Source organism: Rhinoderma darwinii, chromosome 4, assembly GCF_050947455.1.
Source record: "Rhinoderma darwinii isolate aRhiDar2 chromosome 4, aRhiDar2.hap1, whole genome shotgun sequence".
NCBI classification, from domain to species: Eukaryota; Metazoa; Chordata; class Amphibia; order Anura; family Rhinodermatidae; genus Rhinoderma; species Rhinoderma darwinii.
The window spans coordinates 336,964,072-337,252,429 of record NC_134690.1 but is presented as its reverse complement, the minus strand read 5'-3'; the positions used below and the strand labels follow the sequence as shown (position 1 = coordinate 337,252,429).

At 42.8% G+C, this 288,358-nt stretch overlaps 1 protein-coding gene and 1 pseudogene across 1 annotated transcript; one reads left to right on the top strand and one right to left on the bottom strand.

The window, feature by feature from the left end:
- Window positions 1–30,363: 30,363 nt before the first annotated feature.
- Window positions 30,364–45,839, bottom strand: SULT6B1 (sulfotransferase family 6B member 1). Its single transcript, XM_075862855.1, has 7 exons — window positions 45,612–45,839; window positions 42,978–43,087; window positions 40,372–40,461; window positions 38,163–38,289; window positions 37,665–37,759; window positions 31,843–31,999; window positions 30,364–30,724 (listed from the first exon to the last, which is right to left on the bottom strand). Exons 1-7 carry the CDS (start codon window positions 45,796–45,798, stop codon window positions 30,594–30,596), a joined length of 897 nt encoding a protein of 298 aa, XP_075718970.1. The 5' UTR covers window positions 45,799–45,839; the 3' UTR covers window positions 30,364–30,593.
- An 82,409-nt stretch (window positions 45,840–128,248) lies between these two features.
- On the top strand, window positions 128,249–263,667 carry LOC142759995 (sulfotransferase 1C2A-like; annotated as a pseudogene).
- Window positions 263,668–288,358: the final 24,691 nt, after the last annotated feature.

Below are 288,358 nucleotides of genomic sequence, written 5' to 3'. Positions count from 1 at the left end.
GTTTTTTTAATTATTTTTTTTATGGTGGTCACCATGCGGGATAAATTACATTATATGTTTATAGTTCAGGCCGTTACGGACGCAGCGATACCAATTATGCATAGTTTATTTATTTTTTCCAATAATAAAGGACTTTATAACGGAAAAAAGTCAATTTTTACATTTTATTATTTTGACATTTTACTTTTGTACATTTTTTGTAACTTTTTTTTTAACTTTCTTTTCTTTTAGTCCTTCTATGGACTTGAAGATACAATTGTTGGATCGTTTTTCTAATACCCTGCAATACTTATGTATTGCAGGGTATTATACCTGTCAGTTTCACACTGACAGGAGGCATATTAGGTCCTCTGGCAGGACGTAATCGCCTTCAATAAATGGCAGACCCGAAGCCTTTGTTTGGCTTCCGGTTGCCATAGCAATCGCTGCCCCCCCGCAACAATTGCCCCCCGCAATCGCGTAGTGGGGTGCCGATGTTGCCATAACAACTTAAATGCGGCAGTCACTATTGACTGCCGCAATTAAGGGGTTAATCGGTTGTGATCCGACCCGATGTTTTCCCCCAGTACTAAGGCTGCTAGTAGCAGCCTGTACTGGGAGATGCCGGGCTGCGGGGAGCGTCTGTGTGCTCTGTTAGGAGCACACGTAGATTAACGGGCTGCAGGCACAACGACCAGCTCTGTAGCCCGTTAATCTACGTGGGGTGGTCGGGAAGGGGTTAAAGAGGCTCTGTGACCACATTATAAGTGCCCTATCTCCTATATAAGGAGATGGGCGCTATAATGTAGGTGACAGTAATGCTTTTTATTTAAAAAAAACAATCTGTTTTCACCACTTTATTGGCGATTTTAGATTTATGCTAATGAGTTGCTTACCAGTGCACCTGGTGCTTTTCTGTTTATATTCAGAGTTTGACAGCTGTTGCGCGAACCATGCAGGTCGCACGGAAGTGCTTCCGTGCGGCATGCGTGGTTTTCACGCACTCATTGACTTCAATGGGTGCGTAATGCGCGAAAAACGCTGAAATATAGAACATGTCGTGAGTTTTACGCTGCGCACTCACTGTCTGCACTGCCCCATAGAGTAATATAGGTGCATACGACACGCGTGAAAAGCACGCGCGTATATTACTCTCGTGTAAATGATGCCTTATACTAAGACATTAACGATACTGAAGTGTTTAGACACTGAATAGACATTCCACGGGATGTCTATTCACAATCTCTGCACTTCGTTACTGTTTCTGTGGTAGTTACAGCAGAGGAAGTGTAATCTTGTTGTAACCTGTCATCTACAGTGTAATCTCGCGAGATTACACTTCCTCTGCTGTAACTACCACAGAAACAGTAACGAAGTGCAGAGATTGCGAATAGACATCCCGTGGAATGTCTATTCACTGTCTAAACACTTCAGTATTGTTAATGTGTTAGTATAAGGCCTCATTTACACGAGCGTAATATACGCGCGTGCGACGCGCATGCTTTTCACGCATGTCGTACGCACCTATATTACTCTTTGGGGCAGTGCAGACAATGCGTGAATTTTGCGCAGCGCGAGTGCGTTACGTAAAACTTACGACATGTTCTATAATCGTGCGTTTTTCGTGCATCACGCACCCATTGAAGTCAATGGGTGCGTGAAAACCACGCATGCCGCACGGAAGCACTTCCGTGCGAACTGCGTGATTCGCGCAAGAGCTGTCAAACTGAATTTAAACAGAAAAGCACCACGTGCTTTTCTGTTTACAAACATTCAAACGGAGTGTCAGAATTTAGAGATGAGCGAACTGAACTTCACCGGGTTTGGCCGAACTAGTTTTGACCGAACCCGGCAAAAAAATTTCCGGTACGCGACGTCAGGAGACAGTCACTGTCCAGAGTGCTGAAAGAGTTAAACAGTTTCAGCACCCCGGACAGTGACTTCCGATCACAATATACATGAACGTGTAAAAAAAAAAAAGAAGTTCTGACTTACCGATAACTCCCGGCTTCTTCCTCCAGTCTGACCTCCCGGGATGACAATTCAGTCCAAGTGACAGCTGCTGCCAATCACAGGCCAAGCACAGGCTGCAGCCAATCACAGGCTGCAGCGGTCACATGGACTGCCGCGTCATCCAGGGAGGTGGGGCCGGATGTCAAGAGAGGGACGCGTCACCAAGGCAGCGGCCGGGAGACCAGACTGGAGGAAGCAGGAAGTTCTTGGTAAGTATGAACGTCTTTTTTTTTTATTCACAGGTTGCTGTATATTGTGATCGGAATTCACTGTCGAGGGTGCTGAAAGAGTTACTGCCGATCAGTTAACTCTTTCAGCACCCTGGACAGTGACTGATGTCGACTAGCCTCCTCTCTATGATGGCGGCTGCAGTTATGAAAACCATCAAATCCTCTGATGAAACTGGCTTATTTAAGGGCCTCCTCAGGAAAGGAAGACCAATGCTTACCTCTGCTGCAGAGGATAAGTTCATTAGAGCTCATTAGAATTACCAGCCTCAGAAATCGCAAATTAACAGCACCTCAGATTAGAGCCCACATAAATGCTTCAGAGATCAAGTAGCGGAGACATCTTAACATCAACTGTTCAGATGAGACTGCGAGAATCAGGCATTTATGGTCGAATTGCTGCAATGAAGCCACTACTGAGGAACAGCAACAACAAGAAGAGAACTGCTTGGCCAAGAAACACAAGGAATGGACGTTAGACCACTGGAAATCTGTACTTTGGTCAAAATTTGAGATTTTTGGTTCCAACCGCCATGTGTTTGTGAGACGCAGAAAAGGGGAGCGGATGGTTTCTAAATGTGTGTTTCCCATAGTGAAGCATGGAGGTGTGATGGTGTGGGGGTGATTTGCTGGTGACAATGTTGGTGATTTATTCAAAACTTAAGGAACACTTAACAAGAATGACTACCACAGCATTCTGCAACAACGTGCCATCCCATCTGGCTTGCGCTTATTTTGTTTTTCCACAGGAAAATTACCCCAAACACACCTTTTAGTCTATGTAAGGGCTATTTGACCAAGACAGAGTGATGGAGTGCTGTGTCAGATGACAATCACCCGACCTAAACCTAATTGGGATGGTTTGTTTTAGTTGCACCACAGAGTGAAAGAAAAGCAGCCAACAAGTGCTCAGCACCTATGGGATCTCCTTCAAGAATGTTGGCAATCCATTCCAGGTGACTACCTCATGAAGCTGATTGAGAGAAGGCCAAGAGTGTGCAAAGCTGTTCTCAAAGCAAAAGGGGGCTACTTTGAAGAATATATCATATAAAACATTTTTTTAACACTTTTTTTGTTTACTACTTAATGGGGTTTTCCCCATCAGAGACATTTATGACATATCCACAGGATATGTCATAAATGTCAGATAGATGCAGGTCCCACCTCTGTGACCCGCACCTATCTCTAGAACGGGGCCCCCTAAAGCCTGTTCTACCTTTTTCTGCTCCCTCTGCCTCCCCGGCCACTTCCTGACTACATGGTCGGGAGTTACGAAAACAGAGTAGCTCACTGAGCTACGCTGTTTCCGTAACTCCCATAGTAGTGAATGGTAGTTACAGAAGCAGCGTAGCAAGCGAGCTATGCTGTTTCCGTAACTACCATTCAGTTCTTTGGGACTTACGGAACAACATAGCTCAGCGAGCTATGCTGTTTTCGTAAGTCCCAACCACATAGTCCGGAAGTAACTTATATATAATATAGAAGGAAACCCTTTTCGGTACATGCTACAGTAAGTTCACAGTCTGACAGTAGCATTACACTGTGGACTGACAGCAGCATTTACAGCAAAAAATATGTTTCTGCATTTTTACAAACTTTCTATCTGGCCAGTCCTTCTTCAAACTGCCAAGCACAAATGGCAGATCAATATATAGAGATCGCAATAAATATGCTCCTTTCAAAAATATTTTTTTACTCTTCATAAATATTTAGTTTGACTTCTGCCGGCTGTGTGCTGCTGAGGATGTCAGAAAGGGACATGGCAATGGCTAAAGATGCGTAGATTAGGTTAGCCAAGGATTGATACCAGGAAGGTGGTCTTCAAAGCACAAGCAAAGGTCGGGAAATAGTGAAAGTTCCTAAACAGATTCAGGTATGATACAGTTCAAAACATACTGCAAGCATACAGGGACACTAAGCTGAGGTTTGAGCGGACAAGTTCACTATTTAAACAAACAGCCTGTAGTAACATCATTGGGCTGCACCAGATAGCGGCGTTGGACCGCAGTGAGGTGAGAAACAAGTCTAAGCCTTTGTTAGTATGCAGACTTGAGCTGCTGAGGTGACCACTGTTGTAACCCATAAATCAAAGGGCTTCAGCTACCGTTTGTTCCCAACATTGTGACAATGGAGGCTAGAAAAAGTAAGGCTTCGTTCACATCTGCGCTAGGGCTCCGTTCCGTGTGAGCTTTCCGTTGGAACGGAGCCCTAACAGACACAAATGGAAACCATAGGTTTCCGTTTCAATCACCTTTGATTTCAATGGGGACTTATCCGGTGCCAATGGTTTCCGTTTGTCTCCGTTGTGCAAGGGTTCTGTCGTTTTGACGGAATCAATAGCGTAGTTGACTAAAACTCCGTCGGAAAAAGGAGCCCTAGCGCAGATGTGAACGACGCCTTTTTTTTTTTTTTGTTATCTTAATTTTATTTATTGCATTGAGGGCAAATGGAGAAAGGAGGGTTAAAAAAAATACTCTTGGAGATGCTCCCTAATTCATTTAAAGTACCTCTTTATAGAGTCATTCTACTTTTTAACGAAATGTAAAATCGTATGTGGGGAAGTTGATGTCGATTTTGAGTTGTTGCAAGTGGGATCTGGGCCTATTGGGTAACTATTGTTTTAGCACTGTCCTCCCAATTTAATTTCCTCGTGACTGTTGACGCCATCCTCCTCTCAATATACTCCAATTTCAGAAGTGACAACTCAATGTGTTGATCGTTAAAAATTGAGCTTTTACTCAAGTGGCTGGCTGAAATATTTTTCAATGTATTCCCAAAATTATTTACTAAAAAATCCATAATTAGTAACTGAACGTATGCATCAGAATCCACTGTTCGTTTTTTTGGGTGTTTTTTTTTTTAGACCTGTCAGAAGATGTTATTACAGTTGACTGCTATCAAACAATTATGGCCATCTATCAAGCCACATTGGCTTCCCTCTTAGATTTCCATGAGTGAAACTACTGTAATCAATTCCAATGAGAACACCATCAGCGCCACTCACCTATGTTTTCTTGAGTAATAGCTTTATATGTAATCTTTTTATTAGCCACGTTCTTCCTACTTTGTACAGTTACAATAGTTCTATTGACCACAATGCAGCACAATGCTCCCCAGTGACTGGGCGCTGGGAGAAACATGCGGCACCCTGCAAATACTACTTCCACATCTACCACTAATGGAAGTCATAGAACATTCTACAACCTAGGTTCCATTTACAATACAAATACTTTGGATAACATATGGTATGGTGGCTATGCTTCCACTGATATTTCCTCTCTAGTGTTGTACATGTTTATTTTTTGTTCTTTTGTCTTTTAACCTGCACATAAAGGATTTGTACACTTTTATAAATGTTGTGGAAGGTGGAAAAGAAGAATCCATTATGTATAATATCCAATTTGTGAGCTCATCGATTGTAACAGTTGTATGAAGTTTGCGCAAAGCCTGTTTTAAGAATATTTGTGTAAAACTATCTTGTATTATGTCACAGTATATAATATAAATGGGCAATAATTACTTAAATCACTTCTTTAATAATTTTTAACTACGTGTTCCCTTTTCTTTATCCTTGGTATGGCTGGATTAACTAGAGAAAATACAAGAAAATGTTATTAAATGTACACTAGGGGGCGCTAATAACTTACATATGCAGTGAGTCAGTGTGGTTTTTCTTTTTATCCGTCAGTGTGACCCAGATATTTAGTAGTGGGACAAAATGTTTTATTCATTTATGAGACTTGAAAAACTCATGTTAGCAGACTATAAAGCTTTGATTTATTAAGGACTGACATCCATATATTACATTACTGCGTGATCACCTAATGCTCTGCTACTTTTATCATGGCAAAAAAGAAGCATGCAGATTTTTCTTAGTTCAGAAAAATTTGTTTTTAAACTTAGGGCCAAGCACTGTTAAACAGTATTTATTATGGTGGAAATTGTTTTTTGTTTTTTAATTTTGAGCACATAATTCAGGCCTCATGTACACAACTGTAGTGGTGCGCACGGGCCGTGACTTGCTCGGACGGCCGCGGAGTGTCACCCGCAGCCGCCCGCAAATCACGGCCCGTGCACATTGCCGTGTGCATTCATTTCAACGAGCCTGGACCGCAAGATGTGGCCCTAATAAGACATGTCCTTTCTTTGTGTGGAAACCACGGTCATGTGCATGGGCCCATTGAAATGAATAGGGCCGCAATTCACTCACAGATGCGGGTGAATTGCGGCCGCAAAAATACGTTCGTGTGCATGGGACCTAAAGGAAAAGTTAAAAGTCTGAAGGCATATTGAAGAAGAGAATTATATTTGGAATTCCTTAAAGGGGCATCACTATTGCTCAGTGGTTAGTGCTGCTGCCTTGCAGCTCCGGGGTTTTGGGTTTGACTAAGGAGGACATCTGCATGGAGTTTGTATGTTCTCACTGTATTTGTGTGGTTTTCCTCTGGGTACTCTGGTTTCCTCCCACATTCTTAAAAAATATATTACTTGGCTTCCTATGCAATTGGCCCATGTCTGTGTGACTAAGATAGGGAAATTCGATAGTGAGCCCCAGTGGGCACAGGGACTGATGTGAGTGATTGCCATATATGTACAGCGCTGCGGAATATAAACAGGAAATAAATAAAAGGGGCATTAAACTTTGACAGTTTTAGGTGGTTGTAGGAGTCTGTGACAAAAACTGTAAGTCATTTTGTGTTTTTTCTTTTCATTCCCATTTTGGGATTACAATATGTATATAAACATCCTCCCGTTGCATAACCTGTGATTTTAGTGTACTTTCATCTTTATTAATTACTTTATTTTAAAGGGTAACTAAACATTCAACAAACTTCTGACATGTCATAGTGACATGTCAGAAGTTTTGATTGGTGGGGGTCCGAGCACTGAGACCCCCACCAATCACTAAAATGAAGCGGCAGAAGTGCTCGTGTGAGCGCTGAGCCACTTAATTTCTGTTTGTTTTTTTCCGGAAAGCCGATGTAACGGTGTACGGGCTCATAGACTTTCTATTGAGCCCATACACCGCTACATTGATTTCCAGAAAAAGCCGAACAGAAACGAAGAGCTTCAAATTCCTTCACATACTCATAGAGTCAAATAATAAAACTCTGACTATCTGCAGCTACCACCAGGCGGAACCCACTGCATCCAAATTTATACGACTCATATTGAACGTAAAGGGGTTTTCCAGGGAGACACGATTTTTGCTATGGGCACTGCACGGGCACTGAGTTATCTGAAAGGACACAGGCAGGCATTGAAGCATAATCAAAGAATGAACGGGCGGGCATGGAGGAGGCTGTGGACCAATAGGATGCCTCAAACCCGGGTCTACGTCAGAAATCCCATGTTTGAGGCATCCTATTGGATCACAGCCTCCTCAATGCCAGCACCGTTCATTCTCTGTTATGCTTCAATGCCGGCACCGTTTACTTTGCTTTCATTCTATTCCTAAGTGCTCTTGCGCTGCCCACCCTGAAAAGTTGGCTACAGAGTCCCCCTGCCCCCTGTAGACAGTGTCACACCACACTTTTAGATAGTGGCATACATCCCCCCCATAGATTGTCATAAAACCCCCCAGTATATAGCGCCATACAGCTCCCCCTGTATATAGTGCCACATAACCCCCCCTCGTATATACTGCCACACAGCCCCCCCTTAGTAGACTGTGCCACACACAGACCCCTTTAGATTGTGCCACAGCCCTCCCCCTTGTAAATAGTGTCATACAGCCCCCTAGTAGGTAGTGCCACACAGCCCCCCTTTGTAGTGCCACACAGCCCCTTGTATATAGTGTCACACAGCTCCCCCTTGTGTATAGTGCCACACAGCCCCCCTAGTATACAGTACCACCCCGCTCCCCTCTTGTATATAGTGCCACCCTGCTCCCCCTTGTATATAGTGCCACCCTCCTCCCCCGCTTGTAAATAGCACCACCATGCTTCCCCCTTGTATATAGTGCCACCCTGCTCCCCCCTCTTGTATATAGTGCCACACAGCCCCCCCCCCAAAATATATATTGTACTTACCTTGCCCCGTTCTTGCGACGGACGAAGCGCTGCACAGACTTCGGTCGGGACACATGCGCAGACCAGCGTGATGCAGTGACGTCATCATGCCTGCCTGCGCAGGGAGTCTTCCCAGCACCTTATAGGCTGCAGGCCTAAAGTGGCCTGGTGCCTCAGGGCCGATTCTAGCTTTTCTGCTGCCTGACCGAAAATTAAAATGGCGCCCCCCCAGATTTTGACTGACATGCCCTGGCTGTTCTACATCACTACCAGCCTCCTCAAACTCTTGCTGGCATGCGCGGTGCAGCAATGAAGCTGGAAAGAGTACACCTCACTGCACGGTGCGTGCCCAAGCATTACAAGGCAATGGCGCATCCGAGAAAGTTGTATCAGCCAGGAGGATGTCAATCAAACATGGAAAGGTATGTTTGGAGACAGGATTATGTGACTCTTCCGGTTACCGGCACCGCTGCATGACCCTTTAATGAATAATTAGCATATAGTGTGCGCCGTTTTAAAAGTTGATTTTATAGATTTTGCTGCATCTGAAAAAAACATAATGGGAATGTTTGGAAATATTGTCAGGTCATGTATTACTGCATGGTGGCGGTTCAAGGGGTTAAAACTACCAGACAGTTTCCCATTAAATATACAATGAATTGAAAAAAAATTCCATCTGCCCTGCAATTTTGTTATTATAAAAATATCCTATATAATTACAACTCCAGAACCAAGCTCAATACATATAAACAGAACCAAGCTCGTACATATATAGGGCACGAGAGCCAAACTAAATACATATATTCAGCACCAGAACCAACCTCATAAATACAACACTAAAACCAAGCTCTGACATATATACAGTACCAGAACCAAGCTCATTACATATATACAGCACCAGAACAAAGCTCCGTACATAAATACAGCTCCAGAACCAATCTCCGTACATAAATACAGCACCAGACCCAAGCTCAGTACATATATTTAGCACCAGAACCAAGCTCTGTACATATATACTGCACAAGAACAAAGGTCAGTACATAAATACACCAGAACAAAGCTGACTACATATATACAGCACCAGAACAATACTGCTCAATTTAGTGCAACCCCTACCGTATTGGTTTGTACTGCATAAAACTACAGCTTCCAGCATGGCCTGAACAGTGGTAAGGATATGCTGGGAGATGCTGTTTCACAAAAAAAAATCATATGATCAAACCAACCATCATGTCGCTGCAGATCATACATCGACTACATTAATGATTAGGGGCAGAATAAACATTTACATTAAGTGACTCACAGGTGACGTCTCAGATTCTAGTTCTCTTTTCTTCACCATCTGGTCCAGACCTCTATGATGAATTCTCCTGGGCACAACCCATTTCTGCAGTTTTCAGCTCCGGTGTCTTCAGCTTCTCACTTTTAAAACATTTCTGCACCTATAAACGAAGATAAAATTCTCAACTCTCCTAATTATGATAGTGCCATACACTGTGTCCCTGATTATAATAGGGCCATACACTGTATCCCTGATTATAATAGTGCCATACACTGTGTCCCACACACACACACACCATGCCCCCTGAAGATAGTTCCCCAATAGGCCCCCTGTAGGTAGTGACCCACATAGAACCTCTGTAGATCGTGCCCTACATAGATGCCCCTGTGGATCGTGCCCCACATACAGCCCCCTATAAATAGTGACCACATATGGACTCCAGAGCTGCAAGGCAATAGTGCTAACCACTAAGCCACCGTGCTGCCTTACATATAGCTCCCCTATAGATAGTGCTCCACATATAGCTCAACTCTGTAGATAGTGCCTCACATATAGCTCCCCCTGTATATAGTGTCCCACATATAGCCCACCCCTGTAGACAGTGCCCTACATATAGCCCCCCTGTAGATGGTAACCCACCCCTGTATATAGTGCCCCACATATAGCCCACCCCTGTAGATAGTGCCCTACATATAGCTCCTCCTGTATATAGTGCTCCAAATCTCCACATATAGATAATGCCACTCACAGTTTTATTAGAAAAAAAGCAAAACTTTACATACGGTGACAATGCGGACCTGCTCTCTTCTGAGCAGGCTTGCTGAAGCTGAACGACGCAAGCGGCCCGATGATGTCATGGCGCCGTTAGCGTCATTGAAAGGCATTGATTGGTAGGGCAGAATGATTTCCCCATGTCAATCAGCGCCTTTCAACAACGGAAGCGGCGTGATGATGCCATCGGGCCGCTAGCGTCGTTGAAAGGCACTGATTGGCAGGGCAAGTCATTTTGCCCTGCCAATCAGCGTCATTGTAAGACGCTGAATGGCCAAAGTTAATTTAAAAAAGTACAGAGTAAATTAATAAAAGTGCACATATGTGGTATTGCTGCTTTTGTAACGAATCGAACAGCAAAGTTAACATGGTATTTAAACCATTTGTTGAATGGCGTAAAAAAACGCAAAACAACAACTAAATTGCTTTTTTTTTTTCCATTCCCCTTCATGCCAAAAGTGGGCTCACGTAGGGCGTCGGTGAGCCCGTCTTTAGCCTAACGTGGATCACCTACCTATCACCTAACGATCACAGCCAAAGGTGCAGGGAGCTCAGCTGAGTCTTTCTGCACCTTCGTTTTAGCGATGGTGGGGGTCTCCGCACCTGGAGTCCACCAATCAAAACTTCTGATATGTCTCCATGACATATCAAAAGTTTTTTGAAAGTGCAGATACTCTTTAAGACCAAAATTGTATCAGTCAACTGTTAGTATGCATCACTGCATGTTTGCAAACATTGTAATGATTTATAGATAAGATTACTATAGTTTAACAAGAAACTTGTTTCTTGCTACAATTTGAGATTATGCAGAACTCATGTAAATACAAGTTATTTTCTCCATTGAAGAGTACGTCTGACTGGATTAGCTTCTGGATTGGAATGATAATTTCGTTTCGGGCCCCTCTCATTCTTGCGTGAGAAGAATAGGTTAAAGACTGCCAAACTTTCATTGCTGTCACGCTATTATAAAGTGAGTCAGCAAGAAAATACAAAGGCAATGTTATTGTGTGAACGTTTCAAGTTACACCAGTTCCAGCTCATTCAGAAGAAAGGCTGTTACAAAAGCGAATAAAGCTCTAATATATTTTATGAAGTGACATGAATATATTGAGGCATGCCTGCTAATATCTACATCCGAAAATGATATATATTATACTGTGTATCTACAGAATCTACATGCTATAAAGTAAACCAATATTTGGAGAGGGAAATTTATCAAAACTGGTGCAAAGGAAAGTGGGGTAGTTGTGAGCAACCACTCAGATTTCAACTTTCATTTTGCAGACGTCCCTTGGAGTATTAAAGCAGAAACCTGAATATGCACAAGTTTTGAGAAAATCTCCCCCAGACTGTTGTAATGGTATAAAGGTGTAAGGTCACTAAGGTACCTAGAATCTAAGACCTCATGCACATGACCGTGTTTGATCTGTGATATACAGACTGCATGTCGGCCGCATTTCCCGGACCGAACACAGTTCAGGGAGCCGGGCTCCTAGCATCATAGTTATGCATGACTTTAGGTGTCCCTGCTTCCCTGTGGGAATACTAGCCCGTACTGTAACACGGGAGGCAGTGAGTCACAGCATCATACATAACTATGATGCTAGGAGCCCAGCCCCCTGAACTGTGTTCAGTCCGCGAAATGCAGCCGACATGTGGTCCGTATATGACGGACCGAACACGGTCGTGTGCATGAGGCCTAAGGGTCCATTCACGTATTTGTCTGGGCCTTCGTTTTCCTCTCCGTATTTGTTCTACATTGGAGTGAAACTGAATCCTATGCGTGCAAGTTTCTCTGTCTGGCTATGGACAGGTGCACAAAGTGCTCAACTTTTTCAGCAGTTGTGTACAGCTTGGCTGGACACAACTGTTAGGCTATGTTCACACGCTTAACAAACAACGACTGAAAATACGGAGCTGTTTTCAAGGGAAAACAGCTCCTGATTTTCAGACGTATTTTAACCCCTTAATGACCAGCCTATTTTAGGCTTTAAAGAGGCTCTGTGACCAGATTATCAAATCCCTATCTCCTATTGCATGTGATCGGCGCTGCAATGTAGATAACAGTAACGTGTTGTTTTTTGGTTTTTTTTAAACGATCATTTTTGGCCAAGTTATGAGCAATTTTATATTTATGCAAATGAGCTTTGAAATGGACAACTGGGCGTGTTTTTTTTCGTATTTCCAACTGGGCGTGTATTGTGTTTTCAACAACTGGGCGTGTTTACTTGTTTTACTAACTGGGCGTTGTGAATAGAATTCTCATCGTTCCCACCCAGCTTCTTTCACTAAAGACACACAGCGTGACGTCACCCACAGGTCCTTCAACCTCCTCGGTCAGAGAAGATACATCGGCTGAAAGGCGTCCAAAAGGTTAACATGCTCGTCTCTAGGGAGTTTACTATGCTTACCTGCACATGGTGATGCTGCTGCAAATTCAACTGTACGCCTGGAGCTGTGGTGTCTTCTCTCTTCCGATGCCAAGGTTGAAGGACCTGTGGGTGACAGCTGTGTCTGCAGTGAAAGAAGCTGGCTGGGAGTGATGACGTCACCAACAGGTCCTTCGACCTTGGCGTCGGAAGAGAGAAGACACCACAGCTCCAGGCGTACAGTTGAATTTGCAGCAGCATCACCATGTGCACGTAAGCATTGCAAACACCCTAGAGACGAGCATATTAACCTTTTGGACGCCTTTCAGCCGATGTATCTTCGTTGTCCGATGACAAGGTTGAAGGACCTGTGGGTGACGTCAGGGGCGTAGCTAGGGGGGGGCAGGCGGGGCAAGTGCCCCGGGCGCAGCTCAGAGGGGGGCGCCAGCGCCCCCTCCTCCTGCACTATAATTGTACCTGTGTCGCAAGGACACAGGTACAATTAGAAGCAATGAATGACCGAGGCACGTTCCGTGCCTGGCCATTCAGCACCTCTCCACGAATGAAGCAACTGGTACCTTTTGTACCAGTGATGCTTCCGTCGATGAAAGGCGCTGACTGACTGGCATGGAAAGTCATCCTGCCCAGCCAATCAGCGCCTTTCATAGACGCTGTGTTCAACTCCCTGGAGACCTGCGCAGAAGAGAGCAGGTCTCCATGGCTGCCGGACGGCGTGGGAGCGGGAATAAGGTGAGTTTGAATATTTTTTATTTTTTTTAATTGTAATAGAAGTGTGTGGCTGTATCTGCGGGGGGACGGACTATATCTACAGGGGGGGGGCTACATCTACAGGGGGACTATATCTACAGGGGGTGGGCTATATACAGGGGGACTATATCTACAGGGGGTGGGCTATATACAGGGTGGCTATATCTACAGGGGGTGGGCTATATACGGGGACTATATCTACAGGGGGTGGGCTATATACAGGGGGACTATATCTACAGGGGGTGGGCTATATACAGGGGGCTATATCTACAGGGGGTGGGCTATATACAGGGGGACTATATCTACAGGGGGCTATATACTGGGGTGGGCTATCTACAGGGGGACCATATCTACAGGGGGTGGGCTATATACAGGTGGACTATATCTACAGTGGGTGGGCTATATACAGGGGGACTATATCTACAGGGGGCTATATACTGGGGTGGGCTATATGCTGGGGTGGGCTATCAATGGAGCACCATATACAGGGGTGGGCTATATAGTATATAGCCCACCCCTGTAGATATAGCCCACCCCTGTAGATATAGCCCACCCCTGTAGATATAGCCCAGCCCTGTAGATATAGCCCAGCCCTGTAGATATAGCCCAGCCCTGTAGATATAGCCCACCCCTGTATATAGTATCCCACAAATAGCTCCCCCTATAGTGCTCCACAGAAAGCCCACCCCTGTATATAGCCCCCTTGTACATATAGTCCACCCCTGTATATAGTGCTCCACAGATAGCCCACCCTTGTATATAGTATATACAGCGGTGGGCTATCTGTGGAGCACTATATACAGGGGTGGACTATCTAGTGGAGCACTATATACAGGGGTGGGCTATATGGCAGGCACTATCTACAGGGGACTCTATGGCAGGCACTATCTACAGGGGGCACAGTGTGTGTGTGTGTGTAGGACACGGTGTATGGTGCTATTATAATTAGAGGTGCAGTGTATGGCGCTATTATATTTAGGGGCGTAGTGTGTGGTATAATGATAACTTTATCTTTATTTATAGGTGCAGAAATGTTGGAAAAGTGAGAAGCTGAAGACATGTGAGCGGCAAACTGCAGAAATGGTCTGTGACCGGGAGAAGTTATCATAGAGGTCTGGACCGGATGGAGAAAAAGAACTAGAATCTGAGACGTCACCGGTGAGTCACTTAATGTAAATGTTTATTCTGCCTCTAATCAGCACTGTAGTCACTGTATGATCTGCAGTGAGATGATGGGTGATATGATTATGATAGGATTTATTTTTTGTGAAACGGCATCTCCCAGCATATCCAGCATATCCTTACCATTGTTCGGGCCATGCTGGGAGCTGTAGTTTTACGCCATACACACCTATACGGCAGGGGTTGCACTAAATTGAGCTGTATTTGTGCTGGTGTTGTATATATGTAGTGAGCTTGCATCTGGGGCTGTATATATGTACTGAGCTTGGTTCTGGTGTTGTGTATAGAACCATATTGCTTGTAAAATGTACAAATGTTTTTATGCTTGCGTTACATAAAAATAAATGACACGTCGATTGGTAGAGAAAACAAACACTGCGAGGGTGAAGGAGATGTCGGGAAAGAGGTTGGGGGGGGCGCCAAATGGAATCTTTGCCCCGGGTGCTGGAGAACCTAGCTACGCCTCTGGGTGACGTCACGCTGTGTGTCTTTAGTGAAAGAAGCTGGGTCGGAACGATGAGAAGTGTATGATGCTGATTTGTCAGCATCATACCCTTCTATTCACAACGCCCAGTTTGTAAAATAAGTAAACACGCCCAGTTGTTGAAAACACAATACACGCCCAGTTGGAAATACGAAAAAAAACACGCCCAGTTGTCCATTTCAAAGCTCATTTGCATAAATATAAAATTGCTCATAACTTGGCCAAAAATGATAGTTTTTAAAAAAAACAAAAAACTTTACTGTTATCTACATTGCAGCGCTGATCACATGCAATAGGAGATAGGGATTTGATAATCTGGTGACAGAGCCTCTTTAATGACCAAGCCATTTTTTACGTTTTTCCATCATCTCATTCAAAGAGCTATACGCTTTTTATTTTTGCGTTGACATAGCTGTATAAGGTCTTGTTTTTTGCGGGACAAGTTGTACTTTTTAATAGCAACATTTTGGGGTACATAGAATTTATTGATTAACTTTTATTAACTTTTTTTTGGGGGGGATAGAAAAAAAACAGCAATTTCACCACACTTTTTTGCGTCCTAAATTTACGCAGTTTACCATGTGGTTTAAATAACACAATAACTTTATTCAGCGGGTTGTTGCGATTGCAACGATACCAAATTTGTATCGTTTTTGTATGTTTTACTACTTTTACACAGTGAAAACACTTTTTCAAAATTATTTGTTTTTGTGTGTCCATATTTGAAGAGCCATAACGTTTTTATTTTTTCGCTGATGCAATTGTAGGAAGGCTTTTTTTAGCGGGACGACTTGTAGTTTTTATCGGTACCATTTTGGAGTAGATGCGACTTTTTGATCACTTTTTATCACATTTTTTTTAAGGCTGGATTCAAAGAAAACAGCAATTTTTGCATGTTTTTTTATTTTATTTTTACGACATTCACCGTGTTGGTGTCTCCCAGTGTTTTCCAGTTCCCAGTGTTACCCGTTCCTGCTGCCTGTACCCTGTATCCCGTGCTATCGTATCTACAAGTGAAAGTCAAGTCGTGTCTTCCCGCTGCATCCACAGTGTCACCTGCTGTGAAAGTCAAGTCATGTCTTCCCGCTGTATCCACAGTGTCACCTGCTGTGAAAGTCAAGTCGTGCTCCCGCTACTGTCTACATTGCCTCAGGTACCCGTTCTGAACTATAGACATTGTTTTGTACCTTGTTGGCCAGCTGCTACCCCGCTACGCGGTACGGCCCAGTGGGTCCACACCCCGCGCCGTGACAGTTTTTTTATTAGGGTATGTGCACACGTAGTGTTTTCAGGCGTATTTCGGGGCATTTATGCCTCGAAAAACGCCTGAAAAAACGGAAGCAGAATGCCTACAAACAACTGGCCATTGATTTCAATGGGAAATACGACGTTCTGTTCAACGGAGCGTTTTTTATGCCTCATTTTCGAAAAACGGCGCCTAAAAAGACGTCCGCGAAAAAGAAGTGCATTTCACTTCTTGAGCCGTTTTTGGAGACGTTTTTCATTGACTCTATAGAAAAACGCCTCAAAAAACGCGAGTGGTAATTGATGGGTGACAGCTGGACACGTACTGGCCCTTTAAGGCCGTGCACGCTCGGGCGCCAGTCCGAGGACCAGGACATTGCCGGCGTCTCCCTGGAGGGAGCGGACGCCGTGAAGAGAAATGTCCATGGCCAGGATCGTCAAGGGGCCAGAGCGGGAAAGAAAATTCTTCACGAGGACAGGAGCATCGATGCTCTCCTCTGGCTCCCAAGACCTCTCTTCTGGGCCAAATAATCTCCAATCCACCAAGTAAAACATCCTGCCTCCTACTTTCTTGGTGGCCAGGATCTCCCTCACTTCGAAAGTTCCGGATGAACCACCAGAAGCCACTGCGGAACTAGGAGTCCTGGAGTAGCGGTTCAGGACCACGGGTTTCAGCAAGGAGACGTGGAAGGAGTTAGGGATCTTGAGGGTAGGAGGCAGTCGAAGCTTGTACGACACAGAATTGATCTGTAGTAGAATCTCGAAAGGTCCAAGGAACCTGGGAGCAAACCTGCAAGATGGCACCCTCAGCCGGATATTCCTGGAAGACAGCCAGACCTTTGTACCTGGAAGAAACTGGGGAGGTTCTCGTCTTCTAGTGTCTGCCTTTCTCTTCATGCGGTCCACCGCCAGCAGAATAGAAGATCGTGTCTACTGCCATATCTGCAGAAAGTTCGTGAAGGTAGAGTCGGCTGCAGGCACCTGAGACATAGTAGAGCCGGGCAGGGGTATTCGAGGATGTTGGCCGTAGACTATGAATAACGGACTGGAGGTGGTGGACTCACTGGTATGGTTTTTATAAGAGAACTCCGCCCACGGGAGCAGCTGCACCCAGTCATCATGTCGTCTTGAGACAAAGTGCCGCAGATAGTTCTCCATAATTTGGTTAATCCTCTCAACTTGTCCATTGGACTGAGGGTGGTAAACTAAGAAGAAGCCAACTTTACACTGAGTAGGCCGCAGAGGGCTCTCCAGAACTTTGAGGTGAACTGGACCCCTCGATCCGAGACAATATGCAGGTGTAGTCCGTGCAGACGGAAGATGTGTTGCATGAAGAGATCAGCCAGTGGAGCGGCAGAAGGCAGGCCAGTCAGAGGAACAAAATGAGCCATTTTAGAAAAACAATCCACCACCACCCAGATCACACTGCATCCCGCAGAGAGAGGCAGATCTATGACGAAGTCCATAGCAATATGCCGCCAGGGGGCATCGGGCACAGGCAGTGGTTGGGGCATACCGGCTAGTCTGGAGTGGGCAACTTTGTTTGCTGCATACACCGTACAGGAGGAGACAAAGTCCATGACGTCTTTGGGCTGCATGGGCCACCAGAACTGACGGACAATTAGGTATCGGGTCTTACGGGCACCCGCGTGACCTGCCAGCTTGGAACTGTGACCCCAGCGAAGGATTCTTCTTCTGTCTGCCAGCCGTACAAAAGTTTTTCCCAGAGGAATGTCTCTAACCTGCAGAGGGTTAACAGAGTAGATGCAGGAAGGGTCGATAATATTCTGTGGGGACTCCACAGTGTCCTCTGTCTCAAATGACCTAGACAAGGCATTGGCCCTCACAGTCTTGTCGGCAGGTCGGTAGTGGAGTTCGAACCGGTACCGTGCAGAAAACAATGACCACCTGCCTTGACGAGGATTCAGCCGTTGAGCCGTCTGTAGGTAGGTCAAGTTCTTGTGGTCCGTGAAGACCAGGATAGGATGAGCTGCGCCCTCCAATGGGTGTCTCCACTCCTGCAGAGCCAGCTTAATGGCCAGTAACTCCCGATCTCCAATCGAGTAGTTGCGCTCTGCAGAAGAAAACAGCTTGGAGTAGTAACCACATACCACCGTCTTGCCTTTCGAACCTCTTTGGAACAATAGTGCACCGACACCAACAGAGGAGGCGTCCACCTCTAATGAAAACTGTAAGGATACATCAGGGTGGTGAAGTATAGAGGCTGACATGAAGGCCTTTTTTAAGGTTTCAAATGCGATTTCCGCCTCTGGAGTCCATACCTTGGCATTCATACCCTTCTTAGTGAGGGTGGAGATGGGGGCTGTCAAAGACGAGAAGTTAGGAATGAACAGTCTGTAGAAGTTGGCGAATCCCAGGAAGCGTTGTATGGCCCTTAAGCCTTGGGGACGTGGCCACTCCAGGATAGCTTTGACCTTTTCCTGGTCCATCTTGAGACCCTGATCAGAGATGATATAGCCCAGGAAGGGTAGAGATTTCTCTTGGCACACGCACTTCTCCAACTTGGCGTAAAGATGATTCTCCCTTAATTTAAGCAACACCTGGCGGACATGGCCCTGATGAGTCACAAGATCTGGGGAAAAAATCAAGATATCATCGAAATACACCACAACACAGACATAGAGAAGATCACGAAAAATGTAATTCACAAATTCTTGAAATACTGCGGGAGAGTTACACAGGCCGAAGAGCATGACCAAATATATTCGTAGTGTCCATCATGTGTGTTAAATGCAGTCTTCCACTCGTCTCCCTGACGGATCCGGATTAGATTGTAAGCCCCCCGCAGGTCAAGCTTGAATTTTTTTTTCGCCCCCCCCCCCCCCCCGTATACGATCAAAGAGCTCCGAAATCAACGGCAAAGGGTACCTGTTATTCACCGTGATCTGATTGAGGCCTCGGTAGTCAATGCAGGGTCGAAGGGATCCATCTTTCTTTTTGACAAAGAAAAACCCGGCTCCGGCCAGGGATGAAGACTTTCGTATGAAGCCCCTCTGTAGATTCTCTTTAACGTAGGCTGACATAGACTGGGTCTCTGGCAAGGAGAGAGGGTATACTCTACCGCGAGGAGGGGACAAATCAGGAACCAAGTCGATAGGACAATCGTATTCTTGATGTGGTGCCAATATCTGTGCCTTCTTTTTGTCGAAGACATCAGAGAACTGAGAGTAACAAGGAGGCAACCCTGTCAATGACTGATGTGGGGGAGGCTGGGATGGATGGACATGGCCCAGACAGCGGTTTAGACACTTGGGACCCCACTGTAGAACTTCTCCAGAGTTCCAATCCAGGACTGGGGCGTGTAGACGGAACCAAGGCAAACACAGCAGCACGGGCTTGACGGCCTTGGACAGGACATACGGGGAGATGAGCTCAGATGAAGAGCTCCCACTTGTAGTCTCAATGGCTTGGTCACAGACAATACTGGGTCAGGCAAAGGCAGTTCATCTACCGAGGCAATGATCAATGGTCTCTCCAGCAAAACAGTAGGCACTTCAAGAAGATCCACAAGGTCTGCGGAGCCAGAGTCCAGGTAGGCAGAGACAGGATGAGGTCTCTCGACAGCGACGATGGTCACAGGAATAAACAGCTTGGAAGAGAGTTCTCTATTAAGTGCAGTAGCACCCAGGGTTGTCTCTCCAACCAATCCCAGGCATTAGGGTTTCTTTGGCCTCTGGGAACACAAATACACGACATGGCCAGCGAGTCCAAAGGTGCGCCTGCGCTGTTTTTCTTGATCGTACAGTTTAAGCCGATCCACCTGCATCGGAACCTCGGGAGCAGCAGAAGAACAAGGCAAGAGGGCTTGCTGGAAGTTGGGCGCCAGTCTAGGAAGCCGTTTCTCCTGTAGAATCTCTTGGGATCTGTCTCTGAGCCTTATGTCCACACGGGTAGCCAGTAGAATCAGGTCATCCACGGCAGCTGGGAGATCTCGAGCAGCCAGTACGTCTTTGATCTCAGGCGATAGGCCATGCCTGAAGGATGCTACCAAGGCCACACTGGGAACTGGAAAACACTGGGAGGCCATTTGCAAGACAAACTTAGGTATACAACAACGCTCAGGCAAGGAACCAGAGGGCAGAGCCCCTTATTATAGTCCAGCAGCCATTTGGGCTGTTAATTGATGGGTGACAGCTGGACACGTACTGGCCCTTTAACGCCTTGCACGCGCGCGCGCCCAGCGGGAATCAGTCCGAGGACCCGGAAGACAGTGCCGGCGTCTCCCTGGAGAGAGCGGACGCCATGAAGAGAGATGTCCATGGCCGGGATCGTCAAGGGGTAAGTCTGAACGATAACCCCCGGCCATAGACGTTACCCGAGGGCTTACTTAATTCATTTTGCCATTAAAACAATTTAAGTTAATGAGTGACCAAACTGCTTACAAATCACTGAAAATTGTCTCACTTCATACACAATCACACTAAGGCTGGGTTCACACGACCTATTTTCAGGCGTAAATGAGGCGTATTATGCCTCGATTTACGCCTGAAAATACGGCTCCAATACGTCGGCAAACATCTGCCCATTAATTTGAATGTGTTTGCCGACGTACTGTGCCGACGACCTGTCATTTTACGCGTCGCTGTCAAAAGACGACGCGTAAAATGACTGCCTCGTCAAAGAAGTGCAGGACACGTCTCCTGAAAACAGCTCCGTAATTTCAACCGTAATGGTCGTTATCGTATGCACATACCCTAAGGATATGTGCACACGATAACTGCATTTACGTCTGAAATTACGGAGCTGTTTTCAGGAGAAAACAGATCCTGAATTTCAGACGTAAATGCATGTACTGGAGTTTTTCGCCGCGTCGTTTACGGACGTAATTTGGAGCTGTTCTTCATTGAAGTCAATGAAAAACGGCTCCAATTACGTCCCAAGAAGTGTCCTGCACTTCTTTGACGAGGCTGTTATTTTACGCGCCATCTTTTGACAGCGACGCGTAAAATGACAGGTCGTCGGCACGTACATCGTAAGACCCATTGAAAGTAATGGGCAGATGTTTGCTGACGTATTGGAGGCGTTTTTTCAGACGTAATTCGAGGCGTAAAACGCCTCCAATACGTCTGAAATTAGGTCGTGTGAACCCAGCCTAATTGCAAGATAAAAAATAAATACTTGTATCAGTGCGTGCAAAGCAGATGTAAACGTCAGTAGCAGACTAGATTAAAAGAAAAACTCCAGCAGTTTACACTATTACCTACTTTTCCAAGATAAAATAATTGATCTATATTGCCCCAAATATAAGAATAACTTTTTTATATACTTTCATTATCCTTTCTTTTTATTGCTCTGTCTGTCTTTGTTTACTCCCATGCTGTGTCAACCATGCAGACATCATGTGACGGCGGAGGCTAGTTGATGTCACTATGTAAGAAAAGACCAGGAGAATGGTTGTGTGGCAATCAGGAACAATCATTGAGTCAAGTATGTTATTACTTTTATGTTTTGGGGCCATAGAAATAATTTATTAAATCTCAGAAAAACTCTTTAAACTTTACATCAAATTTTAAGTAACTTTGTAAATACTTTGTTTTAATTCTAACGCACTGATTCTGAGTTACATACTATTCTAGGAATTGTGGTGTTTTCCCTGTTACCAGAAAGCAGTGCATTGTGGGAGCTTAGATAGAGGTTAGACAGTCAAAGCTAAACTGTTAGGTCAAATGTATCCCAGCAGAATTGCGATTAAAGGGTTATCCGAGGCTTTTAAAAATCAGTAGGGGATGGTAAATATTGACTGATGCTTTCCCCTGAAGTGTCCAGTGCTGAGGTCCCCATTCTCCCCTGAAATCTTCTGCAGCAGTCGCTTCCCACTGCAGTTAACTGCTGGCCTTAATGGTGATGCTGCAATGAACAGAACGCTTAGACCATTGATTGGCTGCAGCGGCTTGTGACCGATAATCGGCACATGACCACTGCAGGAGCTTCCAGGACTGTAGCGGCAGAGAACGGGGCCTCAGCGCTGGAGCGCGAGGCACTTCAAGGGATGAGTATCTGCTCGTTTATTATTATTTGATACCCAGTCCTGCTGCCAAAAGACCCGGATAACCACTTAAATCACTCTGGGAGAGATTTATTAATACTGTCTTAACGTTAGACAGGGTAAAACTAGATCAGACAAAAACGTCCAAAATCGCTTCCTATTGATTTCAATGGGAGGCGGAGGTGTTGTTTCCCGCAGGAAAAAAAGCAACATGCTCTTTCTTCCCACGGTTCTGTCTCTGACCTCTCATTGAAATCAATGGGAGGCAGAGAAAGCGTTTTTTGCAGTGTTTTATGCCTGCGGCGCAGTGTGAACATGGCCTAAGAGTTCCATAATTCAGATAAATATCTGTACTACTGCTGCACACGGGTGACCATTAAAAAGAAATAACCATTTATAATGCAGTCTTCCTCGTAACATCTTTACATCCTGAACATTGAAGTATAGTGCTGTTCCGGCCTGTTTTGTTAATACTGAAGTAATTATGTTTTTCCCAATCCCATTTAACTAAATTTAAAGTATTTTCAGTGTTAATTACATGACCGTTTTTCACATGTGAACTATGACGTGTAAACACTCTGTTAAGTGGTCTCCGTTTGACGTATACACTGGCGAAAGACTCCCATCATATACATTACGTAGAGGCTGTGATGGATGCCTAACAAAGCATTCGTCGCCCATAGGCTTTATTAGTATCTGTTTAAAGAGGCTCTGTCACCAGATTATAAGTGCCCTATCTCCTACATAATCTGATCGGCGCTGTAATGTAGATAACAGCAGTGGTTTTTATTTTGAAAAACGATCATTTTTGAGCAAGTTATGAGCTAGTTTAGATTTATGATAATGAGTTTCTCAATGGACAACTGGGCGTTTTTTTACTTTTTACCAACTGGGTGTTGTACAGAGGAGTGTATGAGGCTGACCAATCAGTGACCAATTAGTGACCAATCAGTGACCAATCAGTGACCAATTAGTGATCAATCAGCGTCCTGCACTTCTCATTGTTACAATCACACTGTGCTGTGGATCATGCTGGGCTGGAACAATGAGAAGTGTAGGACACTGATTGGTCACTGATTGGTCACTGATTGGTCAGCCTCACACACTTCTCTGTACAACACCCAGTTGGTAAAAAGTAAAAAAACGCCCAGTTGTCCATTGAGAAACTCATTAGCATAAATCGAAACTAGCTCATAACTTGCTCAAAAATGATAGTTTTTCAAAATAAAAACCACTGCTGTTATCTACATTACAGCGCCAATCAGATTATGTAGGAGATATTCAAGTTATAATCTGGTGACAGAGCCTCTTTAACGAATATGTCATGAACTCTGATGACCCCTTTTCATCATGTGTAGCCTATAATTTAAAGCATCCGGCACCCATAGGGTATAATGGCATCCGATTAACGGATACGTCATGAAAAGCTCATGATGTATCCATTTAATAAATGCCTTTCACAGATGCCATACAGAGGCATCAGTCCAATATAGGCTCCCACGTAAAAAAACGTATTCCACACCGTATGCTTTTTTACTAGCTACCTCTGGATCCAGTTAACTCTTTTGGCCACCGTTTGTATAATGGGAGGCTATGGGTACGGGTCTAAAGCTTATCTAGTGCATACGTGTATCTAAGTCGCAGTGTGAAAGGGGCCTAACATAAAATCAGTACAACATTGTTATAGCAAACTTTTTGCAAAGTAAGGCTTTATTTACATTAGTGTTAATAGAATCTTTTGGGGTTTCTGTCTTATGGTATTTATTTTAGCAAGGATAGCTTAGCGTGCACTGCTATTCTTGTCAATAGAAATATCAAAACCCCATTGGAACTCCAACGGACCCCATAAATGTCAATGTGATCGGTCTGTTATCAAAGAAAGCCATGACGCGAGTGTAAACAGAGCCTTGTTCAACTCTTTATATCAGAGTTTTCCAACCTTTTCAGGCTCGAGGCACCCAGGAAAAAAAAAATTCTCAGGGCACCCTTACCAAAAATTGTTTACAAAACGACAAAAAATGGCTAAAAACAAGCACTACACTCTTAGGCTGGGTTCACACGATCTATTTTCAGATGTAAACGAGGCGTATTATGCCTCGTTTTACGTCTGAAATTACGGCTCCAATACGTCGGCAAACATCTGCCCATTCATCTGAATGGGTTTGCCGACGTACTGTGCCGACGACCTGTCATTTACGCGTTGTCGTTTGACAGCTGTCAAACGACGACGCGTAAAATGACTGCCTCGTCAAAGAAGTGCAGGACACTTCTTTGAAACGTATTTTGAGCCGTTCTTCATTGAATTCAATGAAGAACAGCTCAAATGATCGGCCGTCAAAGACGCCTCGCATAATGCGAGGAGGAGCTTTTACGTCTGAAACGACGCAGCTGTTTTCTCCTGAAAACAGTCTGTCTTTTCAGACGTAAAAGCCAGTTCTCGTGTGCACATACCCTTAGGGTATGTTCACACAGCGTTTTTTTTGTAAGACAGAAACTAAATATCGGCCTCAAAATTCCTTTAGGAATTTTGAGGCAGATTTTGAATTGAGTTGAGCGTTGTTTGACTTTTTTTTTTTGCAGTGTTTTTTGCCCTCATTTTTTTTAAGCCGTTGGAGCGAATGCAAAAACCGCAGACAAAAAAGCACCAAACGAGCGCCGCAGGTTTTTTCTGCTTCCTATTAATTTCAATGGGTGGTCAGAGGCAGAAACCACTCGAAGACCATCAGCCCCCAACTTACAGTAAAATGACCATCAGCCCCCCAACTCACAGTAAAATGACCATCAGCCTCCCACTCACAGTAAAATGACCATCAGCCCCCACTCACAGTAAAATGACCATCAGCCCCCCACTCACAGTAAAATGACCATCAGCCCCCCACTCACAGTAAATGACCATCAGCTCCCCACTCACAGTAATGACCATCATCCCCCCACTCACAGTAAATGACAATCAGCTCCCCACTCACAGTAATGACCATCAGCTCCCCACTCACAGTAATGACCATCAGCCCCCCACTCACAGTAAAATGACCATCAGCCCCCCACTCACAGTAAAATGACCATCAGCCCCCCACTCACAGTAAAACGACCATCAGCCCCCCACTCACAGTAATGACCATCAGCCCCCACTCACAGTAAAATGACCATCAGCCCCCCACTCACAGTAAAATGACCATCAGCCCCCCACTCACAGTAAAATGACCATCAGCCCCCCACTCACAGTAATGACCATCAGCCCCCCACTCACAGTAATGACCATTAGCTCCCCACTCACAGTAATGACCATCAGCTCCCAACTCACAGTAATGACCATCAGCTCCCCACTCACAGTAATGACCATCAGCCCCCCACTCACAGTAATGACCATCAGCTCCCAACTCACAGTAATGACCATCAGCTCCCCACTCACAGTAATGACCATCAGCCCCTCACTCACAGTATAATGACCCCTCAGTAAAGAAACCATAAGCCCCCTCCAGTAAAGTGACCATCAGCCTCAGCCCCTCTAGTAAAGTGACCATCTGCCCCTCTAGTAAAGTGACCATCACAGAGAGAAAGTGTGCTTACTCCTGGGGAAGGAATAAATAAGGAAAATAAGGAGGTATAAGATCAACAACTCCCAGCATGTCCAGGTTATTATTATGTGATATCAATGGACATTACAGGGAGGAGATATAAGAGAGAACTACAATTCCCAGCATGTCCAGGATGTTATGTGATATCAGAGAAAGTTTACAGGAGGAGGAGGTAGAAGAGGAGAGAACTACAACTTCCAGCATGTCCAGGATGTTATGTGATATCAGAGGACATTACAGCGAGGAGGTATAAGAGGACAGAACTACAACTACCAGCATATCCAGGATGTTATTATGGGATATCAGAGGACATTACAGGGAGGAGGTATAAGAGGACAGAACTACAACTACCAGCATATCCAGACTGTTATTATGGGATATCAGAGGACATTACAGGGAGGAGGTATAAGAGGAGAGAACTACAACTACCAGCATATCCAGACTGTTATTATGGGATATCAGAGGACATTACAGGGAGGAGGTATAAGAGGAGAGAACTACAACTACCAGCATATCCAGGATGTTATTATGGGATATCAGGGGACATTACAGGGAGGAGGTATAAGAGGAGAGGACTACAACTTCCAGCATGTCCAGACTGTTATGTGATATCAGAGGACATTACAGGAGGAGGTATAATTGTAGAGGACTACAACTCCCAGCATGTCCAGACTGTTATTATGGGATATCAGAGGACATTACAGGGAGGAGGTATAATTGTAGAGGACTACAACTCCCAGCATGTCCAGACTGTTATTATGGGATATCAGAGGACATTACAGGGAGGAGGTATAAGAGGAGAGAACTACAACTACCAGCATGTCCAGGCTGTTATTATGGGATATCAGAGGACATTACAGGGAGGAGGTATAAGAGGAGAGAACTACAACTCCCAGCATGTCCGAGCTGTTATTAAGGGATATCAGAGGACATTACAGGGAGGAGGTATAAGAGGAGAGAACTACAACTACCAGCCTGTCTAGACTGTTATTATGGGATATCATAGGACATTACAGGGAGGAGGTATAAGAGGAGAGGACTACAACTTCCAGCATGTCCAGGCTGTTATTATGGGATATCAGAGGACATTACAGGGAGGAGGTATAAGAGGAGAGGACTACAACTACCAGCATGTCCAGACTGTTATTATGGGATATCAGAGGACATTACAGGGAGGAGGTATAAGAAGAGAGAACTACAACTACCAGCATGTCGAGGATGTTATTATGGGATATCAGAGGATATTACAGGGAGGAGGTATAAGAGGAGAAGACTACAACTCCCAGCATGTCCAGGATGTTATTATGGGATATCAGAGGACATTACAGGGAGGAGGTATAAGAAGAGAGAACTACAACTCCCAGCATGTCCGGACTGTTATTATGGGATATCAGAGGACATTACAGGGAGGCGGTATAAGAGGACAGAACTACAACTCCCAGCATGTCCAGACTGTTGTTATTATGGGATATCAGAGGACATTACAGGGAGAAGGTATAAGAGGGGAGGACTAAAACTTCCGGCATTCCCCTGGCTCCATTTCTCACACAATTGCTAACAAACTAAGGCCTCATGCACACAAACTTATTTTTTTCCTCCCGTAATACTGGCGTAAATAAGGGTCCTTTGTCACACATATTCGACACGTATTCCACCAATATTTATGGACCCGTTTTCTCTGCACTAATCGGCAGCCCCTTCTCTCTATCAGTGCTAAAAAGAGAGAAGGGGCAGTCGTTTCGGGCAGAGTTTCCGCAGCGATTGAATGTAAAAGAAGTTCATACGTACCGTTGTCTTGGTGACGCGTCCCTCTTTTGACATCCAGTCAGACCTCCCTGGATGACGCGGTAGTCCATGTGACCGCTGCAGCCTGTGACTGGCCTGTGATTGGCTGCAGCGGTCACATGGGATGAAATGTCATCCCGGGAGACCGGACTGGAGGAAGAAGCAGGGAGTTCTGGGTAAGTTAACTTTTAATACTATTAACTCCAGCGGTAGTCACTGTCCCGGGTGCTGAAAGAGTTACTGCTGATCAGTTAACTCTTTCAGCACCCTGGACAGTGACTATCCCCTGACGTCGCCTAGCAACGCTCCCGTAATTACGGGTGCACACACATAGCCACCCGTAATTACGGGAGCCCCATAGACTTCTATGGGACTGCCCATGCCGTTATTATATTGTTCCATATTTTTCAACGGCACAGGCACCGTGGCCAATAGAAGATTACGGGCCGTAATTACGGGTGTTTTTACGTTCGTGTGCATGAGGCCTGAAGAAAAAAAAAAGACTTACCCTGCACAGCATGGCTCCTCTCCCCCGTCAGGCTTCTAGTGGGAAGCGGTGGGCGGTACTCGTAACAGACGTCCGCGCGTCAAATCTGCTACAACGTCGGGGGGCGGAGCTTGTAGCAAAAAACTTTTTATTGATTTTTTTTTTTTTGCAGTGGATGAGTGTCGTGACACCCCTGGTTGGCAACCACTGCTTTATTTGGACTGAAACTGTTAAATGTCTGTAGTGGAATAACATTTTAAAGGGTTTGTCCAAACTGGACATTCCCTTCGGACAAGCATGCCACCCCGGCAACCAGTTAATAACTGCAGGTACAGCTGCAAATACCACCAGCGATCATCTGTTATCAGAGACAGCCACACATCTCGTAGATCAAGTGAACGGGCTAAATTTTGGAGCCGATTTTCTGTAATTTTTTTGCACCAAATGGGTTTCGTGAATGTGGACTATGAAAGACAGTCTTCCAGGTCATCACTTAGATATTAATATAGTAGTATAAAGCCAAGTTACACTATATGGCCAAAAGAAGGTGCCTAGCACAAACCCTGAAAATCATCATATATCCACTGCTCCAGTGGCGTGCTTTACACCACTCCAGCCGACGCTTGGCATTGTGCATGGTGATCTTAGGCTTGTCTGCAGGGGCTCGACCATGGAAAACCATTTCATGAAGCACCTGACGTATAGTTCTTGTTCCAATGCCACTTTCAGGAGTAGTTTAAAACTCTGCAGTGAGTGATGCAACAGAGGATAGGCAATTTTTACATGCCATGCGCCTCAGCACTTGGCGGTTCCCAGCGGTGAGCTTTTGTGATCTTCCGCTTCATGGTTGAGCTACTGTTACTCCTAGACGCTTCCATTTCACAATAATAGCATTTACAGGTGACCAGGGCAGATCTGGCACAACAGAATTTTCAACGGAATTGATTGAAAGGTGACATCTTATGCCAATGCCACATTTAAAGTCACCGTAGTCTTTATTATGACGCATATTACTAGCAATGTTTGTCTATGAATATTGCATGACAGTGTGCTTGATTTTATGCACCTGTTTGCAAAAGGTGTGGCCGAAACACCTGAAATAAATTTAGTGGGGGTGTTCACATACTTTCTGCCATATACGTCTAACTATTGTAACTTGTATTCTGTATGTAATATTTCTGCTTGTTTTCTCATAAACTGGCTTATCTCTTGCCTCACTACGTGTGAACTTTGTGCTGTGACAACACTATTGCCATTAGTACCAGCCAACATTTTGTTAACTCCTTGGGCAAGGTTCAAATTTCAGCTGCTAGAATGTATGCTAAAGTCTAATCACTGTAAAGCGGATATTTCTAGGGTGTCACTGTATAAAGTTCTACAACTTTCTAATATACTTTGTGTTTCAATTCCTCTCCACTTCAAGATATCTGTTTGCGGTCTGTTTGTTGTTTCCATGGATATGCCATTTCGGTACCCAATATGTTAAGCTCTGCTTATTCCACTGTGAAAATACAGATTTGTAATTATTATGCTGTGCTTCCTGGTTTTAGAAACACCCTACACACCCTACATGTGGCCCCAACCTTTTGAATGAACATACGACAGGGCTCAGGATTGAAAGAGTACCATGCGCATTTGAGGTCTAATTTGTCAGTTTACACAGCATTGGCGCACAATTGCAGGGCTCTAATGTGAAATATTCGAAGTGACCTCATTTTGGAAAAAAACTAAACGTAAAAGCCATTTTTTTAAGGGGTGTAGTGAGCATTTAGACCCCACAGGTGTTTTCTAGAAATAAATGAGCAGCGCATGATGAAAAGTGAAAATTGCAATTTTTCTACTGATGTGCCATTTCAGTGCGCAATATGTTTGTTTTTTTCATTCACTATGCGCTATAACTTAGTTATGGCTCAGGTAGATATGATTATGGTGATATATATGGTGCCGATGGGCTACAAACCACTTAGATGCCACGGTCACTGTTTACCACGGCATCTAAGGGGTTATTCAGCTGGATTGGAGCTAGCTTTGATCCTGGCCGTTCCAGCTGTAATACTGACTCCCGCCGGAAATGTAATGGTACTTTGGTTGATATCCTGTGGATATGCCATGAATGTCTAAGTTAGGAATAGCCCTTTATTATTCATATAACATTAGCATGCCAATTTCAAAGCGTTTTTGAAGCTGAAAATAAAGCTTTTTTTTATTTGAAGCTTTTTCTGAGGCGTTTTTCATAGTATCATTGAAAAATCATCTCCAAAATTGTGTCAAGAAGTGACATACTACTTCTTTATACGAGGCTTTTTTTTCCAAGGCGTTTTTTTAATTCAGCTGCATAAAAATACGCCTCATGTGAACAGCACAATGTATTTCCCATTGATATAAAGTTATTGCATTACACTACAAATTCACCATTTACAATAGACATTATACTTCAACATTTCTCCAAGTTTGGTTCCTGCTAAACACGCTTCAAATTTTGCATCCACTTCTTGACTTTGAGCTTCTGAAAAGTGATTTTTCCAGTCTCCAACATCTCCTAAGGAAAAAAAAAAAAAAAAGTTAAAAATGAATAGTGTAGTTTAGGGTCTGAAACTAAATTACTTTAATTGCATGAAACTTGTGAATAGTTGGTGACAGTCAGGGTCATCTTCATACTCTTATACTATAGGCACAACAGCACAAACACCACATATGCCATATAGTATGTATAGTTCACCTATTATACAATGGAAACTAATGTATCTCCTGCATGTTTATTTTATGTGCCGCTTTCCAATCTGTCCCAGTTTAAGCAAATTTAATTCTAGGACAACCGCCAAATAACTCCCCTGCCATTTCTATTAAAACATTGCCACTATTATCTGATTTACTCAACATTCAGCAAATATTGGCACAAAATTTACGTCAAATGTGAACACCCTTTGATAAGTAAGTAATATGATCCTTCATGCATGTGGAAGAAGGAACATGGCTTATATGACCTCATAAACTTCTAAGAGCTTTGTAACAGCATGGAGCCAAAGTGAACATATTGACACCAAAAAATTAACATTATTCATTGGATCGCCAATTATTTGGGGACGTTATGCTTATTTACTGGGTCTCCAGTGTGCTTGCCCAATGAGTAGACACTATCGCTCTCGGTCACCATATAGTGGATGAAATCCTATTAGGTTTAGTGTGAGCGAATGATATTCTACCACATTACCATGTCATTCACAATATCTCATGGGGCCACCAGGGAATATATGCTATCCCACTTCTTCAGCAGTGAATAATTCTTATTCTTTTATGCATATTATGGCTCTTTGCAACCTCCAAGTTATACAGAGCCACCCTAAAAAGTCTATACTGTACCTCTGTGTGCCTCTGATTTCTTATGGAAAATCTTTCTATGGGATTCATACATAAGATGGTGTGTTCCATACTACGAAAGCTATGCCATGTGCATGAGATGTAAAATCTTACACAGGGCATAATTATTTTCTGTACTTCCAGAACATATGGTCTACTGTTAACATAGCATATGTCTTGTATCATGCATACATCAGACCATTAATGTCAATAAATTGCATATTTTGGGGTATTGCGCAATGTTAACATAATGCAATTCAAGTCATTTTATGGGACACAAATAGCAGTTGTAATTCTTACCTTTTCTAAAAAAAATATGTCCGATATCACCATGAGTTTTCCCAGAATTCTCTTTCATGGATTTAAATGTTCCTTTTTCTGCAATTTGCTTCACTTGATCTTCAGTAACTGAAACTCCATAGAATTCAGACATCTTTTTAACTGACCATTCCAGGTCCTATGAACACAGTAGATTTTATTCAGGTTGCTACTAGAATAAAGCCGCCTTCTTAATAACCTTTTTTTTAATTAATTCTCAGGGAGGCAAATCAGTAAATTCAAGGTAAAAGCAACCAATACTCAATTCTAGTTTGAATATCAGATGTTTTCTAATAGTAACATTTTCAACCTGTATGGTGACACACAGTCCCTTTGGCTTCATACTGCCTTATTCAAATGAATAAGAGCTTTGTAAAATCTCACAGAAGCCCCTTCACATCTAACTGGAATTTACTGCAGAGTATTTTCCAATAATATAAAGACCCTAACCCTATGCCACATATCTACATGGTTTTGTTCTGACCTTTCTTCTCCCTATCTTCGGTGCCTGTCCTCTGAGTTTATGCAATGACAGGTTACCATCCTGCTATTTCTTTACTGAATCCATTCACTGTTTCACAGAATAACTACTGGTGTCCACAGCTATTCTATATATTTCATGTGTAAAAAAACAAAAAACAAAAGAGTGGTCACCAATACAGAAATTACATCTGTGGAGAAGGAGACAAAACACAAAGTTGGTCAGCACATCCTAATAAAATGACATACACACATATACATATATATATACATATATATATATATATATACACACACACACACCTGTGAAAAAGCTTTAGGCAGTTGTGGAAAAATACTGCAAAGTAAGAATGCTTTAAAAAAAATAGAGGTGTTTGTATTTTGTTAATTGATAAAATAAAACTAAGTGCACGAACAGAAGAGAAATGTAAATCAATCAATATTTGGTGTGACCACCATTTGTGCAAGTATACCTAGAAGAATTGATGCTGTTTTGAAGGCAAAGTTATGGATTATGTAGGATTATAGTCAGGTGTAAGATATCAATTATACCAAAAATGTCTTAATGGTCATCACTTTCATATGTACGTTGAAACACATTCATTAACTGTAAGGCTGGATTCACACGACCTATTTTCAGACGTAAACGAGGCGTATTATGCCTCATTTTACGTCTGAAAATCGGGCTACAATACATCGGCAAACATCTGCCCATTCATTTGAATGAGTTTGCCGACGTACTGTGCAGACGACCTGTCATCTGTCAAACGACGACGCGTAAAATGACTGCCTCGGCAAAGAAGTGCAGGACACTTCTTTGCAACGTAATTTGAGCCGTTCTTCATTGAAGTCAATGAAGAGCAGCTCAAGATTTACGAGCGTCAAAGACGCCTTGCATAATGCGAGGAGGAGCTTTTACGTCTGAAACGACGCAGCTGTTTTCTCCTGAAAACAGTCTGTCTTTTCAGACGTAAAAGCCACTTCTCGTGTGCACATACCCTAAGGGTATGTTCACACGATGAGAGGCATTTACGTGTGAAAAGACAGACTGTTAACAGCTGCCTCGTTTCACACGTAAATGCTCCTCCTCGCATTTTGCGAGCCGTCTGAGACGCTCGTAAATCTTGAGCTGTGCTTCATTGAGTTCAATGAAGAACAGCTCAAATTACGTGGCAAAGAAGTGCCCTGCACTTCTTTGCCGAGGCAGTCCATTTACGCGTCGTCGTTTGATAGCTGTCAAACGACGACGCGTAAATTACAGGTCGTCTGCACAATACATCGGCAAACCCATTCAAATGAATGGGCAGATGTTTGCCGACGTATTGTAGCCCTATTTTCAGGCGTAAAACGAGGCATAATACGCCTCGTTTACGCCTGAAAATAGGTCGTGTGAACCCAACCTAACAGAAATAGCGGTGTAGGAGGCGTAAAACTTGGTGAGGAACAGTCAAACTCTGCTACAAATCTGAGGTTGCGTAACACAGTTTCATGTCACAGCATGAAGTTATACCGCAAGATAGTTAAACCGCATCGGCAAGGTTTCTCCCAGGAAAAAACGTCAAAGCAGACTACGGTTTCAAGATGTGCTGTTCAAGCTCTTTTGAAGAAGCACAAAGATACAGACAAAATTGAGGACCGTATACACAGTGATCAGTCAAGGAGGCAGTGCAGCAGATCAAAGACACATCATGCTTACTTCCCTTCTAAAATCAGAAGCTGTCCAGCAGTGCCATCAGCTCAGAACTGGCAGAAACCAGTGGGACCCAGGTACATCCATCTATTGTTCAGAGAAGTCTGGCCCGAAGTTGTATTCATGGAAGAATTGTGGTCAAAAAGCCATATCTTCAATGTGGAAACGAGGCCAAGCGACTCAACTATGCACGAAAACATAGGAACTGGGTGTAGAAGAATGGTAGCAGGTGCTCTGGACTTATTATTCAAAATGTGAAATATTTGGCTGTATCAGAAGGCAGTTTGTTTGCCAAAGGGCTGGAGAGCGGTACAATAAGCATGGTGGAGGTTTCTTGCAAGTTTGGGGCTGCATTTCAGCAAATGGAGTTGGGGGATTTGGTCAGAATTAATAGTGTTCTCAATGCTAAGAAATACAGGCAGATAGTTACCGATCATGCCATACCATAAGGGAGGCGTTTAATTGGCTCCAAATTTACTCTGAAGTAGGAGAATGTCCCCAAACATACAGCCAATGTCATTTAGAACTATCTTCAGCGTAAATAAGTGATTATATGGCCCCCACAGAGCCCTGATCTCAACATCATTGAGTCTGTCTGGGATTATATGAAGAGACAGAAGGATTTGAGGAAGCCTACATTCACAGAAGAATCATATGTTTTGTATTGTTTGCAGTAACAGCACACATGCACCTGCACATTTATGTAATTGTTAGGATGTGCTGAAATTTTGGATTTTGTGTTAAACACGTGGGGTGGTGACGAAATCCATTTTGGTTGTCCACTCCTCCAATTCTACCCAACATAGTTTTTAATTAGAGTGAAGCTGGTTCCTACCTATCCTGAGTTCATTCTGTAGATCTAGGGCCAGGAGAGAGGTGTCTGTTTAGATTAGTTACCCACAGAGGTCGCCTTGTCATTGCAGTTGGGTTCATACAGTTTGATCAAAATGTGCACTTAGAACCTCACATTTATACGTTTAGTAAAAATAGCAGTAATGAAATTTAAAATAAATGATATACAGTGTTTGGTGATATTTACGCTTGCAGAGTGCTATTGCAATGTTTATTTGATCTGTTGAAACAAAGGAAGTCTATCCGAACATATGCAAAGTGAATTTGATCGGAAAACTCACAGCAGCTTGATGCAATGTGTTAGATGACAGAAAAATGTATTTGAAATTAGAGTTAAGTTTTAATTTGGTCAGCAGTAAGACTTTTTTTTTTGTAGATGATACAATCTTGAATGTTTCCTGTCACCTGTCCTCTATTAAAGTTGTAGGCATTTTTCACACCATGTCAACAACATTGACAGATAGGTATTTAAAAGAAAACATGTTCAAATTGGATGACTGAATATTTCATCTAAGCAGTGTCAAGCATTTTGCTTCCTCTTCATGTCCAATACTAAGTCCTACCATTACTTATGCATGCTGTCTAGCAGTTATAATAAATTGTGCATTTATTTATCCATTGTTTGTATAGTGTCATCTGAATATTGACTGGCAGCCTGGGTGTCACTAGTGAAGATTTTCGACTGTCCTTTATATCCAGGAAAAGTGCAGTAGAAATTTTATTTACATTTTTTCCTGAAATTCATTTTCAGCCTACCCTCTACTTAAAAGGTGTTTTGAAGTTTAAACAAATGTTATTTTTAGTATAATTAAGTTATATAAATTTCCAATATAATTTCTGCATTAATTCCTTACAGTTTTCAAGATCTCTACTTTCAAACATTCATTGTTTACTTCCAGTGGATAAAATTCTATCCATGGTCATGTGATGGACACACAGGTGCACAGCTCACACACCTGTGTGTCCATCACATGACCATGGAAAACATTATATCCACTAGAAGTAAATAATGACAGTTCCTACCAAATAACAAGCAGAGATCTTAATTAAATTTTTAATACTGAAAGTATATTTAAAACTTGTAAATTTTTTAATTATAAAAAAACAACATAATTTGCTTAAACCGGAAAACCCCTTGAAAGCGAATATCCAGTTATAAACTTCTAAATTAAATTGGTGCCTATGGTAAATGTTTCTGTTCAATTTATTTACCTCAGTGCATGCCGTTTGGTTGCTTTTTAGCTATTCTCTGCTCAGCTTAGTTACAGTGCCTACAGAGAGTCTGGAGTGGTCGGAAATTCATCCCACCTCATTATAAGCTCAGGCTGCTGTGCTGTACCTTCATAGGTACAAGCCTACCCCAGCTTACCAAGAAATAAATGCACAGAAATCTAATTCACATAATAGGAAGAAAATAATTAAGAGTGTAGCTATAAAGGATGCAGAGGTACATAAAAAGTCCCAACGGCCCCTCTGCCACAAATAGGACACCACTATTATAAATGGCACATGATTGGGGTTCAGATACACAAATTGCATTAGGGCACAGGAGCTTAAATTTACTGTATTCTCCCCTAGAAGCAATGCTTCATGGGTAGAATAACTCTATAATACGGCTTGTGGAACAAGTATACTTTTAATTATATTTCCATAATTCTGTTCTAATTTGATTACCAAAATACGATATAATATTAATATTTTTAAAAGGTGCAGTAAATTGCCAACAGCAAGATTGGAGTAAGGCTGGGTTCACACGACCTATTTTCAGGCGTAAACGAGGCGTATTATGCCTCGATTTACGCCTGAAAATACGGCTCCAATACGTCGGCAAACATCTGCCTATTCATTTGAATGGGTTTGCCGACGTACTGTGCCGACGACCTGTAATTTACGCGTCGTTGTTTGACAGCTGTCAAAAGACGACGCGTAAAATTACAGCCTCGTCAAAAGAAGTGCAGGGCACTTCTTGGGACGTTTTTGGAGCCGTTTTCTCATAGACTCTATTGAAAACAGCTCCAAAAACGGCCGGAAAAACGGCGCGAAAAACGTGAGTTGCTCAAAAAACTTCTGAAAATCAGGTGCTGTTTTCCCTTGAAAACAGCTCCGTATTTTCAGACGTTTTTGGCTCAGCGTGTGAACATACCCTTAGGGAACCCAGTTGAGAAGTTTCTAATGGTAATTGGTATGTGAAATCTTACTGCATTATTCTTAGAAGTCCTTACAGTCATAAAAGCAAGTCAGTGAAGACATAAGGTTGTCCCAAGCAATTGAGAACCTGAGCTGTAACGGCATTGATGTGGCAATTGATAGGCAATGTAGTAATGGAAAGATAAAAATTGGACAAGCGATGGTGTGCAGCTTGAGAAGTAATAAAGTACAAATCAGTTTGTAAAAGCAAGGGGACACAATCTAGGTCAATAACATAGGACAAAGAAATCGGATACAAAAGTTAGAAAAAAATTTTTTTTGGACCAGTAGCGCAACAAGAGAAGGAAACCTGGAACAGGCAAGGTAAGACAGGAAGGGGAACACGGGAAGGGGAACACGGGAGCACTGGGACTGGGCTAGATACAATCACATGGACAAACTACACAAGATGGGGGAAGTAAGGGCAGTTGGGAACAATCACACGAATACATAGCACATGAAACAAAGATTGAATACTGCAAATATATAGGATGGGTCCTAGAAGCCAAGACTGGTTCAGCAGCTGGAGACGGATGTGGTTTCAAAACCCAAAAATAAAATACAAAATGAGTTACCAGAGTAAAAGTCTACTTACATTTTTCATATCTTCAAATGTCATCAACAAAACTGTGTCTTCATTAAGATGTTTGTTCCAAGCAACTGCCTGATCAAAATAGGATCCCCAGACAACTAAAAAGATCAAACAAGTGAGAAATCTAGGATTCAGAAGTCTCTTAGTAAAAATGTCCAGATACGTGAACTGAAAAATGGTGGAAACTTGCTCAAAATGAATGCAGTTTACATATTTCTAGGCTTAAATTATATTTAATATAAAGACATTGCCCATTTTTACTCCCAAATATTGTCAGATCTGTAAAAAAAATCATTAAATCAGTCGCACTTCCTACTCAGTAAGTAACAAGTGAAGCGAATATTAGGTATTTAGAATGTTATATTGTTTAAGCTTTGTTCAATAATTATTGGGAAATGACGACTATATAATAAATGTTAAATCTAATATTTTGTGAAACCCTGCCTTTGTCTTTTTAGGTTTTATCATCAGTAATAGGATGTTAAAAAAAAAATACAGTACCTTTTCCAGCCATGAAGTCTGGGAAAAAATCATCCCAGCTATTGTAGCTGGGAAGGATTGGGTTGTTGTTGTAGAAGTGAAACAGTGACACCGCTGTATCTTTTGGGTTCCGAAACACCACCAGCATCTGTTATACAAAGCAGTAATAACACTGATAAACTGTAAGAATGTTTTTTGTTGTACATAGTCGTTGAAATGCAGCCAAAATCCAGCCTCGGTCACTGGGGCATTTCCGGGCAACTGGACACCAGCTGCGAGCGCCCTTGTGATCATTGCCGCTCCAGTTTCAAGCCCCGCTATCCCACTGGAGGAACTCACATACAACTGGATTTCATTTTATCCATGTCCTTAGCACTGAGATAAAATTGACATCACTGGCAAGGCGACATTATCTACAGGGGGCAGTTTGTGGCACTATCTACATTGGCACTATCTACAGGGGGCAGTGTGTGGCATTCTCCACAGGGGGGGGCATTATCTACAGGGAGCACTTTGTTGCACCATCTACATTGTTTTTTATGCTACGAGTAGTGGCCAGCACATCTCCAACATCTCCACTATCCTAGCCTTATATATGTTAGAGCTTGTAATAAAAAAGGGCTAGGCTGGTGAATACTTGCAGACCAATACTCATAGCGTTGAAACCAAAGGGTAGAGAGAGTGCATTGAAAATAACTTGGTTTCAAAAGTATGCATTTGGAAACCCCCCTTAAAAATCCTGCGTTTGCCCTTGAGGCAGTAGACAGTCCAGTGGGCAAACAGAGTATCGTGGTCTCAAGTGGAATCAATCATATACAGGGAAACATCTCCAAAAGATTACATCCCTAAAAAGACAACTAATGATCTAGATAGGTTTTCAATTACTTTTTATTCAATGCATTTTGAGAATAAAGATCTCCCCTCTAGAATACCTCTTTTTACAGTAATTTTAATAACAGAGTTTGGGACAATAATCACCTGTGCAATACTGTACTGTGCCCCATTATACAGAACTTATCCAAAAGGTCACACCGCAATTAACCACTTTTCACTTTAACACATTAATACATATCCATTATTGGCTACTGTTTATTTTGATATATAACATGGCCTAGTTAGGGGAATTGCATCAGGGATAGGGCTTTGGAAACATTTTTTTTATTACAACTTGTGCATTTTAGTACCCATTTTTACACATAGCCCTGATAACGTCACAATTGTCACTATTAGGGCTGTGCTGAGTCTAGTTAGAGAGTAGTCATCTAAATCAAACAATAAAAATTACACTTTAGTGGCAAGTGCTTAGCTCCAAGGTCAGTTCTAAATGAGGTTGTCTTCAGCTGGACTTTGAGGCCCATTATAGTGGGCTATTCTAGCCCTGGTAAAACATGGTGTCCGGGCATTGAGCGGTTAAGTCCCGGGGTTGTTTTGTACAGAGCCATTATAGATCACCCATATCGGTGATTGGGCCATTTACTGCACCTTCATATGCCTCAGATTTCATACAGAGTTTTTTTTCTGTAAGATTCCTTATAAATGAGACAAAAAAAATAATTGTCGCATGCTCTATCAGATGCCATATGTACGGTGTCTTGCTTCTAGGGTAGAATAGCTCGGGACATAAAAAGCACCCAATGGAGCATGGTGCGATGGACCAAGGGGTCCCTGCCGCTCCATAGTATGCAGCTGCACAGGACTCTATGTACCGTTGTTCGGTCTCATGCACGTGGCTCTGACGATTTTGATGTGTCTTTTTTACACAATTTTGGTAAACTGCATGGATTTTGCGACAGCCGAAACACCACAAAACCAGCACATGTGAATACACAGATTGATTACACCATTTATTGCCTTATTTTTATTGCGGTTTGTGAAAGGTGAAAAATAGACTTAAGACCTAAGAATCTAACAGATATTTACTTTGTATAAATACCTCTAGACAGACACAGAAACTTGTTAATTAGTTGCTATGACTTAGTCAAGACCTGCACCAATCAATTTTCATAAAGAACTATCAGGGTATATTCACATGGTACGGTTTTGTGAGGATTTTCACAAAACCGCTGCAAATACATGATACGACCGCACTCTGTGAATACTCCCTTAGTATCTTTATGCGTCATATATCACAATTGACAGTTTTTTTTCCCCAAACATTCCTAAATTGACAGTGTTATATTTGTAGGTAGCACACATTATATCATTATGCAACTTTAGAGACTAAGCTCACCTTTACTTTCTTGTCAAAAAATGATTGAGGTATGTCATCATAATGCATGTGTGTTCCTAAGACTCTTGGCGAAGGTTCAAGTTTTAGCTTCTGAAAAATAAATAAATTTAATTTGACTTATGTTGTACATCTAAAACAAGTCTTAGGCTGGGTTCACACGACCATGTTACGTCCGTAATGGACGGAACGTATTTCGGTCGGAAGTCCCGGACCGAACACAGTGCAGGGAGCCGGGCTCCTAGCATCATAGTTATGTACAATGCTAGGAGTCCCTGCCCCACTGCCGGACAACTGTCCCGTACTGTAATCATGTTTTCAGTACGGGACAGTTGTCCTGCAGCGAGGCAGGGACTCCTAGCGTCGTACATAACTATGATGCTAGGAGCCCGGCTCCCTGCACTGTGTTCGGTCCGGGACTTCCGGCCGAAATACGTTCCGTCCATTACGGACGTAACATGGTCGTGTGAACCCAGCCTTAGAAATAAAATGAAGTACATGCTGTAGAGCCACCTGCCTTTCATAGTCCATATAGGTGAGAAATACATTCTAATAAAGTTTTTTTCTAAGACCTATAGGGTTTGCATGGGTCTAGCAAATAAAGTTCAAAGCGTAATAATTTTTGGTGAATTTTCAGAATAAGCTATCGTGTGTGTAATTGAGTAATAAAAATATCATGGCTTTCAGTATCAGTAGCTTTCCCGAATTCTAGACAAGGAGGAGGGGATGTAGCTGCAGATTCTCACTCACTTTTTAAGGCTGGATGCAAAGAAAACAGCAGGATGTCAATGAAATGAGAGGAAAAGGTGAGGGGGAAGCAGGTGGAGAAATACAATTTGTTTAGAGCACATAGCACAGCTCTTAGCAAGAAAACGTGCCTATAACAGTAGATACGCTTAAATAATCAGAAATCATAAAGCTAAAACATACTAATGTGCAATGGGGCAGCTTTTGTATATAATGCAGTTTTCTGGTATAAATACATTAAAAAAAATGGTGTTTGCCAGGTGTGATTCAAATGTCAACATTTTCTACATTCAACTTTTTTTTTCTAAGTAGAAGTAAAAAACAAAATTCCAAAAACAGCAAGATTCCAAGACGACCACACTTTCTAAACATGAAAAAGGGACACCTTGGGGGTTGCCAAAATAATCAGAACATGGGATATGTTTGTGATTGCAGGCGCAGCGTGGCTGGATAGGAAGCGCAGCATAGGAGGTAAGCAGTGAAAGCAAGTTCGACAGTCACCATAGGACCACCTGGGAAAAGCAGCGCGAAAGCTGAGTGAGTCTGATTCTGACATGTTTGATGTTTAGGGTAGAGAGGCTGATGGCGAGATGTTAAAGGTACTGAATTCATGCATTCATGTTTAAAATGCGGCTTGGGGCACCCACAGGCAGAATGCAGGGCTATAGCTTAGGAGTTACCCTGATAGGAAAAGGCGGATTTCATTTTGTAAGGTTTCATAGAAGGTGCCAGCCAAGGACATTGTCAGCCAAGGAGTTCCCAGAGGTTGTGGAGGGAAAAATTGTAGCAGGAAATCACTTTTGGGAGAATGGAGGGCCCCTTTTGATCAAGCACCAATAGAAGGTTTGTTAGTATCTCGATGTTGGTGGTACCAAAAAAGGAGGCTATTAAGTATAGAATAATACAATAGCTGTCATATACAAAAGGGGCATCACTAAATGAGGCGATGGGCAAGTAGTTGAGTGAGGTGCAGGAGTGAAGCTGGAAGCAGTGAAAGGGACCCAGATATTACCAATGATAGGGCAACACAAGCCATGCAACCCAAGGACCTGGACTTGGGGTGTAATAGACTGTTCTGAGGAGATGGCATACATTTGTGGGACATTGGTGGTACGGTCAGGTGGCCTGGTGGTACAGCACAAGGACTTGGGCTGTAAAAGACATTTCAGACATCGGGCATGATCTGCAGGGGTGGTAGAAGATGGTTTAAAGTATTGGTAAGCAGTGGAGTAAAGTAGGGCAGTTGAGTAAACCTTACTTTTTGAGGCAGAACTACGGCACTTTACACACATGGAATCGGTAGGCATAAGCCACGGTGAGATAACCACAAGCTGTGCGACTGGGTTTCTCATCTGAAGGGGGGGACACAGGCTGTGCAGCTGCTCTTCACTTCCGACGATTTACGGCAACCATGAAGATTGGTCAGGGGGACCAGCTGTTGCGGAGGGGAGCCAGTGGACGTGCGCAAGCTCCGTTGGCTCCTAAGTGATTGGAGGGCCGGAAATGTGTGTTCCCTGGCCCATCGTGAAATGGTGGTACAATCGTTCGAGTTCACCCCACGGTGCTGTATGGTATTGTAAATAAACAGTGTCTGGTTCCATTTGTGTTAGATGAGAGGTGGTTTAACATATGCACTCTTTAAAGTGTTGTAAAACAATGTCAGGCATGTAGACCGGTTCATTCTATTAGTCTCTTCGCTTCCTGTTGCTGGTGTGTGTGTGTGTGTGTGTGTGTGTGTATTCATCTAGCACAGTAAACCATATAGAAATATAATGTGCTTACCTATATCTTATAATCCTGGACAGCCCCTTTAAATGTATTGAGCTGTACCTAGACAATTTACCCTTATAGTTTGCACATACCTCAAATTTATCGGGAGGTTTGAATTCAATCAATGGAACAATAGAGGATTGTTCATTTTTGTAAACTGCATACACAATACTGGTTAATAGTGAAGTCGTCCAGTTGGATCCTATAAATGATGTGACAATTATCAGATGGAAAATCTTTACACAACAATTTATATGGCTTACTTAAGAAAAATACATGACTCCCATGATATATTCAATTATACCAATACAGTACCATACAGTGGCTCTTTACGTCAGCACACGGACTACCTACAGCTCCTGAGCATGGATTCCATGTTTGCCTGTATAGACTCTGTACACATGACTGTATTAAAAATAGTAGTCAATAATCAAAAAATATAGTGCTCACATCATTGTTTCCTCCAGTTACTGAAAGCTCTCACTTCTTTATTTTTGTAAACAAATTTTTCTAAAACGTTGTAGACACAATGAAAACACAAGTGCTGTACAAACAGTACTGAAAATTTTACATTGAAAAATAGATAAAGAGTGACCACTGAAACTATTAGCTGCACTACATTATCACATGAGGGCTTACCATAATGAGACGTATTTGCCGGAAAAGATGTGATTGGGTATAAGAGTCATGTGACCTGCATCTATCCAGACATATTCAGAAAGTGGTGTTGGAATGTTCTACTGTCAACTGAACACATTCCCTTTAATCATTGTGTAAATGAAAAGTTCCTCAACTTTCTAATATATTTTGGCCCAGATTTACCAAGACAGACATTTCATACACCAGTCTTAGGGCTGATTCAGACGTGCGTGGCGTTTTTGCGCGCGCAAAACACGCGGCGTTTTGCCTGCGCAAAAGCCACTTACCTGCTCCGTGAGGCAGCATCATATGATGTGCGGCTGTGTGCTTTTCGCGCAGCCACCATCATTATGACACGCCATTCGGATGTTTGTAAACCGAAAAGCACGTGGTGCTTTTCTGTTTACATTCATCCTTTTGACAGCTGGTGCGCGAAACAGGCAGTTCGCACGGAAGTGCTTCCGTGCGACCTGCGTGGTTTTCACGCACCCATTGACTTCAATGGGTGCGTGATGCACAAAATACGCGAAGATATTGACTGTGTCGTGCTTTTTGCGCAGCGGACAAATGCTGCGCAAAAAGCACGGACTGTCTGTACTGCCCCATAGACTTGTATTGGTCTGTGCGTGGCGCGTGAAAACCACGCGGCCCGCACGGACGCAATACACGTTCATGTGAATCCAGCCTTAGAGAGATGGCCGCTGGAGTAAGATGCAAAAAAAATTATTAAAAGGCACACAATAAATTTGTCACATCTTGGGCTGTCCATGCGCTATGAGCTGGTGCAGATTAGGCTATAACTTATGCCAATTACTAACATAAATTATAGAAGATTTGTTGGACCACAGGTGGCCCCGCCGCTCCTGCTAAGCCTTGCCTACTTTTTTTTAAATTGTCAAGAGGTGTAAAAGTTTAAAAATACAAAACTTTTGTGCAAAACAAGCATTCGCCAAAATGTGCAACTTTTTTACCCCACTAAAGTGGTGTAAACTTTGATGAATTTTCCCCTTTGTGCTTCAATTTCTTACCATTTTCAAGATCTTTGCTTGTTTTTTGTGAAGAAAATTCTTGTGCAATCCCTATAGACTAAAGCCAAGTAGCGGATACACAATTTAGATAATCTTCTGTGAGCCAAGTATATCAGCAATAGCACAAATCTCACTGAATGACCACATTCGCTTTTATTACCTGTGATGCAGGCTGCGCGACTCAGCGATCTTTGGCCATGCTACCTGTTTGTCGGCCAATGTCACCACGTAGCCCAAGCCTCACTTTTCTTGACAGAGATCTTGAGAATGGTGAGGAATTAATACACAAAGTATATTAGAAAGTTGTATAACTCTCCATTCATACAATGATTAAGCCTTAGTTACATAAAATGGATAATGTATTTCATTTAGTTAAGATGCACTCATTTCAGTGTATAGACTATGAAAAAAAGTTTTCAAAGATATAAGAATACTCAGTCCCGAGTAATATAACCATTTGTCTAGATTTATAATCATTATCACGTGTTATGCTACAAGGTATTAATAATTACCAAATATGCAACTCAGCTCTCTACTCATTGAAATATCTCAACAAGGAGATGAACAACTGGAGCAGGTAAAAAAGAGGTGAAATCCTCAACACCACAAAAAAACAGAGACAAAATTATAGTTTTTTACCGCTCAGACGGTTGTAGATGTAAAGTCTGAAGTGTCCATCAAGGGTTTGACCTTCCCCCAGCTATTTTTGTAAGTATGGAATAAACTCGTGAAATTTGCAGTTTCCAAAAGGTAGTGCACTATCTCCTTTTTCTCCCTTGTTGGAGATTTAGAACATCAAGTACGAGGATATACACAGCAAGCAGTTGCATTTCTGCAGTTTCATTTCTGTGTGGAACCACAAGTACCAGCGAGATATACACACCAGTGGAAATTTGGATCGTTTTTTCTGCATGCTAGCTGAGGGGAAGGTCAAACCCTTGATGGACACTTCAGACTTTACATCTACAACCGTCTGAGCGGTAAAAAAACTATCATTTTGTCTAGGTAGTAATAATTGATGTTATTAAGCCATCAACTACAATTCTTCTTAGCACTTACCACACTTGGGATATGCTACCAGCATCAGATCATCTTCACGTGCCTCAAACGTCTCCATAGCTTTAAATGTATCAACATCACATGTCACTGATGGATACATCACTCCATTGTATGTGAACGTCATGTTCTCCATTGGAGTGCTCATGGCTTCTTCAATCGCTTTTCTCATTTCCTTACGAGTTGCCATTGTGATGTGACTAGGACTGCTGAGAACAGTTTCTCCTATACTTAAGTTTACAGGAAAAGGGGAGGATTTAAAAAGGGCAGGCATAAGAGGCAGTCCTCTTGTTGCTGCAGCTTTTAACCTCTGAAGAGGTACAGTAAGGTTCAAAATAATAGTAGTCCAACATCATTATAAATCAATGTTTTTGTTAGAAGTGATATTTCTGCAAAGAAAATAATTGGCTTGTAAGGCTGGATTCACACGAGCATGTTTGGTCCGTAATGGACGGAACGTATTTCGGCCGCAAGTCCCGGACCGAACACACTGCAGGGAGCCGGGCTCCTAGCATCATAGTTATGTACGATGCTAGGAGTCACTGCCTCGCTGCAGGACAACTGTCCCGTACTGTAATCATGTTTTCAGTACGGGACAGTAGTTCCACGGAGAGGCAGGGACTCCTAGCGTCGTACATAACTATGATGCTAGGAGCCCGGCTCCCTGCAGTGTGTTCGGTCCGGGACTTGCGGCCGAAATACGTTCCGTCCATTACGGACCGAACATGCTCGTGTGAATCCAGCCTTAGTGTATTAGAAAAAAAACAGAGCCAACAATAAGGACATGCATGCCGCTTCATCTGAGTAATTGAAAGGGGCTTGTTCAAAATAATAGCAATGAGGAGTTAAATTGTTGAAGTCATTCATTCTGTGCAATAACAGGGGTCAATTATGGCCCTTATTTAAGGTAGGAGGGTGGCAAATATTGCACATGTTGGTTATAGTGCATTTCCTTCAGAAATACCGGGAAAAAATGGGTAGTTCCAGACATTATTCTGATGAAAAACGGACTTGATTAAAAAGTTAATTGGAGACGGAAATGCATATAGAGAAGTGCAGCAAATTATAGGCTGCTCAGCTTAAATGATCTCAAATGCCTTGAAGTGGCAACCAAAACCTGAAATTGGATGGACTTGGGAAACTACTGTTCGAATGGATCGAAGAGTAGCCAAAATGGCAAAGGCTCAGCCAATGATCACCTCCAGAAAGATCAAAGATCATCTGAAGTTACCAGGGAGTACTGCTACAATCAGAAGACGATTAAGTGAAGCCAAGTTACCAGCAAGAACTCCCTGCAAGGTCCTGTTGTTGAAGAAAAGACATGTCCTGAATAGGTTAAAATTTGCCAAGGAAAACATTGACTGACTCATAGAGAAATGGCGCAACATTTTGTGGACTGATAAAAGCAAAATTGTTCTTATTGGGTCTAGTGGCCGCAGACAGTATGTCAGACGGCCCCCGAGCACTGAATTCAAGCCACAGTATACTGTGAAGACAGTAAAGCATGGTGCTGCAAAAATCATGATCTGGGGATGTTTCTCATACCAGGGTGTTCGGCCTATTCATCACATACAAGGGATCATGGATCAGAATGATTGAGGAGATCATGTTGCCCTATGCCGAATTAGAAATGACCTTGAAATGGGTGTTTCAACACAACAATTTGAACAGCCTAATATTCCTTTTACTTTACTTTCTGTAAAGGATTAACACAAACGGGATACATTTTGTTATTGTTATGATTTGGAATTGAATGTGTTTTATTTCCAGTGCATTTTCATTTCGGCAAATAAAAGCCTTATAAGCCTGATGAAGACCTAGGTCCTATGTTGAGACGCAAGCAATTCTTTTTATTAGTGTTTGTCATATCATATGTTCGTTCAGAATAAAAGATAAAAGCCCCTATGTCTGCCCCAGATATGCCTACTGGGATGTGCCGTAGCACTATAGCAGGGATCTAAAGATCGCATAGTAATGTCCCCTAGTGGGACTAATAAAATAAGTAATAAATGTGAAATAAAAATTATTAGTAAAAATTACAGTAAAAAAAATAATATTTTTTTTCCATAAAAAGTGGTTTTATTTAATAGAAGTGTAAAATATAAATAAAAGTACATATATATGGTATCACAGCGACTGTATTGACACAAACAATAAAGTTAAGATGTAATTTAAACCGCAAGATGAACACCGTAAAATAACCCTGCAAAAAACTATGGTGAAATTGCTATTTTTTTCCATGGTCCCCCAAAAAAGTCATAATAAAGGTTAACGAATAAGTCCCATGTACCCAAAAGTAGTACCAATAAAAACTATGTCTCGTCCCGCAAAAAACAAGCCCAAAAAATCACTAAATTGACGGAAAAATATAAAAATTACGGCTCTTGGAATGCGACGATGCAAAAACAAATAATTTTAGTTCAAAAGTGTTTTTAGGGTATGTTCACATGCACTATTTACGGAAGTGATTCAGGCGTTTTACACCAGGAATTACGGTCGAAAAATACTGCTAGAAAGTGTCGGCAAACATCTGCCCATTCATTTGAATGGGTTTTACGATGTACTGTGCCGACAGTCATTTTTTTTACGTGCCGCTGTCAAAAGATGGCGCGTAAAAAAGACGCCTGCATCAAAGAAGTGCCTGTCACTTCTTGGGACGTAATTGGAGCCGTTTTCCATTGACTCCATAGGAAAACAGCTCCAATTACGTCCGTAATGGACGCTGCGGAAAACGCCTGCACATGCCATTACGTCTGAAATACAGGAGCTGTTTTCGTCTGAAAACAGCTTCGTAATTTCAGGCGTATCGGACGTGTACGTGTGAACATACCCTTATTGTGCAAAAGTCGTAAAACATAAAAAACCTCTACATATGTGGTATCATCGTAATCGTACCCACCCATAAAATAAAGGTAACGTGTTATTTATGCCTCACAGTGAACAGCGTCAATTTTAAACGCATAGAACAATGGCAGAATTTCAGGGGTTTTTTCTATTCCCCCCCCAAAAAAAGTTAATAATAGTTAATCAAAAAAAGATATGTACCCCAAAATGGTGCCATTTACAACTAATACCTCAGAAAACACGTCCTCATACAGCTATATCGAGGCAAAAATAAAAAAGTTATAGCTCTTTGAATGCGACTATAGAAAAACGAAAAAATAGCTTGGTCATTAGGGCCTAAAATAGGCTGGTCACTAAGGGTATGTTCACACACACTGTTTTAGACGTAATTCGAGCGGTTTACGCCTCGAATTACGGCTGAAAAAACTGCTCCATTACGCCTACAAACATCTGCCCATTGCTTTCAATGGGTCTTACGATGTTCTGTTCCCACGAGGTGTAATTTTACGCGTCGCTGTCAAAAGACGGTGCGTAAAAAGACTCCCGCGTCAAAGACGTGCATGTCACTTCTTGGGACGTTTTTGGAGCCGTTTTCATTGACTCCATTGAAAAACAGCTCCAATAACGTCCGTAAAATACGCCGCGAAAAACGCGAGTAGTTAGAAAAACGTCTGAAAATCAGGAGCTGTTTTCAGGCGAAAACAGCTCCGTAATTTCAGACGTATTTTGCTACTGCGTGTGAACATACCCTAAGGGGTTAAACAAAGAAAAGAAGTATGGAAATTGACGTGTGGTGCAGATTTTCAGTTGGAAATTCTGCAGGGTTTATGCTACATGTGAACATACCCTTTATGTTATCACATCTGCACCAGAAATCTTTGGGATGAATAGACTGCATTTTTGTTTTGTATTTTTCCTTCCCCAAATACTGTGAAGTTGAATGATGTTATAAGGGGTATTTCACACAAGCTCTCTTTTTAAAAGAAAAGCCATTCAATGCTTGTAAAAATTAAAAAAAGACACATTCTTGTAGATTGTAATCCAAGTTTAACCCTTTAAGGACTGGCCTATTTTGGGCCTCCAGGACTCAGCAATTTTTGGCTTTTCAATGGCACAATTTTGGGGTACATATAAGTTATTGATTAGCTTTTATGAAGTTTTTTTGGGGGGAATGTAAAAAAAACACTTGCAATTCAGACATTGATTTTTGCAGTAAACCATGTAGTAAAATTAACTAACAAATTATCTTTATTCGGTACAAATACCAAATATGTATAGATTGTTACATTTTAGCACTTTAGAACAATAAAAACAGTAATTTTTGTGTCGCCGCATTCCGAGACTCATAACTATTTTATTTTTATTTTATATCCTATGACAGGCGATGGTACACATCAACAGTGTGCAGTAGCATAATGAACAAGAGCACCGCATAATAATGAAAGAGGGATGCAAGAACAACTTAGTCTCCTACCCAGCATACAGTGTATCGGCATTCTACGAACGCAGATGAAGGGTGTGGAAGTTCACCTAAACAGACAAAGGGGGATAGGGGGGAACAGAAGGAGGACAAACAAGGGAGTGAAAAAGTGAAGTGGTGGGGCAAAGGTCATGGTGAGCCTCGACTCCAGTTCCGGATTATCATGAGCAAAGAAAGATGAGAGCAGTTATTCGTATGGCATAGGCAATGAGGGCTTATTTTTAGTGGAACAGGTTGTAGGTTTTTTTTGTTACCAATTGGTGGTACATATAATTAATTCACACATCTTTAGACATTCTTTAGGGGGGAGAATCGGAAAAAAAAAATAGCAAATTCCCCACAGTTTTTTCTTTAGTGGCACCCTACTGTATAAAAAGTAATCCACCTTTTTTTAGGATTAACTATTTTTAAAAAGAAAATAATAATTATAACTGTTGTTTTCTACACACGTCTGGTAGCCCCCTGTTTGATTTTCACAATGAGCTGCTCCACTGTAGCCTGTCGTTCGGCCTCGCGCACCTTCGTAGCCAACGCTCACCTCTCACATCAATGGCACGTGGTGCTTCACAGTTTCCCTGTCGGTTATGCCCAATGGTGCCATGTGTACGCTCACGATACGCTTTCACCACAGCAGCACGCAAACCATTCACAAACTGCGCTGTTTGAGAAATACTATCACCCTTGCCCCGAAAGCCAATAATCATCCCTTTTTGATACTCTGATAAACCACCCCAAGTGATAAGTGTTCAGACAGCCTATCACACACCTTATATACCCACCAAGCCTGCCCACGGCACATCACTTCCTTCATGGGCTGCACGCTGTCGATGTCAAAAGTAGGAGGTTGTCATAATAATGTGATTAATACAGATTTATACTTGTTACCTGAAGGTTCCTATCTGAATCCCACCTTAAAAAATGCCAAATGACATGTCATAAGGTAAGATCACACAATAGCAAATCCGACCTAGATTCTGCAGGGAATTCCAGACGAAAGTCTGCACCAAATTGCGTTTGATTTGGCGCAGATTTTGAGTCGGATCTGCCATTGCGGAGAAACTTAAGGGGACTTACATAAAACAATAAAACTACCTCCCCTTGTGTTGCCATAGCGAAGAGTCCTTGCTCCTCTGGCTGGTCTGTTTAGAGTCGGCTTTTGTGATAACTTCTTGTCCCATGTGACTCTGTAGCCTGTGATTGGCTGCAGTGGTCACATGGGTCAAAAAGTCATCCCAGTAGGCTGGCTCAACACATACCAGCTTGGAGGGCAAGGAAGCATTAGGGCTTGTCCACACACAACGGAATTGTTGCAGAAAATTTCTGCAGCAATTCCGTTGGAAGGCAAAGGCTTTCCGCTGAGGCAAAAACGCACCATTTCCTGCGGTTTTTATGGCAGAAAATGGGGTGCAAATTTCTGCGTTTTTCCTAATGTTAGGAAATGGAGACATCTCCTGAAAAACGCAGCAATTCTGTACACTTTCAGCAGGAATTGACATGCTATAGAGTGTATAAATGGCGACGATTATGATCACGCTCATTGTCACACTCTAGATCAGGTCCGATCTCTTCTCTGGCCTCTAATGATGAGCGTCCAAGAGACAGACGGGACGGAGACTTAGCCCAGAATAATCAGGATCCAAATTTACCCACGGAGAAACAGGGAAAGACAAGCGACAAAACGCAAGACCAGACCCACATATCAAGAGGGGAAAAAAACCTAAGAATAATTTATCTACGCATGTATTCTCTGACACACAGCGTTACATACTTAATAAGGGGCTCACTTTCAACCCGAATAACTCTTGATTTTATCACAGCAACGAAGGATCTATATCTGTCCGCTGTCTGTAACATCATGTCCTCTCTCTATCTGAAACTGAATCTTTCTAAAACTGAGCTCCTTGTGTTCCCACCATCTACTAACCTCCCTAAACCTGATGTCTCCATCTCTGTGTGTGGCACTACCATCACTCCTAAGCAGCACGCCCGCTGTCTCTGGGTTATTTTTGACTCAGATCTTTCCTTTACTCCTCACATACAATCACTTTCACGCTCCTGTCATTTTCACCTCAAAAACATCTCCAGAATCCGCTCTTTTCTTACGGAGGAAACCGCCAAAACTCTCATTGTTGTTCTGATTCACTCTCGTCTTGTCTACTGTAACTCTTTACTAGTCGGTCTTCCCCTCACTAAACTCTCCCCTCTCCAATCTATCCTCAATGCAGCAGCCAGGCTTATCTTTATGACCAACCGCTACACCAACGCCTCTAATCTGTGCCAGTCACTGCACTGGTTGCCCATCCCCTTCCGAATAAAATTCAAACTTATTACTCTCACCCACAAAGCTTTCCACAGTGCTGCACCTCCTTACATCTCCTCCCTCATCTCTGTCTACCACCCTACTCGGTCTCTACGTTCTGCCAACGACCTTAGATTAAAATCCTCCATAATCCGAACCTCCCACTCCCGTCTCCAAGATTTCTCTCGTGCTGCACCCGTCCTCTGGAATGTGCTACCCCAGACAATCCGATTAATTCCCAATATCCATAGTTTTAAACGTGCCCTGAAAATACATCTATTTAGACAGGCCTATAACATTCCCTAATCTGACTCCTTTCCAAGGCCCTCCTTTTAGATTAGTCATCAGAATAAGATTTCCTCACACTCCTTCTCTTCATGTCCGTCATACACGGATACTGGCTGGTGACCGGCTCATGCAGCTTTATGTTACCACTGCATGTGTATAAAAATGGCCGGACCATTGTACAGAACAAACACTATTACACTTTGTGTCTCCCTTATGTCCTCATAGATTGTAAGCTCTTGCGAGCAGGGTCCTCACTCCCCAGGTTTGAATTGTAAATTAACTTTGTCACTATGTAATGTCTGATATTGTTTGTTTCATGTCCCCTCTAAATTGTAAAGTGCTGCGTAATATGTTGGCGCTATATAAATAAAGATTATTATTATTATTATTATATCTATTCTCACGTAAATTGATTTTGAGAAAGCTTCACAGTAGGAGAGAAGTAGATGCGGGATTGATAGGTGGATCATGGTCCTTGGTACTATGACCCCGTCTGGTCTCAATGAAAAACTGAGCTAAGCTGCTTTCCTGTAAATTTTCTCTGCTTTTTTAACTTGTCTTTTCTTTAACTATTATGTATTATTCTTTTAATCCTTTATTAATGCCCTGTTTTTGTTTATGCCCAGATTTGGACTTTAGATATTATGACATTCTGATCTTTTTGTATATATGACGTTGTGGACCTCTGAACATCTTGTGAACAAACATCTAATGAACATGAGAAAAAACTCTAGTTTCCCCAGACATCATAAAGTGAAATGTACCGAATGATACAGAGGATTGCTACCTGTCTATGAGATGTAATTGATTGTGATTATATATATTTTCCATTTCCTATTTAGTCTATTATTGATCTATCACTGTCATAACATTTTCTTTTCATTGTGTTTTCTTTTTCTCTTGCTTTTACGCACCTTACCACTGGTTTTTATTTGTTTTTCTTGCGATTTATTCTTCGCCTTATTCACTTTTTATAATGATGGTTCAATGTTTTACACTGCACTGTCACACATTTATATACATCTATTATTATACTGTAACACTTTTTCCCCTTTTTATTTTTATTTCCACGAGAGTGAGAAGTATACTTAGTCACGTTGTTATATTTATATTTCTTCACTCCATATGTGTTTTTTTTTATAGTGGAAACATTTTGTTTTTATTCACTTTGTGTTCACTGACTATTGTTGTCACAGACTTACAGGAGTTGTTCTAAATATGGCCGTATTAACAACTTTACATAGATTATTATCTTTATTCCACGCTTTGATGTACTTACGCTATGGACTTGCACTGGGGTTGCGCATGAGCAGTGATGTGAGATGCTGGCTCCTTTCACCGGTCGTCAGTAGGTGCGCTCTGCGCCTGTGTCATTTCCCTAGTGACACGTCCTGGGAGCTGCGCATGCGCAGTAGAGTCGTGACGACTGGTGGCGGTGTTCTCGCGCTATCAGCAAAATCGCGCGTATGCACCGTTGACCGGTCTCCTTACTCATCGTAAGCACACCAGCTGATCACTTCTGTCCACTATTTAAACCGGGCATGAACATAATATCTAATAATACAACCTATAAATTGGAGTCTAGCACAAGAACATTGAGTAAAACAATGAAAGTTTAATGGATCAATTAAAATGAACAGACATAAATGACAACATAGAGATGATTACCACATGAAAAAAAGGGACAACCAGAAATAAATAAGTAAGTAGAAAGCGGCACGGTGTACATAGGCTAAGGCACAGCCATGATACTATGTATTGATAATGATCAATGTACAAACAGCCAAATATCGAGCACTAAAAAACCGCTGGGTAATGTATACAGTAGTGAGGAGTATGCTGAGAAATGTCTCAATGTAAGTAGCTGGGACAAAAACCCAGAAGTAATGCAATTACGAGACTACAGCTCCATACAGTGTCATAATACAACAATAGATGCATATCTCTTACCCATAATGGCGTGACTGGTGTCCTCCCCGACGCGCGTTTCGGCCCGGAAGCCTTCGTCTGAACATAATATCTGCACCCCTTGAGAAAGCTGTATTGGCGAAACGCGTGTCGGGGCGCTACCTTGCTATTTGGGCAAGTTGACTACACTTCATATTTATGGGTAAGGCATTTTTTCTGACAATTTATCTTTACTTTTCATCGGACATTTGATACATATTAGTCCATTAGATTAGTTGCTTTCCAATAACTTTTCTTGGGTTACACCCTTTTTGTCTGTGACTATACCTTTGCCACATGTTGATGATCTACTTCTATGAATCCATAGGGTGGTTATTTGGTATGCAACACGTTTCTTGTGGCAAATATGTATGTACCTCTAGCTCTGGCAATGCCTACCCCATAATATCATGTATTTTGCACTATGTATGTATGTACACATAATTTTGTAACTAGTGTGGTGCTAATGCTACCATGAATGTAGTCCATATACAGATTCTGTTTTTAGATCCTCTGTAGTTTTTACATTTCTTCATTGTCTTATGAGTATAATTGATATTTTTCTATTTTTCAATATTTATAGTGTCTGACTCCTTTTTCTCAGTGTTTAATACTGTATTTTGCTGCGTTTTTTCTGTCCAAAATTCCGACTGGAAAAAACGCGGCAATTCCACAACGCGTGGATGAGCCCTTAGGCTGGGTTCACACGACCTATTTTCAGGCGTAAACGAGGCGTTTTACGCCTCGAATTATGCCTGAAAAGATGGCTTCAATACGTCGGCAAACATCTGCCCATTGCTTTCAATGGGTTTGCCGACATTCTGTGCCGACGACCTTTAATTTTACGCGTCGTTGTCAAAAGACGGCGCGTAAAATTACTGCCTCGGCAAAGAAGTGCAGGACACTTCTTGGGACGTAATTTGAGCCGTTTTCATTGAATCCAATGAAGAACAGCTCCACGTTACGCCAGTAATTGACGCCTCGCAAAACGTGAGTACGGGCAATTACGTCTGAAATGCAGGAGCTTTTTTCTCCTGAAAACAGCTCCGTAATTTCAGCCGTAATTGTCGATCTCGTGTGCACATAACCTAACTGTTGGAGCGTAAGGGGAGTTCAGTGTGGTCTTTATTTTAAAGTGTATACAAAAAGTAGCGGAAAAGCAGCTATTCTGCAGAACAAAAAGGTCAACATTTGCCATGGGAAAACAGGCAACTAATGCGAAATCATTTTGCAGCACAAATTACCATGCTGTGGAATGAAAAATCTGCACCGCAGGTGAATTCTGCACAGACATTTTCTGCAGACCGTGGATGAGATTTGTTAACTCTCATTCACTTTGCTGCTACTGTTATACGCTGCAGATTTTCCACCCCCAAATCTGGATGGAAAATCTGCAGCAATTACGCTATGTGCAGTGGTGTAACCAGCGCAGCGGTTGCTACGGGGCCCGCACTTGAGGGGGCCCCTTTCCACTAGCCGACACGCCCCCCATATGTCCGGTGGCGCAGCTAGCAACCGTTATGGCTGCTACAGCTGTAGCGAGTCTCTAACATGTTTGGGCCGGGCGACATGTGCCCCCTCATGCCCGGAGGTATCGCTAGCACCGGAAAGGGCCCCGGCACTAGCGACAGCCACCCCCTCTTGCAGTAATTGTACCTACGTCTATAGCACGCAGGTACAAATACATGCATTAGCGCTGAATGGCCGGGTATGTTCTGTGCCCGACCATTCAGCGCCTTACAATGACGCTAATCGGTGGGGCAAAATGACTTGCACCGCCAATCAGCGCCTTTCAACTACGCTAACGGTGTGATGACATCAGCGCTCCGCTTCTGTGCTTGAAAGGCGCTGATTGACGGGGCAAGTCATTCTGTCCTGCCAATCAGCGCTTTTGAACGAGATCAGCTCCAGTAGACCTGCTCAGAAGAGAGCAGATCTGCATTGCCACTGGACGGCGCGGGAACGGGATCATGTGAGTATGTAAAGTTTTTTATTTTTTTCTAATAAAACTGTGAGTGGCATTATCTACAGGGGGGGTCTATATGTGTGGATGTGTGCCACTGTATACAGGGGTGTCTATATGTGGGGATGTGGGCCACTGTATACAGGGGGACTATTTGTGGGGATGTGGGCAACTATATACAGGGGGGGGGTCTACAAGTTATACAAGTGCTGCTAACAAAAAATATGATCCTAAAAAAAAGAACAAACCATATCAATAATATTTATAATGTATCTCACAAAGTAAGGCCAGATTCAGATGAATGAGTGCAAACTTGGATGCCAAAAACATCAGTTTTTCATGTCCGAGTTGCACCCGTGCGGGTCCCGATTTCACGGATCCCCATAGACTTGAGTCTATCAATGGATCCGTGAAAATGGACGAAAATAGGACAGGTTCTCTTTTTCATCGGACCCTCCAACGGCCGAGTGAATGGCCCTATTTAAAAACATGCGTCCGCGTGACGGCCGTTGTTTTAACGGCCATTACATGGACGAGATGTACTCTCATCTAAATTCGGCCTAACAAAGATGCATATTAACAATATACAGCCTTAATAGAGTGTCTGGGCAGAGTATCAGGTACCGCTCTGCCCAGGGACTCCGGTCCTGGGGAAGCTCCTGACAGAAAAGAGTGACGTCCGGAGCTTCATCGGGGCCGTTGTCCCCAGATGCTCTGTAAGAGGGTCAGGGCTGTTCGAGCGACTTATCCCACTGTATGCATAGACAGTGGGATACGTTGCAACTTTCCAACAGAGGTATAAGTCGAGAGTCCTCCTGACGCATATAACGCGATGCAAAGGGACCTCTCAGAGCATGCCCAAAATATTCTCCCATGTCAATGATATAAAGCAAATCTCTACACAGCAAGTCATGCAAGATGGCTGCCCCATATCCACGTAAAGAAAATAGTCTAAAAAAAAAATACAATCAGAAAATAAAAGCAGATTATAAAAAGAGTAAGAGTAAAAATGTTATACGGTACATTCTGTTTAATGCCTGAAAATTTAAATTCTGGAGAACACAACTGTTTATATATACACACAGTAAAGATTTTCAGCCATTGCCATCAATGATTCCAAATAGAGTTGAGTGAAGTGTTTTGCTTGGGTCGTGATTCGTGGTGACATCCACTACTCTGGACAATTTGCTTTATCTACTATTAGTTTGTGAGGGTGTGCTTGGTTATTGATTTCTTCCTTATTCCTGCGTTCAACTCAAATAACCTGGAGTATGTTTGCATACTGCTCTGTCCTGCCTTCTGCCTGATACTGACCCTAATTGAACTCTGTAGGAGTTTGATATTTTTGCACCACCCACGCTACTTTTATGGATGCCAGAAAACTGGCTTAAATTATAGTAGAAATCTAGGCCAGCTCCCAGCTGGCGTAGATTTTATTTTATGGGACATAGCAAGGTAAAAGCCCTTGCTGGGCCCCTCAACCCCTTCTATTAGACAGTTAGTTAAAGAAATAAAAATAAAAAAAATACAAAATTATACACACTTCTACGCTCCTTTTCTCACCTCTGGCTCCTTCATCACTCCAGCGCCGCTCATACAAGGACTTGATGCCACACAGTGTCGGGACATTGTATGCAGCGTCGCACTGATGGCGTTAAAGTGCTGCGTCGCATATAAGGGCCTAACACTGCTCGGCATCAGGTCCTTGTATGAGCGGCGCTAGAAGGATGAAGGAGCCAGGGGAGAGAATAGGAGGCTAAGGTGAGTATGAATGCATGTTTTTTTTTGGGCCGAAGGGGGGGAATGTTTGGCGTATGTCTGTGGTAGTTGCCTCGGTGAATGGACTGCCTCTGACAGAGTCGATTGTAGCTGTGCCACAAATTACAAATTTATAAATTACAATTGTGGCGCACTGTCAGGACAAAAGATGCAGCACATTTATTAAGAGGCTTTTGCCTCTTAATAAATGTGTCAGAGTTTTCTCCAACTTTACAGTTTATTAAGACTGGCGTAAGAAAAGACAATCGTAATTAATTCCCCCTTGTGTATTCTGACCTGTTGCTATGAATGACCACAATATGTCCTTATGATTCTAGACCTTGAGTCCAAGTACCCACTTGTCAGCTGTGGATTTCTGAAATACTCTACTAGTACTTGAGGATCCCTCTGGCAAGGAAATTTTTAAGAGGGCTTCACCACTGTCTGGATCTGATAGATTGTGAAAGATATATGTAACGTCCGCGGTCGCAGACCGCAGACTCATATCATCCTGCAGACGTCTTCCTCCCCAGAGATGCCACCACATGCGGCCGTCCTGTCCTGCAGTGACCACTCTTGTGAGTGCTCGAGCTCATTCTCGACCTTAATGGGCCAGAGCACATGTTTTAGATTGGCTGCTTGCTCCCATGATCACCCTGGACTATAAGAAGGTACCCTTGCTTGAACTATAGACTTTACTTGGTACTGTGTATTGACCAGCTGCTATACCGCTACAGCGGTACGGTCCAGTGTGTCCACATACCCACAGATCATGACAGTATGCTCAGGCCCGCTGGTCAACACAAGACCATCACAAGTGATGCAAGCCGATATGCTAGACCTCCAGTCTCGACATGACCAACTCCTCCAGGCATTGAAAATTATTGCACATCGGCTGGATATGCAAGCTACAATTCCTCCAGCACCTGCTTCTATTGCCTCTGCTGTTCCTCCTACTACACCTCCTGGCAGTACGAACCCACCGACTACACCTCCTGGCAGTGCTGACCTCCGATTTTTTTCTGCCACTACCTCGCTATGACGGAGATGCAAGGAGCTGTATCTGGGAACTACGGACATTTCGCACTGTGTTTGAGCAGCCTGGACGAGTCTTGTTGGCAGCTGCCTCCCTGCTGAACATTCGCCAGGGAGACACTTCCGTGGGCAAGTACGCCATTCACTTCCGCACCCTGGTGGGAGAGTTGTTATGGAACAATGAGGCCTTGCTTGCTACATTCTGGCAGGGACTGTCCCCTAAGATTAAGGACGAGCTTGCCGCCCGAGATCTGCAATCTACCCTGGATGACCTCATCCTTCTGGCTGCCCAGATTGACATAAGGATCCGAGAACGTTTCCAAGAGGCTTGTCGGGGGGAGGACTCCCTAGTCCGGCTCCAATATTTCAGCAACCCCTGCTGTCCTTATCAGCTGTGCCTCCAAAGGAGTCTTTGAAGATGGACCATCTCAAGCTGTCTACCCAGGAGAGACAACGCAGACGCACCTCGGGACTCTGTCTGTATTGCGGCCTCGGAGGCCATCTGGTGCGTCTGTGCTCCCAAAAGCCCCAGAGCCTAGGGTTGGTGGGAGAGACAACCCTGGGTGAAAGGACTTTCTTCTAAATTGTCCATCCCCGTGACCATAGTTACCGGCAAAAAGATGCATCGCATCTCTGCCTATCTGGATTCTAGTAACTTTATTCAGAAAGTGCTGGTGGATCTTCTTCAGTTGCACACAACCCCCCTTAAGAGGCCTTTGATCATTTGCTCGGTGAATGGCCTGCCTCTGCTAGACCCGATTGTAGCTGTGACCAAACCACTGAAGCTCCAAGTGGGAGCCCTTCATTCCGAGCTCATCTAGTTTTTTCGTCTGTCCAAGGTCGTCAACCCTGTGCTGCTGGGCATGCCCTGGCTCCGACTACATGTCCCAGTTCTGGACAGGAATTCTGGAGAGGTTCTCCAGTGGGGTTCCAAGTGCCTCAACCGCTGCCTGGGGCAGAACCGTCCAGCCCAGCCTCCCCAGTCTCAGTCATTGGCAAGATTGCCTTCTCACTATTCACAGTTTGCTGATGTCCTCAGCCCTTCGCTCTGTGTAGCGCTCCCGTGGTCTTCCAAGAGTTTGATAATGATATCTTCCGTGACCTCCTCTATGTATGTTTTGTGGTCTATCTCGATGACATCTTAATTTTTTCTACAGACCTGACAACTCATCAGAGACATGTCCATCAAGTTTTGCTGCGATTAAGGGAGAATCGGCCTGTAGGCCAAGCTGGAGAAGTGCATGTGTGAGAGAAATGCTCTACCCTTCCTGGGCTAAATCATCTCGGATCAAGGCCTCAAGATGGATCCTGAGAAGGTAAAGGCCGTCCTGGAATGGCCACATCCTCAAGGCTTAAGGTCCATACAGCGTTTCCGGGGATTCGCCAATTTCTACCGGCAGTTCATCCCAAACTTCTCCTCACTGACGGCTCCCTTCTCCATCCTCACCAAAAAAGGCATGACCCCCAAGCTGTGGACTCCAGAAGCGGAATCCGCATTTAATAGCCTAAAGAGTGCCTTCACATCAGCCTCTACCCTCCATCATCCTGATGTATCTCGACAGTTTTCGTTGGAGGTGGACGCCTCCTCTATTGGTGCTAGCGCACTACTGTTCCAGAGAGGTACCAAGGGCAAAGCAGTGGTATGCGGCTATTACTTTAAACTTCTCTCTTCCGCAGAGCGCAACTACTCGATTGTGGATCGGGAGTTGCTGGCTATCGAATTGGCCCTGGAGGAGTGGAGACATCTACTAGAGGGCGCAGTTCATGGAGAACTATCTACAAAACTTCATCTCCAGGCAGCATGATGTCTGGGTGCAGCTTCTTCCTTGGGCCGAGTTCTCCTATAACAACCACACAAGTGAGTCCACTGTTTCGACACCGTTCTTTATTGTCTATGGCCAACATCCACAAATTCCTCTCCCTGTTTCCAATAGGTGCCTGCAGCTGACTCTGCATTCAGGGACTTCCTACAGATCTGGCAGCAAACTCGATCCTCTATTCTGCTGGCAGTCGACCGCATGAAGCGAAAGGCAGACTCAAGGAGAAGAGAGCCTCCCCAGTTTCTTCCAGGTAACAAGGTCTGGCTGTCCTCAAGGAATATCCGGCTGAGGGTGCTGTCGTGCAAATTCGCTCCCAGGTTCATCGGACCCTTTGAGATCCTCCAGCGGATCAACCCGGTCTCTTATAAGCTTCGACTGCCCGCTACCCTCAGAATCCCAAAATCCTTTCACGTGTCTCTTCTGAAGCCTGTGGTCCTGAACCACTACTCTAAGACCCTTAGCCCTGCAGTTGCCCCCAGCGGTTCTACCGATGTATTCGAGGTCAAGGAGATCTTGGACTTCAAGAGGAAAAGAGGAAAAGCCTTTTAGTTGGTGGATTGGAAGGGGTTTGGTCCAGAAGAGAGGTCCTGGGAGCCAGAGGAGAACGTCAAGGCTCCTAGCCTCATTAAGAAGTTCCCTTCTCGTTCTGGCCCCAAGAAGTGGGGGCGTAAGAGGGGGATACTGTAACGTCCGCGGTCGCAGACCGCAGAATCCTATCATCCTGCAGACGTCTTCCTCCCCAGAGATGGCAGCACATGCGGCTGTCCTGTCCTGCAGTGACCATTAGGGTGTGCGCTGGAGCTCATTCCCGACTTAATGGGCCAGAGCACACACATGTTTTAGATTGGCTGATTGCTCCCATGATCACCCTGGACTCTAAGAAGGGCCCTGAGCGTTGTTTGTGTTACCCGTGTTAGTCTTTGCAAATGGTCCCTTAGTGTCTTCCAGTTCCCAGGGTTCTCGTACCTGCTACCTGTATCCTGTATCCCGTTCTACCTTGTTCCTATACCTTAAAGAGTTGGAGTCATGTTGTATCACCGATCTGTCTGTTGTGTTCCACCACACCTGGTGTCTGCTGCCAAGATCCCATCTGAGCCTAGTCATCGCTACTGTCTGAACCACCACAGGTACCCTTTCTTGAACTATAGACTACGGCGGTACGGCCCAGTGGGTCCACATACCCACAGATCGTGACAACATATCTTGGAGAACTCTGTGAATTAACCAAGAGTGGGACTGTCATGCTACCTGATGATGTGCTAAGTATTCATCCCCTGTAAATCAATGCTTTGTGGAGTTATCCTTTACTGTAATTACAGATGCAAGTCTCTAGCCGATTATTTGTGATACTGTCTGCGAGGGCCCTGTATCTAAGCCTATCGTGTGATACGGTCTGCTGGAGTCTTTATTTAAGCCTATCATGTGTAATAAATACTCTCTGCTGAGGTGCTGTATCTAAGCCTATCATTGTGTGAAATGGTCTACTGGGACCCCTAGGTGAGAGCAGCACCATCTTACATCTACGTGGATCACATGACATGACCCAGACAGGAAGTGTCTTGTGATGAAATCACTGGGCCCTCCTGGTGCCTGAAGAAAATAGGACATACATTGTCTTTACTGAATCACTTGTAAGTTAAAAGAAATCTCATGGGCTGGAGTGACACACCAATTTTTGGGAAGAGCGCAAGGGCCCCACCATTTACTGTTGCCCGAGTCACCAAAAAGGCTAAGGCTGGCCCTGGGCGCTGGCTTAACGGATTCAAACAATATAAGTGCACCTCCTTGGCCACAGCTCCTCTTCAAACAAGGGATCCACTCCTCTACCTGCTGCTATACAGGAGCATTCTCTCAGATACAGGGCCTCCATCCCTCCTGAGCTTGTCACTTCAGCAGTCGGTTCAGATCAATCTTCTGGGTTCATACTCGGGTTTATGTACATTGACAGCCCAACGTACACACTGACCACCTTCAGGCTCAGCTATTCAGGTGTGTACCACCCAGCAGGACTCCAATGTCAATATCTAACCGTAACCCAATCCGGACTCAGACCTTTCTCCGTCACTGCTCTTCAATTATGCCAGTACCATGCGGTAGTCTTCTATCTCCGTACTGGCAGTAGATCCATTTTATCTGTCACTTTCAGTCTCTACTCCCTGATGTCCTCTCCCAGACTCTCTCCAGCCGCGGACAACTAGGTGCTTCACAGTCTGCTCTTTTTATGGATTTATTTATGCTCTGGCTTTATGCTCTGTGCTGCCAAGACATAATGGCTGAAGATTTAAAAGTACAGCGTCTATTAATGGTACATACAACACAAACATTTGTAAAACAGAATGCACATATATACAGTGCAATATTATTTTCATAATTGAGGTATATGTAGGCGCAACCATTTTTTGTACCAACTTACACGGTTATTGTCTGTCACCTACACTCACCTTCTCCCAATCTCTGTGTTGACAAAACTCTGGCTGCCCTGACCTTCTGCCAGTCTCTCCATATGGACCATACTCCGCCTGCACTGAACTCTGCTTACCTTGTTGCCACATATCGGTATCCGTGTTTTTTTTAGATAGGGATTAAGGGGTGAAAACCTGGGAATCCCTTAGACTCTACTCTTTGGATTAATCCAAAGCCAAAATCATGAGTAACAGAGGGTTCACATCTCACTCTTTTCGCTTTAATACATTAGGCCCAATCTCCCCTATGCAACATAGAAGGATACCAGAACGATAAATAATGGCTGGGGGGAATCTAATACAGATTTTACATAGGGACCCAGGAGCTTCAAGTTATGCCTCTGACTGCAATGGAAAAAAGGTAACAAATAATGTGTTAGTAGAAAACTTTCATCATCACAATGCTATTAAAAAGTTATTCTATGGAGGGAAAAAATAATCCTAAAAAAAGTACTTGAGCTCTAATCTTCTAAAAGTCATACAAGCTGTCATACAAGTCATACAAGCTACACCAAGGTTAATTCGGTTTACATTCTTTAAAATAGTTTTCTACACATTCAAGTATTCAAGTTGTATTTGTGGCACATATACCTGTATGACAGAGAGTAATGGGTGGACTTAAATCATGCAAGCTCAAGGTGTGAAAAGAACTTTGTGACCTCTTGTCATAACCAGTACAACTTCTGATGTCTTCAAATATTGCTTCATTCAGGAAATTGCATATCAGTTGCAATAGGTTTGTAATACTGTCCAGTAATAAACCTCCCAGCCTGATTTAATATACTAGTTATGGCATAGGCTTTGTTCACAACTGCGTCGCAGTTCTGTTCATGGGTTCTGTCAGACCTTTCCGTCAGGGGAACCCATGAATGGAAATCAAACTGAAACCATAGTTTTCCGTTTGCATCACCATTAATTTCCAATGCTAATGGTTTCCGTATTTCTCCATTCCGTAAGGTTTCAGTTTTTTCGGCGGAATCAATAGCATAGTCGACTATGCTATTGATTCCGTGGGAAAAAAACGGAAACCTTATGTAACAGAGACAAGCGGAGACCATTAGCAACGAAAGCCTTACCATTCAAATCAATGGTAAGGCAAAGGAAAGCTATGGTTTCAGTTTGATTTCCGTTCATGGGTTCCCCTGATGGAAAGGTCTGATGGAATCCATAAACGAAACCCCGATGCAGATATGAACGAAGCCTTATTCAGACGAACGTTGTTAAACTCCTCCGAGTTCAGTCAGTGAAAAACGGACAATTTTGCTTTAGTTTTTTTGCAATTGCCTTCAGTTTGTCAGTTTTTTCTGTCTGGATAGCATCAGTGTGCCGAAGGTTTTTCATGTTCGTGAAATAAAACTGAAGAATGTCCTCAATTGTCTCAACCCACTAAAAACACCTCCAGGATGGTCACATTACTGCAGAAACACCATTTTCTATTGCTTATTTTTGGCTTCTGACAATGTTTTAGGGTTTGTTCACATCTGTGTTGGGACTCAGTTCATGGGTTCCATCGGAGCTTTTCACCAGGGGAACCCATGAATAGAATCCAAACTGAAACATACGGGACCCATAGGTTTCCGTTTGCATCACCATTTCAATGATAACGGATTCGGTGCAAATGGTTTCTGTTTGTCACCGTTGTGAAAGGGTTTTGACGGAATCAATACCATAGTTGACTGCATTATTCATTCCGTCAAAATGACACAACCCTTATACAACGTTGACTAACGACGAAATCAATGGTGATGCAAAAGGAAATCTATGGTTTCCGCTTGTTTCAGTTTGGGTTCCGTTCATGGGTATCCCTGATGAAAAGCTCCAACAGAACCCATGAATGGAGTCCCGAAGCAGATGTAAACGAAGCCTTGTATTCAGGATCACACTGTTCTTGATTTCACTTCTGAAGTGTTTACAGGCAACCATCTGTGAAAATTCGAACGGAACAGATAGCGTCCATTTGGCCTCCGTTTTTCACGCAGACCCATTGACTTCTATGGGCCATTCTTGAATGAAAAACGTATAAAGAGTATGCTGCGATAACTTTCATCACGGACTTACGGTTTATGAAATAAAACCGAAGTCTGATTTGGCCTGTTAACTAAAATGTGTCAGTGTTCAGTCCAGGTTCTGTCCGTTCTACACTCAGAATGCTCCCGGATGTGCCATAGTTTCTGATCAAGCTCTAATAATGCCTTGCAGTCTCGTGTATGACAGATATAATCAGGGCCTGCCTTAGGATAGATGGCGCCCCTTTCGGCGCTGCACCCTCATCATAGATAAAATGCCCCATAAAAAAGTATAATGCCCTCCCACAGTATAATGCCCTATATAGTGCCCCACACACAGTATAATGCCCCTTTAGTGACCGCCATGCAGTATAACATTTAATAATCTATTGTAACCCCTTCAAGGACACCGTATTTTATCCTCTAATTGTGCCCACACATTATTATGCCCCCTAAGTGCCACACACATATTGTCCCCTGTAGTGTCCCTACACAGTATAATGTCCGCTTAGTGGCCTCCACACAGTATAATGCCCCTCTCCTCCGGCTGCCACACACAGCCCCCTATGTGGATCGTGCCATAATCCCCCACCTCCTACTTGTAGAGAGTGCCATACATCTTCCACGCCCCCATGTAGACAGTGCCATACAGCCCCCCACCTCCCCCTTGTAGACAGTGCCCCCAACCAAAAATAATTGTACTCACCTAGGCCCCGTTCCCACGACAAACTGAGCTGCTACACAACACCGACGACGGGATCCTTGCATAGGCCGGCGTTATTCTGTAGCCTAGTACAGAGTTTGCCAATCTTTTCGCACTCGAGGCACCCCTGGAAAAAAAAAATCCTCAGGGCACCCCTACCAAAAATTATATCCTCCTGACGGTACTGTACTCAGTGAAAGTTTCCAAAATTCCTTACCAGCTACGTCGGAAGGGAAGGACATCTTCCAAAAAAAAAGATGAGCCCGCCTAAAGCGATGGACGAGGCGGAAAAACTGAAATCCTATGCCCGCGTGGTGATCCAAGATGGCGCCGGCGGGTGCTCTGCTGGGCAGGCCGCGGCAATGGCAGGGACATCCACATCAGCTCCCTCGGAACAGGATGCGGGACTCACGTTGCAGGAGGCATCGGATAAGCTGCTGACAGCCATCCTCGAGACACGTACGACACTCACGGCTAAGATAGATGAGGTGAGAGTGGACGTGGGCCTATTGAGGCTAGACCTGCAGAATGTGCGGGAAAGAGTGACGGAGACGGAGGGCAGGATTTCGGCCTTGGAAGATCTCACTGCTAATATGCCTGCGGCTATACAAGATCTGCACCGTAAAGTGGATTTGTGGCGCCAGAAAGCCGACGATCTGGAAAATAGATCGCGCCGTAATAATTTCCACATTGTGAGGCTGCCGGAGAGGGCAGAGGAGCAGAGATCGGGAGAGTTTGTGGAGAAATGGCTGAAGGAGACCTTCCCAGATGCATCATTCTCGCTGGCGTATGCGGTAGAAAGGGCGCACAGGGTCCCAGCACGATTACCACCTCCGGGTGCTCCCCCAAGACCTCTGCTTGCTCGGATGCTGAACTGCAAAGATCGGGATACGGTTCTGCTGGAAGCTCGGAAGGCCGGAGGGATCCGCTTTGGAAATGCTTCTGTGTCCATATATCCGGATTTTTCTCCTGATTTGCAGAGACAGAGGGCGTCTTATGTCCCTATCAAACGCCGACTACGGGACCTGCAGATTCCTTATTCGATGGCATATCCGGCTAGACTGCGGGTTGTGGATGGAGACAGAGCCATATTCTTTACGAATCCAACTGAGGTGGAAGAATGGATTACGAGAAAGCATAGGCAATCTCCCCGAAGATGAGTGCTGTGGCTGTACAGGATGGAAGTTGTGTCCGACATATGGAACTCATGGATACCCCATATTGCTTATAGTACAGACGTTCCAGCTGGAAGTATCCTTCCAAGATAATGATGTGATGATGTACCATATTATCTGCAACATGTTATGGGGGGCATGAGGCCCATGTTATAAGATGGGCAGTTTAAGCCCCATAGTGACATCCTTATATGTTCTAAATTGAAGGTATGGGGGACCGATATTATACGTCAGGTATTACAATGTCTTTATAAGTGCCTAGGGATGCTGGCTCGGGGATGTGCTACACTTATACAGATAGTGTATTTACGGCAGAAGCACGCTAGCCGTAGAAACTACCCCCTAGAGTATAGGCTACAAAGGTTAGCTCCTGTTGAGCAATGTTTGTTTTTGAAGGTGTTATGAAGGATATTGAGTCAAATCACATTACCGCAGAACACGGCTTTGATATTGCATACCTACAAGTCATGGAGGGTACTGTATACGGGACTGGGATAATTGTTACTCAGGGGTTGGGGGATAGGCTCCAGGGGAATGGTGCTCCAATGTGTGTTAACAGTATGAAATGGCAGGATTACGGTTAATGTCCTGGAATGTCCGGGGAATGGGGTCTCCTGAAAAGAGGCATATGATATTCGCTACTGTGCGGGGACAGCGTCCACATATAACGTGTCTACAAGAAACACACATGACACCGGACACTGTGTCGAATCTGAATAAGCCCTGGGTACAGTGGGCGGGACATGCTTCGCACACTTCGTACTCCAGAGGGGTGGCCATCTTAGTACACGCAGAGCTTCGTTGGAAATTGCTACAATCCAATGTAGACCCGGAGGGGCGGTACATTTTTTTACATGCGGTCCTAGATGACTGCCCATATGTGATCCTGGGGGTGTATAATCCTCCACCAGCCTCATTGGCAATAATTCAGGAAGCCGTCCGATTTGTGTCAGCACACCCGGGGGTCCGAGTGATCATGATGGGGGATCTCAACTTGGTTATTGACCCAGGTATGGATAGACTGCAGGGGAATGGGAGTAGAGGCCCTGGTAGTCCCACTCAGTTGAGCCTGCTGGTAAAGGAAATGGGATGGATAGACTTGTGGAGGGTGACACATGAAGGGATCAGAGAATTTACATGTCACACCTCGCAGTACAACGCGCTGTTCAGAATTGATTATATATTTGGATCACATGCGGTTTTCCAGGAGATAGAATCAGTGGATCATTTACCGAGGGGGATCTCGGATCATAGCCCGATCTTATTGACATTAAAAAGGCCACAGATAGGCAGACGAGGGATGGGTAAAATACACCCGTTTTGGCTTCAGCTCATCCAACAGAATGATCGCATACCGGAACAGTTAGCAATATTTATAGAAGCGCATGCTCAGATGGAGAATCGGTCACTGGTGTGGGATACCCTCAAGGCCTATTTAAGGGGGTGTCTCCGATCCTCCATATCCTATGTAAAACGAGCATCCGCCATGCAGGAGGAAGACATAGCATATCAATGTTCACAGGCGGAAGGGGCATTTGTTCAGGATCCCACACCAGCTAACCGGAATGCATGGCTGGATTTGGGTAGACAGTATCTACAGATCCTGAGGGATAAGACATCGCGTAGCTTATTCTTTAGCAAACAATCCCATTTTGAATTGGGCAACCAATCGGGTAAAATTCTGGCACATATGGTACGGAACAGTTCTAGATCCCCCCCGGTGATGGGTATAGCGGGGCCTGGAGATGAGATCTACACCTCCCCGGGAGAGATTCTCGAGCAATTTACGCAGTTTTATGATCAGCTGTATGCATCAAAAGTTGATTATAGGATGGAGGAGATGGAGAGCTACTTGGATGGAATATCGTTTCCTACATTGACAGCGGAGGGGGTGGCATCGCTTGAGGCTCCATTTACGGTAGATGAGATTTTGGAGGGAATGGCTTCATTGGCTAAGGGGAAGGCTTCAGGGCCGGATGGTATTCCTCTGGAGGTATATTTACACTATGGAGAGCTGCTGGCCCCCCAATTGCTGGCCCTGTTTGAACACAGCTATCGGAATTCCGCTCTTCCGGAATCCATGTGTGACGCCACCATAATTGTGTTGCTGAAGCCAGACAAAAAACCAGAAGAATGTGGTTCATATAGACCGATCTCGCTGCTGACAGTGGATTACAAAATCTTGACTAAGATGTTAGCTAGCAGGCTCTGCAGAGTGATAAAAGAGATCATCCATTCAGACCAGTGCGGCTTTATACCTGGCAAGTCCACCTCAGAAAATATCAGGCGGGTACAGGTGGTGACACAGATTGGATGGGAGGAGCAGCAGGACTGGGCGGTGGCATCTCTGGACGCGGCAAAGGCATTTGACTCGGTAGATTGGCCTTATCTGCTGGCAGTGCTGCGAAGATTTGGGTTTGGGGAAAGATTTATTAATTGGGTTTCCTTGTTGTATAAATCTCCATGAGCGCAGGTGTTGGTGAATGGGGCCCTGTCCCCTTCCTTTGGCCTCCATAGGGGCACGAGGCAGGGGTGCCCACTTTCGCCACTTCTCTTCGCATTGGCCATTGAACCACTGGCTCTTAACATCAGGAAGGATCCTGCATATATGGGAATTAGAATAGGAGACAGAGAGGACTGGATAGGATTATATGCGGACGATATGGCGTTGTTCATGGCGAACCCCAATGCCACCCTCCCCAGGGCTATTTCCCTCATCAACGATTTTGGAAGATACTCAGGGTTACTAATTAATTGGTCTAAATCGTATCTGATGCCTTTGAGACAGGATAATTGTGGATGGGGCACCCAATTTAGCGGACTGCCAGTAAGATCAGAGTTCAAGTACCTGGGGATTAATATTGCTAGAGATAGCTCTAGATCGTATGGGTTAAATGTAGCACCCTTGGTCACGTATCTAAGGGACAAAATACAGGTGTGGAAAGGCCTGCCTTTGTCAGTAGCAGGACGCGTCAATCTATTAAAAATGATAGTATTGCCAAAGTTCTTGTATGTGCTGGAGCACATGGATGTGTTGGTGCCTAAAAGGTTCTCTAAAATAATAAACTTGTTGTTCGCGCCGTTTGTGTGGGGGGGGGGGAGATCTAAACTCAAGCTGTCGATTCTACAAAGACCTAAAGATGAGGCTGGGGCTGCGTTACCGGATGTTTTTCTATATTACATGGCGGGGCAGCTCAGGTACTTGATCTCTTGGGTCTCCCCCCCTAAAGACTAATGCTGAGAATCATCTAGCCCGGGTACTGGGCTTAAAAACTTTATGGCCGATACTGGAGCCGCATGATTTTAGACACCGTTCCCTGTTACCCTTACATAAGCTGGCGAGACGAGTCTGGCAACAGGCTAAAGATCTACTGGGATATGTGGGGGTGGTGGCGGAGAGCCCGCTGTGGGATAATCCGAGCTTTTCCCATCTGCATGAGTTGGTGGGGAAACTGCTAACGGAAGAAGGGTTGGTTATGTCGGTGAGTGAGATCCGGGCAGCATTTAATATACCGCCAGGGGATGAATTATATTGCATACAGCTTCATCATGCTCTATTAGCACAATTCCCATTGAACTATGTGACATACTCTAGCTGTGACTTGGTGGTGAGGCTGAGCACGCCGTTTACAAGGGGTGTTGTTTCCCAAATTTATTCTTATCTAATGGAGGCTAAAATGCGAATGGAGCCCCTGGGGGCGGAGGATAGGTGGCGTGCATTAATTCCACAACTCACAGCGGAGGAATGGAGGGAGGCGCAGGGCTCCCATCTGCTGGTTTCACCAGCTACAAATAATAAACTAGTGCAACTGTTCATCATCCACCAATGTTATTTAACGCCCGTAAAGTTACATCGTATGGGAAGAATGGCGTCCTCACAATGTCATAGGTGTGGAGAGATGAGGGCGGACTTTATACACCTAATGTGGGGTTGTCATCGGATTCTTCGTTTTTGGGAGGACGTGGTTGCATTATTAACGGCAGTGATGGGGAGGACGATAACTTGCAGGCCGGAGGTGTGTTTACTGGGACTGCTAAATGAGGAGCAATGGTCAATATATGAGAGGATCTTTCTCAGAGAAACACTGTTTATGGCAAGAAAGGCGGTGGCCATGAGATGGATGGCGGATAGGACCCCGACAGTAGCGCAATGGCGTAAAATGGTCAATGACATGCTTCCATTTGAGAAAATAGTGTATAAACACCGGGGAAAGCCAGCTAAATTTGATCTGATCTGGGAAGGTTGGTGCTCATCGAATCTCACACATTGTACAGTCCAAGGGCTAACAGATGCTCTGGCACAAGCTGGGGGTGGGAGAGGGTAAAAGATTAGGGAGGATGACACGTCCAGGTGCTTCAGGGTATGATGTACAAGAGGATTGGGGCGTTGTGGTAGAATATTGAAATGTGGGAGTATTCCTATTCTCATGATGTAATGTAATAAAAGTCGGGTTGGATTGAATTGAGAATCCTGTATTATGTGTGTGTGGTCTGCGAACCACGGGTTATTATGATGGATACCTGCGAGTAATCCCTTTGTATATATTGATTCCTCTGACATATGTACTATTGAATGTATAATGTTCTCCTGATGTGTGTGATGGTTTGACTCTGACAGTTACTTTTAATAAAACGAGTTTAAAAAAAAAATAAGCACTACACTCTTGGGCCCCATGTACACGACCATGAAAAAAACTCTGTAATTGCAGACCGCAATACGGTCCACAATTACGGACCCGTCCGGTTTTATTGGCTGCAGACACCTTTCCGTAGCGCTACGTCCCTGCCGTAGAACGGTACCGGGAAATAGGGAGCATGTCCTACTATTCGGATTTTACGGGCCATGCTCCCATACTTTGTATGGGCACGCGGCACGAAAATGTGGTGTGCGGGCATCGGCGGCCGGCCGTGCCCGCAGCCGCGGGCTGTGATTTCGGGCACGGTCGTGTGCATGAGGCCTTAGGGTATGTTCACACAGCATTTTTTGTAAGGCAGAAAAAAATCTATCTCAAAATTCCAACAGGAATTTTAAGGCAGTGTAAAGGATCTGCCAGGCAGAACTTCTGTAGCAACGCCCATAGGTAATCAGTCTGCACCTGCTTCTATGTCTGTGAGACTGACTCCATCTTCCACCACTCAGGATGGCAGGCTTAGGAGTGAGAGAGCCTATCACAGCCTGGCCAGACTGAGCTAGCTCCCGCCCTCTGTCTATGTATACCTGCCTTTCCTGTTCCTCCTTGCTTGTGATTCTTCTCTGTTGGTTTCCTGGCCCTGCTGCAGCTTCTTGAACTACTTGTCCCTGCTTCGTATTGACCCTGGCTTACTGACTACTCTCCTGCTCTGCGTTTGGTACCTCGTACACTCCTGGTTTGACTCGGCTTGTTCATTACTCAACCTGCTCTGCGTTTGGCACCTCGTACTCTCCTGGTTTAACTCGGCTCGTTTACTACTCTTGTTGCTCACAGTGTTGCCGTGGGCAACTGCCCCTTTCCCCTTTTGTTCTATGTTCCCTTGTCTAGTTGTCTGTCGTGCACTTATTGAGTGTAGGGACCGTCGCCCAGTTGTACCCCGTCGCCTAGGGCAGGTCGTTGCAAGTAGGCAGGTACTGAGTGGCGGGTAGCTTAGGGCTCACTTGTTTTTTCCCAATCCCTGTCATTACAGGCAGATTTTGAATTGACAGCGTTATTTGACTTTTTTTTAAGCCATTGATGCTATTGCAAGAGACACAGGTAAAAAAGCACTCCAAACGATAGCGGCACATATTTTCTGCCTCCTATTCATTTCAATTGGAGGTCAGAGGTGGAAACCACTTGAAGACCATCAGCCCGCCACTCACAGATGCCCCTTGTAGGTCGTACCACACAGCCCCCTTGTAGGTCGTGCCACACAGCCCACTTGTAGGTCGCCACTGTAGCTCCCTGAAGGAGCAGAAAACCCCTGTGCCCGTAGATTCCGCTCCTGGATGGAGCGCTTGATGTCTCTGTCCATATATGGACAGTGCCATCAGGCGCAAGTCCTGAAGTGGAGTCCCCGCCCACAGCGTTGCCGGCGCTGTGACCGGGGATTCCACTCCAGGAGGTGCCCCTGACATCTCTGTCCATTTATGGACAGTGACATCGGTGGCTTCTCCTGGAGCCGAATCCCCGGCCACTGAGGCCGCTACAGCGGTAGCGACGCCACTGAGAAGAGAAGCGCCCTGGTGGTAAGGCAGCTGCTAGGACCGGGCGCTTCTGAAACACAAGCAGGGTAAGGGAGCCAGCGCAGCGCCCCCTTCCACCTGCTGGAGTGATGCGCTCTGTGCAGTCGCACAGGTCGCACATACCTAAGGCTGGCCCCGCATAGAATGTTCAGTAAGTTATAATATGCCAGTAAACACTACCTAACATGCTAGTGAACATGGCATGTTAGATGCTGTTCCCATCACGTCTAGGGGGTACGTTCAATGTATATATCAAGGAAATCTCCTGCAGGTGTGTGATACATAAAGTCCCGACATATGCCACTCTATACCATATTATGGTATACCATATCATGCTATGCTTTCCTGTATAAGGGTATTTTAGTATGGCGACAGACCTAATATATTATTAGCCCAGACGGCACAACAAAATATTGTGCCGTTTGACTAATAGAGCCTAATAGACAATACAGCAGACTAGGGCAAGGAGAGATCCCTTCTTCTTGCTTCTCCATCTGTGGCTGTATATTATTTAGATACTGCATCATCAGCCAATCACAGAGCAGCTCAGACAAACATAGTGTATCTGTGATTGGCTGACTGGGATGAAGCAGTGTCTGTGTGATCTGAGGAAGGCACATGGGCCCCTCTGGGTCCTTGTGCTGCTAAACAAGCTGCACAGGCTATAGATCCACCACTGAATATCAGTGTAAAGGCACCAAAGCAATGGCAGGCCTGGGGGCCATGGTAACTCATCGGCACCCTACAATTGCAAGGCCAGTCTCCCTCTGTCAAACTTCTTAAAGAGAACCTTTCACCTGCCCATACATGTGCAGCAGAGTGCAGCATGTAATGGGCAGGGCTGCACAAACCCTGGTGCACTTTAAAAAAAATTCCTACCCACTTCCGTTATATAGATATCGGTGACGTTATATTTGGCACCCGATATTTAAATAACCCCCTGAACAGTCAATGGGGCGTGTAATGGCAAGGGGGCGTGTAACATCGCTGTGACACTGTCCAATCAGCTACGGAGAGTGCTACAGCAAGAGCTGGAGGAGATCGCACGCGCTCCCTTGCGAGAGATCGCAAGTGCTCTCTTGTGGAAGATCGCACGTGCTACCTCGTGAAAGATCACACAGGCTCACTCGCGAGATATCGCAGTCTTGTACTTGTCTGCTGAGAGCTGAAGAGTGAGTGAAAGCGTGCGTGTCCACACGCTCTCGTCCTTCCAGCTCTTTCTGTGGCACTGTCCGTAGCTGATTGGACAGTGTCACAGCGATGTTACTCGCCCCTTTGCCATTATACTCCTCATTGACAGTTCAGGGGGTTATCGGGCGCCAAATATAATGGCACCGATATCTAAATAACGGAGGAGGGTAGGAAAAAAATTTAAAGTGCCCCAGGATTTGTGCAGCCCTGTCCATTACAAGCTGCACTCAGCTGCACATGTATGGGCAGGTGAAAGATTCTCTTTAAATGCAGCGGTTTCTATTGATTGTGTTGTATCGAAGGGGTTAAACAGCTCGAATTGGAGGCTTCTCTGGTCCCTGCCATTACAGCGGATGATTGATTCCATCATTGCACAATCACCAGGACGTAACATTACATCCTATTGCAGTTAGAAAACCACAATTATGCCATAGTGATACTTCCATTTGTGAGAAGTGTTTAAATTACTTTTAGGCGTCATTCATACGGCAAAGTGTGTGCACCAAGCCAGTGTGGAGACACACAAAGTTACTATTAAACCATACCATAGTCACCCTATATGCGGCACCATATTGCGCAGATAGAAAGGGAATATAACTCCGTAATCCAGCATCAAATGACGCATGCCATAATTTTTTATTTTCTTGGATTTATGCGGAATTAAAAAAAATATGTATGATATCAGAGGCATACAGAGGTATAATAGGTCCCTATAGACTTCTATGGGTGCCGTATTTAAGCTTAATACAACTTGGATGTTGTCAGCAATTTATGGCACGTGCGCCACAGCCGGCCCACGCGACATGTTTGCCTAACACGCTGAGTGCTAAGCCCCGCAAGTGTTCTCCAGCCTAAACTTAGCTTAACACCACTCCCTTGACTTGATTATTGGCTCTAGTGTGCACCAACGTCACTGGTTTCTTCAGGGCCTGGGAACGCACAGCGCATGTGTCAGATTTTACTAAAGAAATCAGTTTGTGTTACATGACTTTCATGTACTATTTGGCACACTGGGTACTTCTTTGATTTTTGGTTTTAAATCGGCATGCCATGTCACTTTACTTCTGAATGATTTTACCTATCCATGTGATTCTGAGATTGTTTTCTCGTGACATATTGTACTTTGTTAGTGAAAAAATTTGGTCGATAAATTCAATATTTATTTGTGAAAAACACCAAAATGTACAAAAATTTGCATTTTTCTCAATTTAAATGTATCTGCTTGTAAAACAGATAGTAATACCACAAAAAATAGTTACTATTTCACATGTCCAATATGTCTATGTCTACTATGTTTGCATCGGTTATTTTTAACGTTCTTTTATTTTTTTTACGACGTTACAAGGCTTTGAACTTTTGCAGCAATTTCTCACGTTTTCAAAAGGCTATTTTTTCAGGGACCAGTTCAGTTTTTAAGTGACTTTAAGGGACTTATATATGAGAAAGTCCCCATACATCACACCATTTTGAAAACTGCACCCCTCAAAGTATTCAAAACAGCATTCAGAAAGTGTTTTAACCCTTTAGGCATTTCACAGGTTAAACCAAAGTAGAGGTGAAATTTACATTTTTTTTTTTTTTTTACCAAAATTCATTTGTCACTGGTTCATATCTTTATGGATATGTACTTTGAATGGTAGCGATGTCACTATATTTGATATATAATTACAACCTGCCTATGTCAGATACACAGTGCAGATTGCGATAGTGTTATTACTTGGTTCAAGTGCAAATGCACTAACATTGCCACTATGGACTCTGTGACTGGCTGGGTTCCGAGGTATACATTCAAGAAAGCCTCTAATTTGTTTACACCGGATGTGGTACTGATCTTAGATAATGGATTTATATATTTTTAGATTTTTCTATTTTTATTTGGTATTTATACGTATATCTTGATACTGTTATAGTTTTTAGATATTTTTTATTATTTTATTATTGACAATGATCCGGGTATGAGCTTCAGATACCAGTAGGGAAGGTAATCCCCTTGGTATGTTGATTCTACCTAGTAGGTGCAGTTAGAGCTTGTACTCCGTCTGCTGCATCCGACTAGGGGTTTAACACCTTGTTGTCACGGCTGGTCCGGAATTGTAGTGCCAAGCCTAGCTGGCTGCGCTGTTAGAAGATATGGACCAGTATGTATTTGGTTCAGCTGCCAGCTGCTAAGCCCTAATAAGGGCTGATGCCTCGTTCCGGCAAGTCACAGGAACATGCTCGTGAACTTGCCGGAACGAGGCATCAGCCCTTATTAGGGCTTAGCAGCTGGCAGCTGAACCAGCAAATACATACTGGTCCATATCTTCTAACAGCGCAGCCAGCTAGACTTGGCACTACAATTCCGGACCAGCCGTGACGACCAGGTGTTAAACCCCTAGTCGGATACAGCAGACGGAGTACGAGCTCTAACTGCACCTACTAAGTAGAATCAACATACCAAGGGGATTACCTTCCCTACTGGTATCTAAAGCCCATACCCGGATCATTGTTGAACTACTGGGATTAATAATAAAATAATAAAAAATATATAAAAACTATATGTTCACACGGGGTCTTTTGCCGAGTTTTTTGACGCGGAAACCGCGCCGCAAAACTCGGCAGAAACGGCCCGAGAACGCCTCCCATTGATTTCAATGGGAGGCGTCGGCGTCTTTTTCCCGCGAGCAGTAAAACTGCCTCGCGGGAAAAAGAAGCGACATGCCCTATCTTCGGGCGCTTCCGCCTCCGACCTCCCATTGACTTCAATGGGAGGCAGGAGAAAGCGTATATCTCGCTGTTTTATGCCCGCGGCGCTCAATGGCCGCGGGCGAAAAACGGCGCGATAATTGCTGTTCACACGGAGTATTTTGGGGGAGGAATATCTGCCTCAAAATTCCGTTTGGAACTTTGAGGCAGATATTCCTCCCCCAAAATACTCCGTGTGAACATAGCAGTATCAAGATATACGTATAAATACCAAATAAAAATAGAAAAATATATAAATCCATTATCTAAGATCAGTACCACATCCGATGTAAACAAATTAGAGGCTTTCTTGAATACATACACTACCGTTCAAAAGTTTAGGGTCACTTAGAAATTTCCTTATTTTTGAAAGAAAAGCACAGTTTTTTTCAATGAAGATAACATTAAATTAATCAGAAATACACTCTATACATTGTTAATGTGGTAAATGACTATTCTAGCTGCAAACGTCTGGTTTTTAATGCAATATCTACATAGGTGTATAGAGGCCCATTTCCAGCAACCATCACTCCAGTGTTCTAATGGTACATTGTGTTTGCTAACTGTGTTAGAAGGCTAATGGATGATTAGAAAACACTTGAAAACCCTTGTGCAATTATGTTAGCACCGCTGTAAACAGTTTTGCTGTTTAGAGGAGCTATAAAACTGACCTTCCTTTGAGCTAGTTGAGAATCTGGAGCATTACATTTGTGGGTTCGATTAAACTCTCCAAATGCCTAGAAAAAGAGAGCTTTCATGTGAAACTCGACAGTCTATTCTTGTTCTTAGAAATTAAGGCTATTCCATGCGAGAAATTGCCAAGAAACTGAAGATTTCCTACAACGGTGTGTACTACTCCCTTCAGAGGACAGCACAAACAGGCTCTAACCAGAGTAGAAAGTGAAGTGGGAGGCCCCGCTGCACAACTGAGCAACAAGACAAGTACATTAGAGTCTCTAGTTTGAGAAATAGACGCCTCACAGGTCCTCAACTGGCAGCTTCATTAAATAGTACCCGCAAAACGCCAGTGTCAACGTCTACAGTGAAGAGGCGACTCCGGGATGCTGGCCTTCAGGGCAGAGTGGCAAAGAAAAAGCCATATCTGAGACTGGCTAATAAAAGGAAAAGATTAATATGGGCAAAAGCACACAGACATTGGACAGAGGAAGATTGGAAAAAAGCGTTATGGACAGACAAATCAAAGTTTGAGGTGTTTGGATCACACAGAAGAACATTTGTGAGACGCAGAACAACTGAAAAGATGCTCGAAGAGTACCTGATGCCATCTGTCAAGCATGGCGGAGGTAATGTGATGGTCTGGGGTTGCTTTGGTGCTGGTAAAGTGGGAGATTTGTACAAGGTAAAAGGGAGTTTGAATAAGGAAGGCTATCACTCCATTTTGCAACGCCATGCCATACCATACCCTGTGGACAGCGCTTGATTGGAGCCAATATCATCCTACAACAGGACAATGACCCAAAGCACAAAATTATGCAAGAACTATTTAAGGAAGAAGCAGGCAGCTGGTATTCTATCTGTAATGGAGTGGCCAGCGCAGTCACCAGATCTCAACCCCATAGAGCTGTTGTGGGAGCAGCTTGACCGTATGGTACGCAAGAATTCCCCTTCAAGCCAATCCAACTTGTGGGAGGGGCTTCTGGAAGCATGGGGTGAAATTTCTCCCGATTACCTCAGCAAATTAACAGCTAGAATGCCAAAGGTCTGCAATGCTGTAATTGCTGCAAATGGGAGCATTCTTTGACGAAAGCAAAGTTTGAAGGAGAAAATTATTATTTCAAATAAAAATCATTATTTCTAACCTTGTCAATGTCTTGACTATATTTTCTAGTCATTTTGCAACTCATTTGATAAATATAAGTGTGAGTTTTCATGGAAAACACAAAATTGTATAGGTGACCCCAAACTTTTGAATTGTAGTGTACCTCGGAACCCAGCCAGTCACAGAGTCCATAGTGGCAATATTAGTGCATTTGCACTTGAACCAAGTAATAACACTATCGCAATCTGCACTGTGTATCTGACATAGACAGGTTGTAATTATATATCAAATATAGTGACATCGCTACCATTCAAAGTACATATCCCTAAGGATATGAACCAGTGAGAAATTGAATTATACTAGGGAATACAAACAAGACACGTTTAAATACACAGTGAATTATAGTCAAAATTCATTTGTAATACATTTTTTTTCTGTAACACAGAAGGTTTTACCCGAGAAACACAACTCAATATTTATTGCCCAGATTCTGCCGTTTTTAAGAAACATCCCACATGTGACCCTAGTGTACTAATGGACTGAAGCACAGTCCTCAGAAACAAAGGAGCACCTAGTGGATCTTGGGGCCTCATTTATGAATTTTTTTCGAATTTTAGGCACTGTCAGGCTTTAAGAGGTCTTGTGGTGCCAAAACAGTGTAAACCCCAAAAATTGACCCCATTTTGGAAACTACACCCCTCAAGGAATTTCTCTAGGGGTATAGTTAGCATTTTGACCCCACAGTTTTTTTGCTGAATTCATTGGAATGAGTTTGTGAAGATGAAAATCTACTTTTTTTCTGGAAAAAAACCCATACATTTTTACAATGAATAAAAGGAGAAAAAGCGCCCCAACATTTGTAAAGCAATTTCTCCTGATTACGGCAATACGCCATACATGGTAATAAACTGCTGTTTGGACACACGGCAGGGCTTATAAGGGAAGGAGCGCTTTTTGGCTTTTGGAGGTCAATTTTAGCTGAAAGGGTTTTCGGGTGTCATGTTGCATTAGCAAAGCCCCTGGGAGACCAAAACAGTGGAAAAAAAGTGACCCCATTTGGGAAACTACACCACTTAAGGAATTTATCTAGGGGTATAGTGAGCATTTAGACCGCACAGGTCTTTTGCAGAATTTATTAGAATTAGGCTGCGAAAATGAACATCAACATTTCCACTAAAATGTTGCATTTTTTAATTTTCACAGGAGATAAAGGAGAAAAAGCACCCAAACATTTGTAAAACAATTTCTTCCGAGTATGGCTATACCCAACATTTGGTCAGAATTTTTTTTATTAGAAATTAATTAACCCTTTCCGGACTGATCCATTTTTTGCTTTTTCTTTTTCGTTTTTCCCTCCCTGCTTTCCAAGAGCCATAACTTTCTGAATTTTCCCATCAATAGAGCGGTGTGAGGGCTTATTTCTTGCTGGAGGAGTTGTAGTTTCTATTGACACCATTTAAAGTACCATTTAATATACTGGGAAACTGAAAATAAAATTCTTTGCAGTATGAAATTGTAATAAACTGCGATTACTCCAATGTTTTTTGGGTTTCATTTTTACGGCTTTCACCATGCAGTAAAAACATCAACTTACATTTTTTTGTGACTCAATACTATTATGGTGATACCAAATTTATTAAGGTTTTTTTTATATTTGACAAAGTAAAAACTATTTGTTAAAAAATAAAAAAAATTGTTGTTTCACCATGCCTCCGAGAGGCATAAATTTTTAACTTTTTGGTCGATTGAGGTGTGAGGGCTTATTTTTTGTGGCATGAGCTGTAGTTTTTAATTGGTACCATTGTTTGGTACACACAACTTTGAGCACTTATTAAATTTTTTTAGAGAGCTAAGGTGACAAAAAACAGAGATTTCTGCACTTTTAATTATTTATATTATACTGCGTTCACCGTGTGAGTTAAATAATGGTACATTGTTATAGTTTTGACTTCTACGATACCAATTTTGTGTATTTTTTCACTAAACTTTATTTACTACTTTTTTTTTTTTTTACACACATTATATAAGTCCCCCTAGGGGACTTGAACCAGCGATCATTAGATCGCTGGTACAATACTAATCTATTGCAGTTTATTGTAATTTTTACAAGCTTCTGTAACAGCACGATCGCTGTTCCTGTCTGTGTCAGCTGTAATGCACAGCTGACACCCGCAGCGTATGGCACGGGCTCAGCGCGTGAGCCCACTCCATACATCATCCTCCGCACCACGACATGCTATTAAGTCGTGGTGCGCAAAGGGGTTAATGCACAGCGGATGATGCAAAGTGAAAATTCACATTTTCCACTTATATGCCATTTTAGTGCACAATATGTTGTGCCCAGTTTGTGCCACTGAAAACATACCTCAAAATGTTAATCTGGTTCTCCCAGCTATGGTGATGCCATATCTGTGGACGTAAAATGCTGTTTGGGCACACTTTAAGGCTCAGAAGAAAGGGCTTTTGGAGCACAGATTTTGCTTGGTAGTATATCCTGTGAAAGTGATTAGAATTTGTTTAAAAGATAACATTTTGCATGGACTCCATTTTGTATGGTAGGCGTCCATTTTGGATCGTTGGAATCGATCTTTTGGCCTGAAGGAGCCATCTTGAGATTAGTAAGTAAAAAGTAATATGTCAGCAGATGTCTTGAAGCAATTCTATGTTATGTGTTCTTGAATTGAATGTTTTATTACTCTTGTAAGGAGCAGATCAAATAGCCTTGGTCGAATGGACAATGACATTGTTTACCATGAGGGAAGGGGATTCAGCCCTCTGTTTAAATGATTTAAACTTATCTGCAGTCTCCATTCTCTAGTGAGATAAGAAGTAGACACATTAACTTGTGTATCTGAAATGTGCGTCTTCCCCATGGGACAAGGTTCAGGCCACCTGGGGCTTGGAGGGTGAAGAATTATTATAATGCATTGAAATATTCTCATTGGCTGAATCAGAGTCATTATCATATTGTAGATGCTTGGCAGAAACCAAAGCCTACACCTTTCTTGTCATTATACTTATATACTTGTTTGGATCTATAAAGATCAGAGAAGAATTTTGAGCATACAAGCATGGTCTCTTGTGTCATCTTTTCTCTCAGATATATATATCTATCACCTATGATTTGGAAACTGGATAAATCACTGGAGGGCGGGTATCGGTTGACATACCCATTAGAAATTTCAGTCTAATATATTTTGGCCCATGATTGCGTTGACAGTTTTTGGTGCCGAATACGTGGGAGATTGCTCGTCTGATACGCTGTCGCTGGAGGCCTGACGGCATTTGCATCAGTGAATATCAAAAACCGGCCGGTACGTAAGAAGCTTATTCTTACAAACATGGTTCACTCATTCATTGCCGAGGCCGGAATTAGCGGTCATGACGTCACATCACCTGACACGCAGTGTTTATCCAGCAGGTATGTTGAAAGCTTTTAGTGTGATGAATGATTGCAGATACGTACGTTATCTTGAGTTGTTGTAACTCTAAGAAAAAAATTTTGCCGGCATTGAACATTGAAATTGTTAAGATTGAGAACAGAAGATGTAAGGAGTGAGTGCGTGACCCCCTCCTGTGAAATGTGATGACATGGAAGAAAAAGAAAAAAGAGAGAAACTTGTGCAGAGGTAGTGTGAATCCATGGCGTATATCTGTCTGTGTAAGATGAGGAAGCTGAATGCTGTGTAGTGAACCTGCAATGAACTGTGTATTGTTATAGGTCTGTTGAAAATGTTATTTATTATTTGGCTGTTGTTTAGAAACTGTTAAGGATCAAAGGGGAATGTTATGCTGTTGCCTGCTTTCTCTACGATAGTCGAGTGCCGGGGACGCCTGGTTCTGCGTGGTACTATGTGTCCGTAGGTGACACAGTCTGTTTGAAGGTGACAGAAAGGTACTACAAACTGCCCGTAGGTGGCAGAATCTGTCGGTAGGTGACAAAGGTTGGTTGGATATTCGTAGGTAATATCCTGTAGTACTTTTAGCACCACAAGGACTTCTGCTGTTAAGTCCTGATAATGGAGAACTTGGAGAGCAGAGCAACAGGGGAAGCTCTGTAGTGTGACGTACAGCCAAAGATTATTGTGACGAACAGGGGAAGAAAACGCTATAACAACTAAAAGGGGTTCTGTAATAATAGGTTCTTTGTCAGGATTGTAGTAGTCAAATGAATATATATGAAAGTGCATGTGAGACGTGTGATAAGGGTGTATGTACCATTACCCAATGCAATAGGAAAAACTTTGAAAGTTGTTTTTAAAGATCATTGATACAGTTTTAGCACACACTGCCAGCTTGTAATATTATGTGTAAGGGTCCTTAACAACAAATTGTATGCATTGTCAGACTGGCATAAGGTGGGAATCAGTACAGACTGATTGCTAGCACGCATTTGATAATCTGACATGGACTTTTGATGTAGCAAAACATCCAAGTCAGTCAGTCTGTATTAATATAACACCGGTGGAAATGAATACTGTTGTAACATAACAATCTGTGTTCAAAGCAAAGAATGACCCACAGCCCACAGAGTGAATGGCTGAGTGGGTAGGATGAGATATAAGTCAAATGAGTTGATTGTTCAAAAATGTAGGTGTATGTGAATAGACAGAGACAGAAAATGAATCCGGAGTGCTGCATATAAGGAATTGATGATGATGATGACAAATATAGATTGTGATGGGGAGGGGGGCTGTGTGATGTAACATGTGTGTCATATAACGTGTGCAGTGTGAAGTCTGAAAAGCAGACTGATATAAGCTTATATATAGAGCATTGACTGATGAGACAAGTGATTACAATATTGCACTGATTTTAGATCTATATTGTATGTTCTCATTTTTAATAGCAGTACTGTGTAAAATTTTTAGTGTTTTGTGTATCGGGTTAAATTGGAGTAATTTTAGAAAAGCATCGGCCTGGGCCTGAAGAAAAGGGGGGTTATGTGTGTGTGAGACAGGAGAAGGCCGCTCGCTGGTTGCAGTGGTCAGGAGTGTTTCCTATCTTTGCGCATGCGCTGTTGTCCGAAAGTACAGAGTGTGTAAAATATTATGTCAGAATTTGTCTGCATAAAAGATAAAAGTTACGCTGCATATTTGTGTTATGATGTGATAAGATTTAATGTCGTAATGTTTTGAACTTAATTCAAGTGAATTAAAATACAGATATTGTGAGACACGCGGTCTTGCAGATGTATGTACCCCTACTGTTCCCTACTCTCACATATGGTTTATTGGTTTGCAGTAATTATTATTAGATATATTATTTTCTGTTTTATTGGATAAAGAATTATAGTTGTTATTTTTGTTTTTACATATGCATAGGAAGTGCTATAGTGCTGCCTAAATGTAATTTTTGAAAATGCATGAGGTTTTAAAAGTAAATGGTTACAAGGTATCTAAAAAGATAACATGCTGCTTTGTCAGGAGAAAGTTTTTTGTTTCAGGCTATTGTGTATTACAGGGGGCCAACCGAGTGCCGCACAGATAGAGTGCCCAACCTTATTATGTTGAGATGTATAGTTTTGAACCCTGCTACATTACTTTAGCAGAGTCCAAAAAGGAGGGAGTAGTGAGCTGACTGATCAGGTACAATTTTATTTTGTTTGGAATTAATGAATTTGGTTCGAGGAGGTCTACAAAATGTGTATGAGACCCCAATGAGTAATCCACATTAAATGTGTATGAGAGTAACCTAAATTTTGAGTTTTTTCTGTGTAGACTTTTCCAGAATGGTAAATATGGCACTGGGTATGCTGTGCTGTAGTCTCCACCCAATATGAGGTATTGTGTAAGAGACCATGAGTCTTTACAGATTTAGTTGGGAAGGGGTGAAAATTATCTGAACATTGTTAATTTAATGCCAGATTTTGAGTAAAAATATTTTTACTGTGGTATTAATCAGGTATCTATAGGATCTAATGGGGGTGGGATTCTCAAGTGTTCTGGATTATCAGATGAGTGTGGAGAAGTGTATAAAATTTGTTTTTATTTTTTAGAATAAAACTCTACCCCTTTGAAATGTTCTATCTATATGTGACATGGGTTTTTAATGTAAATTTGTAATGTAGAAATACTTCATACAGTATGTACAAGACAGGATACGAGGCACAAGGTAAATTACCCAGAAACCACTCTCACCTTCTTGTTAATCTCAAGGAGCGGAGCTGGAGGTGCTCGCTGAGGCTTGTAACCTGGCAGAAGGTAAGCCGGCCGACATTTACACTGACTCTAGGTACGCTTTTGGCATCGCCCACAATTATGGGCCCATTGGTAGTAGGACCTTTGTTGGACCATCGGGTAAGCCAATTGAGGCGTAAGAGATGACAGACCTGGCAAAGAGAGTATGTGAAGCCAGGTGTCAGTAAATTGGCTTGTCCCTGGATACAATAATGCCACCACTAAGTTTGTAGCAGCCTGCATGATGTGCGCATGGCATGACATAGATAAAACAGCAAAGGTACCTATGAAAAGTGCAGCCCGGCTAGATTACCCGTCCCAGCGACTGCAGAACATACAACTATCCGAGGTAAGTGTGTATGACACGGTGCTCGTGTGTGTAGACCTGTTCTCAGGGTGGTCTGAAGCCCGGCCTGTATCTTCCCCACTGCAGACGTTGTGTGTAGTGACAGGGGAATAGTGTTCTCCCAAGTATTGAACTGGTGTTTGTACAATGATAAGATGTCAGCAGTTCTCCAGATGTTATTCCAAAGTTAGTTTGTTTAATAACGATATTCAAGAAGTGTTGTGGGAATATTAAATACTGAGGTTAAGTTTTATGTAAAGTTCTGGATCAGCCTTAGCATTGGACTATTGGAGGTATGTGTCAGTATTATGTTTATGTAAATGATAATTCTCAGTGCAAGTAGATTCCCATTTGAAAATATTTTTGTTGTGAAAGGAAAATTTTGGAGCAGAGAATTCTGTGCAGTATATAAAAAGAAGAATCAGTTTGTAGGTATCAGTTTTACTTACTGCCCAGTGTGAACGTTTAACATAAATATGTAATTGTTAATGTTTTTCTTCAATTGAATTATCTGATTAAGATCAATTAATGATTATGCGATGAAAAGATTGTTCTCCACAGGAAGTGTTCAACTGGGCGCAGAAGGCATGAGAACCAGATTCTAACAGAATGTGGACGGATAAAGGAAGGTAAACCGGTAGCACCCAAGGCACTCTTGATGTCACTTGTATTGATGGTGTGACCTCACATATGCCCCAAGACTGCAAGGATCGATGTGGTAAGATGTAATTGGTTTGTCCCAGGTTTTACAGCTGTTGCTGCTAAATTCTGTTAGAGCTGTTTGATTTGCCTACAGAACAGTCCTGGCAGACCGGTGCCAACCTTATCATACCCGGCTCCCACAAAGACAACAGACCTTGAGAGGCCTTCCCAGGCAATACAAATTAGATTAAGAAAAATTGGTTTGAGACACTTGTCAGATAAAACGTATGGTATCTGTATTGAATATTTCTGTGAGTTGGAGCTGTTAAAGGTAATCAGCTGAGAATAAGATATAAATCCTGCTGAAAAGTGTAACACCAAGTGCAAATACAATGTATCCAGTAACTACAAATTTTCTAGGTGCCCTGTCCAGTGGAACAGAGAAGTTTTTCTTACACAAAGGTGTTTGTTTGATGTAGTTTAAGGGCCTGTCATTATTACTGTATGTACTTAGAACAACTTTTATAGTGTAGGCGGATGATTTTATCACCAGATTACCATTTATTTTAACAATTGAAAAGGGTTGGGTTCCGAGCAAGTGCCAGTAAACATGAACTAGAAGACTTTTAATATGATGAACTCCATCACTGAGATGTGGCAGGCGCAGCCTGAGCCAGTGCAATGCGTTTGTCATGAACTGACTGCAGTGTCACAATTCTAAGCAGCCATGCAGACAAGTAACTTACCGGAGGAAGAGGACAGATGCGGAGGGTTTGTGGTAGTCACAATAAAACTACACTACTCCGTCTACGTGGCATCTCACCCCAGGATCACAGCATGAGGTGCTATGTACAGCACGGTGATGTATACTAAAAGAGACGGTGTCTGACAGATGAGAAGGACCAAACCAAGTCCTGATGACATCAGCAATGATCAAAGTAAAGCAAAGACCTGAGTGAATCCGTCAGCAGTAGCAGAAGACAGAAGAAGAAGAGGACGATGATGTACAGGACTTGCAATGAACTGTTCGGACCCAAAACCTGAGGGTGATAGCATGAGATTGGTGATAGCATTATTTTATTAGTTGAGGCCATATTGTTTATATTGTATGAGGTTTATAATTATAATGTGTGTAAATATGCCACGGTACTGTGAATTACAATCTGAGGAGTTTTATATGGAGTTATGAGGTGAAGGTCACTGGTTGTTGTCACTCATAAGTAAGAAGTACATGACAGCAATGAGAGCCCGGAGGTTATGTGACCCGGGTGTCTTTAGGTTTGAGGAAGATGCTGACCACGACGTGTTATATCTGCAGGGGTAAAAGTCCCATTAGGACAGTAAGTGACAGTGTGACAATTGTGACCAATACAAGTACCGTGGAGGAGAAGTTTGGATTATTGCCAATATTAGTAGGTTTAACAGTAAAGAATGCTCATAATATAGAGAAAGTGTCCGACAGATTGGACACAGTTACAGATTATGTGTTTGATGTTTTGAATCCTGCCCAAGGAGGGATGTGCATGTGCCAAGTAGTTGATACAGCCTGTTGCCATTATTATAGACCTTTTTGGCATTATGCAGGACAAGTAAGACAGAGATAAAGCTGAGAAAATAAAGGAAGAGTTCAGGAAAGCCAATTCTAAAGATGACTGGAACCTGGAGTGGCCAGATTGGTTGTCATGGCTCAATCCCTCTAACGGGTGTTGGGGATGGATAATGGGGTTGCTCCAGAATGTCCTGCAGGTTGTGTTATTATGTATTGCATTATATTTGCTTCTGAGGCTTATATTTTGAAGCCTGAAAAAACTCTTGCAATGCTTCGCAGCCAAGGTTAAAATGATTACCCCCCCCCCCCATCCTGGATCTTTTCATTAAGTGTACCCTATGAGTGAAACAATTATGGGAAATAATTTTGTTGACATGCCCAGGGGATGAGGTGAAACGGTTAGGTAAGTCCTCAAGGGGGGATAAGCCCTCCTTTAAGTACCTAGCGTGGATGCAAAATGTCCTCATATAAACAAAAGATGGGACATGTGAAAGTGATTAGAATATGTTTAAAAGATAACATTTTGCATGGACTCCATTTTGTATGATAGGCGTCCATTTTGGATCGTTGGAATCCATCTTTTGGCCTGAAGAAGCCATCTTGAGATTAATAAGTAAAAAGTAATATGTCAGCAGATGTCTTGAAGCAATTCTATGTTATGTGTTCTTGAATTGAATGTTTTATTACTCTTGTAAGGAGCAGATCAAATAACCTTGGTCGAATGGACAATGACATTGTTTACCATAAGGGAAGGGGATTCAGCCCTCTGTTTAAAGGGAATGTGTTGCCAGAAAAACATGTTTGTTTTTTTTTAAATTAAACATTTAGTGTGTGGGTGATTAAACATTGTTCAAATTTTTTTTATTTTTTTCACGAGTCAGGAAATATTATAAATTAATTCTAATTTATAATACTACCCATTTTTGGTCACTAGATGGAGCTCTTCCCAAAATTGCAGCTTTGCAAAATTGGGTAAAAAGCCCTCGCTCTAGTGAGCTCTCAGCATCCCCCCCCTCCTTTATCCTGGCTAGTGCCGGGATAAACGAGGGGTTTGAACGGTGTAACCTCCTACACTGTGTGTCGCCATTTTTTGAGCTAACACACAGTGTAGTAGGTTTACATACAGTAGTAAACACACACAAACACGAACATACATTGAAATCTCTTACCTGCTCCTGCCGCCGCGGCTCCCTCCGGCCCGTCCGCTCCGTTTGCTGCCGCTGGTCCAAGTGCACAAATCCGAAAGCCGCGACCGGAAGTAGTAATATTACTGTCCGGCCGCGACTTCCGGTCCACAGGAAAATGGCGCCGGACGGCGCCAATTTCGAATTGGACTGTGTGGGAGCGGCGCATGCGCAGTTCCCACACAGACGCCGTACACTGAAGTCAATGGGACGGGAGCCGTTCGCAGTCCCTATGGGACTGTGGCTGCCGTATTCCATGTCTGTATGTGTCGTTAATCGACACAGACAGAAATGGAACAAAAAATGGCAGCCCCCATAGGGAAGAAAAAGTGTAAAAATAAGAAAAAGTAAAACACAAACACACAAATGAATATAAACGTTTTTAATAAAGCACTAACATCTTTAACATATAAAAAAATAATTTGTGATGACACTGTTCCTTTAAATGATTTAAACTTATCTGCAGTCTCCATTCTCTAGTGAGATAAGAAGTAGACACATTAACTTGTGTATCTGAAATGTGCGTCTTCCCCATGGGACAAGGTTCAGGCCACCTGGGGCTTGGAGGGTGAAGAATTATTATAATGCATTGAAATATTCTCATTGGCTGAATCAGAGTCATTATCATATTGTAGATGATTGGCTGAAACCAAAGCCTACACCTTTCCTGTCATTATACTTATATACTTGTTTGGATCAATAAAGATCAGAGAAGGATTTTGAGCATACAAGCATGGTCTCTTGTGTCATCTTTTCTCTCAGATATATATATCTATCACCTATGATTTGGAAACTGGATAAATCACTGGAAGGCAAGTATCGGTTGACATACCCATTCCAAATTTCAGTCTAATATATTTTGGCCCATGATTGCGTTGACATATCCGTTTGGAGTTTTGCAGGTATTTCAGTTTATATTGTGGGGGCATATGTGTAAGCTGTGAGGAGTACATCAGGGTACAATAAGAGGGTATAATAATAATGGGGTAAATAAATAATAAGATATGTGGCCAGTGTCGCACTGATTAATGGTGCCCAATCTTATCCGCTTTAGGAACACTCTGCACATTTTGTGTTGCCAAATTCTGAGAGCCAGAACTTTATTTTTTTCTCCACCGGAGCTGTGTGAGGCCTTATTTGTTGCGGGAAAATCGGCACTTTTCATTGATATCATTATGTTGTACATTAGATTTTTTTGATCAGAGGTGACCAAAAACATAAATTCTGACAATGTTTCTTTTTACTTTTATTTATTTTTATTTTTTTTAACGCCGTTCAACCTGAACTATAAATGACAATTTTACTTTATTCTGCGAATCGGTACGATTACGGCGATACCATACGTATATAGTTTTTCTTTATGTATTGCAGTGTTTGCGCAATAAAATCACATTTTTTTTTAAATTATTTTTTGTGTCACCATATTCTGAGAGCCATAATTTTTGTTTTTCAGTCAAAAAAGCTGTGTAAGGGCTTGTTTTTTGCAGGACGGGTTGTAGTCTTTATTGGTACTGTTTTGGGGTACATGCAACTTTTTGATCACTTTTTATTCTATATTTTGGGAGGGGTGGTGACCCAAAAAATTAAATAGCGATTCTGGCATTGTTTTTTACTTTTTTTTTTGCGGTGTTCAACATGCGGGAAAATTATTAATTTGGGTCGTTACGAACGCTGTGGTACACTTTTTTTTAGCGTTTTCATCTTTCCCTATAATAAAACAATTATTATAGGAAAAAAAGCAGTTCTTGTTTATATACTTTATAAGTTTTATTTTTACACTCCTATAAAACATTTTTATTACCTTTGTTCACTTTTTTTTTGTCCCACTAGGTGACCTTAGTGTAATGTATTCCAACTATCATTGTGACGTGACAGTCACGCTGACAGGAAGCCCATTGTCTGGCCTCTGGTTGCCATGACAACCATCGGCAGCCGCCACGATTGCATGGGGGGGCTGCCGATGTGCTCTAAACCCCTTAAATGCGGCGATTGCAATAGACAGCCGCATCTAAGGGGTTAATTGCCGAAATCAGCGACGATGGGCTGCTGATCGGCAACAGGGAGGGCAGGGTAGACACCCTGCACAGTTAACTACTGCTGCGGTGTAGCGCCGCACGGATTTTAACTGTTAAAGCATGGACGTAACTGCACGCCCAGGTGCGCGAAGATACTGCTCACTTGAATGTGCATTTACGCCAATGTGCACGAAGGGGTTATATAAAAGTCTCACATAAAAAATATTGCATTCTTTTACCCCTTAACGACATGTTACGTACTAGTTCGTGACAGTCGTTAAGGGGCAAGTATGGAGCAGTCTCACTGGCTGAACGCGCTCCATACTCAGCGGGTGACGGCAGTGTTATACAGCCAACACCTCACTGCAACGGGCAGAATCAAAGATCACTTTGAATCCACCCGTTTAACACCTTAAATGCTGCGGTCAAACGTGGCCGTGGCATTTAAATTGTTAGAATCAGGGGGGCATCCCACTCCAACGTGCCATCGCCCCTCCCTTACAATGCGATCGGTGGGTGACATCAGTTGTTATGGCAGCCTGGGGGGCCTAATGAAGGTGCCCCGGTCTGCCATCTTTGTGCTCTTTTGAAGCCCTGCCTCTGGTCTCAGTATCACGATATAATGCAATACATTAGTATTGCAGTATATCATGCAAGCGATCCAACGATTAATGGTTCAAGTCCCCTAGGGGGACTAATTAAAGAAAAGTAAAAAAAACTGTTGAATAAAGTTTTTTTATAATGTTCCCCAAAAAAAATAATTAAATGTACATTTTTTCCCTAAAACAATCTTAAAAAAAAATAAAAGTTATCATATCTGGTATTGCCGTGTCCGTAAAAGTCAGAACTATCACAATATAGCTTTGTATAACCCGCTTGGTTTTATGCCGTAAAAAAAAAATAAAAAAATAAATATATATATATATATATATATATATATATATATATATATATATATATATATATAAAACATTCAAATTGCTGTTTTTTGGTCACCTTAGCTCTCCAGAAAAATTGAATAAAAAATTATCGCAGGTACCCCAAAATGGTAGTCCTGAAAACTACAGCTTGCCCCGCAAAATTGAAGCCCCCACACTGCGAAATTGATGGAAAAAAAAAGTTATGGCTCTCAGCATATGGCGACACAAAACATTTTTTTTTTTTAGCAAACGCTTTTATTTATATACTAGCTGTGCCCACGACTTCGTACGCACAGACCACTGAAAAACATACCAATGCCGTTTTTTATAAGTATACTCCTAGCCTTGGACCATGCTCAAAACAAAGTGGAAAAAAAAAACAAAGACAATAAACAAGCTTCAATTAAAAATAGTTTTCTTTAAGTAGTCAGGTTCACTACGACAACGTTTCCCTGTAAACAATGTTAGCAGTAGAGCCACCAGGGATGTGTGCATAAAGATTGGTGGAGTTGCTAACATGGGAGAGAGCCACATAGAGCTGGATGTGCGGAAAGCAGCTGACACTGAGGTCCACACCCGCAACGCGTAGCGTTTGGCCCTGCGCTTTGTTGATGGTCATAGCGTAACATAGAGAACAATTAAAATGAACTAAAAAGAATACACATTTTGATGTGTAAGAGGACCTAAAGAGAGGCGCTGCTGTTAGTGAAGATAATGATGATGACAAGTGGTTAGCAAATAAATAACTAGTTTTAATGGAAATAAGCAGGCAACGCGTTTCAACGTGGACTAACGTTTTCATCAGGCCAATAGCAGTAAAACATAATAACACCTCTAATAAAATTATTCAATTATTCATTTACAATGTCTCCTTCTATTAGGATATGACTTTTTATAATTTTATTAACACTTGCTGTATGTTTTATTGCATTGCCGTTTCACTATTTGTAATTTCATGTGTCACTGTGACATCATGGGTGAGCTTTGACCTCACAGTTTTTGCACCCTTTTTTCTGTGTTTGTATGTTTAAGCCTCTATAAATAGAGGTGTTATTGTGTTTTACTGCTATTGGCCTGATGAAGACGTTAGTCCAATGTTGAAACGTGTTGCCTGCTTATCTCCATTAAAACTAGTTATTTATTTGCTAACCACTTGTCATCATCATTATCTTCACTAACAGCAGCGCCTCTCTTTAGGTCCTCTTACACATCAAAATGTGTATTGTTTTTAGTTCATTTTAATTGTTCTCATTTACTGCGGTAACCTTCGCGGTTCACCGGATTGGACCTGGCTGCAGCTGTTTAAAATTCTTTCCCAGTATTGTGCCTGTGTATAGCACAAACTTACAAGGTGAGCCTTTGCCTTCGCTACCTTGTATATGCCCATCTGTTACCACCATTTATTTTGCCCTATGTGGCACCGTGCTCTCTTCTTTCTCTCCTACAGCTATAGCGTAACATAAGCTGACAGGAAACTGTACACGTTTAAAACTGAAGAGAAAATTATTTGGAATAAGGAGGATTCGGGGTATAAAAACGCTGTCACCTGCGCCGCATCCTGTTAAAATCTCAGCTTCTATCAAGTTTTGTTGTAGATTTGTGATTTTAAGGCCTTATTCACACGGACGTGTCTGTTTTGCGCTCGCAAAAAATGCTGTGTTTTGCGCACGCAAAAGGTCCGTGTTGTATCAGCATATGGTGCGTGGCTGCGTGATTTTCGCGCATCCGGCATCATTATGACACTCTGTTTTTATGTTTACAAACAGAAAAGCACGAGGTGCTTTTCTGTTTTCATTCATTTATTTTAGTACTGTAGCGCGCATCACGCGCAGCACCCGGAAGTGCTTCCGTGTGCCGAGCGCGATTTGCACGCACCCATTGACTTCAATGGGTGCGTGCTGCGCAAAACACGGGCAAATATAGGACATGTCGTGAGTTTCACGCAGCGCACATACGCTGCGTGAAATTCACCGACAGTGTGAACGTCCCCATTCACTAACATAGGTCCGTGCGACGCACGTGAAAATCACGCGCGTAGCACGGACGTATAACACGTTAGTGTGAATAAGGCCTAAGGTGGGTGCCGTTACATAGTTTTAGTGGGATTAAATTTCTAAGGAGAATTATGGGGACGCTGACTTTAATTAATTTTGTGTGACGGAAGACCAGGTGTGCTTAGGGAATTAAAAAATTCCACCAGATAGTTGGTAGCTTCTTCTTGTTCAATAAGGGTATGTTGACACGCAGTGGTTTCAGATGTAATTCTGGCGTTTTACGCCCCGAAGTACACCTGAAAAAAACGCCCCTAATACGCCTACAAACATCTGCCCATTGTTTTCAATGGGAATTACGATGTTCTGTTCCCATGAGCCTTTATTTTACACGTCGCTGTCAAAATACGGCGCGTAAAATGACGGCTCATCAAAAGAAGTGCAGGACACTTCTTGGGACGTTTTTGGAGGCGTTTTTCATTGACTCCATTGAAAAACAGCTCCAAAAACGGTCGTAAAAAAAGCTGTGAAAAACACGAGTTGTTAAAAAAACATCTGAAAATCAGGAGCTGTTTTCGCCTGAAAATAGCTCCGTATTTTCAGACGTTTTTGCTCACTGCGTGTGAACATACCCTAACTCTGTTGATAGAGATATATTCTGCACTTTCCCCATAAACTCACGTCAATATTTCAGCGTTTATTGCTAATGCCTGGTCGTTGCGAGGGGTCAAAATAGCTCTTTCGCATAGCCAAGAGTTTTCATGATTTGTTATTTGCATTGGGTCACCATACGCAGAAGAAATGAGGTCTTGCAGTGATGGAACAGTACAACATAAATTATCAGGCAAAATAACTTTCCCTTCTTTTTGTGGATACGTGCCGTCACCAATTTTTTGTAATAAATCGGAAAACTCTTGTGCATTTGGGTTGCCTCCTGTTTGCGCCCGCATATTTATTGTTAAATGCATCGGTATAACGTTGCGCCACAGACTTGAGCTCTTTAGGCAGGCTCCAATTTCATCTGCCCTCATTCCTCGTGGTATGACTGTCAAAGTCTGCCTAAAATCGACACAGAAAAGCATTGTCATACCACCCATGGGTCAGTCATTTTGTCTGATATCTCGCAAGGTTCTATCTACCGCTTCTACCGCTTTACGGTTTGCCATAGTGCACTCGTCCTACATTACTAAGCAGCAATCGCATAGAACTCTTGCTTTGTCGCTGTTTCTAGAAGCATTACACACTGGGCTTTCCGTAAGATTAACGTCAATCGGGATCTTGAACATTGTATGGGCGGTTTTGCCTCCGGGCAACAATGTGGCTGCTATGTCCGATGAAGCAACAGCAAGAGCAATTTTGCTTTGATTGCATATTTGAGCCAAGATGACTTTGGTGAGAAATGTTTTTCCCGTCCCACCGTAATGGTAAGAGCAAAGTTCACAGCAGCACTGAATCTGCACGCTCATCTCCTGAAATACTCTGTGCTGCCTTAAACTCTATGGACAGGTCAGGATCCTGTTTCTTTTAAATGCTGCACTATAGCGCAGCCTTATATAGTGGATCGAGCGGGTTCCCCAGCAGCATTTAAAAGAAACAGTGTGTGTGTTTGGGTATGTGTCTTTGTCTGTTTTTGTTTTTATATGTGTGTTTGTGTATATGTGTCTTTATGTGTGTTTCTGTATATATGGGTGTGTTTGTGTATATGTGTTTGTGTATATGTTTGTGTATATGTGTGTGTGTGTATATGTGTGTGTATATATGGGTGTATGTGTATATGTTTGTGTGTAGATGTTTGTGTGTGTGTGTGTGTTTTTGTATATGTGTGTGTTTGTGTATGGGTGTGTGTTTGTGTGTGTTTGTGTATATATGGGTGTGTTTGTGTATTTGTGTTTGTGTATATGTGTGTGTATATATGGGTGTATTTGTGTATATGTTTGTGTGTAGATGTGTGTGTGTGTGTGTGTGTTTTTGTGTGTGTGTGTGTGTGTGTTTTTGTATATGTGTGTGTTTGTGTATATGGGTGTGTGTTTATGTGTGTGTTTGTGTATATATGGGTGTGTTTGTTTATATGTGTGTATATGTGTGTGTTTGTGTATGGTTGTGTGTGTGTGTGTGTGTGCGTGTATATATGTGTGTAGGTGAGTAGAAGTATTGTTATTGTTCACATTGATAACTGTTTTTTTATATTGTTGCAGATTTTGATGTACCGATTGGACTACATCTTCGATTCGTTAGACTACTGCGTAGATCTACGTTTTTTCAAATTTTAATAAAATGGTTAACGAGGGTTTTGTTGGGGATTTCTTATTTCAATAAAAAAGAATTGTCTTTGTGTTTTTTTTTAAACTTTATTAGTGCCTAGATAATGGCAGTTGGCTGATTGACAGCGTCCATTATTAAGGCGGTACTTAGTGTTAGCCGATGCAGAGGCTAGCACTAACCACCCATTATTACCCCGGTACCCACCACCACCAGGGGAGCCGGGAAGAGCTTGGTACGATCCAGTACCCGACCATCTGTTGTAATGGTCGGGTACTGGGGCGGCCGTAGGCTGGTATTATGAGGCTGGGAAGGGCCAAAAACAGTGGACCTTCCCACCCTTGTAATGCTAGGCTGTTGCTGCTGTGTTGTATCGGGCTGGTTATAAAAATGGGGGGGACCCCCACGTCGTTTTTTTTGTTTGAATTTAACAAATTTAACAATAGACGTTGGGTCCCCAACATTTTTAATAACCAGCCATATACAAGGCCGCAGCAGTCTGGCATTACATGGGTGGGAAGGGCCACTGGTTTTGTCCATTCCCAGGCTAATAACACTGTGTTGTATGTGGCTGGTTATGATAAATTGGGTGGAACCCCATGTCTTTTTAAAAAAAAAAAATTATAATTAAAAAAAATGACGTGGGGTCCCCCCCACTTTTATAACCAGCCAGATACAACACAGCAGCAGCAGCCTAGCATTACAAGGGTGGGAAGGTCCACTGTTTTTGGCCCTTCCCAGCCTCATAATACCAGCCTGCGGCCGCCCCAGAGCCCGACCATCACAACAGATGGTCGGGTACTGGATCGTACCTGGCTCTTCCCGGCACCCCTGGTGGTGGTGGGTACCGGGGTAATAATGGTGGTTAGTGTTAGCCTCTGCACCGGCTAACACTAAGCCTCGCCTTAGTAATGGATGTTGTCACTCAGACAGCGGCCATTACTAAAGTGGTAGTAATAAAATTTGAAAAGACAAATGTAATGGCAGGGGGTAGGGAGACGGACAAGTGAGCCCTAATCTACCCGCCACTCTGTCCCTGCCTACTTGCAACGACCCGCCCTAGGCGACGGGGTACAACTGGGCGGCGGTCCCTGCGCTCAGTAAGTGCACGACAAACACGACAAACATACAAGGAACACAAGCAAGGAAAAGGGGCCGTTGCCCACGGCAAGACCGTGAGCAACCAGAGTGGTGAACGAGCCGAGTCAAGCCAGGAGTGTGCGAGGTACAAAACGAAAAGCAGAAGAGTAGTCGGTAAGCCAGGGTCGGTATGGAGTAGGATCAAAAATAGCAGGAGCAGTAGCTGAGCCAGGAACCACAAGGAAAGAAACAAAAGCAATAACAAGCACCGAGGGACAGGAAGTGCAGGCTTAAATAGACCGAGGGCGGGAGCTAGCTGAGTCTGGCCAGGTTACGATAGGCTCTCCCACTCCTAAGCCTGCCAGCCTGAATGGTGGAAGCAGGAGTCAGTCTCAGGGATGTATTCTCAGGTGCTGACTGATTAGTTCTGGGAGTTAACCCCGCTGTGCCTGGCAGATCCTTTACAGTACCCCCCCTTTTATGAGGGGCCACCGGACCCTTTCTAAGTGGACCTGGCTTACTGGGGAAACGCAGGTGGAACCTCCTGACCAAACACGTCGTGTATCCGAAAAGACGGGGGTAACTCCAGCCGGAAGGAGACAGGATTGAGGACCTCAACGACCTTATACGGCCCAATAAACCGGGGAGCAAACTTCTTGGACGGAACCTTGAGACGCAAGTTCCTAGACGACAACCACACCAGATCCCCGACCATAAACAGGGGGTTAGCAGAACGTTTTTTATCAGCCTGAGTTTTTTGTACGCTCTGGGACACCTCAAGGTTTTCCTGAACCTGGGCCCAGACTGTGCACAGTTCCCGATGAACGACCTCTACCTCAGGATTGTTGGAACTACCAGGTGAAACGGAGGAGAACCGTGGATTAAACCCAAAATTACAAAAAAAAGGAGAGACCCCTGATGAGTTACTGACCCGGTTATTAAGGGAAAATTCGGCGAGGGGAATGAAAGAGACCCAATCAAATTGACAGTCAGAGACAAAACACCTTAAATATTGTTCTAGAGATTGATTAGTCCTCTCCGTTTGGCCATTGGTTTCAGGATGGAAGGCAGAGGAGAAGGACAGATCAATCCCCAACTTCATACAGAAGGCTCTCCAAAACAATGAAACAAATTGTACCCCTCTGTCCAAAACAATATTGACAGGGACCCCATGGAGACGCAGGATGTGTTTGACAAACAAGGTAGCCAACGTTTTGGCGTTGGGTAGTTTCTTGAGGGGCACAAAGTGGCACATCTTACTGAAGCGGTCCACCACCACCCACACCACCGACTTGCCTTGGGATGGAGGCAAATCGGTGATAAAATCCATGGAGATATGTGTCCAAGGTCTCTGGGGAATGGGCAACGAACGCAGTAAGCCCGCTGGTCGGGACCTGGGAGTCTTGGACCTAGCACAAACCTCACAAGTGGCGACGTAGGCCTTAACGTCTTTAGGCAACCCAGGCCACCAATAATTTCTGGTAATGAGGTGTTTGGTACCCAGGATGCCTGGATGGCCAGATAGTGCGGAGTCATGATTGTCCCTAAGTACCTTTAGCCGGAATTGCAGGGGAACAAACAGCTTGTTCTCAGGAAGGTTCCCGGGAGCTGAACCTTGATCAGCAGCAATTTCAGAGACTAAATCAGAATCGATCGAGGAAATGATTATACCTGGAGGCAAAATACAAGCAGGATCTTCCTCCGAAGGAGGGCTGGCCATGAAGCTACGCGACAGTGCATCAGCCTTAATATTTTTAGACCCAGCCCTATAGGTAACCAAAAAATTGAATCTGGTAAAAAATAACGCCCATCGAGCTTGTCTCGGGTTTAGCCTCCGGGCAGATTCTAGGAAAACCAGATTCTTGTGGTCGGTAAGGACCGTTACCTGGTGCCTAGCCCCCTCCAGGAAGTGGCGCCACTCTTCAAATGCCCATTTAATGGCTAAGAGTTCGCGGTTGCCAATATCATAGTTACTTTCAGTTGGCGAAAACTTCCTGGAGAAGTAGGCACAGGGGCGGAGATGGGTGAGGGACCTGGTACCCTGGGACAAGACAGCCCCCACTCCCACCTCAGATGCATCAACTTCCACGATAAATGGCTCCATTTGGTTGGGCTGAACCAGCACCGGGGCCGAGACAAAGCACTTCTTAAGGACCTCAAAAGCCTGGACAGCCTCAGGAGGCCAGTGGAGGAGATCAGCACCTTTGCGAGTGAGGTCCGTAAGGGGCTTAGCGATGACCGAGAAGTTAGCAATAAATCTCCTGTAATAATTAGCAAACCCCAAAAAACACTGTAACGCCTTCAGGGAGGCAGGTTGGACCCATTCCGCCACAGCCTGAACCTTGGCGGGGTCCATGCGGAATTCATGAGGAGTAAGGATTTGACCCAAAAATGGAATCTCCTGTACCCCAAACACACATTTTTCGGTTTTGGCAAACAGTTTATTTTCCCGAAGGACCTGGAGCACCTTCCTGACATGCTCCACGTGGGAGGACCAGTCCTTGGAAAACACCAGTATGTCATCAAGGTACACTACCAGAAAAATCCCCAGGTAATTTCTCAAAATCTCATTTATGAAATTCTGGAAGACCGCAGGGGCATTACACAACCCAAAGGGCATGACGAGGTATTCAAAATGGCCTTCGGGCGTGTTAAACGCAGTCTTCCACTCATCCCCCTCTTTGATGCGAATAAGGTTATACGCCCCCCGTAGATCCAATTTAGAAAACCATTGGGCCCCCTGAACCTGATTAAAGAGTTCAGGAATCAAAGGAAGGGGATACTGGTTCCTTACCGTGACCTTATTCAGGCTACGGTAGTCAATGCATGGCCTAAGACCACCATCCTTCTTCCCCACGAAGAAGAAGCCAGCACCTACCGGAGAAGAAGAGGGACGAATGTAACCCTTGGCCAGGGATTCCTGGATATACACTCTCATAGCTTCACGTTCGGGACAAGAAAGATTAAATATCCTACCCTTAGGAAGCTTAGCTCCTGGTACCAATTCGATAGCGCAATCGTATTCTCTATGAGGAGGTAACACTTCGGAGGCCTCCCTAGAGAAAACATCAGCGAAGTCCTGAACAAACTCGGGTAGCGTATTCGCCTCCTTAGGGGGAGAAATAGAATTAACAGAAAAACATGACGTACAACATTCATTACCCCATTTGGTTAGCTCCCCAGTATTCCAGTCAAACGTAGGATTATGCAACTGCAACCAGGGAAGACCTAGAACCAAATCGTACGATAATCCCTGCATCAACAGTACAGAGCATTGCTCCAAATGCATGGAGCCAACAAGGAGTTCAAAAACAGGGGTATGCTGTGTAAAATAACCATTAGCAAGAGGAGTGGCGTCGATACCCACTACCGGGACAGGTTTAGGCAAATCAATAAGAGGCATAGCAAGGGACATAGCAAATTCCACAGACATGATATTAGTAGAGGACCCTGAATCCACGAAAGCACTGCCGGTAGCAGACCTACCACCAAAAGAGACCTGAAAGGGAAGCAAGATCTTAGTACGTTTCATATTTACGGGAAATACCTGTGCGCCCAAGTGACCTCCCCGATGATCACTTAGACGCGGAAGTTCTCTGGCTGCAACCTTACGCTTAGGACAGTTGTTCACTTGATGCTTGTCGTCCCCACAGTAGAAGCAGAGACCATTCTTCCTGCGGAATTCTCTACGTTGTTGGGGGGACACGGAGGCCCCGAGTTGCATAGGTATCTCTGAATCTTTCGGGGAGGAACGAAGCAACGGAGCTTCGGGAGGCATCATGGGGGAGTCGGAGGAGAAAACACATAAACGTTCACGTTGTCGTTCCCTGAGACGTCGGTCAAGTCGTATCGCTAAAGCCATAACCTGGTCTAGGGAGTCAGAAGAGGGATAGCTAACTAGCAGGTCTTTCAGGGCATTCGACAGACCCAACCTAAACTGGCACCTTAAGGCAGGGTCATTCCACCGAGAAGCTACGCACCACTTCCGAAAGTCAGAGCAATACTCCTCAACAGGTCTCTTACCCTGACGTAAGGTCACCAGCTGACTCTCGGCAAAGGCAGTCCTGTCAGTCTCGTCATAAATAAGTCCGAGAGCAGAAAAGAAACAATCAACGGAGGAAAGTTCAGGGGCGTCAGGAGCCAAGGAGAAGGCCCACTCTTGGGGCCCTTCCTGGAGCCGGGACATAATTATACCCACCCGCTGGCTCTCAGAACCTGAGGAATGAGGCTTTAAATAGACCGAGGGCGGGAGCTAGCTGAGTCTGGCCAGGTTACGATAGGCTCTCCCACTCCTAAGCCTGCCAGCCTGAATGGTGGAAGCAGGAGTCAGTCTCAGGGATGTATTCTCAGGTGCTGACTGATTAGTTCTGGGAGTTAACCCCGCTGTGCCTGGCAGATCCTTTACAACAAAGATATAGATAAAATATTTTATTGAAATAAAGCACCCCAACACAACCCTCATTAACCATTTTATTGTAGAAAAAAAACCCTCATCGAAGTAGTCCTCGAAACCGACGTAGTCCAAACACCAAACCTGTAAAAAATAAAAATAAATGAAATAAAACATGTCGTAGGCTTAGATTCAGTTTAATGTGTGATACTGACTGTTATACCATGTATAGAAGCCTGCCGCGAAGTTGACTTAGATACAGGGCGCCAGCAGACAGTATCATACATGGCCATACAGACATATATACAAACAAACATACATGCAAACATACATACATATATACAAACATACATACATATATACAAGCATGCAAATATATACATGCAAACATACACACATATATACATACATACATGCAAACTATCATACATACATGCATACACACACACATGAAAACATACAAACATGCAGATACATACATACATATATACAAGCATGCACAAATATACATGCAAACATAATTACATACATGCACATATATATAAACATACATGCAAACATACATGCAAAAATAAAACATGCAAACATACATACATACATGACAACATACATACATACATACATGCAAACATACATACATACATGCAAATATATACATGCAAATATACATACAAACATGCACATATATACATACATGCCAACATACATGCAAACATACATGCAGATATATACATACATACATGACAACATACATACATGACAACATACATACATACATGCAAATATACATTCATGCAAACATACATAAATGCAAACATACATACATCCATACATGCAAATATATACATGTAAATATACATACAAACATGCACATATATACATACATGCAAACATACATGCACATATATACATACATACCTGACAACATACATACATGACAACATACATACATACATACATACATGCAAACATACATACATACATACATACATACATTCATGCAAATATATACATGCAAATATACATGCACATATATACATACATGCCAACATACATACATACATGCAAACATACATACTTGCAAATATACATACATGCAAATATACATACAAACATGCACATATATACATACATGCCAACATACATGCAAACATACATGCACATATATACATGACAACATACATACATACATACATGACAACATACATACATGCAAACATACATTCATGCAAACATACATTCATGCAAACATACATACATGCAAACATACATACATACATGCAAATATATACATGCAAATATACATACACACATATATAAATACATGCCAACATACATGCAAACATACATGCACATATATACATACATACATGACAACATACATACATGCCAAAAAAAATAAATAATACGTTCATACTTACTTTCCTCCAGTCCGGCCTCCAGCGATGACGTTTCATCCATGTCGCCGCTGCAGCCTGTGATTGGCTGCAGAGGCGGTCACGTGGGATGAAGCGTCATCCTGACGTAAGTGACCGCCACTACAGCCTGTGATTGGCTGCAGCGGCGAAAGGGATGAAACATCATCGCTGGAGGCCGGACAGGAGGAAAGTAAGTACGAACGTATAATTTTTATTTTTTTATTACATTTAAATTTTATTTTCCGCGCGCCGAGCATGTACTGTCAAGGTTGCTGAAAGAGTTAGTGCAGCCCATTAACTCTATCAGCACCCTGGACAGTAGCATGCTCGGCGCACGGAAGTGACAGGTTCGGTCAGAACTAGTTCGGTCCGAATCTAACTTTTTTGTGAAATTCGGCGAACTAGCCGAACCGAACTTTTGATAAGTTCGCTCATCTCTACTCCTGAGACTCATCTGAATCTTCTGATGAAATAGACATTCTATTAAGAGAGTGTCGAATTTGATCAGCCGTTGTTCTGCTGTTTCTGCCTTCCGTATTTCATCCACTCTATCCCTTTCAGTCAATAAATAACTTTCATTATCTTGGCGTGTGCGTTCATAATTCTCACTAACTGATTCCAATCGTCGTTGATATTGGTCTTCGCTTTCGAGAGCTCTGGCATAGTTGTGACGTTTGCAATCGGCGGTTAATCGTGCTTCACGTTCTTCACTACTTTCAAGCTCTCTAGAGGCCGCTGTGCGAGCTCTCTGAGAACTAAAGTTTCAGACTCGTGTGACGATTCATGGCGCTCTCAGTCAGCAGATAGTCACGTTCCTCTCAAGAGACTGAGAGAGGCCGCCAAGCAAGCACGCTGTGTACTTAGCCAAGACTCACACTGGGTAGAAGTTTCTGATGCGCGAGTTTTGGCCTGACGTTCTTGAGCTGCAGTAAGTGTCGCCTCATGATCTTCTTCAGATTCTTGAGACCTAATTAGTCTCATTCTTTTTGCATTTCTGCTATATTGAGAAATATTTGATCTTTTTCTGGAAGGCATTTACGCTCTTGAGACCGAGAGGCCGAAAATGTTGTTTATAATGGTATAGTCTAATGACTGTTGAATTATGATTGTATTTGCCGTGTTGGACATGTTGGCGATGTTCTGCCCTATTCACCTGATTGATATGGTATTTGTTTGAATGGGTGATTCTTTCTATTTTCATATGCATTGCATTCATAGCAGTGCAGCTACTGGACAGTGCAGAAACTGTCAGGTTTTAAGCAACCAGGGAACATGTACAACAGAGAGGGTTTTCTCTGCTGTTGCTTGGGTGTAAAGCCCGGGATAGGGCCTGGTTTGCTGGAGTGTGAAGGAGAAGGGCGGGCTTCCACTCCATACAGACAGTCCGTGTCTTGGGCTGTCTGATGAGCCTACTTAGGCTTCACCTGAGTCGGCTCTTTAATTCAGGTGTGTGCAGTTCACACAGTGCTCTGAGTCTGGGGAAGACAGGCATGCTAGCCTGTGAGAGTCACCAACGTGTAAGGTACAAACTGCCTATGTTTTGAGGTGCTAGGCACAAGGCTCAGTGTCTCGTAGTGAGGGACACTGAATGTGTTAGTTAGAGGCCTAGGGTTTATTTTGTATGTTTTTTGTTTTAACACTGCTTGCTGTGGTGAAGACAATAAAGCTAGCTGCGGCTGGTTTAAACTTTTATTGAATGAGTTGGAGTGAATTTATATGTGTGCCAACCATCTCACCCTGGAGATTGCGATCCTGTGAGCTAAGTGGTCCCCAAGATGTCACAGCATCTTTACCTGAGGTCTGTGCGCATGCGCGTCGCGAGTCTATCTGAGTGCCATACCGGAAGTTGTCATCGTACATTGAATGTGGGCATTTGAGTCTGCATCAATGGGCGCATGTGTGACGCAGACGGTATGGGACTGGATGGGCGCGGGAGGTGTCATGTGCCGATTAAAGTCGCTTTATTGGGTTCAGTATTTAAACCCCTATTTGGGGCTAGCATTCATCACCTCCGGGCGAAGGTTGCGAAACGCGCGTCGAGGTGTCTCCTCCGGTGCATATTTCTTCATCTGCCATCATATCCACCACAGGTATTTAATCAGCCTTATTACTTTGGACTTTTGCACTTTGTCACTTTAGACTATTTAAAACCGTGGTACAATCAGTGGGACGATCCTAGGTATTTTTAGCCCTCTGATGTACAATTAATAAGATATTACATTAGTAATTTCAGAATTGATTCTTGGATTAGTGTGTCTTGTTTTCACATGAGACTGTTTTTAATCTATGTTTTTTAACTGTCTTGTACAATGTTTGTCTAATAATTGTAGGGCGGTATTTTTGTCCTCTGGAGGGGGACTAAAAGTTTATTATCCATTTATTTCTGAGTTATAGATTAGGTTCATTAGACAATTTTGATTTTGTGAATATATTTATTTTGTCTTATGCTATAGATATATGCTATAACAGCTTGGACAATGAAAGCAGAAACCTGATTGGTAGTTATATTTGTCTCCGATGCATACAAAAAACAATATAGACGAAAGTTGGAGTTGTTGTCCTTAGCAACCAATCAGATCACAGCTGTAATTTGTCTGAGGCAGCTTGAAAAATTTGCAGCAAATCTGATTGATTGAAACCTCTCCCTTATGTAACAATCAGTATAGATGAGATTTGGAACAGTTGCCCATAGTAACCTACTTGTGTCTACTGCTGTTTTTTTACAAGACAATACAAAATGAAAGTAAAAGTGTGATTGGTTGCCATGGTTTCGATGTGTTTGTTGTTGTCCTACTAATGCAATGTAAATTAATTTTTGAAAACATTAAATACGCATATCTTCTGATTGAGTGAACCGATTGCGATGAAATAAACTAAATGTTACTTCAAGTTGACCCCTATGTTTTTCTAAAAACTAATTGGGTCAGTAGTTTTTACGTGATGCATCTACAAACAAACAGACAAACAGACAAAAATTCCAAAATTGATCTTAATGCAATCTATCATTTACCCTTCATCCCCCCAATTATTATTTTTTGCTAATATTTTCAATGTACAGACATGCAAGTTTACAGTTTTATTATATGTAGAAAAGAGATTTTTTTTAAAAAAAGTGGTAAAACATAAAACAAAAGATACATTTTGTATCGCCATAATCGTATCAACCGGTAGAATAAGGTAAATATGTAGTTTTTACCGCCTGATATATGCCGTAAAAACAAAACCTCCCAAAAAATGATGTAATCACTGTTTTTTGCCCATTTCACCCCACAAATAATTTTACAATTCTACAACTTGTCGCACAAGAAAAATGCCCTCATATGGCTATATTGATGAAGAAATAAGAGTTATGGCTTTTGGAAGGCTGTGAGGAAAAAAGCGAAAACTAAAAAAGTCAAATTGGCTGTATCATTAACCCCTTCCCAACATCCGCAGTATATATATATACGGCGCTGTTGGGAAGGTGTTCCCACAAACCGCAGCACAGTTACGTTGCGGTGACGGTGCCTGCTCAGAAGCGGAGCCCGCACCATCACAGCGAAGTGACAGCTTTATTATAGAGCTGGCACCCTCCTGTAATGGCCAGGACCGGAGCTATTCTCCGATCCGGCCGATTAACCCCTCAGATGCTGCGCAGAGAGAGCGCAGCATCTGAGGGGTTTTTACCCGACCGGCAACCGGCTATGGCAACCGGAGGCCAAATAATGGCCTCCGTGTCTGTCTTGAATGGCAGCCTCTGGTGGGTGCTCATAGGCTTGCTGTCCATGAATAACTGACAGCTCTAATACACTGCACTACGTATTAAGTGCAGTGTATTCGAGTAGCGATCAGGGCATCAGGCCTTCAAGTCCCCTAGTGGAACAAGCAAAAAAAATAAAGTTAAAGTTAATAAAAATGTTGGAACAAAAATAAAAACACACAAGTTTCAAGTAAAAAAAAAAGCCAAAGTGACTTTTTTTCCCCATAAGACTTATTATAAGAAAAAAAAATAACTATACATAGTTGGTATCGCCGCGTCCGTAACGACCCAAACTATAAAACGATTATGTAATTTATCCTGCATGGTGAACACCGTAAAAAAAAAAAAAAAGCCAGAATACCTGTTTTTAGGTCACATCTCACCAAAAAAATGGTATAAAAAATGATCAAAAACTCATAGTACCAATAAAAACGTCAACCTTAATAAAAAAATGTAAAAGTGATTTTATTGTCTAAAAGCTGCAATACATAAAAAAAACAAAAAACAAAAACACTATATACATTTTGTGTCACCATAATCGTATCGACCCGCAGAATAAAGTTAAAATATAATTTATGGCGCACTGTTAATGGCGAAAAAAAATTACAGAACATAAAACTATTCCAGAATTTCTTGTTTTTGGTAATTTCCTCTTCCAATAGATTAAATAAAGTGATCAAAAAGTTGTATGTGTCCCAAAATGATACCAATAAAATCTACAGCTTGTCTCGCAAATACGAGCCCAGACACAGCTCCATCAACCGAAAAATAAAAAAAGTTATGGCACTTGTAATGTGGTGATGAAAAAACATCCCGACATGCAGGGAACACTCCTTCAGTTTCAGGGCCATAATATTTAGGAACTAGGAAGGCAAGGGACATAGCACATCTGATGGAAGCGAGGGCGCCCGTGTTATACCAGCGCAACACTTTCCCAGCAAAATTCTCCAAGCTACAAAGGAGAAAAAGTCCCCAAAAGGTGCAATGTTACAAAAGGGAGATAAGAAAGGAAACTGTTTATCAGTGCGACACCAGCCTGCGCATAACGGATTGCTTCACAGCATACCACACATCTATGGATAATTGTATTATTTACCCCATTATTATACCCTCTTATGCAGAGGTAGAAAAAAGGGGGTTAAATCCAGCGCTTTGGTAGAAGTAAAACGGAAGGAATTTCCAAGTTTAATGAAGTTCCATTAAAAAGTCCATTGGAGTATGGTCCTGGTGTGTGGGTAATGGGAGGAAAGATCCTGTAAAGCCTACGCGTTTCGGACGATGGCGACGTCCTTAGACTTGGCTGTAATGTGACATTACAGCCAAGTCTAAGGACGTCGCCATCGTCCGAAACGCGTAGGCTTTACAGGATCTTTCCTCCCATTACCCACACACCAGGACCATACTCCAATGGACTTTTTAATGGAACTTCATTAAACTTGGAAATTCCTTCCGTTTTACTTCTACCAAAGCGCTGGATTTAACCCCCTTTTTTCTACCTCTGCTCTTGCTACGTGTGCCGACACGAAAAAGATCCAGGCGCTGACAGCGACACTCACATTGTGTCAGGTGAGCTGGAGGATTCCTCCCCTTGTTTTATACCCTCTTATGCCCTGATGTACTCTGCACAGATTACATATGCCCCCACATGATAAACTGAAATACCAGTAATAAACAAAACTACTATCAAGCAAAATCCATGCTCCAGACGGCGCTCCTTCCCTTCTTAGCCCTACAGTGTGCCCAAACAGCCGTTTATGTTCACAAGTAAGGCATTACCATACCCAGGAGAACCCGCTTAACAATATATGGGGTAAGATTTTCCAGTGACACAAGCTGGGCACAAGATATTGCATCGTGAATAGGCATATCAGTGGAAAGATTGCAATTTTCACTCTGCATCATCCACTGCGTATTAATTTCTGAAAAACACCTGTGGGTCTAAGTTTTCACTACACCCCTTGATAAATGCCTTTAGGGGTGCAGTTTCTAAAATGGGGTCACATTTTTCGTACATCAGGGGTTTTGCAAACGCGACACGGCGTCCACAAACCGTTCCAGCAAAATCTACACTCCAAAAGTCAAATACCACTCTTATAAAAATGAAAAATGTTGATCTAAAACTACATCTTATTGGAAAAAAATAAAAATGTAATTTTTCATTTTCATGGCTTAATTATAATTAATTCAGCAGAAAACCTTTGGGGTCAAAATTCTCACTATGCCCCTAGATGATTCCTTAACCCCTTTGCGCTCAGCGACGTACTATTCCATCGTGCTAAGTGCATAGTTCGCGCTCAAGTACGTCGCGGGAGGAACGGCCATTTCGGCCGTCTTCCCGACAAATACTGGAGCTGTGACAGCTGCTGTCTCGAACAGCAGTTGCCGCAGCTCCTTCAGCGGGGACAGATCACTGAGTCCCCGCTGATTAACCCCTTGGAAGCCGCATTCAATAGCGGTCGCGGCTTCTTAGGGGTTAATCTACCATCATCAACCCGCTACATGATAGGCTATGCCATCTACGGAAGCCTAGTGGCTCCTGACTAAGTCTGTCAGTGAGTAGCTGACAGCTCTAATACACTGCACTACGCATGTAGTGCAGTGTATTAGAATAACGATCAGGGCCTCCTTCCCTCAAGTACACTAGTGGGACAAAGTAATAACGTTAAAAAAAGTTGTGTAAAAATAAGAAAATAAAAGTTTTAAAAGTAACAAAGTAAAAATCCCCCTTTTTGCCTTATCAGTCCTTTATTATTAATAAAAATAAATAAACAAACTATACATAATTGGTATCGCCGCGTCCGTAATGGCCTGAACTACAAAAGTGTTTCGGTATTTATCCCATGCGGTGAACGCCGTAAAAGAAAATAATAATTAACCATACCAGAATCACAATTTTTGGGTCACTTCACTTCCCAAAAAATTGAATAAAAAGAGATCAAAAAGTCGCATGTACCTAAAAATGGTACTGATCAAAAGTGCAGTTCGTTATGCAAAAAAAAAAAGTCCTCACATGGCTTTCTTGATGGGAAAAAAAACCCGTTATGGCTCCTAGAATGTGGCAACACAAAAGGTACGTAATTTTTAATAAAAAGTCTTTTATTGTGCAAATGCCGTAAGACTAAAAAAAAACTATAAACATATGGTATCGCCGTAATCGTATCGCCCCCAGAATAAAGTGAATATGTCATTTATAGGGCACGGTGAATGCTGTAAAAAAAAATAGAATAAAAAACAATAGCAGAATTGCTGTTTTTCAGTCACCACGCCTCTAAAAAAATAGAACAAAGGCTGATCAAAAAGTCGCATGCCCCCCATGACAACTACAATGAATTCCTCAAGGGGTCTAGTTTCCAAAATAGGGTCACTTTTCCCCCCAGTTTCCACTGTTTTGGCACCACAAGACCATTTCAAACGGGACATGGTACTTAATAAAAAGGAGGCCTCATAATCCTCTAGGTGGTGCTTTGCTTCAGTCCTTTACCACACTAGGGCCACATATTTCTCAAAAATGGAGAATCTGGGCAATAAATATTGAGTTGCGTTTCTCGGGTAAAACCTTCTGTTTTACAGAAAAAAATGGAATAAAAGGATTTTCTGCCAAAAAAATGAAATATGTAAATTTCACCTCTACTTTGCTTTAAATTCCTGTGAAACACCTAAAGGGTTAATAAACTTTCTAAATGCTATTTTGAATACTTTGAGGGGCCTAGTTTCTAAAATGGGGTTTTTATAGGGGTTTCTAATATATAAGCCCCTCAAAGTCACTTCAGAATTGAACTGGAACCTAAAAAAAAAAAGAGGCTTTTTCTTATACCACACCCCAATGTACCACATAGCCGTGTCCTGGATGCGTTATGAGGCAATACTTCACTTCTTACATTATACTGATAATGAGCAGTGCCCACCCCGAGATGACCCTAGCTTTGACCGTTTGTATAAACGGAGACCCCTATTAGACCATTTCAGTGCCCGGTTTTCAAAAGCATACACCCCCGAGAATTATTTTTCTATTGATGAGTCCCTGGTACATTTTAAAGGGAGGCTTCAATTCCACCAGTACCTGCCGAGTAAGAGGGCAAGGTATGGCGTGAAGATTTATAAGTATATACTTACAAATTCAGGATATATGAAGGGAAGGACACCAGTATTCAGCCCCAAGAATGCCCCCCCCCCCTTTCTGGGAATTAACGTAAAAATTGTTTGGGATTTGGTGCACCCACTGCTGGACCAGGGTTACCACCTCTACCTGGATAATTTTTATACCGGCGTCCCACTCTTCAAGTGCCTCGCTTCCAGAAGTACTGTGGCATGTGGCACTGCTAGAAGAAACCTAAAAGGCCTCCCTAAGACTCTGCTTGGGCAAACAAGAAGGGGTGAGAGAATGGCACATTCTAGCAGCAACATATTGTGTGTCAAGTACAAGGAAAACTGAGATGTCCTTGTATTGACAATACATGGCCACACCAGTACCCATGTACCTGTACGAGGTACCAGTACCGAATACCCCTAAACCAGACTGCATCCTGGACTACAATAGGTACATGGGAGGGGTGGACTTGTCAGATCAAGTCCTGAAGCCCTACAGCGCCATACATGACTTAGCACCAGAAAATCCCCAGTAGGCCAAATGGTGGTCCTTTCCTTCTGAGCCCTCCCATGGGCCCAAACGGCAGTTTATCACCACAAATGGGGTATTGCTGTACTCAGGACAAATTGGCCATAAATGAATTCCTTGAGGGGTGTAGTTTCCAAAATGGGGTCACTTGTAGTGGGTTTCCATTGCTTTGATACCTCTGGGGCTCTGCAAATGCGACATGGCACCCGAAAACCAATCCAGCAAAATCTGGACTCCAAAGAACACATAGCGCGCCTTTCCTTCTGATCCCTCCCATGGGCCCAAATGGCAGTTTATCACCACAAATGGGGTATTGCCGCACTCAGGACAAATTGGGCAACAAAATAGGGCATTTTATTCCTAGTGAAAATAAGAAATTTTGAGCCAAAACTACATCTTATTGGAAAAAATATAATTTTTTTTAATTCACAGCCTAATTCAAATAAATTCTGTGAAAAAACTGTGGGGTCTAAATGGTCAGAACACCCATAAATGGATTCTTTGAGGGGTGTAGTTTCCAAAATGGGGTCACTTCTGGTGGGTTTCCATTGCTTTGATACCACTGGGGTTCTGCAAATGCGACATTGCACCCAAAAACCAATCTAGCAAAATCTGGACTCCAAAGAACACATAGCGCTCCTTCCCTTCTGAGGCCTCCCATGGGCCCAAACGGCAGTTTATCACCATAAAAGGGGTATTGCCGCACACAGAACAAATTGGGCAACAAAATGGGGCATTTTGTTCCCTGTGAAAATAAGAAATTTTTTATCAAAATTGACATATTTTTTAATTTTACAGTCCAATTCAAATACGCACTGTGAAAAAACTGTGGGGTCAAAATGGTAACAACAACAACCATATATTAATTGCTTGAGGGGTGCAGTTTCCAAAATTGGGTCACTTTTGGAGGATTCCTACTTTTTTGGCACCTCAACACCTCTTCAAACCTGGCATGCTGCCTAAAATATATTCTAATAAAAAAGAGGCCTCAAAATGCACTTGGTGCTTCTTTGCTTCTGGGGCTTGTGTTTTAGTCCACGAGCACACTAGAGCCACATGTGGGACATTTCTAAAAACTGCAGAATCTGGACAATACATATTTAGTAGTGTTTCTCTGTTAAATTTTCTGTGTTACAGAAAAAAAATAGAATATATTTGAAATTCAGCAAGAAAAATTTAATTTGCAAGTTTCACCTCCACTTTGCTTTAATTCCTGTGAAATGCCTAAAGGGTTAAAAAAAACTTTCTAAGGCCTAATGCACACAAACTTATTTTTTCCCTCCCGTAAATACTGGCGTAAATAGGGGTCCTTGGTCACACTTATTTGACCCGTATTGCACCAGTATTTACGGACCCGTGCCCGTAAATACGGGTCCGGTGTCACCAGAATCCTGGCACTTCTGACTCTTTTCTTTGAGATTTCTAGCAACGGAAACGAAATCTCGCGAGATTATGGAGGTAAACGAGATTTAGTTTCCCTTGCTGCAAATCTCACAGAAAAGATTCAGAAGTGTCAGGATTCTGAATACACATGACGTCCAGGCTGGATGATCATGTGTATTCATTATCAGGACACTTGATTAACGTTAATCTCTGTTTATGTGGCTGCACATCGCTGCTGTGTAAATCAATGGAGATGAGTGTATGATGCTGACTGGTCACTGATTGGTCAGCGTCATACACGTAAACACGCCCAGTTAAAAACACAATACACGCCCAGTTGGACATAACGAAAAAAAACGCCCAGTTGTCCATTTCAAACCTCATTTGCATATATATAAAATAGCTCATAACTTGGCCAAAAATGAACGTTTTTTAAAAAACAAAACGTTACTGTTATCTACATTGCAGCGTCGATCACATGCAATAGGAGATAGGGATTTGAGAATCTGGTGACAGAGCCTCTTTAAGGCCAAAACTAGGCTGCGTCCATAAGGGGTTAAGGGGTGTAGTTACCAAAATTGAGTCACTTTTGGAGTGTTTCCACTAAACTAGTACTACAGGGGCTCAACAAATGTGACATGGCTGCCCAGAAACCAGTCCAAAATCCGAACGGTGCTCCTTCCCTTCTGAGCCCTACGAAGTGTCAAAACAGCAGTTTATGAGCACATTGTGGTATTGTTTTACTTGGGAGAAATTGCTTTACAAATGTAGCAGTGTTTTTTCTCCTTTAGGCCTTGTGGAAATGAAAAAAAAAAATTTTTCATTTTTTTTTTTTACTAAACCCACATTTTCTTTGAAAAAAAATTTCGATTTTCATTTTCACGGCCTACTTCCAATAATTTCAGCTAAAAACCTGTGGGGTCAAAATGCTCACTATACCCCTAGATAAATTCCTTGAGGGGGTATAGTTTCTCAAATGGGGTCACTTGTGGGGGGTTTCCACTGTTTCGGCACCGCAAGAGCTCTCCAAACCTGACATTGTGACTACAATATATCCAAATAAAAAGGAGGCCCCAAAATCCTCTAGGTGCCCCTTTTGCTCCTGAGGCCTGTGTCTCAGTTCATTAGGACACTAGGGCCACATGTGGGATATTTCCTAAAACTAGAATCTGGGCAATAAATATGGAGTTGCGTTTCTCTGGTAAAACCTTCTGTGTTACAAACATTTTTTTGCTAAACCTGCATTTTCTTTGAAAAAAATGTAGATTTTCATTTTCACAGCCTACTTCCAATAATTTCAGCTAAAAACCTGTGGGGTCAAAATGCTCACTGTACCCCTAGATAAGTTCCTTGAGGGTTGTAGTTTCCAAAATGGGGTCACTTTTGGGGGACTTCCACTGTTTCGGGACCACAAGAGCTCTCCAAACCTTACATGGTGCCTAAAATATATCCTAATAAAAAGGAGGCCCCAAAATCCTCTAGGTGCTCCTTTACTCCTGAGGCCTGTGTTTCAGTCCATTAAGACACTAGGGCCACATGTGGGATATATCCTAAAACTGTAGAATCTGGGCAATAAATATAGAGTTGCATATCTCTGGTAAAACCTTCTGTTACAAAAAAAATTGATTCAAAATTAATTTCTGCAAAAAAAATTTAAAATTATATTTATAAATTTCCCCTACATTTCTTTAATGCTTGTAAAACGCCTAAAGGGTTAATAACCGTTCTAAATGCTGTTTTGAATACTTTGAGGTGTTCAGTTATTAGAATGGGGTGACTTGTTGGGAGTTTCTAATATATAAGGCCCTCAAAGCCACTTCACAACTGAACTGGCCTTTTGAAATTTTCTTGAAAATGTGAGAAATTGCTGCTAAAGTTCTAAGCCTTGTAGCGTCATAGAAAAATAAAAGGATGTTCAAAAAACAATGCCAGTCTATAGTAGACATATGGGGGATGTCAACCAGCAACTATTTTGTGTGGTATAACTGCCTGTCTTACAAGCAGGTACATTTAAATTCAGAAAAGTGCTAATTTTTGAAATTTTTCGCAAAATTTTGGTGTTTTTCACAAATACTGAATGTAGCAAACTTTTGCCAGTAACATAAAGCCCAATGTGTCACGAGAAAACAATCTCAGAATCGCTTGAATAGGTAAAAGCATTCCGAAATTATTACCACATAAAGTGAAACATGTCAGATTTGAAAAATGAGGCTCTGTCAGAAAGGTCAAAAGTGGCCACAGCGGGAAGGGGTTAAGGGGCTAAGGTACCTATAATAAACAGTAAGCCAATAAATGATAGACCAGTGAAACAAAGTCATTGGAGTTTGAGTAGCTAGTAGGGCTCAATCACAGGTATTTTACAAGCGATTTTCCACTTTAGGCCAAATACAAAGGTCCTTCAATCTTACTTTCAATGTGGTTGGGAAACTTACTAACAGAGAAAATATCTCCAAAATTGTTTCCTATTAAAAATACGATCAGTTTTAATACATTTTACCTGACAAAAAAATTAAATAAAAATATATAGTCCCTGTGCCAAAAAGTTGCCAATAATCGATTCCTGCTTTTCTTAAAAGAAAGCAGACGAGGAGTATCTATAATGGGAGTAGAGTCGTACCTTGGCCCCCTGCCACATTAGAAGAAACCAGTATTATAAATAGCACATGGTAGGTGGGGGGCCCTGTTACAGCTACCTATTGTTTCAGCGTTCCCCCCCCCCCCCCCCGTAGTGCGTCCATCTTACTACGTGCTCAGAGCTGGACATGCCTGTGCTGTTTCACAGCACCTCTGGTTTCTCTGCTTGGACTTATCTTTAGCGCTGCAAAGGGCTCTGCTGGTGGGCAGGCTGTCGCATAATCTTCAGCGTTTTTTCTACTTGTCAGAGCAGATGCGGAGAATGCACAATGACACTCTCTACCTCTGACAAGCAGAAAAGACGCTGAAGACTATGGGACCATCAGGGATTCCTCTGCACCGCCAAAGATGGGACCAAGCAGAGAAACCAGAGGCACAGTGAAACAGTGTATGTGCTTCCATCTCAGAACACTTAGTAAGGTGGACGCACTATAAGGGGGTGGGGCTAAACACTAGGTAGGGCTAAAATAAGTTTTATCTTGGGAAAAACAAGACAGGGAGTCTATTGAAAAATAGCAAAATCTTTATTATAGCAGAAAGCTAAAACACCTAGTAAAACACAGAAGATCCAAGCAGAAATAACTGTCTGCAGCTATACTATGTTAAAACGACACCACAGGATCTCAAAGCCTATCCCTTGAGAAAGCCATTTTATGCGAAACGCATCGGGGCGCTTGTCTGGCATACCTTCACCACACTAAATGGGTAAGACACTACTTAGTTATAAACATGTGACTTAATGTTCCAAATTGGGACTCGTTTTCCTTACTTCCCAGCATCTTACTGATGTGGGTGTCTGTTTTACCGCAATTGAATATCTTAAAAGGTGATTTTACCTTTAAGTCCATACCTCTTTCTCTATGGAAGTAATTACCATTCCTGTTCAAATCATTCTGTGCAGCACTATGTTCGGTTGCAAAGCGTTTATACCATGAAAATAATTGTATGTTTGCCCAGTGTCTTATATTATATAAGCATTTGCATACTTTAAATGCTCCTGTGGTGTCGTTTTAACATTGTATAGCTGCAGACAGTTATTTCTGTTTGGATCTTCTGTGTTTTACTACGTGTTTTAGCTTTTTGCTATAATAAAGATGTTGATATTTTTCAATAGTGCATGACTCCTTGTCCTCTTGTTTTTCATATAACCTTTTTGGAGTTTTCTATTTCTGTTACTTATAATTATTTTGGAGGTGTAGTGCCGTACTATGGGGAAACACCTAGCCATTGTATTTTGTCCTGTGAGACATAGGTTTATAATTTATTATCTTGTCACTTTAATGAGTGTCAATACAAAACATGTTTAGAATAAGGTGCTTTATTAAACTAAACATATTATTCATAAGAAAACCCTTTTAAGGGTCAGAGTCTTAGATTAATTCAGGTCTTACTCTCCAAACATACAATATACTATAACCAGTGGCGTAGCTATAAGGGTTGCAGCGGTCGCAATTGCGACCGGGCCCCGATTCTAGGGGGGCCCGCGGCCCCACCACCACATTTTCGTTAGGTTACTAATGTAAAAACGCTACATAAGCAGCATTAAAGCTGGACAGATGCTGTTTGCTAAAGGACCTTTAATGACATCGTGCCCATGTGACCTGACTGGCCTTTGAGGAACAGAAGCCCCGCCCACCGATCAGGTCCTCCTACCACAGTATAGCAGCAGCACAGTCGGCAGAAGAGAAGGCACGTCCACCTCTCAGGTCCTGGTGAGTGCTTCCTTAACCCCCTCTCTCCCTCCATCCCCCATTGTCTCTTCTTTACTTGTCTCTCCTGACCCCAACTCCTGTAGGGTTTGTTACGTTTTTTAATTCACCATGCGTTTTTGACACGATTTTCATAATCGCGGTAAAAATGGCGCGGTTTTGCCGCGATTATGAAACTTGCAGCAAACCACACCATTCATATCACAAATTTGAAGATTTCTTAAAAAAAGTAGTACAAGACGCATAAAAACATTAGGCCTAATTCACACAGTACGGTCAAATCACATAATTTGCTGCGATTTCGTGAAAACCGTGGCAAAAAACGCAATTTGACCGCACTGTGAATACGGAACATCCTAATATCACAAGTAGCAAGAAAACATAGGTATGATGAGCGCTGCAGAATGAATCCAGTAGTTATTTAACCCCGTAAGGACACAGCCTAGTTTGAGCCTTAAAGGGATCCTGTCATCAACATCTTACCTGTTAAACTAGCCTGACCCCTCAATCTTCTCTTCTTTCCTGAAGTCCTCCTCTGTCGGTAAATATAGTCGTTTAAACTTTTCCCGCCTTTTATGGTAATTATTTTTCCCTCTGGGACGGAGCTTCTTAACCACGCCCACTGCCACCACCTGTCCGGCCCTGACTGGCTAAGGAGTTGTCAATCAAAAAGAAGGAGGTGGAGTCCACTCTGAGATGCTGGAGGAATGAAAACCTGACTCTTTTCAGATGAAGATTTGACTCTTTTCTGCTCATTTGCATACGGCGTGGGACCACTGAAAAACGGAATACTAAAGGTACAGAGCTTACTTAGAACATATTTATAGCTTAGAGGACAATGATTTTTCACCCGCTTTCACCAGGTATTGCTGGCTTTATAGCTAAAATGCTGGTGACAGGTTCCCTTTAAGGCTCAGAGCCCATTTTTAAAATCTGACATATTTCACTTTATGTGGTAATAACGTCGGAATGCTTAAACCTATCCAAGCGATTCTGAGAATGTTTTCTCGTGACACATTGGGCTTCATGTTCGTGGTAAAATTTGGTAGATATATTCAGTGTTTATTGGTGAAAAATTGCAAAATTGAGAGAAAATTTTGAAAAAATTGAATTTTTCAGAATTTAAATGCATCTGCTTGTAAAACAGACGGTTATACCACCCAAAATAGTTACTAGTTCACATTTACCATATGTCTACTTTAGATTGGCATCGTTTTTTGAACATTATTTTATTTTTCTTGGACGTTACAAGGCTTAGAACATAAACAGCAATTTCTCATATTTTTAAGAAAATTTCAAAAGCCTTTTTTTTAAGGTACCTCTTCAGTTCTGAAGTGGCTTTGAGGGGCCTATGTATTAGAAACCCTGATAAAACACCCCATTTTAAAAACTAGACCCCTCAAGTATTCAAATCAGTATTTAGAAAGTTTTTTAACCCTTCAGGCATTTCACAGGAATTAAAGCAAAGTGGAGGTAAAATTTGCAAATTTCATTTTTCTTGCTGAATTTCAATTTTATTCAATTTTTCTTCTGTAACACAGAAGGTTTTACCAGAGAAATACTACTAAATATGTCTTCTCCAGATTCTTCAGTTTTTAGAAATGTCCCAAATGTGGCTCTACTGCGCTCGTGGAATAAAACACAAGCCCTAGAAGCAAGGAAGCACCTAGTGCATTTTGAGGCCTCTTTTTTTATTAGAATATATTTTAGGCAGCATGCCAGGTTTGAAGAGGTGTTGAGGTCCCCTAAACAGTAGGAATCCCCCAATAGTGACCCCATTTTGGAAACTACACCCCTCAAGGAATTCATTTATGGGTAATGTGACCATTTAGACCCCATAGTTTCTTCACAGAACTTATTTGAATTGGCCTGGGAATTTTAAAAAAAAACAATATGTCTTTTTAGCTCAAAAATTCTTATTTTCGCAAGAAATAAAATACTCCATTTTGTTGCCCAATTTGTCCTGAGTGCGGCAATACCCCATTTGTGGCAATAAACTGCCGTTTGGGCCCATGGGAGGGCTCAGAAGGAAAGGAGCGCTATTTGTTCTTTGGAGTCCAGGTTTTGCTGGATTGGTTTTCGGGTGCCATGTCGCATTTGCAGAGCCCCAGAGGTATCAAAGCAATGAAAACCAACCAGAAATGACCCCATTTTGGAAACTACACCCCTCAAGGAATCCATTTATGGGTGTTGTGACCATTTTTACCCCATAGTTTTTTCACAGAACTTATTTGAATTGGGGTGGGAATTAAAACAAAATAAATTTTTTCCAATATTATGTAGTTTTGGATGAAAATGTCTTATTTTCACAAGAAACAAAATACCCCATTCTGTTGCGCAATTTGTTCTGAGTGCCGCAATACCACATTTGTGGTGATAAACTTCGGTTTGGGCCCATGGGAGGGCTCAGAAGGAAAGGACCACAATTTAGCCTACTGGGGATTTTTTGGTTCGAAGTCATGTATGCAGAAGCCCCTGAGGTACCAGTACAGTTGAAACCCGCAAGAAGTGACCCCGTTTTAAAAACTACACCCTTAAGGCATTCATCTAGAGGTGTAGTGAGCATTTTGACTGGAGACATACACCCCATAAACTGTAATGTGGGTTCTCCTGGGTACGGCAATACCCTGCATGTGGATGTTATCAGCTGCCTGGGCACACAGCAGGGCCCAGAGGGAAAAGACGAGGGGGGATAAGCTGTGCGGAGTACATCAGGGTAAGTAAAATTGGGGTAAATTATAAACCAAGGGATGTATGATAAATTTTAAAACATTTTCATACAGAGCTCTGGTTTTTCGGGACACGTGTCACATTGATATATTGTGTCCTCCCTTATCACCCTCTTATAGCAGACTTTGCACCTCTTTTGACTTTTTCCCTTCTTGCCAGTTTGGGGAACTTCTCCTGGAAATTGTTGCCCTGGTACGATGCGTGTGGCCTCGCTTCCAGAAGTACTGGGTGCCCCCCCCCCTTCTTGGTCCCTAAAGATTAGGTGGTTGATAATCACCTCTTGAAATTCCAGGAAAGTTCCCGTCTGGCCTGCACATCGACATATCACGTACACATTGTACAATGCCATCTGTATGATGTGCCCGGCCAGCTTCTTATACCACACCGCATGGCGCTGTAGGGCTTCAGGACTTGATCTGACAAGTCCACTCCTCCCATGTACCTATTGTAGTCCAGGATGCAGTCTGGTTTGGGGGTCTCTGTACTGGTACCTCGTACAGGTACATGGGTACTGGTGTGGCATCTCTCTTGTCCTTGTACTTGACACACAATATGTTGCTGCTAGAATGTGCCCTGCTCTCACCCCTTCTGAGTGTTTGCCCAAGCAGAGTCATGGGAGGTCTCTCAGATTTCTTCTAGCAGTGCCGCATGCCGCAGGACTTCTGGAAGCGAGGCAGTTGAAGAGCGGGACGCTGGTATAAAAATTATCCAGGTAGAGGTGGTAACCTTGGTCCAGCAGTGGGTGCACCAAATCCCACACAATTTTTGCATTAACTCCCAGTAAGGGGGGGCATTCTGGGGGCTGAATACTGGTGTCCTTTCCTTCATATATCCTAAACCTGTAGGTATACCCTGATGCACTCTCGCACAGCTTATACATCTTCACACCATACCTTGCCCTCTTACCCGGCAGGTACTCGCGGAATTGAACCCTCCCTTTAAAATGTACCAAGGACTCATCAATAGAAATACACTTCTCGGGGTTGTATGCTTGGGAAAACCGGGCACTGAAACGGTCTAATAGGGGTCTCCGTTTATACAAACTGTCAAAACTGGGGTCATCTCGGGGTGGGCACGGCTCATTATCAGTATAATGTAAGAAGCGAAGTATTGCCTAATTTATTTAATTTTTAAGGTTACAGTTCAGTTCTGAAGTTGCTTTGAGGAGCCCATATATTAGAAACCCCTATCAAACACCCCATTTTAGAAACTAGACCCCTCAAAGTATTCACAACCGCATTTAAAGAGTTTATGAACCCTTTAGGTGTTTCACAGAAATTTAGAGCAAAGTAGAGTTGAAATTTACATTTATTTTTTTTGGCAGAAAATCCTCTTTATACCATTTTTTTTATAACACAAAAAGTTTTATCAGAGAAACGCAACTTAATACGTATTGCCCAGATTCTGCAGTTTTGAGAAATATCCCACATGTGGCCCTCGGGCGGTAATGGACTGAAGCACCAGCCTCTGAAGCAAAGGAGCACCTAGTGAATTTTGAGGCCTCTTTTTTATTAGGCACCATGTCCGGTTTGAAGAGGTCTTGTGGTGCCAAAACAGTGGCCCCATTTTGGAAACTAGACCCCTTGAGGAATTTATTGCAGTTTTCTTGGGGTGCATGCGGCTTTTTGATCAGTTTTTATTCTATTTTTAGGTGGCGCGGTGACTTAAAAACAGCAATTCTACTATTGTTTTTTTATTCGATTTTTTTTTTTTTTTACAACGTTCACCGTGCGCTATAAATGACATATTCACTTTATTCTGCGGGGCGATACGATTATGGCGATACCATATGTTTATAGTTTTTTTTTAAGTGTTATGGCGTTTGCACAATAAAATACGTTTTGTAAAAAATCATTCACTTTTTGTGTTATCATATTCTAAGAGCCAGAACTTTTTTATTTTTCCATCAATAAAGCCGTGCGAGGACTTATTTTTTGCGTAACGAACTTCTAGGCTTCCGTCGATGGCATAGCCGGTCGCCATTGTTTGGTGTCCGGTTGCCATAGTCACCATTGCCGGCCGCTATCGTGTAGCAGGCCGGCGATGGCAGCTTAACCCCTAAAAAGCCGTGATCGCTATTGAACACGGCTTTTCAGGGGTTAATCAGCGAGGACACAGCGATCGGCCCCCGCTGTAGGAGCTGTGACAGCTGCTGTACGAGACAGCAGCTGTCACAGCTCCTGTATGTGTCGGGAGGACGGGCGAAATGGCCGTTACTCCCAAGACGTACTATTAGGTCATGGAGCAAAGTATTGACTTCTGTACACACCCAGTAAATGTGCATTACAATCTTTAAATGCTGTGTCATTCACAACAATGACCCTGAGTGGCATTGATACATGTGACACGTTTTGTCTGCATAGGTTTCTTGGGGAAAAAAAGGAAAAGAGAAAAGAAAAAAAAGGCCAGACAACTACAGCAAACAATTACAACAATTTGTCTCCGTAGCCACAGAGGCAGTCTTATATGCAATGGTTCAGGCAGGCAGATTATGGCCAGCTTGTTGTATACTTGCAGCAGACAGGGCCAAGGGCACCCCTCCCTTGATGCAAGGGGTTGTATTCTTGGGCCTAGTAGGTATTAAGGTGGTGGCTGTGTCTGCATAGTTCAGGACGATAGCCCCTTTTGTTGGTGGTGGCTGGCTGCTAACTAAAAAGGCCCCTACAGACCTATTGTATGAGAACTGGCTTTTTTTTCTAAGCCTTTTCAATTTATGATGGACACTACAGGCTTACTCTTCACTAGGACTACGCTGAGTGCCTCCTTTACATTCCTTCTCTAACCACTTAGTTAGCTTTATATACAGTGTGGGCTACCTCCCTGAACACTATCCGATTTCCAGCTACAAACCCTAGCACAGATGCAGCCTAGCCTGGTTCTCACCAGTCCTTGTGTGTCGCCTCAGTTCCAGTAGTTTCCTCAGATGCAGCGCTTCTCTAGCCTGGTCCACCGCAGCAACGGAAATAGAAAAACGCCACCATACTCTCCTCACCTATTTAACACACACACTTCAGGTCACTCCTAGTTCAGGACTCCTAGGTCTGTTTGGTGAGCTCACTGCTGTTTAATAGACACGGCACCATTCCCAGGCACAATGTTTGTGGCCACCATCACCCTGTTACAAAGTCTAACAAACACAGCCAAAGTTGGCACTTGGGCCATAAATCCCAGCGCCAGTGTTTAACTACATGGAGACAGTCAGTTTTGACCTTGTGGACACAGCCCTTTTTTTTTCAAATCTAACATGCGTCACTTTATGTGGTAATCTTTGGAAAGTTTTAACTTATCCAGGCGATTCTGAGAATGTAATGTCATGACATATTGTACTTTATGTTAGTGGTAAAATGTGGTCGATACATTGTGTTTATTTGTGAAAAACACCAAAATTTAGAATTGTATTTTCCAAAATCTAAATGTATCTGCTTGTAAGATGGATAGTGATACCACACAAAATAGTTACTAGTTAAAGGGAACCTGTCATCAGCATTTCACCTATTAAATCAGCAATACCTGGTGGAAGTGGGTGAAAAAGAATTTTTATATAACCTATATTTATCTTCTAAGTTGGCTCTGTAACTTTAGCATTCCATTTTTTAGTGTTCCCACACCGTATGTTAATGAGCATAAAAGTCATATTTTGTGGCATATCTTCATTCCGCAAGCCTTTCCGAGTTAACCCCGGTCCCTTACTTTTAATTGACAGCATGCCAGTTTTCGGCGGTGGGCGGGCATAAGAAGTGGAATGAACAAGACTGATGGATTATTACCATAAAAGGCGCAAAATGTTTGCAGACCGTTATTTACGGTCAGAGGAGTAGTTTAGGAGAGGGGATAACACCAATGAACTTTTGACAGCACTGGCCAGCGAGGGGTGAGTAGAGTTCAATAGGTGAAATGCTGGTAACAGGTTTCCTTTAAAATTTACCACATGTCTAAGTTATGTTTGGCATCATTTTTTGGAACATTCTTCTATTTTTCTAGGACATTATGATTCCTAACTTTAGCAGCAATTTCACAATTTTAGCAAAATTTCCCAAACCTATTTTTTAGGGACCAGCTATGAAGTGGCTATGAGGGGCTTTATATTAGAAACTTTACAGAAATCACCCCATTTTCAAAACGGCACCTCTCAAAGTATTCAAAACAGCATTTAGAAAGTTTCTTAACCCTTTAGGTGTTTCACAGGATTTAAGGCAAAGTGGAGGTGAAGTTTACATATTTCCTTTTTTTGTTGTTGCAGGTATAAAATTTGAATCCATTTTCCTCTGTAACCCAGAAGGTTTTACCAGAGAAACTCAACTCATTCTTTATGCCGAGAGTCTGCAGCTTTTAGAAATATCCCACATGTGGCCCTAGTGTTCTACTGGACTCAAACACAGGCCTCAAATGTTTCCCATAAAACGTAGTTTTAGCTCAGATCTTTTTGTTTTCACTAGGAATAAAGAGAAATTAGCACCCCAACATTTGTATAACAATCTCTCCCGAATACAGCAATATATATATATATATATATATATATATATATATATATATATATATATATATATATATAATGAGAAAAAGAGTAAAGCAGCACAGCGACAGCAGTGGGTGCAGGCCTCCTAGGTTGAGGCTAGGAACCCTTGTTAGTGTAATCCAAAAAAATGAAGAGGCATCACCCCAGGCAGGCAACTTTTCGATCCGTCTCTATGGGATCTTTGTCAGGATCGAAACGTTGCCTGCCTGGGGTGAATAAACACACCACCTTTTTTTCACCAATTTCTTGGAGTGCTGCCTCTTCATTTTTTTCATTCATTTTTTTGGATTTAATTTTTTGGGATTATATATATATATATGTGATAAACTGCCATTTGGACACGGCAGGGCTCAGTAAAGAAGGAGCGTAATTTGGCTTTTGGAGGTCACATTTTGCTGGAATGGTTTTCGGGTGTCATGTTGCATTTGCAGTCTTCCTAAGAGATCAAAATAGTGGAAACCCCCCAAAAGTGCCCCCATTTTGGAAATTACTAAGGAATCTTTTCAGGAGTTTAGTGAGCATTAAAGACCCCACAGGTGTTCTCTGCTGAATTTATTTGAATTAGGCTGTGAAAATGACAATCTACTTTTTTTCCCAGAAAATTTAGTTTAAACTTTTTTATTTTCACAAGGGAAAAAGAAAAAAAACACTCCAACATTTGAAAAGCTATTTCTCTTGACTACGGCAATACTCCATCTGTGGTCATATACTGCTATTTGGACACATGGCAAGGCTCATAAAGGCATAAGTGCTATTTTGCTGTATTGGTTTTTTAGTGACATGTCGCATTTGCAGAGCCCCTAAGGTACCAGTATCGTGAAAACCCCCGAGAAGTGACCACATTTTGAAAACTAAACCTCAGGGTATTCGCCTAGGGGTGCAGTAAGCATTTTGACCCCACAGCTGTTTCATAAATTTTATAAGAATTGGGCAGTGAAAATTAACTTTTATTTTTCCAATAATGGTAGATTTAGTTTTAGCTCCCAATTTCTCATTTTGACAAGGAGTAAGATTCAAAAATACACCACTCAATTTGTTACTCTATTTCTCCTAAATATAGCAATACCCCATATGTCGCCTTTAACTGCTGTTTGGGCTCATGGCAGGGCTCAGGAGGGAAGGAGTGTCATTTGGCTTTTTGAGCATAGATTTTACTGGATTGGTGTTCGGGCATAGTGTCACATTTGAGGAGCTCTATGAGGTACCAGAGTACAGTGGAAACCCCCATGAAGTGACCCCATTTTGGAAGCTACACCCTCAAGGCATTTATCATTTGTCTGGACATAGAACAGGGCTCAGTAGTGTAAAAGTCAAATAATGAAACAACCCCCAAGAAGTGACCCCATTCTGAAAACTAAACTCTTTTAACTCACACCGGATGATGTAAAGTGAAAATTGCAATCTTTCAACTGATATGTCATTTCAGTGTGCAAAATGTTGTGTCCCGCTTATGCCACTGGACACACATAATACATAAATTGTTGCGCAACTTCTACTGGGTCACTTCGGTAAAGTTTGTGTGGGACTTAATCGCTGCACAGCGTGATCTCCCGAACCTTACCGAAGTGCCAGGAGTGTGAAAAGACATCGCGTCCTGGCTGGAGGTGATGTATATTCACTCTTAAGACACTTCTGTAAAGTTAATGTGGGTGTATGTGACAGCACAGCCAGATCTCGCAAGATCACGCTGTGCTGATTACAAATGGATATGAATGGAGAGAAGTGTATGACGCTGATTGGTCAGCATCGTACACTTCTCTTCACAACGCCCACTTGGTCAAAAGTTAAAAAATGCCCAGTTGGGCTTTAAGAAAGTAATTAGCATAAATATAAAATTGCTCATAACTTGGTAAAAAATTATCGGTTTTCAAAATAAAAAACACTGTTGTTATTTACATTACAGCGTCGATCACATTATGCTGGAGATAGGGCATATATAATGTGGTGACAGAGGCTCTTTAAGTGACTGAAAATACAATGTCAAATATAGAATGCAAAGACAATAAAAATAAAGACAGTGTGCAAGATAGAAAAAGATGTGATTACCACACCATGCTGGTGGAATTAAAGGCCAGGTCCTGTGAGGTCAAGAGTGTGGCTGAGGGCAAGAGTGAGGCTGAGGGCAAGAGTGAAGCTGAGACCCTAATAGCATTTGTCTTTCCTCTTCTTTTTTGTATAACGGCTGCTAGCGACACCATCGGGCATGGGGGGACCGGGCCGGCGGGCATCACTGGCCCCCTCATGCCACGGGCCCCGTAGCAGTTGCTACAGCGGTATTTACGCCACTGCTGGGAGCTTTGACTTCTCACCCTCCCCAGGTTGAGAGCCCTTCCTGACTGCCATACTCACTGCGCGTTTCTATAGCATTTTCAGCATGCATTTTTTGTTTTTGTGCATAAACTCCCATGTCTCTCAATTAGAGTTTATCAACCAAAACAAAAAAATGCATGCTGAAAGCGTAACAAAAACGCACTTTGTGAACCCAGCCTTACGCCTATCTTCAAATGATTGCAGACTTTATTGCAGACCTGGTTTGTACTGGTGGAGTGGGATCCAAACCTTCTCTGCTCTCTCCAGCTACCAGGCTCTTGTTCCAGGTTTTTCAGAAGACCAAGGCTGAGTTTACACGGGGCATATATGCTGCGTAATAGCACGCAGCGTATCCACCTCGTGTGCCACAGGGAATTCGGAACTGTGGTGCAGTTTTTCGCCCGGAATGTTCGCTGCGGAAAACTGTAGGACTTAGCCTAGCAGGCCGGCCTCCTGGGATGACGTTTCATCCCAGGGGACCGCTGCAGCCTGTGATTTACTGCAGCGGCGGTCACATGGGATGAAGCGTCATCCCAGGAGGCCGGCCCCATGACGTCATCCAGGCCAGCCTCCTGGGATGATGTTTCATCCCATATGACCACTGCTACAGTCTGTTATTGGCTGCAGCGGTTACATGGGGCGAAACGTTATCCCAGGAGGCCACGCTGGAGGGAGAAACAGAGACTTCTGGTTAAGTATGAGTTTTTTTCTGTTTTTTTTGCTGCGAACCCGCCGCAAAAAAAGGCATCAAACGCTATTTGTTGCGGGATTTACCTCCCCATTGAACTCAATGGGGAAAACCCGCAACAAATAAGCAGCGTTTACGCAAATACAATTGACGCACGACAGAATAAAATTCTGCACCGCAGGTCAATTTCTGAGCATTTTTTCTGCTCAGTATTTACGCAGTGTGTGGATGAGATTTGTTTTATCTCATCTACTTTGCTGCTACTGTATTTGCTGTGGATTTTCCAAAACAAATTCCGTTGCGGAAAAACTGCAGTATTTATGCAACGTATGAACTGACCCCAACACTGGGGGAATAGCTTGTTCCCTGTCCCAAACACACATTCTGGCTGCTGTAAAAGGAAAAACATTATGTTTTCTCCCCCCATCCAGCAGTGACCATGTCACAATATATTTATAACCACATCTTTTTTCGTTTTTCTTGTCATATGCAAAACAAGATACAAAACAAAGAAAATCATCGGACGTGAACTTTTTAGGTTTTATTTGCTTGTTTGCAGTTAATATCTCATCTACTCTATGCAATCACTTGAGCTCAGCTGTGGGCGTGTGTGTGCGGGTGTATATAGGGGCATGTTTGTGTGAACACTCCCCTACTTGTGCCTCACAGAAAAAGGTAGTGTCTGTGAAAGCTGTTACTTTATAATCATTCTACAGTGCAGGAAGATGTTGGGATCACAGCAGCAAAACACAATAAGGAGGGAGGAATTCTATGCAGAAATTAAGAGGCTAGCTGAGGAGGCCACCAAGATGACTCCAGAGGAGTTTAAATTTTCTTATAAACGGATTCAATATCCCAGCCTCCTATGCAGTGAGCCCACTTTTCAGGCTATGGAAGTATTTGAAGCCAGAGAAGATGATGTACCCATTTTAACATATCCTAAATGTGGTAAGTAGGAGAAGCCACTATATGGATTTTAGCCATAGACTGCAATGCATGTATCGGTTTCCCATCCATAGAACTTTAGTTCTCCTTTACTATGTGCATGGATCCTGATTCCTGACCAAATTCGTAGGTGCGCTGTTGTGTGGTGTCTCTTCGAGGCAGAATATTCTACCTCGGATGCATCAAAATATGGAATCCATGAATAAAAACCTCAGTGTAATCCATATCAAATCTGAGACACACAGAAATAGAGTATAAGCCTGTAATGTAATGACTTATGTCTGTCCAGTGGCACTGTAACTGGGATTCTTTAAAAAAAATAAAATAAAAAAAAAGTCAGTTATTTGCATGTTCCTTCTCATATATGTAGACTTGTTGGTATTTATTCTCATTCTCCATTTTGTCAATCCCTTAACGATATCCGCTGTACTATTCCGTCGCTGTCGTTAAAGGGAACCTGTCACCAGCATTTCACCTATTGAACTTTACTTATCCCTCTCTGGCCGCTGCTATCAAAAGTTCATTGCCATTATCCCCTCTCCTAAACTCCTCCTCTGACTAGAAATAACGGTCTGCAAACATTTTGTGCATTTATCTTAATAATCTGGTGTCCTGCTGTTTGCACGCACCAGAAAAGGACATCAATGCACAAGCGCGGTATTTTGTGTGCTGGAGGAAATCGAGGAGCTATCAAGCAAAAGTAAGAACTCGGAAAGACTTGAGGAATGAAGATATGACTCTTTTCAAATGAAGATGTGACTCTTTTATGCTCATTAGCATACGGTGTGGGAACACTAAAAAACTGAATACTAAAGCTACAAAGCCGACTAAGAAGACCATTATAGGTTATATAGAAGTGATTTTTCACCCACTAGCACCAGGTATTGCTGGTTTAATAGGTGAAATGCTGGTGACAGGTTCCCTTTAAGTACTTAACGCAACACAACATAACGTATAAGTATGTTGTGTTGCTGGTGCGGGCTCAGAAGCTGAGCCTGCATCATCGCCAGTGGGTGTCCAGTGTATATTACAGCGGACACCCTGCTTCATGTCCAGGACCGCAGCTAGCCTCTGATCCGGCAGATTAACCCCTTAGATGCAGCGCACAAAGGCGAGCGCTGCATCTATGGTGTTTCCTAGCAGATCGGAACCCCGCAATGCAAATCGCGGAATTCCGATGGCTGTTCTGGCAGACCGGAGGCCTAACCATGGCCTCCTGTCTGCCAAGTACGGAAGCCTGCTGGGTCTTGCCTTGAGGTTGGGCCTAAAAGGTTTCCGACCGCAAAGCAAAGACAGGGAACGGAGCTAGTTCCGATCACTGCCATTAACCCCTTAGATGTCGCTACAAACCACTAAGATGCCGCGATCGGCATTGACAAGATGTGATCGTGAGGATGCCAATCGTTACTATGGCAACCGAAGGCCTGACAATGGCCACCTGGTCTGCCACATACGATAGCCTATTCGGCCCCATCCAAAGACGGGACCTAATATGCTTGCTATCAGTGAATGACTGACCGCTCTAATGCATTGCACTACGTCAGTAGATGTAGTTTCCCAAATTCCTCACTTTTGGGAGGTTTCCACTGATTTGGTCCCGCAGGGGCTTTGTAAATGTGACATGGCGCCGCAAACCATTCCAGCAAAATTTGAGCTCCAAAAGCCAAAAGGTGCTCCTTCCTTTCGAAGCCCTGCCGTGGGTCCAAACAGCAGTTTATCACCACGTATTGCTGTTCTCAGAAGAGTTTGCTTTACAAATGTTGGGGTACTGTTTTCTCCTTTATCTATTATGAAAATGGAAAAATCAGCGATAAATCTACATTTTATTAGAAAAACTGTAGCTTTTCATTTTCACTGGCTGAGGCATCATGCACGCGGCTGTGCCCATAATCGTGACCCGCCATTGTGGGCGCCGCCGGCTGCGGGACGCATTTTCATGCTGTGCTCCCATACAAAGTATGGGAGTACGGTCCGTAAAATACGAAAAGTAGGACATGCTCCATAAATCCCAGCACGGGTCTACGGCACGGACACCTATATGAAAAGGTGTCCGCGGCCAATAGAACCGGGCGGCCAATAGAAACGGTTGTGTGCCTGAGTCCCCATGCACACGACAGCATTTTCATCTATCCCGAAATACTGTCCGTAAACACGGATCCGTAGGCATCTGTATTTCATCCGTATATACGGAAGGGTGTCCGTAAATACGGTTCGTATTGCATCCGTATTCCATCCGTATATATACGGATCTGTAAAAAAGAGGGAGGATACAAATGATGTCATCAGCACGTTGCATAGCAACGCTTCTGAAAATATGGACGGTATACGGATGCACATCTGTAGCCATCCGTATTTATGGAAGCTCCCATAGACTTTTATGGGAGAGTCCTTGCCGTAATTACTGACAAGAATAGGACCGGTTCTATAATTTTTTCAGCACAGACTCCCATCAGTAAAATACTGAAAGGTGCCCGTGGCCAATAGAAATGATCGGGGCCATAATTATTGTCAGTAATTACTGATGAAAAATACAGTCGTGTGCATGGAGCCTAATTCCACTAAATTCAGCAAAAAACCCGTGGGGTCAAAATGCTCACTATACCACTCGATAAAATCCTTCAGGGGTGTGGTTACCCAAATTGGGTCACTTTTGGGGTTTCCACTGATTTGGTCCCGCGAGGGCTTTTCAAATTTGACATGGCACCTGAAAACCATTCCAGCAAAACTTGAGCTCAAAAAGCCAAATGGTGCAAATTCCATTCTGAGCCGTGCCGTGGGTCCAAACAGCAGTTTATTACACATATAGGGTATTTCCGTAATCTGGAGAAATTGCGATTTCAAATGTTGTGGTGGGTTTTCTCCTTTGCCTTGTAAATATGGAAGATTTCTACATTTTATTGGAAAAAATGTAGATTTTCATTTTTACATCCTAATTCCACTAAGTTCAGCAAAAAAATCACGTGGGGTTAAAATGCTCACTATACCCCTTGATAAATTCCTTGAGGAGTGTAGTTTGCCAAATGGTGTCTTTTTTTTTTGGGGGGGGGGGGTCCACTGTTTTGGCACCACAAAACCTCTTCAAACCTGACATGGTGCCTAAAATATATTCTAATAAAATAGAGGCCCCAAAATCCACTATGTGCTCCATGCTTCTGAGGCCTGTGTTTAGGGCCATATGTGGGATATTTCTAAACTGCAGAATCTGGGCAATAAATAGAGTTGCGTATCTCTGTCAAAACCTTTTGTGTTACAGAAAAAAATTAATTACCGTATTTTTCGGACTATAAAACGCAGTTTTTAGCAAGAATAAATCTTGCTTAAAAGTCCCTGCGTCTTATAGACGGCAGTCAGGGGACCCAGCAGTGCCGGGCCCCCTGACCGTTCCTTACTTAACCCCTTCCCGACCCGTGACGTGCCAGCACATCGAGCGGGAAGGGGATGATGTATGGAGCGGCCATTAAACTAGTTAAAGAGGCTCTGTCACCAGATTTTGCAACCCCTATCTGCTATTGCAGCAGATAGGCGCTGCAATGTAGATTACAGTAACGTTTTTTAAAAAACGAGCATTTTTGGCCAAGTTATGACCATTTTTGTATTTATGCAAATGAGGCTTGCAAAAGTCCAAGTGGGCGTGTTTAAAGTAAAAGTCCAAGTGGGCGTGTATTATGTGCGTACATCGGGGCGTTTTTACTACTTTTACTAGCTGGGCGTTCTGACGAGAAGTATCATCCACTTCTCTTCAGAACGCCCAGCTTCTGGCAGTGCAGACACAGTCGTGTTCTCGAGAGATCACGCTGTGTCGTCACTCACAGGTCCTGCATCGTGTCGGACGAGCGAGGACACATCGGCACCAGAGGCTACAGTTGATTCTGCAGCAGCATCAGCAGGTAAGTCGATGTAGCTACTTACCTGCAAACGCTGATGCTGCTGCAGAATCAACTGTAGCCTCTGGTGCCGATGTGGCCGACACGATGCAGGACCTGGGGCAGGAAGTGAGTGACGTCACAGCGTGATCTCTCGAGAACACGGCTGTGTCTGCACTGCCAGAAGCTGGGTGTTCTGAAGAGAAGTGGATGATACTTCTCGTCAGAACGCCCAGCTAGTAAAAGTAGTAAAAACGCCCGATGTACGCACATAATACACGCCCACTTGGACTTTTACTTTAAACACGCCCACTTGGACTTTTGCAAGCCTCATTTGCATAAATACAAAAATGGTCATAACTTGGCCAAAAATGCTCGTTTTTTAAAAAACTTTACTGTAATCTACATTGCAGCGCCTATCTGCTGCAATAGCAGATAGGGGTTGCAAAATCTGGTGACAGAGCCTCTTTAAATGCCGTGGTCAATAGCGACCGCAGCATTTATATTGGTTTTCCTATAAAGGACATTTATGACATATCCACAGGATATGTCATAAATGCTAGATAGATGCGGGTCCCACCTCTGGGACCCGGATCTATCTCTAGAACGGGGCCCCCTAAGCGCCATTCTATCTTACTCAGCTCCGCTGTCTTCTGGCCACTTCATTTCCTGGTTACATGGTCGAGTTACGCAAAGAGCGTAACTCTCTGAGCTACGCAGTTTCCGTAACTCCCATAGAGCTGAATAGTAGTTACGGAAACATGCTACGCTGTTTGTGTAACTGCCATTCACTACTATGGGAGTTACGGAAATAGCGTAGCTCAGCAAGTTACGCTGTTTCCGTAACTCATCCATGTATTGTACCAGCGATCTAATGATCACTAGATCAAGTCCCCTAGGGGAACTAATAAAATGTGTGTAAAAAGAGAAGTAAATTTTCAGGTGTGTAAAAAAAAATATTTTTATTTAAAACCCCAGAATCGTTGTCTTTTGGTCACCATAGCGCTAAAAAGAATTAAATAAAAAGTGATAAAAAAATCGTATGTACCAAAAAATGGTGCTAATAAAAACTACAGCTCGTCCCGCAAAAAAATAAGCCCTCACACCGCTCAAATGATGGAAAAATATAATTTATGGCTTTCAGAATGTGGTGAAACTGAACAAATTTTTTTTTTTTTTAACCAATAGCTTTTTCTTTGTAAAAGAAGTAAAATATGAATTTTTTTCCCTATTTTCTCTTGTCTAAAACCTGGGTGCGTCTTATAGTCAGGTGCGTCTTATAGTCCAAAAAATACGGTAAAACAGATTTTCTGCAAAAAAAAAATTTAATTCTAAATTTCACCTCCACTTGCTTTAATTCCTGTGAAACACCAAAAGAAAAGGGTTAAGAAACTTTCTAAATTCTGTTCCAAATACTTTGAGGGGTGCCGTTTTTAAAATGGGGCATTTTATAGGGGGTTTCTAATATATAAGGCCCTCAAAGGCACTTCAGAACTGAATTGGTCCTTGGAAAAAATAGCCTTTTGAAATTTTCTTGAAAATGTGGGAAATTGCTGCTAAAGTACTAAGCCTTGTAAAGTCCTGGAAAAATAAAAGGGCGTTCAAAAAAAGATGCAAACATAAAGTAGACATATGGGAAATGTTAGCTAGTAAATATTTAGTGTGGTATTACTATTTGTTTTACAAGTAGATCCATTTAAATGTAGACAAATGGTAATTTTTTATTTTCTCAATTCTTGTATTTTTCACAAAAAAACTGATTGTATCAACCAAATTTTACCACTAACGTAGGGTATGTTCACACGAAGGCGTCCGTAACGGCTGAAATTACGGAGATGTTTCAGCCTGAAAACATCCCCGTAATTTCAGCCGTAACGGCATGTGCAGGCGCTTGAACGCCGCGTCCATTACGGACGTAATTGGCGCTGCTATTCATTGGAGTCAATGAATAACGGCTCCAATTACGGCCAAAGAAGTGACAGGTCGCTTCTTTGACGCGGGCGTCTATTTACGCGCCGTCATTTGACAGCGGCGCGTAAATTACGCCTCGTGTGAACAGACAAACGTCTGCCCATTGCTTTCAATGGGCAGATGTTTGTCAGCGCTATTGAGGCGCTATTTTCGGACGTAATTCCAGGCAAAAACGCCTGAATTACGTCCGTAATTAGTGCGTGTGAACATACCCTTAAAGTACAATGTGTCACGAGAAAACAATCTCAATCGCTTGTAAATATAAAAGCACATCAAAGTTATTATCACATAAAGTGACAATGTCAGATTTGAAAAAAATGTGTTCTTAAGGGGTTAATCAGTAAAAAGAACCTATATTGTCACTTTCAATCATAATTCCTTTCTAAACATAACAAAGCCCATAAAATTATATTTGCGCTCTATTACGGATCCGTAATATGGTCATGTGCATGAGGCCTTTAGCCCTGTCCACAAGGCAGATTTTGTGTGTGCTGTTTTTTGTTTTGTTTGTTTCTTTGTTTGTTCTTTATTAAAGTGTATCTTGTAATAAAAAAAACAACCGTATTTGCTCTTTTCTGGATTGAACTGTGACTTTCTATTTAAAACTGCATAACCCTACCGCACCAAATCGACAATATGGAAACAAGCCCTTAAAGAGGCTCTGTCACCACATTATAAGTGTCTGCTGAATAGACATTGCCTCCAGCCAGGACACTATGTCTATTCACACTCCTGACGCTTCAATAAAGTTACTGTGGGACTTACGGCACAGTGAGTTCACGCTGTGTTGTGTGATTAAAGGGTTATTCCCATCTTTATAAATGTAGCTAGGAAGCTCCCACATGTAAAGTTAAGAATTTTTCTAATTACCTGTCCGTCGCCCAGCGATGTCGTTTTCTTGCGATTCTTGATTGAAGTCCACGTCAGTCCCTCTTTGTTTCTTTCGCGTTGTATAGGTTTCCGGCCACCGCTATTTACCTTTAGCGGTGGCCGTGCATGCGTAATGACATCCTCTCCGTCCTGAGCAGAGGATGTCATTTATCTCGTGAACGCGCATATCAGCGCATGTGCAGTAGATGCAGGGCGAGACACCAGTCGCGAGAAGAAGTCTGTGCTCTGCTAAAGGTATGTGTGTATATAAATATATATATATATATATATATGTGTTTGTGTATGTGTCTTTGTGTTTTTGTTTTTATATGTGTGTTTGTGTGTGTGTGTGTGTGTGTGTATATATGGGTGTGTTTGTGTATATATGGGTGTGTATATGTGTTTGTGTATATGTTTGTGTGTGTGTGTTTGTGTATATATGTGTAATGACTGGGTAGGGAGACAGACAGGTGAGCCCTAATCCACCCGCCACTCAGTCCCTGCCTACTTGCAACGACCCGTCCTAGGCGACGGGGTACAACTGGGCGACGGTCCCTACGCTCAGTAAGTGCACGACAGACAAACAGACAAGGGTACACAGAAGCTAGGGAAACGGGGTAGCTGTCCACAGAGAAACCATGAGCAACAAGAGTAGTGAACGAGCCGAGTCAAACCAGGAGTGCACGAGGTACCAAACGCAGAGCAGGAGAGTGGTCAGTAAGCCAAGGTCAATAACAAGCAGAGGATCAGTAGTTTAAGCAGCAGCAGAGCCAGGAAACAAGCAGAGCAGAATCACAAGCAAAGGAGGAACAGGAAAGGAAGGTATAAATAGACAGTGGGCGGGAGCTAGCTTCATCTGGCCAGGCTGTGATAGGCTCTCCCACTCCTAAGCCTGCCATCCTGAGTGGTGGAAGATGGAGTCAGTCTCACAGACATAGGATCAGGTGCAGACTGATTACCCACGGGCGTCGACACAGAAGCTGTGTCTGGTAGATCCTTTACAATATGGGTGTGTTTGTGTATGTGTGTGTGTGTGCGTGTTTGTGTGTGTGTTTGTGTATACACTACCATTCAAAAGTTTAGGGTCACTTTGAAATTTCCTTATTTTTGAAAGAAAAGCACAGTTTTTTTTCAATGAAGATAACATTGAATTAATCAGAAATACACTCTATACATTGTTAATGTGCTAAATGACTATTCTAGCTGCAAACGTCTGGTTTTTAATGCAATATCTACATAGGTGTATAGAGGCCCATTTCCAGCAACCATCACTCCAGTGTTCTAATGGTACATTGTGTTTGCTAACTGTGTTAGAAGGCTAATGGATAATTAGAAAACCCTTGTGCAATTATGTTAGCACCGCTGTAAACAGTTTTGCTGTTTAGAGGAGCTATAAAACTGACCTTCCTTTGAACTAGTTGAGAATCTGGAGCATTACATTTGTGGGTTTGATTAAACTCTCAAAATGGCTAGAAAAAGAGAGCTTTCATGTGAAACTCGACAGTCTATTCTTGTTCTTAGAAATGAAGGCTATTCCATGCGAGAAATTGCCAAGAAACTGAAGATTTCCTACAACGGTGTGTACTACTCCCTTCAGAGGACAGCACACACAGGCTCTAACCAGAGTAGAAAGAGAAGTGGGAGGCCCCGCTGCACAACTGAGCAACAAGACAAGTACATTAGAGTCTCTAGTTTTAGAAATAGACAGGTCCTCAACTAGCAGCTTCATTAAATAGTACCCGCAAAACGCCAGTGTCACGTCTAAAGTGAAGAGGCGACTCCGGGATGCTGGCCTTCAGGGCAGAGTGGCAAAGAAAAAGGAATATCTGAGACTGGCTAATAAAAGGAAAAGATTAATATGGGCAAAAGCACACAGACATTGGACAGAGGAAGATTGGAAAAAAGTGTTATGGACAGACGAATCGAAGTTTGAGGTGTTTGGATCACACAGAAGAACATTTGTGAGACGCAGAACAACTGAAAAGATGCTGGAAGAGTGCCTGACACCATCTGTCAAGCATGGTGGAGGTAATGTGATGGTCTGGGGTTGCTTTGGTGCTGGTAAAGTGGGAGATTTGTACAAGGTAAAAGGGATTTTGAATAAGGAAGGCTATCACTCCATTTTGCAACGCCATGCCATACCCTGTGGACAGCGCTTGATTGGAGCCAATTTCATCCTACAACAGGACAATGACCCAAAGCACACCTCCAAATTATGCAAGAACTATTTAGGGAAGCAGCAGGCAGCTGGTATTCTATCTGTAATGGAGTGGCCAGCGCAGTCACCAGATCTCAACCCCATAGAGCTGTTGTGGGAGCAGCTTGACCGTATGGTACGCAAGAAGTGCCCATCAAGCCAATCCAACTTGTGGGAGGGGCTTCTGGAAGCATGGGGTGAAATTTCTCCCGATTACCTCAGCAAATTAACAGCTAGAATGCCAAAGGTCTGCAATGCTGAAATTGCTGCAAATGGAGCATTCTTTGACGAAAGCAAAGTTTGAAGGAGAAAATTATTATTTCAAATAAAAATTATTATTTCTAACCTGGTCAATGTCTTGACTATATTTTCTAGTCATTTTGCAACTCATTTGATAAATATAAGTGTGAGTTTTCATGGAAAACACAAAATTGTCAGGGTGACCCCAAACTTTTGAACGGTAGTGTATGTGTTTGTGTGTGTGTTTGTGTATATATGGGTGTGTTTGTGTATATGTTTGTGTATATGTGTGCGTTTGTGTGTGTGTGTATATATGGGTGTGTTTGTGCATATGTGTTTGTGTATATGTTTGTATATGGGTGTGTTTTTGTATATTTGTGTATATATGTGTGTGTTTGTGTATATATGAGTGTGTTTGTGTATATATGGGTGTGTTTGTGTACGTGTGTGTGTGTGTATATATATGGGTGTGTTTGTGTACATGTGTTTGTGTATATGTTTGTGTGTTTATGTATATGTGTGTGTGTGTATCTGTGTGTAGGTGAGTATAAGTATTGGTATTGTTCACATTGATAACTCTTTTTTGATGTTGTTGCAGATTTTGATGTACATGTTGGACTACATCTTCGATTCTTTGGACTACTGCGTAGATTTAAGTTTTTTCAAATTTTTATAAAATGGTTAACGAGGGTTTTGTTGGGGATTTCTTATTTCAATGAGAAAGAATTGTATTTGTGTTTTTTTTTTAAAGTTTATTAGTGCCTAGATAATGGCAGTTGGCTGATTGACAGCGTCCATTATTAAGGCGGTACTTAGTGTTAGCCGGTGCAGAGGCTAGCACTAACCAGACATTACCCCGGTATCCAACCGCCACCAGGGGTGTCGGGAAGAGCTTGGTGCGATCCAGTACCCGACCATCTGTTGTGATGGTCTGGCACTGTGGCGGCCGCAGGCTGGTATTATGAGGCTGGGAAGGGACCTTCCCACCATTGTAATGCTAGGCTGCTTCTGCTGCGTTGTATCGGGCTGGTTATAAAAATGGGGGGGACCCCCACGTCGTTTTTTTTAAAATTTAACAATAGACGGGTCCCCCACATTTTTAATAACCAACCATAAACAAGGCCGCAGCAGGCTGGCATTACACGGGTGGGAAGGGCCACTGGTTTTGTCCATTCCCAGGCTAATAACACTGTGTTGTATGTGGCTGGTTATGATAAAAAAAAAAATTTTTTATAAATAATTTAAAAAAATGACGTGAGTTCCCCCCCATTTTTATAACCAGCCAGATACAACACAGCAGCGGCCTAGCATTACAAGGGTGGGAATGTCCACAGTTTTTGGCCCTTCCCAGCCTCATAATACCAGCCTGCAGCCGCCCCAGTGCCCGACCATCACAACAGATGGTCGGGTATTGGATCGTACCTGGCTCTTCCCGGCACCCCTGGTGGTGGTGGGTGCCGGGGTAATAATGGTGGTTAGTGTTCGCCTCTGCACCGGCTAACACTAAGCCTCGCCTTAGTAATGGATCTTGTCACTCAGACAGCAGCCATTATTAAAGTGGTAGTAATAAAATTTGAAAAGAAAAGACAAAGATATAGATAAAATATTTTATTGAAATAAAGCACCCCTAACACAACCCTCATTAACGATTTTATTGTTGAAAAAAAAGCTGTCATCAAAGTAGTCCTCGAAACCGACATAGTCCAACGACCAAACCTGTAAAAAAAACACTATAAAAAAAGTGAATAAAACATGTCGTAGGCTTAGTTTCAGTTTCATGTGTGATACTGACTGTTATACCATGTATAGAAGCCTGCCGTAAAGTTGGCTTAGATACAGGGTGCCAGCAGACAGTATCATACATGGCCATACAGACATATATACAAACAAACATGCATACATGCATATACATACATGCATGCACATATATACATGAAACATACATACATACCAACATATATACATGCAAACATACATACATGCCAACATACATACATGCCAACATACATACATGCACATATATATATATACATGCCAACATACATACATGCAAACATACATACATACATACATATATGCCAACATACATATATGCCAACATACATACATGCATACATACATGCACATATATACATACATACATACATACACATATATACATACATGCAAACACACATACATACACACACATATATACATACACATACATACACACATACTTACATACATGCAAACATACATACAAACATACATACACAAGCATGCACATATATACATGCAAACATACATACATACATGCACATATATGCATACATACTTACAAACATATACATACATAGATGAAAGCATACATACATGCATACATGCTTACATACATGCAAACATACATACATATAGCGGTGGGCGCAGATGAAGTAATCACGTGAGCGTGATATGATTACGTCATCTGCACCACACCGCATTGTTACAATCAATGCGAGCGGCGCCAAGTAGCAGTAAGATGACAAGTGATGGGACCGGTCAGAATTCCGTAGGAACGTCTTTTATATATTTTATGTTGTTCGCCGGGTGCTGATGCAGCACCGGTGCGGCGGCTATAGAAAGTGCATGTAGTGAGAGGGTGGGGGGTGGGGGGAGAAGTGGCTTGCCGAAACGGCTTGCCGAAACAGGGTGAATATAGTGTAGTGTTGTTGACATTTACGTTGTGTTCGTCTCAACCAGGCTTACCGTGCCTGATTGAGACAAACATTCTCCCAATGTTGCTAGAACTACAGTATCTAGCAACATCGGGAGCGCGCACACTGCAGAGCGGCTTGATTGACATCGAGCCGTTCACGCCCCTTTTTACAAAAGATAACCACCACTAGCTGAGTTATCAAGTGTAAAAAAAAAAGGTAGTTAGGGAAGTAATTTTTGAAAAATTTTAACTGCAAATGTTTCAATATTAAATTCCAGCTTAGAATGTAAAAAAAATAATAATTTGACTCAACTTGGGAATAACCCTTTAAGTCCCACAGAAACTTTACCGACGTGTTAAGTCTGAATAGACATCGCATCTTGCCTGGAGGCAATGTCTATTCACTCTCAAGACACTTCAGTAAAGTTAATGTGGGTATATGTGACAGCACAGAGTGATCTCGCGAGATCAAGCTGTGCTGTGAATACAAATGGACCTGAATGGAGAGAAGTGTATGACACTGATTGGTCCGCGTCATACACTCCTCTTTACAACGCCCACTTGGTCAAAAGTTAAACGCCCAGTTGGGCAATAAGAAACTAATTAGCATAAATCTAAAATTGTTCATAACTTGCTCAAAAATGATCGTGTTTAAAAATAAAAAAACACTTATCCACATTACAGCGCCGATCAGATTATGTAGGAGCTAGGGCACTTCTAATCTGGTGACAGAGCCTCTTTAACGTTGTAATGTAATAAGTACAAGGACTGAGGCTTGGGGCACATTTTGCAACCCCGATCTTGGACACCGAGTGAGCTTGTGACTCTTCTGAAATTGACTCTAGAGTGTTTGTATAGGGCTTTTCTGATGATAAACATTGATGGTATGTTGATTAGATATGCCATAAATGTCTAATTGATGGGGTATCCCCTAATGATCCCTCGCGATAGCTAGAACAGAGACTGTTGTGCCCACACCTGATCTAGCTCTGCAGAATTTAAAAAGTATTCCCTTGAATGGGCATGCAATTCCCAACATAGCACTTCATCAGGACTGGTACAGCATAAAAATAAAAAGCTAAAGGGCACATTTGTGAGGTCCCATTGGGCCCTTACTGATCTGATTGGTGTTCTATAAATGATCCTCACTCTGTACATATCTTGAGAACATAACTAAAAACATTAATAAAAGTATGTTTGTACTTAATTTTTAGCCCTGGCTTTTTGTTACAATGGTGTAATGACCACTATTTCCCACTTCAGCCGTCTCATACTAAGCGGCCCCCGGCGTCTTCTGGCACCGGGCCGGCACCGCGTCCCTCCTTTACTCCATACTGCTGGCAGTGTTACCTGCAGCGGCTCTCCTTCAGCTAACCTAACGGCCACTATTGTGCGCGCTGACTCTTCTTAAAGGTCCAGCGTGCATGAAAATTATTCAGCTTTTCCAGGTACTTGAGGTACCATCACCCATTGCTCTTTGCCTGAGCAATTCAGGTCTATAGTCTAGATTGCTAGTACTAATCTCCTTTGTTGGATTATCTGTTACTTACCCTGCTTGAATTTAACCATTCCTGTCTGGCGTCTGCCCTGACCTTTTGGCAGTTCACTCATGTTAGATGGAATTTTGGCCCACTCCTCTTTGCAGATCATCTGTAAATCATTAAGATTTCGAGGCTGTCGCTTGGCAACTCGAATCTTCAGCTCCCTCCATTTGTTTTCGATGGGATTAAGGTCTGGAGACTGGCTAGGCCACTCCATGACCTTAATGTGCTTCTTTTTGAGCCACTCCTTTGTTGCCTTGGCTGTATGTTTCGGGTCATTGTCGTGCTGGAAGACCCAGCCGCGAGCCATTTTTAATGTCCTGGTGGAGGGAAGGAGGCTGTCACTCAGGATTTGACGGTACATGGCTCCATCCATTCTCCCATTGATGCGGTGAAGTATTCCTGTGCCCTTAGCAGAGAAACACCCCCAAAACATAATGTTTCCACCTCCATGCTTGACAGTGGGGACGGTGTTCTTTGGGTCATAGGCAGCATTTCTCTTCCTCCAAACACGGCGAGTTGAGTTCATGCCAGAGAGCTCAATTTTAGTCTCATCTGACCACAGCACCTTCTCCCAATCACTCTCAGAATCATCCAGATGTTCATTTGCAAACTTCAGATGGGCCTGTACATGTGCCTTCTTGAGCAGGGGGACCTTGCGGGCACTGCAGGATTTTAATCCATTACGGCGTAATGTGTTACCAATGGTTTTCTTGGTGACTGTGGTCCCAGCTGCCTTGAGATCATTAACAAGTTCCCCCAGTGTAGTTTTCGGCTGAGCTCTCACCTTCCTCAGGATTAAGGATACCCCACGAGGTGAGATTTTGCATGGAGCCCCAGATCGATGTTGATTGACAGTCATTTTGTATGTTTTCCATTTTCTTACTATTGCACCAACAGTGGTCTCCTTCTCACCCAGCGTCTTACTTATGGTTTTGTAGCCCATTCCAGCCTTGTGCAGGTCTATGATCTTGTCCCTGACATCCTTAGAAAGCTCTTTGGTCTTGCCCATGTTGTAGAGGTTACAGTCAGACTGATTAATTGAGTCTGTGGACAGGAGTCTTTTATACAGGTGACCATTTAAGACAGCTGTCTTTAATGCAGGCACAAAGTTGTTTTGGAGCGTGTAACTGGTCTGGAGGAGGCTGAACTCTTAATGGTTGGTAGGGGATCAAATACTTATTTCTCTGTGCACAATGCACATAAATATAATTTTGACAATGTGATTTTCAGTTTTTTTTTTTTTATATATCTATCTCTCACTGGTAAAATTAACCTAGCCTAAAAATTCTAGACTGTTCATGTCTTTGACAGTGGGTAAACTTACAAAATCAGCAAGGGATCAAATACTTATTTCCTTCACTATATATATATATATATATATTATACACTCCTGGGACAGATGTAAGTATCAAAGCTGTAACTTTTGACAGTTTTATAAAGTATATTGGCTCTTTTAGTGCAGATTATACGTTTTTAAAAAAAGATATTCAGTATACATTTGGTTATGTATTTGTTAGAAACCGTTTAAGGTGGATGGGAAATGTTTGTTCATATTTGAACATAATTTGTACTGTTTTTATATATAAAATCTGTATTAAAAGTTCTTCATAGCATGATATATCTTGTTGCTGTTCTGATTTACTTATCTTATTATGCTACGTTATATTAGTCCTATTATACTCCAGAGCTGCATTCACAATTCTGCAAATTCTGGGCTTAAATCCCCTGTCATCCCTTGATGATTCAGTGTCTGCACAGAGCTTTTTCTGGTGTTTTTGCATTTAAAAAAAAAAAAAATAAATCCCTTTTGCCCAGACTTTGTACACTAATCTGTTATAAGAAAAGTCTCCTATTAAATTTTATGAGCTTAACTAAGCTATTAGGATATGTTCACACTACCTATTTTCATCTGTTTTTCGGACCGTAAACGCCCTGAAAAACTGCTTAAAATGCGGAAATGCTTTTCAATTGGGAAAACGGAGTTCTGTTCCCACGTTTTTAAAAACGGGCGCGTAAAAAAACGCCTCGTAAAAAGAAGTGCTTTCACTTCTTGAGCCATTTTTTGAGCCGTTTTTCATTGAATCAATAGAAAAACAGGTCCCAAAACGGCCGAAAACCGCTCCGTATTTTCAGACGCTTTTTCTGAAGCGTGTGAACATAGCCTAAAGGACGTGTCTGTCTCCCCAAACTTGTCAATTATTCTCAATAACTAAAACTGGTAATGTAGCTTTGGGATATAATACAGGCTGTAACTCAGGATCAGGACAAGATAAGTAATGTATTTACAAAGTTATTCACGTTTTAGATTAAATCTCTATATAAACTTTAAAATGATGGTCAAAGGTGAACATTGCCTTTCACACCATGGCATTTAATATCAAAATACTGACTGCAGTAGTTATAAAACATTTTATTTTGCAGTTTAATTAGATCACGGTAATAAGTCATGTTTTTCTGCCCAGTAAATTAATCTGGTGTTGGCCAAAAACATCGTCACATTTGTATGTGTGGGGCAGGGACATATAGCTTGTGACCATCAATTTTGGCAGGATCTTCTGACCATGTGGCTTATCCATGTGTTTATATTCTATGTAGATAATGTTACAGAGGCTCTGTCACCACATTTATAAGTGCCCTATCTCCTACATAATCTGACCTGCGCTGTAATATAGATGTTTCATAGATTTTATTAGAATTGGGCAGTGAAAAGAAAAAAAAATATTTTTCTTCTATTAGACTTAGTTTTAGCTAAATTTTTCATTTTCTCAACAAATAAAGGAAAAAAAAGAACCCCCAACACTTGTAAAGCAATTTCTCCCGAGTACGGCAATACCCCACACGTGATCATAAACTGCTGTTTTGGCACAGAATAGGGCTCAGAAGGGAAGGAGCACCATTTGCTTTTGGATTACAGATTTTGCTGCATTTGGTTTCTGGGCACTATGTCGCATTTGCAAAGTCCCTGTGGGGCCAAAACAGTGGATGCCCCCCAGAAGTGACCCCATTTTGGAAACCACACACCTCATGGTATTCACCTAGGTGTGTAGTGAGCATATTAACCCCGCAGGTGTTTGCCAGAAGTTGGTGTGCACTCGATGTTGCAGAATGAAAATGGGATTTTTTTCCATAGATATGCCAATATATGGTGCCCAGCTTGTGCCACCATAACAAGACAGCTCTCTAATTATTATGCTGTGTTTCCCGGTTTTAGAAACACCCTACATGTGGCCCTAATCTTTTGCTGGACATTCGACCAGGCTCAGGAATGAAAGAGTACCATGTAAAATTGAGGCCTAATTTGGCGACTTTTGCAATTGCAGAGGCTATGGTGTGAAATAATAAAAGAAACCCCTGACAAGTGACCCCGTTTTGGAAACTGCTCCCCTCAAGGCACTTATTAAGGGGTATAGTGAGCATTTTCACCCTATAGGTCTTTTCCATAAACTATTGTGCTGCAGAAGGTGCAAAGTAAAAATTTTCATTTTTCCCTAGATATGCCATTTCAGTGCCACTGGGGGGACACACCAGAAATTGTTAAAAGGGTTCTCTCGGGTATGGCGATACCATATACGTGGAACTGCTGTTTGGGCACGCTGTAGGGTTCAGAAGGGAGGTAGCGCAATTTGGCTTTTGGAGCGTGGATTTTGCTTGCTAGTAGTTTTGTTTGGAGTCTTACTGGTGTTTCTGTTTATAATGTGCGGCATATGTGAGCTGGGCAGAGTTCATCAGGGGCATAGGTGGTATAATAATAAGGTAAAAAAAAATAAAAAAAATAATCCATAGATGTGTTACTCTGTGACACAATCCTTTCTGCACAGGCCGGTGTCGCACTGATAAATGTACTTCCTTATCCCCCTTTTGGTCCATACTCCGCAAATTTGAGGTTTGGGGAATTTTGCTGGAAAGTGTTATCCTGGTATAATACAGGCGCCCTCGCTTCCAGCAGATATGTTTGGGTCCTCCCCTTCCTGACTCCCTAATTTTAGTGTCTTGATAATTCGCCTCTTGAAACAGAAGAAATGTTCCCCCTCGGCTGCACAACTGGATATTTTTCTTTCCTGACTTATTGGAGCCTTAACTTACTTTATTTTTTCATAGACTTAGTGGTATGAGGCCCGCTTTTTTGCGGGACGAGCTGTAGTTATTATTGGTACCATTTTGAGGTACTTGTGACTTTTTGATCATTACAGAAGCCGATTAAGCCCTGCCTGGAGGCGGAGCCTGATCAGCTTGCTGTCAGTGAACAACTGACAGTTCCAATACATTGCACTACATAGGTAGCGCAATGTATTAGAACATCAAACAAACAGTTGGATCTTAAAAAAATAAAAGTTAATACAATACAATAAAAGTTTCAAGTAATAAAATAAAACACAATCGCCCCCTTTTTCCCTTATCAAGTCATTTATTATTGAAAAAAATAAACCATACATATTTGCTGCAACCGTAACGACCTGAACTATAAAAATATTGTGATTTATCCCGCGTAGTGAACGCCATAAAAATAAAAATAAATGCTAAGATGCAGCGATCGCTGCATCGAAGCGGTTAATAGCAGGAATCGGAGCTAGCTCCGGTTGCTGCTGATACAGCGGGGAGTCCGCTTTAACATACAGCATACACCCATTGCTGATGATGCCGGCTCAGCTTCTGAGCCGGAAGCTGAGCCGGCGCCATCTTGCTGATGGTACCGGAAGCCTTTTAGGCCTTGCCGGCGAGCGGGGCATAGGAGGCTTCCGTTGCTGGCAGACTGGGAGGCCAGTATTAGGCCTCCGGTTGCCATTGCAGTCACCGGCAACCCAGCGATCACGTTGCTGGGGTGCTGACGGCTAAACTCACATGCTGTAGTCTCTATTGAATGCAGCATGTGAGGGGTTAATCGGCCGGATCGGAGGCTAGCTCCGGTCCTGGCCGTTACATCAGGGTGCCAGCTGTAACATAAAACTGGCACTTGGCGGTGATGGCGCTGGCTCAGCTCCTGAGCTAACGCCATCTCCTTCCGTACACTTACGTGGGAATGCGTTAAAACACCATTTCCCATCACGTAACTGTACGTAATTTTGTGGGAAGGGGTTAAGAAATGAATTAGCATAAATCTAAAATTGCTCATAACTTGGTCAAAAATGGTCGTTTTTCAAAATAAAAAAACTCTTATCTACCTTACAGCGCCGATCACATTATGTAGGAGATAGGGCACTTATAATGTGGGTCAGAGCCTCTTTAATCTGTCTTGGCAGCATCTGATTGCAGTTCCAAGTTCGTCAGAGACATCATTGATTGATGCTCGCTTGCTCCTGTTACACGGAACTACGGTTGGGGACGAGCGGTTCTTACTCCAATCGCTCGTCCCCATACATTATTATCATGTCAGCGGCGCATCTCCCTGTTTACACCGGGAGATGTGCTGACGACAAGGATAATCTTTTACTTTTTTAAAACTATACGACCAGCAGATGATCGAGCGTTTGCTTGTTCATCTGCTGATGGCTGCCCTTTTTACACAGGGTAATTATAGGTAACGAGCATTATATGAACGCTCGTCTGCCCAATAATCGTCCTTTTTTTGAAAGTCCGAGTCATGCTTTGTCACCCAAAGTACAAAAAAAAAGTGCAGAGGTGCCACACAAAAAAGTGCACAAAGGATGCGGTCTATCGCAGCCCTACTCCTAAAGGAGACAGGCCCCGCATAACCATTCCCCGACCCTCCAAACCATAGGCCAAGAGGATCAATGATCCCCCCCACCCCTTGCCGAAGCTTAGGGGGACCCAACAACACTGCAAAGCTTCTACCTTGGAGCCTGCATCTGGTTGCACCTCCCCTCCGAAGGGGGACCGGGTTGCAGGGAAAAAAGGAACCAGAAGGCCACACATTTTCCTTCTAGACCTTGGAAGGGTCCCAAAAATTCCATAAGTGAATGTGTGCGGTGATACAGCCTGGACATTCGCCAGATATAAAAATTCCTCACTTCCCAGCCAGAAGGCCGGGAAAATAAAGGTGTGTGCTCAAATAGTGTGAAAGAAAAGTGCGTGCAAATGTGCCATCACTCAGTGGGATTCTACCCCCAGTGAGTTCGGGCACCCCAGGGTCACCACTCCTGGGGCACTTAGCAACTCGGACTTTCCAACTACCCGACCGATGGCATGAACCATGTGGTTCTCTGCCCCTCCTTGGTGTTCTGTCATCTCTCTACGATGGCGACCAACCCTCCGGCAGAGATAATTACTAACCTCAGATTAGGACCGTACTACACATGGCCTAAGCCAAAGACCGAGGAGCAAGAACCTGGCAAGAAAGTCCCAATCTCACCTTAGTGATCATGGTATCTCCCCTACCAGGTAAGTATATAATCGTCCTGTGTAAAACTCCCTTAAGGAATCCCTAGGGCTGATAGCACAAACAATATCCATCTTTATCATGACCCCAAAATTTCTTAAGGTCACTTATAAGTTATTGAGGATAGTCGCCCCCGTTTTTTTAAATTTTGACCGGGCCCCTGACAGCAGTACCGGTAGTACCTCCCTGATGGCGGCCATGCCGATATCTAAAAAAACTGAATGCGAAGATGGAAAATTTAGCTGTGTCTCCAAGAGGTTTAAGCTTTCATACACAAATATAACAAAAATAAAAAATATTATCCTTTTAATAACCCAAAAAGAAATGCAATATATATTGCACGGTGCCGTCCAAAATAAATATAGCAGAAAAGAAAACTAAAAACTAAATGGACCAACCAGCACACTTTGGGTAAAATAAATACAAGATAAGACTGTATTAAACAATTTATACAAAATTTTTTTATTAAGATTTTTTTATATAAAAAACTTGGATATAAATTACAATATCCATGCACATTTGTCAGATTGGTGGAAATTCATCGTGCATAGAAATGGATTACTAACATTCATAGAAATGAATTACTAACAAAGTTGCAAGAGCTATTGCGATATACCGACAAATTATTGCATGCATATAAACATTGTTTTACAAAATGATACAATAACATTATGTGGTTTAAGGAGAAATGACATACAAGAGAATATAAGCAAGTTATTCCCTCCCAAAGCCGGCTATATGCTGTTCACATTGTGCGTTTAAACAGGAGATAAGGCAGACACTCCCAAGATCTGTGCTGTGCTGTTCACATTGTGCGTTTAAACAGGAGATAAGGCAGACACTCCCAAGATCTGTTTGGAGAAATTTTGTCTAGCTACCTGCTAGAGATTTTCCACTCGTGCCTTCAAATTACAGGCATCGTTCAGATTTCAACATTTATGTTATGGACGGGATCCAGGTGGCAAAGGATCCGGAAGAGATTTTTTTTTTAGGAGATGCCAAGTATAACCTATATTTAAGCAAGATGTCATGAGCCGTTATTTTTTCTGGGAATATATATTCACATGACACATATCTGTATTAGACCAAAAATTGCTTCCTTAGAGAGGATTATTTCAAACCCTTTTCTCAAGGTTTTTTCACTGGTACCTTTATGTTGTAAGTGTAGTCCAAGTCCCAACACTTTTTACAGGACGAAAATCCAGCTTTATAGCACAGGTCCAGAAAAGCCTCTCCTTTCCATAGTTGTCCTCATGGTTTTTAATAGACCTAGGTCTCTAGGTTTCTGGACGATGCCTGTAATTTGAAGGCACGAGTGGAAAATCTCTAGCAGGTAGCTAGACAAAATTTCTCCAAACAGATCTTGGGAGTGTCTGCCTTATCTCCTGTTTAAACGCACAATGTGAACAGCACAGCACAGATCTTGGGAGTGTCTGCCTTATCTCCTGTTTAAACGCACAATGTGAACAGCATATAGCCGGCTTTGGGAGGGAACAACCTGCTTATATTCTCTTGTATGTCATTTCTCCTTAAACCACATAATGTTATTGTATCATTTTGTAAAACAATGTTTATATGCATGCAATAATTTGTCGGTATATCGCAATAGCTCTTGCAACTTTGTTAGTAATTCATTTCTATGAATGTTAGTAATCCATTTCTATGCACGATGAATTTCCACCAATCTGAATTGTGAATGGATAATGTAATTTATATACAAGTTTTTTATATAAAAAAAATCGTAATAATAAATACATTTTGTATAAATTGTTTAATACAGTCTTATCTTGTATTTATTTTACCCAAAGTGTGCTGGTTGGTCCATTAGCTTTTCGTTTTCTTTTCTGCTTTCATACACAAATGCCTTGGTTCAAGGATGTCTTAGTAGTGTTTACCGCCAAGTGACCATAAATTAGCTTAAAAGTTTTTTTTATTTTTTTTATTTTGTTGTTTTTTACTAACAATATTTTACTGGGATATTGATTAGATATGCCATCAATGTTTAATCCAACCATTGAGACCCCCAATGATGACTAGTATGAAGGGCTGTAGCGCTTTGTTCAAGGCACTTTTGTTTCCGAGGAAGAAATTCGGAAAAGTTATATTTTCCATCAAATGTCCTATGTATAATATTTTTATTGTAATGAATATAGCACAATTAAAAGAAGCACATGATACATTTCCTATTTTGTTTATGATATAGAAAATGCCTCATGTGCATTGACAGAAAAAATACTTACAGAAAGTGTTTTATTGTGTTTCAGGAACAAACTGGTCAATAAAAATACTTCATGAAATGCTATTTGAACTTCACAACAAAACCTACACTAGACCAAGCTATGCTTGAATTTGGAAAACCAGAAAAATACGAGGTTTGTCATGTTGCGAAATAAAGTTTCCCTACACGATTATTTTGTCATGGAAAGTTAAACTGCATATGAAATATATCATTGAAATTGACGTATAACTCGAGCAAGAAAAAGGTCAAACCAGATGTCCCAACCACTGAACTGCCTGTAACATTTCATCCCAATTTGGCAGTCCGTATGTCGCTGGTGGTAATCAATGTCTTTGGAAAAAGAATCGCACTCTTCTTCTTTTTATGCGAGGATAGTACACCAATAGCGCACTACCTGAGCGCAAGGATAAAATATGAAAAAGCACCTAGTTCTAGCCAGAAGCCAAGAGAACAATTGAGTAGTTTAATAACTCTATCCTTGTCTCCATGCATTTAATCCAGGTTAGGCTAGATTCACACGAGCGTGGGGAAACTCGGACGTGAAAAACGTGCCATTTTTCATGACTGAGGTGCTACCTTTTTCATGGATCCCTTGAGCATATGTAGGGATCCGTGAAAACGGAAGATAATAGGACTGGTTTTGTTTTTCACACGGCCCCATTGAAATGCATGCGTCCGTGTGACGGACGTTGTTTTAACGGCTGACACACGGACGTATTCAACGCTCGTGTGAATAAGGCCTTAATCAAACTTTTGCCAGGTATTTTTGGGCATTTTCCATCATGCCTGTTTATTACATTGTTTTTTTTCTGCTTCTCACTGTTCGCTCAGTATGAAAAAACTTCTCCCAGGTCTATCAAGCATCCGTATAGATTGTCAACTAATTTCCACTTCAACTAAATTTATCTTATCTCTATTCTTCTACTTTAAACTCATTGACAATGCTGTCTCCATTGACATTATTATTTGGACAATGATGCTAAAAAAAATTTTTTATTTTTTCCTAAGTACCTGAAGCAGCAACCTTCACCAAGAGTGCTATCATCACATGTCCCTTATGAGAATACCCCCAAATCTTTCTTTGAAAAGAAGACCAAGGTATAGTGGCTGATTGCAGAAAGCAGAGCTATTATCTATAGACAATGTTAAAGAGGCTCTGTCACCAGATTTTAAGTGCCCTATCTCCTACATAATCTGATCGGCGCTGTAATGTAGATAACAGTGGTTTTTATTTTGAAAAACGATCATTTTTGACCAAGTTATAAACAATTTTAGATTTATGCTAATTCATTTCTCAACAGACAACTGGGCGTGTTTTTACTTTTTACCAAGTGGGTGTTATAAAGGGAAGTGTATGATGCTGACCAATTAGCGTCATACACTTCTCATTGTTCCAGCATGATTGTGCAGTGAAAGAAGCTGGGCTGGAACAATGAGAAGTGTATGACGCTGATTGGTTAGCCTCATACACTCCTCTGTACAATGTTCAGTTGGTAAAAAGTAAAAAAATGCCCAGTTGTCTAAAACTAATTAGCATAAATCTAAAATTGTTTATAATTTGGTCAAAAATGATCGCTTTCAAAATAAAAACCACTGTTGTGAACTGATAGAATCGGCTGAGAGAGAATACAGCTTCTTTGTTCCACAAAACATATAGCCTTTAAATCCATGAATAGTGGGGATGTATTTTTCAACATTGCCAACCTCCTCCAGGTAGAAGTGATTTAGTACTGGTCACTTTTTCCCATATTTTGGAAAATTCATCATTGTCTATATGAAAGATACACACTGGCTGAAAGTATACTGCATCTAATCAATGTATATTTGTCACAACAGAAATAGGCTGACGAAGTAAAGGAGCCCTTATCAGTCTTCATGGATAATTATTATATATATATATTTATATTAGTGCTAGGTTGTAATGTTTTTATTATATTTTTACTAGAATTATGAAATGTTCTATACTGACCAACTGCCTTTAAGGCTGAATGCACACGTTGCATATTACGTACGGATTAGCCGCGCATATTTTCATGCAGAAAATCCACAGCGTAATACAGTACCAGTAAAGTAAATTAGATTTCAGGAAATCGCCTCTACACGATGCAGATTTTTTCTGCACGTAAATTGACCTGTGGTGCGGATTTTAAAATTTGCAGCATGTAAATTTTTCTTGTGTTTCCGCTTGCGAATTGTATCTGCCTAGTTTTAAAGAAAAATGCACCAAAATCCGCGGCATAAAAACGCACCTATTTCCGCATCTAAATGTAAAAAACATCAAGTAACGCACCATTAGGTGCGGGTTTTACATATTGATGCGGAAATAGGTGCTAAAACAAAGCGGCAGAAGCACTTGTGTGAGCGCTCAGCCACTTCGTTTTTGTTTGGCTTTTTCCGGAATTTAATGTAGCTGAGTATGGGCTCAATAGAAAGACTGAGTCCGTACTCTGATACATTGGCTTTCCGGAAAAAGTCGAACAGAAACTAAGCGGCTGAGCTCTCGCACGAAAGCTTCTGCTTTGTTTTAGCGATTGGTGGGGGTCTCGGTGCCCGGACCCTCACCAATCAAAACTTCTGACGTGAAATGTCAGAAGTTTGTACGTTTAGTTACCCTTTAACCCTTTCCCGTCACAGCCATTTTTGGGATTTTCGCTTAAATGTTTTCCTCCCCACATTCCAAAAACCATAACATTTTATTTTTTTATTTTTTAGTCCTGGGTGTCAGCCTGCTTACTCACCCCCCCCCCCCTCCAGGACGTGCTACTACGTTTTGGTGCGGGAACAGGTTAAAGATTAAAAAATCTTAATGCATGAGAAGTTGTTAGATATGTAGTATAGAAATTACCTGCCATTATTGCTGCAGGCGTTGCTAATAACGTGGCACAATATCTTTTTATTACAGCTGTTGATAATTCTTCGGAACCCAAAAGATGCTGCTGTTTCTTATTACCATTTCTCAAACAATAATCTTGTGCTTCCTACATACAGCTCTTGGGACTCCTTTTTCAAGGATTTTATGAGTGGAGCTGGTAATTTAACAAAACATTTATTATGGAAATGCATATATGGACACTTTTTTTTTTTAGATTGAAATAGTCTTTGGAAGTACCGAACATTCAATCTATCATAATTACTTAAAGAAGTACTCCGTTTTTTTTTTTTTACTATTATGTACCTATCCTCTCTATATATATACACACTCCGTGATTATTGGCTTATTTAGTTCTTCCTTTCCATCTAAATTCTTCTCTTTTACTTGGGTCATGTGACCTCACTCTGACCTGATAAAATCTACAGCAGTTAATGTAATTGAGAGTCAGCCTCTTCACTTCCTAATATATGGACTGTACTAAACAGGCTCCACACAGAGGGGATACAGAAACAAATGTCACTGACTACTGATGAACAGACACATAACTATCTTACAGTTATAAGTCAGGAGGCTGAGCTGCAACCTCCTTCATTATAAGGCCTTATTCACACAAACGTGTCAGTTTTTGCGCACGTAGAAAACACAGCGTTTTTCTTGCGTTGCATTTCCATGTGACATCCGTGTACAGTACATGTCTGCATTTTTCATGCGCGTATGTCATGCGTTTTTTACGTCAGCAAAATAAACTGAAGGAGGTGTTTTTTTTATTTTCCTCATTTCTTTGCAACTGTTGAATGAAAAATGCATGGCACACAGATGTGCGTCCGTGTGCTGTCTGCGATTTTGACGCACCCATTGACTTCAATTGGTGCGTGATGCGCAAAAAAACGCACAAGTATAGGACATGCAGTGAGTTTCACGCAGCAGACGCACGCTGCATGAAAAACACAATGTTTGACTGGCCCCATTAAATTGCATAGGTCCGTGTGACGTCGTTGTTTTAACACAGACGTAAAATACGTTCGTGTGAATAAGGCCTAACTGTGTGACAGTTATGTGCCTGCTCGTCAGTAGTTTGTAACATAAGTTTCTGTATCCCTCTGTGGAGAACCTGTTTGGTATATTTCATAGATGAGAAAATCTACAGCAGTTAATGTAATTGAGAATCAGACTGTTAACTTCATCAGGTCGGACTGAAGTCATATGACCCAACTAAAGATGGAAAGGAATAACTAAGGCTTCGTTCACATATCCGTTCGGGTTCTATTCTGACGTTCCATCTGAGGTTTCCGTCAGAATAGAGACCTGACTGACCCAAACGAAAACCATAGGTTTCCGTTTCCATCACTATTGATTTCAATGGTGATGGATCCGGTGCCAATGGTTTCCGTTTCTCTGTTGTGCAAGGGTCCTGTCGTTTTGACGGAATCAATAGTGTAGTCGACTACACTATTGAAATCAAATAAACATCAATTTTTTTTTTAATGGGCAGGGAAATATTTCCCGGCCAGAACTTGCATGAGAAACTGGCAAAAACACCACTAGTGAACACTGCCTTAATCCCTTCCCGACATCCGCCATATATATACGGCGCACGCCGGGTGGGGGAATATGGAGCGGGCTCACGGGCAGAGCCCGCTTCATAGAGCGAGTGTGTCGGCTGTGTGTTACAGCCGACCCTTCTGGGTAACAAACGGGATCCCGTTCGAGCGAGATCCCGCTTTTTTAACCAGTTAAATGCCGCGTTCAATAGCGATCACGGCATTTAAATGACTAAAACAAGGGGGGCGACACCCTGTAATGTCCCAACAGCCCCCCGTAGTGAGACCGGGGTGTGCCATTGGTTGGCATGACGGCCTGGGGACCTAAGTCCCCCAGGTCCGCCATCTTTGTACTCCTATGAAGCCCTGCCTCCAGGGCTTCATAGCAGACTGTCAGAATCACAATATACTGCAATACATTAGTATTGCAGTATATCGTGCAAGCGATCAAACAATTGCTGGTTAAAGTCCCCTAGGGGGACAAGTAAAAAAAAAAAAAAAACAGTAAAATAAAGTTGTTGTTTTTTAACAAATAAAAAAATAATTAATTAACCCCTTCCCGCCATTTCACGTACAGTTACGTGATGGGAGATGGCCTTTTCCCGCATCTCCACATAACTTTACGTGACACAGATGGAGCTGGCTCAGGAGCTGAGCCAGCGACATCACCGCCGGGTGACATCTGTATGTTACAGCTGGCACCCTGAGGTATTGGCCAGGACCGGAGCTAGCCTCCGATCCGACCGATTAACCCCTCACATGCTGCGTTCAATAGAGATCGCAGCATGTGAGGAGTTTTTAGCCACCGGCACCCCAGCAACGTGATCGCTGGGTTGCCGGTGGCTGCAAAGGCGATCGGAGGGCTAATACTTAACTCCCGGTCCGCCAGTAACGGAATCCTCCTATGCCCCGTCGTCGGCGGGGCCCAGGAGGCTTCCGGTACCATCAGCAAGATGGCGCCGGCTCAGCTTCCGGCTCAGAAGCTGAGCCGGCGTCATCAGCAGTGGGTATCCGCTGTATGTTACAGCGGACACCGCGATCTATCGGCAGGAACCGGAGCTAGCTCCGATTCCTGTCATTAACCCCTTCAATGAAATCGATGCATCAAAGTGGTTTGTATGCAATTGTCAGGTCCGTATATCAGGGAAGCTACTTTCTTCCTGTCATTTCACACCGAATAACCACCTCTGTAAATTGAAAGCTGAAGGCATGCCTGGAAAGAAGTAAACCAGTCAGAGATGTTCGGTACACAACTTTCCCTTCATCAGAAAAGAGGAGAACTGAAACTTTTTATTCAGAACAAAGAAACACAGAAAAAGACACATGCCTCCTCCCCAGAGATGTGGGAGTGCCCAAGCCCCCACCGGTTTCTCAGTTGTAAGTTCTCAGACTCACTCTTCTTGCATTCCAGGGGGCGGTGTCTTCCATAGGTGTGTCCGACATGAACAAAGAACTTATTATATATCAGTATATTACACAAAGAACTGAAATGTATATACATATGTGTGAGGATAATATTTTTCAAACAATAGACATAAGTAATGATCCCTGACAGTCCCCCCTAAAAATATTATTACTCTATCCCTGAGCCTTGCCTAGCAACCTACCACTGACCACTCGAACCAGGCGGGTAGGGGTTTTGGATTTCTTCAGCAGCTTGAGACGAGCTACTCCTGATGAGTAACCCCCCTTTGTACCTGGACTTCCAAGGTGTCGGAGTGGTCCTAACTTTCCCTATTCTCCTCTGGATACAGGATGGTTGTCTTGATATAATCTACAAACCGCTGCTGGTTGTAATATATATATATAATTAATCCGGTCTACATTTTTATTAACAGTAATAATTGTCGCACTGTCACTTACTGTCCTAATGGGACTTTACCCCTGCAGATATGACAGGTCATGGGCAGCACAGTGACCTTCACCTCACACCTTCACATAAAACTCCTCAGATTGTAATTTGTAGTGCCGCGGCATATTTACACACATTATAATTATAAACCTCAGACATTATAAACAATAGGGCCTCAACTAATAACATAATGCTATCACCAATCTCATGCTATCACCCTCAGGTTTCGGGTCCCATCAGTTCATTGCCAGTCCTGTAAATCATCGTCCCCATCTTCTCCTGTCTTCTGCTCTCCACTGACTGTCACCCTCAGGGTAACCCACACAATTGTGGAGTCAGACTACGTTGGTGTCCAGTGGGGGAGTTATTATTACCCCCTCCTAGCCACTTACTTATCAAAACACTTGATACTGCTGACGGATTCACTCAGGTCTTTGGTCTTTACTTTGATCTTTGCTGATGTCATCGGGACTTGGTTTGGTCCTTCTCATCTGTCCGACACCGTCTCCTTTAGTTTACGTCACCAGGCTGTACATAGCACCTCATGCTGTGAGCCTGGGGTGAGATCCCACGTAGGCGGATTAGTGGAGTTGTATTGTGACTACCACAAACCCTCCGCATCTGTACTCTTCCTCTGGCAAGTTACTTGTCTGGGCGGCTGCTTAGAATTGTGACACTGCCGTCAGTTCATGATAAACGCGTTGTACTGGCTCAGGCTGTGCCTGCCGCATCTCAGTGATGGAGTTCACCGTGTTAAAAGTCTTTTAGTTCATTTACTGGCACTTGCTGGGGACCCCCAACTCTTGTCAATTGTTAAAATAAATACTAATCTGGTGAGAACATCCACGTACACTATAAACGTTGTTCTAAGTACATACAATAATGTCAGGCCCTCAAATGACATCAAACACCTTTTATATATAGGAAAAAAAACTGCTTTGTTACAATGGACAGGGCACCTAGAATGTGTGTGATTACTGGTTACATTTCATTTGCACTTGGTGATACTCTTTCAGCAGGATTTGTACCTTGATCTCAGCTGATTGCCTAGAACATCTCCACCTCACAGAAACATACACAGATTCCACATGTTTATCTGACAAGTGTCTTAAACCAAATTTTTCTTACTCTAATCTGGTTCGTTCTACCTGGGAAGGCCTCTCAAGGTCGGTTATCTTCGTGTGAGGCAGGTATGATAAGGTTGGCACCGGTCTGCCAGGACTGTTCTGTAGGCAAATCAAACAGCTCTAACAGAATTTAGCAGCAACAGCCGTAAAGCCTGGGTCATACCAATTAGATCTTAACACGTCGATCCTTGCAGTCTTGGGGCATATGTGAGGTCATACACCATCAATACAAGTGCTATCAAGAATGCATTGGGCACTACCGGTTTACCTTCCTTTATCCGTCCACATTCTGTCAGAATCTGGTTTTCACGCCTTCCGCTCCCAGTTGGACTCTTCCTGTGGAGAACAAGCTTTTCATAGCCTAATCAGTAATTGATCTTAATCAGATAATTAACTTGAAGAAAAACATTAACAATGACAGATTTATGTTAAACGTTCACACTGGTCAGTAACTAAAACTGATACCTACAAACTGATTCCTCTTTTCTTATATATATATATATCACACACACACACATACACATATACACTGCACAGAATTCTCTGCTCTAAAATTTCCCTTTCACAATAATAACAACAAAATTAAACAAATAAAAATGTTTTCGAATGGGAATATTCCGCTTCTGTACATTTTATCTGACACATCCAACAGTCCAATGCTGAGGCTGGTCTAGAACTTTACATAAAACTTAACCTCAGTATTTAATATTCCCACAACACTTCTTAAATACAGTTATTAAACAAACTAACCTTGGGACAATGTCTAGAGAACTGCTGACATCTTATCATTATACAAACACCAGTTCAATACTTGGGATAACACTGTTCCCCTGTCACTAGACACAAGTCTGCAGTGGGGAAGATACCGGCCGGGCTTCAGGCCCCACCGAGAACAGGTCTACACACACACGAGCACATGGTCATACACTTCTACCTTGGGTAGTTGTATGTTCTGCAGTCGCTGGGACGGGTAATCTGGCCGGGCTGCACTTTTCACAGGTACCTTTGCTGTTTTACCTATGTCATGCCGTGCGCACATCATGCCGGCTGCTACAAACCTAGTGGTGGCATTATTGTATCCAGGGACAAGCCAATTTACTGATACCTGGCCGCACATACCCTTGTTGTCAGGTCTGTCTTCTCTTGCTCTCTCAATTGGCTTACCCGATGATCCAATAAAGTTCCTACTACCAATGGGCCCATAATTGAGGGCGATGCCAAAAGCGTACCTAGAGTCAGTGTAAATGTCGGCCGTCTTACCTTCTGCCAGGTTACAGCCTCAGCGAGCACCTCCAGCTCCGCTCCTTGAGATGAACAAGAAGGTGAGAGTGGTTTCTGGATGATTTACCCGGTGCCTCGTATCCTGTCTTGTACATACTGTATGAAGTATTTCTACATTACAAATTTACATTAAAAACCCACGTCACATATAGATAGAACATTTCAAAAGGGGGGCGTCTTCATCCTCTAAAATAAAACCAAATGTTATACACTTCTCCACACTCATCTGATAATCCAGAATACTTTGAGAATCTCACTTTTATCAGGTTCTGCAAATACTTGATTAATACAAAAACAAATAAAAAAAATAAAAAATTCCTAAAAACTTTATATAAAATTAACAATGCCCAGACAATTTTTGTTTTGCCTTCTCCCCCATCTAAATCCATAAAGACTCGTGTGGGTGACGTCACCTCCTGTGTAAATTTTCTGGAGGGGGATGGTCTCTTACACAATACCTCATATTGGGTGGAGACTACAGCACAGCATACCCAGTGCCATATTTACTGTTCTGGAAAGATCTGGAACCATCTACACAGAAAAAACTCAAAATTTAGGTTACTCTCATACACATTTAATCTGGATTACTCATTGGGGTCTCATACACATTTTTAGATCTCCTGAAACCAAATTAATTAATTCAAAACAAACCAAAATTGTATCTGATCAGTTCCTTCACCATTCCCCCCTTTGTGGACTCTGCGAAAGTAATGTAGCAGAGTTCAAACCTACATCTCAACATAACAAAGTCGGGCACTAGTTTAACCCCCTGTAATGTACAACAGCCTGAAACAAAAAATTACTTTTTTCCTGACGAAAATACATTTTATCTTTACAATGACATAACTCGTGTGAAATCAAAAACAAAACAATTGTAGTTAGTTATTCAATAAAACAGAAAATATTATATCTGATAACATTAATTACTGCAAACCAATAAACTGTATATAAAAATAGGGAACGGTGGGGGGCACATACATTTTCAAAACCCCGTGTCTCACAGTATCTGTAGTTTAATACATCTGAATTAACATCAAAACACATAAATATCGTAACTGTTATAAACAACAGCGCCTGCGCAAAGAGAAGAAATTTATTTAGGTTTGTAGACATTACTGATATATATATCGCAAAGCAGTGCATATTGAAATCCCTTTGTCTCATCAGCCCTGCAGACTGCACCCAGTCAGCCCCCCTTCCTCCTCCCAAACACAGCATACTACAGGGGAGAGGGGGGTCACACACTCACTTCTCACAGCGTTTAGTCTCACAATCTTAACACTTTCAATGCCGGCAAAACAACATACCTATCTGCAATCATTCATCACACCATTGTATAGGAATTATCTACATTCAAAACATCAAACACAATCTGTAACAGTCCAATCTGTCGGCCACCATCTCTATATTATGATGACGTGTTGCTTCATCACTGAACAGCATCCTGCACACTAGAATGGAAGCTAAAAATAGAAAAGACACTACAAATGACAAAATTAACAAGGCGATTATTTCATACTGATTTGGTTGGGCCGGGCGTGGCCACATCAGGGGTGGGTGGTGGGGGGAGCCTCTCCCATTGGAAACACAGTGCGCAGCTGTGAGGGGGGGGGTTTCCCACCCACAATGAGGACACACTCAACATGAGGTACGGACACCATTACCGGGCGTCGGCTGGTCCTGTATTTTCTAATACATATAACATACAATACCTTTCTTATTCCTAACTTCCATTCACTTCACCAAATCATGAATAGGATCGGATGATCCTGATGATTTGAATATGGACCGTAAACCATCCATTCTAACAGTCTATATTATACACGTAATTTATATAACAATTTTCGGTCTAGACTCTCTGGTCTGGCCAATATATTACCTACAAATTTATTACACGTCTTATCAGTGCATTGCATTGCACCCCGCGTGCACCTGTCTCACATCTTATCACACGTCTTATCAGTGCATTGCACCCCGCATGCCCGCGTATAGGACAGGTAATAATACGATCCACGACTTATCACACATCTATATTGTGCCCGCGTATTTTCCATCTAGTCCCCAATTACCCAGAGGATGGTTAGTCGGGCGCGACTAAGGTCTCACAGGTTTTGAACCTCACAGCGGAAAATATCACCTCTGTCGCCTGAGATAATCCAGGAAATCAACAAAAGGGTTCTACAGATCGCCACAAGACTGTCCACTAACACAGATAAGTCGAAGATTTATAAAATCAACTGACACCGTGCTTAGTATGGAGATTATCAAATTCCTTATCAGTGGGCAATCTCGGGTCCTCTGTTTCACCCTGTGATTGTCGGTTATCCAGATTTCGATATTTCGGCAGCCCTGCCATACGATGGTAAGGCTGGCGACTGTTACTATGGCAACAGGATGCCTAACAATGGCTTTCTATCTGCCATTACGTTAGCCGATTAGGCCCCGCCCGGAGGGGGAGCCTGATCGGCTTGCTGTCAGTGAACAACTGACAGTTCTAATACATTGCACTACATAGGTAGTGCAATGTATTAGAACATCAAACAAACAGTTGGACCTTCAAGTCCCCTAGTGGGACTAAAGAAAAGTGTAAAAAAAGTAAAAATAAAAGTTGTAAAAAATACAATAAAAGTTTCAAATAATAACACAAAACACAATCGCCCTTTTTCCCTAATCAAGTCATTTATTATTGAAAAAAATAATAAAGCCATACATATTTGGTATTGCTGCGACCGTAACGAACTGAACTATAAAAATCTTATGTTATTTATTTCGCACTGTGAACACCGTAAAAAATTAACTAAAAAATACTGACATAATTGCTATTTTTTTGTTACTTTGTCTTCCAAAAATTGAAATAAAAAAGTGATCAAAAAGTCGCATGTACCTATAAAAACTATAACTCGTCTCGCTAAAATCAAGCCCTCATACAGCTCCGTCGATGAAAAATGTAAAACCGTTATGGCTCTTACAACTTGGTGACAGAAAAAATCAATTCTCTTTGCAAAAGTTATTTTATTGTGCAAAAAGTTGTAAAACATAAAGTGCTATAAATTAGGTATTACCGGAATCGGACTGACCCGCAGAATAAAAGCTAACATGTAATTTAGAACGCGTGGTGAACGCTGTATAAAAAGAACTAAAAAAATATGCCAGAATTGCTGTTTTTTGGTCACCTTGCCTCCCAAAAAAAAAAAGGATAACAAGTGATCAAAAAGTCACATGTACCCCAAAATGGTACCAATAAAAACTACAGCTCGTCCCACAAAAAAAAAAAACAGACCTCATACCACTAAGTCTATGAAAAAATAAAATTAGTCAAGGCACCAATAAGCCAGGAAATAAAAATATGCAGTTGTGCCGGCCCGAGGGGAACATTTCTTCTGTTTCAAGTGGCGAATTATCAAGGCCCCTAAAATTAGGGAACCAGGAAGGGGAGGGCCCAAACATATCTGCTGGAAGTGAGGGCGCCCGTATTATACCAGGACAACACTTTCCCAGCAAAATTCCCCAAACTGCAAAGATCCCGAGTGTGGACCAAAAGGGGAATAAGTAAAGACCATTTATTAGTGCGACACCGGCCTGTGCAGAAAGGATTGTGTCACAGCATAACACACATCTATGGATTATTTTATTGTTTTTTTTTACCCCATTATTATACCACCTGACTATGCCCCTTATATATTCCGCCCGCCTTACATGTACCCCCACATTATAAACGGAAACATCAGTAAGACTCAAAACAAAACTACTACAAGCAAAATCCACGCTCCAAAAGCCAAATGGCGCTACCTCCCTTCTGAACCCTACAGTGTGCCCAAACAGCAATTTACTTCCACATATATGGCATCAGCATACCTGGGAGAACCCTTTTAACAATTTTTGGGGTGTGTGTCTCCAGTGGCACAAGCTGGGCGCCACATATTGGCATATCTATTGAAAAACCATTTTCACTCTGCAACATCGAGTGCACACCAATTTCTGCCAATCACCTGTGGGGTTAATATGCTCACTAGACCCCTAGGTGAATACCTTTAGGGGTGTAGTTTCCAAAATGGGGTCACTTCTGGGGGGTTTCCACTGTTTTGGTCCCACAAGGACTTTGCAAATGCGACATAGCGACCAGAAACCAATCCAGCAAAATCTGTACTCCAAAAGCCAAATGGCGCTCCTTCCCTTCTGAGCCCTACTCTGAGCCCAATTGCCGTACACAGGAGAAGTTGCTTTACAAGTGTTGGGGTGCTTTTTTTCATTCATTTGTTGAGAATATGAAACATTTTCAGCTAAAACTACGTCTTATTGAAGAAAAATCTATGAAATCTATGAAACACCTAAGGGGTCAAAATGCTCACTACACCACTAGATGAATTCCTCAAGGGGTGTAGTTTTGTGAATCGAGTCACTTTTGGGGTGTTTCCACTGTACTGGTACCTTAGGAGCTTTTCAAAAGTGACATGGTGTCAAGAAACCAATCCAGCAAAATCTGTGCTCCAAAAGCCAAATGGCGCTCCTTCTCTTCTAATCCTTGCCGTATGCCCAAACAGCAGTTTATGACCACAAATGGGGTATTGCCGTACTCCGGAGAAGTTGCTTTACAGATGTTGGGGTTCTTTTATTCCTTTGTTGAGAAAATGAAAAATTTTGAGCTAAAGCTACGTCTTATGGAAAAAAAGGATTTTTTTATCTTCACTGCCCAATTCTAATAAAATCTATGAAACCCCTGTGGGTTAAAAATGCTCACAACACCCCTAGATGGATTCTTCAAGGGATGTAGTTTCCTAAATGGAGTCACTTTTTTGGTGTTTTCACTGTTTTGGTCCCTTAGGGGCTTTGCAAATGTGACGTGGTCTCCGCAAACCATTCCTGCTAAATTTGAGCTCCAAAAGCCAAATGGCGCTCTTTCCCTTCTAAGCCCTGCCGTGTGTCCAAACAGCCGTTTATGACCACATGCGGGGTATTGTTTTACTCGGGAGAAATTGCTTTACAAAAGTAGTGATGCATTTTCTCCTTTTAGTCCTTGTGAAAATCAGAACAAATTAGCTAATCCTACATTTTCTTTGAAAGAATGTAGATTTTCATTTTCACGGCCTACTTCCAATAATTTCTGCAAAAATCCTGCGTGGTCAAAATGCTCACTATACCCCTTGATCATTTCCTCAAGGGGTATAGTTTCCAAAATGGGGTCACTTTTGGGGGATTTCCACTGTTTTGGTGCCGCAAGAGCCTTTCAGACCCGACATGGTGCCTTTCAAAATCCTCTAGGTGCTCCTTTGCTTCTGAGGCCGGTGCTTCAGTCAATAAGTGCACTAGGGCCACATGTGGGGTATTCCTAAAAAGTGCAGAATCTGGGCAATTAGATATTGCGTTGCGTTTCTCTGGTAAAACTTTCTGCGTTACAAAAAAAATAGATGAAATGAATTTCTACAAAAAAAAAGAAATTTTAAAATTTCACATCTACTTTGCCTTAATTCCTGTGAAACATCTAAAGGGTTAAGAAACTTTCTAAATGCTGTTTTGAATACATTGAGGGGTGAAGTTTTTAAAATTAAAATGGGGTGACTTATCGAGGGTTTCTAATATATAAGGCCCTAAAATCCACTTCACAACTGAACTGGTCCCTGTAAAAATAGCCTTTTGAAATTTTCTTGAAAATGTGAGAAATTGCTGCTAAAGTTCTAAGCCTTGTGATGTCATAGAAAAATAAAAGGATGTTCAAAAAACGATGCCAATCTAAAGTAGACATATGGGTGATGTTAATTAGCAACAATTTTGTGTGGTATTACTATCTGTCTTACAAGCAGATACATATAAATTTAAAAAAATGCTAATTTTTTAAATTTTTCGCAATATTTTGGTGTTTTTCACAATTAAATACTTAATGTATCGAGCAAATTTTGCCAGTAACAAAGTCCAATGTGTCATGAGAAAACAATCTCAGAATCGCTTGGATAGGTAAAAGCATTCTGAAGTTATTACCACATAAAGTGAAACATGTCAGATTTGAAAAAATTGGCTGTGTCCTGAAGGCCAAAACAGGCTGTGTCTTGAAGGGGTTAAAAGCTAAAAAAAAAAAAAAAAACCTTTTCCCATTTTCTCTCAAGCACAATGTAAAAAAATTAAAAAACTAACATAACTGGTAGACGCATCCATAAAAGTCTGAACTATTACAATATATTGTTGTTTAGTCCGCACGGTGAACGCCGTAAAAAATTAAAATCCTCAGAATTGCTGTTTTTTGGTCCCTTCATCTCCCACAAAAAATGAAATAAAAAGTGATCAAAGATTCTCACGTACCCCAAAATTGTACCAATATAAACTACAGCTCGCCCTGCAAAAAAATAAGCCCTCGCACCGCTAAATCGACAGAAAAATAAAAAAAAGTTATGGCTCTCAGAATGTGGCGACAACTCAAATTTTATTTTTGACAATCAGCTTTTTCCTTGTAAAAGTATATAAATTTGGTATCGCTGTAATCATATTGACCCACAGAATAAAGTTAACATTCCGTTTTTACCATACGGTGAACGCCGTAAAAACAAAACCACCGAAAAGGTTGAGGAATCGCTGTTTTTTTCCTATTTCACCCCACATATATTTGTTTTCTCGTTTCCCACTACATTATATGGTACAAAAAATTGTGCTGTGAAAATCTACAATTCGTCCCGCAAGAAAGAAGCCCTCATACGGCAATATTGATGGAAAAATTAATGAGTTATGGCTTTTGGAAGGTGGGGAGGAAAAAACAAAAGTGAAAAGCCGAAAAATGGCTGCGGCGGGAAGGGGTTAAACTGAAAGGTACAAAAATAAAACCGTAAATAATATTAAAACAAAACCTTAACATAAAGTCTATGTATACATAGCCCACAATGTGCTGAGATAGTGTTGCTGGTCATGAATCTTAATGGATTTCTGACACCCTCCGCTCTGAATGTTCTAATCAATGCAGCAGTTTGATATCTTTTACTAGAGGATCATTAATTGTTTACTCTCTGTCTAGTCTTTTATGGATCCTACTTTGATCATGCTCGTAGCTGGGAGAAACATATTGATGAGAATATACTTGTACTTACATTTGAAGATATGAAAGCGGTGAGTGAATGTGATACAGCTCATATTTTATACACAGGGCAGATTCAGACGAACGTTGCATATTTGCGCGCGCAAACAACGCAGCGTTTTGCGCGCGCAAAAACCATTTGACAGCTGCGTGTGTCATCCGTGTATGATGCGCGGCTGCATGATTTTCGCGCAGCCGCCATCATAGAGATGAGGCTAGTCGACGCCCGTCACTGTCCAAGGTGCTGAAAGAGCTAACTGATCGGCAGTAACTCTTTCAGCACCCTCGACAGTGAATGCCGAACACAATATACAGCAACCTGTTAAAAAAAAAAGAAAAACTTCCCGGCCGTTGCCTTGGTGACGCGTCCTTGGTGACGCGCCTCTCTTGACATCGGGCCCCACCTCCCTGGATGACGCGGCAGTCCATGTGACCGCTGCAGCCTGTGCTTGGCTGGAGCTGTCACTTGGACTGAATTGTCATCCCGGGAGGTCAGACTGGAGGAAGAAGCCGGGAGCTATCGGTAAGTCAGAACTTCGTTTTTTTTACAGGTTCATGTTTATTGGGATCGGTAGTCACTGTCCATGGTGCTGAAAGAGTTTAACTCTTTCAGCACCCTGGACAGTGACTATCTCCTGACGTCGCGTACCGGAATTTTTTTTGCCGGGTTCGGCCAAAACAAGTTCGGCCGAACCCGGTTAAGTTCGGTTCGATTGTCCGGGTTCGCTCATCTCAAAGACACTCCATTTGGATGTTTGGAAACAGAAAAGCACGTGGTGCTTTTCTGGTTACATTCATCCTTTTGACAGCTGGTGAGCTGTTTGTCGGTTCGCATGGAAGTGCTTCCGTGCGACCTGCGTGGTTTTCACGCACCCATTGACTTCAATGGGTGCGTGATGCGCGAAATACGCGGAGATATTGAACCTGTCGCGTTTTGTACGCAGCGAACAAACGCTGCGCACAAATCACGCACTGTTTGAACTGCGCCATTGACTTCTATAGGGCTGTGCGTGGCGCGCGAAAAATACGCAGCCTGCACGCACGAAAATCACGCTCGTGTGAATCCCCCCTTAATACTCTATTAGAAATAAGGAATTGTGCATGTAACTGCTTAACCATTTAGGCTAGGGCTATTTGCTGTTTTTTTTTGTTTATTTTTTTAATGAAAGCATGACCGCTAGTGTGAAGAGCACATTTTACTGTGTTTTTTCCCCCAGGACAAAATAAAAAATTGCATGAAATAAAAGTACAGTCATGTGGACCCAGTTCACATTGCGAATTGTGATTCAGTTTTTAAATGAAAGGATGAAAACTTGCAATTATACCTCTTCCCTTTAGGCTCCACTCCTGCTTTTGGCTAAAAAAAAGGCATTAAAACCTGCTTTAAAGTGTGAGTTATGCTTTATATTAATAACATAGTAGCCTGCAGTGCCACACCATCATCTCAATTTACAACCATCGCAACTCATTGCTTTTGACACTCATGATTTTTCAACATAAATATGTGATGGGTATTCCCAGTGACCGTCCGGCCATTGATAATGAAGGCGCAAAACCCCCTTTTACCTGCACAGTGGCGCTCCCAGTACTTCAGGTGAATGGACTGAGCTGCAGTTCCCAGAAGGGGACACCCTTCAATCTGAGGATCGGTGGGGGTCCCAGCAGTTGGATCCCTTCTGATAAATAAGAGTGAAAACACTTCTTAGGATATAACTGGTTGAATTCTGAATTGAAGGAAAGTCTTTGTCAGCTCTAAACTGTCAAACATAAACACCTTTATTCTATTTTCATACATGTGTCGGTAGTAACCAACTTCTCATAGGTAGAGATCTGTCTGGGGGGTCTAGATCAAGCTCAGTCTGCCCCTCTAAAAAAGGAATATTTATAGTAATCTGTAGTTTACTGTATTTTTTTTTCTTTTAATCCTTTTCATATAAAATCATTGTGCTGCTCATTTTTTCTTAAAGGATCTCACTGCTGAAATGAGAAAAATTGGTGACTTCTATGGGTTGAAATTGACAGATGAGCAAATTCAGCAAGTACAAGACAAAACCACTTTTAAGTCAATGAAAGATAAAGCTGATGATACACATGGAAATCTTGGAAGTGTTTTCTTCCGAAAAGGTAACTAGTTAGAACTTTTATGACGGCCCTTGTATAAATGTCATTATTAGGCTACCACTTGTGCGAATTATTGTTGTGGTATTTGCCAACTAAAGGGAACCTGTCACCAGCATTTCACCTATTAAACCAACAATACCTGGTGGTAGTGGGTGAAAAATCATTTCTATATAACCTATAATTGTCTTCTTAGTCGGCTCTGTAGCTTTAGTATTCAGTTGTTTAGTGTTCCCACACCGTATGCTAATGAGCATAAGAGTCAAATCTTAGTTTGAAAAGAGTTAGATCTTCATTGCTCAAGCCTTTCCGAGTTTACTCCGTCTCCTTTTGATTGACAGCTCCTCGCCTTCCCCCAGCACACAAACTCCCGCGCTTGTGCATTGATGTCCTCTTCTGGGGTGTGCGCACAAAGGGACACCGGATTATTATGATAAAAGGCGCAACATCTTTGCAGACCGTTATTTACAGTTGGAGGAGGAGTTTAGAAGAGGGGATAATGGCAATTAACTTTTTATAGCAGCGGCCAGTGAGGGATAAGTAAAGTTCAATAGGTGAGATGCTGGTGACAGGTTCCCTTCTCCCAACATATACACCAATATGCCCTAGACTTAGGCAAATGTATACTAGGAGTATTTTTGTCAAATGTTTGGTTCAGATCCTACAGACCCAAGTGTATTGAAAAGCATTATTCACTACACTTTTCCATACTACTGTATACAAAGAACCAAATGTCAATATAGGATAATTGATAGGCACTAGGTGAATAATAATACTTTCTCCATGCTGTGAAGTGGTAGCGTGTGTTGAGTGGTACTCAGCATAAAAAAAAATAATAATTCAGTGACCATCTTTCAAGAATCTAGTTCATATAGGTAAAAGTTCACACTTGCGGCACTCGCCCTGTTCAATGCATCATTGAAGATAAATCAGCAGCGACATGGTGCGCATGAGGATACCTCATCCCTGCTTAGTGGCCAACGGCCGTTTCACATCTTCTGGCACTTTATCAAGGAATCGCGCCGCTGCTGATTTATCTACAATAAAGCATTGAACGGGGTAAGTGTGGCGAGTGTGTTCTTTTATCTTTACGTTCAAGATTCTTGCGTACAAAATTGTATATCACTGTTATTTTTTTTTTTTTTTATACATTTGCAAATGTCTGTCTATATTTTTAGCAGGACCGTTTGAAACATATCACTGAACACAAACGCTGAGTGACTTTAGCCTTATCTATGTGTCTTGATTTATCTACACTAGATAATACCTTTTTTATTTTATGTCCTCTTGGTTTTGTGGGTGAGCTGCTAATTTTAAAAAAAAGTGATACATATTTCGTATTATCATTTAATTTTGGGCTGTCTCCCTCAAAGTTCTCTATACTTACAAGTAACTTTTATATACTGTTCTTTGACTGTCCAGTAATCCAGAATATTAGACAATCCAACATTTATGTCTCATTAATACCAGATTAATGTAATTTTACTGTGTCTGTATGTTGAGATTTGTCTGTTCCATGCTCCGTTACCTGGGGGAGCAGTGAACAGTTGATACATTTCCACTTGAGCCAGTCTGGTATATCATCAACGTTCCAATTATGCCAATGACTGCTTGCAACATCAGCCGTAAAAAATCCAATACGTCAGATAGCCTTACCCACAGATATCTGCCTTCGGTCGTCCTCTGTCTTGCTCATTTATGTAAGAAAAGGTGTCAGCAGACCGCACCAAATCTTGTAAATTAAACTTTTGGACATCTAAAATCACTAGTGTATGGCCAGCTTTAGAACAAGTTTGTGCCCGTTGTTTGTAAATCTTAATAAACGAAGATGCATATTGTCACGGAGCGGGTTAGTGGACCCACTAGGCCGTACCGCCGCAGCGGGGAGGCAGCTGGCCAAACAACAGGACACCCCAGAAATACAATGTCCCGCACAAGGGTACCTGAATAGTCCAGATGGTGGCCGCAGCTCTGGCACAGATGAGATGGGTGCAGCAGATGGCGCCAAACGTGGCGGATGACACAGGAGCCGCAAGTTGCACCAGACGTGGTGGATTCCTCCGGACGTGGCAGATAACACAGGACGTGGCGGATTCCTCCAAACGTGGCAGATGACACAGGACATCGCGGATTCCTCCAGACGTGGCGGATTCCTCCGGACGTGGCGGATTCCTCCGGACGTGGCGGATTCCTCCGGACGTGGCGGATTCCTCCGGACGTGGCGGATTCCTCCGGACGTGGCAGATGACACAGGACGTGGCAAATGACACAGGACGTGGCAAATGACACAGGACGTGGCAAATGACACAGGACGTGGCAAATGACACAGGACGTGGCAAATGACACAGGACGTGGCAGATTCCTCTGGACGTGGCATGACTAGATACTAGGGCAAAGCACGGGAAACAGGAACGGGGAACAAGGTACGGGTAACAACAGGAACGGGAAACACTAAGGGACCATTTGCAAGACAGACTGGGAAAACTAACAACGCTCAGGCATCGAACTAGGGGGCTGGACCCCTCTTATAGCCCAGGGTACTCACGGGTCAAAGGTCGTTCAAGATGTCCGGTGCGCGTGCTGCCCCTTTAAGAGCGGGGACGAGCGTGCGCGCGCACCCTGCGGGCTCCGGCGAAGGTGAGTGGATGCAAGCGCTGGCGTCTCCTGAGGAGGAGGCTGGGGCCAGCGCTTGCCGACTCGTGGCTGCGGCTGTCAGCGGGAGGCTGGAGCTGACAGCCCGCAGCCACGGACGTTACACATATATTTATATGTATATTAATTATTTCAGTCTTTCGCGTTTGTTTTTTCTGCAGGCACTTCCTAGTGCTTGTAGAGGACCACAATAGGTCATGCTGTGAGTCTCTTGCAACACACACATGCTCCATTAATTTTTTTTTATAATATATGGGTCCATGTGCTGTACGTACGTTGGTAAAAGACAGCGCACAAATGAGAAATACATTAGTGTGAATAAGGCCGTATTGTAGAATACATGTCATTAAACAAAGATTATCGAGGTCACAAGTGATTTATTTTACACCTTCTCCCCCTACTTGAAGATAATTCTTCTCAATTGCCATTTCTTTATTGATGTAATATATTTTGACTGGTACTTTTGTGGAACAAAGACACAATTTGAATGAAAACAATGTGCACCTGGAGGATTTTACTCTTAAAGGGCAGGTGTCACGAATTATTTTTTTTTATGTTATTGCTTTTATTATATCATTAAAATAAATGTTATTTATTTGTGTTGTACTTTTTTCTCTCTTTTACTTCTCTATGGGGGCTGGCATTTTTTTTTTTCATCTCTGTATGTGTCGATTAACGACACATACAGAGATGGAATACGGCACATACATCCCCATAGAGAATGCGAACGCGAGCCGTTCCATTCACTATAGTGTACGCCGTCTGTGTGGGAACGGCGCATGCGCCGCTCCCACACAGTCCAAAAGGAAGGTCTTTGGCAGAGCGACATCCGGCGCCATTTTCATGTGGACCGGAAGCCGCAGCCGGACAGTAAGATGACTACTTCCGTCCATATGTTCAGAAGCAAGGACTAGGAGCGAAGGGAGCAGCGACAGCGGCAGGAGCAGGTAAGTTATGTTCGTGTATGTGATGTGTGTGCATGTTCATGTTATACTGTGTGATTACCACTGTATCTAATCCTCCTACACTGTGCATTTGCTCAAAAAATGGCGACACACAGTGTAGGAGGTTTGAACATTCAACGCCCTCCTTTCTCCTGGCACTAGCCAGGATAAAGGAGGGGGGATTGTTTGATTACACTAGAGCGAGTGTGTCTTCTCCAATTTTGCAGCATAAAGCAATGAGGTTACTTTACCACATGCCAATGCTGCAATTTTGGGAATTGCTCCCTCTAGTTACCAGCACATGGAAATGTTATAAATTAGAATCTAATTTATAATATTTCCTGACTTGTGAAAAAATTAGAACAATGTGTAATCATTTATATACTAACAGTTTAACTAAAAAAATATATATTTTTTTCTAGCGACACATTCCCTTTAAGTAAATTTTACATAATTTTTCTATGATTGTCTGGTAATCAGACTCCTGTACAGAATCTTACGATTTTCACTCACAACATATTTATAAATTCAATTTACTGGCTTATGCCACTGAATGTGAGAGGAAATCATAATCTTAACATTAGGATATTTTACCTCTGAGAGCTATACCACTCACCGTGATGATAATGATGATGATGAGTTAAATTCTACTTTTCTTTTAAGGGGAAATTGGGGACTGGAAGAGTCTTTTTACTGAGGAACAGAGCAAAGAGATGGATGCCAAGTTTGAGGAGTATCTTTCAGGAACAAAACTTGGAGAGAAGATAAACTATCCCAAATATTGTACGTTTTGATTAAAACATAGAAACAGAAAATCAAAAAAATGCTTTTGTGATTTTTAATAAAAATAAATTTGTTTTACAGCTACACTTTGTGTTTTATAAGTACATGGTATTAATAAACTGAACTTTCTAAAACCGAGACCGATCTCTTTAAATAAGGGAATCTATTGTATTAGCTTAAAAAAGGCCCATGTGGTCAGGTCAAAAAGTTGTCAATGGATGCTATCCCCACTTGGTTTTGTTCATCTCTTCACTATTAAGGTGGGACTTGCAACTCAGCATAACCTGTTCAAATTCATGTATTTCTGTGCCCACTGCAACCGTTTCTGCTTGTGAGCATTGTTTAGGGGTGGCCGAATAATAGCTTTATGCACACTTGCAAACCTGTGGAGGATCCTACACCTTGAGGTTCGCTGGACTCCAGAGGCTTCAAATACCTGTTTGCTGCTTTGCAATGGCATTTTAGCAGCTGCTCTCCTAATCCTATTAATTTGTCTGGCAGAAACCTTCCTCATTATGCCTTTATCTCAACAAACCCGTCTGTGCTCTGAATCAGCCACAAATATTTTCACAGTACGATGATCACGCTTAAGTTTTCTTGAAATATCCAATGTTTTCATACCTTGTCCAAGGTATTGCACTATTTCACGCTTTTCGGCAACAGAGAGATCCTTTTTCTTTCCCATATTGCTTGAAACCTGTGGCCTGCTTAATAATGTGGAACGTCCTTCTGAAGTAGTTTTCCTTTGATTGGGCACACCTGGCAAACTAATTATCACAGGTGTCTGAGATTGATTACAATGATCCAAAGAGCCCTAAGACACAATACCATCCATAAGTTTAATTGAAAAACGAATTAAATGTTTATGACCCCTAAATCAAATGTGCATAATAATTTGGAACACAGTGTTTATACATACATACATCTGGCCGCCCGGATTGATAAAACGCTCCGAGAACGACTCCAAGAGGTTCCGTCGGGAGGGAGGTCTTCCTAGTCCGGTCCCTACCTTGCAGTAACCCCTGCTGTCCTCAGATGCCAATCCTCCTAAGGAGTCTGAGGATGGACCAATGTAAGCTATCTACCCAGGAGAGACAACGCAGACGCACTTTGGGACTCTGTCTTTATTGCGACCTCGGAGGCCATCTTGTGCGCCTTTGTCCCCAAAAGCCCCAAAGCCTAGAGTTGGTTTGAGAGACAACCTTGGACAAAGAAGGACTCCTGTCTAAATTGTCCATACCCGTGACCATAGTGTCCGGTGTGAAAATGCATCAGGTCTCTGCGTATCTGGACTCTGGATCCGCTGCGAATTTAATTCGTAGAGACCTGGTGGATCTTCTCCAATTGCCAACTACCCCTCTGGAGAGACCGTTGATGGTTGCATCAGTAAATGGACTACCTCTGCCAGACCCAGTTATAGCTGTGTCCAAGCCGCTGAGGCTCGAAGTAGGGGCTCTCCATTCCAAGATTCTATCGTTCTATGTCCTATCCAAGGCCGTTAACCCCATGCTGCTGGGCCTGCCTTGGCTCTGACTAGATGCCCCAGTACTGGACTGGAACTCTGGAGACGTTCTCCAGTGGGGCGCTGAGTGTCATAGCCGTTGCCTGGTGCAGATTCTTTCGGCTCAGCCTCCTCTGCCTCGGTCATTGGCAGGATTGCCTGGTCATTATTCTGCATTTTTGGACGTCTTCAGCAAAAGGGAGGCGGAGACACTGCCCCCACACAGGGCATATGACGGTCCTATCAAGCTGATTCCTGGTGCATATCTTCCCCATGGTAGGGTATATCCTCTCTCTTTGCCAGAGACTCTGTCCATGTCCACCTATGTTAAAGAGAACTTGGAGAGGGGTTTCATATGGAAGTCTTCCTCCCCGGCAGGAGCCAGGTTCTTCTTCGTCAAAAAGATGGATGGCTCCCTGCGTCCTTGTATTGACTACCGGGGTCTCAACCACATCACGGTGAAAAAAAAGAATCCGTTGCCACTGATCTCAGAACTGTTTGATCGTATACGTGGTGGCAAGAATTTTTCCAAACTAGACCTGCGTGGGGCTTACAACCTTATCCGGATTCGCCGGGGTGACGAATGAAAGACTGCATTTAACACACGTGATGGACACTATGAATATATAGTAATGCCCTTTGGCCTGTGTAATGCTCCGGCGGTCTTCCAGGAGTTCATTAATTACATTTTCCGTGACCTCCTCTATGTTTGTGTTGTGGTTTATCTTGATGACATCTTGATTTTCTCTCCAGATCTTATGACTTAAAAGAGACATGTCCGTCAAGTTTTGCTGCGGTTAAGGGAGAATCGTCTGTATGCCAAGTTGGAGAAGTGCGTGTTTGAAAAAGATGCTCGACCCTTCCTGGGCTACATTGTCTCGCATAGAGGTCTCAAGATGGATCCTGAAACGGTAACGTCTGTCCTGGAATGGCCATGCCCTCAAGGCTTGAGTGCCAAAGCACGCTTTCTGGGATTCGCCAATTTTTTCAGACAGTTTATTCCAAACTTCTCCTATCTCTAACCTTTTCCTGTACCTGTATCCTGGTCAAGTGCCGTGCTGTGCTGTAGTCGTGCTGTGCTGTATTCCATGCCTGTCCTGCTACTCCACGCCTGACGTCTACCTGCTGCCTAGTCCCAGCCGAGACTGTCCGAGATGCCACAGGTACCCTATACGAACTATAGACTGTGACCTGCGCCCTGTTGACCAGCTGCCAAACGCCAAGGTGGTATGGCCCAGTGGGTCCACGAACCCTACGGGACAAAGTGACTTTAAATTACATATGATTTCAATTGGCCTCGGCGATACAAACTGGACCTGGCCTACGATTGTAACATGATTTTATGTGTACACATTTCGGTAGTCACTTGTTGTGCTCCACTCGAGACAGATGTATGAGGATTATCATGTACAGTGAGCACAACATCTAAAGCTTTTTCATCATTACTAGCATGTTTGGGTCTTCATTGGTTGACAATGAAATTGGATCACGGATAAGATAAGTGGCATTGAATAAAGCCGTTACTTCTCGATAGGATCTTATTTTTTCTTCCCCATACCCTCTCATCAATAAAGTGATCCGTTTCGGTCAAATGCATTTTGTGATAGGACAATAGAAATGTACAAAAATGAACATTACTCTCCAAATTAGCGCTCTCTGAAATTCACAAGCGACTACCGAAATGTGTACACATGAAATCATATTACAATCGTAGACAAGGTCCATTTTGTATAGCCAAGGTCGATTGTAATAATACGTAATTTAACCCCTTCCTGCAATTTCACGTACAGTTACGTGATGGGAGATGGTGTTTTCCCGCAATTCCAGGTAACTGTACGTGAAACAGATGGAGCTGGCTCAGGAGCTGAGCCAGCGACATCACCGCCGGGTGACAGCTGTATGTTACAGCTGGCACCCTGAGCTATCGGCCAGGACCGAAGCTAGCCTCCGATTCGACCGATTAACTCCTCACATGCTGCGTTCAATAGAGATCGCAGCATGTGAGGAGTTTATAGCCACCGGCACCCCAGCAATGTGATCGCTGGGTTTCCGGTGCCTGCAAAGGTGATTGGAGGGCTAATACTTACCTCCCGGTCTGCCAGTAATGGAATTCTCCTATGCCTCCATCGTCGGCGGGGCCCAGGAGGTTTCCGGTACCATCGGCAAGATGGCGCCGGCTCAGCTTCCGGCTCAGAAGCTGAGCCGGCATCATCAGCAGTGGGTGCCCGCTGTATGTTACAGCGGACACCCTGATCTATCGGCAGGAACCGGAGCTAGCTCTGATTCCTGCCATTAACCCCTTCAATGCAATCGCTGCATCAAAGTGGTTTGTTTGAAATCGGCAGCCCTGCCATGCGATGGCAAGGCTGGCGACTGTTACTATGGCAACAGGATGCCTAACAATGGCTTCCTATCTGCCATTACGGAAGCCGATTAGGCCCGCGCGGAGGCGGAGCCTGATCGGCTTGCGGTCAGTGAACAACTGACAGTTCTAATACATTGCACTACATAGGTAGTGCAATGTATTAGAACATCAAACAGTTGGACCTTCAAGTCCCCTAGTGGGACTAAAGAAAAGTGTAAAAAAAGTAAAAATAAAAGTTGTAAAAAATACAATAAAAGTTTAAAATAATAAGACAAAACACAATCGCCCTTTTTCCCTTATCAAGTCATTATTGAAAAAAATAATAAAGCTATATATATTTGGTATCGCTGCAAACGTAACGACCTTAACTATAAAAATATTATGTTAGTTATTCCGCACAGTGAACGCCGTAAAAAAAACTAAAAAATACTGACATAATTGCTATTTTTTGGTCACTTTGTCTTCCAAAAATTGAAATAAAAAGTGATCAAAAAGTCGCATGTACCCAAAAATGGTACCTATAAAAAAACTATAACTCATCTCGCAAAAAACAAGCCCTCATACAGCTCCGTCGACAAAAAAATTAAAACCGTTATGGCTCTCACAACTTGGCGACAGAAAAAATCCATTCAAATCCATCCAAAGTTATTTTATTGTGCAAAAAGTTGTAAAACATAAAAAAGTTCTATAAATTATGTATCACCGGAATCGGGCTGACCTGCAGAATAAAGGTAACATGTAATTTATAACGCATGGTGAACGTTGTATAAAAAGAATTTAAAAAATATGCCAGAATTGCTGTTTTTTGGTCAACCTGCCTCCCAAAAAAAAAAAAAGGATAACAAGTGATCAAAAAGTCACATGTACCTCAAAATGGTACCAATAAAAACTACAGCTCGTCCCGCAAAAAAACAGCGGTCATACCACTACGTCTATGAAAAAATAAGATTAGTTAAGGCTCCAATAAGCCAGGAAATAAAAATATGCAGTTGTGCCGGCCCGAGGGGAACGTTTCTTCTGTTTCAAGTGGCGAATTATCAAGGCCCCTAAAATTAGGGAACCAGGAAGGGGAGGGCCCAAACATATCTGCTGGAAGTGAGGGTGCCCGTATTATACCAGGACAACACTTTCCCAGCAAAATTCCCCAAACTGCAAAGATCCCGAGTGTGGACCAAAAGGGGAATAAGTAAAGACCATTTATTAGTGCGACACCAGCCTGTGCAGAAAGGATTGTGTCACAGCATAACACACATCTATGGATTATTTTATTGTTTTTTTTTACCCCATTATTATACCACCTGACTATGCCCCTGATGTACTCTGCCCAGTTTACATGTACCCCACATTATAAACGGAAACATCAGTAAGACTCCAAACAAAACTACTACAAGCAAAATCCACGCTCCAAAAGCCAAATGGCGCAACCTCCCTCCTGAACCATACAGTGTGCCCAAACAGCAGTTTACTTCCACATATATGGCATCGCCATACCCGGGAGAACCCTTTTAACAATTTTTGGGGTGTGTGTCTCCAGTGGCACAAGCTGGGCGCCACATATTGACATATCTATGGAAACAAATCAAATTTTCCCTCTGCAACATCGAGTGCACACCAATGTCTGCCAATCACCTGTGGGGTTAATATGCTCACTACACCCCTAGGTGAATACCTTGAGGGGTGTAGTTTCCAAAATGGAGTCACTTCTGGGGGGGGATCCACTGTTTTGGTCCCACAGGGACTTTGCAAATGCGACATAGCGCCCAGAAACCAATCCAGCAAAATCTGTACTCCAAAAGCCAAATGGCGCTCCTTGCCTTCTGAGCCCTACTCTGTGCCCAAACAGCAGATTATGACCACATATGGGGTATTGCCGTACACAGGAGAAGTTGCTTTACAAGTGTTCGGGTGCTTTTTTTCATTTATTTGTTGAGAAAATGAAACATTTTCAGCTAAAACTATGTCTTATTGAAGAAAAAGGATTTTTTTTATTTTCACTGCCCAATTCTAACAAAATCTATGAAACATCTGTGGGGTGAAAATGCTCACTACACCCCTAGATGGATTTCTTCAAGGGGTGTAGTTTCCTAAATGGAGTCACTTTTTTGGTGTTTTCACTGTTTTGTCCCGTTAGGGGCTTTGGAAATGCGACGTGGTCCCATTCCTGCTAAATTTGAGCTCCAAAAGCCAAATGGTGCTCTTTCCCTTCTAAGCCCTGCCGTGCGTCCAAACAGCCTTTTATGACCACATGCGGGGTATTGTTTTGCTCAGGAGAAATTGATTTACAAAAGTAGTGGTGCATTTTCTCCTTTTAGTCCTTGTGAAAATTAGAAAAAATTAGCTAAACCAACATTTTCTTTGAAAGAATGTAGATTTTCATTTTCACGGCCTACTTCCAATAATTTCTGCAAAAAAACCTGCGGGGGTTCAAAATGCTCACTATACCCCTAGATAATTTCCTCAAGGGGTATAGTTTCCAAAATGGGCTCACTTTTGGGGGATTTCCACTGTTTTGGCGTCGCAAGAGCCTTTCAGATCCGACATGGTGCCTAAAATATTTTCTAGTAAAAAGGAGGCCCCAAAATCCTCTAGGTGCTCCTTTGTTTCTGAGGCCTGTGCTTCAGTCAATAAGTGCACTAGGGCCACATGTGGGGAATTTCTTAATATCTATTGCCCAGATTCTGCAGTTTTGAGTTGCGTTTCTCTAGTAAAACTTTGTGTTACAAAAAAAATTGATGAAAAATGAATTTCTGCAGAAAGAAATTTGAAAATGTCACATCTACTTTGCCTTAATTCCTGTGAAACATTTAAAGGGTTTAGAAACTTTCTAAATGCCGTTTTGAATACTTTGAGGGGTGAAGTTTTTAAAATGGGATGACTTATCGATAGTTTCTAATATATAAGGCCCTAAAATCCACTTCACAACTGAACTGGTCCCTGTAAAAATAGGTCTTTTGACATTTTCTTGAAAATGTGAGAAATTGCTGCTAAAGTTCTAAGCCTTGTGAGGTCATAGAAAAATAAGAGGATGCTCTAAAAACAATGCCAATCTAAAGTAGACATATGGGTGATGTTAATTAGCAACAATTTTGTGTGGTATTACTATCTGTCTTACAAGCAGATACATATAAATTTAGAAAAATGCTAATTTTTGCAATTTTTCGCGAAATTTTGGTGTTTTTCACAATTAAATACTTAATGTATCGAGCAAATTTGCCAGTAACAAAGTCCAATGTGTCACAAGAAAACAATTTCAGAATCGCTTGGATAGGTAAAATCATTCCGAAGTTATTACCACATAAAGTGAAACATGTCAGATTTGAAAAAATTGGCTGTGACCTGAAGGCCAAAACAGGGGTTAAAGCCCTTAAGGGGTTAAAGTCACCTTAATGTGAAATTCCCAAGCTTACACACACACGCGCCCACACACATTTAGGATTTTACCCGTGCGGTACATTTTGGGTAATGCTAACACCGGCGGTAGCCTATAATGAAGATGATGATAACTTTAAAGTTAAATATCTCAGCGAAAATTGAGGCAATGTTTTCGTATTGAAAAGAGCTTTCAAATTAGCCCCCACTCGACCCCCCCATGCCATTTAAGATTTTTCTGCCCCCGTCCACTCCACCGCCCCAAAGGGGTGGGGTGTTTTTGTTTTGCGTTAACTGGTAGATTTTATGACCCCATTAAATCCCACCAAATTTCAACCCTCTACTTCGAGCCATTCAAAAGTTATGAGGGTGCTCCAGAACTTTTGGTGGGCACTGTATATACAGACACACACACACACTTTGTAGGGGGGCACATATGTATTGGGGATATTCCCCCTGATGTTTTAAGTCCTTAGTGACGCACCTGGCTGCTAGTGCTGCATTGTTGGATCACTTAGGAGACCCAGCGATGCATCTGAAAGCTGCGGGCCATCGGCCATGAGAAGTTTAGGGGGGCCCAAGAAGAATCTTTGCATCGGGGCCCATGAGCCTTTAGCTAAGCCCCTGACAAAAGACATATAACGCGATGCAAAGGGACCTCTCAGAGCATGCCCACAACATTCTCCCATATCAATTATATAAAGCAAATCTCTACACAGCAAGTCATGCAAGATGGCGGCCCCATATCCACGTAAAGAAAATAGCCTAAAAAAATATACAATCAGAAAATGAAAGCAGATTATAAAAAGAGAAAAAGAGTAAACATTTTATACAGTATGTTCCGTTTAATGCCTGAAAATTAATTCTGAAGAACACAACTGTTTATATATACACACAGTAAGGCCCCATGCACACGACTGTGCCCACAATTACCACACGTAAATACAGGCACGTTTGGCCGCGGGCAGCCGGCCATTTTTACAGGCCGTGCTCCCATTATAAAGTATAGGAGCACGGTCCGTAAAATAAAATAAAAAAATAGGAAATGTCCTATTTTTTTCGTCAGGTTTCTATGGCGCGGACACCCTCTCATAGACATACGGGAAGGTGTCCGTCGGCCATAGAAATTAATGTGCCCGTAATTACGGACCGTAATTACAGGCGATTTTACGGTCGTGTGCATGCGGCCTTAAGATTTTCAGCCATTGCAATCAATGATTCCAAATAGAGTTGAGTGAAGTGTTTTGCTTGGGTCGCGTGATTTGTGGTGACATCAGCTACTCTGGACAATTTGCTTTAGCTACTGTTAGTTTGTGAGGGTGTGCTTGGTTATGGATTTCTTCCTTATTCCTGTGTTCAACTCAAATAACCTGGAGTATGTTTGCATACTGTTCTGCCCTGCCTTCTGCCTGATACAGACTCTGATTGAACTCTGTAGGAGTAATTTATTAACTTTTTTATGGCAGTTTTCTAGCGTAGAAAAGTCGCAAAAGGGCCTAAGTCGCAATTTGTTAAATTGCGGCTTTTGATCTTTATGCACCACCCACGCTACTTTTATGGATTCCAGAAAACTGGCATAAATTATAGTGGAAATCTAGGCCAGCTCCTAGCTGCCATAGATTTTATTTTATGGGACATAGCAAGGTAAAAGCACACGCTGGGCTCATCAACCCCTTCCATTAGACAGTTACTTAAAGAAATAAAATTATACACACTTCTACCTTTTCTCCCCTCTGGCTCCTTCATCACTCCAGCGCCGCACATACAAGGACCTGATGACACACAGTGTCGGGACATTGTATGCAACGTCGCACTGATGGCGTTAAAGTGCGGTGTCGCATTTAAGGGCCTAACACTGCTCGGCGTCAGGTCCTTGTATGAGTGGCGCTAGAAGGATGAAGGAGCCGGAGGAGAAAATAGGAGCGCTAAGGTGAGTATGAATGCATGGTTTTTTTTGGGCCGAAAAGGGGAATGTTTGGCGTATGGCTGTGGTAGTTGCGCCACAATTGTGCCACAAATTACAAATTGATAAATTACAATTGTGGCGCACTGTTAGGACGAAAGATGCAGCACATTTATTAAGAGGCTTTTGCCTCTTAATAAATGTTTTAGAGTTCACTCCAACTTTTCAGTTTATTAAGACTGGCGTAAGAAAACACAATCGTAATTAGTTCCCCCTTGTGTATCCTGACCTGTTGCTATGAATGACCACAAGATGTCCTTATGATTCTATACCTTGAGTCCAGGTACCTGCTTGTCAGCTGTGGCTTTCTGAAATACTCTACTGGTACTTGAGGATCCCTCTAGCAAGGACATTTTTAAGAGGGCTTTACCACTGTCTGGATCTGTTAGATTGTGAAAGACATATGTAACGTCCGTGGTCGCAGCAGACCGCAGACTCCTATCATCCTGCAGACGTCTTCCTCCCCAGAGATGCCAGTACATGCGGCCATCCTGTCCTTCAGTGACCACTAGGGTGCGTGCTCGAGCTCATTCCCGGCTTAATGGGCCAGAGCACACACGTTTTAGATTGACTGATTGCTCCCATGATCACTCTGGACTATAAGAAGGGCCCTGCCCCTTCCTTCATTGCCTGAGCGTTGTTTGTGTTACCCATGCTAGTCTTTGCAAATGGTCCCTTAGTGTCTTCCCATTCCCAGTGTTCCCATACCTGCTACCTGTATCCCGGGCTACCTTGTTCCTGTACCTTAAAGAGTTGCAGTCGTGTTGTACCACCGATCTGTCTGCGGTGTTACACCACGCCTGGTGTCTGCTGCCAAGGTCCCATCTGAGCCTAGTCATCGCTACTGTCTGAACCACCACAGGTACCCTTGCTTGAACTATAGACTTTACTTGGTACTCTGTTTTGGTTAGCTGCTATACCGCTACGGTGGTACGGCCCAGTGGCTCCACATACCCACAGATTGTGACAACATATCTTGGACAACTCTGTGAATTAACCAAGACCTTTAGTTCCACAGATGGGACCACCTTATCCAATATGCCTACAACTATGCACAGAAAGCCACATGGAGTTCTTCACATGCAATGGTTCCATTTGCTGAGATCTTGCGGCACTTATACAGCTGTGCAGTTTCCCTGTAATAGTAAGACTGTCATGCTACCTGATGATGTGCCAAGTATTCACCCCCTGTAAATCAATGCTTTGTGGAGTCACCCTTTGCTGTAATTACAGATGCAAGTCTCTAGCCGATAATTTGTGATACGGTCTGCTGGGGCCCTGTATCTAAGCCTATCGTGTGATACGGTTTGCTGGGGTCTTTATTTAAGCCTATCATGTGTAATACTGGGCCCGCCTGGTGCCTGAAGAAAATATGACATAGATTGTCTTTACTGAATCCTTTGTAAATTAAAAAAATCTCAAGGGCTAGAGTGACACACCAATTTTTGGGAAGAGCACAAGGGCCCCACCATTAATCATTGCCCGGGTCACCAAAATGGCTAAGGCTGGCCCTGGGCACTGGATTAATGGATTCAAACAATATATGTGCACCTCCTTGGCCACAGCTCCTCTTCAAACAAGGGATCCACTCCTCTACCTGCTTCTATACAGGAGCACTCTCTCAGATACAGGGCCCCCGTCCCTCCTGAGTTTGTCACTTCAGCAGTCGGTTCAGATCAATCTTCTGGGTGCATACCACCCAGTGGCATAACTACCACGGTAGCAGCCGTAGCCGCTGCTACAGGGCCCGGCAGCAGACACGGCCCCCCCCCCATATGCCCGGTGGCGCGGTTAGCAGCCGTTATGGCTGCTACAGCGTTAGCGCCGTTACTATGGGGCCAGCGCCGCCGAGTCTCCAACAAGTATGGGCCGGGCGACATAGGCCCTCTCATGCCCGTAGGCGTCGCTAGCACCAGAGGGGGCCCCAGTGCTAGCGACAGCCAAATACACGCATTAGCGCTGAATGGCTGGGTATGTTCCGTGCCCGACCATTCAGCGCCTTACAATGATGCGGATTGGCGGGGCAAAATTACTTGCCCCGCCAATTAGCGACTTTCAACTACACTATCGGCGCGAATCGCACCGCTTCCGTGCTTGAAAGGCACTGGTTGATGGGGCAAGTCATTCTGCCCTGCCAATCAGCATCATTGAACGACGCGTCGTTCAGCTCCAGCAGACCTGCTCAGAAGAGAGCAGATCTGCATTGCCATCGGACGGCGCGGGAACGGGATCATGTGAGTATGTAAAGTTTTTGTTTTTTTGTAATTAATCTGTGAGTGGTATTATCTATAGTGGGGGCTCTGTCTACAGGGGGGTCATCTATATGTGGGCCACTATATAGGGGGGGGTCTATATGTGGGGATGTGGGGCACTATCTACAGGTGGGGGTCTATATGTGGGCCACTATATACAGTGGGGATGTGGACCACTATATACAGGGGGTTCTATATGTGGGCCAGTATATACAGTGGGGTCTATATGTGGGGATGTGAACCACAATATACAGGGGGTTCTATATGTGGGCCACTATATACAGTGGGGTCTATATGTGGGGATGTGGGCCACTATATACAGGGGTGGTCTATATGTGGGCCACTATATACAGGGGTGGTCTATATGTGGGCCACTATATACAGGGGTGGTTTATATGTGGGCCACTATATACAGTGGGGTCTATATGTGGGGATGTGGGCCACTATATACAGGAGGGTCTATATGTGGGGTACTGTATAAAGGGGGAGCTATATGTGAGACACTATACAGGGGTGGGCTATATGTAGAGCACTATCTATAGGGGAGATATTTTTAGGGCACTTTCTATAGGGGTGGGCTATATGTGAGACACTATATACAGGGTTGGGTTACCTGTGGGGCACTAGCTACAGGGTGGCTATACGTAGGGCGCTGTCTACAGGGTTGGGCTATATGTGCGACACTATATACAGGGGGAGCTATATGTCAGACACTATCTACAGAGGTGGGCCATACATGGAGCACTAGCTATAGGGGAAGCTATATGTAGGGCAGCACGGTGGCTCATTGGTTAGCACTATTGCCTTGCAGCTCTGGAGTCCATATCTGGGCACTATCTACAGAGGGTTGTATGTGGGACACTATCTACAGATGCTCTATGGGGGTCACTATGTACAGTGGGCTACGGGGGCACTGTCTACAAGGTGCATGGGGTGTGTGTGTGTGCGTGCGTGCGTGCGTGCGTGTGTGTGTGTATGGTACTATTATAATCAGGGACACAGTGTATGGCGCTGTTATAGTTAGAGGTGCAGTGTATGGCGCTTTAATATATTTAGAAGTGTTGAGAATTTTAACTTCGTTTATAGGTGCAGAAAGGTTTTAAATGTAAGAAGCTGAAGACATCTGAGCGGAAAACTGCAGAAATGGGTCATGGTCGGTAGAAATCCATCATAGATGTCTGGACCGGAGGTAGAAGAAATGAACTAGAATCTGAGACGTCTCCGGAGTGTCACTTAATGTAAATGTTTATTCTCCCTCCAATCGGTAATGTAGTCACTGTATGATCTGCAGTGAGATGATGGGTGGTATGATTTTATTTATATATATTTTTTGAAACCGCATCTCCCAGCATATCCTCACCATTGTTCGGGCCATGCCGGGAGCTGTAGTTTTACGCCATACAAACCTATACGCCAGGGGTGGCACTAAATTAAGCTGTATTTGTTCTGGTGTTGTATATATGTACTGATCTTGGTTCTGATGCTGTATGTAAGTTAGGGATGCACAGCTCAGTATAGTAACGCATAAATGTATGAGAGCGGGGCTGCGGCTGTGTAACACAGCCATTGCCCTGCTCCTGAGTCCTTACAAGTAGTGCGCGCAGTCAGCATGAGGTGATGCGGCCGGTGCTGCACTAATGATTGCCGGCACTGAAGACAGAACATGGCGGGCGCACTACAAAACACACACCCCCACGTTCTGCGTTCTGTCTATGGTGCTGCCCCGCCGCTCATTAGTGCAGCGCCGGTCGCATTACCTCATGCTGACCGCCGGCACACTTGTTGTCAGGAGCGGGGCAATGGCTGTATTACACAGCCACAGTCCCGCTGTAACGGCGGAGATGTGAGAAACCTCTTCTCCGCCGCTATTCCCCTGAATGCTGCGATGAAAGCTGACCGCAGCATTCAGAGGAAAATGAGTCGCGTCACAGGAAGGTATGTCCTAACAACTGCCTGTGTACTATGAGTACATAGATATATACCAGTACATTAAAGTTTAAAAATAAAGTAAAAAATAAAATGAAGGAATGTTAAATAAAAAAAAAAAAAAATGTACAAAAAACACACATTACAATAAACATTAAATTAAGTCTCGATGCATAAAATATACACATTCGATATAGTCGCAACCATAACAACACATTTATAGTGTCATTCATGTTTACGCTGTTATAAAATTTTAAAAAACCGGCTATTTCACTTATTAATGTGAGGCACGAGGTATTATGAATTTTGAACCTCCACGTGCCTCACATTAATAGGAATTAACCCCATCATGTACCTCACACATTAACCCAATGTTATCCATTATACCTGAGGAACATGATGGGGTGAATTACTATTAATGTGAGACACGTGGAGGTTCAAAAGTCATCATACCACGCGCCTCACATCAGAAAAACTTTTTTTTAATTATTGTTGGCAAAAGTATCGTGACATCCCTAATGTAAGTACTGAGCCTTGTTCTGGTGTGGTTCTGGTGTTCTAGATTGGTTTTGGTGCTGTATATATGTAATGAGTTTGGTTCTGGTATTGTATATATGTACTGAGGTTGGTTCTGGTGCTGTATTTATGTACGGAGGTTGGTTCTGGTGCTGTATTTATGTACGGAGGTTGGTTCTGGTAAGGTATTTATGTACTGAGCTTGGTTCTGGTTCTGTATATATGTATGGGCTTTTTTCTAGTGCTGTATATATGTACTGAGCTTTGTTCTGGTGCTGTAAATATGTCAGAGGTTGGTTCTGGATCTGTAGTTATATAGGATATATTTATAATAAACAAAATTGCAGGGCAGATGGAATTGTTCTCAATTCACTGTATATTTAATGGGAATCTGTCAGGTAGTTTTAACCCCTTGAACCGCCACCATGCGGTAATACATGACCTGACAAGATTTCCAAACATTCCCTTGTATGTTTTTTTCAGATGCAGGTAAAATAGTTTAAATCCACTTTTAAAACGGCACACACTATATGCGAATTACTCATTAGAGGGTCATGGGGCGATGCTGCTATCCTGAAGAGTCACATAGTCCTGCCTCCAAACCCACCTTTCCATGTTTGGTTGACATCTCCCTGGCTGATACAACTTTCTCGGATGCGCCTTTGCCTTGTGGCACTATACACATTTTTTACACATCAGCCTTTGCTAGTGGAGACTACTCCAGGGGCAATGACCTGGGGATTCTTAGCAGTAAAGTCCAGACCCCTGGACAGGGGTTAAGAGGTGAAAACCTGGGAATCCCTTAGACTCTGCTCCTTGGATTAAACCCAAGCCAAAATCATGAGTAACAGAGTGTTCACATCTCCCTCTTTTCGCTTTAAGACATTAGGCCCAATCTCCCCTATGCCACATAGAAGGATACCAGAACGATAAATAATGGCTGGGGGGGGATTCTGGTACAGATTTTACATAGTGACCAAGGAGCTTTAAGTTATGCCTCGGACTGAAATGAAAAAAATTAACAAATAATGTGTTAGTAGAAAAGTTTCATCATCACAATGCTATTAAAAAGTTATTCTATGGATGGAAAAAAATAATCAAAAAAAAAAAAAAAGTACTTCAGCTCTAATCTTCTAAGATTCATACAAGCTGTTATTCTACACCAAGGTGAATTCTGTTTACATTCTTTAAAATAGATTTCTACACATTCAAGTTGTGTTTGTGGCACATATACCTGTATGACCGAGAGGAATGGGCGGACTTAGATCATGCAAGCTCATGGTGTGAAAAGAACTGTGACCTTTTGTCATAACCAGTACAACTTCTGACGTCTTCAAATATTGCTTCATTCAGGAAATTTCATATCAGTTGCAATATGTCTGTAATAATGTCCAGTAATAAACTTAGGAAATCCCCAGCCTGATTTAATATACTAGTTATGGCATAGGCTTCGTTCACATCTGCGTCGGGGTTCCGTCAGACCTTTCCATCAGGGAAGCCCATGAACGGAAATCAAACTGAAATCATAGCTTTCAGTTTGCATCACCATTGATTTCAATGGTTAGGCTTCCGTTGCTAATGGCTTCCGTCTGTCTCCGTTCCGTAAGGTTTCAGTTTTTTCGGCGACTATGCTACTGATTCCGCCGAAAAAAGCTGAAACCTTACGGAACAGAGACAAACGGAGACTATTAGCAACGAAAGCCTTACCATTCAAATCAATGGTAATGCAAACGGAAAGCTATGGTTTCAGTTTGATTTCCGTTCATGGGCTCCCCTGATGGAAAGGTCTGATGGAACCCATGAATGGAACCCGACACAGATGTGAACGTAGCTTTATTCAGAAGAAACTTGTTAAACTCCTAACTTGTTCAGTTAGTGAAAAACTGACAATTTTGCATCAGAAGGCAATCGCAAAAAAAACCGATGCTTTCAGTTTGTCAGTTTTTTCTGTCCAGATAGCATCAGGGTGCCATACGTTTTTCACGATCGTGAAATAAAACTGAAGAATGTCCTCAATTGTCTCAACCCACTAAACAAACCTCCAGGATGGTCACATTACTGCAGAAACACCAGTTTCTATTGCTTATGGCATAGAGATATTTCTCATGTGTATTTTTGGCTTCTGACAATGTCTTAGGGTTCGCTCACATCTGCGTCGGGACTCAGTTCATGGGCTTTCCGTCAGGGGAACACATGAATGGAATCCAAACTGAAACATACGGGAACCATAGGTTTCCGTTTGCATCACCATTCCAATGGTGATGGATCCGGTGCAAATGGTTTCTGTTGGTCACAGTTGTGTAAGAGTTCCATCGTTTTGACGGAATCAATACCATAGTTGACTGCGTGTCAGGGTGCTGTCCGTTCTACACTCAGAATGCTCCCGGATGTGCAATAGTTTCTGATCGAGCTCTAATAATGCCTTGCAGGCTCGTGTATGCCACAAATAATCAGGGCCGGCCTTAGGATAGATGGCGCCCCGTACAAAATGATCTTTCGGCGCCGCACTCCCATCATAGATAAAATGCCCCATAAAAAAGTGTAAAGCCCCCCACAGTATAATGCCCTATTTAGTGCCCCACACACAGCATAATACCCCTTTAGCTACCCCCATACAGTATAATAATAATAAATTGTAACCCCTTCAAGGACACCGTATTTTGTTCTCCAATTGTGTCCACACAGTATTATGCCCCCTAAGTGCCACACACAGTATATTGCCCCTACACAGTTTAATGTCCGCTTAGTGGCCTCCACACAGTATAATGCCCCCCTCCCCTGGCTGCCACACACAGCCGCCTCCCACGCAGATCGTGCCATAATCCCCCACCTCCTCCTTGTCGACAGTGCCATACAGCCCCCCACCTCCTTCATGTAGACAGTGCCCCCAAACAAAACAAAAAAAAAAAAAAAAAAATTGTACTCACCTAGGCCCTGTTTCCATGACTAACGGAGCTGCTCCACAACACAGATGATGGGATCCTTGCGTAGACCAGCGTTATCCTGTAGCCTAGTACAGAGTTTTCCAAACTTTTCGGACTCTAGGCACCCATGGAAAAAAAAAAAAAAAACTCAGGGCACCCCTACCAAAAATGGTTTAGAGAAAGACAGAATACAGCTAAAAACAAGCACTACACTCTTAGGGTATGTTCACACAGCATTTTTTGTAAGGCAGAAAAAAAAAAATCTGTTTCAAAATTGCTTCAGGAATTGAGGCAGATTTTAAATTGACAGCGTTATTTGACTTTTTTGAGTTTTTTTTTTTTTGGTTTTTTTAAGATGTTGATTCTATTGCAAAAGACAGGCAAAAAAGCACTCCAAACCATAGCCACACATATTTTCTGCTTCCTATTAATTTCAATTGGAGGTCAGAGGTGGAAACGACTTAAAGACCATCAGCCCGCCACTCAGATGCCCCTTCCTGTAAGTCGTGCCACACAGATGCCCCTTCCTGTAGGCCGCTGAAGAAGCGGAATCCCCCTGTGGCCGGGGATTCCGCTCCTGGACGGAGTGCTTGAGGTCTCTGTCCAGATATGAATAGTGACATTAGGGACAACTCCTGAAGCGGAATCCCCATCCACTGCGTTGCCAACGCTGTGACCAGGGATTCCCCCCAGGAGAAGCCCCTGTCGTCTGTCCGTAAATGGACAGTGACATCGGTAGCTTCTGGAGCCGAATTCTCAGCCACTGAGGCCACTACAGTGGTAGCAACGCCGCTGAGAAAAGAAGCGCCCGTGCGTTAAGGCAGCTGCTAAGACAACTGGGGCCGGGTGCTTCTGAAACACAAGCAGAAGAATGGAGCCACAGCAGCGCCCCCTTCCACCTGCTGGAGTGATGCGCCCTGTGCAATGACACAGGTCAAACATCCCTAAGGCTGGCCCCGCATATAATGTTCAGTAAGTTATAATATGGCAGTAAACACTACATGACATGCTAGTGAACATGGCATGTTAGATGCTGCTCCCATCACGTCTAGGGGGTACGTTCAATGAATATATCAAGGAAATCTCCTGAAGGTGTGCTATACATAAAGTACTGACATATGCCACTCCATACCATATTATATCATATCATGCTAGGCTTTCCTGTAGAAGGGTATTTTAGTATGGTGGTAGGCCTTCTATATTATTAGCCCAGACGGCACAACAAAATATTGTGCCGTTTGACTAATAGAGCCTAATAGAGAATACAGCAGACTCATAACTATTCATGAGGGAGCACATCCCGGTCCCCCTCTTACTGATGAGAAAGGAGTGATTCCTTCTTCTTGCTCCTCCATCTGTGGCTGCATATTGCTCAGATACTGCATTATCAGCCAATCACAGAGCAGCTCAGACAAACAGTGTATCTGTGATTGGCTGACTGGGATGAAGCAGTGTCTGTGTGATCTGAGGAAGGCCCATGGGCCCCTCTGGACCCTTGTGCTGGTGCACAGGTTATAGGTCCACCACTGCCTATTAGTGTAAAGGCACATAGCAATGGCAGACCTGGGGGCCATGGTAACTCATCAGCACCCTACAATTGTGAGGCCCCTCTCCCTCTGTCAAACTCCTTAAGGGGAATCTTTCACCTGCCCATACATGTGCAGCATTTTACATTTTTTTTCCTACCCTCTGTTATTTAGATATCAGTGCCGTTAGATTTGGCACCCGATATTTAAATAACCCCCTGAACTGTCAAGGAGACGCGCTTTGACACCGCTGTGACACTCTCCAATCAGCTTTTACCAGTTATAAAGTCTAACAAACACAGCGAAAGTTGGCACTTCGGCTGTACATCCCAGCATCAGTGTTTAACGGAGTCAGTAAATTTTGACCTTGTGGACACAGCCCCTTTTTTCAAATCTGACATGCGTCACTTTATGTGGTAATCTTTGAAAAGTTTTAACTTAATCAAGCGATTCTGAGAATGTTTGTCATGACATATTGTACTTTATGTTAGTGGTAAAATGTGGTCGATACATTGTGTTTTTGTGAAAAACACCAAAATTTAGAAAAGATGGATAGTGATACCACACAAAATAGTTACTAGTTAAAGGGAATCGGTCACATGAATTTCACCTATTAAACCAGCAATACCTGGTGGAAGTGGGTGAAAATCATTTATGTAACCTATAATTATCTTCTATGTAGGCTCTAACTTTAGTATTCCCTTATTTAGTGTTTCTACACTGTATGCTAATGAGCATAAAAGAGTCATATCTTAGTTCGAAAAGTCATACCTTCATTCCTCAAGCCTTTCCGAGTTCACCCCACCACCTTACTTTTAAGTGACAGCTTACTTTTGATTGACAGCATGCCAGTTTTCAGCGGTGGGCTGGCATAAGAAGAGGAATGAACGAGATGGACGGATTACCATAAAAGGCGCAAAATGTTTGCAGACCGGTATTTACGGTCAGAGGAGGAGTTTAGGAGAGGGGATAACACCAATGAACTTTTGACAGCATTGGCCAGCGAGGGGTGAGTGGAGTTCAATAGATGAAATGCTGGTGACAGGTTCCCTTCAAAATTTACCACATGTCTAAGTTATGTTTGGCATCATTTTTTGCAACATTCTTCTATTTTTCTAGGACATTACAATTCAAAGTATTCAAAACAGCATTTAGAAAGTTTCCTTAACCCTTTAGGCGTTTCACAGGATTTAAGGCAAAGTGGAGGTGAAATTTACTGGACTGGTTTTCGGGTGTCCTGTCGCATTTGCAGTCTTCCTAAGAGATCAAAACAGTGGAAACGCCACCAAAAGTGTCCCAATTTGGAAATTACTAAGGAATCTTTTCAGGGGTTTAGTGAGCATTAAGACCCCACAGTGGTTTTCTGCTGAATTTATTTGAATTAGGATGTGAAAATGACAATCTACATTTTTTTTTCCCAGAAGATTTCGTTTTAGCTCAGATTTTTTTTATTTTCACAAGGAAAAAAGAAAAAAACAAAACAAAAAATACTCCAACATTAGTAAAGCCATTTCTCTTGAATATGGTAATACCCCATCTGTGGTCATAAAATGATGTTTGGACACACGGCATGGCTCAGAGGCAGAAGTGCTATTTTGCATGCAGATTTTGCTGGATTGGTTTTCACTGCCATGTCGTATTTGCAGAGCCCCTGAGGTACCAGTATAGTGGAAATCCCTGAGAAGTGACTCAATTGTGAAAACTAAACATCTCAGGGTATTCATGTAGGGGTGCAGTAAGCATTTTGACCCCACAGGTGTTTCATAGATTTTATTAGAATTGGGCAGTGAAAAGTTAACATTTTATTTTTTCCAATAATATGGTAGATTTAGAAATAGCTCCCAGTTTTTTTCATTTTGAAAAGTGATAAGATTCAAAAATACGCCACTCAATTTGTTACTCTACTTCTCCTAATTATAGCAATGCCCTATATGTGGCCTTAAACGGCAGTTTTGGCACATGGCATGGCTCAGGAGGGAAGGAGTGCACAGATTTTGCTGGATTGGTGTTCGGGCATAGTGTCCCATTTGAGGAGCTCCCTGAAGTACCAGAGTACAGTGGAAACCCCTGTGAAGTGACCTCATTTTGGAAACTACACGCTCAAGGCATTTATCATTTGCCTAGACATAAGACAGGGCTCAGTAGTGAAAAAATAAAACAAACCCCCAAAAAGTGACCCCATTTTGAAAACTGAACTCTTGATGGCATTTATCAAGGGGTAAAGTAAGTATTTTGACCCCACAGGTGTTCTCCAGAAATTTCTGCACAACAGATGATGCAAAGTGAAAATTGCTATCTTTCCACTGATATGCCATTTTAGTGTGCAATATGTTGCGTCCAGCTTATGCCACTGGAGACACAATACATAAATTGTTGCGCAAATTCTACTGGGTATGGCAATGCCATATATGTGGACGTAAACTTCTGTTTGGGCACACTGTAGGGCTCAGAAGGGAGGGAGCGTCATTTGACTTTTGCAGCAAGGATTATGCTTGGTAGTTTGTTTGGGGTTTTGCCGGTACTTCCGTTTATAATGTAAGGGGCATTGTAAATTGGTATAATAATGTGACAAATCAGTGGCGTAACTACTGCCGTAGCAGCCGTAGCGGCTGCTACGGGGCCCGCGGCATGAGGGGGCCCGTGTCACCCGCCGGCACGGGCTCCCACCATGGCCGGAGGCTCCGCTAGCAGCCGGTATGGCTGCTACAGTGCGACGCCACTGTACACTACGGCAGAGCAGGGAGGTATCTCCCCGCTCTGCCATTAAACAAAAGACATGTATCCCCTATCCACAGGATAGGGGATACATGTGTGATCGCTGGCATTGAAAGGAGAACGGGGGACTGAAAGTCCCCTGAAGTTCTCCATCACAAACCTTGGACTTCCGGGGTCTGTGTCGGCAGCTCCGTAGAAATGAATGGAACACCGGTCGCGCTTGTGCGCATGCGTGACCAGCGCTCCTTTCATTTTTATTGAGCTGCGCAGACGCCAGAAGTTAGTCATGGAGAACCTCCGGGGACTTTCGGTCCCATGTTCTCCCTATCGCTGCCAGCGATCACACATGTATCCCCAATCCTGTGGATAGGGGATACATGTCTTTTGTAGGACACGCTGTAGGTTGCATTTTTTTGGGAGGGGGGACGCTGTATGGCGATCCCTACAGGGGGGGATGGGACTCTGTATGGCGTTCCCTACAGGGGGGGGGGGCTGTGTGGCGTTCCCTACAGGGGGGGGGGGGCTGTGTGGCGTTCCCTACAGGGGGGGGGGCTGTGTGGCGTTCCCTACAGGGGGGGGGGGCTGTGTGGCGTTCCCTACAGGGGGGGGGGGGGCTGTGTGGCGTTCCCTACAGGGGGGGGGGGCTGTGTGGCGTTCCCTACAGGGGGGGGGGCTGTGTGGCGTTCCCTACAGGGGGGGGGGGCTGTGTGGCGTTCCCTACAGGGGGGGGGGGGCTGTGTGGCGTTCCCTACAGGGGGGGGGGGGCTGTGTGGCGTTCCCTACAGGGGGGGGGGGCTGTGTGGCGTTCCCTACAGGGGGGGCCTGTGTGGCGTTCAGTACGGGGGGGGCTGTGTGGCGTTCCCTACAGGGGGGGGCTGTGTGGCGTTCCCTACAGGGGGGGGCTGTGTGGCGTTCCCTACAGGGGGGGGCTGTGTGGCGTTCCCTACAGGGGGGGGCTGTGTGGCGTTCCCTACAGGGGGGGGCTGTGTGGCGTTCCCTACAGGGGGGGGCTGTGTGGCGTTCCCTACAGGGGGGGGCTGTGTGGCGTTCCCTACAGGGGGGGGCTGTGTGGCGTTCCCTACAGGGGGGGGCTGTGTGGCGTTCCCTACAGGGGGGGGCTGTGTGGCGTTCCCTACAGGGGGGGGCTGTGTGGCGTTCCCTACAGGGGGGGGCTGTGTGGCGTTCCCTACAGGGGGGGGCTGTGTGGCGTTCCCTACAGGGGGGGGCTGTGTGGCGTTCCCTACAGGGGGGGGCTGTGTGGCGTTCCCTACAGGGGGGGGCTGTGTGGCGTTCCCTACAGGGGGGGCTGTGTGGCGTTCCCTACAGGGGGGGGCTGTGTGGCGTTCCCTACAGGGGGGGGCTGTGTGGCGTTCCCTACAGGGGGGGGCTGTGTGGCGTTCCCTACAGGGGGGGGCTGTGTGGCGTTCCCTACAGGGGGGGGCTGTGTGGCGTTCCCTACAGGGGGGGGCTGTGTGGCGTTCCCTACAGGGGGGGGCTGTGTGGCGTTCCCTACAGGGGGGGGCTGTGTGGCGTTCCCTACAGGGGGGGGCTGTGTGGCGTTCCCTACAGGGGGGGGCTGTGTGGCGTTCCCTACAGGGGGGGGCTGTGTGGCGTTCCCTACAGGGGGGGGCTGTGTGGCGTTCCCTACAGGGGGGGGCTGTGTGGCGTTCCCTACAGGGGGGGGGGGCTGTGTGGCGTTCCCTACAGGGGGGGGGGCTGTGTGGCGTTCCCTACAGGGGGGGGGGGCTGTGTGGCGTTCCCTACAGGGGGGGGGGGGCTGTGTGGCGTTCCCTACAGGGGGGGGGGCTGTGTGGCGTTCCCTACAGGGGGGGGGGGCTGTGTGGCGTTCCCTACAGGGGGGGGGGGCTGTGTGGCGTTCCCTACAGGGGGGGGGGGCTGTGTGGCGTTCCCTACAGGGGGGGGGCTGTGTGGCGTTCCCTACAGGGGGGGGGCTGTGTGGCGTTCCCTACAGGGGGGGGGCTGTGTGGCGTTCCCTACAGGGGGGGGCTGTGTGGCGTTCCCTACAGGGGGGGGGCTGTGTGGCGTTCCCTACAGGGGGGGGGCTGTGTGGCGTTCCCTACAGGGGGGGGGCTGTGTGGCGTTCCCTACAGGGGGGGGGCTGTGTGGCGTTCCCTACAGGGGGGGAGCTGTGTGGCGTTCCCTACAGGGGGGGGCTGTGTGGCGTTCCCTACAGGGGGGGGGCTGTGTGGCGCTCCCTACGGGGGGGGGCTGTGTGGCGTTCCCTACAGGGGGGGGCTGTGTGGCGTTCCCTACAGGGGGGGGCTGTGTGGCGTTCCCTACAGGGGGGGGGGCTGTGTGGCGTTCCCTACAGGGGGGGGGGCTGTGTGGCGTTCCCTACAGGGGGGAGGGAGCGCCATTTGACTTTTGCAGCAAGGATTATGCTTGGTAGTTTGTTTGGGGTTTTGCCGGTACTTCCGTTTATAATGTAAGGGGCATTGTAAATTGGTATAATAATGTGACAAATCAGTGGCGTAACTACCGCCGTAGCAGCCGCTACGGGGCCCGCGGCATTAGGGGGCCCGTGTCGCCCGCCGGCACGGGCTCCCACCATGGCCGGAGGCTCAGCTAGCAGCCGGTATGGCTGCTACAGCGCGACGCCACTGTACACTACGGCAGAGCAGGGAGGTATCTCCCCGCTCTGCCATTAAACAAAAGACATGTATCCCTTATCCACAGGATAGGGGATACATGTGTGATCGCTGGCATTGAAAGGGAGAACGGGGGACTGAAAGTCCCCTGAAGTTCTCCATCACAAACCTTGGACTTCCGGGGTCTGTGTCGGCAGCTCCGTAGAAATGAATGGAGCACCGGTCGCGCTTGTGCGCATGCGTGACCAGCGCTCCTTTCATTTTTATTGAGCTGCGCAGACGCCAGAAGTTAGTCATGGAGAACCTCCGGGGACTTTCGGTCCCATGTTCTCCCTATCGCTGCCAGCGATCACACATGTATCCCCAATCCTGTGGATAGGGGATACATGTCTTTTGTAGGACACGCTGTAGGTTGCATTTTTTTGGGAGGGGGGACGCTGTATGGCGATCCCTACAGGGGGGGATGGGACTCTGTATGGCGTTCCCTACAGGGGGGGATGGGACTCTGTATGGCGTTCCCTACAGGGGGGATGGGCTGTGTGGCGTTCCCTACAGGGGGGGTGGGCTGTGTGGCGTTCCCTACAGGGGGGTGGGCTGTGTGGCGTTCCCTACAGGGGGGGTGGGCTGTGTGGCGTTCCCTACAGGGGGGGTGGGCTGTGTGGCGTTCCCTACAGGGGGGGTGGGCTGTGTGGCGTTCCCTACAGGGGGGGTGGGCTGTGTGGCGTTCCCTACAGGGGAGGGCTGTGTGGCGTTCCCTACAGGGGAGGGCTGTGTGGCGTTCTCTACAGGGGAGGGCTGTGTGGCGTTCTCTACAGGGGAGGGCTGTGTGGCGTTCTCTACAGGGGAGGGCTGTGTGGCGTTCTCTACAGGGGAGGGCTGTGTGGCGTTCTCTACAGGGGAGGGCTGTGTGGCGTTCTCTACAGGGGAGGGCTGTGTGGCGTTCTCTACAGGGGAGGGCTGTGTGGCGTTCTCTACAGGGGAGGGCTGTGTGGCGTTCTCTACAGGGGAGGGCTGTGTGGCGTTCTCTACAGGGGAGGGCTGTGTGGCGTTCTCTACAGGGGAGGGCTGTGTGGCGTTCTCTACAGGGGAGGGCTGTGTGGCGTTCTCTACAGGAGGGGGGCAGTATGGCGTTATCTACAGGGGGGCTGTAAAAAAGGCACTATCTATAAGGGGGGGGGGTTGTGTGACACCCATGGGAGGTGGGGCCCCAGTCAAAAGTTTGCTATGGGGCCCAGACTTTCCTAGTTACGCCCCTGCGACAAATATATAATCTATAGATGTGTGAACAGTTTTGCACTGAAACTTCCCCCTTTTGGAATACACTCTGCACCTTTTGTGTCACCATATTCTGAGATGTTTACAGATTTTGTTTGCGTCTGGGCTTATTTTTTTGCGGAACAATCTGTTTACATTGATACCATTTTGGGGTGCATCCAACTTTTTGCTGTTTATTTTTGATTTCTTTTTATTCAAACATTTTTTGTTAGGCGAGGTGACCAAAAAAAAAGCACTTCTAGTATTGTATTTACACTTTTTTTTTACGGTGTTCACCATGTGCTATAAATGACATCTTTATTCTGCGGGTCGGTACGATTATGGGGATACCAAAAGTATATGGTTTTCATATGTTTTATAACATTTGCACAATAAAATCTCTTTTAAACAAAAAGTATGTTTTCTGTTGCCATATTCTAAGAGCGATAGCTTTTTCATTTTTCCATCAAGAAAGTTGTCTGAGGGCTTGTTTTTTTGCGGGACCAGCTGTAGTTTTTATCGGTACGATTAGACCCCTACATCAATTCAGACACCCGACAAACCACTACATTAAAATTCAGACCCCTGCGTCAATTCAGACTACCGACTAGACCCCTACATTATTTCCGACCAGACCCCTACATTGATTCAGACACCTGACCAGACCTTTAAATAATTCAGTCCCCCACCAAACCCCTAAATTCAGACCAGACCCCTAAATCAATTTACACCCCAAACCAGACCCCGAAAATAGAAAATTAATACTCCTACGAACTTACCATTTCTGGGTCTTCTTGCTTTCCGATTTGAGTCTCTTTTACTCTGGGCATCTCTGGCGCCTGATTATTTTGACACTGGGCCCCTTCTTCACAATACTGATGCTGGCCAGCATCAGAATGTTGTGTGCTTTGGCACATAGAACGACATCATGATGCCAGTATCTGGATGTTGTAAGTGCCGTCGCACATAACGTCATGATTCTGGTCAGCTTTAAACTTGTGAAGCAGGACCCCAGCATTACCTACTTTAGAGAAGGGAACAGGCCCTACAATATAATGGGGCCTCTTCCTTTCTTCAAAATAACTAATGCTGGGGATCATTTTATAAAGGCAGCGTTAGCAGTGGACAGCAGCAACGCTTATTTTTGTTTTTCTGGCCGGCCCCTGGCAGAAGTACCAGCTGTACTGCCCTGCTGACAGAAGGGGCCAGAGGAGACCTATGTAAGGTTTGACGCAATAAGGCAGATAGCGGGTGAACCACGTCAGGTTGTCTCTCTGTTTCGAGGCAGGGAAGACTGGAGCCTGGGAAGTAGTATGGCTGCGTTGACAAGCAGGATTTGGAGTTTGTGTCACAGACAGTGGGTGGTGAGCAAGCAAAATGACAATTAGGATTGGGGGGCTGATCGAGTTGGGCCGGAGATGAGGGTTGTTTGCTAGTGTTCCATGTAGGCCCCTACTGAAATGGTGATAGCTACAGTGCATTATCGGCCTGAGTGGTTCGTTTTGGGAAGTCTGCCGGGGCTGTAGAAAAAGTTAGCCATGATGTGGGAACCAGTAGATGGGTGAGCAGCGCTGTGCTCATACTGGGGGGGGGGGGGGGGGGGGGGGGAGTTCATGGTTTGGTCCTTTAAGACTTTAGGAGGATCCCTGTCTTGGTTGGCCGGTGAGGTAGCTACAGTCAGGATTGGTTGCCCTCTAAGCCTGAGCCCATGGCCTAGTAAGTGCAGTCCTGAATTAGACTGTACTGAGCCGCCATTGAAAAGGGTAGCATAGTAGGATCACATGGTCTAGAGAGAAGACTCTAGATCCCATGGTGACTAGGTGCACAAGTCTGGATGCACAGTCTGGATGTCTTATGGTGGAAGTATCTGTAAGGCGTGATGGAGAGGAATGCTGGGAGATATAAAAAATTATATTTACTTTTGTATTCTCTATACAAAACAGCTGTATCGTTCGCTTTACACTGAATCCATCAGTCCCGCGGACCTGACAGGTTCAGTGTCAGCGGGTCGTGTGTCTGACAGGCAGGATACACCTGTAAACGATCACATCTAAGCTCATAGCTTAGATGTGATAGATTACAGGTGGATCTTGCGTGTCGGAGACATGCAGGACCCGCTGACACTGAACCCTTCAGGTCTGCGGGACCGACGGATTCAATGTAAAACGAGCGACACAGCTGTTCCGTATAGAAAACACAGTACAGCTGTATCTCCACAAGTAAAACAAATTTTTGATGAAGACTAATTACAAAGTTACACTAAACACACTGACAAATCTGTTTCTTAAAAAGAAAAATAAATGCCCTCAAAGCTGTACGTAGCCTTTAAGACACAGGGACAGTATCAAAGGGAGGGGCAAGGCCATAGAGAACAGGATCTATGGGTGGAAAGATAGCACACTAAGTGCAGGGGCTAGGAAAGAGACAGATGCCTGCCAAAAGGCTGGAAAACTTTGGGAGAGGCATGTGGCAGTGTAAAGCAACTTAGAATGGTAGTGGTCCATGTGAGCAGGACAGAGACCTGCAGAGAAAGTTTCCCAGGTTGGTTAAGTGCTCTGATTGATTGGTTGGTCATTCTGCAATGTTTAAGAAGCTGAGCCACTTCATGTGTTTTGTAACCACCAAGATAGTGTGCCCCTTCTGAGTGTTAAAACCATTGAGCTTATTGTGCCTCTTAAAGAGATAACAACCAAAATGCTTGTGTGCCACTGTACTTGCAGTTGTATTCAGTAAAGTTTAACGGTTTTAACTTTATCTGGTCTGTGATTGTCTTCTCTTAAAGGGGAGCCACTGACAATCATACGTTACATCCAAGACCAAAGATGTAAAATACCCATTTCAAATTCCCAATTCAGAGGGTCCCTCAGCACCTCACATGGTTTAGTCGCACACTCCCCTAATGAGTCAACTTTTCCCCTTATATCTCTTCTCTAACTTTCCCACTGGCCCCTCCGAACTAGCATCCTGGTGCATAACTGCTCCACAAGCTAGCCATTATAGAGCACTGGGGCCGCACTGACGCACTGTCGCCCCTCCTGCAGTGATTGCAGGGTCAGTCCTCCATCACCAAAGGGCAACAGGGCACACAAATATATAAAAGGCTACAGTACAAAATATACATGGTATGTCAATATTAAACACTTAAATATAGATATACACACACATTTAAAGACATACAATCGTTATTTTACGTAAAGAAAGGGAATATGCGAGTTGGCACTCTTAGGCTGGGTTCACACGACCATGTTATGTCCGTAATGTACGGAACGTATTTCGGCCGGAAGACCCGGACCGAACACAGTGCAGGGAGCCGGGCTCCTAGCATCACAGTGATGTACGACGCTAGGAGTCCCTGCCTCTGCGTGGAACTACTGCCCCGAACTGTAATCATGATTACAGTACGGGACAGTTGTCCTGCAGCGAGGCAGGGACTCCTAGCATCGTACATCACTATGATGCTAGGAGCCCGGTTCCCTGCTCTGTGTTCGGTCCGGGTCTTCCGGCCGAAATACGTTCCGTACATTACGGGCGTAACATGGTCGTGTGAACCCAGCCTCACAGGCTTCTTATCAAATTGGCTCTGGCACGTATCTTAGGATCTTGGGTAAGATGGTTAGCCCACAAATAAAGTTTACTCCAACACAAAGGGAATCATACAACTAGCCTCAGCCAGTTTTATTAGCTCCTCGTGCAGAAAAGACAAAACACATTAGTACAGAAAATAAACCCAAGGACGGCTGGCCACTAGCTAAACATATAGTGTCCCTCACAAAAAGGCTGTAGGCCCTTCCGCCCAGCACCTCAAAACACTTTTGTTCTTTACCAGAACTTCTTGACTGCCAAAGGCTGGCAATGCCCGTCCTCCCCAGGCTGGAAACCAGGGGCGTAACTAGGAAAGATTGGGCCCCAAAGAAAACTTGACTGGGGCCCCCCTTATAGATACAGCCCCACTGTAGACAGTGTCATACCCTACTTGTAGCTAGTGCCCCCCACCTTCCCCCTGTAGACTGCGCCACACACAGACCCCCCCCTGTAGACTGTGCCACACACAAACCTCACTCCATGTAAAGTGCCACACAGCCCCCTTGTATATATTGCCACCCTGCTTCCCCCCCCCCTTGTATATAGTGCCACCCTGCTCCCCCCCTTGTATATAGTGCCACCCTGCTCCCCCCCCACTGTGTATTACCACACAGCACCCCAAAAAATAGATATATTGTACTTACCTTGCCAAGACGCATGCCCAGACCATCGTTATGCAGTCACATCATCACGCCGGGTGTCTTCCCAGTGCCTTATCTGAGGACGCAGATACAAATGAATGTGGCTATCACTAGCACCGGAACCCCCTTCGGTGCTAGCAAAGCCAGCGTGCATGAGGGGGCCTGCGCTGCACAGCCCTTAAGTGATAGGAGCCAGGCAGCACGGGCCCCATAGTGGCGTCGTTGCAGCTGTAGCAGCCAGAATGGCTGCAAGCGGGAAAAAAAAGAAAAAAGGGTGGGCACAACGCTATACGTAAAAAAATGCTTGGAGTGCTGACTCAACAAATGTGTAACAATTAAACAAAAAAAGAAGAGGAAAGACAAATGCTAATAGAGTCGCACATCCGATTGAAATTACTTTATTACAATATACCTGAAAAAGTACAAATAATGAGCACAGCAGTAGTTAAAAGGGAAAAAAACCTCTAAAAACAATTAGAATCGAAGAAAAAAGGAGAGCATATGTCCCCGGCCTTAATAAATGCCAAAGGGACCCCCACTTTTGCCCTATAAGAACTTAAACAGGAGAAGTGTCACTTTAAAGAAAGGACACCCGTAAAAATCTGCATTTAAAAGACTGAAAATACAACGTCAAATACAGAATGCAAATAAAGACAGTGTGCAAGACAGAAAAAGATTCGATTACCACACCATGCTGGTGGAATTAAAGGCCAGGTCCTGTGAGGGCAAGAGTGGGGCTGAGAGCCCACACGTATCACCGTTGGTACAGCTTCATCAGGGGGTAACTCTCTTTGGACAAAATGCTGTATTTTAATATCCCTAATGGACGATATAATCAACTATACATAGAACAAGCAAAGGAATGGAACTAGTGGTGGCAGTGATGTACATGGACAAGACTCCCCTCAGCCCAAAGGACTCCATCCCACACACAATTTAGGTGCCAAATCTAAACAGGAACCAGGAAGTTAAAGACAGTCACATGGCACGCACTGCCCCACTTCCTGTTTCAGGGATACATACTGCCCCACTTCCTGTTATCCCAGTAACACTGTTTTTATTTATTTGCATTCTATATTTGACATATCATTTTCAGTTATTTAACCCCTTCAGGACTGAGCCTGTTTTGGCCTTGAGGACGAAGCAGATTTTTCAAATATGACATGTGTTACCTTATGTAGGAATGCATTTACCTATTCAAGTAATTCTGAGATTGTTTTCTCGTGACATATTGTACTTTGTTAGTAAAAACATTTGGTCGATAAGTTCAATATTTGTGTGAAAAACACCAAAATTTAGGGAAAATGTAAAAATAATTTTTTTTCTACATTTTCGAAATATCTGCTTGTAAGTGAGACAGTAATACCACACAAAATAGTCACTATTTCATATATCGCATATGTCTACTTTATGTTTGCATAATTTTTTGAACATTCTTTTGTTTTTCAAGGATATTACAAGCCTGAGAACTTTAGCTGCAATTCCTCATATTTTCAAGAAAATTTCAAAAGGCCATTTTTTCAGGGACCAGTTCAGTTCTGAAGTGGGTTTGAGGGCCCTATATATATTAGAAAGTCCCCATAAATCACCCCATCTTGAAAACTGCACCCCTCAAAGTATCCAAAACAGCATTCAGAAAGTTGTTTTTTTTAACCCCATAGGCGTTTCTCAGGAATTAAAGCAACGTAGAGGTGAAATTTACAAATTTCAAATTTATTTTTTGCCAAAATTCATTTGCAATACAGTTTTTTCTGTAAGGCTGCGTTCACACGACCTATTTTCAGACGTAAACGAGGCGTATTATGCCTCGTTTTACGTCTGAAAATAGGGCTACAAGACGTCGACAAATATCTGCCCATTCATTTAAATGGGTTTGCCGACGTACTGTGCAGATGACCTGTCATTTACGTGTCGTCGTTTGACAGCTGTCAAACGACGACGCACAAAAATACAGCCTCGTCAAAAGAAGTGCAGGACACTTCTTTCAGACGTAATTTGAGCCGTACTTCATTGAACTCAATGAAGCACAGCTCAAAATTTACGGCTGTCAGAGAAGCCTCGCAAAATGCGAGGAGGAGGAATTACGGCTGAAACGAGGCAGCTGTTTTCTCCTGAAAACAGTCTGTCATTTCAGCCGTAAAAGCCTCTTATCGTGTGCACATACCCGAACACAGAAGGTTTTACACGAGAACTCAATATATATTGCCCAGATAAATAAATATATATTTATCCCGAGTACGGCTATACCCCACGTGGTCATAAATTATTTTTTTATTAGAAATTAATTAACCCTTTCTGGACGGATTCATTTTTTGCTTTTTTTATTTTCGTTTTTCACTGGGCGCCTTTCAAGAGCCATAACTTTTTTAATTTTTCCGTCAATAGAGTCGTGTGAGGCCTCATGCACACGAACGTATTTTTGTCCTCCCGTAAATACTGTCATCAGTATTCCACCCGTACTTACGGGCACGTTTTCAAAATTGCACTGCAGTAATCGTCAGCCCTTCTCTCTATCAGTGCAGGATAGAGAGAAGGAACAGCCCTTTCCGCAGAAAAAGTAAAAGAAATTCATACTTACCCTGCCATTGTCTTGGTGACGCGTCCCTCTCTTGACATCCAGTCTGACCTCCCTGGATGACGCGGCAGTCCTTGTGACCGCTGCAGCCTGTGATTGGCTGCAGCAGTCACATGGGCTGAAACGTCATCCCAGGAGGCCGGACTGGAGGAAGAAGCAGGGAGTTCTGGGTAAGTATGAACGTCTTTTTTTTTTTTTTACAGGTTGATCTATATTGTACAAATATAATGGTGGTTTCTCTTGGCTCAAATACCCACAATATCTCTCTCAGACCGGAGCAGGCAAAACTAAATTGGGTATGATGCAACAAATACCCTAAATGGCATATATAAAGTACAGTTAAGTTTACCACTCAGACGGCACTGGTAACCGTCCAATATCATTCAGCATGGACACTCTCTCCCAGAAAAATGCAGTGGACAATCCGCAATCCATTGTGGATGGTAATTCTTATCCTTGTAGTTCCACCAAGCTCCTTATCGTCTCTCTCCACATTCAAAGAACTCCTGGTAGGAAAAGGACCTTAGGTCTCTAATAGATGGAAAAAGGAAGACACATAGTGCAACACCCTCAATTCAGACTTCGAATTGAAGTGGTTTTTATAAAAATGATGTTTTGTCTTTTTTTTTGTTTTTGTTTATACAAGTACTTATTAATATTGGTGAGATATCATGGTATGTGTCTGATAGATATTCTGGTCCATATTGGTAGTTCCATGTTATGAAAATAATTATGCAAAAAATGCCCTATGTATAGTATTACTAAGGCCACGTTTACACGAGCGTGTTATTCGTCCGTGCGACGCGAGTGATTTTCACACGTCTCGTACGGACCTATAATAGTCTATGGGGCCGTGCAGACAGTCCGTGAATTTTGTGCAACGTGAGTCCGTTGCAAAAAAACGCACGACCTGTTCTATATTTGTGCGCTGTTCGCGCATCACGCACCCATTGCAGTCAATGGGTGCGTGAAAACCACGCATGTCACACGGAAGCACTTCCATGCGAACAGCGTGATTTGCGCAACAGCAGTGAAACGGATGAATGAAAACAGAAAAGCACCACGTGCTTTTCTGTTTACAAACATCCAAACGGAGTGTCATAATGATGGCGGCTGCGCGAAAATCATGCAGCCGCGCATCATATGGTAATGACACACTGAGCTGTCAAGTGCCTTTTGCGCACGCAAAACGACGCATTTTTTGCGTGCGCAAAACGCACACGCTCGTGTAAGCGAGGCCTAAGAGACTTGTTCACACATAGCATTTTGACCAAGGGATCTTGTCTCAGCAGAACTCAATTGTTCTGATTAGCTGCAGCTCACTGGAGGGTTTAGAGATTGGCCACAGATCAGACTGAGGCTTTATTCAGACGAACGGGAAAAACGTCCGTGCAACGCGCGTGATTTGCATGCGCGCTGCACGGACCTATATTAGTCTATGGGGCCGTGCAGACATGTCCGTGATTTTTACTCAGCGTGAGACCGCTGAAAAAAAGTCACGACATGTCCGTTCTTTCGGCGTTTTGCGCGAATCACGCACCCATTGAAGTCAATGGGTGCGTGAAAACCATGCATGCCGCACGGAAGCACTTCCGTGCGAACTGCGTGCTTCGCGCAACAGCTGTCAAAAGGATGAATGTAAACAGAAAAGCACCACGTGCTTTTCTGTTTACAAACATCCAAATGGAGTGTCATAATGATGGCGGCTGCGCGAAAAGCACGCAGCCGCGCATCATATGCTGCTGCCACACAGAGCTGTTAAGTGTTTTTTGCGCACGCAAAACGCCGCGTTTTGCATGCGCAAAAACGCCACGCTCGTGTGAGTGAGGCCTAAGTGGAAAAATAGAGACAGAAAATATAAAACTGATAAAATATAAATAAAAATCAATATGGGATGATATGTGGCATCTAACCAATTATAAAGGTGGTGAATAGGCTTGTTTAGCATAATATATTATTATTTAACTTTTTAAAGAGATTATGTATTTAAATAAAAATAATAATATTTAGAAATGTATATGATTATGATGATAAGATCAGATTATCTCTATATATTGCAGAGATCATTGGTTGTATATGTTTTTTAACCATTTTTTATGTATGTAAATTTATATGAATTTAAATGATATGCGGCTATATAAAACTTGTTAATTAGACACGTCACACATGCCCCAGAGGAAGCCGGAAGGGCGAAACCCAGGGTCGGGCGAGAGTGTTTGGCGTGCCGCCTAGAAATTTTAAAGATTTTTACTTACCTTGATGCTATTATTTCTTGTTACTTCTGTGAGTATGGATTAAACTTGGCGTGGAGCAATCTTTTTGCAGAGGGTGTTGCACTATGTGTCTTCCTTTTTCCATCTATTAGAGACATAAGATCCTTTACCTACCAGGAGTTCTTTGAATGTGGAGAGAGACGATAAGGAGCTCGGAGGAACTACAAGGATAAGAATTACCATCCACACCCACATTGGATTGCGGATTGTCCACTGCATTTTTCTGGGAGAGAGTGTCCATGCTGAATGATATTGGACTGTTATCAGTGCCGTCTGAGCGGTAAACTTAACTGTACTTTATATTTGATCTATATTGTGATTGGTAATTTCTGTGCCGGGTGCTGAAAGAGTTACTGCCGATCATTTAAAGAGGCTCTGTCACCAGATTATCAAATCCCTATCTCCTATTGCATGTGATCGGCGCTGCAATGTAGATAACAGTAACGTTTTTGTTTTTTTTAAAACGTTCATTTTTGGCCAAGTTATGAGCTATTTTATATATATGCAAATGAGGTTTGAAATGGACAACTGGGTGTTTTTTTTTTCGTTATGTCCAACTGGGCGTGTATTGTGTTTTTAACTGGGCGTGTTTACGTGTATGACGCTGACCAATCAGTGACCAGTCATCGTCATACACTCCTCTACATTTATTTACACAGCAGCGATGTGCAGCCACATAAACAGAGATTAACGTTAATCAAGTGTCCTGATAATGAATACACATGAAATCCAGCCTGGACGTCATGTGTATTCAGAATCCTGACACTTCTGACTCTTTTCTGTGAGATTTCTAGCAAGGGAAACGAAATCTCGCGAGATTACGGAGGTAAACTAGTTTTCATTTCACTTGCTGGAAATCTCACAGAAAAGATTTGAGAATCTGGTGACAGAGCCTCTTTAACTCTTTCAGCACCCTGGACAGTGACTATTTACTGACGTCGTCTAGCAACGCTCCCGTAATTACGGGTGCACACACGTAGTCATCCGTAATTACGGGAGCCCCATAGACTTAGGAGATATTTTTCAACGGCACGGGCACCTTCTCGTAAGCATACGGGGAGGTACCCGTAGCCAATAGCAGTCCATGGGCCCGTAAAAACGTGCCGTAATTACGGGCGTTTTTACGTTCATGGGGCATGAGGGCTTATTTCTTGTGGGAGGAGTTTTTCTATTGACACTAGTACCATTTAATGCACTGGGAAATTGAAATAAAATTCTTTGCAGAATGAAACTGGAAAAAACTGTGATTCCTCCATTGTTTTTTGGGTTTTGTTTTTACTGCTTTCATCGTGCAGTAAAAACGACAACTTATATATTTCTGCGACTCAAAACTATTACGGTGATACAAAATTTATATAGGTTTTTTTTATATTTTACTACTTTTACACAGTAAAATGATTTGTTAAAAAAGAAATTGTTTTGTTAAACGACATTTCGAGAGGCATCACTTTTTTTTATTTTTTAGTCGATTAAGAGGTGTGCGGGCTTATTTTTTGCGGGACCAGCAATTTTGGGGTTTTAAAATCTTTATTATTTACGGCGTTCACCGTGTGAGTTAAATAATGTTATATAGCAATAGTTTGGACTTTTACGGACGCAGCGATACCAATTTTGGGTATTTTTTACATTGTTTTAGTGAAAAAATGGGAAAAGGGTTCTCTTTTGGACTTTAAATATAAATTAAATTTTTTTCACAAATTTTACTTCCTTTTTTTTTAATCAAATTTTATTAGTTCCCCTAGGGGATTTGAACCAGCGATCGCTGGTACAATAAACTGCAATACTAATGTATTGAAGTATATTGTCATTTTTACAGTCTCCTGTACCAGCGCAATCACTGTTCCTGTCCGTTAGTCCCGGGTGTCCGCTGTAATACACACCTGACACCCGCAAGATATGGCACGGGCTCAGTGCCATACATCACTCCATACACCACCCCCACATGCTATTAAGTCGTGATGCACTAAGGGGTTAATGCGCAACGGATGGTGCAGAGTGAAAAAAAAAATTCCACTGATATGCCATTTTAGTGCACAATATCTTGTGCCCAGTTTGTGCCACTGAAGACAAATGCCTCATATAATATTAATCAGGCGATGGCATATCTGTGGACGTAAACAGCTGTTTGGGCACGCTGCAGGGCTCAGAAGGGAGGACCATTTTGCTTTTGGAGCGCAGATTTAGCTCGGTAGTAGTTCTGTTTGGGGTTTTAGTGGTATTTCAGTTTATAATGTCGGGACATATACACTACCGTTCAAAAGTTTGGGGTCACCCAGACAATTTTGTGTTTTCCATGAAAACTCACACTCATATTTATCAAATGAGTTGCAAAATGACTAGAAAATATAGTCAAGACATTGACAAGGTTAGAAATAATGATTTCTATTTGAAATAATAATTTTCTCCTTCAAACTTTGCTTTCGTCAAAGAATGCTCCATTTGCAGCAATTATAGCATTGCAGACCTTTGGCATTCTAGCTGTTAATTTGCTGAGGTAATCGGGAAAAATTTCACCCCATGCTTCCAGAAGCCCCTCCCACAAGTTGGATTGGCTTGATGGGCACTTCTTGCGTACCATACGGTCAAGCTGCTCCCGCAACAGCTCTATGGGGTTGAGATCTGGTGACTGCGCTGGCCACTCCATTACAGATAGAATACCAGCTGCCTGCTTCTTCCCTAAATAGTTCTTGCATAATTTGGAGGTGTGCTTTGGGTCATTGTCCTGTTGTAGGATGAAATTGGCTCCAATCAAGCGCTGTCCACAGGGTATGGCATGGCGCTGCAAAATGGAGTGATAGCCTTCCTTATTCAAAATCCCTTTTACCTTGTACAAATCTCCCACTTTACCAGCACCAAAGCAACCCCAGACCATCACATTACCTCCACCATGCTTGACAGATGGCGTCAGGCACTCTTCCAGCATCTTTTCAGTTGTTCTGCGTCTCACAAATGTTCTTCTGTGTGATCCAAACACCTCAAACTTCGATTTGTCTGTCCATAACACTTTTTTCCAATCTTCCTCTGTCCAATGTCTGTGTGCTTTTGCCCATATTAATCTTTTCCTTTTATTAGCCAGTCTCAGATATGGCTTTTTCTTTGCCACTCTGCCCGGAAGGCCAGCATCCCGGAGTCGCCTCTTCACTGTAGACGTTGACACTGGCATTTTGTGGGTACTATTTAATGAAGCTGCCAGTTGAAGACCTGTGAGGCGTCTATTTCTCAAACTAGAGACTCTAATGTACTTGTCTTGTTGCTCAGTTGTGCAGCGGGGCCTCCCACTTCTCTTTCTACTCTGGTTAAAGCCTGTATGGGCTGTCCTCTGAAGGGAGTAGTACACACCGTTGTAGGAAATCTTCAGTTTCTTGGCAATTTCTCACATGGAATAGCCTTCATTTCTAAGAACAAGAATAGACTGTCGAGTTTCACATGAAACCTCTCTTTTTCTAGCCATTTTGAGAGTTTAATCGAACCCACAAATGTAATGCTCCAGATTCTCAACTAGCTCAAAGGAAGGTCAGTTTTATAGCTCCTCTAAACAGCAAAACTGTTTACAGCGGTGCTAACATAATTGCACAAGGGTTTTCAAGTGTGTTCTAATCATCCATTAGCCTTCTAACACAGTTAGCAAACACAATGTACCATTAGAACACTGGAGTGATGGTTGCTGGAAATGGGCCTCTATACACCTATGTAAATATTGCATTAAAAACCAGACGTTTGCAGCTAGAATAGTAATTTAGCACATTAACAATGTATAGAGTATATTTCTGATTAGTTTAATGTTATCTGCATTGAAAAAAATAGTGCTTTTCTTTCAAAAATAAGGACATTTCTAAGTGACCCTAAACTTTTGAACGGTAGTGTATAATCTCTGCGGGGTACATTAGGGCATAATAAGACAGTATAATAATGGGTAAATAAATAATTTGCAGATGTGTTGCCAGTGTCACACTGATAAATTGTGCCAGATGTTATCCAGCGATACCAAATATGTGTACTTTTTTTAACGTGTTCATTTTTTTCCTATAGTAAAAGACTTATTATAGGAAAAAAATATTTTTTTTGTTTATATAACTTATATAAAAAAAATTTATTAACTTATTTACACTTTTTTTTTTTTACTTGTCCCACTAGGGGACTACGAGACTTTCAGCTCTGATCGCTGCTGGAATAGATTACACTAACTACGTAGTGTAATGTATTCTAACTGCCATTGTGATGTGACAGTCACTCTGACAGGAAGCCTATGAGGACCAGCCTCAGGCTGGTACTCATAGGCTTCTGTACATGGCAGCCCGGATGCCATTGTCTGGCTTCCGGTTGCCATAGCAACCATCGCCAGCCCCCGTGATTTCATGTGGGGGCTGGCGATCTGCTCTAAACTCCTTAAATGCGGTGATCGCAATCGACCGCCGCATCTAAGGGGTTAACTGACAAAATCAGCCTGGATGAGCTGCTGATCGGCAACAGGGAATGCAGGGCAGAAACCCTGCACAGTTAACCGCCACTGCACCGCGCGACGGTTAATTGTCAAAGTACAGACGTAACTGAAGTCAAGGTGCGCAAAGTTACTGCTCACCTTGACGTGCAGTTACGTCAAGGTGTGGAAAGGGGTTAAATGTAGATTTTTCCGGACGTCCTCTTTTTCAAGTGACATTTCTCCAGTTTAAATTCTTATAGGGAAAAAGTGGGGGTCCCTTTGGCATTTATTCAGGCCGGGAACATGTGCTCTCCTTTTTTCACCGATTTTAATTGTTTTTAGAGGTGTTTTTTTTTCCCTTTTGAGTACTGCTGTGCTCATTGTTTGTACATTTTCATGTATATTGTAATAAACTAATTTCAATTGAATGTGCGACCCTAATAGTATTTGTCTTTCCTCTTCTTTTTTGTATAACGGCTGCTAGCGGCGCCACCGAGCATGGTGGGGGTACGTGTCGGTGGGCGGCACGGGCCCACTAATGCCACGGGCCCCGTAGCAGCCGCTACAGCGGTAGTTATGCCACTGTTGGGCGCTTTGGCTTCTCTCCCGCCCCAGGCTGAGAGCTCTTCCTGACATACGCTTGGTTTACACTGCGCGTTTCTATATCATTTTTAGCATGCATTTTTTGTTCAGAAACTCCCACGTCTCTCAATTAGAGTTTATCAACCAAAACAAAAAAAAATGCATGCTGAATACATAACAAAAACAGTTTGTGAACCCAGCCTTACACCCATCTTCAAGGGATTGCAGACCTGGTTTGTACTGGTGGAGTGGGTGCCCAACCTTCTCTACTCACTCCAGCCACCAGACTCTTGTTCCAGGTTTTTCAGAAGACCAAGGCTGAGTTTACACGGGGCATATATGCTGCGTAATAGCACGCACGTATCCGCCTAGTGTGCCGCAGGGAATTGAGAACTGTGGTGCAGTTTTCTGCCCGGAATGTTCGCTGTGGAAAACTGTATCACTTAACCTTTCAGGCCGGCCTCCTGGGATGACGTTTCATCCCAGGGGACCACTGCAGCCTGTGATTGGCTGCAGCGGCGATCACATGGGATGTAGCGCCATCCCTGGAGGCCGGCCCTCTGACGTCATCCAGGCTGGCCTCCTGGGATGATGTTGCATTCCATATGACCACCGCTACAGCCTGTGATATGCTGCAGCGGCGATCACATGGGATGTAGCGCCATCCCTGGAGGCCGGCCCTCTGACGTCATCCAGGCTGGCCTCCTGGGATGATGTTGCATTCCATATGACCACCGCTACAGCCTGTGATATGCTGCAGCGGTCACATGGGACGAAACGTTATCCCAGGAGGCCACGCTTGAGGGAGGAACAGAGACTTCTGGGTAAGTATGAGGTTTTTGTTTTTTATTTTGCTGCGAACCCTCGCAAAAAATACAACTGCTATTTGTTGCGGGATTTACCTCCCCTTTGAATTCAATGGAGAAAACCTGCAACAAATAAGCAGCATTTACGCAAATACAATTCCGCACTGCAGGTCACGTTTTTTGTGCTCAGTATTTACGCAGCGTGTGGATGAGATTTGTTTTATCTCATCCACTTTGCTGCTACTGTATTTGCTGCAGATTTTCCGTATTGAATTCAATGGGGAGGTAAATCCCAAAACAAATAGAATACCACAGAAGAAAAGTGGGACATATAACAAGATTAAAAACACAAAAAATGGCCATACTCACAAATTGGGCCGGTATAATCCCAACAGGATGCAGCCAGGTCAAAAATGCTGCTGAAGGAAAGTGCTCAGGTGTGTTAAATAATAATAGCCACTCCCACTAGCCTTGAGGGGAGTGGCGTGTGGTGCATGGGATATGTAGTAAAAAAATAAATGAATTGTGTATAATGTGCAAGTAGTAATAATGTGTGAAATATAGGGGCTTTACTGAGTATAGTGAGTGGTGAATAACATGTGTAAAATATAGGGGGCAGTCAGGGGCGTAGCTAAAGGCTCATGGGCCCCGATGCAAGAATTCTTACTGGGCCCCCCCCCCCCCCCCGCAAACTTCTCATGGCCGACGGTCCGCAGCTTTCAGCTGCATCGCTCGGTCTCCTAAGTGACCCAACAATGCAGCACTAGCAGCCGGGGGCGTCACTAAGGCTGGGTTCACACACCCTATTTACGGACGTAATTCGAGCATTTTAGCATTGAATTACGTCCGAAAATGCGGCTCAAAAGCGTTGGCAAACATCTGCCCATTCATTTGAATGGTTCTTACGATGTTCTGTGCCGACAGTCATTTTTTTTTACGCGCCGCTGTCAAAAGGCGGCGCGTAAAAAAGACGCCCGCGTCAAAGAAGTGCCTGTCACTTCTTCAGGCGTAAATGGAGCCGTTTTCCATGGAAAAACAGCTCCAATTACGTCCGTAATGGACGCAGCGAACGACGCCTGCACATGCCTTTACGGTGCTGTTTTCTCCGGAAAACAGCACCATAATTTCAGCCGTAACAGACGCTGCCGTGTGAACATACCCTCAGGGCTTAAAATGTCAGGGAAATAGCCCCAATACATATGTGTCCGCCCAAAAAAAAGTGTGTCTATGAGACAGCATAGCATATCTATAGCACTACGACCCTATAAACTATGGATAGGATTAGATACAGTGGCTCAGCAGACAGTATCACACATGATAGGATTAGATACAGTGGCTCAGAAGGCAGTATCACACATGATAGGATTAGATACAGTGGCTCAGCAGACAGTATCACACATGATAGGATTAGATACAGTGGCTCAGAAGGCAGTATCACACATGATAGGATTAGATACAGTGGCCCAGCAGACAGTATCACACATGATAGGATTAGATACAGTGGCTCAGCAGACAGTATCACACATGATAGGATTAGATACAGTGGCTCAGAAGGCAGTATCACACATGATAGGATTAGATACAGTGGTCCAGCAGACAGTATCACACATGATAGGATTAGATACAGTGGCTCAGCAGACAGTACCACACATGATAGGATTAGATACAGTGGCTCAGAAGGCAGTATCACACATGATAGGATTAGATACAGTGGCTCAGCAGACAGTATCACACATGATCGGATTAGATATAGGGCCCAGCAGACAGTATCACACAAGATACGATTAGATACAGGGCCCAGCAGACAGTATCACACATGATTGGATTAGATACACCGCTCAGCAGACAGTATCACACATGATTGGATTAGATACACAGCTCAGCAGACAGTATCACACATGATTGGATTAGATACAGGGCCCAGCTCGCTGACATTGCGTCTCCAGCGCTGGACCCAGGATAGGTAAGAATAATAATTTTGCTTCTTTATGTGTTACTGATTATTTTTGTGTGTTTGTGTTTTTTTTACAGGTTCGGTTGTTGGACTTCGGATTCGAGGACTTCAATGACGGCGTTTTTTTTATTCTCAATAAAATGGTTAATGAGGGTTGTTTTTTTTTTTTTTTTTTTTTTTTATTTCAATAAAATATTTTTTCTATGTGATTGTATCTTTTTAAACTTTATTATCACCGCCTTAGTAATGGCCGCTGGCTGATTGACAACCTCCATTACTAAGGCGAGGCTTAATGTTAGCCGGTGCAGAGGCTACACTAACCCCCATTATTACCCCGGTACCGACCTCCACCAGGGGTGCTGGGAAGAGCCAGGTACGAACCAGTACCCGACCATCTGTAGTGACGGGCAGGCACCGGGGTGGCCGCAGGCTGGTAGTATTAGGCTGAGGAAGGCCAAAAACAGTGGCCCTTCCCACCCTTGTAATGCTGCCTACTGCTGCTGCTTTGTTGTATCTGGCTGGTTATGAAAATTGGGGGGGACCCCACATCGTTCTTTCCAATTATTATTATTTATTTATTTTTCTAAATGACGTGGGATCCCCCCCCATTTTTCATAACCAGCCAGATACAATAAAGCAGCAGCAGCCTAGCATCACCAGGGTAGGAAGGGCCACTGTTTTTGGCCTTTCCCCTCCTGATCATACCAGCCTGCGGCCACCCCAGTGGCCGACCATCACTACAGATGGTCAGGTACTGGATCGTACCCGGCTCTTCCCAGCACCCCTGGTATCGGTGGGTACCGGGGTAATAAAGGGGGTTAGTGTTCGCCTCTGCACCGGCTAACACTGCCTTAGCAATAGATGCTGTCAATCAGCCGGCGGCCATTACTAAGGCCGTAGTAATATAGTTTAAAAAAAAACACAAAGACATAGAAAAAATATTTTATTGAAATAAAAAATAACCCACACAGCCCTCATTAACCATTTTATTGATAATAAAAAAAAAAAGCTGTCATCGAAGTAGTCCTGGAATCCGACGTAGTCCAACGACCGAACCTGTAAGAAAACACACAAGAAAAACGATTAGTAACACATGTGTTAGGCTTAGATACAGGGCCCATGTGTGATACTGTCTGTGGGACCCTGTATCTAAGCCTACCACAACGTAGGCTAAGGGTATGTGCACACACACTAATTACGTCCGTAATTGACGGACGTATTTCGGCCGCAAGTACCGGACCGAACACAGTGCAGGGAGCCGGGCTCCTAGCATCATACTTATGTACGATGCTAGGAGTCCCTGCCTCGCTGCAGGACAACTGTCCCGTACTGAAAACATGATTACAGTACGGGACAGTTGTCCGGCAGCGAGGCAGGGACTCCTAGCATCGTACATAAGTATGATGCTAGGAGCCCGGCTCCCTGCACTGTGTTCGGTCCGGTACTTGCGGCCGAAATACGTCCGTCAATTACGGACGTAATTAGTGTGTGTGCACATACCCTTAGATACAGGGTCCAGCAGACAGTAATCTTATACAGTATAAGATTACTGTGTGCTGGGGCCCTGTATCTAAACCTACAGTGTGGTAGGCTTATATACAGGGCCCATCAGACAGGATCACACATGGGCCATGTATCTAAGCCTACCATGTGATTGGCTTAGATACAGGGCCCAGCAGACAGGATCACGCATGGGCCATGTATCTAAGCCTACCATGTGATTGGCTTAGATACAGGGCCCAGCAGACAGGATCACACAATCTGTGATCCTGTCTCATGGGCCCCCTAAGCCTGCTACATCGTAGGCTTAGGGGTTGTACAGTCCCTAAACATTGATGGCCTATCCTCAGGATAGGCCATCAATAGCTGATGTGTCTCTCGGGACCCGCAAATCAGCTGTTTTGAAGGGGCCGCAGCACTCGTACGAGAGCTGCTTCCCCTTAATTTCACTACTCGCTCACACTGTGAATCGCCGACACCGATTCACAGTGTGACCGGAATGAAGTGACAGGAATGAAGGGGAGCAGCTCTCGTACGAGTGCTGCGGCCCCTTCAAAACAGCTGATTGGCGGGTCCCGGGAGTCGGACCCCGCCAGTCAGGGCTAACCTTACCTTCCTCTTCGGCCGCGGCGGGAGTTCTGTCGTCTCGATGCTGTGCGCGCCGCATAGCGCTGTGACGTCATGCGCTGCGCACAGCGCTTTACGTCAGGACCTCCGCTGCGATCCGGAACCAGGAAGGTAAGTAAAGTATGTTACTATAGTAACAGGGGCCCGCGGCCCGAGTTACTATAGTAACTTTTTATTGATGTGGTGCGGGGGGCCGTGGGCCCCCCTGGCTTCGGGGCCCGGTCGCAATTGCGACCGCTGCGACCCCTATAGCTACGCCAGTGGGGGCAGTACTGAAAGGGTCAGGAATGTAAGTGATGCATGAAGTGTGGGTGCAGTGTGTAAAACATGGAGGGATAATGCGTAAATCATGAGGCACATCCTATATAGCCTGGTTGCAGCCTATTTGTAACGCCATGTCAGGGGCGTAACTAGGAAAGACTGGGCCCCATAGCAAACTTTTGACTAGGGCCCCCCCTCCCCTGGGTGTCACACAACCCCCCCTTGTAGATAGTGCCTTTTTTACAGCCCCCCTGTAGATAACGCCATACAGCCCCCCCTGTAGATAACGCCACACAGCCCCCCCTGTAGATAACATCATACAGCCCCCCTGTAGATAACGCCATACAGCCCCCTCTGTAGATAACGCCATACAGCTCACCATGTAGATAACGCCATACAGACCCCTCTGTAGATAACGCCATACAGACCCCTCTGTAGATAACGCCATACAGCCCCCTGTAGATAACGCCATACAGCCCCCTGTAGATAACGCCATACAGGCCGCTCTGTAGATAACATCATACAGCCCACCCTGTAGACAACACCATACAGCCCCCCTGTAGATAACATCATACAGCCCCCCTGTAGATAACGCCATACAGACCCCTTTGTAAATAGCGCCATACAGCCCCCTGTAGATAACGCCATACAGCCCACCCTGTAGATAACGCCATACAGCCCACCCTGTAGATAACGCCATACAGCCCCCTGTAGGTAACGCCCAACACAGCTCCCCGTGTAGGTAACGCCATACAGCCCCCCCTGTAGGTAACGACATACAGCCCCCCCTGTAGGTAATGCTATACAGCCCCCTGTAGGTAACGCTATACAGCCCCCCTGTAGGTAAAGCTATACAGCCCCCCTGTAGGTAACGCCATACAGTCCCCCCTGTAGGTAACGCTATACAGCCCCCTTGTAGGTAACGCTATACAGCCCCCCCTGTAGGTAACGCCATGCAGCCCCAAACCCCAAATAAATCTGACCTATAGTGTGTCCTACAAAAGACATGCATCCCCTATCCACAGGATAGGGGATACATGTGTGATCGCTGGCAGCGATAGGGAGAATGGGGGACCGAAAGTCCCCCGAAGTTCTCCATGACTAACCTCTGATTTCCAGAGTCTGCGCAGCTCAAGAAAAATGAAAGGAGCGCTGGTCACGCATGCGCACAAGCGCGACTGGCGCTCCATTCATTTCTACGGAGCTGCCGACACAGACCCCGGAGGTCCGAGGTTTCTCATGGAGAACTTCAGGGGACTTTCGGGCCCCCGTTCTCCCTATCGCTGCCAGCGATCACACATGTATCCCCTATCCTGTGGATAGGGGATACATGTCTTATGTAGGAACAACCCCTTTAATGGCAGAGCGGGGAGATACCTCCCTGCTCTGCCGTAGTGTTCAGTGGCGTCGCGCTGTAGCAGCCATAGCGGCAGCTAGCGGAGCCTCCAGCCATGGTGGGGGCCCCCTACCGGCGGGCGACACAGGCCCCCTCATGCCGCGGGCCCCGTAGCAGCCGCTACGGCTGCTATAGCGGTAGTTACGCCACTGGCCATGATAATACATAGAGCGGGCTGCCCAATTTGTGAGTATAGTCATTTTTTGTGTTTTTAACAAATAGCAGTTGTGTTTTTTGCAAGGGTTAGCAGCAAAAAAAAAAAAAAAAAAAAAAAAAGAGCCTCACACTTACCCAGAAGTCTCTATTTACACAACGTGTGAACTGACCCCAACACTGGGGGAATAGCCTGTTCCCTGTCCCAAACACATATTCTGGCTGCTGTAAAAGGAAAAACATTATGTTTTCTCCCCCCATCCAGCAGTGACCATGTCACAATATATTTATAACCACATATTTTTCCATCTTTTTGTCATATGCAAAACAAGATACAAAACATAGGAAATTGTAGGACATGAACTTTTTAGGTTTTATTTGCTTGTTTGCAGTTAATATCTCCTCTACTCTATGCAATCACTTGAGCTCAGCTGTGGGCGTGTGTGTGCGGGTGTATATAGGGGCATGTTTGTGTGAACACTCCCCTACTTGTGCTTCACAGAAAAAGGAAGTGTCTGTGAAAGCTGTTCCTTCGTATTCATTCTACAGTGCAGGAAGATGTCGGGATCACAGCAGCAAAACAAAACAAAGAGGGAGGAATTCCTTGCAGAAATGAAGAGGGTAGCTGAGGAGGCCACCAAGATGACTCCAGAGGAGCTGAAATTTTGTTATAAAGGGACTCAATATCCCAGCCTCCTATGCAGTGAGCCAACTTTTCAGGCTATGGAAGGATTTGAAGCCAGAGAAGATGATGTACTTATTTTAACATATCCTAAATGTGGTAAGTAGGAGAAGCCACTATATGGATTTTAGCCATAGACTGCAATGCATGTATCGGTTTCCCATCCATAGAACTTTAGTTCTCCTGTACATAACATTACTATGTGCATGGATCCTGACCAAATTCGTAGGTGCGCTGTCGTGTGGTGTCTCTTCGAGGCAGAGTATTGTACCGCAGGTGCATCATTTTATGAAATCTATGAGTAAAAACCTCATTGTAATCCATCTCAAATCTGAGACACACAGAAATAGCGTATAAGTCTGTAATGTATTGACTGTTATGTCTGTCCAGTGTAACTAGGTAGCACTGTAACTGGGATGCTTATTAAAAAAAAAAAAAGCCAGTTATTTGCATGTTCCTTCTCATATATGTGGACTTGGTATTTATTCTCACTCTCCATTTTGTTAACCCCTTAACGATATCCGCTGTATTATTACGTCGCTGTCGTTAAAGGGAACCTGTCACCAGCATTTCATCTATTGAACTTATCCCTCTCTGGCCGCTGCTATCAAAAGTTCATTGCCGTTATCCCCTCTCCTAAACTCCTCCTCCGACTAGAAATAACGGTCTGCAAACATTTTGCGCATTTTATCGTAATAATCCGGTGTCCCGTTGTTTTTCACGCACCAGAAAAGGACATCAATGCACAAGCGCAGTATTTTGTGTGTTGGGGGAAATCGAGGAGCTGTCAATCAAAAGTAAGGAGGTGGGGTAAACTTGGAAAGACTTGAGGAATTAAGATATGACTCTCTTTTATGCTCATTAGCATAGGGCATGGGAACACTAAAAACCGGAATACTAAAGCTACAGAGCCGACTAAAGACCATTATAGGTTATATAGAAATGATTTTTCACCCACTACCGCCAGGTATTGCTCGTGTAATAGGTGAAATGCTGGTGACAGGTTCCCTTTAAGTACTTAACGCAACACAACATAACGTATGTGTATGTTGTGTTGCTGGTGCGGGCTCAGAAGCTGAGCCCGCATCATCGCCATCGGGTGTCTGGTGTATATTACAGCTGACACCCTGCTTCATGGCCAGGACCGCAGCTAGCCTCTGATCCAGCAGATTAACCGCTTCCCGACCGCCCACAGTAAATTCACGTCGGCGCTTGCTGGGCTCTGTGGAGCGCCAACGTGAATTCTCGGTGGGTGTTAAAAGCACGATCCGGGTGTCTGAGTAGCGCTGACACCCGGATCGCGCTGTTATCCCCTGCCTCTGGTCCCGGAGACATGACCGGGACCTAATTGGTTCAGGTCCCGGTCATGTGATCGCAGGGAAAGTTTGTTGTAGCAACGAACTGGAAAGTTTGTTACTATAACAAACTGGAAAGTTTGTTGCTACAACAAACTTTCCCGGGGACTGATCGGTTATAAGGCAAAACCGGGGGCCATACAACTGCCCCCGGGTCTGCCATGCACAGCAGCCTATGAGAACCAGCCGGAGGCCGGTCCTCATAAGCATCCTGTCAGTGTGACTCTCAGCGTCACACTGACCGTTTATATTACGTTACACTACCTAGGTAGTGTAATGTATTATAGAAGCGATCAGTGCTGCAGGTCTTCAAGTAAAAAAAAAAAGTAATAAAAATGTTTTATAAAAGTGTAAAAATAAGTTGAAGTTACAAAAACAAAAAATGCTTTTTTTCCCTATAGGAAGTCTTTTATTATAGGAAAAAAATGAAAACGTTAAAAAAAAGTACACATTTGGTATGACTGCATTCACAACAACCCAAACTATAAAACTATAATATTTCTCCCGCACGATGAACAGCGTGAAAAAAATAATTAAAAAACCATGTCAGAATCACAATTTTTTTTTTTGGTCATCAACCCTCCAAAAATATAAAATAAAAAGTGATCAAAAAGTCGCATGTACCTTAAAATAGTACCAATAAAAACTACAACCCGTCCCGCAAAAAACAAGCCCTTACACAGCTTTTTTGACTGAAAAATAAAAAAGTTATGGCTCTCAGAATATGGTGACACAAAAAATAAATAATTTTATCAAAATGATTTTATTGCGCAAACGCCACAAAACATAAAAAAAACTATATACATCTGGTGTCGCCGTAATCGTATCGACCCGCAGAATAAACTAAAATGTCATTTATAGCGCACGGTGAAAAGTGTAAAAAAAAAAAAAGACGAAAAAACATTGTCAATTTGTTTTTTTTGTCACTTTGCTTGCCAAAAATTTTTTAATAAAAAGTGATAAAAAAATCTCATGCACCCTAAAATGGTACCAATGAAAACTCCAGATTGTCCCGCAACAAAAGTCCTCGCACGGCTCCGGTGAAGAAAAAATAAAAAAAGTTCTGGCTCTCAGAATATAGCGACAGAAATTGTGCAGTGTCCAAAAGCGGATAAGATCGGGCGCCATTTATCAGTGCGACATTGGCCACATATCTGCGGATTATTATTTATTTACCAAATTATTATACCCTCTTATTATGTCCTGATGTACTCTACCCGATTTACACATACCCCCACATCATAAACTGAAATACCAGCAAAACCCCAAACCGAACAGTTACCAAGAAAAATCTGTGCTCCAAAAGCCAAATGGCGCTCCCTCCCTTCTGAGCCCCACAGCGTGCCCAAACACCAGCTTACGTCCACATATATGATATTTTATATCCGGGAGAGCCCGCTCAACATTGTATGAGGTATTTGTCTTCAGTGGCACAAACTGGGCACAACATATTGTGCATTAAAATGGCATATCAGTGGAAAATTTGAATTTTCACTTTGCACCATCCGCTGCGCATTAACGCCTTCGCGGGGGGGATATATATGGAGCCGGTTCATGCTATGCGCCCGCGCCATATTCTGCAGGTGTCAGCTGTCACCCGGGACTAATGGACAGTAACAGCGATCGCGCTGTTACAGGAGTCTCTAAAAATGATATTATACTGCAATACATTAGTACTGCAGTGTATTGTACCAGCGACCTAATGATCGCTCGTTCCAGTCCCCTAAAGGGACTTTTGGGAGGTTTCCACTGTTTTGGTACCTCAGGGGCTTTGCAAATGCGACATGACACCCGAAAACCATTCCAGCTAAATTTGAGCTCTAAAAGCCAAATATTGTTCCTTCCCTTCTGAGTCCTGCCGTGGGTCCAAACAGCAGTTTATTACCACATATGGGGTATTGCTGTAATCGGGACAAATTGCTGTACAAATTTTGGGGTGATTTTTCTCCTTTATTCATTGTAAAAATTAAACGTTTCTATGTTTTTTCAGAAAAAAGTAGATTTTCATGGCCTAATTCCACTAAATTCAGCAAAAAAAACTGGGGTCAAAATGGTAACTATACCCCTAGAAAAATTCCTTGAGGGGTGTAGTCTACAAAATGCGGTCACTTTTGGGGGGTTTCCACCGTTTTGCTCCCTCCAGGGCGTTGCAAACGCGACATGGCACTGAAAACAAATCCAGCACAATCTGCGCTTCAAAATCCAAATGGCGCTCCTTCCCTTCTGAGCTCTGCCGTGGGTCCAAACAGTAGTTTAGTACCACATATGGGGTATTGCAGTAATCGGGAGAAGTAGCTTTACAAGTTTTGGGGTGCTTTTTATTCTTTATTCCTTGCAAATATTTTTTTTTTTATATTTTTTCAGAAAAAAAGTAGATTTTCACTTTCACAGGCAAACTCCAATAAATATAGCAGAAGACCTGTGGGGTCAAGATGCTAACTGTACCCCTTAATAAATTCCTTGAGGTGTGCAGTTTCCAAAACCGTGTCACTTTTGGGGGATTTCCACTGTTTTGGCACTACAAGACCTCTTCACACCCGACATGGTGCCTAAAATATATTCTAAAAAAGAGGCCACAAAATCCACTAGGTGCTCCTTTGCTTCTGAGGCCGGTATTTCAGTCCATTATCACACTAGGGCCACATGTGGGATATTTCTAAAAACTGCAGAATCTGGGCAATTAATATTGAGTTGCATTCCTCTGGTAAAACCTTCTGTGTTACAGAATTAATTTTATTACAAATGAATTGCAGCAAAAAAAAAAATTTGTCAATTTCCCCTCTACTTGCTTTAATTCCTGTGAAACGCCTAAAGGGTTAAACTTTCTGAATGCTGTTTTGAATACTTTGAGGGGTGCAGTTTTTAATATGGGGTAATTTATGGGGTCTATCTAGTACATAAGGCCATCAAAGCAGCTTTAGAACTGAACTGGTCCCTGTAAAAATAGCCTTTTGAAAATGGGAGAAATTGCTGCTAAAGTTCTAAGTCTTGTAACGTCCTAGAAAAATAAAATAATGTTCAAAAAACTATGCAAATATAAAGTAGGCATATGGAAAATGTGAAATAGTAACTATTTTGTGTGGTTTTACTATCTGTTTTACAAGCAGATACATTTAAAATTAGAAAAATCATAATTTTTGCAAATTTTCTCTAAATTTTGGTGTTTTTCACAAATAAGCAATAAATTTATTGACCAAATTTTTCCACTAACATAAAGTACAATATGTCACGAGAAAACAATCTCCGAATCGCTTGGATAGGCTTAAGCATTCCAGAGTTATTACCACATAAATTGACACGTTAGATTTGCAAAAATGGGGCTGGTCCTGAAGGCCAAAAATGAGCTCTGTCTTGAAAGAGTTAACTAACCCCTTAGATGCAGTGCTCAAAAGCGAGCGCTGCATCTATGGTGTTTCCTAGCAGATCGGAACCCCGCAATGCAAATCGCGGAATTCCGATGGCTGTTCTGGCAGACCGGAGGCCTAACCATGGCCTCCTGTCTGCCAAATACGGAAGCCTGCTGGGTCCTACCTGGAGGCGGGGCCTAAAAGGCTTCTGACCGCAAAACAAAGACCGCTCAGAATCTGAGCCTGCGACATCAGCCACCGGTGTTGGCTGTATGTTACAGCTGACACCGTGCTGTAACGGCAGGGAACGGAGCTAGTTCCGATCACTGCCACTAACCTCTTAGATGTCGCTACAAACCACTAAGATGCCGCGATCGGCATTGACAAGATGTGATCGTGAGGATGCCGATCGTTACTATGGCAACCGGAGGCCTAACAATGGCCTCCTGGTCTGCCACATACCTATTCGGCCCCATCTAGAGACGGGACCTAATATGCTTGCTGTCAGTGAATGACCGCTCTAATGCATTGCACTACGTCGGTAGTGCAATGTATTCGAGTAAAGATCAGAGGTGCAGGCCCTCAAGTCCCCTAGTGGGACAAAAAAAAGTTGAATAGAAGTTTCAAGTTAATAAACACTGCCTTTTTCCCTATAGTAAGTCTTTTATTATAGGAAAAAATGAAATCGTTAAAAAAAAAAGTTCACATATCTGGTATTGCCGCGTCCGTAACAACCCAAACTTTAAAACTACAATGTTATTTTTTTTCCCGCACGGTGAACGCCAGAAAAATAAAATAAAAAAAGCAATGCCAGAATCGCTATTTTTTTATTTTTTTTTCTCACCACCCCTCCCAAAACATGGAATAAAAAGTGATGAAAAAGTCGTATATGCTCCAAAACCATACCAATTAAAAACTACAACCGGTCCTGCAAAAAACATGCCCTTATACAGCTTTTTGACTGAAAAATTAATTATGGGTGCTTGCCAAAATTTTTTATAAAAAGTGATCAAAAAATTGCATGTATCCCAAAATGGTACCAATGAAAACTACAGATTGTGATGCAACAAATAAGCCCCCACACAGCTCAGGTGGAGAAAATAAAATAAGTTCTGGCTCTCAGAATATGGCAAAATGTGCAAAGCGTTCCAAAAGCGGATAAGATCGGACACCATTTACCAGTGACACTGGACACCCATCTATGAAATATTATTTATTTACCGCATCATTATACCCTGATGTACCCCGTACAGCTTACATATGCCCCGACATTATAAACTGAAATGCCAGTAAAACCCCAAATAGAACAACTACCAAGCTAAATCTGCACTCTAAAAGCCAAATGGCGCTCCCTCTCTTCTGAACCCTGCAGCATGCACAAAATGCAGTTTACGTCCACAGATATGGCATCGCCATACCCGGGAGAACCCACGTAACATTTTAGGAGGTATTTGACTTCGGTCGCACAAACTGGGCATAACATATTGTGCACTAAAGTGGCATATCAGCGGAAAATTGCAAAAAAAATTCACTTTGTACCATCCACTGCACATTTATTTCTAATGAAATAACCCCTGTGGGGTCAAAATGCTCACTACACCCCTTAAAATTCCTTAAGGGGTGTAGTTTCCAAAATAGGGGTCACTACTTGGTTTGTTTTACTATTTGACCTCAGAGCCCTGCAATTGTGGGCCAATGCTGTGAAAATCCTCAAAATAGACATCAAATACGCTTGGTTCTCCAATTCGGAGCCCTATCATATGTCCAGGCACATGATAAATGCCTTGATGGGTGTAGTTTCTAAAATGTGGTCGCTTCTTGGGGGGGCTTCCACTGTACTCTGGTACCTGAGGGTTTTGCAAATGCAACATGGCACCCAAAGACCAAGCCATCAAAATCTGCATGCCAAATAGCGCTTCTACCTTTTTGAGCCCTGCCGTGTGTCCAAACAGTTTGACCACATGTGGGGTATGTCTGTAATTGCGAGAAATTACTTTTCAAATGTTCGGGTGATTTTTCTCCTTTTATTCTTTGTAAAAATTTTAAGTTTCCACGTTTTGTCAGAAAAAAAATGAAATTTTCAATTTCACAGTATAATTCCACTGAATTCAGCAAAAAGCTTGTAGGATCAAAATGCTCACTATACCCCTTGATAAATTCCTTCAGGGGTGTAGTTTCCTAAATGGGGAAAATTTTTACTTTTGGGGGATTCCCACAGATTTGGTCCCGCAGGGTTTTTTCAAATGTCACATGGCACCCAAAAACCATTCCAGCAAAATCTGCATGCCAAGTAGCGCTCCTGCATTTCTGAGCCCTGACGTGTATCCAAACAGCAGTTTATCACCACATGTGGCATATTGCCGTACTCGGGAGAGGTTGGCTTACTAATGTTGGGGTGCTCTTTCTCCCTTAACCCTTGAAGAAATAAAAAATACCAACATTTTAGTGGAATAAATGTGGCTATTCATTTTTCATGACGTAATTCCTCAAAAAACCTGTGGGGTCTAAATGCTCACTATAAATTCCTTTAGGGCTTTAGTTTCCCAAATGAGGTCACTTTTGGGGGGTTTCCACTGTTTTGATCCCTCAGGGGCTTTGCAAATGCGACATGGCACTCAAAAACCATACCAGCAAAACTTGAGCTCCGAAAGCCAAATGGTGCTCCTTCCTTTCTAAGCCCTGCTGTGGGTCCAAACAGCAGTTTATCACCACATATGTGGTATTGCTGTGCTCAGAAGAGTTTGCTTTACGAATGTTGGGGTACTGTTTTCTCATTTATCTATTGTGAAAATGGAAAAATCTTAGATAAATATACATTTTATTAGAAAAACCGTAGATTTTCATTTTCACTGGCTGAGGCATCATGCACGCGGCCGTGCCCATAATCGCGGCCCGCGATTGTGAGCGGGGCCGGCTGCTGGACGCATTTTCATGCTGTGCTCCCATACAAAGTATGGGAGTACGATCCGTAAAATACGAAAAGTAGGACATGCTCCATAATTTCCGGCACGGTTCTACGGCACAGACACCTATACGTAGCGATACGGAAAGGTGTCCGCGGGCAATAGAACCAGGCGGGTTCGTAATTGCAGATCGTATTACGGTCCGCAATTACGGAGATTTTTTACGTTCGTATGCATCGGGCCTGAGGCCCCATGCACAACACAGCATTTTCATCTATCCCGAAATACTGTCTCTGAACACGGATCTGTAGGCATCTGTATTTCATATGTATATACGGAAGGGTGTCCGTAAATACGGTTCGTATTGCAGCCGTATTCCATTCGTATATACGGATCTGTAAAAAAGAGGGAGGATGCAAATGATGTCGTCAGCACATTGCATAGCAACGCTACAAACGGTATACGGATGCACATCTGTAGCCATCCGTATTTACAGAAGCTCCCATAGACTTTTATGTGAGAGTCCTTGCCATAATTACTGACGAATAGGAACGGTTCTATTATTTTTTCAGCACAGACACCCATCAGTAAAATACTGAAAGGTGTCCGTGGCCAATAGAAATGATCGGGTAGATAATTACACTCAGTAATTACTGATGAAAAATACGGTTGTGTGCATGGAGCCTAACTCCACTAAATTCAGCAAAAAACCCTTGGGGTCAAAATGCTCACTATACCCCTCGATAAACTCCTTCAGGGGTGTAGTTACCCAAATGGGGTCACTTTTGGTGAGTCCACTGATTTGGTCTCGCAAGGGCTTTTCAAATTTGACATGGCACCTGGAAACCATTCCAGCAAAACTTGAGCTCAAAAAGCCAAATGGTGCTAATTCCATTCTGAGCCTTGCCGTGGGTCCAAACAGCAGTTTATTACACATATAAGGTATTTCCGTAATCGGGAGAAATTGCGTTTTCAAATGTTGGGGTGGTTTTTCTCCTTTTATGCCTTGTAAATATAGAAGATTTCTAAATTTTATTGGAAAAAAATGTAATTTTAATTTTTACATCCGAATTCCACTAAGTTCAGCAAAAAATCACGTGGGCTTGAAATGCTCACTATACCCCTTGATAAATTCCTTGAGGGGTGTAGTTTGCCAAATGGTGTATTTTTTGGGGGGTTTCCACTGTTTTAGCGCCACAAAACCTCTTCAAACCTGACATGGTGCCTAAAATATATTCTAATAAAATAGAGGCCCCAAAATCCACTATGTGCTCCATTGCTTCTGAGGCCTGTGTTTAGGGCGTTATGTGGGATATTTCTAAAAACTGCAGAATCTGGGCAATAAATAGAGTTGCGTATCTCTGTCAAAACCTTCTGTGTTACAGAAAAAAATGAATTACCGTATTTTTCGGACTATAAGACGCAGTTTTTAGCAAGAATAAATCTTGCTAATAAGTCCCTGCGTCTTATAGTCGACAGTCAGGGGACCCAGCAGTGCTGAGCCCCCTGACCGCTCCTTACTTAACCCCTTCCCGACCCGTGATGTGCCAGCACATCGAGCGGGGAGGGGATGATTTATGGAGCGGGCTCACGCGCTGAGCCCGCTCCATACATTGCAGGTGTCCGCTTCTTGTCACGCTGCACTAATGGCTAGGAACAGTGATGGCGCTGTTCCTGGCCATTAACTAGTTAAATGCAGCGGTCAATAGCTACCGCAGCATTTATATTTGTTTTCCTCTGTAGGACATTTGACATCCACAGGATATGTCATAAATGCTAGATAGATGCGGGTCCCACCTCTGGGGCCCGCATCTATCTCTAGAACGGGGCCCCCTAAGCCCCGTTCTATCTTACCCGGCTCCGCTGACTTCCGGCCACTTCACTTCCTGGTTACATGGTCGAGTTAAAGAGGCTCTGTCACCAGATTTTGCAACCCCTATCTGCTATTTCAGCAGATAGGCGCTGCAATGTAGATTACAGTAACGTTTTTATTTTTAAAAAACGAGCATTTTTGGCCAAGTTATGACCATTTTTGTAGTTATGCAAATGAGGCTTGCAAAAGTCCAAGTGGGTGTGTTTAAAAGTAAAAGTCCAAGTGGGCGTGTATTATGTGCGTACATCGGGGCGTTTTTAATACTTTTACTAGCTGGGCGCTCTGAAGAGAAGTAACATCCTCTTCTCTTCAGAACGCCCAGCTTCTGACAGTGCAGATCTGTGACGTCACTCACAGGTCCTGCATCGTGACGGCCACATCGGCACCAGAGGCTACAGTTGATTCTGCAGCAGCATCAGCGTTTGCAGGTAAGTCGATCTTGCAGGATGTTACTTCTCTTCAGAGCGCCCAGCTAGTAAAAGTATTAAAAACGCCCCGATGTACGCACATAATACACCTACTTGGACTTTTACTTTTAAACACACCCACTTGGACTTTTGCAAGCCTCATTTGCAGAACTACAAAAATGGTCATAACTTGGCCAAAAATGCTCGTTTTTTAAAAATAAAAACGTTACTGTAATCTACATTGCAGCGCCTATCTGCTGCAATAGCAGATAGGGGTTGCAAAATCTGGTGACAGAGCCTCTTTAAGCAAACAGCGTAACTCTCTGAGCTACGCAGTTTCCGTAACTCCCATAGAACTGATTAGTAGTTACGGAAACAGAGTAGCATGCTACGCTGCTTCTGTAACTGCCATTCACTACTATGGGAGTTAGGGAAATAGCGTAGCTCAGCAAGTTACGCTGTTTCCGTAACTCATCCATGTATTGCAGTGTATTGTACCAGCGATCTAATGATCGCTGAATCAAGGCCCCTAGGGAAACTAATAAAATGTGTGTAAAAAGAAAAAGATAAATACATTTTCAGGTGTGTAAAAAAAAAAAAAAAATTTAAAAAATAATAATTAAAAGTAAGAAAAAAAAACATTTCCCATTTTTCCCAAGCAGTTTAGAAAAATTGGTTGCATCCGTAAAAGTCCGAAATGATTACAATATAGCATTATTTGACTCGGTGAACGGTGTAAAAAAAAAAAATTTAAACCCCAGAATTGTTGTCTTTTGGTCACCATAGCGCTAAAAATAATTAAATAAAAAGTGATAAAAAAATGGTGCTAATAAAAACGACAGCTCGTCCCGCAAAAAAATAAGCCCTCACACCGCTCAAATGATGGAAAAATATAATTTATGGCTTTCAGAATGTGGTGAAACTGAACACATATTTTATTTTATTTTTTTTAACCAATAGTTTTTTCTTTGTAAAATATGATTATTTTTTTCTCTTGTCTAAAACCTGGGTGCGTCTTATAGTCCAAAAGATACGGTAAAACAGATTTTCTGCAAAAAAAAAATTACATTTCTAAATTTATCCTCCACTTGGCTTTAATTCCTGTTAAACACCAAAAGGGTTAAGAAATTTTCTAAATGCTGTTCCAAATATTTTGAGGGTGCCGGTTTTAAAATGGGATGTTTTATAGGGTGTTTCTAATATATATGGCCCTCAAAGGCACTTCAGAACTGAACTGGTCCCTGAAAAAATAGCCTTTTGAAATTTTCTTGAAAATGTGGGAAATTGCTGCTAAAGTTCTAAGCCTTGTAAAGTCCTGGAAAAATAAAAGAACGTTCAAAAAATGATGCAAACATAAAGTAGACATATGAGAAATGTAAACTTCTAAATATTTAGTGTGGTATTACTATTTGTTTTACAAGTAGATACATTTAAATTTAGACAAATGCTAATTTTTGATTTTCTCAATTTTTGTAATTTTCACAAATAAACACTGATTGTATCGACAAAATTTTACCACTAACTTAAAGTACAATGTGTCATGAGAAAACATTCTCAATGGCTTGTAAAAATAAAAGCGCTTCAAAGTTATTATCACCTAAAGTGACACATGTCAGATTTGAAAAAAATGGCCTGTCTATTAGGCTGTGTCCTTGAGGGTATGTGCACACAATGAGTGGCTTTTACGGCTGAAATGACAGACTGTTTTCAGGAGAAAACCGCTGCCTCGTTTCAGCCGTAATTCCTCCTCCTCCTCGCATTTTGTGAAGGCTTCTCTGACAGCTGTAAATTTTGAGCTGTGCTTCATGGAGTTCAATGAAGTACGGCTCAAATTACGTCTGAAAGAAGTGTCCTGCACTTCTTTTGACGAGGCTGTATTTTTACGCGTCGTCAAACGACGACGCGTAAATGACAGGTCGTCTGCACAGTAAGTCGGCAAACCCATTCAAATGAATGGGCAGATGTTTGCCGACGTATTTAGACACGGAAGAAAGGAAAGGAGCATACAAGCCTATACAATAAAATATAACTTTATTAACACTTACACGCAATGTAATAAAAACAGGTACAAAAGAACACGAGGACACTATTACAATTACAGTGAAAAGGGCACGTAGTGGCAGACTGTATAGTAGTACAAGTAGATAGCATCAGAGACTCCGAGAATGTGACTATAGAGTATGGCCAATATTCATGTAAAAAGCGCTAGTTTTCCAATCATGGCATAATGCCAGTAATGCAAAGCAGTGTGCAAGGAAAGAACTAGTATATTAAAGAATAAATGGGTCACTAAAAAATCAAATAAAGCCAAAAAGTTTTGTCCTCTATTGCAGAAAGTCTCTTACCCATAAGTAGCTGATAGTACACTGGCAATCGTGCACAGGACCCCAACGTGCGTTTCGCAGTTGTGCTTCCTCAAGGGGTTTGTAGTGTCAAGTAAGCTGCTGCCTTAAATACACAAGGCAGCAGCTGACATGGGTGTTTGTTAAATGGCAGGAGTTTGTTGGCGCGCATCTCCCGTCGAAACCGGAAGTGTGGCAAGCCCCACTTCCAGCGCCGTAGCGCACACCCAGGATCTCCGACGTGTACAGGGATCCCGGGCATGCGCAGCGCGCTATAGAGGTGTGGGCCGGGCCAACCACAGATCAGTGAAGTACAGAGGAGGCATTGGGCATGGAGCAAACAGGAATACACGGAGGTAAGTGTTTAGCATGTGACATACATAATGATCTGCAATAAGTGCTGATATACAGAAATTATCCTTATATTTAAAAGGGGATAGAAAAAGGAAATCTTATCAAAGAAGTGCGTGCCAGGAAACAAAAGACATCTATATTATTAAAGTCCAATATGACAATGTGTAATGCACGCCAGAAAATATATAAAGGCGATCTATTAATATCAGGAAGTGAAAAAATAAATAAATATAAAAACAAAACAACATATAATATGACTAATACCGGGGTACAAGACCACAAGATTAGATAAGGGGAGAGAATAAACTCCCAAGGACGAACAAAGTGCATAAAAATGTTTGAATAAACACATTTGATAAAGGAAGGGTACACTGTATGAGTACCCCAAAAGTGATACAGCATGTTCCATGTCGTCATAAACTTAGTATGAATACCGATCATGGAACATGAATTGTGTAGAAAACACACACAAAAGTAATGCTAAAAGAATAAAAATATGTATTAAGACAATGTATACATAATTATTAAAAAAAGGATAATTATCAAGCAACAACATGTATTGTAGCCCTATTTTCAGACGTAAAACGAGGCATAATATGCCTCGTTTACGTCTGAAAATAGGCTGGGTTCACACGACCTAAGGGGTTAATCAGTAAAAAGAACATTATATTGTGATTTTCAATCATAATTGCTTAGCCAACCAAGCAATAACCCCAAATGTATCAGTGGTCCTAGTGACTAATAACTTAGACCAAAAAAGAAAAGAACAGTCACGACCAAAGAATTGAAAAAAATACAAAAGATCCTTTATGAAAGTCAAATAGACAAATGCAAGCAGACAAAATAGAACATATTAAAATCATGTAACCCTCGCAAAATGAAAGATGGAATCGGAACACTAGCGCAGCAGGACAACCTGACGAAGCATTTGCGAAACGCGCGTTGGGTTCAGCAGCGGACCCCCGGTCTCTGATCTCCCGGTTAGTCCCGTACTCTGCAGGTGTATGTAAATCATAATTGCTTACTAAACCTAACGAAGCCCATAGAATTATATTTGCGTTCTATTACGGATCCGTAATATGGTCATGTGCATGAGGCCTTAAGACCTGTCCACAAGGCAGATTTTGTGTGTATGCGTGCTGTTCTTTTTTTTTTTTTTTTTTTTTTATTACAATATACACTTTAATAAAGAACAAACGTATTTGCTCTCTTTTCTGGATTGAACTGTGATTTTCTATTTAAAATTGCATAACACTGCACCGAATCTACAATATGGAAACAATCCCTTAAAGAGGCTCTGTCACTGCATTAGAAGTGCCTGCTGAATAGACATTGCCTCCAGCCAGGACGCGATGTCTATTCACACTCCCGACGCTTCGGTAAAGTTGCTGTGGGACTTCCAGCACAGCGTGATCACGCTATGTTGTGTGATTAAGTCCCACAGAAACTTTACCGAAGTGTCGGGAGTCTGAATAGACATTGCATCTTGCCTGGAGGCAATATCTATTCACTCTCAAGACACTTCAGTAAAGCTAATGTGGGTATATGTGACAGCACAGCGTGATCTCGCAAGATCACACTGTGAATACAAATGGACATGAATGGAGAGAAGTGTATGATGCTGATTGGTCAGCGTCATACACTCCTCTTTACAACGCCCACTTGGTCAAAAGTTAAACACCCAGTTGGGCATTAAGAAACTAATTAGCAATAATCTAAAATTGTTCATAACTTGCTCAAAAAATAAAAAACTACATTAAAGCGCTGATCAGATTATGTAGGAGCTAGGGCACTTCTAATCTGGTAACAGAGCCTCTAACGTTGTAATGTAAGAAGTACAAGGACTGAGGCTGGGGGGCACATTTTGCAACCCCTATCTTGGGCACAGAGTGAGCTTGTGCCTCTTCTGAAATTGACTGTAGAGTGTTTGTATAGGGATTTTCTGATGATAGACATTTATGGCATATCTAATCAACTTCCCATCAATGTTTAATTGGTGGGATATCCCCTAATGATCCCTCGCGATAGCTAGAACAGAGACTGTTGTGCCCACACCTGATCTAGCTCTGCAGCATTTAAAAATTATTCCCCTGAATGGGCATGCAATTCCCAACATAGCACTTCATCAGGAAGGGTGCAGCATAAAAATAAAAAGCTAAATGGCACATTTGTGAGGTCCCATTGGGCCCTTACTGATCTGATTGGTGTTCTATAAATGATCCTCACTGTGTACATAACTTGAGAACATTACTAAAAGTATGTTTGAACTTAATTTTCAGCCCTGGCTTTTTGTAACAATGGTGTAATAACCACTATTTCCCACTTCAGCCGCCTCCTACTTAGCGGTCCCCGGCGTCTTCTGGCAGCCAGCCGGCACCGCGTCCCTCCTTTACTCCATACTGCTGGCAGTCTTACCTTCAGCGGCTCTCCTTCAGCTAACCTAACGGCCACTATTGCGCGTGCTAACTGTTCTTAAAGGGAAGGTGTCATGAAATTATTATTATTTTATCCAATTGCTTTTAGTATATTAACCCCTTAGCGTCTAAGCCTGTTTTGGCCTTGTGGACACAGCCGATTTTTGCAAATCTGACGTGTTACTTTATGTAGTAATAACTCCGGAATGCTTTTACCTATCCAAGCGATTCTGAGATTGTTTTCTCGTGACATGTTGTACTTTATGATACTGAGAAAATTTGGTCGTTAAATTCAATATTTATTTGTAAAAAAAACACAAATTTAGAGCAAATTTGCAAAAATCTGCATTTTTCTAAATTGTAATGTATCTGCTTGTAAAAAAGATCGTAATACCACACAATATTTACTAGTTAACATTTCCTATATGTCTACTTTTATATTTGCATCGTTTTTTTGAACGACCTTTTATTTTTCTAGGACGTTACAAGGCTTAGAACTTTAGCTGAAATTTCTCGCATTTTCAATAAAATTTCAAAAGGCTATTTTTTCAGGGACCAGTTCAGTTCTGAAGTGGCTTTGAGGGCCTTATATATTAGAAAGTCCCCGTAAATCACCCCATTTTAAAAACTGCACACCTCAAAGTATTCAAAACAGCATTTAGAAATTATTTTAACCCTTTAGGCATTTCACAGGGAATAAAGCAAAGTAGAGGTGAAATTTACAAATTTCAATTTTTTTTTTTTGTTTTACAAAATTAATTTGCAATACAGTTTTTTTCTGTAACACAGGTTTTATGAGAGAAACGCAACTCAATACTTATTGCCCAGATTCTGCAGTTTTTAGAAATCTCCCACATGTGGCCCTACTGTGGTAATGGACTGAAACACCGGCCTCAGAAGCAACAGAGCACCTCGTGGATTTTGGGGCCTCTATTTTATTAGAATATATTTTAGGCACCATGTCAGATTTTGAAGAGGGCTTGTGGTGGCAAAACAGTGTAATCCCCCCAAAAGTGACCCCATTTTGGAAACTACACCCCTCAAGGAATTTTTCAAGAGGTATAGTTAGTATTTTTAGCCCACAGGTTTTTTGCTAAATTGATTGGAACTGGTCTGTGAAAATGAAAATCGTATGTTTTTTCAGAAAAAAAAGTAGATGTTTTAGTTTTTACAAGAAATAAAGGAGAAAAAGCACCCCAACATTTGTAAAGCAATGTCTCCCGATTACGGCAATACCCCATATGTGGTAATAAAGTGCTGTTTGGACCCACGGCAGGGCTCAGAAGGGAACGAGAGCCATTTGGATTTTGGAGCGCAGATTTTGCTGGAATGGTTTTCGGTGCCATGTCGTGTTTGCAAAGCCCTGGAGGGACCATAAGGGCGGGTTCACACATGGCGGAATTTCACTTAAATTCCGCTGCGGACACTCCGCAGCGTTAATCCGCAGCGGAGCCGTTTCTCCATTGACTTTCACTTTAATTTAGCAGTGTTCGTTTACACGATGCGTACAATTCCGCTGCGGAGCATAGGCTGCGGAGCGGAATTTGGTGTCCGCAGCATGCTCTGTCTGTTGCGGAGCAGTGGCGGACTGGTTGCGGACTCATGGCGGAATTTCTCCATTGACTTCAATGGAGAGTCAAAATTCCGCAATGAAGTCCGCAGATCTTATGTGTGCTGCGGAGCGTATTGTTTTTACTACCATGACATTTCTTCATTCTGGCTGGACCTATGTATTTCTAGGTCTACAGCCAGACTGAGGAAGTCAATGGGGCTCCCGTAATGACGGGAGCGTTGCTAGGAGACGTCTGTAAATAGTCACTGTCCAGGGTGCTGAAAGAGTTACGCGATCGGCAGTAACTGTTTCTGCACCCGGGACAGTGACTACCGATCTCAATATACATGTATCTGTAAAAAAACATATAAGTTCATACTTACCGAGAACTCCCTGCGTCTGTCTCCAGTCCGGCCTCCCAGGATGACGTTTCATTCTAAGTGACGGCTGCAGCCAATCACAGGCCAAGCACAGGCTGCAGCGGTCACATGGACTGGAGCGTCATCCAGGGAGGTCGGGCTGGATGCCGAAAGAGGGACGCGTCACCAAGACAACGGGCGGTAAGTATGAATTTCTTTGACTTTCACTAGGGAAAGTGCTGTCCCTTCCCTCTATCCTGCACTAAATAGGGAGAAGGGAAGCACTTTTCCTGCAGTCCGCAGCGGCCAGTCCGCATCAATTTTGTGCAGATCCGCAGCCGTAATCCGCAACCCGGATTAGGTGCGGCATTGATGCGGACAGTTGCGGAGGAATTCCGCCATGTGTGGTCATGCCCTAACAGTGGAAACTCCCCAAAAGTGACCCCATTTTGGAAACCACACCCCTCAAGGAATTTTTTTAGGGGTATAGTTAGCATTTTGACCCTACACGTTTTTTGCGGAATTTATGGGAATTATTCTGTGAAATTGAAAATCTACATTTTTTTTTTCTAATAAAATGTAGGTTTAGCTCAGATTTTTTTCATTTTTACTATAGATAAAGGAGAAAAAACACCCCAATATTTGTAAAGCAAACTCTTCTGAGCACAGCAATACCCCATATGTGGTAATAAACTGCTGTTTGGACACATGGCGGAAGTTAGAAAGGACAGAGCGCCATTTGACTTTTGGAGCTCAAGTTTGGCTGGAATGGTTTGGAGCACCATGTCACATTTGCAAAGCCACCGAGGGGCAAAAATAGTGCAAACCAGGCAAAATTTGACCCCATTTGGGAAACTATACCCCTCGAGGAATTTATCTAGCGGTATAGTGAGCATTTTGACCCCACAGTTTTTTTACTGAATTATTGGGATTATGCAGTGAAAATGAAAATCTACATTCTTTCCACTAAAATGTTGCATTTTTTTCATTTTCACAAGGAATAAAGGAGAAAAACAACCCCAACAATTGTAAAGAAATTTCTCCCGAGTACGGCAATACCCCATATGTGGTCATAAACTGCTGCTTGTATACACCGCAGGGCTCAGAATGGCAGGAGTGCTACTTACCCCTCAAGGCATTTAGCATTTGCCTGGACATATGACAGAGTTTAGGAGTGAAAGGCGCATGTGAGACCTATTTTGGTGATTTTCACAGCATTAGCCCACAATGGCAGGGCTCTGGGGTCAAATAGTAAAACCCCCTAGTAGTGACCCCCATTTTGGAAACTGCACCCATTTTATTAAGGGGTGTAGTGAGAATTTTGACCACACAGGGGGTTTTTTTTTTCTATTAGAAATGAACGCTCAGTGGATGGTGCAAAGTGAAAATTGCAAATTTCCACAGGTTTTAGTGCACAATATTTTGTGCCACTGAAGACAAATACCTCAAACTGTTAAATGGGTTCTTCCGGGTATGGCGATGCCATATATGTGGATGTAAACTGCTGCTTGGGCACGCTGCAGGGCTCAGATGGGAGGGAGCGCCATTTGGCTTTTGGAGCGCAGATTTTGCTTAGTGGTAATTTTTTGGGGGGTTTTGCTGGTATTTAAATTTATGATGTGGGGGCATATGTAAGCTGTGCGGAGTATATCAGGGCATAATAAGAGGGTATAATAATTGGGTAAATAAATAATTATCCACAGATTTATGGCCGGTGGCACACTGATAAATGGTGCCCGATCTTATCCGCTTTTAGACACACTGCACATTTTGCGTCACCATATTCTGAGAGCTAGAACTTCTTTATTTTTTCTCCACCGGAGCTGGGTGAGGGCTTTTTGTTGCGGGACAATCTGTAGATTTCATTAGTACCATTTTGGGGTACATGCGGTTTTTTTTTGTTTTTTTTATTACTTTGTATTTCATTTTTTTGGCAAGCAAGGTGACCAAAAACCTGCAATTCTGATGTTTTTTATAAAAAAAAAAATTTACGGCGTTCGTCATGCGCTATGAATGACAATTTTACTTTATTCTGCGGGTCGGTACGATTACGGCGATACCAGATGTATATAGTTTCTCTAAGGCCCCATGCACACGACCGTGTTCGGTCCGTGATATACGGTCCGCATGTCGGCTGCATGTCCCGGACCGAACACAGTGCAGGGAGTCGGGCTCCTAGCATCACACTTATCTATGACGATAGGGGTCACTGCCTGTCCGCGGAACTACTGTCCCGTACTGTAATCATGTTTTAGTGTGTGACAGTAGTTACGTGGATAGGCAGTGACACCTAGCGTCATAGATAAGTATGATGCTAGGAGCCCGGCTCCCTGTACTTTGTACGGTCCGGGACAAGCGGCCGACATGCGGACCGTATATCACGGACCGAACACGGTCGTGTGCATGAGGCCTTATGCTTTGCAGCATCTACACGATAAAATCACTTGTTTCAAATTTCTTTTTTGTGTTGCCATATTCTGAGAGCCATAACTTTTTTTATTTTTCCGTCAAAAAAGCTGTGGGCAGGCTTGTTTTTTGAGGGACGGGCTGCAGTTTTTAATGGTATAATTTTGGGGTACATGCAACTTTTAGATCCATTTTTTTTATTCTGTTTTGCGAGGGGTTGTGACTAACAGCGATTCTGGAATAGTTTTTTATTAAAATTTTTTTATGGTGTTCACCATACGGGTAAAATAGCATGATATTTTTATAGTTTGGGTCGTTACGGACGCGGGGATACCACATATGTGTACTTTTTTTTTTATCTTTTTTGTTTTTTTCCTATAATAAAAGACTTATTATAGGAAAATAGGCTGTTATAGTGTTTTTTAACATGAAACGTATAAATTTTTTGACAACATTTTTTTAACTTTTAACTTTTTTTGTGTCCCACTAGGGAACTTGAAGACATGAAGCCCTGATCGCTATTCTAATACACTGCACTACCTACATAATACAGTGTATTAGAGCCGTCAGCTATTCACTGACATCAAGCCTATTCGGCTTCACCACCCGGCGGGGCCTAATAGGCTTCCGTACTAGGAAGCGATTGTTTGGCTACGGTTGCAATAACAACCATCCGAACACCCGCGGGTGCCGATGGTTGTCATTAGCAACCATAGGGTGCGATCCAATCACTTAGATGCAGCGATAGCTGCATCTAAGGAGTTAATCGGCTGGATCGGAGCCTAGCTTAGAGCACGATGTCAGCTGTGACAAACAGCTGACACCCACGCCCGTGGCAACCATCTTGGTTGCCGACAGGCTTATTAGACAATTCGATGCATCGATCGCGTTGATCGATGCATCGAAGGAGTTAATCGGCCGGATCGGAGCCTAGCTCCGGTCCTGGCCTTTGCAGAGGGGTGTCAGACAGCTGATATCTGCTGTGATAGCGCTGGCTCAGCTTCTGAGCCAGCGCCATCACATACACACGTCATGGAGCTGTGATTGGTCATTCTGCTTTAACTGACCAATCACAGCGATCGCCGTTAGGAGACCGCTGTGAATGGTCCCCTGCCGTCTTACTGTGCCGATCAACTGTCATAAACAGTTGACGGCACAGTTCTGTCACCTTGTCCTTTGACAGGGTGACCGTTTTTAGCCAGGACGCACCGGTACGTCCCTGTGCCTTAAAGCACTTCAATGCAGGATGTACCGGTGCGTTAAGGGGTTAAAATAAATTTTGTTTATTTGTGTTCTACTTTTGGCTTTTTTTTTTTTTTTTTTTTTTACTTCTCTATGGGGGCTGCCTTTTTTTTTGTTTTTGTTTTTGGTCATTTCTGTATGTGTCGATTAACGATACATATAGAGATGGAATACGGCACATACAACCCCATAGAGAATACGGATGGGAGCCGTTCCACACAGACCAAAAGGAAGGTCTTTGGCAGAGCGAAATCCGGCGCCATTTTCATGTGGACCGGAAGCCGCGGCCGGACAGTAAGATGACGACTTTCGGCCATATGTTCAAGGAAGCGAAGGCGCAAGGAGGCGGCAGCGGTGGCAGGAGCAGGTAAGTTATGTTCGTGTATGTTTGTGTGTTTTACGTTCGTGTATGTTTGTGTTACAGTGCTCAGCAGACAGTATATATAATCCTCCTACACTGTGCAGTCGCTCAGAAAATGGCGGCACACAGTGAAGGAGGTTTGACGATTCAAACCCCATCCTTCTCCTGGCACTAGCCAGAATAAGGGAGGGGGGATTGTGTGAGGACGCTAGAGGAGAGTGTCCACCCCAAATTTGCAGCATAAATCAATGAGGTTGCTTTACCACAGTGACCATGCTGCAATTTTGGGAACTGCTCCCTCTAGTGGCCAGCACATGGAAATGTTATAAATTAGAATCTAATTTATAATATTCCCTGACTTGTGAAAAAATTAAAACAATGTGTAATCACTTAAATACAATTGTTTAACTGAAAAAAAAAAAATTATTCCCTTAAGCGTGTGAACATAGCCTAAAGGATGTGTCTGTCTCACCAAACTTGTCAATTGTTCTCAATAACTAGAACTGGTAATCTAGCTCTGGGATATAATACAGGCTGTAACTCAGGATCAGGACAAGATAAGTAATGTATTTACAAAGTTATTCACGTTTTAGATTAAATCTCTATATAAACTTTAAAAGGATGGTCAAAGGTGAACATTCCCTTTCACACCATGGCATTTAATATCAAAATACTGACTGCAGTAGTTATAAAACATTTTATTTTGCAGTTTAATTAGATCACGGTAATAAAAGTCATTCTGTTCTGCCCAGTAAATTAATCTGGTGTTGGCCAAAAACATCAGGTCACATTCGTATGAGTGGGGCAGGGACTTCATAAGTGTAGTGTTTTGCCCGAACGCCATATTTTTCAGTGAATTTATGCCGGAAAACTGGTGTAAATACATTGATAAATGTGCTTCAATATGCCCCTTTTTTCACGCTTGTGACCTTACAATTTGTTCCTCTACTGGTTTTGCTAGTAAATCTGTTTAGATATCTAAAAATTTGAAACCCATCCAACTAATGCACCAATATTTTTTTTTTTTACCATAATTAGCCATTATTTGGAAATGAAAATTGTCATATTGTAGACATTAATACTAAATGATCACAATTCCTGGAGCAGATAGTTAAAGATTTTAGTTACATATATGGCCACATATAGCTTGTGACCCTCAATTTTGTCAGGATCTTCAGACCATGTGATTTATCCATGTGTTTATAGATATTTCATATATTTTATTAGAATTAGGCAGTGAAAAAAAAGAGAAAAATTTCTTCAATTAGACGTAGTTTTAGCAAAATGTTTCATTTTTTTTTTCAACTAATAAAGGAAAAAAGAACCCTGAACACTTGTAAAGCAATTTCTCCCGAGTACGGCAATACCCCACACGTGGTCATAAACTGCTGTTTGGGCACAGAATAGGGCTCAGAAGGGAAGGAGCAGATTTTGCTACATTTGGTTTCTGCCCACTATGTCGCATTTGCAAAGTCCCTGTGGGACCAAAACAGTGGATCCACCCCACAGAAGTGACCCCATTTTGGAAACCACACACCAAGGTATTCACATAGAGGTGTAGTCAGCATATTAACCCCACAGGTGTTTGGCAGAAGTTGGTGTGCACTCGATGTTTCCGTGTGAAAATGGGATTTTTTTTTATATAGATATGCCAATATGTGGTGCCCAGCTTGTGCCACCATAACAAGACAGCTCTCTAATTATTAGGGCTTGTTTACACGAGCGTGATATACGTCCGTGCGACGCGCGAGCTTTTCACGCATGTCGTACGGACCTATGTAAGTCTATGGGGTTCATGCAGACAGTCCGTGAGTTTTGCTCCGCGTGAGTCCGCTGAAAAAAAAATCACGACATGTCCTATATTTGTGCGCTGTTCGAGCATCACGCGCCGATTGAAGCCAATGGGTGCGTGAAAATCACGCAGGTCACATGGAAGCCCTTCCGTGCGAACAGCGTGATTCGCGTAACAGCTGTCAAACTCTGAATTTAAACAGAAAAGCACCACGTGCTTTTCTGTTTACAAACATCCAAACGGAGTGTCATAATGGTGGCGGCTCCGCGAAAAGCACGCAGCCGTGCACCATATGATCATGACACACATTGTTAAGTGCCTTTTGCGCACGCAAAACGGCGCATTTTTTGCGTGCGCAAAACGCACACGCTCGTGTAAACGAGGCCTTATGCTGTTTCCCGGTTTTAGAAACACCCTACATGTGGCCCTAATCTTTTGCCTGGACATTCGACCAGGCTCGGGAATGAAAGCGTACCATGTAAAATTGAGGCCTAATTTGGCGACTTACACAGTATTGGTTCACAATTGCAGAGGCTATGGTGTGAAATAATAAAAGAAACCCCTGACAAGTGACCCAATTTTGGAAACTGCTCCTCTCAAGGCATTTATTAAGGGGTGTAGTGAGCATTTTTACCCCACAGGTCTTTTCCATAAATGATTGTGCTGTGCAAGGTGCAAAGTAAAAATTTACATTTTTCCCTAGATATGCCATTTTAGTGGCAAATATGTTGTGCCACTGGGGGGGGGGACACCCCCCAAAAATTGTTAAAAGGGTTCTCCCGGGTATGGCGATGCCGTATACGTAGAAGTAAACTGCTGTTTGGGCACGCTGTAGGGTTCAGAAGGGAGGTAGCGCCATTTCGCTTTTGGAGCGTGGATTTTGCTTGGTAGCAGTTTGTTTGGAGTCTTACTGGTGTTTCCGTTTATAATGTGCGGCATCTGTGAGCTGGGCAGAGTACATCAGGGGCATAGTCAGGTGGTATAATAAGGTAAAAATAAATTAATAATTCATAGATGTGTTACGCTGTGACACAATCCTTTCTGCACAGGCCAGTGTCGCACTGATATATGTCCTTCCTTATCCCCCTTTTGGTCCATACTCCACACATTTGCAGTTTGGGGAATTTTGCTGACAAGTGTTGTCCTGGTATAATACGGGCGCCCTCTCTTTCAGCAGATATGTTTGGGCCCTTTCCTCCCTGGCTCCCAAATTTTAGTGCCTTGATAATTCGCCTCTTGAAACAGAAGAAATCTTCCCCCTCGGGCTGCACAACTGGATATTTTTCTTTCCTGACATATTGGAGCCTTAACTTATTTTGTTTTTTCATAGACTTGGTGGTATGAGGCCTGCTTTTTTGCGGGACAAGCTGTAGTTATTATTGGTACCATTTTGAGGTACATGTGACTTTTTGATCACTTTTTACCTTTTTTTTATTTTTTTTATTTTTTTTTTTGGGGGAGGCAAGGTGACAAACAGCAATTCTGGCTTTTTTTTTTATTTTTTTTTTTATTTTTTTATTTCTTTTCATATAGAGTTCACCACACAATAAATTAAATGTTAACTTTATTCTGAGGGTCAGTCCAATTCCGGCGATACCTAATTTATAGTGCTTTTTATGTTTTACAACTTTTTGCACAATACAATTACTTTTGTAAAGAGAATGTATTTTTTTTCTGTCGCCATGTTGTGAGAGCCATAACTTTTTAATTTTTTTTTTGTTGCTGGAGCTGTATGAGGGCTTGTTTTTAGCGAGACTAGTTAGTTTTTATAGGTACCATTTTTGCATACATGCGACTTTTTGATCACTTTTTATTTCAATTTTTGGAAGACAAAGTGACAAAAAAAAAACGCAATTATGGCAGCTTTTTTTTTTTTATGGCATTCACTACGAGGGATAAATAACATAATATTTTTATAGTTCAGGTCGCAGCGATACCAAATATGTATGGTTTCATTTTTTTAATAAATGACTTGATAAGGGAAAAAGGGGGCGATTGTGTTTTTATTTTATTACTTAACTTTTTTTATTGTATTTCACAACTTTTTTTTTTTTTTTTTTTACACTTTTCTTTAGTCCCACTAGGGGACTTGAAGAACCAACTGTTTGTTTGATGTTCTAATACATTGCGCTACCTATGTATTGGAACTGTCAGTTGTTCACTGACCGCAAGCCGATCAGGCTCCGCCTCCAGATGGGAGGCCAGTATTAGGCCTCCGGTTGCCATTGCAGTCACCGAGAACCCAGCAATCACGTTGCTGGGGTGCCGATGGTCTAGCTCCGGTCCTGGCAGTTACATTAGGGTGCCAGCTGTAACATACAGCTGGCACTTGGCGGTGATTGGGCATAGCTCAACTCCTGAGCTAGCTCCATCTCCTTCACATAGTTACGTGGGAATGCGTTAAAACACCAGTTCCCATCACATAACTGTATGTGATTTTGTGGGAAGGGGTTAAGAAACTAATTGGCATAAATCTAAAATTGCTCACAACTTGGTCAAAAATGATCGCTTTTCAAAATAAAAAAACACTTTTCTACATTACAGCGCATTAGGGCACTTATAATGTCGGGACAGAGCCGCTTTAATCTGTCTTGGCAGCATCTGATTGCAGTTCCCAGTTCATCAGAACCTAAGGCCCTCTTAGACCTGCCGACACTCGGCCGGTGCAGCGAGCACCGATCAACGAAACATCCTGTTTCACGGTTGGGGACGAGCGGTCGTTACTCCAATCACTCGTCCCCATACATTATTATCCTGTCAGCAGCGTGTCTCCCTGTTTACATAGGGAGATGTGCCGCCGACCACTTAATCTTTTTTTAAAACTATACGACCAGCAGATGATCGAGCGTTGGCCCGTTTATCTGCTGATGGCTGCCCTTTTTACACAGGGTCACTATAGGTAACGAGCATTATATGAACGCTCGTCTGCCCGATAATCGTCGTGTGTTTTGTTTTTTGTTTTGTTTTTTTTTTTTATTTTTTTTTTGAAAGTCCGAGTCATGCTTTCTGTCACCCAAAGTGCAAAAACAGTGCAGAGGTGCCACACAAAAAAGTGCACAAAGGATGCGGTCTATCGCAGCCCTACTCCTAAAGGAGAGGCCCTGCATAACCATTCCCCGACCCTCCAAACCATAGGCCATGAGGATCGAGGATCAATGACCCCCCCCCCCTTGCCGAAGCTTAGGGGGACCCAACAACACTCCAAAGCTTCTATCTGGGCTGCCACCCCAGAGTCCACCTTGGAGCCTGCATCTGGTTGCACCTCCCCTCCGAAGAAGGGAGACCGGGTTGCAGGAGAAAAAGGAACCAGAAGGCCACACCTTTTCCCCCTAGACCTTGGAAGGGTCCCAAAAGGGCACCGCATCCAAAAATCCTTTGACAAACACACAGTGGAAAAAAACAAAATTAAATAAGTGAATGTGTGCTGTAATACAGCCTGGACATTCGCCAGATATAAAAATTCCTTATTTCCCAGCCAGAAGGCCAGGAAAATAAAGGTGTCTGCTCAAATAGCGTGAAAGACAAGTGCGTGCAAGTGTGCCATCACTCAGTGGGATTCCACCCCCAGTGAGTTCAGGCACCCCAGGGTCACCACTCCTGGGGCACTTAGCAACTCGGACTTTCCAGCTGCCCGACCGATAGCATCAACCATGTGGTTCTCTGCCCCTCTCCTTGGTGTTCTGTCATCCATCTATGATGGCGACCAACCCACCGGCAGAGATGTTTACTAACCTCAGATTAGGACCCTACTACACATGGTCTAAGCCAAAGACCGAGGAGCAGGAACCTGGCAAAGTCCCAATCTCACCTTTGTGATCATGGTATCTCCCCTGCCAGGGAAGTATATAATTGACCTGTGTAAAAGCCCCTTAAAGGAACAGTGTCACCCAAAAAATTTTTTTTACATCAGTTTGATTTTAGTGTTTTATTAAAAACTTTTATCTTTGTGTGTTTTGTGTTTTTTTACTTTTTTTTTTTATTTTGTAACTTTTTCTTCCCTATGGGGGCTGCCATTTTTTTTCCCATTTCTGTATGTGTCGATTAACGACGCATACAGACATGGAATACGGCACATACAGTCCCATAGTGAATGCGAACGGGGCCCGTTCCATCCACTATGGTGTACTCCGTCTGTGTGGGAACGGCGCATGCGCCGCTGCCACACAGTTCAAGTTGAACTGTGCGCCGTCTGGCGCCATTTTCCTGTGGACCGGAAGTCGCGGCCGGACAGTAAGATTACTACTTCCGGTCGCGGCTTCCGGACTTGTGCACTTGGAGCGGACGGACCGGAGGGAGCGGCGGCGGCAGGAGCAGGTAAGTTATTTCTATGTATGTTCGTGTTTTCAGTGTGTGTTTACTACTGTATGTAAACCTACTACACTGTGTGTGTGTTAGCTCAAAAAATGGCGACACACAGTGTAGGAGGTTTGACCGTTCAATCCCCTCGTTTCTCCCGGCACTAGCCAGGATAAAGGAGGGGGGGATTCTGAGAGCTCACTAGAGCGAGTGAGTTTTCTCAAATTTTGCAGCATAAAGCAATGTGGTTGCTTTACCACATGCAATGCTGCAATTTTGGGAATTGCTCCATCTAGTGACCAGCACTGGGAAATATTATAAATTAGAATCTAATTTATAATATTTCCTGACTCGTGAAAAAAATTAGAACAATGTTTAATCACCTACACACTAATTGTTTAACTAAAAAGAAAAAAATTTTTTTTCTAGCAACACATTCCCTTTAGGGTATGTTCACACGGCCTATTTACGGACGTAAATCGGGCGTTTTTGCCCCGAATTACGCCCGAAAATAGCGCCTCAATAGCGCTGACAAACATCTGCCCATTGAAAGCAATGGGCAGACGTTTGTCTGTTCACACGAGGCGTATATTTACGCACCGCTGTCAAATGACGGCGCGTAAATAGACGCCCGCGTCAAAGAAGTGACCTGTCACTTCTTTGGCCGTAATTGGAGCCGCTATTCATTGACTCCAATGAATAGCAGCGCTAATTACGGCCGTAATTGACGCGGCGTTCAAGCGCCTGCACATGCCGGTACGGCTGAAATTACGGGGATGTTTTCAGGCTGAAACATCCCCGTAAATTCAGCCGTTACGGACCCCTTGCCGTGTGAACATACCCTTAAGTAGTCCCTAAGGCTGATGGCACAAACCATTTCCATTTTTATCATGATACCAAAATTTCTTAAGGTCCCTTATAAGTTATTTAGAATAGTCGCACTAGTGAACCAGTTATAGATTACACAGCAGTATTAGTTACTGGGAATACATACAAAATCCGTTACCGATAATCATGGTTGTATGTTTTATATTCTTTTCTTCAGTTACAATTCACAATCCAGTATCTTGAGCACATAGGCAAATGGTACTTGACTGAACAAGTTATTGAAGATGTACTAACAAACCTTTCTTTGGATTTCACAACAAGATTAAATGGAACCTTTCACCAGCCCATACACGTGCAGCTGAGTTCAATTTGTAATAGGCACTGCTGCACAAACCTTGTCACTTTAAACTGTTCCCAGCCCCCTCCGTTATTTATATATAGGTGCCGTAATATTTGGCGCCCGATATTTAAATAAACCCCTGAACTGTCAATTGGGTGTTTCTTTTATTGCAAATTGCATGGGAGTGTGATACTTAGCTATCTGACACTGTCCAATCTGCTACGCACAGTACGCTAAACCTAAAGCAGAGATCAACCATAAATCCCCTCTACCATGATGGGAATAATTCCTTACTTATAACCAGTATGTAGTGGGAGGCATACATATGCCCGATTTATTATTCAAGAATAACAGTGATGTAATTTAACTCAATATAGAAGAAGAACCTACAACAAAATAGTCTGACACTCAAATATTTGTAAAAGTATAAATTTTTTATTAAATCCAAAAATGTAATAACACATCTCCGTATAAAATTCAGAGATGACTAACCACAGTGAGGTAATGGACACCAAATGGGAACAGTCATTAATGCACGAAGGTACAAAAACCTAAACATATCACAACATGGGTACAGAAATAGCTTATGCCTTTAATTAAATATGTACACCAGCACAGAGCGAGATGTCCTCTCAATCTCCATGTATACTCCTGCATCTAACTTGTAATTGTTAGGTGAGTTTCAGATGACCTTTTAAATAGCATTTTTTTGATAAACTATAACCATGAGTGAATGGCATATATAGTTCTATAATAATACCTTACCCGTGAAATCAGTGATGGCTACCTGGCGTCACACCCTGAAGCGCGTTTCGGCTACAGGCCTAGTTTATATAAAAACGCTATTTAAAGAGGCTCTGTCGCCATGTTATAAGTGCCTATCTCCTATATAATCTGATCGGCGCTGTAATGTAGAGAACAGGGTTTTTATTTTGAAAAAGGACCATTTTTTAGCAAGTTTTGAGGAATCTTCGATTTATGCTAATTAGTTTCTTAATAGACAACTGGGCGTGTTTTTTTACTTTTAACCAACTGGGCGTTGTGAAGAGAAGTGTATGACGCTGACCAATCAGCGTCATACACTTGTCATTGTTCCAGCCCATTGTTACAACATGATTGTGCGGTAAAAGAAGCTGGGCTGAAACAATGAAGTGTATGACGCTGATTGGTCACAACGCCCAGTTGGTAAAAAGTAAAAACACGCCCAGTTGTCTATTAAACGAATTAGCACAAATCTAAAATTGCTCATAACTTGCTAAAAAATTATCGTTTTTAAAAATAAAAACCACTGCTGTCATCTACATTACAGCGCCAATCAGATTACGTAGGAGATAGGGCACTAATAATCTGGTGACAGAGCCTCTTTAATTGTCATCTAAATCTCGCCTAACAATTACAAGTTAGATGCAGGAGTATGCATGGAGATTGAGATGGCATCTCTCTGTGCTTGTGTACATAGTTTATGCCTTTAATTAAATATTTATGCACCCATGTTGTGATATGTTTAGGTTTTTGTACCTTCGTGCATTAAAGATTGCTGCTATTTGGTGTCCATTTACCTCGCTGTGGTTAGTCATCTCTGAATTTTATACTGAGATGTGTTTTTTAAATTTTTGGATTTAATAAAAATGTATACTTTTACAGCTACGGACCGTGTCAGAGCGGCTTGTGCTGTGTGATCTCTCTCGCGAGATCTTGTAGTCCTTGTCTGCCGAGAGCTGATGAGAGAATAAGAGCACACCCATGCATTCGCGCCCAGCTCTTCTGATACTGCCACGGAACAGAAGAGGAGAAGAATTTACATTCTTCTCCTTTTCTGTTCCATAGCACACTTGTCAGACTGAAGGAAAGACTATGTGATCTCGCTAGAGAGATCACACAGCACGAGCTGCTCTGACACTGTCGGTAGCTGATTGCACAGTGTCCGAGGGCTACGTATCGCGCCCCCTTGCCCTTTCCCAGAAAAACGACCCATTGACAGTACAGGGTGTAATTTACATATCGGGCAGCAAATCTAACAGTACCGATAGCTAAAAAAAACTGAATGCGACGATGGAAAATGTAGCTGTGTGTCAAAGAGGTTTAAGCTTTCATACACAAATGCCTTGGTTCAAGGATGTCTTAGTAGTGTTCACCGCTAAGTAACCATAAATTAGCTTACGTTTTTTTTTTTTTTTACATTTTGTTGTTTTTTTACTAATATTTTACTGGGATATTGATTAGATATGCCATCAATGTTTAATCCAACCATTGAGACCCCCAATGAAGACTAGTATGAAGGGCTGTAGCGCTTGGTAAAACATAGTGAACCCTTTTGTTCTAGGCACTTTTGTCTCCGAGGAAGAAATTCGGAAAAGTTATTTTATACATCAAATATACTATGTATAATATTTTTATTGTAATGAATACAGCACAATTAAAAGAAGCACATGATACATTTCCTATTTTGTTTATGATCTAGAAAATGCCTCATGTTCATTGACAGAAAAAATACTTACAGAAAGTGTTTTATTGTGTTTCAGGAACAAACTGGTCAATAAAAATACTTCATGAAATGCTATTTGAAATTCACAACAAAGAACCTACACTAGACCAAGCTATGCTTGAATTTGGAAAACCAGAAAAATACGAGGTTTGTTATGTTGCAAAATCAAGTTTCCCTACACTATTATTTTGTCATGGAAAGTTAAACTGCATATGAAATATATCATTGAAATTGACGTGTAACTTGAGCAAGAAAAAGGTCAAACCAGATGTCCCATCCACTGAACTGCCTGTAACATTTCATCCCAATTTGGCAGTCCGTATGTCGTTGGTGGTAACCAATGTCTTTAGAAAAAGAATCGCACTCTCTTATCGTCTTCTTCCTTTTATGCGAGTATAGTACCCCAATAGTGGACTACCTGAGGGCAAGGATAATATGAAAAAGCACCTAGTTCTAGCCAGAAGCCAAGAGAACAATTGAGTAGTTTAGTAACTCTATCCTTGTCTCCATGCATTTAATCCAGGTTAGGCTAGATTCACACGAGCGTGGGGAAACTTGGATGTAAAAAACAAGCTATTTTTCATGACCGATGTGCTACCTTTTTCATGGATCCCCATAGACTTGAGCATATGTAGGGATCCGTGAAAACGGAAGATAATAGGACTGGTTTTGTCTTTCACACGGCCCCATTGAAATGCATGCGTCCGTGTGACGGACGTTGTTTTAACGGCCGACACACGGACGTATTCAACACTCGTGTGAATAAGGCCTTAATCAAACTTTTGGCAGGTATTTCTTTGCATTTTCCATCATGCCTGTTTATGAATTTTTTTTTTTTTTTCTGCTTCTCACTGTTCGTTCAGTATGAAAACTTCTCCCAGGCCTATCAAGCATCCGTATAGATTGTCAACTAATTTCCACTTCAACTAAACTTATCTTATCTCTATTCTTCTACTTTAAACTCATTGACAATGCTGTTTCCATTTACATTATTATTTGGACAATGATGCTAAAACTTTTTATTTTTTTTCCCTAAGTACCTGAAGCAGCAACCTTCACCAAGAGTGCTATCATCACATGTCACTTATGAGAATACCCCCAAATCTTTCTTTGAAAAGAAGACCAAGGTATAGTGGCTGATTGTCTATAGATAGTAGCTCTGCTTTCTGCAACGTTAAAGAGGCTCTGTCACCAGATTATAATTGCCCTATCTCCTACATAATCTGATCGGTGCTGTAATGTAGATAAGTGGTTTTTATTTTTAAAAACGATCATTTTTGACCAAGTTATAAACCATTTTAGATTTATGCGAATTAGTTTCTTAATAGATAACTGGGCATGTTTTTACTTTTTGCTAAGTGGGCATTATAAAGGGAAGTGTATGATACTGACCAATCAGCGTCATACACTTCTCATTGTTTCAGTGTGATTGTGCAGTGAAAGAACAATGAGAAGTGTATGACGCTGATTGGTCAGCGTCATACACTTCTCTTTACAACGCCCAGTTGGTAAAAAGTCAAAAAAACGCCCAGTTGTCTAGTAAACTAATTAATTGAGCAATTTTAGATTTATGCTAATTAGTTTCTTAATAGACAACTGGGCGTAGTGAAGAGAAGTGTATGACGCTGACCAATCAGCGTCATAGACTTCTCATTGTTCCGGCCCAGCTTCTTTCACTGCACAGTCACACTGTAACAATGGGCTGGAACAATGAGAAGTGTGTGACACTGATTAGTCAGCGTCATACACTCCTCTGTACAATGTTGGTAAAAACACGCCCAGTTGTCTAAAACTAATTAGCATAAATCTAAAATTGCTCAAAAATGATCGTTTTTCAAAATAAAAACCACTGTTATCTACATTAGTGCCGATCACATTATGTATGAGATAAACTGAACTGATGGAATCTGCTGAGAGAGAACAATATAGCTTGTTTGTATACAAAACATATAGCCTTTAACCCCTTCCCGAACCTTGATGTAACTGCATGTCGATGTGTGCAGTAACTTTGTGCACCTCGACGTGTAGTTACGTCAGTGCTTTGACAGTTAACCGCCGCGCGGCGCTACACCGCAGCGTCTGTTAACTGTGCAGGGTGTCTGCCCTGCATTCCCCGTTGCCGATCAGCGGCCCATCGCCGCTGATTTCGGCAGTTGACCCCTTAATTGTGGCGTTCGATTTTGATCGCCACATTTAAGTTGTTTAGCGCAGATCGGCAGCCCCCATGTGAAATCACAGGGGCTGGCGATGGTACCCATGGCAACTGGACGCCAGACAATGGCTTCCGGTCTGCCATGTACAGAAGCCTATGAGGACCAGCCAATGACAGTTGGAATGCATTACACTACGTAGGTAGTGTAATGTATTCCAGCAGCGATCAGAGCTGCAAGTCTAAGTGTCCCCTAGTGGGACAAGTTTTTTTTCCTATAGTAAGTCTTTTATTATAGGAAAAAAATGAACACGGAAAAAAAGTACACATTTAGTATCATCGCATTCGTAACAATCCCAACTATAAAACTAATATTTTTCCCGCACGGTGAACACCGCAAAAAAAAATAAACGAAAAACAATGCCAGAATCCCTATTTTTTTGGTCACCACCCCTCCCAAAATATACAATAAAAAGTCGCATGTACGCCAAAATAGTACCAATACAAACTACAACCCCTCCCGCAAAAAAACAAGCCCTTACACAGCTTTTTTGACTGAAAAATAAAAGTTATGGCTCTCAGAATATGGTGACACAAAAAAGAATTTATTTTTTAAAGTTATTTTATTGCGCAAACGCTGCAAAACCTAAAAAAAACTATATACATATGGTATCGCCGTAATCGTACCGACCCGCAGAATAAAATATAATGGTCAGTTATAGCCCAGGGTGAACGCTGTAAAAAATAAATAAAAATCATTGTCCGAGTTGATGGTTTTTAGTCACCTTGCTTGTCGAAAAATGGAATAAAAAGTGATTAAAAAAAAATCGCATCTACCCCAAAATGTTACCAATGAAAACGACAAATTGTCCCGCAACAAATAAGCCCTCACGCAGCTCCGGTGGTGAAAAAAATAAAGTTCCGGCTCCCAGATTATGGCGATGCAAAATGTGCAGTGTTCCAAAAGCTGATCAGATCGGGTGCCATTTAAAAGTGCGACATTGGCCACATATCTGCGGATTATTATTTACCCCATTATAATACCCTCTTATTATGCCCCTGATGCCCAGCCTACATATGCCCCCACATTATAAACTGAAATACCAGCAAAACGCCAGAGCTACTTCCAAGCAAAATCTGCGCTCCAAATGGCGCTCCCTCCCTTCTGAGCCCTACAGTGTGCCCAAACAGCAGTTTACGCCCACAGATATAGCATCGCCATACCCGGGAGAACCCAGTTAATATTTTATGAGGTATTTGTGGCACAAACTGGGCACAACATATAGTGCACTAAAATGGCACATCAGTGGAAAATTTTAATTTTCACTCTGCACCATCCGCTGCGCATTAAACCCATCGCGCACCATACTTAATAGCATGTCGTGGTGTGGGGGGTGATATATGGAGCGTCTCACGCGCTGAGCCCGCGCCATACGCTGTGGGTGTCAGCTGTGTATTACAGCTGATAACCGGGACCAACGGACAGAAACCGCGATCGCGCTGTTACAGGAGCCTGTAAAAATCACAATACACTGCAATATATTAGTATTGCAGTGTATTCTACCAGTGATCTAACGATTGCTGGTTCAAGTCCCCTAGAGGGACTAATAAAATATGTAAAAACAAAAGTAAATAGTTATTAGTGGAAAAAATTGAATAAATATTTAAAGTCCAAAAAGAAACCCTTTTCAAATTTTTTCTCTAAAGTAATGTAAATAAATACACAAAATTGTTATCGCTGTGTCAGTAAAAGTCCAAACTATTACAATATACCATTAATGAACTCACATGGTGAACGTTGTGAAAAATAAAGAATTTTAAACGGCAAAATCGCTGTTTTTTGGTCACCTTGGCTCTAACAAAAAATGTAATAAAAAGTGCTCAGTCGTATAGCCCAAGAAATTATGCCAATAAAAACTACAGCTCGTCCCACAAAAAATAAGCCCTCCCACCACTCTATTGACGGAAAAATAAAAAAAGTTGTGGCTCTCGGAAAGCGGGAGGAAAAACGAAAAAGGAAAAGCAAAACATGGATCAGTTCGGTTAATTACTTTCTGATAAAACATTTATGACCACATGTGGGGTATAGCCGTACTCGGGAGAAATTGCTTTATAAATGTTGGGGTGCTTTTTCCTCTTTTATCCTTTGTGAAATTGAAAAAATTAAATTTTTTAGTGGAAATGTTGATATTAATTTTTCACGGCCTAATTCTAATAAATTCTGCAAAAGACGTGTGGGGTCTAAATGCTCACTATACCCCTAGATTCCTTGAGTGGTGTAGTTTCAAATGGGGTTACTTTTGGGGGGCTTCCACTGTTTCGGTCTCTTAGCAGCTTTGCAAATTCGACATGACACCTAAAAACTATTCCAGCTAAATTTGAGCTCCAAAAACCAAATAGCGCTCCTTCCCTTCGAAGCCCCAGTGTAGGTCCGAACAGCACTTTATTACCACATATGGGGTATTCACGTAATCTGGAGAAATTGTTTGACAAATGTTGGGGTGCTTTTTCTCCTTTATTCCTTGTAAAAAATTAAAAATGTCTAAGTTTTTACAGAAAAAAGTAGATTTTTGCCTTTTTTACATACTAATTCCAATGAATTCAGCAAAACAACTGTGGGGTCAAAATGCTAACTTTACCTCTAGAAAAATTCCTTGAGTGGTGTAGTTTCCAGAATGGGGTCACTTTTGGGGGGTCTTTACTGTTTTGGTACCACAAGACCTATTCAAACCTGACATGGTGCCTAAAATACATTCTAAAAAAAGGAGGCCCCAAAATCCACTAGGTGCTCCTTGGCTTTTGAGGCCTGTGTTTCAGTCCATTACTGCACTAGGACCACATGTGGGATATTTCTAAAAACTGCAGAATCTGGGCAATAAATATTGAGTTGCATTTCTTGGGTAAAACCTTCTGTGGTACAGATTTTTTTTTATTACAAATGAATTTTCGCAAAAAAATTAATGAAATTTGTATATTCCACCTCTAATTTCCTTTAATTCCTGTGAAACGCCTAAACGGTTAAAACACTTTGAGGGATGCAGTTATCAAAATGGGATGATTTATGGGGACTTTCTAATATAGAAGGCCCTCAAAGCCACTTCAGAACTGAACTGGTCCCTGGAAAAATAGGCTTTTTAAATTTTCTTGAAAATATGAGATTGCTGCTAAAGTTCTAAGCCTTGTAACGTCCTAGAAAAATAAAACAATGTTCAAAAAACGATGCAAACATAGTAGACATATGGGAAATACAAACTAGTAAGTATTTTGTGTGGTATTACTATCGGTTTTACAAGTAGATACATTTAAATTTAGAAAAATGCAATTTTTTTGCTAATTTTCTCTAAATCTTGGTGTTTTTTTTACAATTAAATATTGAATTTATTGACAATTTTTTCCCTAACATAAAGTACAATATGTCACGAGAAAACAATCTCCGAATAACTTGGATAGGTAAATTCATTCCGCAGTTGTGTCACTTTATGTGGTAATATGTCAGATTTGAAAAATGTGCTTCGTCCTGAAGGCCAAAACAGGCTCAGTCCTGAAGGGGTTAAATCCATGAATAGTGGGAATGTATTTTTCAACATTGCCAACCTCCTCTGGATAGGAGTGATTTTTAGCACTGGTCACCTTTTCCCATATTTTGGAAAAGTCATCAATGTGTCTATTTGAAAGTATACTGCATCTTATCAATGCATATTGGTCACAACAGAAATAGGCTGACGCAGTAAAGGAGCCCTTATCAATCTCCATGGATGATTATATATATATATATATGTGTGTGTGCTAGGTTGTAACCAACTGTCTTTAAAACCTTATTCACAAGAGCGTGTGCATTTTTTTTGTGCGTTGCAGTTGCGTGTGTCATCAGTATGTGGTGCGTGGCTGCGTGATTTTCGCGCATATGGCATCATTATGACACGGTTTTTATGTTAATAAAGAAATGAAGGGACAAATGAAACCATCTCCTTCATTTCTGTTTAACAACTGTTTCGTGAATCACGCGCAGCACACAGAAGTGCATCTAGTGGCGCGCGTGATTTTCACGCCCCCATTGACTTCGTGCGTGATGCCCAAGTATAGGACATATCGTGACTTTTACGCAGTGGACACGCTGCGTGAAAATCACGGACTGTCTGAACGGCCCCATTGAGTACATGGGTCCGTGCGACGCGCATATCACGGCCGTGAACTACGTTCGTGTGAATAAGGCCTAAGGCTGAATGCACACGTTGCATATTACATACGGATTAGCCGTGCATATTTTCATGCAGCAAATCCACAGCGTAATACAGTACCAGCAAAGTAAATGAGATTTCAAGAAATCTCCTCTACACGATGCAGATTTTTTTTCTGCATGTAAGTTGACCTGTGATGTGGATTTTAAAATTTGCAGCATGTACATTTTTCTTGTGTTTCCGCTTGCGAATTGTATCTGCCTAGTTTTAAAGAAAATCTAAATGTAAAAAACATCAAGTAACGCACCATTGGGTGCGGTTTTAGCTGTAGAATTACGTGCGCATACTTGCGGTTTCGGTGTGGATTTTCCACATCAAATTACTCAACGTGTGCATTCAGCCTAAAGTTTAACTACACGTTCAACAAACCGATAAAACAAAATGGCAGAAGCACTTGTGTGAGCGCTCAGCCACTTTTGTTTCTGTTTTTGCTTTTTCCGGAAATCAATGTAGCGGAGTATGGGCTCAATAGAAAGTCTGAGTCTGTACTCCGATACATTGGCTTTCCGGAAAAAGTCGAACAAACAAAGCGGCTGAGCTCTCGTACGAAGGCTTCTGCAGCTTTGTTTTAGCGACTGGTGGGGGTCTCGGTGCTCGGACCCCCACCAATCAAAACTTCTGACGTGTCACTATGAAATGTCAGAAGTTTGTACGTTTAGTTGCCCTTTAACCCTTTCCCATCCCATCAATTTATGGGATTTTCATTTTAATTTCCCCCCCCCACCTTCCAAAAGCCATAAAAATTAATTTTTTAGTCCTGGGTGTCAGCCCGCTCAATCACGTGCTACTACGTTGTGGTGCGGGAACAGGTTAAAGATGAAAAATCTTAATGCATGAGAAGTTGTTAGATATGTAGTATATAAAATTACCTGCCATTATTGCTGCAGGCGTTGATAATAACGTGACACACTATCTTTTTGTTACAGATGTTGATAATTCTTCGGAACCCAAAAGATACTGCTGTTTCTTACTACCATTTCTCAAACAATAATCCTGTGCTTCCTACATACAGCTCTTGGGACTCCTTTTTCAAGGATTTTATGAGTGGAGATGGTAATTTAACAAAACATTTATTATGGAAATGCATATATGGACACTTTTTTTTTTTTTTTTTATATTGAAATAGTCTTTGGAAGTACCGAGCATTCAGTCTATCATAATTACTTAAAGAAGTACTCCGGTTTTTTTACTATTATGTACCTATCCTCCCAATATATATACTCTGAGTATTGGCTTATTTAGTTCTTCCTTTCCATCTAAATTCTTCTTTTACTTGGGTCATGTGACCTCACCCTGACCTGATAAAATCTACAGCAGTTAATGTAATTGAGAGTCAGCCTCTTCACTTCTTAATATATGGACTGTACTAAACAGGCTCTCCACAGAGGGGATACAGAAACAAATGTCACTAACTACTGATGAGCAGACACATAACTCTTACAGTTGTAATGAGACTTATAAGGCCTTATTCATACGAACGTGTCTGTTTTGCACAATTAAAAAACGCAGCATTTTTCTTGCGTTGCAGTTCCCTGTGACACCAGTGTACAGTGCGTGTCGGCGTTTTTCACGTGCATATGTCATGCGTTTTTTTTTTTTTTGTTTTTTTTTTACGTCCGCAAAATAAACTGGAGGTTTTTATTTTCTTCATCATTTCTTTGCAACTGTTGCGTGAAAAACGCATTGCACACAGATGTGTGTCCGTGTGCTGTCCGTGATTTTGATGCACCTATTGACTTCAATGGGTGCGTGATGCGCAAAAAACGCACAAGTATAGGACATGCAGTGCGTTTCACACAGCACACGCACGTTCCGTGAAAAACACAATGTCTGAATTTCCCCATTGAATTGCATAGGTCCGTGTGACATCCGTTGTTTTAACACGGACGTAAAATACGTTCATGTGAATAAGGCCTAACTGTGTGACCGTTGTCTGCTCGTCCGCATTTTGTAACAGAAGTTTCTGTATCCCCTCTGTGGAGAACCTGTTTGGTATATTTCATAGATGTGGAAGTTAACAGGCTGATTCTCAATTACCTTCATGCACACTTCAGTTTTTTCCTTCAGGGTGCTATCCGTTTTTGTCACTGATGGCACCCTGAACCCATTGATTTCAATGGCCCCATGCACACTTCAGTTATTTAAACGGATCCGTTGTTCCGTTCCGTGCAAAGTAGAGCATGTTCTACTTTGCTCAGTGATTCAGTGTCAGTAGATGTCAATGGGTCAGTGAAAAAAACGGATGGCACACGGAAGGCTTCCGCGTGCCGTTCGTTTTTGACTGATCCATTGCCATAGCAACGGCTGGGTGAGCAAAAGTTCAGACTCAGACTACAGTAAACATTCATTCCTGAAGATGGGCTCAGATTTTCACTCAAACACCCAAAAAACCAAAGTAAGCCAAGCAGAGTAATCTCAAACTGTTCTCTATGCTCTGAAAGCTGCAGAAAACAGCACCAAAAACTTCTTGTAAACTTTCTATGGGTGTTTCCTGGGACATGTGACAGGTTCAAATGAAGTTCACATCCGTTTTTTAAACGCAAGCAAAACGTCCGTGTAAAACGGAAACACGGAACGGAAACTGAGTGCACACGGAAACAAAAACGGACACACGGATCCGTCAAAAACGGCTGAGAAAACTGTGATGGAAGTGTGCATGAGGCCTTACTGCTGTAGATTTTATCAGGTCAGACTGAAGTCACATGACCAACTAAAGAGAAGAATTCAGATGGAAAGGAATAACTAAGGGTATGTTCACACGCAGAGTCAAAAACTTCTCAAAATACGGAGCTGTTTTCAAGCGAAAACGGCTCCTGATTTTCAGCCATTTGTGTCATTCGCGATTTTCGTGGCGTTTTTCGCTGCGTTTTTTACGGCTGTTTTTGGAGCTTTTTTTAAGTCTATGGAAAACTGCTCCAAAAACGTCCCAAGAAGTGTAAAAAAAACGCTCTGTCGGAACAGAACGCCGTTTTCCCATTGTAATCAATAGGCAGATGTTTGGAGGCGTTCTGCTTCCGATTTTTCGGTCGTTTACGTCCCGAAAAGCGGCCGAAAATAGGTTGTGTGAACCTACCCTTAGGCTTCGTTCATATATCTGTTCGGGCTCTATTCTGACGTTCCGTCTGAGGTTTCAGTCAGAATAGAGCCCTCACTGACCCAAACGAAAACTATAGGTTTCCTTTTCCATCACCATTGATTTCAATGGTGACGGATCCGGTGCCAATGGTTTCCGTTTGTCTGTTGTGCAAGGGTCCTGTCGTTTTGACGGAATCAAAAGCGTTGTCGACTACGCTATTGAAATCAAATAAGCATAATTTTATTTTTGATGGGCAGGGAAATATTTCCCGGCCATTTTTACAGAACTTGCATTAGAAACTGTGGCAAAAACACCACTAGTGAACACTGCCTTAACCCCTTCCCGACATCCGCCGTATATATAAGGCGCACGCCGGGTGGGGGAATATGGAGCGGGCTGACGGTCTGAGCCCGCTCTATAGAGAGAGTGTGTTGGCTGTGTATTACAGCCGACACTTCCAGTTAACGAGCGCGATCCCGCATGTTTAACCCGTTAAATTCCACGTTCAATAGCGATTGCGCCATTTAAATGACTAAAACCAGGGGGGCGACCCCCTGTAATGTCCCAACGGCCCACCTGTGGCGAGATCAGGGGGTGCCGTTGGTTGGCATGATGGCCTGGGGGCCTGACTAAGTCCCCCAGGTCTGCCATATTTGTACTCCTATGAAGCCCTGCCTAAAGCAGGGCTTCATAGGAGACTGTCAGAATCACGATATACTGCAATACATTAACCAGCGATCGTTAGATCGCTTGCACGATATACTGCAATACTAATGTATTGCAGTATATCGTGCAAGCGATCTAACGATTGCTGGTTAAAGTCCCCTAGGGGGACAAGTAAAAAAAACAGTAAAATAAAGTTGTTTTTTGAACAAATACAAAAAAATTAAAAGCTAAAAAAAAAACATTTTCCTTTAAGCACAATGTAAAAAAACTAACAACTGGTATCGACGCGTCCGTAAAAGTCTGAACTATTACAATATATCATTTAGTCCGCACGGTATACGCCGTAAAAAAATAAAAACATGAGAATTGCTGTTTTTTGGTCCCTTCATCTCCAACAAAAAATGAAATAAAAAGTGATCAAAAAGTCTCACGTACCCCAAAATGGTACCAATATAAACTACAGCTCGCCCCACAAAAAAATTAAGCCCTCACACCGCTAAATCGACAGAAAAATAAAAAAGTTATGGCTCTCACACTATGGCGACAAAACTTAAATTTTAAGAATCAGCTTTTTCCTTGTAAAAGTAGTAAAACATAAAGAAAACTATCTAAATTTGGTATCACTGTAATAGTATTGACCCGCAGAATAAAGTTAACATGCCGTTTTTACCATACGGTGAACGCTGTAAAAACCAAACCACCCAAAAGTTTGAGGAATCGCTATTTTTTTTTTTCCCTATTCCACCCCACATATATATTTTTTCTCATTTCCCACTACATTATATGGTACAAAAAATGGTGCTGTGAAAATCTAAAACTCGTCCCACAAAAAACAAGCCCTCATACGGCAATATTGATGGAAAAATTAGAGTTATGGCTTTTGGAAGGTGGGGAGGAAAAAACAAAAGTGAAAAATGGCTGCGGCTGGAAGAGGTTAAACTGAAGGGTACAAAAATAAAACCGTAAATAATATTAAAACATACACATAAAGTCTATGTATACATAGCCCACAATGTGCTGAGATAGTGTTGCTGGTCATTAATGTTAATGTAATTCTGACACCCTCCGCTCTTAATGTTCTAATCAATGCAGCAGTTTGATATCTTTTACTAGAGGATCATTAATTGTTTACTCTGTCTAGTCATTTATGGATCCTACTTTGATCATGCTCGTAGCTGGGAGAAACATATTGATGAGAATATACTTGTACTTACATTTGAAGATATGAAAGCGGTGAGTGAATGTGATACAGCTCATATTTTATACACAGTTAATACTCTTAGGAATTGTGCATGTAACTGCTTAACCATTTAGGCTAGGGCTATTTGCTGGCTTTTTTTTTTTTTTTTTTTCTTTTTTAATGAAAGCATGACCGCTAGTGTGAAGAGCACATTTTACTGTGTTTTCCCCCCCCCCAGGACAAAATAGAAAATTGCATGAAATGCTGCAAGTACAGTACAGTTCACATTGCAAATTACTGATTCAGTTTTTAAATGAAAAGATGAAAACTTGCAGTTATACCTCTTCCCTTTAGGCCTTATTTACACGAGCGTATTTCAAATCCGTGAAAATCACGCCCGTCGCACGGACCTATGCTAGTCAATAGGGCCGTTCAGACATTCCGTGTCTTTCACGCAGCGTGTCTCCGCTGCGTGAAACTCACAGCATGTCCTATACTTTAGCGTTTTTCGCGCATCACGCACCCATTGAAGTCAATGGCTGCATGAAAATTGCGCACAGTAAACGGATGCACTTCCGCGTGCAGCGCGTGATTTGTGCTACAGTTGTTGAAGTGATGGGAAAAATAAAACCACCTCCATTTCAGTTCCTAAACCTCAAAACCGTGTCATAACGATGCCATGCACCAAACACTGATGCCACATGGAACTGCCAAACGTGCAAAACGCTGTTTTTTTTGCGTGCGCAAAACGCACACGTTCGTGTGAATTTTGCCTTAGCCTCCACTCCTACTTTTGGCTAAAAAAGGCATTAAAACCTGCTTTAAAGTGAGTTATGCTTTATATGAGTAACTTGGTGTGGCACTGCAGGCTACTATCATCAATTTACAGCCATCGCAACTCATTGCTTTTGACACTCATGATTTTTCAACATAAATATGTGATGGGTATTCCCATCACCTAATGTTATGGCCTGTCACTAGGATATGGCATAATCTCAAGATCAGTGACCGTCCGGCCATTGAGAATGAAGGCGCAAAACCCCCTTTTACCTGCACAGTGGCGCTCCCAGCACATCAGGTGAATGGACTGAGCTGCAGTTCCCAGAAAGGGACACCCTTCATTCTGAGGATCGGTGGGGGTCCCAGCAGTTGGATCTCTTCTGATAAACCAGAGTGAAAACACTTCTTCGGATATAACTGGTTGAATTCTGAATTGAAGGAAAGTCTTTGTCAGCTCTAAACTGTCAAACATAAACACCTTTATTCTATTTTCATACATGTGTCGGTAGTAACCGACTTCTCATAGGTAGAGATCTGTCTGGGGGGGTCTAGATCAAGCTCAGTCTGCCCCTCTAAAAAGGAATATTTATAGTAATCTGTAGTTTACTGTATTTTTTTATTTTAATCCTTTTCATATAAAATCATTGTGCTGCTCATTTTTTCTTAAAGGATCTCACTGCTGAACTGAGAAAAATTGGTGACTTCTATGGGTTGAAACTGACAGATGAGCAAATTCAGCAAGTACAAGACAAAACCACTTTTAAGTCCATGAAAGATAAAGCTGGTGATACACATGGAAAACTTGGAAGTGTTTTCTTCCGAAAAGGTAACTAGTTAGAACTTTGACGGCCCTTGTATAAATGTCATTATTAGGCTAAATTCACACCACTTGTGCAAAGTATTGTTGTGGTATTTGCCAATTAATCTCTCCCAACGTATACACCAATATGCCCTAGACTTAGGCAAATGTATACTAAGAGTATTTTTGTCAAATGTTTGGTTCAGATCCCACAGCCCCAAGTGTATTGAAAAGCATTGTTGACTACACTTTTCCATACTACTGTATGTGAGTCTCTTGCAACAGACACACGCTCCGATTGAAAAAAAATTATATTGTATGGATCCGTGTGCTGTACGTTGGTAAAAGAGACAGCGCACAAACGAGAAATACATTAGTGTGAATAAGGCCTCATTGTAGAATAAATGTGACCTCGATAATCTTTGTTTAAAGACAAGTGATTTATTTTACACCTTCTCCCCCCTACGTGAAGATAATTCTAATCAATTGCCATTTCTTTATTGATGTAATATATTTTGACTGGTACTTTTGTGGAACAAAGACCCAATTTGAATGAAAACAATGTGCTCCTGGAGGATTTTACTCTTAAGTAAATTTGACATAATTTTTCTATGATTGTCTGGTAATCAGACTCCTGTACAGAATCTTAGTATTTTTCACTCACAACATAGTTATAAATTCAATTTACTGGCTTATGCCACTGAATGTGAGAGGAAATCATAATCTTAACATTAGGATATTTTACCTCTGAGAGCTTTACCGCTCACCGTGAGATGATGATGATGATGAGTTAAATTCTACTTTTCTTTTAAGGGGAAATTGGGGACTGGAAGAGTCTTTTTACTGAGGAACAGAGCAAAGAGGTGGATGCCAAGTTTGAGGAGTATCTTTCAGGAACAAAACTTGGAGAGAAGATAAACTATCCCAAATATTGTACATTTTAATTAAAACATAGAAACAGAAAATCTAAATAAAATGCTAAGTGATTTCTAATAAAAATCAATTTGTTTTCCAGCTGAACTTTGTGTTTTATAAGTAAATGGTATTAATAAACAGAACTTTCTAAAACAGAGACCGATCTTTTTAAATAAGGGAATCTATTGTATTCGCTTAAAGGCCCATGTGGTCAGGTCAAAAAGTTGTCAATGGATGCTATCCCCACTTGGTTTTATTCATCTCTTCACTATTAAGGTGGGACTTGCAACTCACCATAACCTGTTCAAATTCAATGGATATACTGCTTCCCCTGTCTAAAGTATAATCTATTCTATTACTAATGTATGCCTATAGGGATTGCATGGCTGTATGCTTTCATGTACCGATCATCAAGCAGTCTGGCTGAAATAAATGGGTGAGTGTGGGTTAGGCGGAGTAGGTGGCCAGCTAGGGCACCATAGAAGGGGGTGCAATTTATGGATTAAAAGTAGAAAACTGGTGCGGAGTTCGAATGTGTGCTTATGCGGAAGGATGATGAGCTGGGCCAGTATTCAGAAATGTACAGGTGCAAAGGGTTGCAGGGAATTGGCAAGTACATATTAAAAATACACTCAAGTATAAAGTGGGGGTAGGCCACAGCTTTATTTAAGGCATGGAGGAAAAAAAAAAAAAGAAAAACCTTGCGCCTAACTATCTCTGGATGAGATTGTTGATCCTTAAAATAAACCTAACCTCAAATGCCCCGCAGCCGCGGTGGGCACGTCTTTGTTGATATGGCAGGTGACCGGTCCATCATAATCCCTGAACGGACAAGGTCCTTCCACACCGCCATAGGGGCGAGGTGTACCCACCCCTACACCGAGCTCCTGCCCTCACCTGCCAAAAGAAAAAGGGCCCTTTCAATAGCATCCTGAAGCCTGGACAAGATGTCCAGACCGACGTCATTCAAATGCACTCCATCGGATAACATCAAACCCTTGTTGTCCCCTTCTAGTAGACGATGCCGAATGACCACACCCCCTTTTGACCTAACATGTCTGGACACCCGCATGTTGACCATGCGTCCCGTGCTCTCAATAGCCGAGTAATTGTGAGCGCCGTTCCACAGGACTCTGGGAACTATCTCTGACCAGACTATCATTAAATCGGGGTTTAAGAACATGGCAAATCGGTCAAAATCTGCCCTTATAGCTAATCTAAGCTCGGCCACCCTAACAGAACAGATCATTTACCCCAGCAGGCACGACCAAAACTGCACGCCCATGTGTAACTTTGCTCAGGGCAACAACTTTAGGGAGAACCAGGAGCAATCTTAGACACCGGAAACCTTTCCAGGAAACCTCTGCTTGCTGAAAACCAAGATTGGTACCCCCCGGTCGATTTTAAGCACGACGTGCAGCCCAATAAATATACGAGTGCCCCAGTAGCCACACCAACGGCCTCTTGAAACCTAGGAAATAAAAGAAAGATCATTATTATGTCAACAAGTTAGGACGAACATAGCGCTGGAAAGCGTCTGACTTCCAGCGACCAATTCTCAACATCGGAATCTGGCAGCCCTGCTGCTTCCACTACCGTCGCTGCACCAAATGTGCAGACGAGTGTCAAATTCCAAAGGGTTAACGCCTAATACACCCAAACATTTTTTTGAACACATTCGAAAATTGGAATTTGATCAGGGGGAAACAGTCATGGTGGAGTAGGAAATTAGGGCCCTGGGAGCGAGCTGAAGCATAACTAGAAATAACCGCCACTGGGCATAATGACTCATGGAGCCTAAAGATATATATAGCAGGGGCACCTGGTTATCTATCTGTTTTTGAATGAGTGATGCAAACTTTAATACATCCTCGCTAAGTAGGCCCGATATACGCAGCCGCGAAGGGGAAACCAACTCACTTATACGCAAAGCGCAAAAGAATGCTAAGATGGAATAACAACATCTCGTAAGGCGACTGCCAAACCTCCGATACAATAGCAACTGGACGCTGCAAAAGCTAAAAGGAAACCGGCCTAAGGATGGCCTTTCCTCTTTCCAATCCCAAAGGATCAAGGAAAAAAAACAGGCTCTTCGTGGCATCTGACAAACCCAATAGCTTAAAGGCGAACGCCAGGCCTGACCAACGTTTTTGCGCAACGCACGCGGACACTCCTTTATCCCGCAGCCAATATAAATAAGCAACAATAATGCCATGGCAATTTTGAGGGGAAAGAGGTAAACCTCTGTCTGCACAAGACAGCCATTCGCACTATGCCTTACCGTGACCGCTCCACGTAGCAGGAGCTACCGAGGACTGTACTAATGGAATCAGATGTTCACCGGCAGATCCCAAAGGAAAGAAGGGCATGGGAAACCCTCCATGTCCGCTGGAGGGTGCAGGTCCCTGAAACGATGCCACTTAAAATGAGACCGAGCATCAGGAACATCGTTACATACCCCCGGAAGAAGCTGGCTCCTGTCAGCGAAATGTACGTTGGGACAATACCGACCAGATAATAGGGAAAGGAATATAGAGGGAGAGATTAGTACAATACAAACTAATCTTACCATATCCAAAAATAAGCATTCAATCACAACGAGATCGAGCGAGTGTAGTGGCGACACCACTCGTTCATGCTGCCTAGCCGTCGAGTGCTAATGATGTCACGGCACTCACGGCTGACACTCTGAATGTTACAAGCACGATACAGTCTATGATCTCGATCTCGCTGTTTGGAGGTGTGTGGCTATGGACTGGGAGCTTGTCTACCCCAGTGCAGTGAAAGCTGCGATCCCGGTCTCGCTGCTCGACTGACAGGTCCTGGAGCAGAGAGTCCCGGGATAATACACAAAGTCCGGAGGCACACAACGACGGACTGGGAGATTTATCTTCTCTCAGTGCAGTCAAAGTGATACAAAAGTCCTGATACACGCAACCACAGACTAGGAAACTTACCTTTTCCTGGTGTAGTACATTTTAGCTGCTTGTCTGATACAGGCTGCAGCTTTAATCCTATGTTTGTGTGAATTCATGGACCAAGTTATAATTACAATACTAAGCTTTTTGGAGTACTCCTTCCTTTTTCCCATGGATGATGGCTTTTTAATCAATGGGATTTGAAATATATAAAAATACCTGTAATAAAAAATAAAAACAAAATAAAACCAAGAAATAAATAATAAACAGTTGGTTGTGCTTTCAAAAAAAAAAAAAGGAAATTGCACAAATTATTTTTCCTATAACAGTCGGTATCAATAAAAATACCCATATTTCTAAAGAAACAACAATCGGGAATAGCTTGAGTAAAGCCAGATTTTATGTAAGACCTTTTGACACCCAATAAGGAGGCCAAGGGTGCGCAGACCATTATGAACCGAAAATGGTCCCGTAACCCAGAGACCCAGCAGCATCTGTGTGCAACTCCAAATCCGAGTTGCATCTCTCCTGTTCGGGGAGACATGAGAGGCCATCGTACGTTGACAGAAAAGTATGCCACATCCTCAAATCATCCTTAAGGGCTACTGATGTCGTATAAAATGGTGAGGTGGCTTAATCCCTGCCGTCGCTAGAGATAGCCGATGCGCAAAAACCCTGCCCATCGGGAATATGCGACACGCAAATGCCAATTGGCCCAGGAGAGATTGTAAATCCTTCAACTTAACCTTTTTAATCCTAAGGCACAGGCCTATGCAATCCAGCAGACGAGACCATTTATCCGCTGGTAAGCTAAGGTGCATTCTCTCTGTATCAATCATGATACCGAGGAAAGACAAACGAGTGGTGGGGCCCTAAGTTTTTCCTTCAGCTAATGGGACGCCAAAAATAGCCATGAAATAACGAAACTAATCTAACGTATACTGACATAACGGTGAATTACAGGGACAAATGAACAAAAAATCATTGAGGTAATGTAAGAGGGCCATATTTCCCGACTCGGATCTCAACAGCCACTCGAGAAAGGTGCTAAACATCTCGAAGTAGCGACACGATATGGAGCAACCCATAGGCAAACAAAGATCGACATAATAAAGACCATCATATTGACAACCCAACAGATGAAAACAGTCAGGATGGACAGGAAGAAGTCGGAAGTCTGATTCTATATCAGATTTAGCCAACAACCCACCAGGGCCGGCATTAGATATCACCTGCACGGCCCAGTCAAAAGACATGTAAGACACGACCGACTCTTCCCTAGGTATGCCATCATTGACTGAATCACCCTCCGGGAAAGACAAATGGTGGATGAGTCTATATTTGCCAGGCTCTTTTTTTGGAACCACGACCAAAGGAGATATCCGAAGATTCTCCAACGGGGGAGTGGTAAACGGGCCAGCTACTCGGCCCAGACTAACCTCCTTATCCAGTTTTTCTTGTACAACATAGGGGAAATCCCGAACCGATTTTAAATTAGCCGCAAAAACAACGGCCGACTGGGAAACATGCCGGATATAAAAACCGACAATAAAACCTTCAATTACCATTTCGGCCTCCACTTTCCTGTGGTACCTGTCCAACCACAGGCGAATCTTTTGCGCGCTCATCGGTGTCCCCCTGTTTACCTGAAGCCACGAGTCTGGCGGGCATCTTACCTTTTTTGAAACAGTGCAGGGCTGTGTGAGAACCACCACTGAACCAACATTCGTGCAAAGAACCTGCTCAGGAGACAATAATGACCAAACATCAACAAATTCAGATTTTTAAATATTTTTCTTTTGTTTCTAATGATAAATGCGTATCCAAAGGGGCCACGCCACAAATAAAAAAACCAATCACGAAACAACAAACCCGGATTAACCGGGCCCCACTCAGGCTGTGCAATGTGTGCCCCTGGAGAATGCACTGAGGGGCTAGGACCCTCCAATTTTGCTAACATACATTTTAAAACATCCAACATATCACCCCCCCCCCCCCGCCACTGGTGGCGGCCTTATTCCAAACAGGAACACAGGATAACTCACCGGACAGATGAGCAGAGGGTAGTGCATCAGGAGTCGGCATGGTAGGCTGCAGAGGATCTGTGGAAACTGCAGCAACAGTCGCAGATGGTTGTCTCTCCTGCCCCCGTTTGTCGGACCGCCCACTCCACCCATGTCTCCAGCTCCCATGCGAACACGTCATGTAACGACTGCCCGTACTGCTCACCGATGATGAGGAAGAGTGTTGACCAGACCAGCCCCTGCTGGAACGCCGTCTACTATGTCTGGTCCTGGAACTACGTTTATAAGCGCTCCTACATTCTCCACTACGAGAACGCATATGAGAGCAACTACGACTTCTGCGCCTACCAGTATGCATGTGAGCGGACCCAGCTTCTGACGGTGTAGGACTACGCCCATAATGGGACCCGTCTCTCTGGGATGTACGACTGGCAACAGGACGCCGTCCAGCAATGGGGACCTGAGCGCCACGAGTAGGAGTGCCGGTCACGCTGTCAAAAAAGTAATCAGAGCTGTTAATGGCAGGAGAGCCTAGCTCAGCATGGGAGTCATCATCATCAATATCCCTCTGCTGTTCAGCCAATTGCCTGTTATCAACACTAATATGCTGAGCTGATGCAGGGACAATACACTGTGCCTGTGGTGGTGGTGGGAAAGGGGGAGGAGGAGGGTTCTTGCCTCATCCAAACCACCTAGCCAGTCTACCTGGCAGCTTAGTTAACGGCTGTGTACTGGGGGCATCCAGCACCACACCACTATCCTACCCCTTCATTATCTGCTCTGGTGTGGAAATGGCCAACTCTATACAGCTTTACCTGCTTAAACAGCTCTATGGAAGAAGATAACTCTTCCGCAGGTCATTGCAAGATTCATGCTTTTGGAAAGATAAGGGGTTACTGCTCTTGCTCAGCTTTGTATTTCTGACTTGGTTTTATTTTTATTACTTATAAAACTTATTACGATACCCAAAACTCTTTTCAAATACCCAGCACAGGCTTTTATAGATTCATTCAGTTGCGACATGCATTAAATATTTTGTTTCCTATTCCTCGTCCATATATCTTGTCACACCCTTAATAGGAATTCTACATATGCAGGGACCCAAAGGACTGAACTCTGCCATCTCTACACCTCTTATTCTTTCAAATAAGCTAGTACTCCTCTGTGCGTAGAAGACAAATAAAATAAAAACAAACACGTATCCCATCTCTGACTGCAGAGGACTAACCAGAAGCCCTAGAGTCACCTGGGTTTGTATCTGCTGCCTCCAATAAAATGATTCAATTGTACAGCAATGTTATCTCACCCCTATTAGACTCTATAATATGGGTAGAGTACCAGCATCTCAGTGTAATAGATGTCAGGAGGAAGACGCTGACTTTGAACATTTATTCTGTAAAAATCCAGAAGTTAATGCTTTCTGGAAGAAAGTAACTGATCCTCCTGGGTCATTAGGTACTGGGGATGCAACGATTTCACAAGTGTGTGCTTTCGGACCTTCTTGATGAAGAACATTGGCCACATTATCTTACAGTTTTATTGCAGGAAACTCTCATTCTTGCATGCAAGACAGTGGCAATGAGAGAATGGACAGGACACTTCCTACCTTAATCCAATATGGTAATGTGTTCAAAACAATCATACCAAATGTGAGGATTGTCTTTAAAATAGGTGTCACTATGAGTTTCACTAAGCGTGGGATGTGTGGTGTAATTCATCTCTAATAGAATATACCCAGAATGCATTCCAACTATCTCTTACCTCGTTACACTCTACTTCGCCAACATAGTCTATACTACTTTATATGCCGCAAAAAATGTAGGCAAACAACAAGATTGTGAGAAACTTTGTTTATTGTAATCACAGATTATATATTTCTAATGCAATAAATCGTATACGTCTGTTTCTGACTTACAATATCCAGGATTATGTTGGAAAGAAACAGAAATACTATATTCTACCTGTGCCAAACCCCCATATTCTGGTCAAGCAATATATTATACTGATATTATTATTTTCCTATATTATGGATCTGATTTGGAATTTTACATTTTTCAACACTAACATATTTGAAAGATTGTACTGTGTATGTGTTTGACAGGCTTTGTATTAGATAAAATTAGTTTAAAAAAAAAAAAAAGTAATACTGACACCTAATGGACCTTGGGGATGTTGGTGGACAGTAAGCTTAACTTTAGCAACCAGTGCCAGGCAACTGCTGCCAAGCCAAATCATGGGACGCATCAAAAGAGGCATAGATGTACATGAAAAGAATATACACCGATCAGCCATAACATTAAAACCACTCACAGGTCATGTGAATAACATTAACTAGTTTATTACAATGGCACATGTCAAGGAGTGGGATATATTAGTTAGCAAGTGAACAGTCATTTATTGAAGTGGATGTGCTGGAGGCATGAAAAATGGGCAAACATACAAATCTGGGCGACATTGACAGGGTCCAAATTATAATGTTTAGACGACTGGTTCAGAGCATTTTCAAAACAGCAGGTCTTGTGGTTATTCCTCGGAATCAGTGGATAGTACCTACCATAACTGGACCACCGTGAACCGGCAACAGGGTCATGGTTGCCAAAGGCTCATTAATGCACATGGGAAGCGGTGGATAGCCCATCCGATCACTCAGAAGAGCTAATGTAGCACAAAGTGAATTCTGGCTATGATAGAAGGATGTCAAACACAAAGTGCAACTCATCTTGCTGCTATGGGGCAGAAGAGCTGCAGACCGGTCAGAGTGCCCATGCTGACCCCTGTCCACCATCTGATGTGAGCATCAGAACTGGCCATGGAGCAATGAAAGAAGTTTGTTTGGGTCTGATGAACCACTTTTTATTTTACATCTTGTGGGTGGCTGAGTGGGTCGCTTACCTGGGGAAGAGATGCTACCAGAATGTACTATGAGAAGTAGGTAAGCTGGAGGAGGCAGTGGGATGCTTTGGACAATGTTCTGCTGGAAACCCTTCCCATAGCAATGGTATTTCCTAATAGCAAAGGCTTCTTTCAGCAGGATAATGCGCACACTACGAAAAATGTTCAGGAATGGTTTGAGGAACATGACAGGGTCCAAAGTGTTGATTTGGCTTCCAAATTCCCCAGATGTCAATCCGATCGAGCAACTTGCAGGACTTAAAGGATCTGCTTCTTACGTCTTGGTGCCAGATACCATAGAACAACTTCAGAAGTCTTGTGGAGTCCATGCCTTAACATGTCAGAGCTGTTTTGGTGGCATGAGGTGAAACTACGCAATATTAGGCAGGTGATTTTAATGTTATGATTGTCAGAGCAGTGAGTACTCTCTGCAGCAGGACTTTGTGATGCTTGACACATTTACCAAGTTCAAAAAACTGGATGCATTTCTTGAGAGATGTACTGTGATATCACAAGTTACTGTAAATGTATTTGATTGCTGTAGATGGGTCATAGATTCAGGGATTAATTCTCAGTGCTATATTTGGGTCTAGACTGAATTTTTCCTCTTAATATGAAGAAATTGCCAACTGCTTTACTCTGGATCAAAACTGTAGGATTACAGGCTGAACTTTATGGGACTGTGTCTACTTTCAACCTTATCAACTATGTTGCTGTAATTAAAGACCAGCATAATTCAAAATGCATGAAGAACCTCAGTTATGAGGAAATAGAAAAATAATTACATTGATTTAGTCTTATAAAGAGGCGCCTAAGGAAGGACATGATCAATTTGTACAAATATACAAATGACCCATACAAAAATTAAGGTAAAAAGCTGTTCAATGGGAAGTCACCTCAAAAGTCAACGGGGGACTCAATTCGGCTGAAGAAAAAGGTTAAAACTCCGAAAGACAGCTAGTCTTTCTTTACCATAAAAGCTGTGAATCTATGGAATAGACTACCTCAGGAGCTGGTTTTAGCAGAAACAGTTGATGACAATAAAGTTTTAGCAATGAAACAACATAATGCTTACGTGAAAGCATAGAATTTTCATTTGAATGGTGATCCAGTCTGATCCTGGCCATGTGGGGTCAGGGAGACGCAATCATTTTTTTTTTCCTGCTCTACCCTGGATACACAAAGTGGTCTAGGATTATTTTCCCCTCTCCTTACTTTCATCGTCTTCTCTCCACTGTTGAACTTGATAAAAAAAAAAATTTAGCCATACTAACAATATAACATTGTAAAGGAAAATTGTGGTCTGGAACTTTAAACATAAATGAATGCTTGACAAAGGTGGGTTTGCCTACCGAAATGTTGCAGCTCTGCATGCACTTTTTTTTAATGTAACTGTCTGAATAAATCTACAGCAACTTTTTTACACTGTTAAAGAGTCTCCGTGGAACTGTGTCCTCCTTGACCATATTGATGTTGGATTAGCTATCCCATTGACAGAGTGCACACCGGAGCTCACCTGCGTGCTGGTTTTTCTTCTTTGAAATAAAATTAAATCAGACTAGAGAATGTAGTTCTAAGTAATTATTTATAAGAGTTTTCTGGCTTTTACAGGAATTAAGCTTTGATGAATTTGGACTATCCTAAATGAAGGGGTCACAACGCTCCAGTAATAACAGACACAGCCCTGAACATGAAAATTAAACAACTTTGAAAATAGTTTTGATTAAAAATGTCCTACCATTTTTTTTCTACAGCTCCTACGCATTCATATACTGTATATTTACATGGTAAGACACTACAAACAAACCTTGTGTAGTCTGACCCTGCAGTCATACTTCCTACAATCTGTCCCCTACCCATCAAATGTATGTTAAGAAAAAGTAGGAATAGAAGGGACTATGACTGCAAGATCAGACAATGCAGTTTGTTTGTAGTCTGTTACCATGGAGATGGATAGATCTTAATTGGAGATATAGACACAAATTGGTAGAAAATGTCTTTAATGATGGCATTTTTTACCTAAAAGAAAAAATGTTGCATGCAATATTATTTTGTCAAGCGGTAAAGCAATCAGCCCAGCATTTATTACAATTTAGACTCTTTGGAAAGGTGGATGGCTGTATAGGGGAAACCTAAAGAAAAAGACACAACTGATGACAAACAATAAGTGTTAACTTAGCCTAGGAAATTCTACAAAACTTTATTTTACTTGGGATTGCCAACATTTTCTAAATTTTAAACTAAATAAACTCCTTTTTTGTTACAACATTGACTAAAATATCTTACAATAGGTTATGTTTTTCAGGTTTTGTATTATTTTACAGAATTTATATAATATTTTGTAGGTAATTGCTGTCCTTGATTAGGTATCATTTTAAAAACAATTCACCTTAAGATTGTACTCAGTAATTTTTTCAGTTCAGAAAACCTGGTCTCCAGGATATAGAGGTTACTTTCACAAGCATACACATCACATAATGCTGGCAATCACTCACAACTACAAAGCAATGCGCTTATATTGAGACCACTAACGTCAGTGGCTCGATTTGATTGATTGACTTATTGAATCATTGATTCATAAACATTTTTTATACTGTATAATTAATTCAAGATAGGCTATTTTCATCCTAAACCTGCCATTGAATCTTTTTTTAGTAAGGTGATTTCACAAGCCTGTAATATGGCTATATTTTAGCTTACATAATACAGATGTAACACCTAACCCCCTGCGATTCTACCGGTCAGAACTGAGATTACTATAGGTTTATATTGGGATCTGTGGTCAGTTTTATACACTTTGTTTTGATGCATTTTTACTGGTGTTTTTGACAGCATTTTTTTTTTTTTTTAAATGTTAGTTTAAAGTCTATAATGAAATATGAGAAAAGCTACATACATAGTGTTTTGGTTTTTGGGGTCAGTGGTGTTTTTATTAAAACACAGCAAGTTCTAGGTATGTACACGCATGTACAAAATGTCACAAAATAAAGAATGCTACCCAAAACACCATGAAAAAAACTGCCTGAAAAATTTGCTTATATACACAGAAGGTGAATATTTTATGTTCTAGCAATATTCTTGTTCCTCAGGTATTTTCCTTTTGAGGAGATGTCAACTAAAAAAGAAAAAATGATGCAACTGAAAATTAATTGTATGTTCCAGAAATCTACACTAAATAATTATCTTGTGATTCAAGATATCATTCAATACTAAAAGTGCTGTGTAATGTATCCTGTATTACAGCTAAGTATATTAAAGTTCAACCAAGATTATAGCTTTATAAAGTTCTTGTTGTGCACAAGAACAACCTGGATACAAAATATTGAGCAATGAATTTCTCCACGTCCTTCCCAGAGAGAAAGAAAGTAATTCATTCCATTTGATATTCTCCTAGACATGCACTAGATCTTCCAGCCGAGATGTAAATCTCCTCACTATAAAAAACAAGCGTCATACAGGGACATAGCACAATAAAGTTTAAATAAGCCAAGTGACCTTTTGCAGTGTTTTAATTATACTCACAAATGAGCAGTAAAATTCTGCATATAACCATACAACCCACATGGCAATACAGCTAAATCACCAGACTCGGGTTTCACCTTGAGGGGCTTCTTCCGGGGCATGACCTCTGATATCACAGAAGGCTATTTATTCCACAGGTAATAGCCCAACATTAAACATTGATTTTAACATAAAAAAATATCAATGTATATAAAGAAGCATGTGCGCAAGATGCATGCATAGCTGTTTTCAGGATTTTTCAACAAACCAAACACATAGATAATATCCGTAGCTGGTATGGGTTACATAATCCCCACCTTATCTATCAACAATATAATTGTGTTCGTTTTAAATTCTGAAAAATTATCTCTCTATGGTCTTTCATGTAATATCCTTGGCATAAACACTAAAATTAACTAACGTCATTGGCCAATCATTTATATACTCTATTCATAGAGGCAAATATGACTTTGTGACCAATTCATTCTATCCTCAATCAGTTACCATGTTACCAGACCATACTGCCAAAGCCATCCATAAAAAATTAAACACTGGTCATGTGACACACTAGAACGGTTCCCTGTGACTTATTCCCACAAGTCCTGTTCCCATAGATCAAATCATTCACATATATTCTTTATTTTCAATTACCGTATTTTTCGGACTATAAGACGCAGTTTTTATCAAGAATGAATCTTGCTAAAAAGTCCCTGCGTCTTATAGTCGGCAGTCAGGGTACCCGGCGGTGCCGGGCCCCCTGACCGCTCCTTACTTAACTCCTTCCCGACCCGTGATGCGCCAGCACATCATAGAGCGGGGAGGGGATGATGTATGGAGTGGTCTCACGCACTGAGCCAGCTCCATACACTGCAGGTGTCAGCTTCTGACACGCTGCACTAACGGCTAGGAAGAGTGATGGCGCTGTTCCTGGCTGTTTAACTAGTTAAATGCCGCGGTCAATAGCGACCGCGGCATTTATATTGGTTTTCCTATGAAGGACATTTATGACATATCCACAGGATATAATCCAAAAAATAAAATATTTGAAGCAGCACAAATCCTGATATCAGGAGTGGTGTCACGCTGTAAGATAAACCCAGTCTGACGTAATTTAATCCTCAGAAAAAGCGTGGTTGAACATCAGCACACGTCTCCCAAATTTCAATCAATATGTTCTTTTATTGGTCAAACATCCAGTAAAAAATGGCAACGTTTCGACCCGTGACAAGTGGAGGGTCTTTCTCAAGTGGAGGCTTGAGAAAGACCCTGCACTTGTCACGGGTTGAAACGTTGCCACTTTTTACTGGATGTTTGACCAATAAAAGAACATATTGATTGAAATTTGGGAGACGTGTGTTGCTGTTCAACCACGCTTTTTCTGAGGCTATCCACAGGATATGTCATAAATGTCACATAGATGCGTGTCTCACCTCTGGGACCCGCATCTATCTCTAGAACGGGGCCCCCTAAGCCCCGTTCTATCTAACCCGACTCTGCTGTCTCCCGGCCACTTCACTTCCTGGTTACATGGTCGAGTTACTCAAACAGCGTAACTCGCTGAGCTACGCTATTTCCGCAACTCCCATAGAACTGAATAGTAGTTACGGAAACAGAGTAGCATGCTACGCTGCTTCTGTAACTGCCATTCACTACTATGGGAGTTACGGAAATAGCATAGCTCAGCGAGTTACGCTGTTTCCGTAATTCATCCATGTATTGCAGTGTATTGTACCAGCGCTCTAATGATCGCTGGTTCAAGTCCCCTAGGGGAACTAATAAAATGTGTGTAAAAAAAAAGTAAAATGAATTTTCAAGTGTGTAAAAAAAATTTAAAGTTTAAAAAAAACATTTCCCATTTTTCCCCAAGCACAATGTAAAAATAAAAAAATAATAAAAAATTGGTATCGCTGTATCCGTAAAAGTCCGAAACTATTACAATGTAGCATTATTTGACTCACACAGTGAACGGTGTAAAAAAACAATAAATTAAAACCCCAGAATCGTTGTCTTTTGGTCACTATAGCGCTAAAAAGAATGAAATAAAAAGTGACAAAAAAAATCGTATGTACCAAAAAAAGGTGCTAATAAAAACTACAGCTCGTCCTGCTAAAAATAAGCCCTCACACCGCTAAAACTATGGAAAAATATCATTTTGGCTTTCAGAATGTGGTGAAACTGAACAATTTCTTTTTTGAACCAATATTTTTTTCTTTGTAACAGAAGTAAAATATGATTTTTTTTCCTATTTTCTGTTGTCTAAAACATGGGTGCATCTTATAGTCGGGTGCGTCTTATAGTCCGAAAAATACGGTAAATGTTTTTATTAAAAAATATTCACAGATTAACATACGAATATCCCCACAAATCTCCCCCACCCTTTACCCACCCCCATCCCACAAACAAAACTTGTGCACTTCACCATAAAATATCTCATTACAGGCATCAAGAACAATTAGTCTGCAATCAGTTTTTGATGGCACCTAGAGTTCAATGAAATAAGTGGTTATGCAACACACAGCAATAATCAATAAGGAAGTTTGTACATACTGGAGTCGCAAGGGAGTACCTCTGTAGCCATCACAACAAAGTAGGCAGAAAAATCAGGCAGCCCACTCACCCCCTCTTACATGAGAATAACTCTAATAGTAGCCCAGGGCTCTATATTAATCATATTAATCTCAATCTGTAACTGGCCAACTCCCTAGAAGCCTCCTTTCTCAGACCTAGTAATAACCAGTTAATTTTATCCACATGTTCTCTAGCGGTGGGATTTGTGCTATCCAGCCAGTGTTGGGCGATTAGCTTGCGAGCCATGTAAGGCTCTATTCACACGACAGGGTCCGAGTGTTGGCTGATAAAAATGTCAGATTTGGTCAATTTTCCTTGGCTGTTTTGCATCTGTTCCGTTTTTGTTCCGGGTCATGTTTTCGCTTTTAACAGCCGATTTTGACCCATTCTGAATCCAATTTTTCTCTGTCCATTTTAAAAACGGATGAATTTAATGTCACCCTCTGTAGATAATGCCACACACTGCCCTCTATAGATGCCACACACTTCCCTCTGTAGATGCCACATACTTCCCTCTGTAGATAATGCCACACACTGCCCTTTGCAAATAATGTCACACACTGCCCCTGTTGATAGTGCCATATTGCCCCCTGTAGATACTGCCATAGTGCCCCCTGTAGAAACTGCCACACAGCCCCCTGTAAATAGTGCCACAGTGCCCCCTGTAGATAGTGCCCCAGTGCCCCTGTTGATAGTGCCACATAACCCCCTGTAGATAGTGCCAAACTTCTCCCTGTAGCAAGTGCCACACAGCCCCCTTGTAGATAGTGCAACGGTGCCCCCTGTAGAAAGTGCCACAGTGCCCCCTGTAGATGCTGCCTGCAGCCACAGTGCACCCTGTAGAAACTGCTACACAGCCACATGTAGATAGTGGCACAGTGCCCCCTGTAGATAGTGCCACAGTGCCCCCTGTAGATAGTGCCACACAACCCCCTGTAGATAGTGCCAAACTGCCCCCTGTAGATATTGCCACATGGCCCCCTTGTAGATTGTGCCACGGTTCCCCCTGTAGATAGTGCCACAGTGCCCCCTGTAGATAGTGCCACACAGTCCCCTGTAGATAGTGTCACACAGCCCTCTTGTAGGTATCGCCACACAGCCCCCTTGTAGGTAGTTCTCCCTATAGATAGTGCCACAGTGCCCCATGTAGATAGTGCCCCCTGTTGGTAGTGCCACACAGCCCCCTGTAGGGAGTGCCACACAGCCCCCTTGTAGGTAGTGCCACAGCCCCCTTGTAGGTAGTGCCACACAGCCCCTTTGTAGGTAGTGCCACAGTGCCCCCTGTAGGTAGTGCCACACTGCCCCCTGTAGGTATTGCCACACAGCCCCCTTGTTGGTAGTGCCACAGCCCCCTTGTAGATGGCAACCCCCTGTAGATAGCGCCACTGTAGCTCCCTGTAGGAGCGGAATCCATCTGGCCGGGGATTCCGCTTCAGGAGTTGTCCCTGATGTCACTGTCCATATATGATTTACCGGGTCGTCAAAAAATCGACCGGGTGAATAGTCCCATTTGGGGTCTATTGTTTTAACAGCAGCCGTGTAACGGACGTTAAATAAACGTCTGTCGCACGGTCGACTATCCCTGCCATTTGAATAGAGTCTAAAACATTCTGGCAACTGATAATTTACCGGTATTAGTGATCATCAACATAGCCTAATAAACATACAAATGGGAAAAGAATAATATTGATCTCATACACTCTGTTCACTGAAGCCACGACATATCTCCAAAACCGCTCTAGATCCGGGCACGGCGACATCACATGCAGCCTGTTGGGACTGGCATCTCAGACAAGGCACACCCCAATGTCAAAGATGAATTTGGGCATTTTATACACTTTATAGAGCAGATAGATATGTGACCACCTGTGAGCTTCACTCAGCAATAGCTGGGACACCCTGCCAAAAATTCTCACCAGTGATCCTCCTCTATAGACCCAATATCTCCCTCCCACTTTTCCTTACTATTCATAGGATGTTTGGCCAGAACACCGTCTAAAAGGTAAGCATATAAACAGGAGATAATCCCAGCAGAAGTCTCCGATCCCTCAATCAGGCATATGATTTTGTTCGAGGTAAACCAAGCCCCTGTCCCCAACTCTGCTTGCCAAGTATGCCGGATCTAAAGGCACTTGTAAAGCTCTGTTTGAGGGAGTGCAAATTCCTCCTTTAGCTGGCCATATGACATAAAAATGCCCTCCCACAGAACTTGGGGGACCTTCCTCACACCATTGTGCTTCCACAGTTCAAATCATTCCAAACAGTACAAGTGTGGTAACCACGGGGTGTCCCAAAGAGTTTCCACAGTAAAGCCTTGTAATTCCCTCACTTTTCACCAGAACTTGTCTATCAAAAGGAAAATAGGGGTATGGCTCGAAGATATCCTAAATTTATGGGCCTCCAGGCCTTCATATTTATTGGCCGTTTGGAGCTGGCACTGTAGTGCAAAGGGCTCTGTGAGGCAGCCATTAACTCCAAACCTGGCTGTCGACTCTCCATATAAGAGTCTCACCCAGGCAACACATTCATACCCCAAATAAATTTTATATAATAAGTACTTTCATTCAATGCTGTTAAAGGCCTTGGTGGCGTCCAATGAACAGATAACAATATCCACTGGGATATCCATGGCCATCTGGAGGCTTAGGTACAAACAGCGAACGTTAATAGCTGTGGACCTCGTCAGCATGAAGCCGGATTGATTCATGTGTACTATAGATAGGATGACTTTCGATAACCTCACGGCCAGCAGCTTGGCTTAAATGTTTACATCAGTGAGTAAAAGGAAATTAAGCCTGTAAGAATCAGGCAGAAGGAGATCTTTCAGTGGCTTCAGCAAAACTATAATGATGGCCTCACGCATGGATCTGGGCAGATAGTGCTGATTCATGGCATCCTGAAAAGCTTGTAACAGATGTAGGAGAAGAATATCTCCATAACGTTTCTAAAGCTCCACAGGAAGCCCATCAGAGCCTGGAGATTTGTTGTTGGCGATGGAAGCAACTGTCTCCTGTAGTTCCTCCAGCTGTAAGGGCTCATTAAGGTACTCCATATCAGGCAATTCTGGCAGATCAACCCCTGCAGATACTGGGAAATTTGTCTAGCAGTACATTTCAGCTTGGACGTATATACATTTTTTGTAAAAGTCATGGAAGACAAGAAGAATGTAGGCAGTATCTATCTATATTTCCCACTCTACTTCTCTAATAGCGGATATATAAGAGGACCCGACTTGTGCCCTGGTTATCAAAGCAAGTACATTCCCTGCCTTTTCACCCTCATCAAAATAGCTCAGCTGCAGGAAAGACCATTTGGTTTTGGCTAGTTCAACCATATGGTTATGATAAGTATCCTGAGCCTACTTCAAAGTGAACAACTCATGCATCTCACCACCCTCAATAAATGCACCCTCAGTATACTGTACTATCTGTTGTAAGAACTCGCCATACTGTCTCATTTTTGTTTCGCATCTATTGACCTCTTGAATTAAGACTCCACTCAAGCAGGCCTTAAAGAGGCTCTGTCACTAGATTTTGCAACCCTTATCTCCTATTGCAGCAGATCGGCGCTGCAATGTAGATAAGAGTAACTTTTTTTTTTTCAAAAACGAGCATTTTTGGCCAAGTTATGACCATTTTTATATTTATGCAAATGAGGCTTTCTTAAGTACAACTGGGCATGTTTAAAGTTAAGTACAAGTGGGCGTGTATTGTGTATGTACATCTGGGGTTTTTTACTTGTTTTACTAGCTGGGCGTTGTGAATAGAAGTGTATGATGCTGACGAATCAGCATCATCCACTTCTCTTCGTTAACACCCAGCTTCTGGCAGTGCACAGACACACAGCGTGTTCTCGAGAGATCACGCTGTGACGTCACTTCCTGCCCCAGGTCCTGCATCGTGTAGGACGAGCGAGGACACATCGGCACCAGGCGACAGAGGCTACAGTTGATTCTGCAGCAGCATCGGCGTTTGCAGGTAAGTCGATGTAGCCTCTGTCGCCTGGTGCCGATGTGTCCTCGCTCGTCCGACACGATGCAGGACCTGGGGCAGGAAGTGACGTCACAGCGTGATCTCTCGAGAACACGCTGTGTGTCTGTGCACTGCCAGAAGCTGGGTGTTAACGAAGAGAAGTGGATGATGCTGATTCGTCAGCATCATACACTTCTATTCACAACGCCCAGCTAGTAAAACAAGTAAAAACGCCAAGATGTACATACACATTACACGCCCACTTGTACTTAACTTTAAACACGCCCAGTTGTACTTAAAGAGGCTCTGTCACCAGATTTTGCAACCCCTATCTGCTATTGCAGCAGATAGGCGCTGCAATGTAGATTACAGTAACGATTTTATTTTTAAAAAACGAGCATTTTTGGCCAAGTTATGACCATTTTTGTAGTTATGCAAATGAGGCTTGCAAAAGTCCAAGTGGGTGTGTTTAAAAGTAAAAGTCCAAGTGGGTGTGTATTATGTGCGTACATCGGGGCGTTTTTAATACTTTCACTAGCTGGGCGCTCTGAAGAGAAGTAACATCCTCTTCTCTTCAGAACGCCCAGCTTCTGACAGTGCAGATCTGTGACGTCACTCACAGGTCCTGCATCGTGACGGCCACATCGGCACCAGAGGCTACAGTTGATTCTGCAGCAGCATCAGCGTTTGCAGGTAAGCGGAAGTATGGAACGGACTCACGGAGTGAACCTGCTCCATACGATACGGGTGTCGGCTGTATGTTACAGCCGAAACTTCAGAGTAACATGCGGGATCACGCTGGAGTGCGATCCCGCTCGTTTAACTTGTTAATTGCCGTGGTCAATAATGATTGCAGCGTTTAAATCGTTAGAAAGAGAGGGCGACCCCCTCTAACAGCTCATTGTGCCCCCCCACAATGCAATCGCGGGGTGTCGATAGTTGCTATGGCTGCCTGGGCTCCTAATGAAGGCTCCCAGGTCCGCCATCGCTGTGCGCCTATTAAGCGCTGCCTCCGGCAGGGCTTAATAGAAGCCTGTCAGAATCACGGTATACTGTAATACATTAGTATTGCAGTATATAGTGCAAGCAATCTAACGTTCGCTGGTTGAAGTAAAAATTAGTAAAATAAAGGGGTTTTTTTTATGTAACAAAAAATACAATTATTAAAAGTTTAAAAAAAAAACCTTTTCCCATTTTCCCCCTAGAGCATAGTAAAAAAATCAATAAATAAACATAATTGGTGTCGTCGCATCCGTAAACGTCTTAACTATTACAATATATAATTATTTAACACGCACGGTGTACACCGTAAATGTACCCCAAAATGGTATCATTAAAAACAACAGCTTATCCCCCAAAAAATAAGCCCTCATACCACTTAATTGACGGAAAAATTAAAAAGTTATGGCTCTCAGAATTTGGCGATACAAAATACATTTTATTTTTTACACTTAGGTTTTTACTTGTAAAAGTAGTAAAATATAGAAAAAACTATATGTATTTGGTATCGCCGTAATCGTATTGACCCACAGAATAAAGTTAACATGTTGTTTTCTTTTCAACAAATTTTATTGAAAGTTTTTTACAACAAGGTAAAGGGCATATTTCGAAAACACAAATAAATAATACTGAACAAAAAATCAATCTATACACTCAGCAAATTATATTGCAATTATAAAGACAAAGTGTCGAATATTCGTGGTTGCAGTAACAGTAAATATGCAGGTTCGATATAATAAAAGAAACAGCATAAAGACAAGAGACGAAACAGGGGGGAGTAGAAGGATTGGGAAGAGTATAGCGGAAAGCTGGGAAGGTAAGGGGGGGGTTGTCGGCCAGAAATCTGCTATGAAAGAAGTCGTTTGACTTTAATAAGCAGTAATCATATTGGCAGGCAGGTGAGGGTATGCGTAGCTAATCCAGGGTAACCAGAGCGACTCAAATCCGGCAACTCTATCTAATAAGATACTTGTAAGTTTTTCGTTCACAAATATCTGGTCTATTCTTGTTTTGACCTCTGCAAAAGTTACTGTACGTTTTTTCCAGGAGTGGGCGATAGTTATTTTAGCAGCCAATAGGATATAAGAGAATAGTCGAAATTGTGCATTCGTGAGTTCTGGAGGTTTGTAATGGAGAAGAGCTATCCTAGCGTCCCTACGTATAAGTATGCCGAATAAACTTTGGGCGAGGCCAAACACCCTACTCCAGAATCGTATAAGCCTTGGGCAGGACCACCAGATGTGGAGCATGTCACCGGGAGTGTGGCAACCACGAAAGCATGAGTCGGGGTAGGTGGGAAAAGCGCGGGCAAGTCGACTAGGAACCAGATACCACCTCATCATGACTTTATAGGCTGATTCTAAGATATTCATATTAATAGAGCAGTGCGACATTGTATTCCAGATACTGTGCCAATCTGCTGGTTCAAGCGTCACCCCCAAATCCCGGTGCCATCGATCCACATATGTTAACATGTTGTTTTAATTATTGCACATTGAATTCTGACAAAAAAGAAGCGCAAAACTACCCCACAAATATTTTTTTCCTGTTTCCTAGTACATTATATGGCACAAGAAATGGTGCTATGAAAAAACTACCACTCGCCCCGCAAAAATCAAGCCCTCATAGGACTATATCGACAGAAAAATAAAAATGTTATGGCTTTTGGAAGGTGGGGAGGAAAAAACGAAAATTAAAATCTGAAAAATGGCTGCGGCGGGAAGGGGTTAATTAAAGTTAATTATTATATCCTCCATGCTCAAAACAGATCTGTAAAGTGATACAATGTATATCTTCGTTATCTTCCTCGAATGATATTATTATTAAATGTAAGTACAATGTATAAACTGTTATATTTCTTCATTATTCTAAAATTAATATTACCCGGATAATTTCAATACCGAAATAATTTATTTTTTTCGAATCCTTTATTTGTCAATAAAAGACATGATAAGTCAATGAATATTCCCACAGGTCGGGAGCATTTATAGCTTCGCAGAGCTATGATAACAATAGCAGTAGTAAACATTTTGATATTTAAACAAATGTACCCCAAATTTAAAAATTTACAGTACAGTCAAAAACATACATAAGTATGGCATTAATGCAATACACATAATCTATTCCAAGACCATTGTGTTTAAAAACGTAGTTAAGGGTTATCTCTAGATAGTGTTCGAATATCATGTCCGATTTGGAAGAAGTTAGTGAAAGAAGAGTTAAACGAAAGTAAACCAATCTAAATCTTGTGCAGCTAACTTTAACAAAGTATTTTGATTCTTGCGCGAATAGGTGTTTCAAATATTCAAACAGATGTCTCAAAGCGGTTTTACGAGGACCAACCTGTCCATTGAGCATCCCATTTTGGAAGCCTATTTTCGAGGATACTGACTAATCTCTGAAACTGATGTATCTCTTTAATTTTATTAAGTGTCCTCAAAAATTGGATAGTTTGGGATTTCCAGTTTATTGCTAATGTCCATTTTGCTGCAGATAGACCATGTGAGATTAGCTTTCTACTATGTTTAGGTATATCCAGGATGTCTGCATTCAATAATGCCAACCAAGGAGATAAATTAGGAGGTTAATTCAGCTTTCTACTCTTTTCCAGTGAGCCTGTGCCACTGGACAGGACCACCATATGTGAGCCATAGTTCCACTTTCTCCACAATTTCTAAAACAGGTATTGGGGCTACCTGGGAATAATTTGGCTATTCGATCAGGAGTGAGGTACCACCTCGTTAAGATTTTATATGATGTTTCCTTTATGTTGTTTGATAAGAAGACTGAAGCTATTCTATCAAATATCTGTTGCCACGAGGTCGAATCAGGCAAAGTTGCTAGTTCTCTATCCCAAGCTAGCATATATGTAGTAGGACCATTGTATGTTGTGCTTCTAAATTGTGAGTACAGGACTGAAATCAGCCCCTTTTCCCTATGTGAGCCGTGACAGGTAGCTTCATAAAAAGTTATACTGGAGGCATGTGGTATAAAGGAAGATATAGAAAGAAAGTGGTGTATTTGGAGGTAACGATACTGTTCCCTGAGTGGGATTTGAAGGTCCTGTCGTAAAGTCTCAAAGGAGAGAGGTTTAGCGTCTTTGCATAATTTAAGTAAAGAATTGAGACCCGATGTAGTCCACACCCAAATTCCTCCGGATGTAATCTAGGCGGGAAATCAGGGTTAAGTAAAAGAGGTTGTAAAGAGGATGGATTTGATATAAATTGAAAGTTATCACGGCATATAAGCCAGAATGTTAGAGTGTTTAACAATTTTATTGTCAATACCAGATTTGTGAGAATTCAATTCTGGGGACCACATCTGAGCCTGAAGTGAGGAAGGAGATGTAAGAGGTTAAAACAGAACCCATTTAACAGTGTTGGAGTTACAGTTCCAGGCAGCGGTTTGTGATATTTGAGAAGCATATTAATATAATTTCAGGTCTGGAAGGCTGAGTCCGCCTTTAGTGGTTGAGCGATGCAAAGTAGATTTAGCTACTCTCGGACCATGATTTGCCTATATAAATTTATTTATTATCCGTTGTATATGTGAGATAGCATGTAAAGGTACTGTTACGGGGAGAGCGCTAAATAAGTACAGTAACTTGGGTAGAATAGTCATTCTAACTGCGATGAGCCTGCCCATCCATGAGATGTGGTATCTTGACCATTCCTCTAGAAACTTCCTGATAGATGCAAATTTTTTGGGTAGATACTAAGGTATAGATTGTTTGGGTCTTTAGTAAGAGTAATTCCCAAGTATGTCATGTTGGAATGTTTCCATTGGAAGCCAAAATGAAGTTTTATCAATCCAACTTGACCGGGCGACATATTAATATGCATTGCAGTTGATTTAAGTGGATTTACTACCAATCCCGAATATGGTCCAAAGCGAGTGAGAGTACCCATAAGGTTTAGTAAAGAGATGAGTGGTGTTCTAATGAATAAAAGTCTGCATATATGCATATCATCTAAATTTGAACTCATGGGTATCTAAACAGTATCCCTTAATGTCCTGATTTAGGCAAATGTTCTGTGCAAGAGGCTTCATGGCGAGAGCAAACAAGAGAGGAGATAGCGGGCATCCCTGCCGCGTCCCCTTTTGTATCAGAAAATAGGGAGAGTATTGACCTAAAAATTTTACTCTGGCTTGAGGCAACTGATATAACGCTCTGATAGTTGACAGATATGGACCCTCGATGCCAAATTGGAGAAGTGAGCTATATAAATAGTCCCAGTCGACAGAGTCAAATGCTTTCTGAATATCGATGCTCAATACAAGTAATTGGTGTTTGTGAGCAGACGCATGATGAATAATATTGTGAGCCAGTCTAATGTTGTCTGTCGATTGCCGTGTTGGTATGAAACCCGTTTGATCAGGGGAAATTACCGATGTCATATAAGGTGCAAGTCTAGTTGAAAGTATTTTCGTAAATAGCTTGTAGTCTATATTGAGTACCGAAATGGGACGTTGGTTAGTACAGTGGGTTCGGTCCATACCAGGTTTTGGGATTACAGAGATATTGGCTTGAGAGGTTTCTGAGTGTGGCATTTCACCATCCATAAGTGTATTGAAATACGCAGTTAAGTGAAGAGTCAATATATGTGAAAATGTTTTGTAATATAGGGCGGAGTAGCCATCAGGGCCGGGGTCCATGGAGGAGGCGAGGGTTTTTATGCTTTCACTGATCTCCTCTGCTGTGATTGGAGAATTAAGCTTTGATCTCATCTCGTCCATCAGAGACGGAAGTGATTGAGTTGAAAGCCATCCATGCAGGTTGTGAGTGTTCAAAGAGGAGGACCCACCATATAGAGTATTACAGAATTGACTCATGGTGTCTAATATGTCAAGTGGATTAGCAGTAAGAGTTCCCTGGTTGTTATGCAGTTGGTAAATCTGTTTGCCTCTGATGTGAGAGTTCAGTTTTCATGCGAACATAGAGGTAGCTCTGTTGGGGTATGCATATAGTTTTGCTTTGAACCATCTGAGTGCTTTTTCAGCTTTACACTCCTCCAATGCCCTGAGAGAAGAGCGAGTTTCCATTATCTGAGTTTTTAAAAAGGTAGTAGGAGTATTAATATATTTACGTTCTAGCCTGGTGAGGTTTGATAATAGTGTTGTAACCGTTCATTTTTAGTCTAGATCTAGCTTTATGCGTTAACCATATCTGAGTGGGAGATGAATCCGGTTGAGTGTCCGTGGTGAAATCTTCTTGAAGGGATTTTGTTAGGGTCGTGACCACTTCTGGGTGAGATATTAGGGAGTCATTTAGTCTCCCTGATGGTACCCGTGTGGAGTTGCCGATACATACATGTAGTCAGTGAATATTTTGATCTGACCATGCACATTGGATGTAAGAGGTATTGTGTGGTCTAGTGGATACATGGGAGGATGCTAGAATATAATCTATCCTAGAGTAACTGTTGTGTACTGTAGAGTAAAAAGAGTACTCCCTGGCTAGGGGATGATCCTGTGTCCATAAATCTACATGTGATAATTGTTTCATACTATGTGTGAATGATATTGGAGCTGACGGCGCAGTGGTGTTGGAATTGCTTCAATCCCATTGTGCATTCTTCACTATGTTAAAATCGCCCTCGAGAATAATATAGGAGTCTGAGAATTTCTCTAGCTTTTGGAAGAATTTGGTAAAGAAGGTGGCTGTGGAGGAGTTAGGTGCATAAATTGACGCAAACGTGACACGTTGCCCCACTAGTTGGTCTGTAAGGATAATGTTTCTACCATCAGGGTCTATAATGGAGTCCGTTACTGTATATGGAAGTGTTTTCCTGAATAGAATTGCCACTCCTTTTTTCTTTGTGTCTGAGGTAGATATGTAGACTCTCTGGAATGATCTGTCAAAATATTTAGGATAACTTAAGTGAAATGTGTTTCCTGTAACATTATAACGTCGCCATGAAGCCTCTTGTAGTTAGAGAAAGCCACTCGTCTCTTTGTCGGGCTGTTAAAT

Excerpts from the sequence above, each read along its gene's own strand:
- SULT6B1 (XM_075862855.1), bottom strand. The coding sequence starts at position 45,798 with ATGGCAACTCGTAAGGAAATGAGAAAAGCGATTGAAGAAGCCATGAGC. Across the intron at positions 43,088-45,611 it reads GGTAGCATATCCCAAGTGTG|GATCCAACTGGACGACTTCA; the intron begins GTAAGTGCTAAG and ends CATCATTTATAG. Across the intron at positions 40,462-42,977 it reads AACCTCCCGATAAATTTGAG|AAGCTAAAACTTGAACCTTC; the intron begins GTATGTGCAAAC and ends TTTATTTTTCAG.